Source organism: Staurois parvus, unplaced genomic scaffold (genome assembly GCF_062004578.1).
Source record: "Staurois parvus isolate SC_StPar_1 unplaced genomic scaffold, SC_StPar_1.0 ptg000430l, whole genome shotgun sequence".
Lineage (NCBI taxonomy): Eukaryota > Metazoa > Chordata > Amphibia > Anura > Ranidae > Staurois > Staurois parvus.
This window is the reverse complement of record NW_028318226.1, coordinates 1,530,001-1,797,360: the sequence shown is the minus strand read 5'-3', so window position 1 is coordinate 1,797,360 and position 267,360 is coordinate 1,530,001. Positions and strand designations below refer to the sequence as shown.

General features: G+C 43.3%; 6 protein-coding genes and 1 long non-coding RNA gene across 11 annotated transcripts in view; 4 read left to right on the top strand and 3 right to left on the bottom strand.

Annotated features, from left to right (window-relative positions):
* The first annotated feature begins 43,863 nt into the window (after nucleotides 1–43,863).
* On the top strand, nucleotides 43,864–51,653 carry CDK2AP2 (cyclin dependent kinase 2 associated protein 2). Of its 2 annotated transcripts, none has more exons than XM_089687577.1 (4): nucleotides 43,864–44,224; nucleotides 50,762–50,915; nucleotides 51,277–51,412; nucleotides 51,499–51,653. In XM_089687577.1, exons 2-4 carry the CDS (start codon nucleotides 50,802–50,804, stop codon nucleotides 51,564–51,566), a joined length of 318 nt encoding a protein of 105 aa, XP_089543703.1. In that variant the 5' UTR covers nucleotides 43,864–44,224; nucleotides 50,762–50,801; the 3' UTR covers nucleotides 51,567–51,653. The 2 variants fall into 2 exon arrangements, with proteins under 2 accessions (XP_089543703.1, XP_089543702.1); XM_089687576.1 differs by having other exon boundaries at nucleotides 44,010–44,224; nucleotides 50,815–50,915.
* On the bottom strand, nucleotides 51,142–74,510 carry AIP (AHR interacting HSP90 co-chaperone). 2 transcript variants are annotated; one of them, XM_089687571.1, is made up of 6 exons: nucleotides 74,367–74,510; nucleotides 68,915–69,094; nucleotides 61,832–62,020; nucleotides 56,679–56,855; nucleotides 55,255–55,396; nucleotides 51,142–52,202 (listed from the first exon to the last, which is right to left on the bottom strand). In XM_089687571.1, the coding sequence occupies exons 2-6, from the start codon at nucleotides 69,014–69,016 to the stop codon at nucleotides 52,000–52,002; spliced, it is 813 nt and encodes a 270-aa protein (XP_089543697.1). In that variant the 5' UTR covers nucleotides 69,017–69,094; nucleotides 74,367–74,510; the 3' UTR covers nucleotides 51,142–51,999. The 2 variants fall into 2 exon arrangements, with proteins under 2 accessions (XP_089543697.1, XP_089543696.1); XM_089687570.1 differs by lacking the exon at nucleotides 74,367–74,510 and adding an exon at nucleotides 73,667–73,815.
* On the top strand, nucleotides 52,693–60,782 carry LOC149454429 (uncharacterized). Its single transcript, XR_016314215.1, has 2 exons — nucleotides 52,693–56,996; nucleotides 59,270–60,782. It is a non-coding gene; the product is annotated as an uncharacterized LOC149454429 (long non-coding RNA).
* TMEM134 (transmembrane protein 134) lies at nucleotides 74,225–136,628 on the top strand. 2 transcript variants are annotated; one of them, XM_089687574.1, is made up of 8 exons: nucleotides 74,225–74,318; nucleotides 106,028–106,171; nucleotides 119,083–119,135; nucleotides 126,182–126,271; nucleotides 126,795–126,871; nucleotides 126,980–127,024; nucleotides 129,898–129,951; nucleotides 135,732–136,628. In XM_089687574.1, exons 2-8 carry the CDS (start codon nucleotides 106,055–106,057, stop codon nucleotides 135,812–135,814), a joined length of 519 nt encoding a protein of 172 aa, XP_089543700.1. In that variant the 5' UTR covers nucleotides 74,225–74,318; nucleotides 106,028–106,054; the 3' UTR covers nucleotides 135,815–136,628. The 2 variants fall into 2 exon arrangements, with proteins under 2 accessions (XP_089543700.1, XP_089543701.1); XM_089687575.1 differs by having other exon boundaries at nucleotides 74,232–74,347.
* LOC149454426 (calcium-binding protein 2-like) lies at nucleotides 136,116–156,127 on the bottom strand. 2 transcript variants are annotated; one of them, XM_089687573.1, is made up of 6 exons: nucleotides 155,717–156,117; nucleotides 148,190–148,220; nucleotides 144,845–144,988; nucleotides 138,591–138,700; nucleotides 136,456–136,603; nucleotides 136,116–136,246 (listed from the first exon to the last, which is right to left on the bottom strand). In XM_089687573.1, the coding sequence occupies exons 1-6, from the start codon at nucleotides 156,080–156,082 to the stop codon at nucleotides 136,218–136,220; spliced, it is 828 nt and encodes a 275-aa protein (XP_089543699.1). In that variant the 5' UTR covers nucleotides 156,083–156,117; the 3' UTR covers nucleotides 136,116–136,217. The 2 variants fall into 2 exon arrangements, with proteins under 2 accessions (XP_089543699.1, XP_089543698.1); XM_089687572.1 differs by having other exon boundaries at nucleotides 136,116–136,603; nucleotides 155,717–156,127.
* A 25,090-nt stretch (nucleotides 156,128–181,217) lies between these two features.
* Nucleotides 181,218–220,674, top strand: LOC149454425 (uncharacterized). Its single transcript, XM_089687549.1, has 3 exons — nucleotides 181,218–181,350; nucleotides 201,055–201,111; nucleotides 220,056–220,674. Exons 2-3 carry the CDS (start codon nucleotides 201,085–201,087, stop codon nucleotides 220,395–220,397), a joined length of 369 nt encoding a protein of 122 aa, XP_089543675.1. The 5' UTR covers nucleotides 181,218–181,350; nucleotides 201,055–201,084; the 3' UTR covers nucleotides 220,398–220,674.
* A 28,168-nt stretch (nucleotides 220,675–248,842) lies between these two features.
* Nucleotides 248,843–267,360, bottom strand: part of RPS6KB2 (ribosomal protein S6 kinase B2) — a 52,941-nt gene continuing 34,423 nt past the window's right edge. Inside the window, exons 11-15 of the mRNA XM_089687562.1 lie at nucleotides 264,523–264,585; nucleotides 263,429–263,506; nucleotides 260,641–260,745; nucleotides 259,064–259,158; nucleotides 248,843–252,733 (exon numbers count right to left, since the gene is read on the bottom strand). Of these exons, the coding sequence (XP_089543688.1) occupies nucleotides 252,622–252,733; nucleotides 259,064–259,158; nucleotides 260,641–260,745; nucleotides 263,429–263,506; nucleotides 264,523–264,585 (453 nt within the window). The 3' untranslated portion in view covers nucleotides 248,843–252,621. The remainder of the gene's footprint in view (nucleotides 252,734–259,063; nucleotides 259,159–260,640; nucleotides 260,746–263,428; nucleotides 263,507–264,522; nucleotides 264,586–267,360) is intronic.

The following is a 267,360-nucleotide window of genomic DNA, read 5'->3' as shown; positions in this document are numbered from 1 at the left end:
GGATCTCCATGTTCTACTCCTTTCTCACTAAATTAAAACTCCCCATGAGGACATCATCCCTACACAACTGGAAATTGATTCTCTCCCGATCCTTCTCAGATCAAACATGGAGTAAAACCTTTAATCTCACAAATAAATCCTTCCTATGTGCCACACATTGGGAATCCTACCTAAAAATCCTCCACCAATGGTACTTAACCCCAATCCGATTTTCAAAAATCTATCCTACCAATTCCCCAGTGCTGACATCAATGCAGAGAATTAGGCTCCCTACTACACTTACTATGGTCTTGCAAATCCCTACAATCATTTTGGAATAGTATTTTTAAATTAATTTCCGAAGTAATAGGCTCTACAGTGTGCCCAGACCCTGCCCTAGCATTATTCCATATTGACTTAGACAACGTTCCTTCTGGGTCCCGCTGTATTGTTATCCATATTCTATTAGCCGCCAAAAATAATATCCCCAGACTATGGAAATCAGTTACACCCCACTCAATAACTATGGTAATTAATTATATAAATTACCAATGCGACATGGAAAAGAGATTTGCCATTGCCAACTTATCATACCCAAAATTTTCTTCCTCATGGTCTCAATGGTCACTTAACCCCAATTGTAAAGTTACATTTTGATGACTTACCCTCACGGGAGTATACAATATAATCCTGACTGATATGCTGTTGTTCTTTTACCTTCTAGCTCTGACAGTTGTTCCTGTTGATGTAATTTCCTGTTGAGGGACAAGGGCCTCTTCCCCACAACCCTGGCCTGTGGTTGTGGGGGTCTGCTGGTGGAGGGCTTATCGGAATCTGGAAGCACCCTTTAGCAAGGGAGCCGCCAGATCCTGTCCCCCCAGGTAAATGAGTAATGGAGCACATGGTACCGATACCCATTCAGTTCTTTCTTTTACATTCAGCTGTCAGTGGGGAACCCCGCTGACAGCTGAAACATTACCGCATGGTTTTCACTACTAAAATACTGCATGACTTGATAAATTAACTCATGAGGTATTTTTGTAGCATTTTTCATTCAAACTTTTTTTTAAAAAACGCTATCCTACCACATACTCACATACTTAGTGAAATGTGCCCAATGAGCCTCTCACTGGGCCCACTGCTGACCCGGGCCCTCGGGCAATGCCCGAATGGTCAGTCCGCCCCTGAACTGAATTTATTCTCTTGAGAAGAGGAGATTAAGGGGGAATATGATCAACATGTATAAATATATCAGTGGTCCATATCGGCATAGAGTTATTCACCTTAAGGTCATCACAGAGGACAAGGGGGCACTCTTGACGTCTGGAGGAAAAGAGATTTAATCTCCAAATATGGAAAGGTTTCTTCTGTGAAAATGTGGAATAGACTCCCTCAAGAGTTGTTTCTGGCCAGCTCAGTAGATTGCTTTAAAAAAGGCCTGGATTCTTTCTTTGATACACATAATATAACTGGAACCTAACATTTATTGATAAAGTTGATCCAGGGAATATTCGGTTGTTTCTTGGGGGAGCAAGAAGGATCTTTTCCCCTGCAGGAGCAAATTTGTATGTAGCACTACCCCCTTAGGGATTGATGATCCCCCTACAGTCCTGCACAGCCAGTCATTCAGTATTTTATACACAAGCTTTCATCTGGTGACAGAAATCAGTTCTTGAGCATTGGTTTTGTTGTTTGAGGGGATTAGAACTTGGATAAGGTAAGGGGAGTATAGGATGCCCAAGGGAACCGATATCTGAGGACAACTTCCTGAACTATTCACAAGCTTCTCTTCTCTGTCATAGTCTCTGTTGGAGTGCAAGCCAGCAGCTCCTAATTGTACCACCCCAGACTCTAGATGAACTCCTCTTCACCTAGCAATCTGGAGACTTGCTTTTTGAGCAGGGGATCTGGCTCCTGTTCCTTTAAATAAGGTGCACAGTCACTAGCTAATCTGGTTTTCCACTAGATTGCTCCTTCCCCTATCTGCCCAGGGGGTGCAGGTGTACTCATTCAGCTCCTTTTCTGTACCGCTTATGGGATGGCTGCTGCTACCAGGCCTATCAGCTGGGCTGTCGTTTCCAGCCATACAGGTGGTTCTCGCTCAGAGGGCCAGTGAGTCCCAAGCTTTCCTCCTCTCTGACTTCAGAACCTGCAGGCAGGCCCCATCCCACTAGGCCTCCTGTCAGCCTTCCTCCTCCAGCTTCACATCTTCCTGCTCCACACTCCTCTCCCACCACCACACTCCTCCTACTGAGCAGGATCTTACACTTTGAAGGGAGCCCCTTGCCAAGCCTCCTGTTGGGGAAGTGCAACCAACCACTCCTCAAATCCACTCACTGCCTCCAAGGCCCTCCTCCAAAAGCCTCAGAACAGGGGGAAATTTCAGAGGGGCTGACCTGCAGAGTCTCTCAGTCCTAACTAGAATTTGAGCCCTCTGGCTATCTCACCTGAGCTGTTAATCAGCTCCTAACTAACCATTGGGTCTAGCTCCCCCTAGCTAAACTAGGAGGGTGCTACAGGTACATGCTTTGCTGGGGAAGGGAGGGGGGGTTGCCTTCCTCCTGGATCAACTGTCGGTATAGGATATAAAAATATATGGTTTTTTTTTATTTTCCTTTTATGGTTGAACTAGATGAACTTGTGTCTTTTTTTCAGCCAGACTAACTGTGTAACTATGTAATTTTTCTGTTTATCATGTTTTTTTCATCATAAGTTCAGTTTTATAGGCCCAGATTTGTGATATGTTTATTTTAAAAAATCCTGATTTAAGTCAAACCATAGTCCTTTCATTAAAGATGACTACACTTTCTTACAAAGTAGTGCATATTACCCTCTTCTCCGCCGTCATCATTTATAGTTATCTACTGCTCCAACCTTCCACTTGGCCTTGTCTCCTACAATCTGCCTCCTCTACAGCAATGTGGTAGCTCAAGCCATAGGACATAACATCCATGCCCTTCTGTGTGTGCCAAGTGGGCAAGTGGGCATACTCATTATTATCTGTGACTGTCACATGTATCTGTGAGGATTATGCTGATTTAAGAGTGAGGAAGGTCAGTTGGCACTGTATAGTTAAGTGTTCTTATCCTTTAACCATTTAAGCTCCGAAAGATTTTACCACGTTAATGACCAGCCCATTTTTTGCTATGCCACACTGCACTGCACTGGTAGTTGCACGGTCATGCAACGCTGTACCCAAAAGAAATTTATAAAATTTTTCCCAGAAATAGAACTTTTTTGGTGGCATTTGATCACCACTAGGTTTTTTAGTTTTTATTATATAAGCGAAAAAAGACTGAGAATTTTGAAAAAAAGCATTATTTTTTACTTTGTTACAAAATATATCCAATAAAAAAATTTTTAAAAATACAATTTTTCATAAATTTAGGTCAATGTATTCTGCTACATGTCTTTGTTAAAAAAAATCCTACTATATAAATTGGTTTGTGAGAAAATCATAACGTCTACAAAAGGTATACTATATTGCCAAAAGTATTGGGACACCCCTCCAAATCACTGAAATCAGGTGTTAAAATCACCTCCATGGCCACAGGTGTATAAAATCAAGCGGAAACTCATACAAATGAGTGCAGAGAGGCCACTCCAGGTGGAAACATGTGGACAGTTAATCATGAGCTCACCACTGCTGCCTTGTTAATCATTTGACAAAGCGCAACTGTGCGAAACATGCTGTCTTGGTAACCCTACATATCCCAGCTGAAGCCAACGCTGGACACTGCCTTCGCTTGCCATGGTGACACCACCCAGGACACTGGTACGCTGACACCACGTGATTTGAAGCCGACAGGAGCATTTTCTGATCTCAACTCCCCTCAGAGCGGACAGGCCATCCATTGGAGTCACACTGTCCACTTCAGGCTGGTCAATTTTATTATATTTTCTACTTTGTCTCACCCAATAAAGATGCACCTTCACTAAGGTGCTTGTCTGAGAGCATTTTCCACAGCGCCTATTTTTTCCAGTATAAAATCAAGCACCTAGGCATGCAGACAGCTTCTGCAAACATTTTTGAAGGAATGGGTCGCTTTCAGGAGCTCAGTGAATTCAAGCGTGGTACCGTGATAAGTTGCCACCTGTGCAATAAGTCCATCCATGAGATTTCCTTGTTACTAAATATTCCATGGTCAACTGTTAGTGGTATTATAACAAAGTGGAAGCAACTGGGAACAGCAACTCAGCCACCAAGTGGTAGGCCACGTAAAATGACAGAGCGGGGTCATGCTGAAGTGCACAGTGCACAGAAGTCACCAACTGCCTGTAGAATCAATAGCTAAATACCTCCAAACTTCTTGTGACCTTCAGATTAACACAACAGTGCATAGAGAGGTTCATGGAATGGGTTTCCATGGCCGATCAGCTGCATCCAAGCCCTATATCACCAAGTGCAATGCAAAGTGTCGGATGCAGTGGTGTAAAGCACGCCACCACTGGTCTCTAGAGCAGTGGAGATGTGTTCTCTGAAGTGATGAATCATGCTTCTCTGTCTGCCAATCCGATGCACATGTCTGGGTTTGGAGGTTGCCAGGAAAACAGTACTTACATGACTGCATTATGCCAAGTGTACAGTTTGGTGGAGGGGGGATTATGGTGTGGGGTTGTTTATCAGAGGTTGGGCTTGGCCTCCTAGTGCAACCTCCTAGTGTATATCCTGGAACTTTTTTGTTATAATATTAATAGCGGTGATCAGTGACTTGTATTAGGATGTGCAGTGGGCAATCTGACACTAGCTGACACTTTTTGTGGGAACTTTCTGGTGCACCAGTGACACTAATACAGTGATCAGTGCTAATACTATATATTGTTACTGTACTAATTACACTGGCTGGGAACGGGTTAACATCTAGGGGCAATCAAAGGGTTAACCATGTGCCTAACAATACGTACCGTGTGCAGTATGTGCTGCTTTTATTAAGCGAAGTGCCCATTTATACTCCCTGCTTTGCAGGGAGACAAAAACTGGGACATCGCTGCTGTCTGTACAGAGCTCCGTTATGTCATTCACTCAGCTGACCAGGTTCCATCCATAAGTCCTATAATGGCTTTTTAATATGGGGAGGGTTCATTTACTAAAATAAAAAAATACTTTATTTACTAAAGTAGCAAAGCATGTTCATTTTGTAAAGTGAATTTTCACAAAGCTTAGTGCAAGAGATAAAAGTAAGGGTTGATTTACTAAAACTGGAGAGTGCAAAATCTGGTGCAGCTGTGTATGGCAGCCAATCAGCTTCTAACTTCAGCTTGTTCAGTTAAGCTTTGACAAAGAAACCTGGAAGCTGATTGGTTTCTTTGCACTCTCCAATTTTAGCAAATAAACCCTTAAGTGAAAATTCAGAAGCATAGTTGAGAGTAAGAGATGGAAGTGCACCAAAATGAAGCCCCTGATGGATGAAATGATTTAGAGGGCGAAGTTTGGGAAGGGATGGAACCAAAGCCTTCTTGAGACTTAGTCCTCTAGCCAATGCATACTATATTCCTAAGTGCTGCATAGTTAGTCTAATTGGAAAAAAGACACATGTCCATCTAGTTCAACCACTTCTGATTGAACTACAATTACCAGAGAGCTTGAAAACGAGATGGATGCTGGGAAAGCAGATATATTCTACATCAAGGGACTGGCTGGCTCTCTTGGTGTGGGATTCAGAGCTGAACACAGGGGAATTGCCGTTTTCCTACAGACACAGATTGTGGCCTACTGCTATAGCACTCTTTACATCAGCTCAGCGCAGCAGTGAAGCCGATCACCACACTGTGATCGCATACACCTCTCTGCATCGGAACTGTCACTGTCGGGTTTTCTAACAGACATCCCTGCTCCCTGTGCTGACAAGCCATCAGGCAGTTACTACGAACATCCCTGCAAGCAGCCAAGAGCCTGGGCAAGGATTCTGCTCTTAGGAGGCCGTGCTATTCATAGGATTGGTGAGCAGGCAAATGGCAAATCTCTATCTGTTATCACTCTAGAGACACTGCATGCAGACACGTTTACATCTCAGTACCTGAAGATTTTTCCTTTGAGTAGTGCCACAGTCTATCTGTTTAACTTTCTCAAAGTATCAGTAGTCACCAATGTTTATGGGCCCCACCATTGCTAGCAGAAGACAACAGATATCACCATACCAGGAATTTTAAAAATGACAGGACTTACATTGCTATCTCTAGTAGGATGCGTTTCTCTTTTCATGCTGAAGTATACATATACATTATTCTCTGCATTCCTCATTGTGATGCCCTCAGGTGACCCTGAGGGAGCTGATAAGTCAACAGTCCCTTTCTCCCCCTATTCTTCTGCCGGTGTGCAATTAAATAGTTGCAGCTTACTACTCATTGACTATATAATCTGTTAAACGTTTGGCATTTGACTTTCTGTTTTACCAGTGTTCTTCTTTAATTAGTTAATTGGGGTTGTATGTCCTGAATCCATTAACTTTGCTGCCTACCCTTTTGAACATGTCTAATATAGAGGTGTTATTAAAAAATTGTATCTATTACATTAATATCCTATACTGTTGAATATCTGAACCCAGAACATCAGAGGTGTCTTGGGACTTGCAAGATCAGGACAACCACTGAAGACAAGCATTGTCAAGCGGAACCTTCAGTCTTCTCATCTTTACAGCCATTCAAAGGGGTAAATTTACAGTTTATTTGAGCTTCCAGAAAACAGGGGGCAGGGAGCTGAAATTACAGAGCTCAGTGAGTGCTGATTGGAGGGAAGGGAAACACCCCCTGTCATTTACAGGATGTGTGCTGGAGCCTTCTCCTCTGTCATCTTTTTTCCTCTTGGTGTCAGGAAAACTTCTCGGAAGGGACTCATGCAGATAGCACAGGACCAAGGCAGCAGACAGAAATGACACTTAGTGCTCTGGAATGAGACAAGAACACATTGTAGAAGGATATACTTTATTTTATGTAATGTCTGAGGTTTACAACCATTTTATCTGTCATAATGTGTTTATATGCTGTGCATACTAACACATAATGACATAAGCCCCCTGGGGGCTGATTTAAAAAAAAATGTAGCAGAGTTTAATTTAGCTTTAAATCTCTTGGGGAAATCAGCAATGAGATTTCTCTTACATGCTTCCAAAGTCTAATTTAGCACACTGATTCGGTATACTTCTAAAAAAAAAAAAAAGTCCTAATCTTTTTGTTTCCCATTTATCAATCTAAAATTAATTTAAACTGAACCAAGAAGTGCAGGGTATCTATGTAACCACCATGTTGCACAGACATAAGAATTTAAAATATTGGTTTAGGCTTGTCTGTCTTTCATTTCAGGCTAAACCACAAAAAATGCATTATAAACCAAAGCCAATATAGACTTTATTAATTTATATCTCATCAAAACATAGACGCTATCACGCCCCTTCTCTATGTAAATAAGCATCCAATACTTTATATTTTGAGAAACTTTATTTCATAACTATTTACAAGACAAACGATGATCCAAAGCTTTAGGAATCATGGATGTTCAGTGCTTGACAGGATTTCGTTTGCTAATCTTATCAAATGAATTCTGCTTCAAGTAAGGCATGGGTTCTGATGGAACTAATTCATAAGTCTCTGGTCCAAATGCATTTGTTTTCCTCCATTTAATTCCCCTTGTAGGGTGGTGTCCATTGTTAACCACTTATGTACCAGCCTGTAAATATCTCTTCCAGGGTATGTTTCAGTTGTCTGTGCTGCGATAGTTTGACTTCCAATCAGGCCACATTCACACTTGTGAATGGAGCTGACACTAATAACATGTAAAAATTAGGGTTGCCACCTCATCAATTTAAAACCAAACACATATTAATGACACAGGTTATGTGGCTAATTAAGGTGATATTTAACCACTTGCCAACTGTGCTATAGCAGAATGACGCTACAGTGCAGTTGTCCAGTTCTGGGAGGGCGTCATATGACATCCTCCCAGAACGTGCCCTCCCGCATGCCCCCATTGGCGCACACTCAGCGATCTCCGTGATTGCTGTATCCTAAGGACACAGCTGATCATGTGATGAGGTAAAAGGCCAATCATAGCAGCCTTTTACCACATCATAAGCTGTCTCCAATGACACAGCAGATCACCGAGTAAATGCAATTGCCGGTTATTGGCTGCACTTTCCTCAAGCTGTCACAGCGTGAGGAAAGCACTGCCGATAACCGGCAATTGTCACAGAGCAAATCAGCACTGATCATCAGTGCCCAGCAGTGCCTCCCACCAGTGCCAGACTGCTCTAACTGCTGATGAAAAAAGGTATTTAGCAGTTTATATTTACTAAAATAATTGCATTTCCATGTTCTGTGTACTGTGGGAGACCAGATATAGTGAATGCAGGGTCCGGGGAGACCAGATATAGTGAATGCAGGGTCCGTGGAGACCAGATATAGTGACTGCAGGGTCCGGGAGACCAGATATAGTGAATGCAGGGTCCGGGAGACCAGATATAGTGAATGCAGGGTCCTGTGTTTAGTAACATATTAGCCCAAACACACTGTAGCAGGCACTCAGATGGTCTTGACTTACTCCGGAGCATGCGCAGTTCTGAGCTGAGTGTCAGCCATATTTTTAACTGGCAACCTTTTCCTGTCACTAGCATTTACTGGCAGGAGAAAAGTGCCTGTTTTTTACTGGCTACTAGTAAAAATACTGATGGTTGGCAACATTGGATCAGATGTACAGGAGAAGAAGGAGGTGAAAGAGTTAAAATATAAGCACTGCGTAGTTCTGCTAATATGATTTTTTTGATGCAATCAGTACACATTGCACACTGGCTTTGGACAGGAAATACCACTTCTAAATACAGAAAGTAATAGCAGTCTTGCAGAAAATATTGCCCTATTGGTTTTCCACTTTGTGTACTGCTCCTGACAACTCCTATTCAGCATTTGATGAACATCTCAGAGTATTAAAATGTGTTTGCAACATGTTTTTTCTGATTAGTGATGTTTCCCGTAGCAACCAATCAGCTTTTATCTTTCATTTTTTTCCACGCAGCTTAGAAAATAAAAATTTAAAAGCTGATTGGCTGTGCCCCAGCTGAGAAAAAAGTTGGTCTCAGACACCTTTTGTTAACCACTTCCAGTCCGGACACTTTTACCCCCTTCCTGACCAGGGCAATTTTCAGCTTTCAGCGCTATCACACTTTGAATGGCAATTGCACGGTCATGCAACACTGTACCCATATGAATTTTTTACCATTTTTTTGAGACAGATAAAACTTTATTTTGGTGGTATTTATGCACCGCTGGGATTTTTATTTTTTTTGCTATGTAAATGAAAATGTCCAAAAATTTTGAAAAAAAGTGTTTTTCTTATAAAAGTTTGCAAATAAATAATATTTCATCATAAATCTTGGCCAAAATGTATTCCGTTATCTTTTTAGTAAAAAAAAAATAAGCCAAATTAGTTTATAACTAGAGATGAGCGAATTATTCAAAAATTCGATTCGGCCGATTCGCCGAATTTCAGGAAGAAATTCGATTCGATGCGAATTAATTCGCTACGAAGTTAACTTATAAAAAGGGTTTCTAGGCTTCAGAGAGCCTTTAAATTAGACACTGTACCTTTAATTTAAATGCCCTTGGAGATGAGGAAGGAGAAGGAGAAGGATGAGAAGAAGGAGAAGGAGAAGGATGAGAAGAAGGAGAAAGAGAAGGATGAGAAGAAGGAGAAGGAGAAGGATGAGAAGAAGGAGAAGGAGAAGGATGAGAAGAAGGAGAAGGAGAAGGATGAGAAGAAGGATGAGAAGATGGAGAAGGAGAAGGATGAGAAGAAGGAGAAGGAGAAGGATGAGAAGAAGGAGAAGGAGAAGGATGAGAAGAAGGAGAAGGATGAGAAGAAGGAGAAGGAGAAGGATGAGAAGAAGGAGAAGGATGAGAAGAAGGAGAAGGATGAGAAGAAGGATGAGAAGAAGGAGAAGGAGAAGGATGAGAAGAAGGAGAAGGATGAGAAGAAGGAGAAGGATGAGAAGAAGGAGAAGGATGAGAAGAAGGATGAGAAGAAGGAGAAGGATGAGAAGAAGGATGAGAAGAAGGAGAAGGATGAGAAGAAGGAGAAGGAGAAGGATGAGAAGAAGGAGAAGGATGAGAAGAAGGATGAGAAGAAGGAGAAGGATGAGAAGAAGGATGAGAAGAAGGAGAAGGATGAGAAGAAGGATGAGAAGAAGGAGAAGGATGAGAAGAAGGAGAAGGATGAGAAGAAGGATGAGAAGAAGGAGAAGGATGAGAAGAAGGAGAAGGAGAAGGATGAGAAGAAGGAGAAGGATGAGAAGTAGGAGAAGGAGAAGGATGAGAAGAAGGAGAAGGAGAAGGATGAGAAGGAGAAGGAGAAGGATGAGAAGAAGGAGAAGGATGAGAAGAAGGAGAAGGAGAAGGATGAGAAGAAGGAGAAGGATGAGAAGAAGGAGAAGGATGAGAAGAAGGATGAGAAGAAGGATGAGAAGAAGGAGAAGGATGAGAAGAAAGATGAGAAGAAGGAGAAGGATGAGAAGAAGAAGGATGAGAAGAAGGAGAAGGATGAGAAGAAGAAGAAGGATGAGAAGAAGGAGAAGGATGAGAAGAAGGAGAAGGATGAGAAGAAGAAGAAGAAGAAAGATGAGAAGAAGGAGAATTCCAAGCCGGCAAAAAGTGTATCTGCAGAGCTCCGCTATTTCTTAGCGGAGCTCTGCAGATACACTTTTTGCCGGCTTGGAATTCTTCTTATTTTCATCCTACTTCTTCTTCTTCTTCATCCTCATCCTCATCCTCTTCTTCTTCTTCTGAGGATGAGGATGAGGATGAAGAAGAAGAAGAAGAAGTAGGATGAAAATAAGAAGAATTCCAAGCCGGCAAAAAGTGTATCTGCAGAGCTCCACTAAGTGTATCTGCAGAGCTCCGCTATTTCTGACAGTTCTGTGACATTCCCTCCATACAGCGGTTGAAACATTGTATCTATTTGTTTCCATAAATGGTTCCATTTATGGAAACAAATAGATACAATGTTTCAACCGCTGTATGGAGTGAATGTCACAGAACTGTCAGAAATAGCCTATTTCTGACAGTTCTGTGACATTCACTCCATACAGCGGTTTCAGCAAAACGGATGCCTCTGGTCAAGTCAGGAGGCGTTGAAGCCTCCTATTCTAGTCTATGTGCCGCTCCGCAAATGCCCGGCCGGCGTTTGCGGTGCAGTTGCGACGCGGTTGCGGGGCATTTGCGGAGCGGTAACACCATCCAAACTTCATTATAGACGTTTGTGGGGCATTTTTAACGCTCGGCAAACGCCTAGCAACCACCGCTGCAGTGTTTGAAAAATGCTCCGCAAACGCCGGACCAACGATTGCCAAACGCTATAGGGGCGTTTGGCAAGAGTTGGTAAAACAGTCCAGTGTGAACGAGCCCTAAGAGGTATGACTGGTTCTGCTCTGCTTCCCCAGCAGTTTGGGGGCAATCCAGCTCACTGCAGAGAGTTTCTCAACCAGGTTGGAATAAATTTTGAGATGCCGCCCCAGCCATTCTCTATGGACAGAGGCAAAGTAGGCTTCATTCTTTCTTTGCTTTCTGACAAAGCCTTGGCTTGGGCAAACCCTCTATTGGAGACACAAAACCCATTGTTCAGATTTACCCTGAGTTTGTAGCCTCTTTTAACCACTTGCCCTCCTGAGGATTTATCCCCCTTCCTGACCAGGCCTCTTTTTGCTACTCGGTGCTGCACTAATTCAATTGATAATTGCGCGGTCATGCAATGCTGCACCCAATCGAAATTTACGTCCTTTTTTTCACACAAATAGAGCTTTCTTTTGGTGGTATTTGATCACCTATGCACTTTTTATTTTTCACGCTATAAACAAAAAAAGACCAAACATTTTGAAGAAAAACAATATTTTTTACTTTCAGCTATAAAAAATATATAGTAAACTCAAAGTTAGTTATAAATTTAGGCCAAAATGTATTCTGCTACATGTTTTTGGTAAAAAAAAATCCCAATAAGTGTATATTGATTGCTTTGTGTGAAAGCTATAGCGTCTACAAACTATGGTATAGATACTGCAATTTACGCCATTTTTTTGCTATACAGCGCTGCACTAGTTTAACAGACAATTGCGCGGTAATGCAATATGGTACATTTGAAATTTACATCCTTTTTTTCCCACAAATTGAGCTTTCTTTTGGTGGTATTTCATCGCCTGTGTGTTTTTTATTTTTTGTGCTATAAAAAAAAAAATATATATTTTGGACTTTTTGCTATAAAACATGTCCAGTAAAAAAAATGTAAAAATCTAATTTAGTCATAAATTTCTGCCAAAATGTATTCTGCAACATGTCTTTGCTTAAACAAAATCCCAATACGTGTAAATTAATTGGTATAAGTGAAAGTAATAGTGTCTACAAATGGCGGGAAAGATACTGTGATTTTTTTTGTTATACTAATAATGGTGGCAATCAGCGACTTATGGCGGTGATCAGCGATTTATGACAGTGATCAGCAACTTATGGCGGGACTGCGGCGGACATTTTGACACTGGGGGGGAACTGACTTGGGGTCACTAACATCCCCAGTGACACCAATACAGTGATCAGTGCAAAAAAAAAAACACTGACACTTTACTAATGGCACTGGGGAGGAAGGGGTTAACTTTTATTGTGAGAGGAGTGTTTTACTAGGGGGTGGGGGTGTGTACTTCACAGGAATACGCTGATCCTGACCTGAGTCTTCTCTCAGGTTCAGCGTGCTCTGAACTGACAGATAGCAGGGCTGCATTGTTTACATTGCAGCTCTGCTATCTGTCAGTGATTACTTGTAATCGCCGGCACCTGGCGGGAAATGACCCGCCGGGAGCCGGTGACGGACACCCACTGCCACGATCGGCGGGACAGGTAGGGCGGGCATGCGCCTCGCTCGCGCCCCCTACCTGTTTTGCACAGCGATGTTAAAAGTCAGCGCTGTTCGCACAGGTGTCGCCCTGCCGCAGTAAAAACACTGCGGCGGGTCGGCAAGAGGTTAAAAGGGTATTTGATATTTTTTAATCGCTTCACCTCTGCTGCCAAGAGCCTCATGTCCATTAAACAGAGCACGAGAACTGCTGCAGACTACGCTATTAACTTCTGTACTCTGGCAGCAGAGGTTGGTTGGAACAATGAGGCAGCTCTATTGGCTGCTTTTTCCCACGGCCTCTCTGATAATATTAAAGATAAGATTACAGCTTGACATACTGTATCATATACTGTATGCAATTTACTGAGTGCATCAAAAAACATGTAACTTAAACATTTGTGAATGTAATAATAACCACAACTTATAGTCCTTCATATGTGATATTATCCGTGCATATATAAAACTTTGTGCCAGACAGAGGCTCCTTTTTCCTTCTGTCCACATATATTCTTAGATGTGTTCCTCCACCAGAGACACCTCCTTCTATGACCCAAATTTCATAGGTCAAATAACGCCTTTCCCTTTTAACCCAGGTAGGTATAATGTATTACTAGCTCCACTCTCCTCCTCACTCTGCTGCAGATGTTCTCGCCTTCTTCTTTATCCCACATATCTTCCGCATATGTAAACAGAAATGCTTGACATAGTGTAGTACTCAAATACTGTATAATTTATTAAAATAACAGTGCACTCACATTTAAAAGTGTCCTGCTGGGACACCACAGTAAAAACGCCTGTCAATTATTAAATCCAATGCATTCATGGAAATTCTAAAATGGCAGCTCGTAAACTTTCAGTTTTGTATTATTTGTAGTATGGTGTATTAACACGTCACTGGCCATCTCCGTGCTATAATCACCATCTAACTCCACCCTCCTTCCCGCCTCCTTCCCCTATTAAAGTCTGCTCATCAATGTGAGGCTTGGTCTTGATGAAGGAGCTATTTTGTTCATGCCCTGAAATGCATCACCGCCCTGACATCATTACGTCACGCACTGCGTGCATTCCACAGTGGTTCTGATGCTGTGGTGGCCATCTTGGCCGGCACTTCCACCTCCCTCTGCAGCTGCTGGTAGAGAGGAGACACAGTGACAGATGCCATGGATGGAATAACTACTGATGAGCCTATTGTATTCCACAGTCTTGTGAGTGTTTTTAACCGCATTGTTCAATAAATTGCTGTTCATTACTATCCTCTACAAATGTTTCTTGGCTTCACCAATTATGGAAAATGTATTCATAATTTCTTTTCTGAGGTCAAAACCCTGACTGATATAACCAGAAAGGAGGACAACCCACAGAATTGGTCTCCAGATTCCATTAAAGCCTTTGAATCCCTCAAGGCCGCTTTTGCTGCAGCCCCAGTGCCAGCACATCCTGATCCTATGTTACCCTTCATTCTTGAGGTTGATGCGTTTGAGACTGGAGTAGGCTCTCTCTTGTCTCCACGTTCTATCCCTGTGTGCCCTAAGAATCCTTGCGGCTACCTTTCTAAAAAATTGTCTCCAGAAGAATGCAATTATGAAATTGGGGGCAGAGAATTATTAGCCATCATTTTAGCTCTTAAAGAATGGAGGCATCTCCTAAAGGATACTACTGTGAGGTCCTCATTTTGACTGACCATAAAAATCTCACATTCTTGTCTGAGGCTAAACACTTATCTCCTAGAAGGGCTCCGTGGGCTCTTTTTCTGACAAGCTTCAATTACATAGTCTCATTCTTACCCGGTACGAAGAATATAAGGACAGATGCATTATGGCAGCAGTTTTCCTCCTTTTCCAAAATGGAGTCTGTTCCTACTCCTGTGATACCTCTGGAAAGCATTTTGTCCACTATTCTTACTATTCTCACTTCACTTTAGGTGAGAGAATTCTGGATTCTCAAATCCTTTCTTCTGGAAAACCTCATGACTGATGCTTTGTCCCCGAGAATCTCCTCACTGCTTTGCTCATGTAACATACCTGGTGGAGGAGCCTGAAGTGCAGTGGGAAGGCCTGTCTTGCAGTCCTGGTTCAGGAGCCCCTGATAAGGTAACAGGAAACGCCAGAACACAGGGTGACACAAGTGCCTGATTGTCTCTTACTGGTTGATGCTGATGAGTAATCAGAAGAGCAGAACTCCAGGACTGGATATGCTGGCAGATGAACTGGAACTGATGCTAACACAGGATGGCAGAGGCAGCTGAAGAACATACACAAGGCAGGGTCAGACAGTCTGGGTCGGCAACTAGCAAGAAGATGAGGTATGAGCAGAAGGGAGGAACGTAGTCAGCAGACAAGCCAGGTAACAGCAGACAGTATATGACAGCAGGAGCAGGCAGTCACATAATCCAAAGACAGGCCAGGGGTCAGTACAGGCGGCAATCAGAGCAGAATCAGGGGCAGGCCGGGTCAATCACAGAAGATCCTAGTATCAGGAACACACTAGACTAAACAGCACTGACAGGCCGCAATAGTGCAGTTTAAATAGTCCCTGTGGTGCCAATGAGAATTCGTATTCACGCACATGCCCGTGCATATGCAGTCAGGCCGTGGGCAGAGTTCCTTACATTCATGCACCTGCGCACATGGGGATTCCTTTCCTGACAGCTCCAGATCTACCATTCTTCCAAGGCAGCTGGGCACCCAAGGAAAAGTCAACTCATATAGTCTGTCTCAATAATTCTAGTGGTCTAGTCTCCGTGCTGATGTAACTGCCTTTGTAGCTACTTGTCCCGTGTGTGCTCAGAATAAAACACCCTGACACCTTCCAGTATGCCTCCTACAACTCATACCCAGTGGAGAGAGGCTTTGGACCCACTTGTTTATTGATTTTATTGTGGATTTACATATCTCCCAGGACGATACAGTTATTCTTATAGTGGTTGGCCAGTTTTCCAAAATGTCTCATTAAATTTCCTCTAAAGAAGTTGCCTACATCCAAAGGACTGGCATCAATATTCTCTCGGGAGGTCTTTCAGTTACATGGGTTACCTAAAGTTATCATCTTGGACAGGGGTAGCCAGTTTGTGTCCAGGTTTTGGTGAGCGTTTTGTGCACAGTTCAGCTTTCCTTCTCAGGATATCATCCGCAGTCCACGGGGGCAGCAGATTGCTATATTTCAGATTACCATAACATCTGGTTGAACCTCCTACTTTGAGCGAAGTTTGCTCACAATAACGCAATCAATGCCACCTCCTTTTATGGTGAACTATGGGTTCCAGCCATTCATGTTGCCTGACACATTCGTTCCACAGGTAATTCCTGCATTAGAGGAACAGCTTCAAGAACTCTGTTACACTCCAATCCTTGCAACACTCCAGAGAGAGGTACAAACTCCATGCTGACAGCTGACACCTACCTGCACCCTGCTACCAAGTTGGAGAAAGGGTCTGGCTGTCTTCTTGTAACCTCCGACTCCATGTTCCCTCACCAAAACTGGTGCCTCGATATATTGCGCCTTTCCACATACTCCATAGGGTTAATGCAGTGGGATACACATTAGATCTTCCTTTTAACGTCTATTTCTAATGTATTCCATGTTTCCTTATTAAAACCTCTGGCGTGTAACCCCCATACCACCTCGGTACCACATCCTCGCCCAGTTCAGGTTGACAACTATGAGGAATACGAGATACAATCTATCATTGACTCCCGTAGGGTTTGTGAATGCGTGCAATATGTAGTTCACTGGAGGGGATACGCGATCGCGTTTTCTTTATTTCAATGGCACATGAAAACACAGTGTTTTTTCCCCAACTGTTTGCAATTGAACAAACAAAAGCGAGAGACACATAACGCCTAAAAAAGATTCTGGAACCTTTTTTTGACGTTGTGCGTTTTCACACTTTTGCAGCGCATTTTCAAATCGTGGGCAGAATTGTGCCAATTACACTTGAGATTTGAAAAAATCTTGTAAAGCATTATGGTTCCTGACACTTTGGAGCTTCAGAGAGGGATATTGCCCATCAGCACTGCCCAGCACAAGACAGCTGAGGTCCCAGATATGCTGGCCTCCCCCTCCAGCCCTGCACAATCTGTCCTGAAGGAGCCAGTCAGTGAGGACAGCCAGTCATCAGGTGAGCTGGTGGAGAGTGTTAGTTGTGGGGAGGTGGACTGGGGCTCCCCTAGGATTCTGGTGAAGTTTGAGCTTTTAGAAGTGGAGCAGCAAGAGGACTGGTCCCCTGAGGATTCAGAGAGAGTGGGACTGGGGGGGATACCACAGAGGACTATGAGTCACTGACAGGGCCATCAGGGAGCTCATGTACCCCATACTCTGCTAAACCTCCCTGCAGGACCGGGCCCATCTGAATGCCCCCTCCACCAAAGAATTTACTGCGCCCTGACCCAGGACCAGAGCCAGGAATGCTGACCTAAAATTGCTGATTCCCAGGGCCCCAAACCCCTGTGTTTACCCAGGAATGAGGAGTAAGGACACATTGCCTAGGTTCTCCAAGTTCCAGAAGGCCATACAGAAGAGGTTGGCCATGGAGTGGTGATGGGACTATCCTTACGTCCCCCAGGACATCATGGACATAGTTCCAGACAACAGTGGGAAGATGACTTATGGCCAATTCCAGGACATGAAACAAGAGTAGAGCAGGGGCCGGGCCATTTATAGGGACAAAGTGGTGGTCATAAGGGGGGGGGGGGGCGCCCAAAGTATTCCACTCCATTATGGCCCAAAGGACTGATGGCTCCACTGTGACGTTGCCCAGCCCCAAGAAATACTACTGAAGATGGATGCAGGATTCCCAACCCAGTAGGCCTGGCTATTTGTTTCTTTAGGGACTAGGTTGGACTTTGTCCCCAGATATGCTGGTTCGGACTTGTCTACAGGACTGCCTAGTCTCCATTACTTCTTTAGGAGAGGCTTCTCCCCAAACATTACACTGAAATGCCTTATTTAGTCAGTCAGTGTTAGGGCTACATGTGTGCAGGATTTCCAGACCGCTATCTTTTTGCTCCAAGGACCAAGAAGAAGATTTCTTCCCGTCATGAAGGATTTCACTCGAGGGGGAGGTGCTTCATATCCTTTGTTTCTGATATTTTGTACATATGTCATTGTATATGTATTTTTGTTGCCTGCTGCTAGTGGTAGTTAGCTAGGGTCCGACCATTTAAATATGTCTGTACATATGTTACATAGTCAGTCTGGCTGAAAAAAGACAAAAGTCCATCCAGTTCAATCATGAAAAAAAAATGATAATCCTATACCCACAATTGATCCAGAGGAAGGCAAAAAAAAAAAAGCAAAGCATGAACCAATTTGCTCCTGCAGGGTGAAAAGTCCTTCCTGATCCCCCAAGAGGCAATCGGATATTCCCTGGATCAGCTTTACCTATAAATGTTAGTATCCAGTAATATTATGTGTATCTAGGAAAGAATCCAGGCCTTTTTTAAAGCAAACTACTGAGCTGGCCATAACCAACTCTTGAGGGAGTCTATTCCACATTTTTACAGCTCTTACTGTGAAGAAACCTTTGCGTATTTGGAGATTAAATCTCTTTTCTTCCAGACATAAAGAGTGCCCCCTTGTCTTTTCTGATGACCTCAGGGTGAATAACTCTAAGCAGAGTTCACTATATGAACCACTGATGTATTTATACTGTAAATGGTGATCATATCCCCCCTTAATCTCCTCTTCTCAAGAGAGAATAAATTAAATTTCTTTAATCTTTCCTCATAGCTGAGCTCATCCATGCCTCTTGTCAGTTCGGTTGCCCTTCTCTGCACTTTCTCCAGTTCCCCAATATTCTTCTTGTAAATTGGTGCTCAAAACTGAACTCATTCCAGATGAGGTCTTACTAATGATTTGTACAAGGGTAAAATTATATCTATCTCTGGAGTCTCTTTTAATACAAGAAAGGATTTTGCTCACTTTACAAATCGCAGCTTGGCATTGCATGCCATTATTAAGCTTGTAATCTACCAGAAATCGCAGATCCTTCTCCACCTTTGATTCCCCCAGTTGTACTCCCCATAGTATGTATGATGCATGCATATTCTTAGCCCCCAAGTGCATAACCTTACATTTATCAACATTAAACCTCATTTGCCACATAGTTGACCAATTACACAGTGTATTGAGGTCGGCTTGTAAGTTGGAGACATCCTGTAAGGACGTTATTCCACTGTACAGCTTGGTGTCATCTACAAAGACTTAAATGTTACTTTTTATCCCAGAACCTATATCTTTATAATTATATTAAAGAGTATGGGTCCCAACACAGAACCTTGGGGTACACCACTAACAACCTTAGGCCGTTCAGAGTATGAATCATTAACCATATGTTTATTTGCAGAATGTCTATATTTTTCTACAAATATTTATTTGGTAAACACTTATTCTCCAATTTTGTTTATTTTCCCTTCTTCCTTTTTTTTCTGTATGGGATGCTCCGCTCCTGGTCTCAGGAGCCTTTTTTGCTTTGTTCCCCAGCCAGTGAGGACATGGCTGTTTTTAGTGTGGGGGGGGGGGGTGAATGTAGCACCCTCCTAGATAGCTAAGGGAGCTAGTGCTCAATTGTTAGGCATATGCTGAGTAGCAGCCTGTGGTGCTAGTCAGGGGGAGGTGAAATTTGGGTCAGGACCTTGGCTAATCCCGAAGCAGGAGGTTTGGCATGTGGGGCCAGGGCAGCCTTCAAATGTGACAGAGCTCGGGTGGAAGCTGAAGTGAGAGGCTGGAGAGAAGGAGCCTGGGAGGGGGCCCAGATGGGAAAGAGCTCACCTACAAACAGAGAAACAGAGAAGCTGGAAAGGTGGAAAGCTAAGGACCTCTTTGGCCCTCAAAGCGAGGACTGTCTGTGCAGCAGCGTTCCAACAGGAAGACCTGAAAGCAGCCATTGACCTATCAACTTGCAGACAGAGGAGTAGACCTACAACCCCTGGGCCAGAAAGGAGCACTCTAGCCAGTATTCCCTTCATAATAAAATAAAACCAGGAGATATCCATTACTATTTACAGTGGGGCAAAAAAAGTATTTAGTCAGCCACCAATTGTGCAAGTTCTCCCACTTAAAAAGATGAGAGAGGCCTGTAATTGGCATCATAGGTAGACCTCAACTATGAGAGACAAAATGAGAAAAAAAATCCAGACAATCACATTGGCTGATTTGGAAAGAATTTATTTGCAAATTATGGTGGAAAATAAGTATTTGGTCACCTACAAACAAGCAAGATTTCTGGCTCTCACAGACCTGTACCTTCTTCTTTAAGAGGCTCCTCTGTCCTGCACTCATTATCTGTATCAATGGCACCTGTTTGAACTTGTTATCAGTATAAAAGGCACCTGTCCACAACCTCAAACAGTCACACTCCAAACTCCACTATGGTGAAGACCAAAGAGCTGTCGAAGGACACCAGAAACAAAATTGTAGACCTGCACCAGGCTGGGAAGACTGAATCTGCAATAGGCAAGCAGCTTGGTGTGAACAAATCAACTGTGGGAGCAATAATTAGAAAATGGAAGACATACAAGACCACTGATAATCTCCCTCGATCTGGGGCTCCACGCAAGATCTCACCCCGTGGGGTCAAAATGATCACAAGAACGGTGAGCAAAAATCTCAGGACCACACAGGGGGACCTAGTGAATGACCTGCAGAGAGCTGGGACCAACGTAACAAAGGCTACCATCAGTAACACACTACGCCGCCAGGGACCCAGATCCTGCAGTGCCAGACGTGTCCCCCTGCTTAAGCCAGTACATGTCCGGGCCCATCTGAAGTTTGCTAGAGAGCATTTGGATGATCCAGAAGAGGATTGGGAGAATGTCATATGGTCAGATGAAACCAAAATAGAACTGTTTGGTAGAAACACAACTCGTCGTGTTTGGAGGAGAGAGAATGCTGAGTTGCATCCAAAGAACACCATACCTACTGTGAAGCATGGGGGTGGCAACATCATGCTTTGGGGCTGTTTCTCCGCAAAGGGACCAGGACGACTGAGCCATGTACAGGACAGAATGATTTGGGCCATGTATTGTGAGATTTTGAGTGCAAACCTCCTTCCATCAGCAAGGGCATTGAAGATGAAACGTGGCTGGGTCTTCCAACATGACAATGATCCCAAACATACCGCCCGGGCAACGAAGGAGTGGCTTCGTAAGAAGCAATTCAAGGTCCTGGAGTGGCCTAGCCAGTCTCCAGATCACGACCCCATAGAAAACCTTTGGAGGGAGTTGAAAGTCCGTGTTGCCCAGTGACAGCCCCAAAACATCACTGCTCTAGAGGAGATCTGCATGGAGGAATGGGCCAACATAACAGCAACAGTGTGTGCCAACCTTGTGAAGACTTACAGGAAACGTTTGACCTCTGTCATTGCCAACAAAGGATATATAACAAAGTATTGAGATGAACTTTTGATATTGACCAAATACTTATTTTCCACCATAATTTGCAAATAAATTCTTTCCAAATCAGCCAATGTGATTGGATTTTTTTTCTCATTTTGTCTCTCATAGTTGAGGTCTACCTATGATGCCAATTACAGGCCTCTTTCATCTTTTTAAGTGGGAGAACTTGCACAATTGGTGACTGACTAAATACTTTTTTGCCCCACTGTACCTCCAAATGAAAGCTCAATTTATCCTGAAAAAAACCAATATATAATTTACTGGATATACTAAGTAGTTGTGATATGTACATTTATACTAACTCTTGTCAGAGTTGCAAAATTAGGTTTGGGCGTTAAGGCTTTCTTTAAGCTTGGTCATGTAGGGGTTAAATAATGTTCCCACAAGCAAACCCCCCTACCTTGAATCTCCTATTAACTGAGATCTGCAATTAATGAATGAAAGTTCATTTCTTCATCCTTCCTCTGTTGTGACAGAAAGGGAGGACTCTCCAATAGACATGTGCACGGCCAAAATTTTCTTTGTTTAATTTTATTAGTTTCGTATATTCATTTTTATCAGAAGGATTCAATATTTTTTAATCCGCTCCAAATTTATTGTGAAGAATAGCTGGTGGTTAAGCAGCAGGCGACCGCAACATCCTTAACATCCATGACTGGATTCCCCAATGACAGCAGAAGGTAAACAAAAGAAATGCTGGTGAAAAAAAAGTGTGGGGGGTCCCTCCCAAAATCTATACCAAACCCTTACCTGAGTGGGTAGCCTGGCAGGCCAGGAAAGAAGGGGGATGAGCGAGTACCCCCTTCCCCCCAAAACATACCAGATCACATTCCCTAAACATGGGGGGGTGCTTTGGGGGAGGGGGCTCCCCCCCAAAGCACTTTGTCCCCATGTTGATGAGGACAAGGGCCTCTTCTCCACAACCCTGGGCTTTGGTTGTGGGAGTCTGCAGGCAATGGGCTTATCAGGAATCTGGAAGCAACAACAAGAGGGGCACCAAATCCCAGATCCTGTCAATCGGTGTGTGACGGAACACAGGGCGGGAGTGTTCAGCGATTGGTGGGATTTTTTTTCTTTGTGTGGGTTGGTGGCCGCCATTAATTGTCACTGTCGTTTGATCTACTTCGAGGGATTTTCTTTTTTTTTGGGGGGGGGAGGGGGGGTTCTTAACTTTCATTTTTATTCAAGTTTTGTCAGAAAGTAGACAAAGAGTAACAATAACCACAGAGTAGTGACATGAGACTTGGCAAGAATATACAACGTTATAAGGGTTATCATGGGATAATTTAGAAGACAGATCACTATTCAATAAGTCACATGAATTATACATCAATCATATACCAGTGTTATGACTAGAAGACCCTCTCAAAAAAAACCAGCCCAAATAAACTAGCTATGACAGTTATCTTATGATGGAGGTTGGACAAAGGGAAAATTCCAACTTATAGATAATTCAATATAGCTGTTCTGACTATTTCATTAAAAGCAAAGGAAGGAAAAAGAGAGAGAAAAAGATAGAAGTAAATAGTTATATACACCTCACTGGACACATCCCACACAAATCAAATTGCCCTAACTAGGCATTTTATGGTCACTGTTCGAAAAGATTCCTAGGACGCCAGATCTTATTGAATTAAGAAAGGCTATTATTCAAACAGGCAGTCAAATACTCCATATTGTAGATATCATGAATATGAGTATATAAGTCAACCCAGGAAGGGTTTAAGGTCTTTTTCCATTTCAAAGCAACTAGACATCAAGCCACAGTGAGAACATGGTTAACTAATTTAACAGCAGCTTTGACTATATTTGGTAAAGGAAGCCCTAGTATGAAGTAAATTGGGTCCAAAAGGAACCGAAAATCAAAAAGAAACTACAGAGTTTTATTAGCTCCCCAAAAAGGATGAATTTTTGGACATTTCTAATAGTTGTGAAATAGTATCCCTTCTGATTCACCCCACCATCAGCATTCCTGAGGTAGGGCATAATTATTGCATGTAACCTTTCAGGGGGTAAGGTACCAATGAAACAACATATAATTTATTATTTATATTGGTTCTCCTTATAAAGAGTACATAAAGAAGTTTTATTAGCATTATCCCAGATGTCCTCCCACCCCTCCATTTCCAAAGTTTGACTTAGCACGTGCTCCCACTTGAGCATGTAGCCATGTTTAGGAAAAGAGGAAGTATCTAGAGATGTAAGTATACAATATATATCGGTAATAAGATGCTGATGCTTAAAACCATTTAGGCACATTCTCTCTGAGAGATCATTTAGAATATGTAAGCTTATCTGCCAATGTTTATGCGTAATGCTGTATGTGAAGATAAGATAATAAGGCCGGGATGGTAAAGCATTCTTAAACCGTAGTTCAAAAAAAGTAAGCAACTTCCCAGATATGGGGTTTACAATATCATGGTAGCAAATAAGGCCATTCGCTAACCATGGAGATGTTCTTTCGAGACTGGATGGTAAAAGGACATTACCCACAAAGGAAATTATCCACGAGGCTGTAACTGATAGGTGAAATTTAGTGTTTTTTTTTGATTGAAAAGATACTTTTATTACAGAAGCATCAAAAACAACATGATACTGGTAATCGGGGTACATCTCACCCTATACTGCGACGCAGCGCACCACATAGCAATATAGTTCCAAGCATAGAATAAATACATTCAGAAATAAATACATTCACTACAGGGGCACAGCCTATATTTGTGTTAGGAGGGGGGACTGGGGCGGGTGTTGTGCTAAAAAGGGATTGAACACAGCCCACATTTGTGCTAAGAGGGGGGATTTGGGAGGCTGCTGAGAGGGGGGATTTGGGGGGGGTTAAGGAGATTGTGCTGGAAAAGGGAACTGGGGCAGGTGTTTGCGAAGAGTGGGGATTTGGGAGTAGGGGTGTTGTGCTAGGAGGAGGGATTTAGTGGGGGATTTATGTTAGGAGGGGGGAGTTGAAGGGGTTGTACTAGGAGAGGAGATGGGAGGGGTGGTTGGAGCAGGGTTTGTATTAGGAGTGGGGATTTGGGAGCAGGGGGGGTTGTGGTGAGAGGGCAAATTGAAGAAGGTTGTGCTAGGTGGGGGCATTTGTGCTAGAAGGGAGAATTGGGGGGGGTGCTCGGAGAAGGCATTTGTGCTAGAAGGGGAAATTTGTTGGGAGAAGAGTTACAACTTCAGATTACTGAACATTAGAAAAATCTGATGTACATGAACACGCAATAAATGCATGCTCAGACACACCTCCTGGTGTGAACAAGCCCTCAGACTGGTGTGCCCCAGGATTGTTCTAAAGGGCACCTCTACTGAAAAAAGCGGCTTTACACAATAAATAAGTAATAAATAAATTTAAACATAACAAAACTAAGCAAAGCTCACTTTTATGTTTTTTGGGCAGTGTTAGCGTAAAATTAAATCGTGTTACCGCACATAAAAGTGAGCATTTTATTCTGTAATTTGTCCTGTTTAAAATGATACTAAAATTATGATTCTGGTACAAAGCATTGAAAAGTTATTTACAAATGAAGTCAAGTGTTTTTTTTTTTTTCAGTTTTGCACTTGTTTTGTAAAATGTGTAAATTTATGTTAAAGGTGTGAAAACATTAATGAACAAAGCAAACAAAAACAAAAAAAAAGTTTAAATATTATAACAAACAAAGTCAGCAGAGAAATTATAGATGAATAGAGAAAGAGACTGAGTTATTTGGGGTTGAAACATTTTTTTAATTCTCAGGTTGCTTTAACTGACTTGCTGGCTTGTATACAGTTTTGGGCAATTTTTTCACATATACAGATTGGATGCAGTTTGAACCGCATCCAATCTGCATGACATGTGAAATAACATTTCTTCCTATGGTGCCTGTTCACATATGTCCGGTGCACTGGCATTGAAAATTCAATGCGGTTTGAAAAAGCATCATGTACAATTTCTGAGCAGTGCTTTCAGGTTCAGGTGTGGATTACAGGCTTCTATGGGAACCGTTTATAAACCATATATGTGTGAACAGGATAGGATCCTGAGCTAATCCTGTCCTGAACCCGATTTAACTCTGACATGAAATGGTGAACAACTACTGTATTAATTAGCTGTGAAACCTGAGCTTCAATCCACACCGCACATGTGTGAACCAACTCACATATTGCCAAGGCACCCCTGAAAACACCTGAAGGCATCCTGGTTGAAAAAGGCTGGTCTAAAGACTGCAAAAAAAAAAAATTAATGTTGCAAGATGGTATTCATGAAAAGAAAGCCTTTTTTGTACTTAACACAATACAAATATTGTTTTTTTATCTTAAGTAATGACAAAGTTATCACCGAATAAACAGGTCAATATCAAAAATGTAAAAATTGTTCTGGCTCATTAGGGGTTAACAGGTGTGAAAGGCAAGGTGGTTAAAGTGTTATTAAAGCCCAGACCCTACATTCACTATATCTGGTCTCCCAGGACCCTGCATTCATTATATCTGGTCTCCCCGGACCCTACATTCACTATAATATCTGGTCCCCCAGGACCCTGCATTCACTATATCTGGTCTCCCCGGACCCTGCATTCACTATATCTGGTCTCCCACAGTACACACAACATGGAAATGCAATTATTTTAGTAAATATAAACTGCTAAATACCTTTTCTCATCAGCAGTTAGAGCAGTCTTGAGACTTCTATCAGTGTTCAGCAGAGCACATTTTAAAGCTTGTAGGAGAAATTTTTCCATTCTCCTCTCATTGCCCTATTAGATTGCATAACTTCTGACCCTATGTCTAGACAGTTCTGACTGGCCTTGTGCTGATCACATGCACTCTCCCAAGAAAAAGAAAAAACTTTCTAGCAGTACACACCAAACTCAGCATGAGCAGAGTGTCCATGAGGCTTTATTCTATCAAGAGATGAAATGAGGAATGTGGAAGAAGGGGAGGATCGGAGAAGATAGGATCAAACAGCCTTTTTACGCAAAGCAGAGGATTAACCCCTTAGGTTCCACAGTGAATATGACAAGCATGCTCTACTGCATATACAGACTGATTTTACTGTTGTGGGTTTAGTAACACTTTAAGCCTTTACTTCCACTCTGCGGGTAACTGGGAAGGCTGGTTCTGTGAGTGTATGATCTCTGTATGCCTATAATGTAACAGCTTATCTTGACAATTTAACTTTGTATGGCCAGAAGGAAAGGCTAATGATAGTCACTGGTATGACCTTAGTCTCCTGTCCCCACAGACACTCTTTTGAGACACACTGTGCAGCCAAATACTGAAGGGGACAGAAATGACACGCTGTTTTAAGACTTTAATTTCATTTCACTGCTAACCGGGAAAGACATCTTTTCTGTACTTATAGTGGTACAGCATGTCTTGGCAATGTGGCAGTGTGCTGCTAACAAATAAGAATGGGAATTGGTTGAAGTCTGTTGGCTTTTCTCTTCTTTGCAGGGTGATATCATACAGTCATGGCCAAAAATATTGGCACCCCAGCATTTCTGTCAGCTAATGCACTACTTCGCCAGAAAATTGTTGCAATTACAAATGTTTAGGTGTTCTCAGGATGGACTGGACAAAATTATTGGCACCTTTTCAAAATTGTAAGAAATAATTGCATTCCAAGTTTTCGATGCTCCTGTCATTTGTAATTAAACTCACCTGTATCAATTAACAGATCTCAATGTTTTTGTGTCCACTGTGCGCAACATTGTCAAAAATCTTGCAGCCCATAGCACTGTAGCTAATCTCCCTGGACGTGGTCAAAAGAGAAAAACTTGATCAAAGATTGCAAGGAAGAATTGTTCTAATGGTGGATAAAGAACCTCGATTAACTTCCTGACAAATTCAAGCTGACCTTCAGGCACAGGGTACAGCTGTGTCAGCTCGCACTATACATCGCCATCTGAATGAAAATGGATGCTATGGTAGGAGACCTAGGAGGACTCCACTACTGACAAAGAAAAAAAGCTAGATTGGAGTTTGCCAAAACTTACCTGAGAAAGCCAAAATCCTTTTGGGAGAATGTGCTGTGGACAGATGAAACAAAATGACAGTTTTTTGGTAAAGCCCATCATTCCACTGTTTTCAGAAAAAGCAATGAGGTCTTTAAAGAAAAGAATATAGTCCCCACAGTAAAACTTGGTGGAGGTTCACTGATATTTTGGGGTCGATTTGCTGATTCGGCACTGGATGTCTTGACTGTGTGTGAGGCACTATGAAATCTGAAGACTACCAAAGAATTCTGGGGTGCAATGTAGGATCCAGTGTTAGAAAATTGGGTCTCCGTCAGAGGTCATGGTCTTACAACAGGACAGTGACCCAAACCACACTTCATATTGCACCCAGAAATAGTTTAAGACAAAGAGTTGGAGAGTTCTGAACTGGCCAGCAATGAGTCCAGATATAAAAAACCAAGCGTTAAATATGAAGTGCTGTGTAATGATAACGGGAAAGGGGGCTTAAACTTACCAAATTTTAGGAAATGTCTGTGTTACTATCAGGAATTGGATAGGTAACTCATGGGGAGAAGCTGGGTAAGAATAGAAAGTACACTTAGTAAGGCTCATTTAGATAGGATTATTTGGCTTCCACAAACGTTTCGTTCAATGGACGAAAATACAAGCACTTTGACATGGAAGGTTTTAAGGGTATGGGACGGGAGTACAATTCACTTTTTAATACCATTGGTCAGAACTGAGATTTTCCCACCAGGTAAAGACAATATTTCAGGGAATAACATAAACATGGTAGAAATTAACTATAGATGTTTAGTTAGATGGTATATCACACCTAGTGTTGCACATAGACAACGATCTGAAGTTTCACCGTTATGTTGGAGGGGGGTGTGGAATGAAGGGAACAATGTCACACATTTGATGGGAGTGCCCTAAAATACAGAAGTTTTGCCAAGAAATAACCCAATATATACAAGAGATCCTGAGGATAATACCAAAGGACCCGTGGTTCTGTTTATTCCATATAACGGAGACCTCAGCGAAACAATATAAGAACAGACTAATATATCATTTAATAAATGCAGCTAAAGGACTTATCCCTAAAGTTGGCAAACACAAGATCCACCAAAAATAAGAGACTGGATAAATAGAGTTGAATATACATATATGATGGAGGAGTTATACCATTTGGATTTAGATCGAATGGAAAAATTTTAAAAAATTTGGGCGGATGGTACACCTTTAAAACATCAAAAAGATATCACAAAGTGGTCAGAGTTTAAAGAATAGGAACAGCCCAAATAAAAAAAAAAGAATGTCTCATAGGAGGGTAGGAGAGAGGAGATACGAGATGTAGGGGGTGAAGATAGATTAAAATAATACTTGAGGAACCAGAAGTAAAAGTACATAGAAAGTGAAAAGGGGAATACATTGGGGAGGGGAGATGAAGGGAAAAGGGTATATATTGTGTAAAAATTTGCATTTTGAAATGTTGGTTGTAAGATGATTTTGTATTGAAAAAAACTTAATAAAAGATATAATTAAAAATAAATAAATAAATATACCATAGAGCACCTGTGGAGAGATATCAAAACAGCAGTTGGGAAAAGGAACCCTTACAATCTGAGAGAATTGGAGCAGTTAGTGAAAGAAGAGTGATCCAAAATTCCAGTAGAGAGGTGGAAGAAACTCATCGATGGTTACAGGAAGCCCTTGATTTCAGTTATTTTTTCCAAAAGGTGTGCTGCCAAATATTAAATTGAGGGTGCCAGTAATTTTGTTCAGTCCATTTTGGGGGTTTTGCTTGGAATGTGTCAGATTTGGCTTTATGTTTCTTCACTTTTTTTGTTTCATACCATTACAAACAAAATAAATAAACATGAGAATGCTGAAACATTTGTAATTGCAACAATTTTCTGGGTGAAGTGGTGACACTTATCTGACAAATGCAGGAGTGCTAATACATGTAGCCAGGGGCAGACTGATAACTCATGGGGCCCCCGGGCAATAGGGGATCATGGGGCCCCTGTGTCCTTGCCCAAACTAAAAAAAAACTATGAAAAAGGTACCAGAAGCATCTCATGGGGCCCCCTACTGACCCCGGACCCTCGGGTAGTGCCCGAGTTTCCAAATGGTCAGTCCGCCCCTGCGTGTAGCCATGACTGTGCATATCCTTTGTTGCTGCCATCTTTGCTGCCCAATCTGCGTGTGTATGCTCATCATTTCCTAACAATGTTGATAAATGTAAGGTTATGCACTTGGGGGCGAAGAATAATGCATGCATCACACATACTAGGGGGTACAACTGGGGGAATCAATGGTGGAGAAGGATCTGGGAGTTCTGGTAGATCACAAGCTTAATAATTGGATGCAATGCCAAGCTGCGGTTTCTAATACGCGCAAAATCCTCTCTTGTATTAAAAGAGGTATAGACTCCAGAGAGAGAGAGATATCATATTACCCCTGTACAAATCATTAGTAAGACCTCATCTGGAATATGCAGTTCAGTTTTGGGCACCAATTCACAAAAATAACATTGGGGAACTGGAGAAAGTACAGAGAAGGGCAACCAAACTGATAAGAGGTATGGAGGAGCTCAGCTATGAGGAAAGATTAGAGGAACTGACTGTATTCTCTCTTGAGAAGTGGAGATTAAGGGGGGATATGATCAATATGTATATATACATCAGTGATTCATATAGTGAACTCGGTGTAGAGCTATTCACCCTCAGGTCATCACAGAGGACAAGGGGGCACTCTTTATGTCTGGAGGAAAAGAAATGTTATCTCCAAACACGGAAAGGTTTCTGCACAGTAAGAGCTGTGAAAATGTGGAATAGATTCCCTCAAGAGTTGGTTCTGGCCAGCTCAGTGGATTGATTTAAAACAGGCCTGGATTCTTTCCTAGATACACAGACTATAACTGGATACTAACATTTATAGGTGAAGTTAATCCAGAGAATATCCAATTGCCTCTCAAAGGATCAGGAAGGATTTTTTTTCCCTTGCAGGAGCAAATTGAATCATGCTTTGCTGGGGTTTTTTTTTTTTTTGCCTTCCTCTGGATCAACTCTGGGTATAGGATTATAACTTTTTTATTATTATTATTATTATTATTATTATTAATAATGGTTGAACTGGATGGATTTTTGTCTTTTTTCAGCCAGACTATGTAACCAAGTGACAGCAGTGAAGCTGTGTAGTATTGCAGTCAGCCAAAGTCTGTTGACACACTGATCTGATACAAAGTTATTCATCTGTCAGCTAGACAGTGCACAAAGATGAAACTAAGTATATCACCTTCTAAATTACCAGGCTGTCTGCATATGAAAAACACAGGATTCTATTGCTCAACATTGGATATGTTGTGACCTGCAGAATTGTCAGGCCTTATGTGCATCAGTGATTATGTGTGTGTGTGCCCAGCACTGTTTTCTATTGATCTGTTGTTTATATTTCACAGCAGATTGGCATTGTCACATGTATGGATATTCATTTATCTGCCATTATTTTGCCTAGCGCCATTGTTCATTTGGCAGCATAGTCACTTTTGGGGGCTTGATGCTTTACGATCACACTTTTGTTTGATTTTCATTATGATGCATTTAGACATGTAATTTGGTGTTTCCTGATATTTTGGGCTTTGTGGGATTTTCCTAAGTGTGTTGGTAACGTTGTCATTATTTTAACTACATAGTGGGATTTTTTTTGGCTGAGGGGGTCATGACAATAGGGATTATTAATCTGTATTGTGTGTTTCAATAAACTTTGGATATTTTTGCATTTATTGGGCAGCACAGTAACTAAATGGTTAGAACTTCCACCTGGCAGCACTAGGGTTGTTGGTTTGAATCCCAACCACAGCACCACCTGCCTGGAGTTTGCATGTTCTCACTGTGCCTGCATGGGTTTCCTCCCACACTTCCCGTATGGAAGAAAAATATATTTGAAATATATTTTAAAAATATTCTTCCCAAATATATTGCCATATATTTGAAATACTACAATTTTGGCCATATTCAATATATTTCAATATATATATATATATATATATATATATATATATATATATATATATATATTTTATTGCATGTTGAAAAATTTTTTGTTTTAAAATACATTTCAAAGATACTGTATGTCTTTAAAAATACAAATCTACATTTTTGGAATGCATTTTCAGATATATATAAAAATATATGTTAAAATGACTTTTATGTTAAAAAAATATGAAGAATATATTTAATATATTAAATATATTCTTAGAATATATATTTTTTAAAATATTTTTTTAAAATATATTCTTCAGATTTTTTTTAACATATAAAAAAGTAATTTTTAACATATATTTTTACATATATTTGTAAATGCATTCCAAAAATGTAGATTAGTATATTTAAAGATACAACATATCTGAAATGTACTTTTGTGACTGACTGTTGAGGAATACACTATATTGCCAAAAGTATTGGGATGCTTGCCTTTACAATCACATGAATTTTAATGCCCAGTCTTAGTCCATAAGGTTCAATATTGAGTTGGCACCCTTTGCAGCTATAACAGCTTCAACTCTTCTGGGAAGGCTGTCCATAAGGTTTAGGAGTGTGTCTATGGGAATATTTGACCATTCTTCCAGAAGAGCATTTGTGAGGTCAGGCACTGATGTTTGATGAGAAGTCCTGGCTCGCAGTCTCCACTCTAATTCATCCAAAGGTGTTCTATCGGGTTGAAGTCAGGACTCTGTGAAGGCCAGTCAAGTTCCTCCACCCCAAACTTGCTCATCCATGTCTTTATGGACCTTTCTTTGTGCACAGTCATGATGGAAAAGGAAGGAGCCATCCCCAAACTGTTCCCATAAAGTTGGGAGCATGAAATTTGTCCAAAATGTCTTGGTATGCTGATTCCTTAAGAGTTCCCTTCACGGGAACTAAGGGACCAAGCCCAACCTCTGAAAAACAACCACACACCATAATCCCCCCTCCACTAACCTTTACATTTGGCACAATGCAGTCAGGCAAGTACCGTTCTCCTGGCAACCACAAAACACAGACACGTCCATCAGATTGCCAGACAGAGAAGAGTGATTGGTCACTCCAGAGAACATGTCTCCACTGCTCTAGAGTCCAGTGGCAGCGTGTTTTTCACCACTGCATCCGACGCTTTGCATTGCACTTGGTGATGGAAGGCTTAGATACAGCTGCTCGGCCATGGAAACCCATTCCATGAAGCTCTCTACGCACTGCTGTTGTGCTAATCTGAAGGCCACATGAAGTTTGGAGGTCTTTAGCTATTGACTCTGCAGTTAGTTGGCAACTTCTGAGCACTGTGCGCTTCAGCATGCAGTGACCCCACTCTGTCATTTTACGTGACTTACCACGTATAAAACAAAAATAATTTTAAAAAATGTAAAGCACCCCTGTCACCCTCCCCCACTCAACCCCCCCCTTTCCCAAATTGAAAGCACTGCACAGGGAGAGCACATGTATGTAAACGTTAATCTCACCCCACAAGTGAGGTATCGCTGTGAATGTCGGAGTGATCGCAATAATTCTCTGACCTTAGTTCACAGTTCACTCTAAACTGATGATTTATAAAGGCTATTAAAGCATACCACATTTTGGTTACATTGTTTTTTGCAACTCCACAGGCGAGCACAATTTTAAGAGTCAACATGCTTGGTATCTGGTTACTGGATGCAACCCCATCTGTTACATTGTATCAACAAATTGGGAATCATGTTTTGTGTTTGCACTAAAATTCATTTTAGTGTATTTTTTCCTGAAAATATGCATTTGGTAAGTAACTGCACAAATAACATGCAACATATAAAATTGCAACTACCATCATTTAATTCTTCAGGGTCTCTGGTTTCAGAAAATACTGTATATAGTATTCTGCAAAAAGATTTTTAAAAATTGCTCCAGAATGCAAGTGGTAAATGGGATTCACTGCAAAGATGGTAAGCTGTTATGATCTGGAATTTTTTTGAATGACCACATGGGAGGTTCCACCCCACTTTCCATTCAGTGGGAAGCTCTAAAAGCTGTGCCACATGGGGTGTTTATCTAACATGGAGTGTGCGTTAAAAAAGAGAAATCTGCATTGATTTAGGCTACGCTGGCCAAGCACAATTTCCTGGAAACCCTTCACAAAGTGATCCCTACACTGGAAATAATGGCCTCTTTGTCAGCTACTGTACTAGATCTAATCAACTACAGCTCTACAACGTCGTCCCCATTATAATTACAGAGAATGGTTATCTTTAGGTAAATACCGTCATGGTGACAAATGTAATAGGTTGTTGGCATGTTCTCCACATCTGCGCACTTCTCAACTGTTCATTCCTAGTACCAAGACTGATAGGTGTGATCTAACCTCCAAACCACCTCCTTTTGTGGGACCTTGCATGATTTATAATCTTGTGCCTCCTCCTTCTGAGGGTGATACTCCCCCTAGTGATCAGCGCCTTTATGATTATATAACCAATACATATACTAGGACCTCCCTGGACAGCCCCTTCTTGATGGAAGAGTTCTTGGTGACTATAACCTCCACACCTCATAGTAAATACCCTGTCTCTTTTGGCTTCAAGCCTAATTTCTATAAAACCTACAAAGACCATCTTTCACCATTTCTCTTGTAGGTATGCAATTCCATATCTGCAGAGAATCCATTTCCTCGACAAACCTTGACAGCAAATTTCTTTGCTCCCTAAACTGGATACAGATCTGACCCTTTGTTAAAGTTATCACCCTATAAGAGTCAATGTGAAACTTTACGCTAAGATAATTGCTTCCCGACTACAACCTCCTCAATTGGATCTGATTCATACGGATCAGGTGGAGTTTACTCAGGCGAGGGAAGCAGATGACAATACATTTAGTGGAACTTTAGGTAAAAATTAAAACTGGGTGAACAGGCAGGATGTTTGATGCAGAAGAAACATGCTTTGTCTCTTGTGCATTAAAGCTACATACCTACCTGCCTGTTCAGCCGCTCACTGTCCAAATTTGGCAATGCTGAATTTGACACAACTCCCGCACAAGCGTGGTAGTGACGTCATCCTTGCCCAGCCAATGACAGCGGCTGGCAAAGAGGACCCGGAAGCTGGCTGTCTGAAGATTTCAGCAGCCAGGTGCGGAGCTCTGGGACAGAGCATTACGAGATCGAAGGTGAGTATTGTTCTGCTTTAAGACTCTTTTGTTTATGCACTATGCTCAAACGTCTAAAATACCTGCTTGTCTTCTACCTATTGATGCTTTTGATATTCATTTGGCCTTTTCTCCAGCATACATTGTCCAAATCAGACAGGGCCAAGTTTTACTACACAAAATCCTTGCTTTATATTCCCAACCCAGTGCAAAAGTTTGTGTCAACAACTCCTTGACACCTGGATTCTCTTTAAACATTGGCATTCATCAGTAGTTTTTTAAGTCTCCATTATTGTATTGTCAGGGTCTGGACTTGAATATGGGACTTCTACTGTGTCAGGCAGTAACTCTTCTCACTGAGCTACCTGGGATGCTGGAAAACACTCCTGCCTTGTTTTCTGATGAACCTTGAACTCCTTGATTCTCCCATGAACTTCCTGATTTAAGCCGTCTCTGCACTTCCTGGTTGCCAGATTATTGTGCCTTCTCCAGCCAGTATCTCGCTTTTTCTCTCCTGCTGCCGATCATACCTTCACTACCGACCTTTGGCTTGTTCCTTGACTACGATTCTGCCTCATCTCAACCTGCTACCGCTTGATACCGACCCTTGGCTTGTTTACTGACTACACTTCTGCTAGATCCCTACCTGCCATATCAGTTACTGGATCCTGGCTTGCTTACCTCCTGGTGGGGTAATCCTGAGAACTGCGACCTGGTACTAACACGCAGCAAAATCCATCTCCACCATCAGGAGCTCTGGTGAATACCAGTTAGTGCTTAGACCCCGCACCTCAGGTAAGCCTGCGTCATCTCCCAGGGTGCCCTGCTTGTTTACCTATCTTGTTGGTTGGTCTGCTGCTATAGCTACTGGTCTCTGAACCTGACCTCACAACGTGACATGTATGTTCTTCTGATGGAATACTTGGCCATAGCCCTTCATATCAATTATTCTATCTCTTGGGCTGGGACAAAAGGAAATTAAATTCTCCTTGTTTACAGATAATTTGGTGCTTCACCACCAACCCCCTTGCCCTCAGTTCCCCAGGAATTCCACCAGTTCAGATTATTCAGTAACTTCAAGGTAAGTCTCTCCAAATCAAGAGATCCTTAATATATCCACAGGCAGATTAAACATCTTTGAGACAATTTTCCATTTAAGCTCTGTCCGTCTGTCATAAAGTACTTGGGTATCAAACTCTCCTCAGATCTATCCCAGTTGTAAACATTAAACATATCTCCCTCTCCTGAACCATACCCTGACTGACCTTAAAACCTATGTCCATAAGAATTACTCATGGTTTGAAAGGATTAATATCCTGAAAATGGACATAGTTCATTGGTTCCTACATGTGTTTCAAACCCTCCCTATGCCTGTTCTCCGACCTTTTGCAAACTGTATTTAGGAAGTTCATTTGGAGCCAACTTAAACCACAACTTCATAGGATGCCACCTTCTCTTCCCAAACCTAGAGGGGGGGAAAGGGATGCACCTGACCTCTTATACTACACAGGTGCAGTTTTTAGTAGATTAGTGAATTGGTTGACTCTAATACTAAACAATGGGTCTCCGTTCAACAGAGCATCACAACCTACGATAACTGAGCACTTCCTTGGGTTGACCCCTTGTGTAGAGGTGTATTCACACCCCTCCCTTTGCTTATGATGCATTTGCTTTATCTGTGGGGCAAGCTAAAAACCAAACTTAATCTGTCATCCCATATGGGTCCAGTGATGTCTTTCTTTGGTAATCTGCACTGCCCTCCTGCTGGTACCTGAACTAGCTTTCTAGTATGGAATAACTCTAGACATCATCAGTTGGCACAAATCTTAAGCGAAGGGATACTCCCTCCTTTTTCAACTCTCAGGAATTCAGATCATGCATTATTTTCCCAGTGGATGGAATACCGACAATTATTCTCCTTCTTTTATCTTCCCTACAGGGGTTCACTGGCCAGAGACCCTAGGGCTTTTGAAGTCTTGCTCCTCCATAACATACCCTCTCTACCATCTACAAGATACTTCTGGCCTGTACCCACCCCAATATCATTTTACATCACCTATACCTATTGATGTCTGATCAAAGTTGGCCTTGCAAAGCGGGTTAAGGTACTCTATAGCATATTTGGTGGGAATGTCCTCACATCAGAAATTTTTGGGATCTCATTCTTCGAATTTACACCAACGTTACTAAAGTCACCTTCCCTAACTCACCTCCAGGTGGTACTCTTGCCCATGTCTATCAAACACATCAAGAAGGGTCTGCCAAGACATTAAATAAGAGCAAAAAAACCATGCTAGGGCCCTGTTTGGATGTTAAAAAAAAACATAGCAGCTAGCACAATACCATAATACATAGCATAATAAACATCGCAAAACATTAGTTCAGCGCTCGGATAAATGCTGAGACTTTGCCTAATGGCTGCTAGGGTAGTCCTCTCATGCCATTGAAGCGCCACACATGTCCCTACTGCATTCAGAGATGGATCATATTGAACGCATGGAGTCCCTTCTGGCCCAGGAACTAGACATGTATGAACAATATCACCGAACATGGCTTGGTTAGAAAGTGTATAGAGAGCCCCAGGACATATGGGACCTCCTATCCAGACACTGATTGGTTGGAGAAATGTAATTTAATGCAATTTTTATTCCCCCCCCCCCTTTCTTTTGCCTCCAGGTACACCTGGTCCCTCGCCTGTTTATCCCCTGGAGCTCCCGTTGCTGTCTTCCTATGATCCACGCCACAGCTATGTGGGATACTGTTGCCTGTTGGTAGCAAGCTTTGTTTGTAGTGGGGTGTACTTCTCTTCTGATACTCCTTCCTTGCTATATTGTAATGTGCTGATTGTATTGCTGATATTGGTTGGACCATCCAGTGCCTTACCATGTTGTCTCTTTTCCCACAAGTATCCAGTGAACTTGACTTTAACTATTTTGCACTTATTTTTTTTTTTTTTACTTTGTACTCTTATGATGTTTTATATACCCTCTTTTTGGTTATGCTTTCGTGTATTGTTAAAATTGTCATTAAATACAGATTGAACACAAAGTTATTATCATACAGGCTTTATATAGCGCCAACAGTCTGCGCAGTGCTTTACAATATAAAGGCAGTCAGTACAGTTACAATACAATAAAAAAACAAGAGGATTTAGAGGGACACTATTTAGCTTTTAGGAGCATAAAAAATGCTAATAACTGCTTCTGGGAGCTTAAATAAACGCTAGTGTGCATGGAGCCTAACTAGTTTGCACTTATTTTTTTTTACTTTGAACTTTTATGTTGTTTTATATACCCTCTTTCTGGGTATGCTTCTTTTGTGTATTGTTAAACTTTTCAATAAATACAGATTAACCCCTTGTCCTCCAGAAGATTCACCCCCCTTCCTGACCAGGCCATTTTTTGCGTTACGACAACTGAAAATTGCGCTGTCATGCAACACTACACCCAAATGAAATTAAAGTCCATTTTCCCCACAAATAGAGCTTTCTTTTGGTGGTATTTGATCACCTATGCTGGTTTTATTGTTTGCTCTATAAACAAAAATAGACAATTTTGAGAGAAAAATAATATTTTGGACTTTTTGCTATTAACCACCTTCTGCCCGCCAGTATAGTCCTTCCATTCCCACCGCGCATGCACGACTCAGGTAACGCGCAGCGCGGCGATCGCCAGTGCGCTGTGTCCCTCGGACACAACGGAACACAGAAAGAGCCGAAGATGTCGGCTCGGTCATGTGATCAGCTGTGTCCAATCACAGCTGATCACATGTAAACACGGAAATGCCGGTTATCGGCATTTCTCCCCTCTCGAGCTGTCACGCTGACAGCTCGAGAGGAGAGCTGGTAATCGGCTTTCCGCGGAGGGGACATGTACACTGATCATCAGGGCACTGATGATCACTGTGCCCTGATCAGTGTGGCCCCAGAAGTGCCACCTGTCAGTGCTTATCAGTGCCACGTGCCAGTGCCCATCAGTGCCACATCAATGCCACATATCAGTGCTTACCAGTGCACATCAATTCCACATATCAGTGCCCATCTGAGCTGCCTTTCAGTGTCACCCATCAGTGCCAGTCAGTGCCACCTATCAATGCCAATCAGTGTCACCCATCAGTGCCAGTCAGTGCCACCTATCAATGCCAATCAGTGCCACCTATCAGTGCCAGTCAGTGTCACCTAACAGTGCCAGTCAGTGCCACCTAATAGTGCCAGTCAATGCCGCCTATCAGTGCCAGTCAGTGCTGCCTATCAGTGCCATATATCAGTGTCATGTATCAGTGCTGCCTTTCAGTGCCCATCAGAGATGCCTGTCAATGCCCATCAGTGCAACCTACCAGTGCCTCCTCATCAGTGCCCATCACTGCAGCCTCATTAGCGCACATCAGTGAAGGAGAAAAATCACTTATTTACAAAACTGTATAACAAAAACTAAGAAAAAAATTTTTTTTTCAAAATTTTCTGTGGTTTTTGGTTTGTTTCAGAAAAAAATTAAATCCCAGAGGTGATTAAATACCACCAAAAGAAAGCTCTATCTGTCTAAAAAAAATGATAAAAATGTCATATGGGTACAGTGTTGCAAGACCGTGCAATTGTCATTCAAAATGTGACAGCGCTGAAAGCTGGAAATTGGCTTCGGCAGGAAGGGGGTATAAGTGCCCTGTAAGCAAGTGGTTAAACATGTCCAGTAAAAAAATTTAAAAAATCAAACTTCGTCATAAATTTCAGCCAAAATGTATTCTGTGACGAGGGGCAGACTGACCATTTGGAAACTCGGGCACTGCCCGAGGGCCCGGGGTCAGTAGGGGGCCTCATGAGATGCCCCTGGTACCTTTTTCATAGACTTTTTTGAGTTTGGGCAAGGACACAGGGGCCCCATGATCCCCTATTGCCCAGGGGCCCCATGAGTTGTCAGTCCGTCCCTGTCTGTGACATGTCTTTGCTAAAAAAAAAACTTGTAAATTAATTGGTTTACGTGAAAGTTTTAGCGTTTACAAATGGAGGTATAGATACTGGAATTTTTCTTTTTTCTAGTAATGGCGGCAATCAGTGACTTATAGCGGGACTGCTGAAGGCATTCTGACACTGGGGGGAACTGGATTGGCGTCTCTGACATCCCCAGTGACACCAATACAGTGGTCAGTGCTAATAAAAAGCACTGACACTGTACTAATGGCACTGAGCAGGAAGGGCGATTAAAGGGTTAACTGTGCTGTTTTACATACCGGGCTGTGTGTATGCTTCACTGTAAGCACACTGATTTGTATGACTGCTATAAAAAAACAAAAACCCAATACATGTAAATTAATTGGTTTACGTGAAAGTTATAGCGTCTACAAATGATGGTATGTATACTGGGATTTTTTTTTTCTTTACTAGTAATGGCGGTGATCAGCGACCTTATAGCAGGACTGCGGTGGGCATTCTGACACGGGAAGGGGGGGGGCTGACTTGGTGTCACTGACATCCCCAGTGACACCAATACAGTGATCAGTGATACCCAGAACTGCAAAATCGTGTGTGTATGTATGTATATACAGTTGTGTTCAAAATAATAGCAGTGTGTTGATAAAAGTGAAAAAAGCTCAAATTCCTTCTAATAGCTTTTATTTCCATACACACAAATGCATTGGGAACACTACACATTCTATTCCAAATCAAAACATGAAGAAAAATATATCAAATTTGTGTTGTTCCTCTAAAATAATTTAAGAAAAGTGAATATTAGACTGTTCAAAAAAATAGCAGTGTTTGTATTCTTCTTTACAAACTCAAACATTCACTATAAAAACTGAAAAATGTTTGAAGATTTTGCTTTCCTTTGAATCACTTATTTAATATTTAGTTGTATAAGCACTGTTTCTGAGAACTGCTGTACATCTGTGTTGCATGGAGTCAACCAACTTCTGGCACCTGTGAACAGATATTCCAGCCCAGGATGATTGGACTACATTCCACAGTTCTTCTCTATTTCTTGGTTTTGCCTCAGAAAATGCATTTTTTATGTCACCTCACAAGTTTTCTATTGGATCTCTTCAAGTATTTTGATGTTGTCAAACTGATCCATGATCTCTGGTATGCGATAAATAGGCCCAACACCGTAGTATGAGAAACATCCCCATATCATGATGCTTGCGCAACCATGCTTCACTGTCTTCACAGTGTACTGTGGCTTGAATTCAGTGTTTGGGGGTCATCTGACAAACTGTCTCCTGCCACTAGACCCAAAAAGAACAATCTTACTTTCATCAGTCCACAAAATGTTGCGCCATTTCTCTTTAGGCCAGTCAATGTGCTCTTTGGCAAATTGTAACCTCTTCAGCACGTCTTTTTTTCAACAGTGGGACTTTGCGGGGGCTTCTTGCAGATAGCTTGGCTTCACATAGGCGTCTTCTAATTGTAACAGTACTCACAGGTAACTTTAGACCTTCTTTGATCTTCCTGGAGCTGATTGTTGGCTGAGTCCTTGCCATTTTGGCTATTTTTCTATCCATTCGAATGGTAGTTTTTCGCTTTCTTCCACGTCTTTCAGGTTTTGGTTGCCATTTTAAAGCATTTGCGATAATTTTAGCTGAGCAGCCTATCATTTTCTGCACTTCTTTATATGTTTTCTCCTCTCCAATCAACTTTTTAATCAAGGTACGCTGTTCTTCTGAACAATGTCTGGAACGACCCATTTTCCTCAGAATTTCAGAGAGAAATGCACTGTAACCAGCATGTACAACATTTGCTGCCTTCCTTCCTTAAATAAGGGCAATAATTGCTCCTACTCCTTGACCTCTCCGCGGCCTTCGACACAGTCGACCACCCCCTCCTCCTCAAAAAACTACACTCCCTCGGCCTCAGAGATTCCGCTCTCTCCTGGCTCTCATCCTACCTATCACAACTCCGCTCCTCACAAGACCTCCTTCTCTCTAGTTCCCTGGTCTCCTCCTCCCATGCCCGCCTCCAGGATTTCTCCAGGGTGTCACCCATCCTCTGGAACTTCCTGCCCCAACCCATCAGACTATCACCTACTCTGCTCTCCTTTAGACGTACCCTGAAAACCCACCTCTTCAGGGAAACCTACCCCAAACCCTGCTAATTTGCCGACCTCCTCCACTCTCCCTACCACTCCATCCCTCGCAGCTATCTCCTCCTGTACCACTATCCCCTCCCTCCTAGATTGTAAGCTCGAAAGAGCAGGGCCCTCGAACCCCTCGTGTATCGCATTGTATTGTTACTGTACTGTCGCATGTTCTGTCCCCCTTTGTAATGTACAGTGCTGAGTGAACTGTTGGCGCTTTATAAATACTGTATAATAATAATAATAATTGCCACCTGTTTTTCAAAGAATGAATGACTTCACTAATAGAACTCCACACTGCTATTATTTTGAACATGCCCCTTTCAATTAGTGATTCAATTACACAGAATCAGCAGCATGCATGTCATGACTGTTGGGTCTGTTGGATTTCTATTACTCTACTACACCTGCTAGTAAATTATTTGCCATGTAGAAATATCATTTCTACCAAAAACAGTGATTGATCAGGTTAGTGATGTCTGACTGCTATTATTTGAACACAACTGTATATACATATAATGTGATTTTGTGCACCCATGCTGCCCTGTAGCAGTATTTCTGCTATAGGGCGGACGAGAAGCAGTTAAACACAGTTCTTACCATACAGGATTTATATAGGTGCCAACAGTTTGTACAGAGCGTTACAATACAATAAAACCAAGGAGGATTAAGAGCTTACAATCTAATAGGATGGGGCAAATTGTACAAAAGGGTGGGGGATGAGCTGATGGGAGTGATAAACATTTAGTTGGAGGTGTGATAGGCTTCCCTGATGAGATGAGTTTTCAGGAATTGCCTAAAGGCAGCCAGAGTGGGGGAAAGCCAGATAGATTGAGGTAGAGAGCGCCAGAGAATAAAAAAAGCTCTGTTGAAGTCCTGGAGATGAGCATCGGAGGAGGAGACAAAGAATCCTGAGAGCGGGAGGTCATGAGAAGATGGTATGGGTGATATTTGGAGACCAGGTTGGTGAAGTCCTGGAGATGAGCATGGGAGGAGAGGATGGTTTGGGTGATATTTGGAGACCAGGTTGGGAACATGGGAGGAGATAAGGAATACTGAGAGCGGGAGGTCATGAGAGGACAGTTTGGGTGATATTTGGAGACCAGGTTGGTGAAGTCCTGGAGACGAGCATGGGAGGAGGAGACAAGGAATCCTGAGAGCGGGAGGTCATGAGAGGACGGTATGGGTGATATTTGGAGACCAGGTTGGTGAAGTCCTGCAGACGGGCATGGGAGGAGGAGACCAGGAATCCTGACAGCGGGAGGTCATGAGAGGACGATATGGGTGATATTTGGAGACCAGGTTGGTGAAGTCCTGGAGACGGGCATGGGAGGAGGAGACCAGGAATCCTGAGAGCGGGAGGTCATGAGACGACGGTATGGGTGATATTTGGAGACCAGGTTGGTGAAGTCCTGGAGACAGGCATGGGAGGAGGAGACCAGGAATCCTGACAGCGGGTGGTCATGAGAGGACGATATGGGTGATATTTGGAGACCAGGTTGGTGAAGTCCTAGAGACGAGCATGGGAGGAGACAAGAAATCCTGAGAGCGGGAGGTCATGAGAGGACGGTATGGGTGATATTTGGAGACCAGGTTGGTGAAGTCCTGGAGACGGGCATGGGAGGAGGAGACCAGGAATCCTGAGAGCGGGAGGTCATGAGAGGACGGTATGGGTGATATTTGGAGACCAGGTTGGTGAAGTCCTGGAGACGGGCATGGGAGTTGGAGACCAGGAATCCTGAGAACAGGAGGTCATGAGAGGACGGTATGGGTGATATTTGGAGACCAGGTTGGTGAAGTCCTGGAGACGGGCATGGGAGGAGACCAGGTATCCTGACAGCGGGAGGTCATGAGAGAACAGTATGGGTGATATTTGGAGACCAGGTTGGTGAAGTCCTGGAGACGAGCATGGGGGAAGACAAGGAATCCTGAGAGCAGGAGGTCATGAGAGGACAGTATAGGTGATATTTAGAGACCAGGTTGGTGATGTAGCTCAGGGCAGAGTTGTGGATGGCTTTGTATATTATCGTAGCATTCTGAATTGAATTTGCTGGGCAATTGTCAGAGAGGGTCAGCAGACACCGAGCCCTTGGTGAGGTAGAGGATTCTGGCAGCAGTATTCATGATGGACTGGAGGGGAGAACCTACGTAGTTGGCGAAGCAGTTTGCACATTGAGGCCACATTCGCTCATTCCCCTGAATGATCTATATTCCACTTCCTGTGTCCCCGCCCCGTCTGTGGTAATGAAGACTGCACTCCTTCTCACAGTATCACCATCATACAGTCCAGGGCGCTAGACACGCCCCATGCCCGCCCGCTCTGCTCTCACTCCGCCCCCTCCTACTGATTGGGAGGGGTTACACGCTACTCCTGTGTTTTGGGGCGGGGGCGCCGGGTCTGAGCCGGTTAGTGGCGTCATGACGTCAGGGGTGCGTAGGGGCAGCTGAAGCCGGGTGAGCTGAGGTGAGGGGGGCTGTGAGCGGACCGGCGCCATTACCATCTGGACCGGGAGAGACCGAAGAACGGTGGACGCGCTGTGAGGGGAGGAAAGCTTGGCGGAGAGGTCTGTGGTGGTGGGAATCATCCTGGAGAGGTCAGAGAGGGGGGAAGAGAAGAGAGCGGAGAGTCCGGCCATTCCTGCCATAGACGACACTGCGGAGAGCGGCGCGCGACACCCCGCGGACGAGCAGCCAATCAGACTGGAGGAGGGAGCGCGAGCTGCGACTGTGTGACCCGCCAATCACCATCCTCCTCTTCACCGGACAGACGAAATGTCGTACAAACCAATTGCTCCGGCCCCGGCAGCGGGGAGCAGCAGCGCTCCGGGCACCCCCGTCACCCCTGGTAATGGTCTTATCCTATTCTACATCTGTGTGCAGCCAGTGTATGGAGGAGGTGGGGGGGATGGGGTCTGGAGGTCTGTGTACAGGGGTCACACGCAGTCACATGCTATTATTATTGATCAGCTATAGCAGACCGATTGTATGTGACATGCACAGAGGGCAGGCCTCCTATGGATGAAGCCATGGATGCTGGGGAACTTCTGGTCAGATGTGAACCAAAGTCTGACTATGGGCAGGCTGCCCCGAGTTCTGCCTGTGTGTGCCAGATATTGGGTTCAATTGGCGTTTGTAGAAAAGACTGTCCATGTGCAAGAGATACCCTGCACCTAGGTGGTGGTGCATTAATACCTTACACACTTCCCCAATCCCCGCTGTACTTGCCTCCAGGGGTGCTGAGCTGGCAGTGCCCCCGCATCTGGTTCAGGTGTTTTGACATCCTATTTTTCTCTGTGCAGGCTTTCCAGGATGGATCAGAGATTCTGATTGGTCAGTGCTGGCACACAGCATCCCTCTGATCTCTGTGTAACGCTTCTGGGGCAGATCAAAGGGATACTGTGTGCCCACACTGACCAATCAGATTCTCTGAACCATCCTGGAAGGCCTACACAGAGATCAGAGGTATGCTGTGTGCCGACATGACCAATCAGATTCACTCTGATCTGCCCCAGAAGCCCGGCACAGAGATCACAGGCATGTTGTGTGCGCTGGCACTGACCAATCAAATTCACTCTGATCCATCCTGGAAGCCCTGCACAGAGAAGAGTGAGGATGTCAAATCCCTGGACCAGAGGCGGGGGCACTGACAGCTCAGCACCCCTGGAGGAAAGTACAGCGGGAACTGTGTGGGAGGGGAATGTGTATGGTGTTCATAAAACATAAAAAGCAACAACTCCGGGAGCCACTGCTAATATAGGAGATAGTCTGACCGATTCACCCAAATAGGGGGTGGTGTACTTGGGGCTTAACCACTTTGTAATGCATTTGAATTATGCAGGAAAGACCCTACACTAAAGTGGTCCCAAACGACAACTGCAGTTTCAGACAGACTATATACTTTTATTGAGTATGAAAAAAATTGTATAAAAACAATTGCAAAGTGTATCACCCACAGAGAAAAAGGTACCTTCACCCTCCACCATGAAACATTGACAACATTGTCAAACAACAAAAGCATAGCATACAATTCACTCACTCAAAGATGTAAGCAAAAAGGCATGATATAATGAAAAAGCATAACTGAGCAAATCAACAGCAACAATATAAGGAATAGGCAAGTCAGCAACAGTGGGGGAAACCCCTATCACCATGAAGAGCGATCCCACAGGGCTGCAGCATCAGATGGTGTGTGTATATGTATGTATTAATCGTAATTATCGACCAGGCAGTCCACAGCCCTGTGTTGAACACAGTCCACTGTCAGCTGTGCAAATGCAGGGAAATATCAAGCAGATAATTCCTATCCATGTGTGCAGCAGCACAGATGATGGAACTGATCAAACCGCAGAAAGATCACACACGATGAACAGTTGAGATGACCACAAAAGTAGTGCATATATTTATATATATATATATGACACACTGCTGTGCATTAGCTGCTTGCACTTCTAGCCCCTCAGAGCATTCCTAGTTCCGAGACCACTGCTTGATGAGGATACCGGTGCATGAATATAAGTGATAGTACACCGCTCCCAGGGTATCTGATATGGCAGTTGATGATCATTGTTACTGCTGTGATATGCTTTCAATGTGGGCCATCCAGATGGAATCGCAAAGTTCTAATAGAGCCGTGCAAAGCATCAAGGTGAGGCGGCATGTTGGAAACCCACATGTTGCAGCCCGGAGCCAGGATGTACTGACGCCTGTGATGTCAACGCGTTTCACCCACTGAGTCGTGGGCATTGTTAGTGATTGTTATTGTTATTGTTAGGTGCTAGTTCATCTTTAGCCTTGGTTCACACCATGGAAACGCATTCCTGTGCGATTCTGTGTGGTGCAATTTGGGTATGGCTCAAATCCTACCGCATCCACACGAAAGGTTCAGAAACGGTTTTTGTTTTTTTTTTCCCTCATCAGAATCAGATTGCATTGGTATTTACACCCATGCAATCTGGCTCAGGCAAACGCACTGTGTTCTGCAACCATATTTTGAGGTGTCGTTAACTTCACATTGACACCTGCAGCAGGTAGCATGAACACAGTGCGATTGCTATGTGGTGCGAGACGTGCACAGGAATTGCTATGTTTCCTACACCGCATCCGTGTGAACCAGGGCTTACATTTTGTTCCGAATCTGTAACACTTCCAGTCTGCCTATAGGTGGCAGAAGGGAAGCTGTGCTAATACAAGCTAATGTACCTGTATGTCAGCCCTCATTGGCAGCTCAAAGACTGTGCATCAGGGAGCCCAGAGATCTGCATATCACCAGGACACAGTGGATCACATTACTGCTGTGTCCAGGTGATCATATAGTGTTTTACCATGTGATTGCTGTGTCCAGTCACAGTAATCGCGTAGTAAAAAATGAAAGTGAAAGTAAAGATTGCTTCTCTCTGTTCTGACTGACAGCAGAGAGAACCGATGCTGCAGCCTGTCAGACTGCAGTGCCAGCCACCCAGTGTCCCCGATCAATGCCTCAGTGTAATGTAAATAATGCAGTCAGCACCTGTCCCAGTGCTTACAATAACACGGCCATACGCCATACCAGCATCCTGATCACCGTCATGCCCTATACTAGCCTTCTGATCACCCTGTATGCCATACCAGCATCCTAATCACAGCCATACCCCATACCAGTGCCCTGATCACCACCATATCCCACACAAATGTTCTGAACACCCCATACCAGCATCCCAATCACCGCCATACCCCATACCAGTGCCTTGATCACCACCATATCCCACACAAGTGTTCTGATCACCCTATTCTCCATACCAGCATCCTAATCACCATCATACATCCTACCAGCGTCTGGCATTTTAAGGTCTCAACTAATCAACACACACACACTAAAAAAACAACAACCCAGTGTTGATCAAATACCACCAAAAGAAATCTCTGTTTCAAAAAAATATCCCTTAATGGCACCCCTAACACGATTCTGCCACAGTTGTCCCGTAGCAAACTGCCCCTTCAAAATTGTGTGGAGCTTCATGCCCAAAAAGGGGCAAGAGCTTCTTTTCTGGCAAGAAACACAGATAGGACAACCTATTCAAGAGAATGGACTGTCCTAGGCAACGTTGAAAATCGCCTGTCTAAGTTGCTTAGGGGAAACGCTTGTTCCTATGCAGAAGTGTGAATGCAGCCTTAAAGTGATAGTAAAAGCTTGGGCTTTGAAAAAAATAACAAGCATACTTACCTGCTCTTTACAATGGTTTTTGCACAGAGCAGCCTAGATCCTGCTCTTCTAGGGTCCCCTGCCAGCATTTCTGGCCCCTGGCTTCCCACACTGCATTCAAAACGCACTACAATCTGCTGCTGGTGCCAATACAGTCTTAACAGCACCCCAAACACGGAGCAAATGCAGTGCGTCTGTTGGCACCAGATCACATGGTTCAGCAGTACTATGCAATTTGGTGAATGGGCTGCCAAATCGCAGTGCAGGGATCACACAGTGTTCCTGTGTGATTCTGGTGTGAACCAGCCCTTCAGGATGGCAGATCAAAAGCTAGATTTAGGAAAGTGGAGTGATGGTTCAACTGAGAAGACCTGAACTGTGCCCAGAATAAGGCAAGGACAGGGAAAAGGATTAGTCACCAGCATTGCCTGTGGCCTACCTACAGCTGATCTATTCCCCATTATTAACTTGTCTTATCCTTTTTCCTCATGTCAAAAATCCCCCATCACCAATCAAGAAACTGCAGAGGTGTACAGATCCACAGAATGAATGAAGAAGCAAGGCAATGCTTACATTACAACTTTCTCTAGCAAGGGGCACAGTGAGCAGTACATTAGTGACATCACCATATCTCAGGCCTCATGCTAAAATAGCAGCATTTGTATGCCATATTCTTAATTGTTGTGTGACAGAAACGCACAAAAATCGCAGCAGACTGCTTCTGAGAATTGTGTGAAGCTCAGTGCCAAAAAATATACATGATCTTGCTTGACGAACATGCATAGGCAGCTCATTCAAATGAATGACCTGCCCCATGCACAACATGCAAAAAGGTCTGTAAATCCCCTCCCAAAAAATTGCGAGCTTGAACGTGCGTTCCTGATACGTGAAGTGTGAATGGGGCCTTATACTTAGTTCAGGTCCACGTTAAACGCTGAGCAAATGATTATACACAGTTGATAGTACCTATATTAGTTTCTCTCTGCCAAAGGATTTGTATTTTTTTTTTTTTTTTAATCAGTTTTTTCCGGTCAGTCTCTGTTTCTGCATCTCTGACACTTAGCATTGACTTGTATGTCACATCTGTGTTGCCAGCCGAATCGTTGAACGATGAATCAGTATGGCTGTCTCTGTCCATTTAGCAGGAAGCCTAACTAGTAGTGTTTTGTAAGAATGGCTGGTCACAATCAAAAATCTTCTGGCAGGTAAACTAGTAAGCATATATGTATTGGGATCATAAATGTAGCTGTTTGCTTGGAGTTCCGTTCTAAGTTTTTGATGTTTTCAGGTTTAATAATACTTTGGCATTAATATTTTTGTTGAAATTTTTGTTAATGTGGAACTGCAGCTGTGTTGTGCTGTTGACACAAGTAGTGAGGTAGCAGCAAAGTCAGCAAGAAAAATACTTGTCCATTGAGGGGCACAGGAAGTTTTTAACATTCAGCTTATACTGTCACCTACAGGAAAACTAGACACTGGCAGCAGTCGGAGTGGTGGACAGCCCAGCAACAAACACTGAGGGCCAGTTCACACAACAAAAACGCACTCCAGATACGTTTTTTGCTTAGAGTTCACACCACACTCTGTTCCGGTGCAGTTTGCCATGTTCCAGTATGGTTCTGTGCAGAAAAAAATGCAGCAATGTTTTACTTTTTTTTTTCTGCACCTGTAACTGACTGCACTGGTGTGAACTAGGTCCATTGGAATACATGGAAAACACTGTGCATGCATTTTTGATGCATAAAAAAAATGCACTGAACTGCATCTTGTGTGAAGTAGCCCTTAGGGCACAAGAAACTAGGTACAGCTACAGATCAGAGGTTCCTGAAGGGCCTTGCATCTGAGGCTAGTATCAGATGAGGCTTCATTGTTCATTTGGCAGAACATGTGAACAGAAGACAGGTAGCAGCTAGCAAATCTGAATGCCAACCCCCCAGGAAACTCAGGTTTTCTGTAACAGGAAAAGGTGGAACCTTGTTCCCAAAACCAAAAGACGAACAATTGTTTAAACCAGTAATAAATGGTGGAGCAGAAGTCTGGTTCCCTTTTTTAGTAGGCACCTTCAGGGATGACAAAAAGAGGAACAGAACACAGAGAGGCCATGCTTATGATGCAGCACTTACTTGTTCAGTGTTTTAAACCTTTCTAGGGAAACAATTGGGAAAAGGGGTGTAGTGCTGGTTCCAACTATTGCAATAGCTTCACATGGGGTGGACTGTGGATACGTCTTCTGATTCTTGCTGAGCAGGCGGGTGATGGCTCCGTGTCTGCTTTGCTTACGCAGAACGTACACAGATGACTGTCCACTATGGGCAGTCTGATGTAAAAGGACTGCCTATCTGTTTACACCGGACTGTGGATCCCCGTCCAGCTCTTGTTGGCCGATCAGATTGGATGTAGTCAGGTGTAAACTGACACTTCATAGGGGTTTGCCTGAGTCTGCATGAAAAATGGTCAGGCGGACCTGATCAGAACTTCTGGATGAAAGGGCCCTAATAGTTTGATGCCCAGCCCACAGAGCATAGGCAGGAATCCTTGGGGACCAGGACACAGTAGGGCCTCTGTTACTACTCAGGACTTGGACAGTACACTTGAGTCTGAAAAGCATCTCAAGCAGAGCCCAGTGTTCACATTCCATGCAGGCCTTGTAATCTTCTAAACTTATGCTAAAGTTATGATGATCCAGATAGCTACATAAAGAGCACAGCTGTATGTAGATGATGTCTTGATTGAAGAATAGAAGCTGCCCCTGCTCCTAGGCCTCTACCAAAAAAACTGAAGCATGTTAGGGGTGGCTGTACATGGCAAGTACCCACTTCCTCCTAAAGGCGGCAATATAACTCAGTTTTCCCATCCCTAGATACCCTACCATTGGACGAAGTATGTGTACTGCCATGTCCCATCTTCTTTGGTGTCCTGTAGCAATAGCTGCAATGTTGAACAGGAGCCCCCACACCCCAAAGTGGTCTGCTCTCCGTGTATGGAGACAGATGTTTCACCAAGTTTAACAGGCGGAAAGACAACATCTTATGTACATTTAGCCTGGCATATCTTTTATTGAGTCTCAGTGCTTTTTATACCTGTGCATTATTATGCTGTTAAGAGTAATCAATTTCACCTTTTTGTCACAAATCTCTTCATCCACATTTCCCGCCTGTTATGTGCATATTGTGGGCTTGCAATGCTATTATTGTGGATGGCTAGCTGTTGTGTGCAGTCATTAAGCATCTCATCCCCTCATCTAATGTGGTTTGCAGTGCCTGGAGCTGCGGTTTCATCACCATCAGGAGCTGTGCCCGTCTCCTCCTTCCGACTCAACTTCAGTGACTTTGGACCCCCTTCTATGGGCTTCATACCGGTAAGAATCTTTTTTTTTTTTTTTTTTTTTTTCCATCAGCTATATTTCTCCTATCCCTAGAATTGTGGTGGATATGAGAATCCAGCACACAAAGTGTTGGCTTCCTTCATACTTGGATTTTGTAAAGTATCTGGAACATGCATAGTAATTGCTGACTCCCACAATACATTGAAGCAGCTGTCAAACTTGCATTGAGTATCAAATGCTATACCATGTAACTAGAGACTGTATTGACTTCTTGTTTATTTGAGTACACAGACTTGCATGCAGTGCTATAAATATACAAACAATACAAAATACTGGAATATTATAATCTTGCTGAGCCAAAAGGAAGTTGTCAGACTTTTTCCTTCTTATCCAGGGAGTGAAGCCAGCTGTGTCACAAGCGGTGTCTCAGGGGACTTACAGTGACCTGCTGTCTGTGATCGAGGAGATGGGCAGAGAGATCAGACCCACCTATGCTGGAAGCAAAAGTGCCATGGAAAGATTAAAAAGAGGTGGGGGTTAAGAGTGATTACCTACAAGACTTTTTTTTTTTTTTAATTTGTAATCTGTAGCTAAACATTTCTTTTGCACTTTCTAGGTATAATCCACGCTAGGGCTCTTGTGAGAGAGTGTCTAGCTGAAACAGAACGCAATGCTCGTACGTGACCTCATTCCAGCTCTGCACTTTCTAAATTTTTTTTCCTCCCTTTTTTAATCTATAAAAAACAAATAAAGTTACTCTTGATTATGTTATGTATGTAATGCGAGGGTGGTTTGTGTTACCTATACAGCGGTTTTGTTATGATAGGCATGGTTTTAGCATGATACAGATACTAACTGTAATGCTGGCATATTACAGGACACAATATATAGCTTTCCTTTTGGTCTGAGACAGTAGTCCTGATATTTACTCAGTGGTGTATTCTATACAATCATCGTGCCTCAAACATTACCACTGATGTTACATTTTGGAAAGGAAGATGGTTGCCAACTTACAGTTGTGGCTAAATTGATATATTGTGCCAGTCACATGTCCATAACAAGTTACTGCCACATGAAATGGCGCATTGACCTATGAATTTGCTGCTACTGCTGAAAGTCATTTAAATATGCCTCGAAATCTTGCTTTGTCTTCACATTCCTTCTCGTGTATACGTGCCTCAAGCTGCTTCAATTCTTTTGCAACAAGAGGAGCGAGTGAAGGGTCCAGCTCAACAGCACGTGAGAAGTCCTGCTCCGCTTCTGATGCGTTCCACACTGCGGCATGGGCACGCCCCCGTTTAAACAATGCCTTTACATTATCTGAAAGAGATGAAAAACAGTGGCTGTAGCTTGAGATTGGTCAGACATGGTGCAAACATCCCTAATGTAATTCTTCACCTAAACATGTGATAAGCCTTTTCAACTACCAGAACCAGTTTGTGACAAATGTTGATCCCTTTTCTACAGACAAAGGAAAGGTGTGAATTGCTATTGCACTATCACCACCTGCAAAAAAAGGGGGGGGGACTTCAAGCACAACTTCTCCTTTTGGGGGAAGCTCTGCTTTAAAGCTGATCTCCACCTTTTGATATACTTAGTCCATTTTGGGCCAGCTAGGACCAAATGAACTCTATCCCACACTAACCTGTGAGGCCACTGGATATGCAGTATAAACTGTATGTAGTTGCAGCAACATACAGCAGACTGCGCTCTGTTCTGGACTTTCCCAGCTCATACCTGGAACAAAGTCTATCACAGCGGCACTCAGTCATGCAGAGAAAGTGACGTTTTATATCAATGAATACAAAGCTTCTTCTGATTGGCTGAGTGACATCAGTCTGCCTCTTTGACTGCCAATCAGATTAAGCTTTGTATTAATTGATATAAAACATTGCTTACTCTGAATGGCCGAGTGCCGCTGTGATAGACTCTGTGGCTTGCACCCAGAACGCAGTGCGGTATGTAGCCTCAGCTACATACAGTTTATACCGCATGTCCAGTGGCCTCACAGGTTAGTGAGGGGACATAGTTAGTTTGGGTCAAATTGGAGTATCTCTCCCAGAACCCACTAAGCAGGAATAGTCTGGCAGTGATCTTCAGGCCCCTGGCTTCCACGTGGAGCACTATTCAGACTTCATCCTGGTAAAAGTTAGCTGCAAAGTGCTTTTCATGTCCACATCTGCAGGCATTGCACTACCAGTTTGTGGCCTGCCCTGTGACCTCTTAACCACACCTTGGATATTCACCAAGGTGCTGGCCCCAGTACTAGCCTTGCTGTGCTCTCAGGGCATATCCATTATGCAATACTCCTGTAGAGGAACAGTCAGTGTCATCTTGTGTCCTGATCAACATCCCATAACTTCAGACAATTTGTCTGTCTGCAGATATGGGTCATAATGCTGAAGGGTTGTGTAATCAGGATCCAGTCAGACAACCCTGCAGTGGTGGCATACATTAACCATCAGGAAGGTACCAAAAGTCTGACCACAGCAAGAGCGATAAAACAGATTGTGTCCTGGTCAGAGCGTCATGTCCCTGTATTGCCAGCTCTGTATTTAGGCCTAGATGAGCGGCGGGTAGATTTCCTCAGGTGGCAGTGTCTGGACTTGGGGGAGCAGTCCCTACACTTAGATGTTCTAGAACCTGAGACACAAGTGGGGGATGCCACGTGCAAGCTTCCTGGCATCTCAGGTTCAGCAAAAAAAACTAGACAAGTTTCTTTCCAGTCATCATCTGGTGGCTCCCAGGGATCAGTATACCAGGATTTATGAATTTTCCTTTTCTGCTTCACGGAATTGAGATGGAGGGCATTCCAATTCTCTGCAATGCTCCTGACTGACCCAGGTTAATGTGGTATGCCAACCTGGTAAACGTCCAACTGAAACTCTGACAGACACTACTAAATTATTAAGGTGCTCTTGCCCCAAGACAGATTTGCCATCTTGCTTCACAGCTACTAGCTTTAATGGTGTGGCCCAGCAGCGATTCCAGAATACAGACCCTGTTCAGGGAAGGTTTTATGAGTATTCCACAATGGGGATGCCTGTTAAATGCACTAGGGTGGACATAAGGTCCACTGCTGAAGGTAGATACGTCTCGGAGGGATGCTGGATAAACAGAACCTTATTAGCAGAAGGAGCAGCAGGAATTGATCCTGTAAGTCAGGAGATCCCTTGGAAAAGGAATACTACTGAAGGGTAGTATCACAAAGGAATAAACAGAAACCAAGGACAGAACACTCCCCTGTAAGGAGAAGTCCAAGAGAGGTACTATCTCAGGGTGGGATGAACCCAAACAGAGCTGGACAAACTCCCCTTTGGGAGTAGCCAAATTAAAAGACTGATGGACAGCTGCACAAAAGGTTATATTCAGGAGCTGGGCCTGATAACTATAGGGGGTGACCTAAGAACCCTGGGAAGATACATTATCCAGGGACACATCTGCAATGTAAAATAGCCCTCCAATTGAAGTGGGGGCACATTTTTATTCATAGGGATTAACAAAGGGTTTGGAACACCTATGGTCTATATTTCCTAATGTGTAATCCAAGGGCTAAATCAGCCGAAGGACTAACCAGGCTCAGTTACTCTCATCACATAAGCTCAAGGAAGACAAAATCGAGAATCTAGTGCTGCATTTATTAATCAAGACATCAAAGAACTGTGATCCGTGTCCCCAGCCAAAAGTGCCTACAGAACTGTAAGCATCAGAACTGGACCACAGTGCAATGGAAGAAAGTGTTGACTTCAACTTCTCCAGATCTCCATCCAATTGAGCATCTGTGCAATGTGCTAGTAAACAAGTCCAATCCATGGAGGCCCCACCTCACAACTTACAGGACTTAAAAGGATCTGTTATTGACAACTTGGTGCCAGATACCACAGCATATCTTCAGAGGTCTAGTGAAGTTCATGCTTCAAAGGGGTAGGACTAATTTGACAGCAAAAGGAGAACCTACTCAACATTAGGTCATAATGGTATGGCTGCTCAGTGTCCATAGTAATATCAGTATTAGTGAAACACATTTTTGTTTATATTTAGCGATTTGGTTAATTTGTGCATAGTGTCAGAGACTGACAGTCGCAGGTCTCTGCTCAGAGTGGCAAGGAGAACTGAGTGATCACCAGTGTTTGATCACTCAGTTCTCACCCTTGGAACCAGTAGTGGACAGATGCAGCATTGGATTGATGTTGCATCCCCCAAGGTAAGTATAATTAAGAAAGAAAAAAAAAAAATCCCAAACTTCTCTTTTAAAGACTTCCTATGTTTGCAATGAACTCAGAAAATATTACAGAGCACAAAAACCCTGTGTGTATAGCAACAATAGATTACCACAACATGTATCAACTACTTCTAAAAAATGCATACACACCTGAATACTTGTTTAAAATGGATGAGCAGTGCTCTAAAACCTGGTAATATTCTCCCTCCAGAAGCTTACACTGACAGTAATTCAGAAGCAATGGAGTTATCTTCAAATCCAGAGCAATCCAGTCAGGAGATCCAGGTTGCTCCTAACCAGACACAAAAACATAATTATAATTATTTACCAAAATTTACAGAGAAAATGACTGCTGCCATCATGGTAAATAAAACAAATAAATTTGATGCTTATCATACAGCAATACCCACACTTGCCCTTGCCACAGTCCATCTCGGGGATCGAGCAAGAGAGGGTTGCTTTGTTACTACATATAGTGGGACCATAGAAAACAAAATGTAGTCATCCGCTAACAGGAAGTCCGATCACAGCAAAAAAAAAAAAAAAAAAAAGGAAAAGCGGGAGATTTGGAGGAAACTGACAACAATTGGAAAGAAACTCTGAGATCATACTTGAATAGATTTTTTTTTTTTTTTTTTCAAAACCAGAATTTTAATTTTAAGGTCACTTAAGGATAAGTTCACCTTTTAGAAAAAAAATAATAAATGCACTTTTTTTTTTCTGGTAAAAAAAAAAATCTGCATTTATTATTTTTGTCTGCAGGAGCCTGTAAACAATCACTGGTGGCATGCAGGTCTCCTGCAGATCTGCCTGTATGGGATGTACTGACAGGAAGAATCAATGAACTACCATGGCGCTCCGCAGCACCATAGTAGTTCATGGAGGACTACAAGCTGACAGGCGGTAAGGCTGTCGGGTCAATTTTTCAAAATTTGACAGCTAGTGAGGGGGGGGGGAGAAGATTCCTTACTAGCTGTCAAAGCAGGGATCGGGGGACGGTCTGATCGTAACATGTTACACCTTGAATTTGTTAGGGCCAAGCTGGCCAAAACAAACTATTTGCTGAATAAGCAGTATGTAACCTCAGCTACATAGAGTATACAGCACTGTGTTTCATGTGTGAGACGAGAGACCTTTCTTTCTCACACCCTGAACAAAATAGCGTCAGGCTGAGAGGCGTTCAGCCATTCATAGGCAGCTTTGTATTCCATTAATGAATATAAAACTTCTTCCGTTTGGCTGAGTCAGAGAGGCGGTCTGCTGACATCACATTCTCTGACTCCGCAAATCAGAAGAAGCTTTGTATTTATTGAAAAATTACAACCAGATAAACTATTTAAAGTTAAAGTAAAGCTAGAGATCAGCTTTTGATATGTTGTGCTATTAAATGACTGGTATTGACCACAATTCTACTGTTAGCCACATGAGAACAAGTGATAACTTACACCCCTACAACCAAACATCAGAAAGTTTCGTTTAGGTAGTATTTTGCCAAAATTACCAATAATAATAATAACGAAGATATACATGCAGCTAAGTACAGGAAATTAGAACAGGTCCTGTATGCAATGTACCTTCATCTGTAAGGATTTAAGGCATGCAATAGCTTCGTAATATTTGGCAGCTGCTTCAACTGTTTTTCCCTCTTTGTAGAGATGGTTGCCTTCTTGGTGGAGGATGGGTACCGCTTGCAGTTTTTCGTCATCCGTCATAGCCCAAGCATCCTGCCTGTAGGTACCTGGCTCCTCGACCTGAAAGCATTTTAAACAAAAAATGAAGAGTGGGCAGCATTCCGCCTGGCAGCACTAAGGTCATCAGTTTGGATCCCAACCACAGCACTACCTGCACAGAGTTTGCTTGTTCTCCCTCACACAAAGGGTCATCTTTTTCTGGTTAGTGTGGGAGAAGCTGGGGGTATACCTGCTAGGATTAAAGCAGAACTACACTCCGCTCCAGAGATGCAAGGTCCTGGAGCTCCCTGCTGGCCGCTGACATCTTTAAGGGGCCTGTTCCTGGGTATTGATAGTCGGGCGCTGTCATTGGCTGGACGGGGATGACATCACTCCCACACGTGTGGGAGTTCCATTTTCTTTGGTATTGCCGAATTTCTACAGTGAGTTGCGCTTACGTAGCTCACTGTACAGGGGTAGACAGACAAGTAGGTCATTTTAATGTTTAAACTCATGAAGCAGGTCTTTTCTACATTAAAAACCCTGCCTGCTCGCCCATTTTTATTCATTACCTAAAGTTCTACCCTAACATGTTACTAAACCCAGGACCCTGCATTCACTATATCCGGCCTCCCTGGACCCTGCATTCACTATATCCGGTCTCCCTGGACCCTGCATTCACTATATCTGGTCTCCCACAGTACACACAACATGGAAATGCAATTATTTTATTAAATATAAACTGCTAAATACCTTTTCTCATCAGCAGTTAGATCAGTCTTGTGTCCATCACAGCACATGTTAAAGCTTGTAGGAGGAGTTTTAATTATGCTCTAGGAGGATGCAGGACCCCTGACCTCTGTCTGGACAGTGCTGATTGGCCCTGGGATGATCACATGCACTCTTCCAAAAAAAAAAAAAAAAAAAAAAAAAAAGGCTTCTCTAGCAATACACATCAAACTGAATAAAGGAAAAAAAGCAAACGGTGCACCGGCCTAGTGCATTACCTAAAAATGTATTTAATAAATGATAAAAGGTAGGTATTGTACTCAGTACTGAGTTGGCTCTGAGGAGGAGGCAAGTCCTCGAAATTTGTTAGCCTGTTGGAAGTCCACAGTTCCCACTGCAGATAGACACGTAGTGCGGATTGGACAGAGCTGTTCTTTCATGATGTGCCTTGGACTGTATTGTCATTTTGTGAGTACAATACCTACTTTTATCATTCATTAAATACATTTTTTAGGTAATGCACTAGGCCGGTGCACCCTGTTTGTTTTATTTCTTTATTCAGTACATTTGGATCTTCCTGGTCATTTGAGGGCAGCAAGGCATGCATATTCCAGGACATTCATGATGTGGTCCTAATCTGTACTGAGTCCATCCGTAAGTGCAGGAGTATCTGGGTTTGCTGTTTCTTTACACATCAAACTGAGCATGTGCAGAGTGATTGCCCATGATATGCCTAATCAGGAGATAAGCAGGGCACTGGAAGAAGGGAAGGATCAGAGAAGTCAGGATCAAACCGCGGTTTTACACAATGCAAAGGCTTAACCCCTTAGGTTCCACAGTGAGTATAACAAGCATGCCTTACTGCATATACAGACTGATTTTGCGGTTGTGGGTTTTGTAACACTTTAAGGCCTTTTGAGGCAGAAACGTGTTAGCAGACCAATGTTAAGGATGTTACTAAAAAAAAAAGGAAAGATTCGGAGGATTATAAATTATGCTGTGCTAGATGCTAGGTTTACTGACTCAGTATTTTGTCTTTAAAAAAAAAAAAAACTCCACCCCCCCCATGCACGTCTAAGGATGGAAGGTCCGCTTAAAAAAGTCACCCATTTTTAATCTGAAGCCATCAAGCAGTTATAACATGGCCTGCTTGTTAGATTTCTCCTGTTTATCTGCAGCCAATATTACCCGTCTGTCTTGAGATTGTAAGCTCGAAAGAGCAGGGCCCTCGAACCCCTTGTGTAGTGTATTGTTACTGTCTTGTCTCATGTCATGTCCCCCTTGCTACTCTACAGCGCTGAGCATACCCTTTGGCACTATCTAAATACTGTATAATAATAATAATGCAAGACACAATTTCCCAAATGATTATTTCTCCATAAAATCTCAGTCCCTTCTTCCGTTAATGCCCAAATCTGTGTCAATCTCTTTCTGAATCATGACATACAATAGCTCTGTTCAGGGCCGTGGATAAGGGGGGTACCTTAAATGCCTTAAAAGGCACTTTAAATGATGGCAGGTGTGTACTGACTCCTATTTAACATGATTTTGAATGTGATTGCTTAATTCTGAACACAGCTACATCCCCAGTTATAAGAGGGTGTGCACACTTCTGCAACCACATTACTTTAGTTTTTTATGTATACTCCCCCCTCCTAAAAGATTTAAGTTTGTTTTTCAATTGAGTTGTACAGTTTATAGGTCACATTAAAAGGTGGAAAACGTTCTGAAATGATTTATTGTTGTCTCATTTTTTTACATCACAGAAACCTGAAATTTTAACAGGGGTGTGTATCCACTGTATGGCGGGTAAAATAAGTATTGAACACATGCAATGTGTAACAAAATGGAATGACACAAGGAAAAAGTATTGAACACATGAAGAAAACGAGGTGCAAAAAGACATGGAAAGCCAAGACACCAGCTGAAATCTATCAGTAATTAGAAAGCAATCCTGCCCTTTCTCAGCACAAATTAATATCAGCTGGTTCAGTCTCAACTGAAGGCCTACAAAAAGGTGTCTTGTTACCAAGGTGTCACACAAGAAACATCTCATGATGGGTAAAAGCAAAGAGCTCTTTCAAGACCTTCACAACCTTATTGTTACAGAACATACTGATGGCATTGGTTACAGAATTTTCGTAACCTATTCGTTTTCAATATGAGACTAGAACACAAAATAAAATGGACAATTATTCCTCCAATATTCTCATTGTGTGTACTAGGCATTACATGAAGAGGCAGAAGGATCTGAGGCACGTTCTCCAAGATATTTGGAACAAACAACCTGCCGAGTTCCTTCAAAAACTGTGTGGAAGTGTACCTAGAAGAATTGGTGCTGGTTTGAAGGCAAAGGGTGGTCACACCAAATATTGATTTGATCTTCTCTTTTGTTCATTTAATTTCCATTTTGATGATAAAAATAAACTAAGAACACTTCAACTACTGAAAGCATTCTTCATTTACAGCATTTTTTCAAACCTGCCAAAAACGTTTGTGCAGTACTGTAGAATTGTAGATCTGGAATTGTGCTAAAAAAAAAAAAATGCATAATCCAATAGATCGAATCCAAGACCTTCCACTATGATCCAGGTAAGAACTTTTTCCACAGGCTTGGATCAAGCAAGCTTCAGCTAACAGCCTCCTGCTAGGTGTACCTGAAATTTTTTTTATTTTTAAACTACTAATGGCGGTGATCAGTGACTTATAGGGGGACTGTGGCAATCTGACACTAATACTGTGATAATACTATACACTGCCACCGTACTAATGACACTGGCAGCTGCACTGCGTTGCTTTAACTGACGACTGCGCGGTCATGCAACGCTGCACCCAAATGTAATTTACGTCCTTTATTTTTTACTTTCAGTGGTATTTGATCACCTGTGCAGTTTTTATTTTTTGCGCTATAAAAAATAAAAAAAAAAAAAGACCAACAATTTTGAGAAAAAAAAAAAAACAATATTTTTGACCTTTTGCTATTAAACACCTCCAGTAAAAAAATTTTAAAAATCTAATTTCATCATAAATTTAGGCCAAAATATATTCTTCGACATGTCTTTGCTAAAAAAAAAAATCCTAATACATGTCAATTGATTGGTTTACATGAAAGTTATAGCATTTACAAATGGTGGTATAGATACTGGGATTTATTTAATTTTTACTAGCAATGGCAGTGATCAAGCATGAGATCGCGTGAAATGCGTTAACAGGTCCTGTATTCATGTCCTGGTGTTTTGTGTATCCTATGGATTAATAAATACACACTATATTCATCTATCCTCTGGTGTGTGGCTCACCTTTCTTCCTATTGAATTGTGTGTGGTGGTGAGCCAGAGCCTGCACCTGTTGTGGATTGATCTGGATTGTTTGCCTGAGCGGTATACCTTTGGTTCTTTGGATCAGCGACTTATAGCGGGACTGCGGTGGACATTCTGACACTGGGGGGAACTGACCTGGTGTCACTGACATCCAGAGCAGTATGCCCGAGCTGAAAGGGAGGAGAACTGTTCGTAAACAAAACAGTCCTACTCCCTGTCAGTGATCGTTGGAAATCACCCGGTGCCGGTAATTACCAGCTGGGCGCCGGTGAATGGCGGCCCAGGTAGGGCGCACGCATGCCCCCTACCCGGAAATGCAAAATCACGTATATATACATGTGATTTTGCACGTCCCTGCTACCCTGTAGCAGTATTTCTGCTATAGGACAGTGGGGATGCTGTTAACATCTCGGGGTAATCAAGGGGGTAAAGTGTGTGCATAACAAGTGTTAATGTGTGTATTATTTGCTGCTTATTACTAATAAATCTCTTTGTTCCTTCTCTCTTTGCAGGGAGAAGAAACAAGGATATTGTTCCCTTTGTACACAGGGCTCTGGGCTCAGATTGCACACAGCCAATCAGCAGGTTTTGACCATGAATCATTGGCCAGCACTTGCTGACAAAATCCTGCTGTGATTATACAGAGACAGAGTTGGTGAGCAGGGGGCACGCACACGCCCTGTACCCGGAAGAGGCCAGCAACATACAGGGAAGTCGCTGTGCCTGTACGGGTTGCCCATCCACAGTCCTTAAGTCGTGAAAGAACACTTTTTTTCTGATTATTATAATAAATACACAATTTATATAGCGCCAACAGATGCAGTGCAGTGCTTTACAACAAATGTTATTGAAATTTTCAAAACAGACATACAGAAGATGCGGTGGGGTTACAACAAAACAGGCAGAACAATCATAGTATATGTACTTTCTTATGCAGTATATGACAGTGTTGTAACTACTGTATGCAACTACTAACATATTTCTTAAAAGGCATGAAAAGTGTCCTACCTTTAAAAGGGTGATGACAAATATTAAGGGCTGAGGATCTTTTTGCAGTGTGTCCAAATCGACATATCCAAGGGAATGGTCGTGAAGCTGTGCTATCCCTCCGCAGCAATGTCTCTGACCTTCACGAGGATCCTGTCCTGCTGCAATCCGACGCAGACTACGGGAGACTTGTGGGTAATCGATCACATGCTAAAAGACAATGGCCATTTACCATATGTATGAAAGTATTAAACCATCCTAACTCGTTTTATATGCCACTTATTAACTAAATACATTAACACGCACCTGCTTGGAGAAAAAGGTGTAAAATGATTGTAAGATAAATTAAAAGGATCCAACATAGATCAAGAGTTGTAATTGTGATATTCAATGATTAACGGTAACTTAAGCTTAGGTTCACACTATGGTGCTCATTCCTGTGCGATTGATAGTGCACATGCGATTTAGTGAAGTGCGATTTCAGCCCATTCAAAATCAAATCACACCAAAGTAGTGCATACACCAATTTTAGAAACTCGCTGCAACCAGATTGCATGGTCAGTTTGTAGCAGGCGATGCAGTGCAGGCAAATGCAGTGCGATTGCATCCTACGTTTGGGGCGTTAACACTGAACTGACACCCATTGCAGATCACAAGGGCAGTGCGATCTGAACGTGGTGTGGAGCAATGTGGATGGATCGCGGGTTTCTCGCACCGTGTTCTAGTGTGAACCGTTTCTAAATTTTCTTATAATTCATTAATTGATGTTCAGTAGCTAGCTAATCAGATTATGACTTTCTAGTGGATAATTGTGATGTTCTTTCCATACCTACCCACTTGACACACTATTGCAGAGCTATCCTGTAATTAAAAATGAGCAGCCCACTAAACTGACCAGTTAACTCCACGCAAACAGCTAACTACTGTACATACATGAAATACATACACTATATTGCCAAAAGTATTGGGCCAGCCCTCCAAATCATTGGATTCAGATGTTTCAATCCCCTCCATGGCCACAGGTGTATAAAATGAAGCACCTAGGCATGCAGACTGCTTCTACAAACATTTTGTGAAAGAATGGGTTGCTCTCAGGAGCTCAGTAAATTCAAGCGTGGTATCGTGATAGGTGGCCACCTGTGCAATAAGTCCATCCACGACATTTCCTTGCTACTAAATGTTCCACAGTCAACAATTAGTGGTATTATAACACAGTGGAAGAAACTGGGAACAACAGCAACTCACCCAGCAAGTGGTAGGCTACGTAAAATGACAGAGTGGGGTCAGCGCATGCTGAAGTGTACAGTGTGCAAAAGTCACCAACTGTCGGTTGGTGTGGCCTTCAGATTAGCACAACAGTGCATAGAGAGCTTCATGGAATGGGTTTCCATGGCCAAACAGCTGCATCCAAGCCTTACATCACTAAGTGCAATGCAAAGCATCGGATCCGGCGGTGTAAAGCACACTGCCACTGGACTCTAGAGCAGGGAAGATGTGTTCTCTGGAGTGGTGAATCACGCTTCTCTGTCTGGCAATCAGATCGACATGTCTGGGTTTAGCGGTTGCCAGGAGAATGGTACTTGCCTGACTGCAATGTGCCAAGTGTAAAGTTTGGTAGAGGGTGGATTATGGTGTGGGGTTGTTTTTCAGGGGTTGGGCTTGGCCCCTTAGTTCCAGTGAAGGGAACTCTTAAGGCGTCAGCATGCCAAGACATTTTGGACAATTTCATGCTCCCAACTTTGTGGGAAGAGTTTTGGAATGGCCCCTTCCTGTTCCAACATGACTGCACACTTGACTGGCCTGCACAGAGTCTTGACCTCAACCCGATAGAACACCTTTGGGATGAATTAGAGCAGAGACTGCGAGCCAGGCCTTCTCGTCCGTCATCAGTGCCTGACCTCACAAATTCTTTTTCTGGAAGAATGGTCAAACATTCCCATAGACACACTCTTAAACCTTGTGGACAGCCTTCTCAGAAGAGTTGAAGCTGCAAAAGGTGGGCCAACTGAAAATTTAACCCTAAGGACTAAGACTGGGATTCCATTAAAATTCATGTGCCTGTAAAGGCAGGCGTCCCAATACTTTTTGCAATATAGTATATATGGGATCTGTTTTACCTGCCTAAAGTGGTAGTAAAGGTAAAAATTAAAAAAAGTAAAATTTGGGTCCCCCTGCAGGTTAATGCGTAGTTTCACCCTTTCTTTCATGATCCTTGCCACACAATGCCCCCCACATAACAGTCTGTAATGGGATATTTTTTTTTTTTGCCATCTGTATTCTGCACTTCTGGTCCGACCGCCTAGGCAATTTTGTCATTTGGCGATTCCCTAGGACTCTTGGGATATCAGCATCGTCTATCTTGTCTTTTGGAAACCTATTGGTGAAATCTCAGTATTTTTCTTGACAAAAAGTGACATGATCAGGAGGATTGATTGACATGTTGCCATAACAATAGGGTGGGAATCGGGAGGTGCATGCTAGGTAGTCAGCAGCACTGAATCCCAGAAGAAAGTAGGAGCGGGCCTCAAATGCCCACCCCAGTAATGGCCACTGCCTGTCTGCCGGGATCCTGCTGAGGAATGCCATATTTACAAGTAAGCAAAAGCCATACACTTTGAACACTGCCCTAATTATATAGTACAGCTGAAGAGAATCATCGGGGTGCTTGAAGTGCCAAGTAGATTGGAACTCTGCTTTAATGCCATAATATGCTAGTATGCACTTCATACTAGCACATTATGGCAGAATTACCTTGGAAACAACACCCACCAGCAGTGCATTGTCATCTTTACCTGGTTTTCCTTCTAGGTTTGCACAATCCAGCTGTCTGATTAGCCAGGCCATGATGACATCACTCCTGTGCATGCATGCGGGAGTTACAATCACGGCATAGGGCTCTGCATTCCACGGCACACTCTGTGCTCCTGAATGCAGAGCATCGCTGCGCATGCACCAGTGACATCATTGGCTACTGCCAATCAGAATATCTCCTTAAATGGTGCACATTTAGGAAATATTCATTGTGCCTACAGGTGTAAGCTTACAGTAAGGTTTACGTGTCCAAAGCATGCCTAGCCATTTCTTCATTTCTCCATGTTGCATCACAAATGTGAGAATGTTAATGTGATAAAAACACATCTTTTCTCTTCATTTCAGATCTAATTAGTAGTTTTACCTGCAAAAAAATAAAACGGAGAGACCCAGGGATTGTGGGATATATAGTTTCTACACAGGAAGTGTCAGTTCTTAGACTACAGAAAGAAGTCATGCATTAACTTTTGCAGTGCCATGCAGCATGCCTCATGGTGAGCACAAACAAAAACATCTGACACAGGAATGTGAAAATGTATTCTACTAAAGGCTATAGGTATAGACCAACCATGAAACTATATGATCAATACACATCTTATGCAGGTGAAAAACACCAGGTATGGGTAGGAGGATTGTAATGCCTTTAAGTATTTGAATTTCTTCCCATCTAGTCCTAATATTTACACAGCTTTGTCACAATGCTCTCCTGGGACTGGACAGTAAAAGAGAAGCAACATCCAAATAACCTTCTCTCTCTGTCAATGTTCTCTCTCTGTCAATGTGCTCTCTCTCTGTTACAAAATCACCTCAGCCCCCTAAAATCATTTAATTTTTAATGAGAAGTGTTCCTTGTGCTGGTCCCGGCAGTGCTAGTTGAAATCCAAAGTCCTCTGCTCTCCATACCCCCCAGCAGCCATAATTCTCTGGTGCAGCGCAGGTTAATACTACAAGTCCTGCACATGTGATAGGTAAACACCAAAAGTGCTGACTATGCCTGCTCTTTCCACCCCACTCCTCCATTCATAGAAGTACTATGAATCTTAAAACAAATCCTAAAGCCTAAGCACAATTTTGCAACTTAGACATGTGTTAGCAAAACTGTACAGATGATCACTACTACTACTTGTACATCCAGGCAAGTTATATCTTGTTTTTTTTTTGCAGGACAAATTGGGCTTTCATTTGGTGGTAAATGGTAATGGATATCTCCTGATTATTTTTCTAAAGGAAAACTGGCCCAAAATAGTAAAAAAAAAATAAATTTAATTTAGTTGTGTATTTCTTGCTACTACCATAACCAACCACCAAAGAACAACCCAAAAACTGACACTGATATTAATTTAAAAAAAAAAAAAAAAAATCCCGACCTTGGCCTTTGACCCTGACACAAACACTAACACTGGCACTGACCTAGATCAAACCTTGAGCTAGGTATTTTTATTATTTTTTTTTCTCTCTGAAAGGACAGCGAGAGATACAATGTATCTCTCTCCTCCATTCAGAAAGAGAAAACAAGGGAGGCGGGCTTCACAGTGACTGATCACTGTGATATCCAATTAGAAGCGATTATGTGACCAGGAATCTGGCTCTCACTGATACCCCGGTCTTTGTGCTGGGAGCATGCCGTGCGGTGCGCTCCCAGCACAAAGATAGGTACGCAAATTAGCAGCCACACAGAAAAAAGCTCAGTCCAGTGGGGCTACTAATTTGCGTATGCTTGGCGACAAGGGGTTAATATTATCCCAGGTACTTGTATAGCGCTGTCAATTTACGCAGCACTTTACATAGGTGTTATACATTCACATCAGTTCCTGACCTCAAGGAACTTACAATCTAAGGTCCCTAACTCACATTCATACATATACATATTAGGGCCAATTAACCTCCCAGGATGTCTTTGGATCGAACCCACGCAGGCACAGGGAGAACATGCAAACTCCAGGCAGGTGGTTCTGTGGTTGGGATTCGAACCAACCACTCTAGTACTGCCAAGCGGAAGTGCTAACCACATAGCTACTAAAGCTCCTATGAGTGCCTATGACAGGCACAGTGCTCGTATTAACCCCCACAGCACTGGAAGATTATGGCTGCAGGTGTATGGGGGGTGTTATTGAAAAGTCGGCACCAGCACAAGGATACTTCCCATTAAGGCTCCATGCACACTGGGCATTTTAATAATGCTGGTAACCTTAGCTGTGTAAAGGCATGTTAAAAACGTGTTTTTCAGTGTTTTATAGTGTTTTTGTATTAGCGTTTAGCCACGTTTTTGATGGTTTTTCTTCCCAAAAAAGTCCAAAAACGCTGGTTTGCCACGATTTACCGCGTTAAGAGTGTTTGTACAACTAAAATATTCCTCTAGAAACCCACTAGTCCTGAGGTTTTTTTTTTCAGCCAAAAAAACGTGGATTACAGTCTATGTGTGCATAGACACATACAGTCAGGTCCATAAATATTGGGACATCAACACAATTCTAACATTTTTGGTTCTATACACCACCACAATGGATTTGAAATGAAACGAACAAGATGTGCTTTAACTACAGACTGTCAGCTTTAATGTGAGGGTATTTACATCCAAATCAGGTGAACGGTGTAGGAATTACAACAGTTTGCATATGTGCCTCCCACTTGTTAAGGGACCAAAAGTAATGGGACAATTGGCTTCTTAGCTGTTCCATGGCCAGGTGTGTGTTATTCCCTCATTATCCCAATTACAATGAGCAGATAAAAGGTCCAGAGTTCATTTCAAGTGTGCTATTTGCATTTGGAATCTGTTGCTGTCAACTCTCAAGATGAGATCCAAAGAGCTGTCACTATCAGTGAAGCAAGCCATCATTAGGCTGAAAAAACAAAACAAACCCATCAGATAGATAGCAAAAACATTAGGCGTGGCCAAAACAACTGTTTGGAACATTCTTAAAAAGAAGGAACGCATCGGTGAGCTCAGCAACACCAAAAGACCCGGAAGACCACAGAAAACAACTGTGGTGGATGACCGAAGAATTCTTTCCCTGGTGAAGAAAACACCTTTCACAACAGTTGGCCAGATCAAGAACACTCTCCAGGAGGTAGGTGTATGTGTGTCAAAGTTGACAATCAAGAGAAGACTTCATCAGAGTGAATACAGAAGGTTCACCACAAGATGGAAACCATTGGTGAGCCTCAAAAACAGGAAGGCCAGATTAGAGTTTGCCAAACAACATCTAAAAAAGCCTTCACAGTTCTGGAACAACATCCTATGGACAGATGAGACCAAGATCAACTTGTACCAGAGTGATGGGAAGAGAAGAGTATAGAGAAGGAAAGGAACTGCTCATAATCCTAAGCATACCACCTCATCAGTGAAGCATGGTGGTGGTAGTGTCATGGCGTGGGCATGTATGGCTGCCAATGGAACTGGTTCTTTTGTATTTATTGATGATGTGACTGCTGACAAAAGCAGCAGGATGAATTCTGAAGTGTTTCGGGCAATATTATCTGCTCATATTCAGCCAAAGGCTTCAGAACTCATTGGACGCCGCTTCACAGTGCAGATGGACAATGACCCAAAGCAGACTGCAAAAGCAACCAAAGAGTTTTTTAAGGGAAAGAAGTGGAATGTTATGCAATGGCCAAGTCAATCACCTGACCTGAATCCGATTGAGCATGCATTTCCTTGCTGAAGACAAAACTTAAAGGAAAATGCCCCAAGAACAAACAGGAACTGAAGACAGTTGTAGTAGAGGCCTGGCAGAGCATCACCAGGGATGAAACTCAGCGTCTGGTGATATATATGCGTTCCAGACTTCAGGCTGTAATTGACTGCAAAGGATTTGCAACCAAGTATTAAAAAGTGAAAGTTTGATTAATGATTATTATTCTGTCCCATTACTTTTGGTCCCTTAACAAGTGGGAGGCACATATGCAAACTGTTGTAATTCCTACACCGTTCACCTGATTTGGATGTAAATACCCTCAAATTAAAGCTGACAGTCTGCAGTTAAAGCACATCTTGTTTGTTTCATTTCAAATCCATTGTGGTGGTGTATAGAGCCAAAAATGTTAGAACTGTGTCCATGTCCCAATATTTATGGACCTGACTGTAGGATAACAAACTGGGGGGGTTTACTGGCTGTAGAAAAAAACATCAAAAGACAAAAACAGCCGCTGTAAAAACGTCAAATGTGCATGAGGACTTAATGTAAGCACGGTCCCTTCTGTTAATTTTAAAAAAGAAAACAAAATTTAAAAAAAAAGGTGGTCATATGCTACTTTTTCTAGACATTAACTATTATAATTGAATCCACTCCATACCGTCATGTCACACAAGAATTCAGAGACTTCTCCTTCCCGCATGCTGCGAATGATGGTTTCCCATACAGGCAGCTTGAACTTCTTGCCTATTATCAGCTCCATTGGCTTGTCTCTGTTGGAGCTGTCATCAACCACCGTACGCTTCTCATCGCACAGCAAGGTCTTGAAGTGGAAGGTGGCCTGTAAACACAAACACGAGTTTCAGGATGTTGTGGATATTACATGTAGCATTGAAAAGAAATATGTAATGACTTTCTGTCCTCTTTTTGATAAAAGCAGAACTTTAGGCAAGCCATTAAATGCACAGATGAAATACATATATTGCATAATAGATGTTCTGCCTGCCAAAGGATTTTTATTTCAGTCCATCCAGTCCTGTGATTCACCCAGCACAGGTCGGGGAGGAGACCTGATTTACCTCTGCTGCAGTTCAGTAATAGTTACAGGTCTCCTCCCCACCCTCAGCCTGTGATTGGACAGTAAAAAGAGAAGCAGCAGATTGATGAGCTCAACTCGCTGTCATTCGCCTCTACCCCAATAATTAGCATGCTCCTTGTACTACAGCACTTCCAATAATCTCCTTGTGCTGCTTCTCATTTCCCCAGTCTGAGCCCTGCTGTGCACTGATTGAAAATGCCAATACCGAGCCAAAGTCAGATACTTGCCTGACTATAAATAAATGTGATTATGTATAAATAGATACAGAGCTGCATTCATTTGTGTCTATTATGTATCCCTGGATTTCGTCTTTGAAGTTCACAATCTCAAATACCGTATTTTTCACTCCATAAGACGCACCTGACCATAAGACGCACCTAGGTTTTAGAGGAGGAAAACAAGAAAAAAATATTCTGAACCAATGGAGTGCAGACACGGTACAGGGGACCACCAGAGAATGCAGACATGGTACAGGGGACCACCAGAGACTGCAGACACGGTACAGGGGACCACCAGAGACTGCAGACACGGTACAGGGGACCACCAGAGACTGCAGACACGGTACAGGGGACCACCAGAGACTGCAGACACGGTACAGGGGACCACCAGAGACTGCAGACACGGTACAGGCGACCACCAGAGACTGCAGACACGGTACAGGCGACCACCAGAGACTGCAGACCTTTGGGGAGCAGCGGGTACCCGAATTTGACAGTTACCCTCTCCCACTTTCGCAGAGTTGTTCTCCCTCCCCGTCTTCTGGGACACGTGACAGGTCCCAGAAGACTGCCGGACCATTCACAGAGCGCATCGCTTCTCACGCATGTGCAATGGACACCCGGCTGTGAAGCTGCAAGGTGTCACAGCCAGGTGCCCACAGTAAAGATGCCGGCACCAGGGAGAGAAGACAGAGAGTACAGCGCTGAACCGAGGAACAGGTAGGACTGAGGAGCACAGAAGAGCCGAGTGGCAGGCTCGGTATTCTAACATGGCGGCGGAAAAACCTGGCCAGGTGCTCAATAAGAAGCACAGACATTTTCCCCCATGTTTTTTTTTTTTTTGGGGGGGGGGTGCATCTTATGTAACAAAAAATACAGTATTTGTATGAAATTAGAATTTGCAAAAAACATGCAAGATATTATATTATACATCCAGAACGGTCATTTGCTAGGTAAGTGGGCAGGCCACTTCTGTGTCAGTAATCAGAATTCCCTGCTGTCGGGTGAATTCTACAGCCATCAGTAGCCTCCCTAGCGGTCTGATTATGTCCATATTTCTGTGCTCAAAGCGGTACTTTTTTTGCATGGAAATATGTAGTTTTTTATTGTAGGCCTGTAATTTTTAGGAATAACTCACTGAAATCTGTCCGAACAAGAGTCTAGTAAACATTCCGGGTATGTTAAAATTTGAAACACAAAATCATAAATTATAATTTAATAAATAATCATAAAAAATAATAATATAATAATAATAATTTTAATTAAATATAATCAAACCAAAAACACTGAAATTTGAAATATAGCGCCAAGTTCGCACATCACTGAGCAAAGTCCAAAATCATTTCAGTGTCTGATGACAAATTTCCCCGCAAATCATTATCACTCAATTCTGAAAGTGGTTCTAATTTACTATCGCTGTTCTCTAGCTGGTCTAAAACCGCTTTTGACCTAAAAGGGACGCTTTTTGGACGCCATGGACGTTTCTCAGTTTCCAGGCAGAAAGAACGGTAAAAATGCAGGGAGGACACAGAACAAAGCACTCGGGACAAAATGTATGTGAAATAGTTTGATACAGTAATGTTTTACTATGTTATTTTAGTGTATTTAGTGAATGTCACTTTTTGACATTTTTAAATTTCCTGCCAGTTCCGTCCCCATATGTCCTGACGTCGCAGGGAACGGAACCCGGAAGACAGATGCCGGCATCCGCCAGAGGACATTGCCAGGGACACTGCAGGGGGGACATCGCGGGAGCGCAGGACAAGGTAAGTGCAGAAGGGATCCTGGAGCAGCGCTGCAAGGTATTTCCGAGATGTGATCGCTGTGATCAGTCATGACAATTGTACACAATAAAGGGCTTTCATTCATAGTCAAAGTGTACTATTGTGTTGATCTCTGTGATTGACCACAGTGATCACATGGTACAGACAGGGTCAATCGCAGTGCACCTGTGCCATGTGATAGCTATGGCCAATCACTGCTTTCACAATCGTACATGATGAATGAATGGATACTAATCATAAAAATGACTGCCTATAACAGTGATCATTACTGTTATAGGCAATCGATGTAAAAAAAAAAAAAAAAACAATCCTCATCACCACCCCAGAGTAGTACAGTGTCACTATGGTGACACTACACTGTTCTGATGTTAGTATGTAAAGAAATAGATTGGGTTATTGCCACATTGATTTGGGTCATTTTTACCAAAGAAATGTAGCAGAATAAATTATGGCCTACATTTATGAAGGAAGATTAGTTATTTCACAATTTTATAACAGAAACAAAGAAAAATGCATTTTTTTTTAATTTTGGGGGTTTTTTTTGCACTTTTAGCAAAAAATAGAACACCCACTGGTGATTAAATACCACCAAAAGAAAGCTCTGCTTCATAAAAATAATTTAAAAAAAATTCAAGACTGAGTAATCGTCAAAGTGTGACAATGGTGAAAGCATCTGGTATTGATGTGGTTAACAGATGACCTTAGCTGCCTGTTGTAAACAGCCTCTTGTGTACAGTGTTCTATAGCTCAAGAAGCAAACAGCAGAAAACCGAATGACTCATCCTTATCAGATATAGTCAGCTGTAAGGCAAGCTGCTACTGCTGGGCTATTTCTAGATACTCCTCCTGACTCACTCAAACCACCCCCTGAGCAGGCAATCCCAGCCCAAGCCTTGCCTTGGGGGGAGGGGGGGTCTAATAGACCCCAAATCTCTCCATAAAGAGGACCTGTCATGACCCATGCTATGTTGTTCATCCCTTGTGATAGCAATAAAAGTGATTTTAAAAAATTCAAATAAAAAAAATGTTTAAAGCGCCCTAGTCCCCGCAATGCTCGTGCACAAAGGCGAACGTATGCGTTGGTCCTGTGCGCATATGTATACGATAATCACGCTACACAAGTGAGGTATCTCTTTGGATGGCACAGAGAGAGAGCGGTAATTCTAGCTCAACTTCATGTGTAATTCTTAGCTCTGGTTCACATCTGTATGGGTCGTGATTTGTGCGGGAACGAGTGCACATTCATTTGAATGGACTCCCGTGCCTCCTGACACGCAGGGAAGAAGTCCCTGCACTACTTTGGAAATCGCAGCCCACACAGAAACTGAGGATCCCAATACGGTTGCGATTTCCAGTGCAGGAGGCGTGCCATTAGAATTAATGGGTCCCGTATTCCTCTGTGTGGGTGGTGCAGCTGCAGGCTTTTGTGCGGGTCCCAGGAGCAGCACCACCCACACAGATGTGAACCGAAGGTAAACTGGGAACCTATAAAGGCTTTTAAAGGTTAAATTCACCTTTTATAAAAATAATAAATGCACTTTTTTGCAGATAAAAAAACTATATATACGATTAGAATTTTTTGTTTTAGGAGCCTGGGAAGCATTGCTCCAGCTGGCAGATCACTGGTGTCATGTAGGGCTCCTGCAGACTGTCAGTGTAAGCTGTCGCTCCGGACCTTGTACAGGCAGGCAGGAGCAATCAATGGACTACTAGAGCGCTCCACCATCACCCTCGCAGTCCATTGTAACTGCAAGCTGTCAGCCACAAAGACTGTTGTCACTTGTAGTTCATTTACTCTCAGAACTCTCTGAATGAATGACGCAGCCGTGTGGGCGGAGCCCCGCACAGCCATGTTCTTTTCAAAATTATGACAGCAGGTGTGGGGAGAAGATCCTGTGACAGGGACAGGGATCAGGGGGATAGTTGCAGGAACATGATACAAGTGTCAGCCAAAAAACGGGTAGAACAATGTAACATGTTCCCAAAGTTGAACGTATCCTTTAGGGCCGGTTCACACAGTCCAGGTGCGTTTCCGCATGCACGTTTTTGACGCACTCCAGTTAATTTTTTCCCCTCTTTCTTCAATTTAAATAAGGACATGTGCATTCCAGTGCGGTTTTTATGAGTTCAGGATCCTATGACACCAATGTAACGGCGACGCTCAGGATCCTATGACACCAATGTAACACCGACACTCAGGACTCTATGACAACAATGTAACAGAGACACTCAGAATCCTATGACAACAATGCAATTGTTAGGGTAGAATTGAGCCAGAGTTGAGCACGGATCCCCGCCGGCCTCTCACCCACCTTCGTCCCATCCCGATAATCGGACAGCTCGGCTTTACTCGGGGTGGTGATTCGTTTTCTGATCCCCTCATTCACAGCTACAACCCCCGCCATGTTCACTCACTGACGTCACGTTTCCACCGAGACCAAAGAAGGCGCATGTGCAAATCGCCAGCGGAACGCAGTGCCTCTGCGCATGCGCACTCCCCATCAGCGCAATGCGCCGGTCTCGTATGGTAGCGGTCGCCGGATGTGTGTTCGGCATATTATAATCCAGAATGTAATGCAAGCATAGACCCCTTCCTCTTGTCTGCATTGTGTTCTGGCCGGTGACATAAGGCTGTAGTCGCACAACATTTGTTATCAAGGCCAGAACCTGAAGTCCTCGGCTACAATACACCATTATTAAATAAAGCGGGACTGACTCAAATTCTTATTCTGTCAATAAAGGTGAATGAGAGCCGGGCAAGGGTCACGTGAAGCGGGGTGGTGGCGGGGAGGCGAGAGTGGGGGTGTCACGTGACAGGCTGTGAACTTTCTTTTGTGAAGTTTTGTCGGCCTGGGGGAGGGGAGATGTGAGGGGCGGGGCTGGGAGTAAGGAGCTGGGATCTCTCTGGAATGGAGGTCTGCCACTGAAGAGGCAAGGCTGAGGGAGAAGCAGCTGTACACAGAGGTATGTCCTGCCTATAGGAGGCCAGGCAGGTAGGTGGCCAGTACTTACCAATGATGAGTGGGGGGTGGGTGATGGGTTGTATTGGTGCACAGACAGGTCCCTGACTTCCTCTGTTTATATGTTTGCATTGTTTGTTGTTTATAAACGTCTCTGAGGATCCAGTACTTCCACTATGAACAGTCCAGGGAGGGGAGTCCAGCCACCTTCATTTCACCATGGTGTCATTGGATACATCCAGGGAGGACAAGTGAAACTATGTCACAAGTTTCCTCCCCACTCTCTGCACAGTTGCTGGCCAGTTAACTACTTGCTGCCTGGAGCAGTTTGAAAATGTTACTTTTTTGTTTGTTTTTGTTCGTCACGTGAGATTTGTATACAACAATATAATCCATTTTTGGTAAAATGTAAAGGGTGATGTTGTGCCGAGTAAATAGCAAACATGCCGGAGAATTACAATTGCGTACACCTGTGAAATGGCAGCATCTAAAATTGTCCATAGGTAACGCTTTAAGGGCTTGTTTATATGTGTTTCAAAATGTGGCATTGATGTGCTTTTGTAACCGCTTCCCAACCGCCCTGTAGCAGAAGTACTGCTACAGGGTGGCAGGGCTGTGCATAATCACGTGTGTATATATACGTGATTCTGTATTTCCGGGTAGGAGGTGTGCATGCACCACCCTATCCGCGCCACTATTGGCGGCTTCAGCTATCAATCACTGGATCCTGGCTGGATATTCCCCGCCGGCACCTGGCGATTGCCAAGGAACACTGGCAGAGTAGAGGTCTGTATGTAAACAATGCAGCACACTGCTTTGTATTGCTCTGCTGAGCAACACAAAGCAGCATGCTTGTACAGTTAGTCCTCATGCACACTTGACGTTTTGATAACGCTAGCTGTGTAAAGTCACGTTAAAAAGGCAAGGTTTTTCAGCGTTTTTGCATTAGTGCTTAGCGACGTTTTGCCACGATTAGCGGCGTTTTTCTGCATTTGTGTTTTTCAGTGGGTGTTTTTTTTTTTTGCCCCCCAAAAAAGTTTCTTTTGGTCCAAAAATGCCGGTTTGCTGCATTTTACGGTGTTTTTCAGTATTAGAGCGTTTTTACAGCTAAACTCCCCTAAAATCCTACTAGTTTTTTTTTGGGGGGGGGTTCCAGCCAAAAAACACTGATTGCAGTCTGTGTGCATGGACACATAGGATAACATGCTGGGGAGTTTACCGGCTGTAGAAAAAAATGTCAAACGCTGAGAACATCCGCTGTAAAAACATTAAGTGTGCATGAGGACTAAAGCACACACAGACAAAATAGTAAAAGTCACACAGTTTACCCCTTGATCGCCCCAGATGTTAACCCCTTCCTGCCCAGTGTTATTAGTACAGTGTCAGTGCTTTTTATTAGCACTGATCACAGTATTGGTGTCACTGGGGATGTCAGTATCAGTTAGTCTCCCCCTCCAGTGTCACAATGGCCACCGCAGTCCTGCTATAAGTCACCATTACTAGTATAAAAAAAAAATTCCAGTATCTATACCACCATTTGTAGACGTTATAACTTTCACATAAACCAATTCATTTAGATGTATTGGGATTTTTTTTTTTTAGCAAAGACATGTCGCAGAATACATTTTGGCCTAAATTTATGACTAAATTTGATTTTTAAAAACATTTTTTTACTCGATATGTTTTATAGCAAAAAAGTAAAAAAAAATTATTTTTTCTTTCAAAATTGTCAGTCTTTTTTTGTTTTATAGTGCAAAAAATAAAAACCGCAGACGCGATCAAATACCACCGAAAGAAAGCTCAATTTGTGGGGAAAAAAAATAACATAAATTTCATTTGGGTGCAACATTGCATGACTGTGCAATTGTCAGTTAGAGTAACGCAGCGCCTTATCGCAAAAAATGGCCTGGTCAGGGACGAGGGGTTAAAGTGCTCTGAATGCCAATCAAAGCACCCGTCACCTTACAGCCATGTGCACAGGTTGTGTTTGCTTTGTGGTTACTACTGAGCGGGGGATCAGCAGAGTTGGCGGTTAGTACTGAGCGGGGGATCAGCAGAGTTGGCGGTCACTACTGAGCGGGGGATCAGCAGAGTTGGCGGTCACTACTGAGCGGGGGATCAGCAGAGTTGGCGGTCACTACTGAGCGGGGGATCAGCAGAGTTGGCGGTCACTACTGAGCGGGGGATCAGCAGAGTTGGCGGTCACTACTGAGCGGGGGATCAGCAGAGTTGGCGGTCACTACTGAGCGGGGGATCAGCAGAGTTGGCGGTCACTACTGAGCGGGGGATCAGCAGAGTTGGCGGTCACTACTGAGCGGGGGATCAGCAGAGTTGGCGGTCACTACTGAGCGGGGGATCAGCAGAGTTGGCGGTCACTACTGGGCTGGGGATCAGCAGAGTTGGCGGTCACTACTGGGCTGGGGATCAGCAGAGTTGGGGGTTACTACTGGGCTGGGGATCAGCAGAGTTGGGGGTTACTACTGGGCTGGGGATCAGCAGAGTTGGCGGTTACTACTGGGCTGGGGATCAGCAGAGTTGGCGGTTACTACTGGGCTGGGGATCAGCAGAGTTGGCGGTTACTACTGGGCTGGGGATCAGCAGAGTTGGCGGTTACTACTGGGCTGGGGATCAGCAGAGTTGGCGGTTACTACTGGGCTGGGGATCAGCAGAGTTGGCGGTTACTACTGGGCTGGGGATCAGCAGAGTTGGCGGTTACTACTGGGCTGGGGATCAGCAGAGTTGGCGGTTACTACTGGGCTGGGGATCAGCAGAGTTGGGGGTTACTACTGGGCTGGGGATCAGCAGAGTTGGGGGTTACTACTGAGCTGGGGATCAGCAGAGTTGGGGGTTACTACTGCCTGGATCATTTTTATAGGTCAACCGACTTTAAAAAAAAAAAAAAAAGTACCAGGATCATTGTATTGCTGAAAATTGTAAACCTTTACAAACAATAAGTAAAAATGAATACTGAGCGGGGGATCAGCAGAGTTGGGGGTTACTACTGAGCGGGGGATCACGTTTACAGTGCTCGGTAGGGGTCTCCCCTCCCACTGCCGCTCCTGGGCTCACCCATTCCACTGCAACACCTGCAACTGATGTCAGGTTGGCTGTCTACAAAGTAGATGAAGGAACATCCCTTTCCTCGATCTTTTCTGTGATGAACGAAGCCAGGAGCTTTAGGGGGCCCTGCTTTCCACTGACCAAACACTGTGGGGGGTCATGCTTACCACTGACCAACACTGGGGGGGGGGGGGGGTGTCATGCTTACCACTGACCAACACTGGGGAAGGGGGTCATGCTTACCACTGACCAACACTGTAGGGGGGGTCATGCTTACCACTGACCAACACTGTAGGGGGGGTCATGCTTACCACTGACCAACACTGTAGGGGGGTCATGCTTACCACTGACCAACACTGTAGGGGGGCATGCTTAGCACTGACCAACACTGTAGGGGGGCATGCTTAGCACTGACCAACACTGTAGGGGGGGGCATGCTTAGCACTGACCAACACTGTAGGGGGGGGGGCATGCTTAGCACTGACCAACACTGTAGGGGGGGCATGCTTAGCACTGACCAACACTGTAGGGGGGGCATGCTTACCACTGACCAACACTGTAGGGGGGACATGCTTACCACTGACCAACACTGTGGGGGGGGGGCATGTTTACCACTGACCAACACTGGGGGGGGGGGGGCATGTTTACCACTGACCAACACTGTAGGGGGGGGGGCATGCTTACCACTGACCAACACTGTAGGGGGGGGGCATGCTTACCACTGACCAACACTGTAGGGGGGGCATGCTTAACACTGACCAACACTGTGGGGGGGGGGCATGCTTACCACTGACCAACACTGTGGGGGGGGCATGCTTACCACTGACCAACACTGTGGGGGGGGGGCATGCTTACCACTGACCAACACTGTGGGGGGGGGGGGGGGCATGCTTACCACTGGCCAACACTGTGGGGGGGGGGATGCTTACCACTGACCAACACTGTGGGGGGGGGGGGGCATGCTTACCACTGACCAACACTGTAGGGGGGTCATGCTTACCACTGACCAACACTGTAGGGGGGTCATGCTTACCACTGACCAACACTGTAGGGGGGTCATGCTTACCACTGACCAACACTGTAGGGGGGTCATGCTTACCACTGACCAACACTGTAGGGGGGTCATGCTTACCACTGACCAACACTGTAGGGGGGTCATGCTTACCACTGACCAACACTGTAGGGGGGTCATGCTTACCACTGACCAACACTGTAGGGGGTCAGGCTTACCACTGACCAACACTGTAGGGGGGCATGCTTAGCACTGACCAACACTGTAGAGGGGGCATGCTTAGCACTGACCAACACTGTAGGGGGGGGCATGCTTACCACTGACCAACACTGTAGGGGGGGCATGCTTACCACTGACCAACACTGTGGGGGGGACATGCTTACCACTGACCAACACTGTGGGGGGGGGGGGGGGGGCATGTTTACCACTGACCAACACTGTAGGGGGGGGGATATGTTTACCACTGACCAACACTGTGGGGGGGGGGCATGCTTACCACTGACCAACACTGTAGGGGGGGCATGCTTAACACTGACCAACACTGTGGGGGGGGGGCATGCTTACCACTGACCAACACTGTGGGGGGGGGCATGCTTACCACTGACCAACACTGTGGGGGGGGGGGCATGCTTACCACTGACCAACACTGTGGGGGGGGGCATGCTCACCACTGACCAACACTGTGGGGGGGGGGGGGCATGCTTACCACTGACCAACACTGTGGGGGGGGGGGGGCATGCTTACCACTGACCAACACTGTGGGGGGGGCATGCTTACCACTGACCAACACTGTGGGGGGGGCATGCTTACCACTGACCAACACTGTAGGGGGGGGGGCATGCTTACCACTGACCAACACTGTAGGGGGGGGGGCATGCTTACCACTGACCAACACTGTAGGGGGGGGCATGCTTCCCACTGACCAACACTGTAGGGGGGGGGCATGCTTCCCACTGACCAACACTGTAGGGGGGGCATGCTTCCCACTGACCAACACTGTAGGGGGGGCATGCTTCCCACTGATCAACACTGTAGGGGGGGGCATGCTTCCCACTGATCAACACTGTAGGGGGGGGCATGCTTCCCACTGATCAACACTGTAGGGGGGGGCATGCTTCCCACTGACCAACACTGTAGGGGGGCATGCTTCCCGCTGACCAACACTGTAGGGGGGCTGGGGGCATGCTTCCCGCTGACCAATCACTGTGGGGGGGGGGGCGGCATGCTTCCCGCTGACCAAACACTGTGGGGGCATGCTTACCGCTGACCAACACTATGGGGGGGGGGCATGCTTGCCGCTGACCAACACTGTAGGGGTAGCATGCTTCCCACTGACCAAACACTGTGGGGGGGTATGCTTACCACTGACCAACACTGTAGGGGGGCGGGGAATGCTTGCCACTGACCAACACTGTGGGGGGGGGGGGGCATGCTTACCACTGACCAACACTGTAGGGGGGGCATGCTTACCACTGACCAACACTGTAGGGGGGGCATGCTTACCACTGACCAACACTGTAGGGGGGGCATGCTTACCACTGACCAACACTGTAGGGGGGGCATGCTTACCACTGACCAACACTGTAGGGGTGGCATGCTTTCCACTGACCAACACTGTAGGGGGGGCATGCTTACCACTGACCAACACTGTAGGGGGGGCATGCTTACCACTGACCAACACTGTAGGGGGGGCATGCTTACCACTGACCAACACTGTAGGGGGGCATGCTTACCACTGACCAACACTGTAGAGGGGGCATGCTTACCACTGACCAACACTGTAGGGGGGGCATGCTTACCACTGACCAACACTGTAGGGGGGGCATGCTTACCACTGACCAACACTGTAGGGGTGGCATGCTTTCCACTGACCAACACTGTAGGGGGGGCATGCTTACCACTGACCAACACTGTAGGGGGGGCATGCTTACCACTGACCAACACTGTAGGGGGGCATGCTTACCACTGACCAACACTGTAGAGGGGGCATGCTTACCACTGACCAACACTGTGGGGGGGGGGGGGGGGCATGCTTACCACTGGCCAACACTGTGGGGGGGGGGGGATGCTTACCACTGACCAACACTGTGGGGGGGGGGGGGGCATGCTTACCACTGACCAACACTGTAGGGGGGTCATGCTTACCACTGACCAACACTGTAGGGGGGTCATGCTTACCACTGACCAACACTGTAGGGGGGTCATGCTTACCACTGACCAACACTGTAGGGGGGTCATGCTTACCACTGACCAACACTGTAGGGGGGTCATGCTTACCACTGACCAACACTGTAGGGGGGTCATGCTTACCACTGACCAACACTGTAGGGGGGTCATGCTTACCACTGACCAACACTGTAGGGGGTCAGGCTTACCACTGACCAACACTGTAGGGGGGCATGCTTAGCACTGACCAACACTGTAGAGGGGGCATGCTTAGCACTGACCAACACTGTAGGGGGGGGCATGCTTACCACTGACCAACACTGTAGGGGGGGCATGCTTACCACTGACCAACACTGTGGGGGGGACATGCTTACCACTGACCAACACTGTGGGGGGGGGGGGGGGGCATGTTTACCACTGACCAACACTGTAGGGGGGGGGATATGTTTACCACTGACCAACACTGTGGGGGGGGGGCATGCTTACCACTGACCAACACTGTAGGGGGGGCATGCTTAACACTGACCAACACTGTGGGGGGGGGGCATGCTTACCACTGACCAACACTGTGGGGGGGGGCATGCTTACCACTGACCAACACTGTGGGGGGGGGGGCATGCTTACCACTGACCAACACTGTGGGGGGGGGCATGCTCACCACTGACCAACACTGTGGGGGGGGGGGGGCATGCTTACCACTGACCAACACTGTGGGGGGGGGGGGCATGCTTACCACTGACCAACACTGTGGGGGGGGCATGCTTACCACTGACCAACACTGTGGGGGGGGCATGCTTACCACTGACCAACACTGTAGGGGGGGGGGCATGCTTACCACTGACCAACACTGTAGGGGGGGGGGCATGCTTACCACTGACCAACACTGTAGGGGGGGGCATGCTTCCCACTGACCAACACTGTAGGGGGGGGGCATGCTTCCCACTGACCAACACTGTAGGGGGGGCATGCTTCCCACTGACCAACACTGTAGGGGGGGCATGCTTCCCACTGATCAACACTGTAGGGGGGGGCATGCTTCCCACTGATCAACACTGTAGGGGGGGGCATGCTTCCCACTGATCAACACTGTAGGGGGGGGCATGCTTCCCACTGACCAACACTGTAGGGGGGCATGCTTCCCGCTGACCAACACTGTAGGGGGGCTGGGGGCATGCTTCCCGCTGACCAATCACTGTGGGGGGGGGGGCGGCATGCTTCCCGCTGACCAAACACTGTGGGGGCATGCTTACCGCTGACCAACACTATGGGGGGGGGGCATGCTTGCCGCTGACCAACACTGTAGGGGTAGCATGCTTCCCACTGACCAAACACTGTGGGGGGGTATGCTTACCACTGACCAACACTGTAGGGGGGCGGGGAATGCTTGCCACTGACCAACACTGTGGGGGGGGGGGGGCATGCTTACCACTGACCAACACTGTAGGGGGGGCATGCTTACCACTGACCAACACTGTAGGGGGGGCATGCTTACCACTGACCAACACTGTAGGGGGGGCATGCTTACCACTGACCAACACTGTAGGGGGGGCATGCTTACCACTGACCAACACTGTAGGGGTGGCATGCTTTCCACTGACCAACACTGTAGGGGGGGCATGCTTACCACTGACCAACACTGTAGGGGGGGCATGCTTACCACTGACCAACACTGTAGGGGGGGCATGCTTACCACTGACCAACACTGTAGGGGGGCATGCTTACCACTGACCAACACTGTAGAGGGGGCATGCTTACCACTGACCAACACTGTAGGGGGGGCATGCTTACCACTGACCAACACTGTAGGGGGGGCATGCTTACCACTGACCAACACTGTAGGGGTGGCATGCTTTCCACTGACCAACACTGTAGGGGGGGCATGCTTACCACTGACCAACACTGTAGGGGGGGCATGCTTACCACTGACCAACACTGTAGGGGGGCATGCTTACCACTGACCAACACTGTAGAGGGGGCATGCTTACCACTGACCAACACTGTGGGGGGGGGGGGGTCATGCTTACCACTGACCAACACTGTAGGGGGGCATGCTTACCAGCGACCAACACTGTAGGGGGGCATGCTTACCACTGACCAACACTGTAGGGGGGGCATGCTTACCACTGACCAACACTGTGGGGGGGGGGGGGGTCATGCTTACCACTGACCAACACTGTAGGGGGGCATGCTTACCAGCGACCAACACTGTAGGGGGGCATGCTTACCACTGACCAACACTGTAGGGGGGGCATGCTTACCACTGACCAACACTGTAGGGGGGCATGCTTACCACTGACCAACACTGTAGGGGGGCATGCTTACCACTGACCAACACTGTAAGGGGGGCATGCTTACCACTGACCAACACTGTAGGGGGGGCATGCTTACCACTGACCAACACTGTAGGGGGGGCATGCTTACCACTGACCAACACTGTAGGGGGGGCATGCTTACCACTGACCAACACTGTAGGGGGGGCATGCTTACCACTGACCAACACTGTAAGGGGGGCATGCTTACCACTGACCAACACTGTAGGGGGGGCATGCTTACCACTGACCAACACTGTAGGGGGGGCATGCTTACCACTGACCAACACTGTAGGGGGGGCATGCTTACCACTGACCAACACTGTAGGGGGGGCATGCTTACCACTGACCAACACTGTAGGGGGGGCATGCTTACCGCTGACCAACACTGTAGGGGGGGCATGCTTACCGCTGACCAACACTGTAGGGGGGGCATGCTTACCGCTGACCAACACTGTAGGGGGGGCATGCTTACCGCTGACCAACACTGTAGGGGGGGCATGCTTACCGCTGACCAACACTGTAGGGGGGGCATGCTTACCACTGACCAACACTGTAGGGGGGGCATGCTTACCGCTGACCAACACTGTAGGGGGGCATGCTTACCGCTGACCAACACTGTAGGGGGGGCATGCTTCCCGCTGACCAACACTGTAGGGGGGCTGGGGGCATGCTTCCCGCTGACCAACACTGTAGGGGGGCTGGGGGCATGCTTCCCGCTGACCAATCACTGTGGGGGGGCGGCATGCTTCCCGCTGACCAACACTGTGGGGAGGGCATGCTTGCCGCTGACCAACACTGTAGGGGTAGCATGCTTACCACTGACCAAACACTGTGGGGGGGCATGCTTACCACTGACCAACACTGTAGGGGGGCGGGGAATGCTTGCCACTGACCAACACTGTGGGGGGGGCATGCTTGCCGCTGACCAACACTGTGAGGGGGGGGGGCATGCTTACCAGTGACCAACACTGTGGGGGGGCATGCTTACCGCTGACCAACACTGTGGGGGGGGGGCCATGCTTACCGCTGACCAACACTGGGGGGGGGGGGGGGCATGCTTACTTACTGCTGACCAGCACTGTGGGGGGCATGCTTACCGCTGACCAACACTGTGGGGGGGGGGGGGCATGCTTACCGCTGACCAACACTGTGGGGGGGCATGCTTACCGCTGACCAACACTGTGGGGGGGGGGCATGCTTACCAACACTGTGGGGGGGGGGCATGCTTACCGCTGACCAACACTGTGGGGGGGGCATGCTTACCGCTGACCAACACTGTAGGGGGGGCATGCTTACCGCTGACCAACACTGTAGGGGGGGCATGCTTACCGCTGATCAACACTGTAGGGGGGCATGCTTACCGCTGACCAACAATGTGGGGGAGAGGTCTGCCTCCTGCTGACCAACAATGCGGGGGGGGGGGGGGGGGCGGCATGCTTCTGGCTGAATAACAATGTAGGAGGGCATTCTTCCCGCTGGCCAACAATGTAAGAATACATTTCTCACTGACCCATAGTCTAAAGGGCCATTCTCTGCAGACCGCCAATTTAAATAATTCCAGGAAATGTTTTGTTTTGTTTTTTCTCATGCAGCAGGTCTGTGCCTTCACTGTATGGGTGTAAACACAAAAATGACTGTAACTAAAGTCAGTTGCTACCAAAACTGTAGCTGCTGACTTTTAACAAATGCACACTCACCTTTTCCAGGGTCCAGAGACATGCTCACCTGCACCTTCCCTTCTCTCTCTCTTCTCTCCCTGCCACCAGCATTTCAATTGTGGGCACTAGGCTGTGACGGCTTGCGGCTTCACAGCTGGGTTCCCACTGCACATGTGCGAGTCGCACTGCGCATCCTGATTGGTCCGGCAGTCTTCTGGGACCTGTCACGTATTATTATTGTTATTAAAAATCGCTAGGAGTAGAGCAGCCCTAGGTGTCACATACTCTAAGTACACGAAATTCTACGTTTTATCTTAATATTCATGCTAATGTTTTGCAAGCTGTAGATATAGTCATTTATTTGGAGGTGTTCCCTGAGACCTGAAAGTTCAAAGGTTCCTCCCGGGTAAAAAGGCTAAAGACCAGTATACACGGGCTTAATAACAGAGACCGTTCGACATTAGGCCCGTGTGTACACACGCCGGTCCGACAGAGGGAGGCCGAACAGCCAGCTTCTGTCAAATGGCATGCTGGAAATCCAGCATCCGATCAGTGCTGGCAGCCACTGGCTGCGAGCGCTGACTGGTGTGTTTTGGCGGGGGCAGGTGCCCCTGTCAGAACACAATAGCTCAGCAGGAAGATCGCTGTACTATTATCAGATAATTAGTATAGCAGGCTCCTCCTGAGCTTTTTTTTTTTTTTTTCCATTTCATTTAGTCCGCTGGGTTGAACAAAAAAGAAACTGATAGTGTGTACTACGCAAAATAGAGACTGACTAAGGAGGGGGGGGGGGGGGCATTCTGGTATCCATAGAGAGAACTGACAATATTGTTAACTGGGAAGAGGCAGCACAGGCAGAATGTACAGGAAGTTATAATGCAGGATTTCTGGCAGATTATCAGGGTATTTTCTTGCACTCGTTTAACAGATATTACAGTACACTTTCAATGGTATATTTTTAACCAGCCATATGGTAGAAAATAAGAGAACTTCATTGCTGGGGTTTATATACACTTTAAATAAGGCCTATTCAGTATTGAGCTGTAAATGATTTTATTTTTAACCCCTTGATTGTTTTAAAAAAGGCCTGGATTCTTTCCTAAATGTACACAGAATATAACTGGATATAACATTTATAGGTAAAGTTGATCCAGGAAATATCCGATTGCCTCTCGGAGGATCAGGAAGGAATTTTTTTCCCCTGCAGGAGCAAATTGGATCTTGCTTTTTTGGGCCTTTTTTTTTTTGCCTTCCTTTGGATCAACTGTGTATAAAGGATTGTGTAAATTCTTTTATTGGTTGAGCCAGATGGACTTGTCTTTTTCCAACCAGACTTAAAGCTTAGTTCTAGACGTTTTGGGTTTATTTGAGTAGCTGCTGACTTTTAATAAACACACTCACCTGTCCCAGGGTCCAGAAACATGCTTACTCTTACTGTCTCCTCTGTCACGCTTGTCTGCCCAGCGCTGGCATCTCAACTCTGGGTACCAGGCTGTGACAGCTTGCAGCTTCACAGCCAGGTGTCCACAAGGCATGCACGAGTCGCGCTGCGCATTCCGTTTGTTCCGGCAGTCATCCGAGACATGTGAAGGTTCCCAGGAGAATGTGGGAGGAAAGAGGGGGGTGTGAACTTGAAATTTTGGCATTTCTATTGAAAATCTGACTGATCGTGTCAAAAAACTCTTTTATTTAAGGATAGTGATCATATGACGACATTTGTTATCCCATAGTTGTTTGGCTCCTTTTTAAATAATCATAACCGAAAGCAACCAAATGGCCCTGATCAAATGTTTCCACCTCCTGGGTTGTTTGGCCTTGGTACAGGCACACAAGGTGACATACACGGGTTAAAATTGCAATTAAAGGTTAAGTTTCCACATCTGTGACTTTGTAAACTGCTATTTGTATCTGTGTATAAATAATCAATGAGTTTGTTAGCTGTCACTTGTATGCACTGAGCAGGCTACCTACTGAGCCATGGGGAGCGGAAAAGAACGGTCAAAAGACCTCTGTAACAAGGTAATGAAGCGTTATAAAGATGGAAAAGGATATAAAGAGATATCCAAAGCCCTGAATATGTCAGTCAGTACTGTTCAATCACTTAAGAAGTGGAAAGTTCAGGGATGTCGTTATACCAAGCTAAAGTCAGGTAGACCAAGAAGGATTGCAGTCACAGCTGCCAGAAGAATTGTTCAGGATACAAAGAAAACCCCACAGGTAACCTCAGATAAAATACAGGCTACGCTGGAAAAAGATAATATTGTGCTCCTTAAAAAAAAAAAAAAATTACAACAATAATTGAACAACAATAAGCTGTACAGTTGAGTTGCCAGAAAGAAGCCTTTACTGCGCCAGTGCCACAGAAAAGCCCGGTGAGACTTGTCAAGGTGTTGTCATGTATATTGTAGCCAGGCTTTTTTGTGGCATTGGAAAACTAATGCAGCCACCATATCTAATGATATTATTAAAGTTTTGGTTGGATTTTCATACCGCTTTAAATTCCCTGTCTTTTGTCTGAGATTTTAAACAGTTTGATAAAAGCTGGAAGGCAACAAAAAAAAAAAACTAAAGCATAAACCAATTTGCTCCAACAGGAAAAAAATTCCTTCCTAAATCCCCCCAAAGGCAATCGATTATTCTTCATTCAACAATCTCTGATGTTACTACATATGAGTGTTAGTATCCAGTTATATTTTGTGCATTTAGGAATGCATCCACAATTAAAGCAATCTACTGAGCTGGCCAGAACTACTTCTTGAGGAAGTCTATTCCCCACTGTTTGACGTTTCAGATAATTATTATTATTTTTTTTTTTACCAAAAAAAACATTTATTGAGAAAGTGCATAATAATACAAAAGAAAAGCGAATGATGAACATATACAACATTTGGCAATGCATGCCGGGAAAAAGTAGGAATATTCTTACAAAGAACCACATATGGAACATGGTTGTGCCAGTCCACGACGGGGTAAGTCTGTAATACTCAGGCAGTCTAGTAGTGCGCATGGGAATGTTATCGCATTGGACCTTCTTAGTATGTAATTCTCATTACAGCGCCGCAGAAGGAGGCAGGGTAGATGCAGCACAACCGTTGAGGACGAAGCTAGTGTTTTACTGGAGTGATGGTGCCTGTAAGTAAGCTTAGATTGTCGTGAGGGTCGCTAATGTAAATAAGGTAAGTATGACAATGGCATGCCTAATGTTCTCTAAAGAGGAACCCAGTGGTTGACTGGGCGTGTAACAGGAAGGTAAGACGAAAGAAAAGGAGAACAAGAAAAGAGAGAAAGAGAAAAAAAAAAAAAGGGGGGGGTGAAGGGGGAGGGACGAGCTGGGTTTGTATTGTCGTCAACACCAAGGGTCTTCTATGGGTGGATTTGAGCAGAAGTCTATTAACCGGAGCAGGTAGGTGGGGATAGAGCCCTGAAGGTGAGGAAGTCGCCTACCGTATGATCTAAAGTGTGGAGTAACATACAATAGAGGTTTGTATTCAATCAGGCATGTTGGTTGGATGGTCCATAAAGGACCGGTACGTAGGAGTGGTTTTAAAGTGAGTCCAGCAGGCCCAAGTATGGGAGAATTTAGTGGGGGAATCGAGTGCGGTCGCAATCACGCAATCAGTTCTTCCATTTCCGCAATTTTACCCACACGGATCAGCCAATCGCGTATGGAGGGAGGGCGGGTGGAGCCCCAAAGAGTGGGAAGACAGAGTCTGGCTGCGTTGACCATATGCATGGCTAAAGATTTGAGGTATTTTCCCCTGGGCAGAGAGGAGTGATGGAGAAGAAACTGCTCTGGAGAGAAAGCTAGGGACAAGGTGGTCACAGACACTACAAGCCTGTGGACCCCCTGCCAAAATGGTTGGATACTGGGACAAGACCACCAAATGTGGAGAAAGAACCCATCTGAGGTTCCACATCTCCAACAGCTGTTGGGGATGGAAGGATTGAAACGAGAGATTCTCGACGGAGTTCGGTACCATCTCGAAGCCAGTTTATAACCGTTTTCCTGAGTCGAGACATTGAGGGAGCATTTATGAGTATGCATGAATATTAGGTCCCAATCGGCGTCCGCCAAGCTGTTTCCCAGGTCTCTGTTCCAAGCACGGCAGGAGGGTAAAGAATTATAATCCCTACTCTCAACAAGGAGAGGGTAAATCTCCGAGATCAAATGTTTGCGCGGTTCAGCTCTAGAGCATAGGGATTCAAAAGGAGTGAGGGGACGAGTCCAGTTATGGAACAGTTTGTGTGAGAGCAGGAAGTGTCTTATCTGCAGAAAGGAAAATCTCGGCTATCTAGGCTATCAAGCAGTTCGCGGAACGATATTACTTTTCCATCGCGGATAAAGTGTTTAACCAAAATCTGGTCATGTGGCCAATGCTCAGATAGGAATGACTTGTGCATGCCTGGGGGGAAGTCAGGATTGAGACGAATGGAGGTTAAGGAGTTCGGTGACTCTGTTTTACAGTTCAGGCGGAGAATATTTAAGCTGGGCCCCACTAAAGGGTGGGTGAGGAGCTCTTGAGGTGTATGCTTTGGCAGGAACCATGGAATCGATGTCAGGGGTGAGGGTGAGAAGGCATTTTCTAGGCAGACCCTGTCTTTAGAGGTAGAATGAACATGCCAGTCCACTATGCGTGTAAGGTGGCATGCCCAGTAGTACCGGTGAAGGTCAGGGAGCCCAATTCCACCTCTAAGTTTAGGGAGAGTCAGTTGAGAAAAAGCAATACGTGGACGCTTATGGTTCCATAGGAATTGTGAGCAGAATTTTTTACAACATGTAAAAAAAGCAACAGGTATGTGGATTGGCAGCGTTTGAAAAAGATAGAGAAGGCGTGGGAGTATGTTCATTTTGATTATTGCTGCCCTTCCAAACCAAGAGAAACAAGGACGATGCCATTTATGGAGGTCCTCTTGGAGAGAACGTAGAGCGGGAAGGAAGTTTTTTGCATAGAGGTCATCGAGGTTGCGGGTAAGTTGTACGCCGAGATATGAAAGGGAATCTTTTTCCCAACGAAACGGGAAATGAGATTCACAGAAAGAGACGAATTCTGGAGGCAGGGATATGTTAAGGGCGAAAGATTTGGAGAAGTTGATTTTAAAGTTTGACAAGAATCGAAAGAGGGCAAAATCTTTTAACAGATTAGGCAAAGTGGTGTGCGGATCAGCAAGGAAGAGAAGGATGTCGTCCGCGTAAGCAGCGAGCTTGTATTCCTTGTCCAATACCCTGATCCCTTTGATGTCAGAGTTCGAGCGGATTTTGCGTAATAGGGGCTCAAGGGATAGGACAAACGAGTGGGGAAAGGGGGCAACCCTGACGTGTTCCGTTTCCTAAGTAAAACGAGTTTGACAGATGTCCATTGACCCGGACTCGAGCGGTGGGGGCCTGTGTACAGGGTCATGATGAAGTTGAGCATCTTCTCACCCAAACCCAGTGACACCAGAGACGCTTGCAGATAGTCCCATGCAATTCTATCAAAGGCCTTCTCTGCATCCAGGGAAAGGAAAAAACCAGAAGTGTTAGATTTGCACATCCAATGGTGAAGGTTAAGGGCCTTAATGGTATTGTCCCTTGCTTCCCTTCCCGGTATGAATCCAACCTGATCTAAATTGATCAAGGTGGGAAGCAGGGGGAGAAGTCTATTAGCCAGGATCTTCGCAAATAACTTAATGTCCACATTCAGCAGGGAGATGGGTCTGTAGTTGGATACCTGCGTGTTATCTTTATCACCCTTGGGGATAACCGTTATGTGGGCCTCCAAAAAACGATGTTGAGGTAGGGGGGATTTGGAGAAAGTATTAAACACCAAAAGAAAGGGGGTACCTAAGATATCCAAGAAGGATTTATAATAGGCTGCGGAGAAGCCGTCGGGACCCGGACTCTTACCAGGTTTTGTCTGTTTCAAAGCACACTGCAGCTCATTCAGGGTCAGATCCGCTTCCAAAGAGTTGGCCAAGTCTTCCGAGAGTGCCGACGGACCGTGGAGCTGGAGAAATTCAGAAATCAAAGAGGCCCTGGATTCTTCAGTGTGCGGCGGTGGGCGTTCAGGAGGAAGGTTATATAAAGATCTATAAAAATGTTCAAAATGGGCAGCAATATCAGGATTAGATGTGGCCATGGTGCCATCGGGACCTCTAATTTTATGTACCGTCATACTGGATCGTTTCTCGCGGAGAGCTCTGGCTAGGAACTTTCCGCTCTTGTTAGCAAATTCATAGTTTTTGAGAGAGAATGAACCGTTTCTTAACCACCTTCCCCAATTCTGTAAGAAGCTGTGAATGTGTACACGTAAGTTCAGATAGGGTCGACGCAGCCAGAGACCGCTTATGTGCTCTCTCTAATGAATGGATCTTATCTGTGAGGCGTCTCAAACGCTCTTGTCTATCTCTTTTACGCTTCAACGCAGCTGCTATGAGGACGCCCTGAATGACACACTTATGAGCCTCCCACTGCGTGAGCGGGGAGGTATCAGGGGAGCAATTGAAAGAAAAGTATTCAACCAGATTGGTGCGGATCTCTTGTTCGATTGCAGAATCTGCAAGAAGGGAGGCGTCCAGGCGCCAATATTTCGAGCGTGTGTAGGTATCTGGGAACCGTAAAGTCATGGTAATGGGATGGTGATCGGAAAGAACCATCAGTTCTATAGAAGCGGTGTGGAGTAGCGGGAGATCTGATTGCGACAAAAAAAGATAGTCTATCCTGGAGTATTATGTGGTGCGGAATAAAATGTGTAATCTTTCACCGTGGGGTAGAGAGTTCTCCAGGAGTCGTGCAGTTGTAAGTGTTGTAATTGTATGTTTATTTGTTTGAGGGCCTTAAACGGTAAAAAGGAGCTTCCTGAGGAGGAGTCTAGCAGAGGATTTAGTGGGACATTCAAATCGCCCCCTAAGATCAGAACGCCTGAATGGAAAGCAGCTAGGGTGGTAGTTATTGTGCGCGTGAAAGAGACCTGCTTGGTATTAGGGGCGTATACATTAGCAAATGTGACGGGTCTATTGGCGAATGAACCCTTTATGAATAAGTACCTGCCTTCAGGATCAGCAAGGGAGTCTGACACAGTAAAGGGAAGATGTCTAGCGAGTAAAATAGCTACCCCTTTCGACTTGGCCAGAGGGTTAGTGGCATGGTGGACTATGGGAAAGTGGAAATTAAAAAGCTTGGGAATAGAGTCCTGACGAAAGTGCGTCTCTTGAAGGAAGACTACATCTGCCTTTTGTTTATGCAGATAGGAGAGCAACATGGAGCGCTTTTCGGGTGTGTTCAGACCCTTGGTGTTGAGTGAGAGGATTTTCAGGGACCTTGGTCTCGAAACTGAGGTGGGGGACGGCATTTTTACCAATCAGTATTGCGTGTTTCCAAAGATGCAGCGCCTCGGGGGGTAAAGGGAGAGAGAAAGAGAGAAAAAAAAGGGGGGGGGGGCCGAAAAGATAGTAAGAGTAAACGGCTAGAGGAAGAGACCTGCTATTCCACGTGAGAAAGGAAGAGAAACCTGAAAAGAAATAGATAGAAAGAGAAATGAGGAGGAGAGGAGCACATAGAAGAGAAGGAGACGAACAGTATGAGGCAAGTAAAGAGAAAAGGGAGAATCGAGATAGTGAAGATAGCCGTAAAAATATTCAGTAAGAGCTCGCAGAGCCTACTGTGTTGGGAACGAGGTAGACGACGAAACGAGAGTAGAACCACCGCCGGCCGGAAACCACCATGAGATGTGTAAAAATTTGTTTATAAGAGTGGGATTTGAAGAGGGAGGAGTCTACAGAGACCCATATTGCAGAATAAGCTTGGGGTACGATATGTAGCGCAGGGCCCTAGCCCTCACTGTAGAGTAGCAGGGCACATAAGAGGGAGGAAAAAAAAAATTTTTTTTTTTCTTGGCGTCGAATACAGCTGCATGGGTAGGGGCGGAGGTACAGCACGAGTGGATGAAAGCCAATCTGAGGCTACCTTAATCATAAATGTGCCTAAAGTGTCAGGGTTTAGAGGCCATAACTACTTGTGAGCCATCAGGTAATTTTGAGACATTTGGCAGGCAATTAAGGGGGAAAAGGCAATAATCGGAATTGTAGGAGGCCGTATGAGTATTACAAGCATCCCCTTACATGAAATATAGTATCAACAGGTCAACATGTGCAATAACAGTTAAAGCAATGCAAAAACAGAAAAAACAGCGTTGAGTCCCAAGCATCGTGCAAAAATGTCTGGGCTACCCCAGAGTCAACGCCAATCAGTATGTCTCATAGAGTAGAAAGGCTAAGTGTCAAAATTCAAAGCAAGGATAAACCATCTACAGCCCCTATGGTGACAACAGGGACGAGCATCACCTCTCACGCACTAGGGAGATCGGGGAGGTCACAGGGGTATGGGGAAAGCAGGTCCCGTGGAAGCATTGACAGTGCGGGCAACCCCTGGATCGTACTCTCATCCGGATCAAGAGACGGGGATCGGCCAGTAAGCAGAGGCACGTCCAGATGGGACAGCTTAGTAGGAGGCGAGGAGAGGTGATGTTCGCTCGCCAAGCCAAAAAAAGAAAAAAAAAAACCCCCCCATCTGTGGCATCCCCCTATAAGTCCCTGCTTCCTCCCCGCACCCAACTCCCCCCTCCCTCCCAGGCCCCCAGCACACCCCCAATTGTATCATATACTGTACTAAGTCTGTCAGGGTCTTCTTTGAGGACACCGATTAAGCAGAGCGTGTCCTGACGGGCAGCAGAGAAGCAGAGGTCATCTGGATACTTCCACGGAGAAACAGGTCTTCTTCCAATATAGCAAGAGGAGGCTCTGGGGGAACAAAAAGGACAGGGACAAAGGAAGACAGACAACTCAGAGGCCCACATTAGATTGGAGTACGTGTGGGTCTAGCTCATGGGGCAAGTCGGAGCGAGGTCTGTTGGCTGAAACCGGGATGCTGAATGTCGATAGAGAAGAGAGAGCTGAAGAATAGGTCATCTGTCCAGGAGGAGGAGCCATTCGTATTATGTATAGATCTCTTCTGACCATGGCGTAGAGATGATCAATAGGGGGCTCACAGAAGTCCACCATTCGTTAGTTGCGGAGCAGACCTCTAGGGCATTGAGTCCCTTTTGGGAGGTCAGATAGTGAAATGAAAGCAATGAAGGTCCACTGATCATTGCGTGAGAGAGCGAAGAATCGCTGGGACTCATGTGGAAAAATGGTATAGAAACATGAGGATAACAGTAAAACTGCAGGCACCTGGTAAAAAATGTGCATGAGTTGCATGAGTAGATGAGGATTAGGTAGGATTAAGTCTCGTACCGTGACTTTCTATGCGCAGGCGAGGCCGTAGGGCTAGGGGCAGCCACAGTGCGCTCTGTGGGGTGTCTTGGAGGAGTCGACGGGACTGTCCGACGTCTACGATGGGAATGGCCTTGCCAATCCATTGCGTCTTCCGCAGATCCCGCGTCCAGGGCCGGCTGCAGTCCCAAGAGTCCGTACCAATCTGGCAGGGCTATCGGTGGGATGTTCATAGAGGAACAGAAAGACGGTAGATCTTCGGGGTTTTGCAAGTTAAAGGTGTGACCACCAGCCTGTACTGAAAGGCAAAAGGGAAATCTCCACCTATAGGACAGATTTCGGGAGCGAAGCGTGTCTAGTAATGGACGCAGGGCTCGCCTTTGGCGTAAGGTCATGCTGGATAAGTCCTGGTACAGTTGTATTTCCGCCCCTTTGTAAGTTAGATGTCTTCTGTCCCTTGCACGTCTGAGGATGTCCTCCTTGATCGGGAAGCTGACAATGCAGCATACCACATCCCTGGGTGGGTCTGCGTCACCCCCCCTAGGCCAGATGGCCCTATGTACACGCTCTATGTCAATTGGAGTTGCTGGCGGGCGGCCTAAGAGGTCATTAAAGATGGTCGTTACTGCATGCCACGGATTCTGATATTGTGTCTACGGCCACGGTTGTCTAGATCCTCGATATGCTTGTAAAAATCCCGGATAGTCAAGGTGTGCGACTCTGTCGCTGTAAATATACTATGGCAGTCTTATTTTGTCTAGCGGCCATCTCTACTTGATCCATTCTGGACCCCATAGCGCGGATATCCTCGCGCAGGTCGTTAAGGGTAGTGGTTAGTGTGACCTTAATGTCTGCAGCCACAGCTTGTAAGTCCCTTAAGGAGAGGGACTGTGTGGCAGAGGAGATATCATGTTGTGGCACTGTGTCCTGGCCAGCGTGTGTCTCAGAGCAGAGAGAGCAGCCTGTGTCCTCGGCTGCAGAGGGAGGGGGAGAGGGGGATGGAGAGAGAGAGGGAGAAGGCTGTGGCCCTGCTCTCTGCTGATGGGCGCTGAACAGCTCCTTTATGTGCCTCCCAGTAGTGCTAGGGCCCCTCGGGGACCGGGACCGTGCGCCGGAGGACATCCTGTCGGGTTTCCCCATAACGAAGGGGCACTGTCTCACCCGACTCCTCTGTGCGGTGTGGTGGATCGATCCGGCCGGCGGGAGCTCTAGATTCAAGCGCCCATGTTCGTCGGCGGCTAGCCACGCCCCCTGATATTATTCTATAGCTTTTTTGTGAGCTCTAAGCACAAATTGTAGAGGCGGAGGGGACATGCAGACACCTTATGATGCCTGCTATAAGGCTTGGTTCACACTAGAGCCAATGGAAGCCTCTGTGGGACCTTCACTTTGTCCTGGAGCTCCAACCACCCGTACACAGAATAGAACCCTCAGGCGGGTGCTATTAAAGTGTTCCTAAACCCACAACAGTAAAATCAGTCTTTATATGCAGTAAAGCATGCTTGTTATACTCACTGTGGAGTCTAAAGGGTTAATCCTCTGCATTGTGTAAAAATGCTGTTTGATCCTTTCTTCTCTGCTCCTCCCCTTTTTCAAGTGACCACCTCTTATCTCCAGACTGAACCGTAGGCATGCACAATGCTCAGTTTGGTGTGTATTGCTAGAGAGGTGCATGTGATTAGCCAATTAGCACTGTCCGGACAGGTCAGGGGATTTCCATCCTCCTAGAAAGAAAACTCCTCCTAAAAGCTTTAGCTAGTGGTAGGCTGGAGATGTCACCATGGCCAGGTCTTTTGACAAAATGGCATGGAAGACTTGTGACCTGAAAAAATGGCTGCTACACACACAGCTATTCGGGTGCCAGGTACGCCTGACCATTACAGTATATATTTATAACTTAACAGGCAGAAAAAACATATACATTGGTACATACATTTGGGCTTGTGCTAAATTCCCCAAAGAAAATGTATGCTTGTGTAAGGTTTTACTGTATAAATGATGGCAGTCACTACAAAGAATTCTCCTAGTGGCAGAGTAGGTTACAAAACCAAAGCATTCTTAATTATAGGGTGCCTTCTAAGTCTGTGTTTAACTTTGTTTTAAGCAGGGCTGTCTTAAAAGGGTGTCATATCCAAGCCAAGATTTTGGAGCACCAATTTAGTGCATTTGATGTGAACTATATATTTAAGATGGCGCTATTGTTTTCCTCAAAAACCTTATTTTTAGGCTGCATTTACACTAACTTATAAAAATGCACCTAGCAGCAGCATTTAGAGATTCTTTCTTCTGCCTTTAGAAGCAAATAATACTTTCCTATGTGTCCATGCACACTTGGTAATCTTTGGTGGTTTTTTTTTTAAGCTCTGCGTTCAGGAGCACAGTAACCAGTCCTACATGATTCGAACTGCTGCTAAGAGCTGAAAGCAGCGGGTTGTTAAGGAGCAGCCTGCTATTGCATCCTTAACAACCGATGACTCATCACCTGTCAGTGGGATTTCCTGATGACAGCTGAATGTGAGCAAAAGAATGCAGGCATTAAAAAACTTGCCTTTTTTTTTTTTTTTTTTAAATGCCTGCATCCTTTTTGTTCATTTAGCTGTCATCCAGGAAATCCCACTGACAGCTGATGAGTCACCAGTTGTTAGGGATGTGGACAGCTGCCTGTTCCTTTACAATCCCGCAGTTCAGCTCTAAACACCGGCAACATCCAGCACAAAAACAGAAAAGCGTCGACAAAAAAGGCAATTCTTTTTATCCAGCATTTTTCTGGCCATGATTTTTAAGCTCCTAGTGTATATGGGGCCTTACATTTTTTTTTTTTTTTTTTTTTTTTTTTTATATAGAGAAAGGTATGCTGGCCATACACAAACTGAATTTCATCCAATTTCTATTAAATTAGCCACAATATGTTATATAGATAGCTCTGTTCATTTTTCAATTGACTTTTGTCGAAGGAACTTGGCTGGGTTTAAAACTAGTACACCTTGGGTTGATTATACTGTATGCCCTGATGCCCTAAATAGTTTTTTTTTGTTTTTTTTTGCCCATTTTGATCATCAAAACTTCAGAGGTGAAACCCAAATGAAAGCACTTGTGGGGGAGCAGACACTGGTAGTACAGCCATGGGTGAATTCTACCTGAAGACTGAACAAGGCAGCAGGACCATATGGGGGGGTCAGGCAGGCTGTACACTGAGGGTATGTGCTGATCAGTTTGCAGAGACTGTTGCCAACATTTTTACTCTGTCATTGTGACATTTGTGTCATTTTTTTTAAATCCATTATTAGGGATCCTGAACTGAAAAAACTCATTGATTATCACGCAGTTGCTTTAACTCCAGTGATTATGAAGTGCTTTGTGGCTTGTACTATCACACATCAAGGCCAGCATCCCCACTGATCTGGAAAAACATCAGTTTGCTAGAGTCAACAGATTGACTGCTTTGCATACATCCATGACCCATCTAGAGCACCGAAGACTTATGTTGGAATGTTGTTTATTGATTTCAGTTCGGCCTTCATTAATCGCCACAAAATAGTGTACAAGATTAACAGCCTGGGCTAAGGGCCCCCCTCACTCTTTTGTGCATTTATTTTTATTTGCTGCAGGAGCCTGTATAGCATTGTGCCAGTGATCAGCAGATAGCTGGTGCCATGCAAGTCTCCTGTAGACCCGTCAGTATATCTGCTTGCCCTTATGGGATGTACGGGCAAGTAGATCTACTGACAGAATGATTCAGTGAACTACCACGGCACTCCACAGCTCCAAGGTAGTTCATTGAGAACTACAAGCCACTGAGGCTGTTGGGACTTGTAGTTTCTCATTCAAAGATGAGTGACATGGCCAGTCGGGCAGAGCCCTGCATGGCCACGATTTTCTTAAAATTTGACAGCTAGCGGGGGGAGAAGAACCCCATGCTAGCTGTCACAGTGGGGGTTCGGCAGCCGTTGCTTTCATAACATGTCGCATGTTACACCCATATTCCATATTTCTGAAAAGTGAACTTATCCTTTAAAGTGCTACTAAACCCAGGACCCGGCATTCACTATATCTCCCATAGTACACACAACATGGAAATGCTTTTATTTTAGTAAATATAATTCGCTAGGTAACTTTTTTCTCATCAGCAGTATATAGCAGTCTTGTGACTTCTATCAGTGTCTGGCTGATCACTGGTTAAAGCTTGTAGGAGGAGTTTTCATTCTGCTCTGACTGTTCTACAAGGCTGATAACCCCTGACTGGCCTTGTGCTGATCACACGCACCCTCCCAAAAAAAAAAAATCTCCAGCCATACACACTAAACTGAGCATGTGCAGAGTGACTCCTAGAGGTCTGTGCTATCAGCAGATGAATTGGGGACAGTAGAAGGAGGGGAGGATCAGAGAAGACAGGCTCAAACAGCCTTTTTTACACAATGTGGAGGATTACCCCTTAGGTTCCACAGTGAACATAACGAGCATGTTTTACTGCATATACAGACTGATTTTACTGTTGTGTGTTTAGTAACACTTTAACTAAAGCTGACAATACATGGATTGAAATTCATCTGGTTCAGTAGCGATCGGCTGAGTTTCAATCCATGTATGGGCAGGCTAGTTGTACAGAAGTTCATCCACTGAACAACTTCTGTAGAAACGGCCTGTTGGGTTTTCCTGACCTATTAGTGCTGCCTCCCTGGTGTCAGAACACAACAGCACAGTGGGAGTGATTTTCCCCACCCACCCACACTGAGTATGTGGATAGGGGAATCTTCTTCTTCCTCCTTCCTTCCTCCTTCCTCTTTCTTCTTTCTTTTTTTTTTTTTTTTTTGTTCAGCCTGCTGGTTGCATGAAAAAAAGGTTGTATGGCCAGTTTAACAGTCAACAAACTGAGATTATTGAACTAATTCCATATGCTCTAACTGCCCCTCATTTCAAACCAAATCCCCCTGTCCCTCTTTCCTCCTCAATTGTCCCTCTTTTTGGTCTGTTTTACAGATATCTATGCAAATGTACCATTTATCTAAAAAAAAGTGTTGTTCTGCTCTAAAACCTTTATTCTATTGCTTCATTATCTCGTTTACTATTCTAAAAAGCCAGTATAAAGGAAAAGCAGGTCACACTGATCGAAGTTCACAATGATACCACTTAGACTTATACATAACAATAATGAGACCTCTAGAAGTTCAACATCTGGTCCAGTGGTGCACAGACAACAACGCGATACTAAGTACTACAAGAACTAAGGAGATAATGGTGGAATATAGGAGATCCTGGAAGTCTACCCATTCCCCTCTGCATATAAATTGTGAGGAAGTGGAGGTGTGAATAACTATGAATCCTGAGCATTTTCTAAAACAGACAAATTGTCATGGTCCATCCTCACCTCGCAGCTGGTGAAGAATGCACAACAGAGGCTTAGACGTAAAGCGATTCTAAAGGCAGCAGGTTTTTTACCTTTTTGTCATTAAACACCCATAATAAAATCAAATGCTGTGCATACACACTCATTCACTATGAGACTAGTTTTCTGTATTCTGCAAAAAACATGTTTAATGCTGCTGCTCTCAATCTCCACCTTGTATTCATATCCTCAATTCAGCTATGGATTTTGCAGCTCTAGTGGCAACTCTGCACATGCCCAGTTTTCATTGAGTTTCTATGCTAAACATTTTCTCCCTATCAATTTTGAGCAGCCCATGGGATTATAGAGTCACACATGTGGGTGTAAACACAGTGGTAAATGATGAACCAGTCCCTTCCTCCTCCTCCATGGCCACCAATCAGCTAAACACAATGGGGGCAGGCTATTACATCTTGATTGATGGAGGCTTCTCCTCCCTGTTATTCTAAGACACAGGCTAGAGGGGTATGACACAGCCTGTAACTATCACAAATCCACCCACACCACGTTATTTCCACAAAATAATAAAGATTTGATTTCCAATAAATATTTTTGTATGACAATTTAAAACAGTTCATTTATTTATTTATTTTTACTCTGTAATCCAAATTCTGTAGTTTTTATTTAATTTTTTTTTGTTTACAAACGATTTTTAGTAAAAGATAGACAACAATAACAGTGAAATCTCTTGAGGGTCAAAACGCCTCAAGAACAAGGCACATAGGTAAGCAACAATAGTATAAGATACAATCATAAAAAAAGATAAATGCACGTACATGAGTAAGGCAGTCAGTAAGAAGTGCAAAACAACTAAGCAGTTTCCAAAGGTTCAAAACACATCAAACCATGATAGACCATCAGTCAGAGAATAAATGCCGATATGTTTTCCAACCATCCCATTTTCTGTTGAACAAGTGCATCCTATCTAGCAGTGTATAATGAATATGTTCCATGAGAATAACCATGTCAACTCTCCGCAGGACGGAGGCCAAAGGAACTGTCGAGGGCTTCCAATGAAGGGCAGTGGCCCGTAAGGATGAGAGACAAATCATATGGATTAGCCTCGTCTCGTTGACAGGAACACCCAAAATAGGGGCACCCAATAAACAGATTTGCAAATACATAGTTATTGGAGTATCCACCAAGGCATAGGCCACAGCCGAGATTCTATTCCAGATCAAGGAGAGACTAGGACAAGGCCAAAACACATGCACATGCTGCAGCCCCTAAAACAGAGGTGCAACATCTCTGGGAACATATGTAGTCTTAGTCTAGAGAAGGTATAGTACCAGCGAGTTAAAACTGGGCTGTCTCACAGACCAAGAGAGCTAGAGCCCCTCTGTATATTATCCACCATGGACTTCCAGTCCTCATCAGAAAACATAATAACACAATCTGCCTCCCATTTCTGTCTATACAAGGGGGGAGTAGGGAAGGCGACATTTTATTTTAAACATGTGACCAGCATCAGTTTACTAGAGATAAAATCTTTCCCATATAATACCAACATCACAGCAGATTATAGATACTAAATGTTAAATCTGGACACTGAATATTGGTCATATAAAGAAAAGGGCTAGCAGTGTCGGCAAATATCCAACCTGCCCAGAATACAGTATGTTGATTCCTCTTCTGTCTAGAAGAAGCTATAGAACAAACATGACTCCCTCAGGGCTGAACAAGTGAAATCTTGACATGTACAGCCAGCTTTAGAACATCCTCATTAAATCTCGCCAACAGATACTTTGAGAGCAGTAGAAAAAACTGATGTAGACCTCTTCCCCACTCCCTACTGCTTCTTTATTTAATGTTTGTGTATTTGTTGGATAGATCCTTTCTCATCCTCTTCTGGAGACCACACAAGAAATAGAAAAATCTCATTAGTTCCCAAACAGGCTTTCACATTTTGTAACCATTTTTTCAGTTTTGGGTTTCTATTGAACCGGCCAATGCCATCTGACTTTTGACCCGTGTGTACTAGGTTTTATTTCAAGTGAACAAAACATAGACTTTATTCACTGCAATGTTGGGCAGGGCAAGGCCTGCATTGTGCTGCCCAACATTTCAGTGCGGTTCGGCCCGGTGCACTGCGATAAAATGCTGGGCTGCATTGTTTTCTGTGTGTTCCCGCAGTGACAGACGTTTTACCATGCGGTAAAACGTCTGTCACCATATATAGTGTAAATTGGTCCTAAATGTTGCTGGAAGGATCACTAGATAAGGGTAAAGAAAAAAAGCATAATGCAAAAATATAACTAATGCAGTTACCGTATTGAAGGATGGGTAAGCTACAATATATAACATTTTTGTTTAAGTTTCTATACAACAAGTTTTAAAGATTCTGTGGTATTAAAAAAAAACATATATAACGAGCATTGCCATTTTTTTTTTTTTTTTTTATTTTATTTATGCTGCCAGTCCTTTTGGGGCAAATTCAGACCTATTCAGTTTGTTGCAGTACATTAAAGGATAAGGGTATTTAGGGTGTAACTTGTTACCAAAGAGCACCTGGCCATCGTTGCGACAGGGGGCAGGGGATCCTCTCCTCGCTCCTATTATCACAGCTATAAACAGCATATCTGTGCGAAGCTCTGCCAATAATGCTTGCATCGTTCTTTCACCTTTTACGGTGAATTACTGAACTACAGGTATCATCTGCCATTGCAACAGATGGCTTGTAGTTGTCAATGAACTGCGAGGGTGCTGGTGAGCACTTTCTTAGTTTCATTTGTTTTGCCATTCAGTAACTGCCCACCCATATGGAAGGTACAGCATTCTAAGAGTCTGCAGGATCCTGGCAAACATAGACATAGAGAACTAATGGCAGAAAAAAGACCAAGTGGTCCATAGTCTTCCATTTTTATTATACATATTGTTGTGGGGTTTTTTTTTTCTCATTAACTTTTTTGTCTGAGTATAGATCTATGGTTTTGTCCCAAGCATGTTTGAAGCCATTTAATGTTGACTGACTCTGCTGTAAGTCTGTTTCAAGCATCAACTACTCTTTCAGTAAAATAATACCTTCTAAGATTACTTTTGAACTTTCCTCCAGTTTGATGTCAGGTCCCTGTGTTCTTGTTTTTGGTTTCATATTGAAAATCCTGCCCTCCTGAACCTTATTCATGCCCTTGATGTATTTGAAGGTTTCAATCTTGTCTCCCCTTTCCCTTCTTTCCACCAGACTGTACATGTTAAGTTCCTGATATTTTTTTATCCCCCAGACTTGTTCTACCATATCAATATCTTTTTGTAAGTGGGGTCTCCAGGACTGGACACAGTATTCTAAATGAGGTCTCATTAAAGATCTATATAGTGGAACCAGGACCTCCTTCCACCTGCTGATGACCCCTCTAGTGATGTATCCTAGAATTCTGTTTGCTTCTCCCACTGCCTGGTCACGCTGTTTGATCATTTTGCAATCATGTGAAATACGTACCCACAAACCTTTTTCCTCTGTAGTGCTGGCCAACACTGTACCCCCAATGCTGATCCCTGGTGCAGTGTTTTACAGGCTGTGGTGTAACAAAGAAACAAATGCGCATTTCTTTTTTTGCAAGAAGATGTGCATGTATTTTTTATATATATATATATATATATATATATATATATATATATATATATATATATAAGGTGAACCTATCCTTTAACGAATGCAATGTTCTTGTGTTAATATCTCTTGCGTTAAAAGACCTCATTAATTTGCTTGGGTTATCTTTGTATCAGAAGTTGGGTCTGTACTATTTTCTAACACCGTGCACCACAACTTTTCTTTAACATTGTAATGTGTACAGTGCAGATGCGTTGATATTGTGCCATTTATAATGAATGGCATGGTGGTGCTTGCGTTGCTGTGCCTTGTGGTAATGCACTTTACCGCAAAAAAATAATCAGAATGGTAAAAGGGAAACACTTCTTCCCCCCCAAAAGGCAAACTGAACTCAGCCATAGTTTAAGGCAGTGGTTCTTAACCTGGGTTCGATCGAACCCCAGGGGTTCGGTGAGTCAGTCTCTCGGGTTCGGCGGAGGTGAAGACCCACACTCGACTCATATGATTCGTGATGACATGCCCCGCTTGTCCATCATTGGCTGCAGGTGGTCACACAACATCGCTTAGCCCAGTGGTCGGCAAGCCGCGGCTCGCGAGCCACATGCGGCTCTTTACACGCTTTAATGCGGCTCTTTACACGCTTTAATGCGGCTCTTGTGTGCCGGGCACCCGCTCCCCTCCCTCCTCTCGGGCGGCAGGGACTCTGCAGCGTGATCCAAAAAAAAAACAACCAGGGCAGCGCGCTCAAATGCAATGATTGGCCAGTCTCGCTGCCACTCACATCCTGATAGCCAGTGATTGGCTGTCAGGATGTGAGTAGGCGGGGCAGCGTGACGAACGTGAGAGGAGCTAGGCTCCTCTCACAGTCCGCCCTGAAGACCGGAACGGTGCGGGAACACGGCGAGAGGAACGCGCGGAGCAAAGGTAAGTGAATTGACACAGGGGGGACTTGGCTTACTACTTGCTACTTACTTACTACTACTATATAAGGGATGAATTACTATAGGGGGGATGAATTACTATAGGGGGGATGAATTACTATATGGGGGATGAATTACTATATGGGGGATGAATTACTATATGGGGGATGAATTACTATATGGGGGATGAATTAGGGATGATGTAAAGTTAAATCTATAGCCACTGCTAGCGTGTGTTTATAGTTTATAAGGATGAGGGTTAAAGGTTTCTGGTTGTATCCTCCTGAGGGAGCTTCACTAATTAGTCACTGACCTGTGAAAATCGTGCTAACCTTTTACATATTAGTCCCAGGTCAGTGATTAACTAGACACTGAATCCAGGATCCAGAAGACAGCCCCAGAGCCAGCACTGGATTCTCCAAAATTTCATTACATGTTCCCCTTGATCTAAATCAGGGGTCTCAAGTTTTTAAACAAAGTGCCAGTTGACTGTCCTTGAGACAAAAGGTGGCTGGCCTATGGCCAGTGGGAGTAGAAATTGACCTTGTGTCTAGTGAGAGTATACAATGCCCTATCTTTGGTGTCAGTGCGAGGAATTATGCCTCATCCTTGGTATCAGTAGAAGAAATTGTGCCCTTTCATTGGTGTCAATGAGGGGAATAGTGCCCCATTGCTGGTGTCAGTGAAAGGAATTATTGTTATTTTATTATTATACAGTATTTATAAAGCGCCAATCGTTTGCTCAGCGCTGTACATTACAAAAGGGGACAGAACATGTGACAGAACAATATCAATACAATGCAAAACATGAGGGGATTGAGGGCCCTGCTCTTTCGAGCTTACAATCTAGGAGGGAGGGGATGGTGGCACAGGAGGAGCAGGAGGAGGAATAGTGGTCAATTGTTGGTATCGATGGAAAGAATTCTTTTCAATCATTGTTGTCAATGGAAGGAATTGTGCCCTTTTGTAGGTGTCTGTGGGAGGAATAGTGCCCCATTATTGGTGTCAGTGACAGGAATTATGCCCCATTGTTGGTATCCGTGGATGGAATAGTGCCCAAGGACCAGATAAAGGCAAGCAAAAGGTTGCAGTTTGGAGACAACTGATCTAAATAAAAGAAAACTTTTTTTTTTTTTTTCCCCTTCAAAGCCTCTTCACACATGCAGGAACTCCACATCTTGTGTAAACACAGCTCACCAACATTCTTTAGTTTAAGAACTTTAGTTAACCCTAGGAGGAGACTGGAGTCATTACCCTCTACACCTTCTTAAAGTCATCATTTTCTAAATGACTAATCATAAAGATTAGAATCACTTCCCGCTATTGTAATTCTTGACTCCCCATTAGTTGGTTTCCTTCACAAAATCACCCCAGATAGTTTACCAGGGAAAGTACGCAACATACACCCAGCCTATTACCCAGCCAATTAGCCAACAAGGGATTTGACTGTATCACCTGTTGGCTGGCTGTGATGTATCTCTGCTGGTATGATGGATGTCCTGAGGGATGTTTCTTGGGGGGGGATAGACCGAATAAAGCACCAACTGGGTAAGGTGGAGTTTGGGAGTATTTCCCTGGTGGGAAGGATTCCTAGGGGCCCAGTACCTCCTGATTTGACCAGTGCTACCATGTTCAGCTAAGGAGAGCCTACGGTGTCAAGCACCTCCTGGGAGTGATGACTTGCTGGAGAAACACTATGAGTATAAGACCACACTGTGGGAAACTGCTTTAGGCTGCGACACCCCTTGTTTTTTTCTGCACCTCGCCTTATAGGCTAGGCCTTTTGGCCGAGACTGTGGCAATTTTTGTTACCAAGCCACAAGGCCTAGCCAGTGAATTTACACTGGCACCTTTTTTTATTTCTCTCCACATCTGTGTCACCTTCCCATTTTATGTGTGTTTTTCACTTACAGGATGGTAGAGTGAGGGTCTTTGGGCCTACCCTGAAGTCTAGGGGAAGGATGTGTGGCCCTCAGGTTTCTTCTTCTCCTGTCTTTAGGGGGTCTCTCTGCTCCTCATCTAATACTTGGTGGTTGGCTTCAGCTGATTACGAGAAGAGGGGTCTGCCAGGCCTTTTGGCTAGCCCCCATCGGGAGTCTTGCATCTTGGGGATAGGGAAGTCAGGGAAGGATCTTTCCTCTTCGGGAGGGGGCCATATGATCCTAGTACACTTTTTTTGTGTATGTTCACATGCACTTTTTTGATTCACTTATTGCATACTACACCACAGACCCGAAAGGAAAAAAAAAAAAACCTGTTGCTTCTCTTGACTAATACTGACCCCAAATATAGTATTGGGGCATTCGATTTACAGAGTTAAAAATTTGTCAAATTCATAAATGGCTGGTGTGGAATGTGTTTGAATCTTACCAGATTTTCATTAAAATATTTCTCCTCACTGTGTAGGTCAAGCTGCAGCGTTCCACAAGTTTGATGGGTAATTTCAGTATTGATGATGCATTTGAGGTGTCTATTGAAGACACTGGACCAAGATTTGGGGCCCTGCATTTTGGCGGAGATGAGAATCAGCAGAATCGGCATAAGTACCAGGTGAGTTTAAACATAAAATATGTAAAGTAGGTTTATAAAATACAGTAAGGCTCCATGCACACTGGGCTTAAAAAAAACACCAGTTCCCTTGGCCGAAAAAAAACACTATAGAGCATTTTTGGACACAGTTTAGACAAGTTTTGGAGCATTTAGCATTTTTTCTGCCAGAAAGCTCCAATCAAAAAAACACAAACCAGAAGGGTTTTTTTTCTTGCCTCTGAATGTGGAGTTTAAAATATGCATCTAATCGTCCTAATGTGCATGGACACAGGATAACACGGAGCTGCTTCTAGAGGCAAAACGCAAAACTCCTGTAGAAGCAGCATTTTGTAGGCCACTATGCATGGAGCCCAAAGGTTTGAACTGAAATCCTTAAGATGGCCTTACGGTAAATATAACATTTCTGTCTGGTCAAAATGTATACCTTGATTTGCTTTAAATTTCAGAGACTGTAAAAGTAGAAGTATGGTTTAAATTTAAGAAAAAAATCCTAAAGTGGTAGTAAACTTTTTTTTTTTTTTTTTAATTTTACCTACAGGTAAGCTTATAATAACACTTACCTGTAGGTAAAATTACTGTCTCCTAAACGAGCACTGTTTAGGAGATATTCTCTCGTTCCTGAAGCCAGTGCATGCGCTCTGAAGGAACAGCATACCTGTGCCTCTGGCCCAGAGCTGTGTGCTGTGGCCCAGGACTCCTGTGCGGGAGTGACGTCATTACAGCCTAGGCGTCAGTCAGAGAAGAAGGACCGGGTGAAGATGGAAGCCCTGTCAGCTGTGACAGCATGCCTCTGGAGGGCTTCATTTTAAGGTACGTTTTAAATAATGTGCTAGCATGCAATGACATTACCTGGCAGGAGATTTTTTTTTTCTTTTTTTCCCTTTCTTGCAGTTTACTAATGCTTTAATTAGAAGTGTATATACACTTAGTTTTCCTGATAAGCCTGACAATGAATTCCACTTAATCCAGCTTTCTGTGGGGCAAAAATTCTGCATTGTTCTGAGCTCAGAGCAGAGTTGCCACTCTAATGTAGACTGTGCCTGCTTACACTACAGTGGGATGAGAATATTAGCATTGTCATTGTTGTTTTAAAAGCATGTAGCTTGTTAATCAGCACCCATAGTCCATCAATGCTTTCTGGGTTGCAATACTGCATCTGCTGCTAAAAACCCTCCCATGTCAGCTGCAGTGTCAGGGAGGGGGAGCTTGTGAAGTAAAAAAGTTGGGACAGTCAGGGAAGGTAAAATAAGTTTTTACTTTTGAGGTTTGTGCATTTCAATTGGTAATTCGATTCAGTGCTTGTTACAACTGTCATAGAGGATCCTTTAGATGTACTTTTTAAAGCTGACCTTCAGCTTTTAGTGATGTTTAAGCAATTCATTTGGACCAAGCTGGTCCAAACGAGCTGTAACCTTCACTACTAGATGTGTGCACTCTACAAACTGTATTTAGCCTCCGTTACATACAAAATACAGCATTGTGTTTCGGCAGGAATTTCCCGTTCTGTTCCCAGAAGTAAATCATGTTGGCCTGAGCACTGAGGTTCCTTTGATTGAGTAAGTTGAAAACTGTGACATCGTCTTCTTGCTTCTCTGCCTCGGCCAATCAGAGGAAGCATATATTCATTCATAGAATACAAGCTCCCTGCAAATGGCTGAGCTGTGGTCAGCCCCGACTGGATTTTGTTTCAGAAGTGGGATGGGTAGTTGCCTTCCTGATGCCGGAACACAGCACTGAGGAGATATACAGGCCATATAGCTCACACAGTGGGCACATCTAGTAGTGAAGGTAATAGTTTGTTTGGACCAGCTTGATCCAAATGAACTATTTAAACTGAATTAAAAGCTACAGATGAGCTTTAAGCATAATCCAGGTGGAGGAGTTACAGGCCGCACAGAACGTATCCATTTTGTGTTGATGCGTTGTGTTTTATGTAAAAGCACAACTGTAGAGTAGTTATTTGTGCTGGAGCCTGCAACAGTTGTAAAAAGCCAGGTAGCAATTTGGCACCCCATATTATTACTCCATTACTGTAATGCTCGTGCTGAGATTATGGCCCATTTCCAAAACGGGGTTTCTTTAGTAGAAAGGGGGTCAACCAAACATAGATCTTCAGGTAGAACATAGCTAATTAGCGGTAGGGCAATAGGTGAGGTAACACCTGGATGGTGCTTTTCACAAGGAGGCTAGAGACCATTTGGCTAATTGACTTGCATGCTTATGGAATGATTTCCATATGCAAACCTTTTTTTTTCCTCTAACCATCAATAAACAGTCCACATCAACTTGGCTGCTATCAGAATTGAACACTAAGGGAGATTTACTAAAACAGGAGCATGCAAAATCTGGTGCAGTTCTGTATAGAAACCAATCAGCTTCCAGGTTTTGTTATCAAAGCTTTGAACAAACTGAAGTTAGAAGCTGGCTACCGTGTACAGTTGCACGCAAGTTGTAAGTGCTCCAATTTTAGTAAATCAACCCCTTGGTATAAAGTAGATAATGTTACAGCTAGTACTGGTATAACAAAATAGATCAAGGATGCTAACAGCAAATTTATAGCCATATCTTATAGTATATGAAATTTGTTAAAATTTTGACTGTACTGTTTAAGATAAACATTTGACAGATTGGGAATTTTAGTGATCAAAGTTTTAGCATCAGAACAAATGTAAACCTTTATCCTCTTAGTTTTACTTCAATGTGACCATTAACATAAAATGCTTTACTTTTCAACCTACCCAATTCTTATTTCAGGTTTCCTTAAACGTTCTAAATCTGGGTAATGGTCACAACAGAAGGTTTAGTTGTGCTTTTCTGTGAGCCAAAAATGCAGGCACTAAGCGCTCAAACTTGATGGACCTGTCTTCTTTTTTTTTTTTTATCTCCCCCTTCAATCTAAATGACATTTCTAACAAACGGTATGATGTTTTAGCTGCAGGAACTGCTGATCTGGATTCCAACAGAAACTAGTCACATAAGAGAAAATGTAGGCACTGGCCATGTTACAGTGCCTTGAAAAAGTATTCATACCACTTGAAATTTTGAACATTTTGTCATGTAACAACCAAAAACATAAATGTATTTAATTGGGATTTTATGTGATAGACAAACACAAAGTGACACATAATTGTGAAGTAGAAGGAAAATAATAAATGGTTTTCAAATTTTTTTACAAATATCTGAAAAGTGTGGCATGCATTTGTATTCATTCCCCTTTACTCTGATGCCTTCAGAAGTCACCTAATTAGTAAATGGAGTCCATCTGTGTGTCATTTAATCTCAGTATAAATCCAGCTGTTCTGTAAAGCCCTCAGAGGTTTGTTAGAGAACATTAGTGAACAAACAGCATCATGAAGGCCAAGGAACACACCAGACAAGTCAGGGATAAAGTTGTGGAGAAGTTTAAAGCAGGGTTAGGTTATAAATAATATCCCAAGCTTTGAACATCTCACAGCACTGTTCAATCCATCATCCAAAAATGAAAAGAGTATGTCAAAACTGCAAATCTACCAAGAAATGGCTGTCCACCTAAACTGACAGGCCAGGCAAGGAGAGCATCAATCGGAGAACTAGCCAAGAGGCCTATGGTAACTCTGGAGGAGCTGCAGAGATCCACAGCTCAGGTGAGAGAACCTGTCCAAATGACAACTATTAGTCGTGCACTCCACAAATCTGGCCTGTATGGAAGAGTAGCAAGAAGAAAGCCATTGTTGAAAGAAAGCCATAAGAAGTCCTGTTTGCAAAAAGCCCTTTGGGGGACACAGAAAACATGTGGAAGAAGGTGCTCTGATCAGATGAAACCAAAATTTAACTTTTTTGGCCTAAAAGCAAAATGCTCTGTGTGACACTGCACATCACCCTGAACACACCATTCCCACCGTGAAACATAGTGGTGGCAGTATCATGTTGTGGGCATGTTTTTCTTCAGCAGTGACAGGGAAGCTGGTCAGTGTTGATGGCAAAATGGATAGAGCCAAATACAGGGCAATCTTAAAAGAAAACCTGTTAGAGTCTGCAAAAGAATTGAGATGGGTAGAGGTTGAGAATCTGTGGCAGAACTTGAAAATTGCTGTTCACAGACACTCTCCATCCATTCTGACAAAGCTTGAGCGATTCTGCAAAGAAGAATGGGCAGAAATGTCCCTCTCTAGATGTGCAAAGCTGGTAGACACATCCTCAAAAAACCTGCAGCTGTAACTGCAGGGAAAGGTGGTTCTACAAAGTATTGAGTCAGGAAGGCTGAATACAAATGCAGGCCACACTTTTCAGATATTTATTTGTACATAAAAAATGTTTCTGAAAACCATCCATCATTTTCCTTCCACTTCACAATTATATGCCACTTTGTGTTGGTGTATCACATAAAATCCCAATAAAATACATTTATGTTTTTGATTGTGACATGACAAAATGTGAAAAATTTTAAGGGGTATGAATACTTTTTCAAGGCACTGTATCTCTGTAGTAATCCTGCCTGTAAACTTGGCAGGGATGTTCAATTCATATCGCCCGGCGCCCGGGACATGTAGTTCTTTTTTTATCTTCAGCCCTGTTGCGGGCAAGCAGCAGGGCTCATCTGTTAGGTGGAAGAATTCGGGCGGCAGCACTGCCGCCCAATTGCTTCCACACAGCCCACTATGTTGCCAGGCTCTGCCCCCCCGCCCGCTATATGTTCCAGACTCCACCTGCCCATCTGTAGGGCTGGGACTGGTTTAGTGGGTGCCAGCGGATAAAGGGAAGGGAGGAGAGACATGCATGTTTTTTTTATTTTAATTTTTTTTTTAGTAAATTTTTTTTTTTAATTTAAGCTACACCCAAGCATATAAACCCCCCCCCCCTCCCAAATTTTTCAAGGCCCCCACCCCCACATGTACACACACGTAAAAGCACGCTCTGGGGCGCCTACAAATGAAAACAGCAATTGCGATACACGTTACCTATTGCTGTGCATGCCAGAATTCCTCTGTAACACTAAACTGATGACCTATAAGGGGCTTTAAAAGTGTCACCTATAGAAAATACAGGGTACTAATGTTTGTTGCCATTTCACGATGGCATGCAAATTTAAGGTTTAACATGTTGGATATCTATTTACTCGATGCAACCTTGTCTTTTAAATTTTGCAAAAAATTGGATAATTTTTTGCTTTTTGTGTCCAAAAATTAACTTAAGTGTATTTGTTACTGAAATTTTTCATTTCCTAGACCAGGGGTCCTCAAACTTTTTAAACAGGGGGCCTGTTCACTGTCCCTCAGACCGTTGGAGGGCCAGACTATAGTTTAAAAAAAAAACTATGGTCATCTCCTGTACTGTCGGCATTTGTTCAGAGACTGCGGACATACAACGGTGGTGGGAATACTGGGCCAGCCACTCTATAAGACGCACAGACATTTCCCCCCAAGTGTGTCTTATGGAGCGAAATAGTGTCCCATCATTGGTGTCAGTGGGAGGAATAGTGTCCCATCATTGGTGTCAGTGGGAGGAATAGTACCCCATCATTGGTGTCAGTGGGAGGAATAGTACCCCATCATTGGTGTCAGTGGGAGGAATAGTGCCCCATCATTGGTGTCAGTGGGAGGAATAGTGCCCCATCATTGGTGTCAGTGGGAGGAATAGTGCCCCATCATTGGTGTCAGTGGGAGGAACAGTGCCCCATCATTGGTGTCAGTGGGAGGAACAGTGCCCCATCATTGGTGTCAGTGGGAGGAACAGTGCCCCATCATTGGTGTCAGTGGGAGGAACAGTGCCCCATCATTGGTGTCAGTGGGAGGAATAGTGCCCCATCATTGGTGCCAGTGGGAGGAATAGTGCCCCATCATTGGTGCCAGTGGGAGGAATAGTGCCCCATCATTGGTGTCAGTGGGAGGAATAGTGCCCCATCATTGGTGTCAGTGGGAGGAATAGTGCCCCATCATTGGTGTCAGTGGGAGGAATAGTGCCCCATCATTGGTGTCAGTGGGAGGAATAGTGCCCCATCATTGGTGTCAGTGGGGGAATAGTGCCCCATCATTGGTGTCAGTGGGAGGAATAGTGCCCCATCATTGGTGTCAGTGGGAGGAATAGTGCCCCATCATTGGTGTCAGTGGGAGGAATAGTGCCCCATCATTGGTGTCAGTGGGAGGAATAGTGCCCCATCATTGGTGTCAGTGGGAGGAATAGTGCCCCATCATTGGTGTCAGTGGGAGGAATAGTGCCCCATCATTGGTGTCATTGGGAAAAATAGTGCCCCATCATTGGTGTCATTGGGAAAAATAGTGCCCCATCATTGGTGTCATTGGGAGGAATAGTGCCCCATCATTGGTGTCAGTGGGAGGAATAGTACGTCACTGGTGCCAGTGGGGGGGGAGGAATAGTGCCCCATCGTTGGTGTCAGTGGGGGGGGGGAATAGTGCCCCATCATTAGTATCAGTGACACCAATGATGGGGCACTATTCCTCCCACTGACGGCAATGATGGGGCACTATTCCTCCCACTGACAGCAATGATGGGGCACTATTCCTCCCACTGACAGCAATGATGGGGCACTATTCCTCCCACTGACAGCAATGATGGGGCACTATTCCTCCCACTGACAGCAATGATGGGGCACTATTCCTCCCACTGACAGCAATGATGGGGCACTATTCCTCCCACTGACAGCAATGATGGGGCACTATTCCTCCCACTGACAGCAATGATGGGGCACTATTCCTCCCCCCCCCCCCACTGACACCAACGATGGGGCACCATTCCTCCCACTGACAGCAATGACATTTAACTAGCCGACCCCTGTTCAGCATGGTGCTGCTGCAGCCAGCATACCTGGTTGCAGCAGTACCATCTGCACGGCACACTTACCGGGTGGTCAGCTGTCCTCCTTCCTTCACTCCGGCCTCTCCCTCCCTTGATTTTCGCGGGGCCGCTCAGCTCCGCCTCCTCGCCGGTGATTGGCCGCCTGTGTGCCTTCCTGAGCTACAGTACTGGCGCCCAATCACCAGTGAGGAGGCGGAGCCGAGCGGCAGCGCGGACATTGAGTGAGGGAGCAGCCGGAGTGAAGGAGGAGCGCATCCTGGACTGGATCGTCGTGGGACTGGGACCCGGAGCCAGGTAAGAGACAGCAGCCCCCTGCCCACCCCTGTACTTGGTGTCCCCTGCCGGCGGGCCGGATGAGTGTGCTCGGTGGGCCGCATGTGGCCTGCGGGCCGTAGTTTGAGGACCCCTGTCCTAGACCTTTGTGATAATATCGTGTGACATAAAAAAATGGAACTACCCCTATTTTATTCTTTAGGGTCTCTGATTTAAGAAAATATATAATGTTTTCTGTAATCTTCAGGCCTTAACTGATTTTTTAAATGTTTGCAAAAAACTCAAAAACAACTTTGGCAACAAAAAGAGATAAAGGATATGTCCAACACTCCCCTTTCCTGACAATCACCCAATCAGTGCTCATTACACTGCAAGGTCTCTGTCCTCCCTGCTAGTCCCTGGGTGCAGTGCTGGAGACAGGCAGGGAGGTGAGGAGGAGATAAACAGCGCAATATTAAAAATATTAATAGTTTAAGTCCCCATAAAGCCCTTTTTGTTTTTAAAAGCCCCAGACATTACTTAAAGCAGACTTAAATACGGTTTTGGTTAAAAATATATATATATTTTTTTATCTGGACAAGTAGATTGTCATGAGGGACAAGTGGATTGGGGCACCAATTTAGTCCCTGGACAAGCATTTTTTTAAGAAATGTCCACACCCCTTTTTGAAATATTTAAATCTGATGTATGGTTATTAAATGCATAATTAGCGGTTGCTTTCAATTAGATTGTGTCCAGGCATTACCAAAATGTATCACCATAGCACCCCCACCTCTTTCTATAAAGCATGTAACAACATTGTCATTTGGTTTTTCTTTTACCTTGTTTCTGTAGTGAGAAATTACTTTTATCATTCTTTGTGACTACATCACCAGGCTTGTAAAATTCTTTCAGAGGTAGGAAATGCTAAATCTATGCTTCCTTTCATGCACACAGTCAAGGCACCTGCATTGTTCTCCAGAAAAATAAATCAGTGCATTCATGTGTAGAGGAGCAGAGGGGAGATAGCAGCAGGATTTTTGTAGCCCAAGACAAGTCTGACAACTACAAGTGCAGTAGAGGCTTTGCGTTGTTTGGTTTAAATCTGCTCTGGCAGGTCAGTGGGCAATTTTTCTATACTTACAGCAATTTATGGGAATAAATCGCAAAGAAATGTGCATTTACTGGAGCAATATATGCATAGGAATTTTTTTTTTTTTAAATGTTCTCCAACATACACTTTAAACCAGTATGTCAGAATTTCTTCTGTTAAATAATTATTGCTTGGCCTCACCCATTCCTGTTTCCCTATTGGATGTTTAATGGTATGGTTAGCCTCCCTGAAGTAATGTGTTCCATTTTTATGACCATTTCAGGCTAGATTGTTCGAGCCCTTATTAAGATAAGAACAATACAAATACTGTATACACTTGTATATCTATCCAAAGCCTGGAATCAATCTCTTAATTAACAACTTAATTAGTATTTTTTTCTCAAACCACAAGACATGATAGAATTCAATATATCGATATTAAAAGATTCAACGAGTAATTCCTCTACCATATTAACTGAATAGAGTCCCGATTATGGCACCTAGTGTTGGAAGAAGTGTAATAAATATTCAATTAGAATCATTAAAATAGCTGGAATAACAAACATCAAAAGATGTTACAAAATGTATCAATCAAAGAAATAAATACAGATCGAAATCAGAGTTTAACCCTGTTGGATACAATGTATCCAAACGGTGGATCCAATGAACTCCTTTTTTCTTTGAGTGGTAAATTTTGTAACGTCTTTTGATGTTTGTTGTTCCAGCCATTTTAATGATTCTAATTAAATATTTATTACATTTGTTCCAACACTAGGTGCCATATCCGGACTTCATTCAATTGATATGGGGGAGTGATTAAGTGGTTAATTAATTGGTTCTAAGTATGGGATAAATACATAGGTGTATACAGCTATTTGTATTGTGGCATGTGGTGTTCTCTGAAGAAGGACGGTAACAACCTAGCACAAAATGGTCATTAAATGGAATACATTATGCATAGTTTGTCTTTTTTTTTTTTTTTTTTTTACTTTTTTTTATTAAATTTTAAGTGCAGCAATCCTTCAATTGTCTTCTCTATATATTGCCTGAGGGAAAGATTGATTGCTCTGCACTGAGAGCAAACACTGGAGCACACATCACCTTATCTATTGGAAAATAAATATATATCTATACACACACTATATGGCCAAAGGTATTGGGCCACCCCTCCAAATCATTGGATTCTGGTGTTCCAATCACCTCCATGGTCACCGGTGTATAAAATCAAGCACCTAGACATGCAGACTGCTTCTACAAACATTTGGGAAGAATGGGTCGCTCTCAGGACCTCAGCGAATTCAAGTGTGGTACGTTGATAGGTTGCCACCTGTGCAATAAGTCCATCTGTGAAATTTCCTTGCTACTAAATATTTGTGTCAACGGTTAGTGGTATTAGAACAAAGTGGAAGAAACTGGGAACAACAGCAACGTGGTAGGCCACGTAAAATGACAGAGCTGAGTCAGCACATGCAGAAGCACACAGTGCGCAGAAGTCGCCAACTGTTTGCAGAGTCAGTAGCTAAAGACCTCCAAACTTCATGTGGCCTTCAGATTGGCATAACAGTGTGTAGAGAGCTTCCTAGAATGGGTTTCCATGGCCGAGCAGCTGTATCCAAACCTTACATCACCAAATGCAATGCAAAGCGTTGGATGCAGTGGTGTAAAGAACGCCGCCATTGGACTCTAGAGCAATGCAGACGTGTTCTCTGGAGTGACGAATTACGCTTCTCTGTCTGGCAATCCAATGGACATGTCTGGGTTTGGTGGTTGCCAGAACAGTACTTGCCTGACTGCATTGTTCCAAGTGTAAAGTTCGATGGAGGGGGGATTATGGTATGTGGTTGTTTTTCAGTGGTTGGGACTCTTAAGGCGTTGGCATACCAAGACATTTTGGACAATTTCATACTCCCAGCTTTGTGGGAAGAGTTTGGGGATAGCCCTTTCCTGTTCCAACATGACTGTGCACCAGTGCAAAGCAAGGTCCATAACTGTCCTGACTTCAATTCGGCAGAAAACCTTTGGGATGAATTAGAGCAGAGGCTGTGAGCCAGGCCTTTTCTTCCGACATCAGTGCCTGACCTCACAAATGCACTTCTGGAAGAATGGTCAAACATTCCAATAGACACACTCCTAATCCTTGTAGACAGCCTTCCCAGAAGAGTTGAAGCTGTTATAGCTGCAAAGGGTGGGCCAACTCAATATTGAACCCTACAGACTAAGACTGGGATGCCATTATCGTTCACGTGCATGTAAAGGCAGGTGTGTGTTTGGTGTGTGTGTATGTATACATGTGTATTTATATACATACATAGACTGCATTCATAGAGTATTCAGACCCCCTTCACTTCTTTTAATGTTATGTCGCAGCCTGATACTACAGTTGTTTAAATTCTTTTTTTTTTTTTTTTTTTATTATTAATCTACACTTGGTACCCCATAATGACAAAGTGAAAACAGAATTTTAGAAATGTCTGAATTTATAAAAAAAAAACCCTGAAATATCACATGTACTTAAGTATTCATACCCTTTACTTAGTAGTACTTTGTTAAGCAACTTTGGCAGCAAATACAGCCTTGAGTGTTTTTTTGGGTGTGACACAACAAGCTTTGCAGACCTGGATTGGGGGATTTTCTGCCAGTCTCCCAGTCCCTGCTGCTGAAAAACACCCCCACAGCACTCATTTTTTTTATTGTTCATTATTTCATTATTCATGTCATGTTGAAGAGATGGATATACAGACATGTGGTAAATTGATGACACATATGAGTTTGGGGATTTCAGTATTTTAAGGAGAAAGTGTGGCACATTTTTTGAGTTTTTGTTATATAGCACAATAAGTGTGTAAAGTGTGAGCAGCTTTTGCTGAGTTATAGAAAAATATATTGGTGAGATATTGTGTAAGCGCTTAGTTTGAGCTGCTCACAAGGTTTCATTTAATTTTTGTACCACCACAGTATGATGCTGCCACCACAATGCTTCACTCTTGGGATGGTATTGGGCAGGTGATGAGTGGTGCCTGGTTTCCTCCAGACATAACATTTTAAATTGAGGCCAAGCAGTTCAGTCTTGGTTTCATCAGACCAGAGAATCTTGTTCCTCACAGTCTGAGAGTCCTTAGGTGCTTTTTTGCATATTCCAAGTGGGCCTTCATGTGTTTTGCACTGAGTTGAGGCTTCCGACTAACCACATAAATCCTAGATTGGTGAAGGGCTGCAGTGATGGTTGTCCTTTTGGAACATTGTCCCATCTCCACAAAGGATCTCTGGAGCTCCATTAGGATGACCATCGGATTCATGGTCACCTCTCTTACTAAGGCCCTTCTCCCCGATTGCTTAGTTTAGCTGGATGACCATTTCTTGCAAAATTCCTGGTTGTGCCAAACCTCTTCCATTTGAGAATTGGATGTAACTGTGCTCTTAAGAACCTTTCATGCAGCAGAGTTTTTTTGTTTTTAAGCCTTTCCCAGATCTGTGTCTTGCAAAAAAATCCTGTCTCTGAGCTCTGCAGGCAGTTCTTTTGACTTCATGACTTTTGCTCTGATTCAGTATGCATTGTCAGCTGTTAGGCCTTTTATAGAGGTGTGTGCCTTTCCAAATCATGTCCATTCAATTTAATTTACCACAGGTAGAATCCAGTCAAGGTGTAGAAACATCTCAGCAACTATAAAGAGAAATGGAAGGCATCTGAGCTAAATTTCAAGTGTCGCAAATGGTCTGAATAATTACGCCAATGTGATATTTTAATTTTTTCTTTTTCCATACATTTGAAAATATTTCTAAATGACTGTAGATTAATGCGAAAAACAATTAATGTAAAGAATCGTGATATAACATAAAATTTAAAAAAGTGAAAGGGGTCTGAATACTTTATGAATGCAGTACACTCACACACACACTCACACTCTTACACTTTCTGAGGGCCTTAGAGAACTCTTTTGATCTTGCCATGATCCCACTACACATGTCAGTAGTAAGGATAACACCAGATTATAGATATTCATGGTTTTAATAAGACATGTTGCATATTCTATAAGGAGATGCTAATAGTTGCAACTAATCTGGAATAACTAATTCTGATTTAATGTGGCAGTAAATGTATGGATTTACTGGCTGTTTCTATATGACATTTTCATTCACTGAGATTAGAAGAATGAATACCCCATGTAAATTTCTGTTATTTGTTTAAATATATCTTTATCTGTAGGTACGATTTGAATGAAGATGTTCTGTTTGCCTGTTCAAAAATGTTGGAAAAAGTCACGAATTTCCATGGGGTGTACTTTATTTTTACGTGACTGTATATAGATCTAATACTTTTGTTTTCATTTTAGGACAATCATGGCTTCTGTAGGTTTTTTTTTTTTTTTTTCTTTCCTTTTTCTAATAACATCCTCAGTTTGGTCCCAGTCCTCTTTTAAATAGACCACGTCATCCTGTTCGTAATTTGTCCTGCTCTTATATAAACAAAACTGATTTCTGTGCTTTAGTGAGTCAAGATAACATTTAGAATGATTTAAATGCCATGTCAGAAAAGTTAACTTGCACCTTGTAGGAGTTATACCATTCACCCCTCCACTGCTGAGTCATAATACTTCCTCACAGAAAACTGCATGTTCTCTGCATTTTTCTGATGATTAAAGCTGAAGGTATGCACAAATTCTTGACCTATTTCTCATTATTTCCCTCCCTGCTGTCAACAAAAGAAACATTTTAATTTTGTGTTTTCTGCTCACGTATGTACTAAAAACTTTTTTTTTTTTTTTTCTCTTCCTAGAACCTGGAAAATGATGAAGAAACAGAACATGTTAAAATTAAAAATTTAGAAAGGTAAGGTGAAGGTTTAAATGAATCTCAGCCAAAAAGATAAAATACTATTTAAAAACATACCCTCTAGTAGTGTACACCCCAAAAATGTGCATCGCATTACAGAAGTTCTCTCCATGCTTTTCTGGATCCAGCCTAAATACCTCCAGTTCCCTGTGCCTGAAAATACTGGACTTGTATGAGAAGAGGTAAAAACCAGTCAGCGCTTCAAGGTGCCTATTGGGATATATGGTGCGGCGTGTCTAGAAATGGACTGTAGTCATTGTATTTGACAAACATCATACTTTATCTTAACAAAGACACGTTGCGTGTCTCAAATTTTCCACTTTCTCAGTTTAAAGGCGATACACAGATGTTCTGTACTTTTTATTTGCTTCATCAGAGTGTGTCTGTGTGGACGCACTCCAGTGAAGCAAAGAACCAGGAAGTTCCTTTCAATCTGCAGACGCTGTAATTTTCTGTAAAATTCAATGCAACACGGCACCTTGGCGGCAGTGGTGTATTTAGGTTTTGCACTGCCCTAGGAAACAAAAAAATCAGAAACCCCCTTCCTCAGAGAGCACCTAACATTGACCAACAACACCCCTGCCCCCCCTCCACCCGAGAGAGCCTTCCACTAACAGAAATTCCCGCCCCCCCCCACCCTAGAGAGAGTGTCACTTACCTTCACAGCTCCAGACATCCGTGGGAACGAGAGTTGGGTTCTGCATACACCATCAAGCAGTCCGCAGCCTCTCTCGACTCTCACCTGATCCCCATGCCACAAGTGTGCCTTCTTCCAGGGGTGGTGCTGCCCCCCTGAAATGTACCGCCCTAGGCAAATGCCTTGTTTGCCTTGTGGTAAATACACCCCTGCTTGGAAGCCTGCTGTACACAGTTGGTGTTCCCCAGAAATATAATTTCCTGCTTGTGTAATTGTCTCACTGATTTTCCCAGGAAGTGAGAGGAAATCCCTCCAAAGTGAGAGAATGCCTGGTTCCCCTCTATTCCTATTCCGATAATAATCCAAAACCAAAAAAGTCCAAAACTGGGATTTTTAGGTAATACACAATGATAAAACAAATATATTAGTTTTATCATTATGATTTTTTTAGACATAAAATACACGTTTGGACTTATTTGGTTTTGTATGTTATCTGTTCACTCTATACAAAACAAATTCACCTTTAGCTATGATTTCAAGTGAACATCAGTGCTGTTTCTGATCTTAACCTCCTCCCAACCTCGCTGTAGCCAAACATCGGCTACAGCACTGTCATCCAGTTCTGGGAGGGTGTTTATAGATGTCTTCCCAGAACCACGCCTCCTGCGTGCCCCCTAGGGTGTGCATCCGGTATACTCTGTGATCACTGTGTCCTTGTGAACACAGCTTATCACAGATCGCGATAAAGGGCCAATCACAGCGTTCCCTTACCATGTGATCAGCTGTGTCCAATCACAGCTTATCACATTGTAAACAGACTTGCTGATTATCAGCAGTCCTTTCCTTACGCACTGTCACAGCGTGAGGAGAGGAGAGCTGGAAACTGGTAATTCTGACAGGATATTTACACTGATAATCAGGGCATTGATCATTGGTGCCCTGATTATCAATGCAGCCCCATCAATGCCACCTAATCAATGCCCATCCGTGCAGCTTCATCAGTGCACATCAGTGAAGGAGAAAAATAATTTATTTTCAAGATTTTAAAACAGAACTAAGAGGTTTTTGGGTTTTTTTTTTGGGGGGGGGGGTTCATAATTTTCAGTCTTTTTTTGTTTGTTTAGCAAAAATAGAGAGGGTTAATTTTACCAAAGAAATGTAGCAGACTATATTTTGGCCTAAATTCATGAAGAACAGTTATTTGAAAAATTGTATGACAGAAATTTTCGTCCTTTTGTTTATTTGTATAGGAAAAAAAAAACACAGTAGTGATTAAATACCACAAAAAGGAAGCTCTATTTGTGTGAAAAAAAAATGATCTAGATTTATGTTTGCATGACTGAGTTATTTAAGGTAGCATCAGTATCTGCGCAGGTTCAAAATATAAGAGCCGCCAGCAATGTATTCTGATACAAAGAATATACAATAGATAAATATAGTGCAGCGCTTAACAGCGTGAATAGTAACTACAATTATATAAATAAACTTAAATCTATATAGTGTTCAAATACAGGTACAATAAAGACATAGTGAACAGTCTTTTGATGTGATAAAAAACATTTTCGATCACAGAAAATAATCTTTTGTATTCAAGTGTAGCCTTGTTCACCCTACTCAGTGTGAAATGTCCTTGGGTACAATCGTGAGTGATCATAGACGTAAACGCGACAAAACACAATCTTGTGCAGTGCGTATCACCCCACTCAGTGCTCAAGGGAGACTTACCAGAAACATTTGACCTTCATATTATTATAGAATGTTCAAATAAGTCATGTATATGATCCAATGGCTATCACTCCAACATCCTCCACAGCCTCCAAAGTGTAGTGAACATGTATATGAGACAAAAAGGCTTCCCATAGTGTAAAAATCCTTTGTAACTTCTTTAATTCTAGTGACAGCTCTTTTAGCTTCTTCTTCTGACGTGTAGTAGAACTAGAACACCGTGTGCAGCTTTGTTAATTCCTCAACTACTGCTTGTATGAGCAATGGGTCTCCTGGATCTCACTGTAATGCTGCTGCAGCTCTTCCCATTCCCGCAGACAATCGCGGAACCCCGAAGAAGCCAACACATCACATCAAAAGACTGATCACTATGTCTTTATTGTACCTGTATTTGAACACTATATAGGTTTATGAGTTATTGCCAGTTAAAGCATTTGTAAACTCAAAAAAAAAAAAAAAATTTGAAAAAAGTTTCCCCCTGCAAAACAAAGGCATAATGTGCTGGTATGCATTGCATACTAGCATGTTATGAAGGACTTCCCTTACAATGAAGCTCTCCAACAGCATGCTGTCACCACTGCAGAGGCTTCCATCTTCACCCGGTCATTCTTCTGAGTTTGGGGTCTGCGGCTACTTGGTTGACTGACCCATGAGGATGTCACTCCCGCACATGCATGTGGGAGTCACGGCTGCTACACACAGCTCTGAAGGGATGGCACTGGTATGCCGTTCTTTTACAGTGCATGCACCAGTAACCTCACCAGCTGCTGCTCGCTAGAATATTTCCTAAACCGTGCACGTTTAGGAGATATTCATTTTACCTACAGGTAAGCTTTATTGTAAGCTTACCTTTTAGGTAAAAATAAAAAAAATTAGTTTACTACCACTTTAAAGTAGCAGAGTGCTGAATAGCAAAAAACTCCCTGGTCAAGAAGGGGGTAAAACCTGGCAAACAAGTGGTTAGGTGACACACAAACATCAAGCAAAACAAATTTTGGTTTAACTCTAAAGCAGTTTTTCATGCTTTAACTTTTTTACAATTTTGGGTGTCAGTTTTTCTCCTTTTTTGCAGGTGTGTGTAATTTTTAGGCTAGCTATCTTTGGTACTTAACACAGTCTCTTTTAAAATAATCGAAACCTTGAAGCAGCCATTCTCAACCAGGGTTCTGTGGAACCCTGGGGTTCCTCCAGAGGTTGCTAGGGGTTCCTTGAGCTGTGACTGGTTGACTTCCCATTTGATGATGCCTGTATAGTCCCGGAGTCAACACCAATTGGTAGACCCAGTTGTATGAAGCCAAGGACCTTTTAGCTGTTCATAGGGATCGTATTCTGACCACTATGGGTGGCAATCTTTCTACTGACCATGAATGTCAGGAGCATTTTTTTCACTGACCACCAATGAATTCGTTTTACCAAGGGTTTCCCCAAGACCTGAAGATTATTTCAAGGGTTCCTCTGGAGAAAAAAGTTGATAAAGGCTGCCTTAGATATTATATTGTTTGTGTGCACTGAAAAAATAAATTTTTGTACTTTTGTTTACTGAAAATATGTATTTTATTTGTCTGTTAATTCCATTTTACACTGCCTCTGTTGTTTTATTTCGGCCCATCCAGTTGCTCTTTAATCCCATATGGCAGAAAAAAAAATTATGATGAATACTGCTTGAAGTTAGTTTGTCTTGAGAGAAAAATAGGGGCTGCAAATTGCTGATCTCCTTCTGATATACAGGCATAGAGTACTAGTTACTTTCTGAGCTGTTTTCCTGTAAAATCATAAATTCTTATCTTCACACTTGTAGCTCAGTGATTCAAAGTACATAAGCAAGTGGTCAGCATGATTGCTGGGCAAATTCCATTTTGAGAAAGAGTGGACAGCAAGGGCTGCTTTGTTTTTCTCATTGCAGAACAATGTGGAGGCTGCCGTTGCTGAAGTACTTTGAGACAATGACCGGGAGATTATAAAGTCAGAGTGAAGTTACCAAATTTGCTGTGGTTAGTGTCTTAAACTATATTCATACATACTAGGGGGAGTACAACTGGAGGAATCGGTGGTGCAGAAGGATCTGGGAAGTCTGGTAGATCACAAGCTTAATAATGGCATGCAATGCCAATCTGCGGTTTCTAAAGCGAGCAAAATCCTCTCTTGTAATAAAAGAGGTATAGACTCCAGAGAGAGAGATATCATATTACCCCAGTACAAATCATTAGTAATACCTCATCTGGAATATGCAGTTCAGTTTTGGGCACCAATTCACAAAAAGAACATTGGGGAACTTGAGAGAGTACAGAGAAGGGCAACCAAACTGATAGGCATGGAGGAGCTCAGCTATGAGGAAAGATTAGAGGAACTGAATTTATTCTCTCTTGAGAAGAGGAGATTAAGGGGGGATATGATCAACATGTATAAATACATCAGTGGTTCATATAGTGAACTTGGTATAGAGTTAGTCACCCTGAGGACATCACAGAGGACAAGGGGGCACTCTTTACGTCTGGAGGAAAAGAAATTTAATCTTCAAATACGGAAAGGCTTACTTTACAGTAAACTGTGAAAATGTTGAGTAGATTCCCTCAAGAGTTGGTTCTGGCCAGCTCAGTAGATTGCTTTAAAAAAAAAGCCTGGATTCTTTCCTAAATGCATATAATATAACTGGATACTAACATTTATAGGTACAGTTGATCCAGGGAATATCATCTTGGGGAATCAGGAAGGAATTTTTTCCCTTGCTGGAGGAAATTTAGATCATGCTTTATTGGGTTTTTTGCCTTCCTCTAGATCAACTGTGTATATATGGCTTTTTTTTTTTAATTTTGTTTTTCATTGATTGAACTAGATAGACTTGTCTTTTTTTCAGCCAGACTAACTATGTAACTATGTAAGCCATTGAATTAGGATGTTTGCCAGGCAACTAGAATTTTTATAAGGGAAGTCAGAAGTGGCTTCAGCCATGGGCAGCACAGTGGCTAAATGGTTAGCACTTCCACCTGGCAGTACTAGGGTTGTTGGTTTGATTTCAACCACGGCACCATCTGCCTGGAGTTTGCATGTTCTCCCTGTGCCTGCGTGGGTTTCCTCCAGGTACTCCAGTTTCCTCTGACTCTCCAAAGACATGCTGGTAGGTTAATTGGATCCTGTCTAAATTGGCCCTAGTGTATGTATGAATGTGAGTTGAGGACCTTAGATTGTATACCTCTTGAGGGTTAGGGACTGATGTGAATGTATAGTGTGTATTTGTGTGTGTGTATATATATATATATAATGTAAAGTGCTGCGTAAATTGAGGGTGCTATATAAGTACCTGAAATAAATAAGTGTCTACTTCCATATTTTCACAGTACAGGCTTCCTTTAAAGTGTACAACTTTCTCTTGAATGTTTTAGGTGGGACTTTTGTCTATTTATACAAGATAATATATCCCACCTTGCAGCAGAATTTCACACTCAATCAGCATTGACTATTTGAAATCCTTATTCTGCCAACATTAGCAAATAGATAGGAAGGTATATTTTTTGTTCTAACCCCTTTTTTTTTTTTTTTTTTTTTTCCAGAACTAGGAAAATTGTCACACGTCCCATGAGTATTCAAGAGGGGTGTTCTCAGCTAAACACACACACCGTCCTGCCTGCATGCCTGAGCTTAAGGGCAGATGGATTCAAGGAAGTAAATGCCCTATGAATCATCTGTCCTTACTCAAGATGGCCACAACCAGAAATGCTAGGGGGTGATTTTCAAAGTGATTTATTGGCAAAATAAAGCATGGAGTCATGGATGGATGGGAGAATTTGCTTTAAATATTAAAAATTAATTAAATAGTGGTTTTGGTTTGTGGCACTCAGATGCAGTGTAGTTGCGCTTTAATCGCCTTTTCTCAAGGGTGAATACATTTTCACATGATCCTTAGAACTAAAGTTCCCATGCCCTACTCTGCAACTGTGCATCTTTTGGGGTACACCTCTTACAGCTGGTTTTATACCCATTTACAGACTGAGCCTATAGATGTTAACTTACAAATTGGCTGCCTGTGGGGAATTGTGTAATTTTTAGCAAAATCCAAATAGTCCATATCCAGAGCCACCTTGTTGTCCATATTTACACTTTTTCTTTTTTTCTCTTTTTATAATAAAATAGATTTAGTTGCATGTCACCTGTCAACTGAAATCTGAACCCTTCCCCGCTCTACATAAAAAAAGTGTATTTGTCTACTTTTTCTCATTTCCTCATACCCCCCCCTTCAAGCACTTTCGGTCCTGTTTAGAAGTGATGGGTTAATCATTTAAGAAAAAAAGACTGAAGGCCGTAAAAACCTGACAGAAGCCACAAACCTTTCCCTCTACTTTTTTGGCTGAATTAGGTCTTTACAATTAGAGATCTGTAGTTACTATGTGAAGACTTTTCTTTAGAAAAAATCCTGTACAAATATTGAAAATCATCTCTAAAGTGTTGAAACCAGGTCTAACATTTCAGTGAGCTCAGTGGTTTTAAGCCAGTCTGGTCAAAGTTCCCTATTTGAATTTATTTAATCTTTTCGGTTTTCTGAATTGTATCCTAATATGTTGTATATCAACACCACTGTTTGTTTTTTGTTTTATTATTATTAAGTATACACATGACACAATAAAAATGTTAATTATACTATAGTTATAAAGTTGTCTTTTTTTTTTTTTTTTTTTTTTTATTGCAGGGGGTTGTCAACCCTTTCTTCTCACAGCTCTCAATGCTCATTCAGTACCATTAGTAACAGTACTCAGCTGTCCACCCAAGAGTGCTTCAGGTAATCCCTCTTATACTGTCAGATTTTCAGCATCCTTCTGGCTTTGCTACCACCTTTTTGACTATTCAGCTATTTTAGGTGTGTGTGTGTTTGTGTGTGTGTACACACACAACGTCTTTAAGACCAGTGTGGTCTTGGACTTGTGCCAACTGTTCCATGGGAGGATGAGTCATTTGCATGGAGCAGAATAGGTACTTTATTGCCTTTTGTATAAAGACAATAACATTTCACACACCATTATTCTACTATTAAACACTCGCACATCTTATCTTCCATAAAAACTCATACCCCCACAACCTTATTATTATTTCCTTATCTGAAATTGAGTATTTTATTTGATTCTGTTGGCCGAACAAAACAGCGAAGGAGCAAAGGAAAAGCGAGTTTGTGCTGCTGTGGAAAGGGGCATTAGAGCACAACTGTTGCTTTTGTACTTCATGACTTTTAAACCATGCCTTGCTTATCCACTGGACTGAATTTAAACCATAATTGTTTTTTTTTGTTTGTCATTTCTTCTGAGCAGCTGGACAAGACATCCCCTTGTACAAAAGAACAAGAAAGTTGTTGTGTCATCATTTCTTTTACTACTGTTAGGACTGGGTGAGTGCCAGCTTGCATCTGTCCTTCTCAAGCATACTTCATGTTCAAGTTAATGTATTCATGATCTTTTTTTTATTGTTTTTTTTTTTTTTTTTTTTCTTTTTTTAGTATTTGTTTGTGTTGGAATAGGCCTACAAGTGAGTCCATCCCCAGGTATGTGCATTGCTTGGTTGTAGCTTAACCCCTGAAGAACTAGGCATTCTAGGTCTTCTTCCTAACTTTTAGTACATTTCTGTATAAGGATGTAGATCTAGGTCCCTTATTTTTAACACTATAAACTCCTCGAATGCACGATTCTCTTTATTTAAGACAGGTCTACATTCAGGTACTCTGGTAATTTGAGCTGATTTGATCATGACTTTTAGGATGAGCAGGTAAATTCGCCATCACCAGAAGTTTATTGAAATTTCCCTCTAGGCAAAACAAAAAAAAATAGGCAAAATTAACACTGTTTATGTTTAGACAGGCGGCTTTCAACATGTAGTTTGCAGGTAGATTAATGTCAATATGGCCACAGGAACATGATTCAAGGTTTCATATTTTGCTCTTCAATTCAGAATGTTAGGATGGTAGTTATGCCTTTATGCACAGTATCCAAAGCATCTTTTACCAAACCTTGTAGTTTGGTGTTAATCCACAAGCTTAAGACGCTGTTTTCATGGGCGTTTTTCCATGCTTCAAATCCTAGCAGCAGGAATTCATGCAAATAGTACTTTTGAACCAACATACCATGCTGTCCTGTGCCTGTATATTTAGAAATTTACATGTGATGTTACTGCTTGGGCATTGCCAACATGGTGTATCGCTTCTGTTGCTTGTGGACCAACACCAAACGACTGAGGTTGGTAACAGGTTTAGATATCATGGATAGGTGATCTTGAGGACATTATTAAAGTGGTAATAAACCCATGATTGATTGTTCATCTAAACTAGCTTGGCTGGAAGCAATATATAAATCTTGAAATTGCCATTCCTTGGGGTCATATTGGCATTCATTTTTCTGAATATTTCATGTTGAGTGATGATTGATTTAACACATGAGTGACAGTTGGTTTTATACACTCACCGGCTACTTTATTAGGTACACCTTGCTAGTGCCAAGAAAATCTCCCCCACACCATAGCACCAACACCAGTCTGAACCATTGATACAAGGATGGATCCATGATTTCGTATTTTTTACGATCCTACCATCTGAATGTCGCAGCAACCAGTCTGCCCATTCTCCTCTGACATCAACAAAGCGTTTTCGTCCACACAACTTCCACTTGCTGGATATTTTCTTTTTTTGGTCCATTCTTTGTAAACGCTAGAGATGGTTGTATATGAAAATTCCAGTAGATCAGCAGTTTTTGAAATGCTCAGACCAGCCCAATGGGCACCAACAACCATGCCACATTCAAAGTCACTTAAATCCCCTTTTTTCACCATTTTGATGCTCGGTTTGAACCTCAGCAAGCCATGTGATTGGCTGATTAGCAATTTGTGTTACCAAGCAATTGAACAGGTGTACCTAATAAAGTGATTGGTGAGTGTATAGGAGTGTGTGATAATTTGGCAAATGCACCTGGTATTTTCTGGAGCCACCTGGAGATCTGTAATTGTAAACTTTTAGTAGTTATGGGTGGCAGCTGTATTTCCACACATCTTCAGCAGGTCCTGGATCATCACCTCACTACATAAAATGTTTGAAGTTGTTTAAAGGATAATTTCACCTTTTGTAGAAAAATCAATAAATGTACAGATTTTTGCAGAAAAAAATTAGCATTTATTATGTTTCTCTTGCAGGAGCCTGGAAAACATTGATCATGGGTGCAATGTCAGGCTTCTACAGACCTGCAGTTTTTGCCCATACCGTCATACAGGCTGCCTGTTTGAAAGCTGAAGGGCTTGTGAATGAACTACGAGAGCACTCATCAGCGCCCTCACAGTTCACAGATCTTTCAGATCTACAAGCCATCAGCTGCGGTGGCTGTCGTTAGTGGTAGTGCATTTATTCACAGTGAATGAATGACACGGCTGTGTTGGCGGACTGGTGGCAGGAGTTGGAACATGTTACATGTTCAACCCTGAATACGGATGGAATATGTTCCAAAAGGCGAACTTTGCCTTTAAAAGCAAAGCCATGCCAGATCCAATTGCTGTGACACCTGGCTTTATCTCTGTTAGCAGTGACACAGTGATCAAATTATATTGCTGATAGTTAATTCCATGTGATTACTATGCTGATAGCATGGCTTTGCTTGTCAACATTCTGTCACTGACATGGTGATCACCTAACTTTGTTAATGTCACTGTTAACTGACATTGACAAAGCCATGTGATCACTATATCAGTGCTGACATGACAATTGTGTAAAGTGGCAGCCTGATCATCAAGATAAAAGGCAGAAAAGGTTGTGTTTAGGTGGCAGTATATGGTTTTTATCAGCAACTAAACACAAAGGTCTTAAATTCCTTCTATCAGTACATGTCAAGTGAAATTTTCAATCCAGAAAGTGCCTGAAGTGACTACTGAAGAGGCCAAAGGGTAGGAGAAGGAGTGATTCCTTTATAGTCAATCTGTTTCTTGAATTCTCTAAAGCCACCATTGACAGGTGGTGGGATGCTTCTTACCTGTGACATCTGAAGATCCCATGTATTGCTTTAAGCTCAGCTGCTGGAAGCAGTGCTAGTTCTGAAACAAAGCATACCTGTGCAGCGTCGCACACAGGAGGTTATTTACTAAACCTGGTTCACTCAGAATCTCATGCAATTCTGCATGGAAACTAATCAGCTTATAGGTTTTATTGCTAAAAGTTAATTGAACAAGCTGAAGTTAGAAGCTGATTGGCTTCCATACACAGCTGCACTGGATTCTCCGTAAACCAGCTTTAGTAAATCTCCCCCCACAATGATTTGTCTGCCTTGAAATTGGTACCATTTCCTGGTGTCACGAAATAAACTTTCATCACTGTATGGTATCCTCAGCTTTGATGTGCAGAATTTACACAGATGGGTTCCCCTTTAATATCTTCTCTCTTCACAGCTGTCTCCAGTGCCATCTTTTTTGTACCTGGATTTCTGCTGCTGATTCCAGGAGGTAAGACATTGTCTTCTTTGATTGCTTCATACAAGCCATGCTAGATGGATAACCTCTCTTTTTTTTTTTTTTTTTTTTTTAAAGACAGATGACTAAACAGAATTGAGCTAAATACTGTACGTGGAAGTTGTCTTAACCTGCCAGGATTTGTATTTCTGTCCTGAGGTTTACACATTGCCATTGATGGCCACCTTTTGAGAATACTACTTCCCTGGCTTTCATGCTGGTACTTTGTTTTCAGTGCTAAGTCAGTGGCTAGGAGCAACCATAGAGATGAGGAACTCTGACTGTTTTCTGCCACACATTTTCAGCCTGATTTTCCTGGATCTCTGACTTAGTGCCTGTTCACATACTCACCGGCCACTTTATTAGGTACACCTGTTCAATTGCTTGGTAACAAAAATTGCTAATCAGCCAATCACATGGCAGTAACTCAATGCACTTAGGCATCTAGACATGGTGAAGGCGACTTGCTAAGGTTCAAACCAAGCATCAAAATGGGGAAGAAAGGGGATTTAAGTGATTTTGAACGTGGCATGGTTGTTGGTTCCAGACAGGCTGGTCTGAGTATTTCAAGAACTGCTGATCTACTGAGATTTTAATGCACAACGATCTCTACGGTTTACAGAGAATGGTCTGAAAAAGAGAAAATATCCAGTGAGCTGCAGTTGTGTGGACAAAAATTCTTTGTTGATGTCAGAGCAGAATGGGCAGACTGGTTGCTGCGACATTCAGATGGTATGATCAGAATTTGGCATAAACAACATGAAAGCATGGATCCATCCTGCCTTATGTCAATGCTTCAGGCTGGGGGTGTAATGGTGTGGGGGATATTTTCTTGGCACTAACAAGGTGTACCTAATAAAGTGGTCAGTGAGTGTACAGTGCCTTGAAAAAGTTTTCATACCCCTTGAAATTTTCCACATTTTGTCGTGTTACAACCAAAAACGTAAATTTCTTTTATTGGGATTTGATGTGATAGACCAACACAAAGTGTCACATAATTGTGAAGTGGAAGGAAAATGATCAATGGTTTTCAAATTTTTCTAAAAATATCTGAAAAGTGTGATGTGCATTTGTATTCAGCCCCCTTTACTCTGATACCCCTAACTAAAATCTAGTGGAACGAAGTGCCTTCAGAAGTCACCTAATTAGTAAAGAGTCCTCCTGTGTGTAATTTAATCTTAGTATAAATACAGCTGTTCTGTGAAGCCCTCAGAGGTTTGTTAGAGAATGTTAGTGAAAAACTGCATCATGAAGGTCAAGAAACACACCAGACAGGTCCAGGATAAGGTAGAGAAGTTAAGTTATAAAAAAAAAAATATCCCAAGCTTTGAACGTCTCACGGAGCACTGTTCAATCCATCATCCGAAAACGGAAAGAGTATGGTACAACTGCAAACCTACCAAGACATGGCCATCCACCTAAATGGAAAGGCCGGGCAAGGAGAGCATTAATCAGGAGAGCAGCCAAGAGGCCCATGGTAACTCTGGTGGAGCTGCAGAGATCCACAGCTCAGGTGGGAGAATCTGTCCACAGGACAACTATTAGTCGTGCATTCCACAAATCTGGCCTTTATGGAAGAGTGGCAAGAAGACAGTCATTGTTGAAAGAAAGCCATAAGAAGTCTCATTGGAATTTTGTGAGATGCCATGTGGGGGACACAGCAAACATGTGGAAGAAGGTGCTCTGGTCAGATGAGACCAAAATTTTAGTTTTTGACCTACGTGCATAACGCTTTGTGTGGTGGAAAACTAACATTGCACATCATCCTGAACACACCATCCCCACCGTGAAACAGGGTGGTGGCAGCATTATGTTGTGGGGATTCTTTTCTTCAGCAGGGAAAGGGAAGATGGATGGAGCCAAAAACAGGGCAATCTTAGAAGAAAACCTGTTAGTCTGCATAACACTGGAGACCGGGGTTCACCTTCCAGCAGGTCAACAACCCAAAACATCCAGCCAGAGCTACAATGGAATGGTTTTAGATCGAAGCATATTAATGTGTTCGAATGGCCCAATCAAAGTCCAGACCTAAACCCAATTGAGAATCTGTGGCAAGACTTGAAAATTGCTGTTCACAGACGCTCTCCATCCAATCTGACAGAGCTTGAGCTATTTTGCAAAGAAGAATGGGCAAAAATTTCACTCTGTAGATGTGCAAAGCTGGTACATCTTCAAAAAGACTTGCACCTGTAATTGCAGTGAAAGGGGGTCCTACAAAGTATTGACTCCAGGGGGCTGAATACAAATGTATGCGGCACTTTTCAGATATTTATTTGTAAAAAATTTTGAAAACCAGTTATTTTACCACTTTGTGTTGATCTATCACATAAAATCCCAATAAAATACATTTACGTTGTTGGTTGTAACACGACAAAATGTGGAAAATGTCAAGGGGTATGAATACTTTTTCAAGGCACTGTATATTATCATTACAGGTACTTATACAGCGCCACCAATATTACACAGTGCTGTACATTCTTTTTATATTGTACATTCACATCGGTCCCTGCCCTCAAGGAGCTTACAATCTAAGGGTTCCTAACTCTCACATTTATATACATTAACATATAATATTTTTCATCTCCAGTAGAAGCTGCATTTTTTTTTTTAAGCCAGTGTGCATGGAGCCTTAAAGTACTGAAATCAGATACAGCTAGGCAACTGGCATTGTCAGAAATGGCAGTCCAGACTTCGCACATGACAGTCACTTGAAATAACACAGCTAGGTCTGTTTCCTTTTTGTTGCTTTGCGTTTTTAACTTTAATGAATGTGATTAAAACAGAACTAAACCCATCATTTTACAGTTTAAAAAAAACTGCCGAGAATATCACATTTGCTTGTACTCTAAAGCTGTCAATCCATCAAATGGCTGGAGTCATACCTGATCACATGTGCAGAATTATGCCAGTTATAGATCAAACAAAGGCTAAGTTGACAGCCTCCTTATCTTTAAAAAAAAAGTTCTGCTAAGGCCTCTGCTGACATAGTCACCCATGATGCAGAGATTCTGTCGAACTTGTGATGTGGATCTAAAAATGATGTTGATCATTGCTGGTCCCCCACTATGCTTTCCTAGTGGCTTAGAATCTTTTAAAGTGGTTATAAACCTCAGACATGAAATATCAACAAAGCATATTCTTCTATATTATGTACTTGTCTTAATCCAGCGTGTCATTTCTCTCTGTTGCCTCGTTCCTCTGCTATCTGCATGAATCTCCTATGAAAAGTTTTCCTGACACGAGGTAAAAAGGTGACAGGGGAGGGAGCTCCAGGACACAGCCTATCATTGACAGCCTCATCTCTGTTCCTTTGAGCTGTGTGAAGGAGGTTGTGTCCCTTCCCTCAAGTCAGCTCCCACTAAACTCTGCAGAGTGTGCCTTCAGCTCCCCTCCCCCTGCTTTGCAGAAACTCAGACAAGCTGTATAAATTCTGCACATTGAACACTTGTAGAAGGCTACAGATAAACAGGTATAACTTATTAGGAGGATTTGTTTAATTTCTGTGTATCATCTGAGGCTTGTTACGTCACTGGGTATGTGTATGGTTTACAACTACTTTAAGTGGATATAGACCCTTTTCACACAGACGTTCCAATCAGGAACCTCCATTCTCTTCTATAGAGTGGCAGGTGTAAACAGACGTGTCTGTTTACACCCTCCGACATCCGATCCGAGCCACCAAAAAGACAGATGGGGATCCGTTCCCCTTCCGTTCATCGGATCGGATGAAAACAGACAGGCAATCAGTTTCCATCCGACTGACACATTAGGCTGTGTGCACAAGCGGAGCTGACATGAACCTGTCATCCGTTTGCTCAGTGGGGATCAGCACACAGATCCCCCTCTAAGCAAGCAGATCCGCTGACCGGTCCGACCCATGTAAAAGAGGCCTTAAACTTTCATTCAAAAGTATATGAAATACCATATTTTTAAAATCTTGTTTACATCAGTTTGGGGAGATTATGGAATTTAATGGCTTTTTAAAGAGAACCTCTAGTTTGTTTTTTTTAAAAGGGAAATGCTCCCCTCCAGTTCAGCTCTATACAGCGGCAGACTGACCATTTCGGCACTCGGGCACTGCCCGAGGGCCCAGGTTCAGTAGGGGGCCCCATGAGTTGTCTCTGGTACCTTTCATAGGCTTTTTTGGGTGTGGTTTGAGTGTGGACAAGGACACGGGCCCCATGATCCCCTACTGCCCGGGGGCCCCATGAGTTGTCCGCCCCTGGCTCTATACAAAACTTGACTACAGACTCCTGCCTGCTTCTGTTCTGGATATTGGAGTAGGTCATGTCACTGTACTTGCAGTGACTGAGAAGTGGGAGGGCTGCATATTTATTTTTGTAAGAATATTCAGTCCCATTGTTGTAATAGGAAGCCCTGCATATAGCGTTCAGTGCTGGGGATTTATTAGACCATCCCTTTTTAGCCCTCATGCACACTGGATGTTTTTACAGCAGCTGTTTTTGGCTTTTGGCATTTTTTCTACAGCCAGTAAACTCCCCAGCATGTTATCCTATGTGTCCATGCACACAGACTGTAATCAACATTTTTTGGCTGGAAAAAAAATCCAGGACTAGTGGTTTTTTAGCTGTAAAAACACTCTAACGCAGAAAAACACAGCAAAATGTGGCAAACCAGCGTTTTTGGACTTTTTTGACTAAAAGAAATAATTTTTTGGGGGGGGGTCAAAAAAACTCTAATAAAATGCAAAAGTGGCAAAACGCTAACACAAAAACGTGGTAAAATCCTGCAAACTGGCTTTTTTTTTTTTTACCGAAAAATGCAAACGTGGCAAAACACTACTAAACGCTACTGCAAAAAAGCTCAAAAACTTGCGTTTTTAATGTGTCTTTACACAGCTAACATTACCAGCATTATCAAAACGCCCAGTGTGCATGGAGCCTTATGCAGTACTTTTGCCATGGTTGGCTGCAGACTAAAATAGAATGATTGTTGTTGATGGTTTTACAGAATACACCGGTGACTTGATTAGTTACACCTTACACAGGCAGGATGGATCGATATTTTCATGTTGTTTACGCCAAATTCTGACCCTAGCATCTGAAAGTCGCAGCAACCAGTCTGCCCATTCTACTGTGACCTCTGACACCAACAAGGCATTTTCGTCCACATAACTGCTGCTCACTGGATATTTTCTCTTTTTCAGATTATTCTCTGTAAACCCTAGACATGGTTGTGCGTGAAAATCCCAGTAGCAGTTTTTGAAATACTCAGACCAGCCCGTATGGCACCAACAGCCATGCCACATTCAAAGTCACTTAAATCCCCTTTTTTTTTTTTTTTTCCCTCATTCTGATGCTTAGTTTGAACTTCAGTAAGTAGTCTTCACCACATCTAGACACCTAAATGCATTGAGTTGCTGCCATGTGATTGGCTGATTTAGTAATTTGCGTTACCAAGCAATTGCACAGGTGTACCCAGGGGTGGACTGACAACTCATGGGGCCCCTGTGTCCTTGCCCAAACTCAAAAAAGCCTATGAAAAAGGTACCAGGGGCTTCTCATGGGGCCCCCTACTGACCCCAGGCCCTCGGGCAGTGCCCGAGTTTCCAAATGGTCCGTCCGCCCCTGGGTGTACCTAATAAAGTGACCGATGAGTGTAAATTGTATTGTATCATTTTTGTTAACCACTTCCCGCAGGAGGTATGCATGCGGCCTCTCAGTGGGTGGGCTTTAATGCCGAGCATATATTGCATTATTTTTATATGGAAAAAACGGTTACTGTCTTAATATTACCTTCTCTAATTTTTGCAGTGTACCACGTAATATTTATCTACTGTGCCGTACGAGGGCGACATGGTTTCCAGTTCTTCTACCTCCCATATTTTGATAAGTGAATTGACGCCATGGATGTCTTATTGCACACTGAATGCCAAAAACACTATGGAAACCACTAAGGACTCTAAAAAATGCCATGGGGGCAGACCACCAGGTGGCAATACTTTGCTTATGATCTTGCCTCTCTTGGGATCTCATTCACTAAGAGACTAAACTGAGAACTGCACCCATCCCAAGTGTTTCCACCTCCGTAGCTAACATGTCTGTGACTATATGTAAATTTTTTTTTGTTTTGTTTTGTGTTTTCCGTCATAAGATTTTGCCTTTTTAATTTAATAATTTTTTATTTGTACGTAACTGTTTAATTGGTAAATAGAGGTTTTATTACAAACATTGAGTGCTATACATGGTGGACATTCAGTGTCATTAGAAGCTGCTTGACTTCTGTAAATTCAGCCGGTGTTATCTTGACGAAAGCATCATAACGAACTCTGAAAAAGGAAATCACTGTCATTTATCTGTGATGCTAGGTAAGGTTTTCAGGTGGTTCATACATGAGATGACAATTGAATAATCTTACTGGATCAGGCAACAACCTCATGAGAACCCAGTGAGAAACCCAGCAACGGTCAGACCCGTTCCACTCGTTTTTCATTGAAAATTGCATCAGGTCTGTTGTGGTCATATGTCAGTTGCTTACCGTCAAAGTCAACTCTGCCATCTCCGTTGAGGTCTACATCATGGATGATCTCCTGAACTTCACTGGGATTAAGCTGTTCTCCTAAGAAACTCTGTGCAGCATCACTGAGTTCTAGTCCACTGATATGGCCATCTCCATTCATATCAAACTGGAATAAAGACATTTCAGAAAAATGGTATAACTTTTGTTATTACTGTAACACATTTTTAGGTTTAGCTAGACTTCTCTAATAGTTTGTGATGACAGATAAGAGCTCAGCCTGTCAATTAATGGCCATGCACTTGAACTCCACTTTACTTTTTTTCCCCTACCTTTTTTTTCATGTATTTTAGTTTGAGTAGATCTTATACAGTGGGGCAAAAAAGTATTTAGTCAGCCACCAATTGTGCAAGTTCTCCCACTTAAAAAGATGAGAGAGGCCTGTAATTGGCATCATAGGTAGACCTCAGAGGAATGGGCAAACATACCAGCAACAGTGTGTGCCAACCTTGTGAAGACTTACAGGAAATGTTTGACCTCTGTCTTTGCCAACAAAAGATATATAACAAAGTATTGAGATGAACTTTTGATATTGACCAAATACTTACTTTCCACCATAATTTGCAAATAAATTCTTTCCAAATCAGCCAATGTAATTGTCTGGATTTTTTTCCTCATTTTGTCTCTCATAGTTGAGGTCTACCTATGATGTCAATTACAGGCCTCTCTCATCTTTTTAGGTGGGAGAACTTGCACAATTGGTGGCTGACTAAATACTTTTTTGCCCCACTGTATGGTCACACTATCCATTAGCTCCTTATACTGTATGTATACGTTTGGATACCTTTAGGGAGAGGTCTCTGCAGTGAAGTTCTCAGCTTCACCAGCCTATTGCTACCATTATAAGAGGGTTTCACAAATTCAGATGGGTGAGGGAGACAAGGATTTTGAAGGTCCAGTGAGATTAGAGACGGTCTGTTACAGGTCAAAAGTTTATTGAGAAAGGGGGATACCACCATATACAAATGGTTTGTATAAATATCTAGTGCACAGTTGTTAAATTTAAAGGCTAACCCCACCTTTGGCAACATTTACATGTTACACTGTTATTTAGGGTGCAACATGTTACCAAACCCACCCCAAAGCATGCTGGCATGCAGGGGTTCTTCACCACAGAAGCTGTAACATTTTAAATCAGTGCTGCGTCATTCATTCACACAAATCTATGAATGAAAAAATAAAAGTCCCATCTGCCACCACAGTCAATGAACTTGTAGATCTCAATGAAATACAAGTGCCCTAATCTGCAAACTTGTAGTCTATTGATACTTCCTCCAGCTGTTCAACTGAAAGTCTGCACCGAGGTACAGGCAGGGAGCAGGTGGAACAAGTCTGCAGGAGCCTGACATTGCACCCGCAATCCACTGATCGAGGGTGCAATGCTTTGCAGGCACTTGTGAAAAATACTTAAGGCACATTTTTTGCTCTAAAAAATTTTATATTATTATCCTTTTTATAAAGGTGAATTTAGCCTTTAAGGTCACCTAAAAGACCTAAGAGGTTTATTGTTCAGCTGTGTCTATATAGTAAGTTATCGAATCGTTTTACATAGCAACTGGTTCCAGCAGGTATGGTATGTTTCTCAAAAAAACAATATACAGGTTAATAAGTTACTTTTTCAAAATGCATTTGAGATTTATCTTATTGCCTTTTTGGAGCCAATAATTATTTTACCATAATAATGCACAAGGACCTCCTCTGGATTAAAGGCCCACTGTAAAAACACACAGGATGGTGCAAATGCCTAGTGCATTCCCATTACCAATGTTCATTGGATCCAAAAGACAAAAACATACTCAAAAACCTAGAAACAGGTGTATCAAATCACAATTCCAGCCATAGGAGATGTCAACTGACCATATATGCAAAAGTCAGAGTCATAAATGAAAAGGAGGGAGAGGCTGATCATCCTCCAGCCAGAAAATGAGGCAGGCTCTATCTAACTTGCCGCAGCTTCTACTGCACACTATAAGAAGCTCACAGTATTTCAGTGCAGTCAGAGTAATCAATTTCAGTACAGGGGAGGAGCCTGTTCAAGTGTTCAAAATTAAAGGCTAGAATTCAGTTTTAAGAATTGTGTGATCTGCAAAACTTACTTCTTTGAAGGCAATCTTCAGTTCTCTCACACCCACCATGTTTTCTGTTTCTGCTAGCATCTTTGGACCAATGAGCTCTACAAAATCCTCAAAGTCAACACGACCTCCCACTATAATAGAACAGAATCTGTCATAACACTTAAAGCAGACAGATATATATATATATATATATATATATATATATATAAAATGTGTTGAAGACATGCATACTATCAAGATGAAGCTGCAATCCGCTTTTTTATGTGCATTATTTATAGCCCAGTACTGTGCAATATTTCAGTTTTAAAGTGAACCTTTGCTTGGCCTAAGCCAGGCAAACAAACAGGTTCAACCAATATTAACCACTTCCGGACCAGCCGTGCTATATAAACGGCCGGACGGTGGCAGTACAGGGTTGGGTGGCCGTTTATAAATGGCCTCCCCGCACCCTGCTTGTGCGCGCTCCCTGGGAGTGTGCAGCACCGCAATCCCATGCCCACTATGTCCTCCAGACACAGTGAAACACCGATCGTCGGATGGGACCTCTGTACGAGGTCCCGATCATGTGATCACTGATTGGCCAATCAGTAATCACATGCAAAGTAGTAAGAAAGATGTCACTTGTGACATCATTGCTTACTACGTGTGAAATCTGTGAATGATCACAGAGGTCACATGGTACAAGGCTATTCACAACAGCCTTGTACCATGTGACAAGCTGTGACCAATCACAGCTCACTCAGTACTTCTCAATGACTGCAAGAATGCAGACAGAGAGAAAGAGAAATGATTGCTTTTTACATCCTATATGGGTGTAAAAGCAATCAGTGTAAAAAATAAAATCTTCATCACCCCCCACAAGTAGTACAGTGTCACCATGGTGACACTGTACTGCTAGGGTGACAGTATGTAAAAAAAAAATAAAAAATTAAAATAAAAATGTAAAAAAAAATGTTTAAAAATTATAATTTTTGTTTATAAACTAATTTGGATTTTTTTTTTTTTACTAAAAAGATAACGGAATAAATTGCCCAAGATTTATGATGAAATATTATTTATTTGCAAAATTTAATTTAAAAAAACACTTTTTTTCCGAATTTTTGGACATTTTCATTTACATAGCAAAAACAATTTAAATCCCAGCGGTAAATAAATACCACCAAAATAAAGCTTTATCTGTCTCAAAAAAATGGTCAAAAATTCATTTGGGTACAGTGTTGCATGACCACGCAATTGTCATTCAAAGTGTGATAGCGCTGAAAGCTGAAAATTGCCCTGGTCAGGAAGGGGGTAAAAGTGTCCGGTCTGGAAGTGGTTAAAAATGCTGTGCTACTTCCGAGAGTGATACTGTTAGGCAATATATTCAACAAAACGTATTAAATGTGTTCTCAAAGTATTTATAACAAAGTGCAGTAGTTAAGTATTTTCAAAACCATAGATTCTTAAGAATCTTTAGTTCCAAAAGAAGGCAATAGGTTGTGACATCAAACAAAATCTTCAACCTCTCCAACGTGTGATACATAGAAGACTTACCAGAAAATATGTGACTCTCAAGCTGAAAAGTCAGACAGCACCTGGTTTGTATAAGCTCAGTGGTCACTGGAATAAAGCTCCACTACATTCCTCTCCTGTCCTCCGGCAGTCAATATAAAGGCTGTATACAGCATGATTCATCAGAGTACAACTCTCAGAATTTCAAGTAGCGATAAAGATGCATGCGCAGTGATGTCACAACCTCTGGATTTTTCCTATGCATTTCGTCAGAGATGACATCATTACCAGTAGAGACTGGTTCACTTAGTTTCCCAATTCCCACTGTTTAGACTCACTATACCTGTTACCCACTGGTGCAAAGTAAAACTGGGTACACAGATGGCCAAAAAAACCTGACTGGATTTAACCATTCTCTTCTCTACAAAATGCAAGTGATAAATAGTGTTAATGCAAAGTGCCACTTTCACATAAGAGAATTTGATTTCAAGTCCAGCTCACCCAAAGGTCCTTCTCTATCTCTGGCCCCAGCACACACATCTTAATTCCTAGTATCCATACGAGTTGTGAAATGGCCCTCCAATACCCATAACTTTCCTACCTATATCCTTTTTATAAAAAGTGAAGGGCTTGTTGCTCTCAGCAAGTGTACTCCCTTCTTCCTCTCTTTTTTCCTCTCCTTTCAGATCACACCCTCCCCCCAGCTCCTCTTTGCTGAAGAGCACCTCTAGTTTTCTGTCTTAAAAAATGGAAGCATCTTTCACGGTCTCACGGTAGCCGTCACCAACATGCGACAATCGCATGACCGCGACTAACATAATACGTCCAGACCCCAGACGTTCTCACCAAACTCGTGCCCGCAGGACCGGCCGATCTAAAAACGCGGTGTGACGCGCGTAACAAGGCCACACCCAGCTGCACCCTGCACAGCGATTGTCCAGCTAATGGGCCACAATTGGTGCCTGCAGCCTGAATGCGCTTGTTACTGGGTTGGGTTAATTACGCAACTAACCCTTTCAAACTGCCACCACCGTCTTTGGTACATAGAAAACTCTGTCAGAAATACACTATAATGATTGAAAAGTCACCTGTCCAATATGGTCAACTACAGGCCAATTGGGCAGGGAGTAAACAAACACAGTAGCGTCTCTTCAAAAGGCAGGAATTCGTGAATTGCAGGTAAGCACTTAAAAACAGTTTGACTCTTTTAGTAATAAAGCTTTCTTTCTGAAAGTGATAAACAGGTGCAATAAAATATTTACAAAGAGATGTCACAAAAATATATATATATGTATATAAAGACACAGCAGAGATAATAGAAAGAAGATTACAGGGTTAAGTTACTTGCTCGTAGCCTGGGTTTGCAGATCCAAGTTGCAGAGCAGGATGATTCTTTATCTCCTCCTTCGATGTTAGCTGGGAGATCTGTGTACAAAACTAGCCTTCAGGCTTGCAGCCTGTTCTTTTTTTTAAAAATCCCTCTGCCAGGGGGGGTGGCCTTGAGTCTGCCCAATACAATATGTTGGGCAGAATGTCAGTGGACTCTCAGTTAAAACTAACAGCTTCATACCTCATGATATGAAACACACAGTTGACCTGAGGAATGTTCAATTAACTTTCAAGTCCAGGAGAAAAGCTATCTTATCTTGATTACGATGGGGGAGAAAGGTTACACTTACACAGACGGCTGGTACCAAACTAGGAATGCCTAGCCTGTGTTGACCCCCCACCATCTGTCACTCAGGAGATAACGTTTGCCTCTCAGGAAGGGAGGGGGGTAGGGAATGAGGGCTGAGGAATACATCCACTAAAAGAAAAGGAAAAGGGGAGCTCCGCGTCCAACTCTGTTGAGCTAGTTTGCTACAGCATCCTGCAAAAATCAACTTTAAACTTTTAGGGCTAGTGCGCTATCTTTCTCTGCGCTTCTTCTTATTGCACACCCTTGCATACATTTCTTGGTGCCCTTATCAGTGTTACACTTCTTTGTGTCTGCTTCTCCCCCTCTTTGTTGTCATTCCATGTGCTCATAGATTACACATACTCCTAAATTATCACATGCCCAGGAAGTGAAAGCTTCCGACCACAAGTACTAACAGGTTCTCAGCTGTTCTGAGCTGGATCAAATACAGATCAGAGACTCTGTTCTCTGTCTATAAAAAGGAAAAAATGTATGCGCACAAAAGGGCTTTATAATCCTTTCTAAGATCAGTATAAAGAAGTCCTTAAATGTCCATGTGGTCCTAAATACCACAAGCGGCAGTTCTGGAAGCCCAAAAGCATTCACACAGCCATGTCCATCTGGCCCCCCCGGAACTGATGACAACCATTTACTCGGTGCTACATACCCTATTATGTCTCCTTTTGTGAGTGTATTACTTTTGTGAACATTAAAATGTTGATTTCAATACTACACCTAGATGGCGCTTGTTCTCTCTTTCCCCTTGGTTTTACCTTTCAGAGTGATCCCCTGCTCTAACCTACGAGCTGCCTCCTAGTGGACGTTTTCTACATTGACCTACATGGTCTTTTTGGACTTTAAAAACCTGGTGTGATTGACACCATTGCTTTTACTCTTGCCCCCATCTGTTGTCTGTTTTTAAAAATTCTCCTTTCACATCAAAAATGTTTTTTGATATATATAATTTATTTTTATTTTTTTATTCATTATTCTTTGCTTTCAGTATCTTGCAGAAAATTTTTAATTCTTTTTTTTTAAGATTAAATACATTTTTATATTATTTTTAATCTATAAATATCATACATACACTACCTTGCCAAAAGTATTGGGACACCCCTCTAGATTATTGGATTCAGGTGTTTCTGTTCCTATTATATTAGTATTATAACCAAGTGGAAGCAACTGGGAACGACAGCAACTCAGCCACAAAGTGATAGGCCACATAAAATGACAAAGCAGGGTCAGCGCATGGTAAAGCGCACTGTGCACAGAAGTCGCCAACTGTCTGCAAAGTCAATAGCTAAATACCTCCAAAGTTTGTGTGGCCTTCAGATTAGCACAACAGTGTGTAGAGAGCTTCGTGAAATGGGTTTCCATGGCTGAGCAGCTGCATCCAAGCCTTAAATAACTGAGTGCAATGCAAAGCGTTGGATGCAGTGGTATAAAGCACGCTGCCACTAGACTCTAGAGCAGTGGAGATATGTTCTCTGGAGTGACGAATCACACTTTTCTGGAAATCGGATGGACATGTTTGGGTTTGGCGGTTGCCAGGAGAACAGTACTTGCCTGACTGCATTGTGCCAAGTGTAAAATTTGGTGGAGGGGGTATTATGGTGTGGGGTTGATTTTCAGGGGTTGGGCTTGTCCCTTAGTTCCAGTAAAAGAAACTCTTAAGGTATCAGTATACCAAGACATTTTGGACAATTTCATGCTCCCAACTTTGTGGGAAGAGTTTGGGGATGGTCCCTTCATGTTCCAACATGACTGCGCACCAGTGCAGAAAGTCCTGACCTCAACCCAAGACAGCACCTTTGGGATGAATTAGAGCGGAGGCTGTGAACCAGGCTTTCTCATCAGATATCAGTGCCTGACCTCACAAATGCACTTCTGGAAGAAAGGTCAAACATTCCCATAGACACACTCCTAAACCGTGTGGACAGCCTTCCCAGAAGAGTTGAAGCTGTTATAGCTGCAAAGGGTGGGCCAACTCAATATTGAACCCTACGGACTAAGACTGGGATGACACTAAAGTTCATGTGCGTGAAAAGGCAGGTGTCCCAATACTTTGGGCAATATAGTGTAGCATACATATAGATTTGTTTATTACTATAATGACAGTAGGTCCGCTGGGCAGTCTAGTCCTCCAGCTCCTAGGCCCCTGTAAATTAGGTATATTGCAACACACCCCCAAGCCTTTAAAAGGAGCAGTTAGCTCAGTGTGTGTAACGTGTCCCTTCTGTGACGTCCCTTCCGTGACGTCCCATCCACCCACAAGTGCACCTTTAGTTTGTTCCAGGAACTTCCGGTTTCCGAGACAAGTGTCCTGGAGCTCTCCTCTACATTTACAGCTGACAAACACTCTGGCTGGCAGGTCCTGCGGGACTTGGTTGAATGGGCGCTCTGTATCCCCTCCTCTTTGTGTTGTGATGAAGGATTCATTTCTGCAGTGTTTTTAACTGTGGTCTAATACATTTTTACATTAAAACTGCACTTAGAAGGCACTTCCTTTTCTTCCTTCATCTCTCTGCTTTCTCCTCCTATTAACGTGTCTCACTGGAGTGAATGAGTGAGTGAATAGCCCATTGTGCTGCTACTTTCTTTCCCAGTGCAAGGTATGCAAGAATTGCAAGAGGATGATACCAATTAAATTTAGGTACTTTCACTACTATTTACAAAATAAGTTTAAATATTTATTAATAAATACGGAGCTGCAATTATTTTGTGTCTTATCTCTGCTCGCAGTTCAGCTTTAAACATTCACAACTTTGTATTGTTGTCAGTGTCCTTATTTAGGAGATTTCTCGCAATTTCTTATCTATATTACAGATATCAGACCATACATGACCTCAATGGAAATCCCCCAGAAATGGACACAGACAGCGATAAAAACACACTGTACAGTAGAGTGAGGAAGATTTAGAAAACCATGCCAAGGTTTTTATTGCTTGTTTTAGTTCTAACCTTTCCAGTTCCATACGAAACAAAAACATTTCATCCACGTCAATTTAAATAATTTAAAATTCTATAGCCTTCTGAAGCTTTAAAACAATTATCAATTATTTTTATAATTGCTTTTTGTTGCAATGTGGGAAAGTAGATTACTCACTTCTCATCTTTATGTGCTGGGAAATCTCAATTAGTTCCATCTCAGTTGGCATGTAACCCATCGTCCTCATACATTCACCCAACTCTTTATAACCGATAAAGCCATCTTGGTCTGCATCAAATTCCAAAAAGGCAGCATATAATTCTGAGAATAAAAGAATAAAATGGGTATAAAAATACATAAATAATATTTACATATTAGATATACTAAACCTTGCTTAACTTAATGGTTGCGTCATGTTTACAACTTTTGACTGATATAGGAAGAGTTTCATAGAAGAGAAGGATAGACTACAGATTAAGCCTTCCAAGCAGTTAGCTGAGACACAATTACTGTTTGCAGCACCTATGTGTTAGGACAGCTCCTGTATAGACTAAGAAAGAGACAAGCTTTAAGGAAAACGTACCAGGAGGCTAGCCTCCCATCCTCCTCCATGCAGCCTGCAGAGCAGTTGTTGGAGTTTGGACTGTATCCAGGCACTCTTTTGTTGGATGTCATATTGGTGAGTGGCCCTTGACCACCCTTCTATGTGTTGAACTTTGCATACACCTGTTTGAGGGCAAGACTGATTTGGTGAAACTTTATTTAAAAAGGACCACTTCACCCTCTCACTGTCAGTTGTTTGGGACACTTTGCAAAGATACTCTTGTGGGAAAATATCTTCACTGGGAGGTTGAGTGCTCCACTGTTGAGTTCCAAGGACCTCATCGCCAGCAATATCTGTAGCAGCTTTACCCACTGGCCAGTGGGTAGCCTAGGGTACATGGAAGAATAGTGCTACGCATACAATAGTTTAGTTCATCTAGTTTAACCACTTGAGTACCAGCCTGTAATACCCCTTCATTACCAGGACGTTTCTCAGTTTTCAGGGCTGTGATAACTGACAATTACTCCATCGTGCTACACTGTACCCAAAGGAATTTTACATAATTTTTTTTAAGATAGAGCTTTCTTTTGGTGGTACTTAATAACCACTTTTGTTTTCTATAAAAAAAAAAAAAAGTGTTTCCCTTATATCTGTTACAATACAAATTGCAGAATACTATGAAAATGCCCATAATGACCCTTTTTTGGAAAGTAGACACTCCAAGGTGATCTAATTTTTGCTGACAATTTTTGGAAATAAAGAAACATGCCTGTACTGAGGGTGCTAAACAGGAAGCTTGAAAATGGTGCACCAGATACATTATTATACAGTTCATACACAGAGGAAGGAAGACATAAAGGGATTAATGTACTGGACACATACAGTAGCATCGTAGAGAGAAAGGAGTTATTGTTCACTTGGGTAGGATAAGGGAGGTGAAGGGGGTTAATATACAGTTCACATGGTGACTGAATGAATGAATCTGAGGTTGCCATTCTATCCCCATTCATAAATACACAATCTCTCTCCTTCCCCTGTTGTAAAGCGAAAGGGAGGGAGCAGCGCTTTAAATAGTACCATGTGATTGCTGTGATGACCATTCAAGGTGATCTCATGGTACCCGGTCTTTTGGATTGGCTGGGTAGAGTGTCTCTGTGTACTTGGTTGTCTAATTATTATTAACATACAGGATTTATATAGCGCCAACAGTTTTCTCAGCGCTTTACAATATAAAGGGAGACAATACAGCAACAATACAGTTCAATACAAGAGGGATAGGGGGGCCCTGCTCCTTGGAGCTTGCAATCTAGGAGGACTGGATTGGCCACCCTAAGCCTATTTAGCAAGTGCTGCTCATAAATGCCACTGGGTAAATATAGGGACTCTGATCTGTTGATGAAAAATGTTGGTACAAAAGTGGATAACCAGAGAAATTGAAAACCTCTATATTCATAACCCTATACCGAACGTTGATTCAGAAGAAGAAAAAAAACCTTAAAACATGAACCAATTACTTGACCAGGGGGTAAAAAAAATTCTGATCCCTTAGGGCAATTGGATATTCTCTGGATCAACCATCTGTGTTGTTATTACTTGTGAATATTAGTACCCAGTTATATTTTGTGCATTTAGAAATGCATCCAACATTTTTTAAAACAAGCTGGCTAGAACTAGTTCTCGAAGGAGTATATTCCACATTTTCACAGCTATTTACTGTGAAAAGACCTTTCCACATGCCAAGGTTAAATCTCTTTTCCTCCTGTCACAAAGATTGTCCCCTTGTCCTTTTGAAATGACCTTAAAAGGAATCAGTCACTGTAATTTAAAACACATGCACCCAGACGATACACTTGCAGCGAATCTTTAGTGAAGGCCACTTTTGCTGCTTTATAAATATACCTGAAGTTCTCAGGGAAAATTATTACAACTACAGTTCATTTTGAAATAGTGTGATCAGTAAACTATAAAATATAGTAATCAACGAATCACTGAATTTATTCTCTCTTGAGAAGAGGAGATTAGGGGGGGATATGATCAACAAGTATAAATACATCAGTGGTTCATATAGTGAACTCAGTGTAGAGATATTCACCCTGAGGTCATCACAGAGGACAAGTGGCGCTCTTTATGTCTTGAGGAAAAGAAATTTAATCTCCAAACATGGAAAGGCTTCTTCACAGTAAAATCTGTGAAAATGTGGAATAGACTCCCTCAAAAGTTGGTTCTGGCCAGCTCAGTGGATTGCTTTAAAAAAGGCCTGGATTCTTTCTTAGATACACAGAATATAACTGGATACTAACATTTATAGGTAAAGTTGACCCAGGGGATATCCAATTGCCTCCCAGGGGATCAGGAAGGAATTTTTTTCCCTGCAGGAGCAAAGTTAGATTAGTGATCAGTGGGACAAATACTCCTTACATTAGTGGTTAGCGGAAAGAATGTTTCTCCTACAAACAGCTTAATAGATCATTGGTATTGGTGGTTAATGCTTGAGACAAGAGGAGAGGCTGCATCAGTTCCACCCTGTTGGCTCTGCTGAATTACTTTGGTGATAGAAGTTTGTAGGCACTTTGGGCTGGAGATCATTCACTACTCAAAGAACCCCTAGCAACCTTCAAAGAACCATGGTATTACCTTTGTATGCTGTTAAAAAAAAATGCTCCAATGGCTACGTGTATGTCATTGCTAAAATTAAGCCTTCCTAACTGTTGTTGTTTCCAGTAGATCATCCTTTGCCTTTTTAATTAGTCCAATATTGTTAATGAGGCATCTGTATTGAAAATCAGCAATGGGATAATGGGCTTCTGGACGGATAACAGATCCTATATGTGTAATACTTTGACCCTACTTTGCCTTTACTTATCTTGGATAACAGAAGTGAGCAAATACCCAGAATCACTGCAAATCCATGCTGTAACCAAGTTACGTAACAACCTAATCGGCTGCTTTTGGATAAATACCAACAGCAAAAGACTCACCATCCATCTCCTCTGGAGACAAATCTCTCTCCTAGATAGGATATGAAAGAAAATGAGAGTTAACGTTTGATTTTTAAGAGTAAACGTCATATCTATCTGGCATAAACCACATGACCAGAGCAGATCTCAGGTTTATAAGATGTCAAAGTTTGTATAACAACTGTTCTGTCTTTCAGGGCAGATAAGGATATGTCAGTGTGCTATTATTTGGGGCGTATATAAAAAAAAAAAGTACTAGTGTATTTAGATTTATTATGTTATGTTAAAAAATAAATAAAATATTAAATGTATGTTGATGTATGCAGCAACAATAAGTAGGATCCAGCACGTAGGTTCTTTTTAATAGAAATCAAGGTGCATTACAATTTAACACTCAGCCTAGGACAAAACATTTTTAAAAGACTTGTAAAGGGTTAGATTTTATTCTATTGACAACCGCTCCCCTCATTTCTTGTCCTGCTTTCACAGGGAGAGGAAAAGCGGCAAGGTTTTCTGAATGGGATTACAACACATTAAAAACTTCCTAAGTCTATCCAAAACAAAAAATAAAAATTTAGTTGGAGATTGGCTTTACTTCACTGTCTGAATATAAATCAAGGAGAATTAAATAATTGGCTTAAAAAGGTGAAAAAATCAGGGCTGGTGAGTGTAACTCTAGGCATGTTATAAATAAGACAAAATTAGCTAAGAACTAGAGGTTCCATGTTGCATGATAAACCACAAAGATTCAGCAAACTGAAATTTGTTGCTGGTCTAAAAAGACATCTCGCAAAAAATCGAACAAGCTCAGTGCTATCAGGAACAAGAAGGATATCTTTTTCATCTTTTTACTTTTCTACCCTGTAAAAGGTTGATTCATGTAAACTCTCCCACATTACCTTTACCACCTTTGGGTTCAACAGTAGCGAGGAGAATTTTATAGGGATATCTTCTTATGCAACCCCTCTTGAGGTACCCACTTGCTTTGAAGGATATATTGGCTAGAATAAAAATGGAAAAGGGCCTACATGGTTTTGACTTTAGAACTGTGGAGATGAAAGCTCATATGCTTTATATGGTAGCCTGGTTTCTTTGGAGAGCCACTACAAATTAGAACCTAATGGATTGTGGGAACAGATCAAAATAGTTGCTGCTGGAGTTTTTGTTATTATTTACTTATAATAAACCTTCTTATAAAGGTCAGTTATCACCTGAATATTAAAATGTTTGCAAAGAACCAGTAGGAACTGTTTTTAATGGAGAAGATAAAATACATTTAATTAAAGCCTCTGCTGTTGTATCACTGCTGCCCTCTTCTTCTGAAACCACTAGTTGCCTAGTTGTCAGGCTGATCTAGTGGCTTCAACAGTTTCTGAAATAATACTACAGTGAAACCTATTCTGTTTATATTTGAGTGAATTCTGGTTCTATTCATCAGGGGACACTCTCTCCTTCATCCCAGCTGAAGTGCAAGATGTGTTATATAATGTTTAGAGGGACATTTCCTCCTTCATCCAATGCAGTGGAAAACATGTTACATAAATGTTTTAGAAGAATCTTGCCTCTTTCAACCCAACTGAAGTGGAAGACATGTTATATAATGTTTTCAGAGATTACCTACTTCATTCCAGCTGAAGTGCAAGTCATGTTATATAATGTTTAAGAGGGGCACTCTATCCTTCATCCCAACTAAAGTGCAAAACCTGTCATATACTCTAATGTTTTACAGGGACATTCCCTCTTTGTCCCAGCTGAAGCTCAGGACATGTTGTTTAATGCTTTAGAGAGGCATTCCCTCTTTTGTCCCAATTGAAGTTGAAGACATGTTATACAGTATAATGCTTCATCCCAACTGAAGTGCAAGACATGTTATATAATATTTAAGAGGGGCTCTCTCTCCTTCGTCCCAACTAAAGTGCAAAACCTGTCTATGTTTTAGAGGGGCATTCCCTCTTTCATCCCAACTGAAGTGCTAGAAATGTTATATAAAGTTAGCGAGGGGCATTCTCCCCTTCGTCCCAAATGAAATGCAAGACATGTTATATAAAATTTAAAGGGACACTCCCTCCTTCATCCCAACTGAAGTGGGAGACATGTTATATAATATTTTAGAGGGACACTCCCCACTTTGCTCCAACTGAAGTGCAAGACATGTTATACACTCATTGACCGCTTTATTAGGTATACCTTGCTAGTGCCAAGAAAATATCCCCCACACCATTACACCACCACCATCAGCCTGAACCGTGGATACGAGGCAGTATGGATCCATGCTTTCATGTTGTTTATGCAAAATTCTGACCCTACCATCTGACCGTGTCAACAACCAGTCTGCCCACTGTACTCTGACATCAACAAGGCATTTTCGTCCACACAACTGACACTCACTGGATATTTTCTCTTTTTCAAGATATTCTCTGTAACCCATACAGATGGTTGTGCGTAAAAATCCCAGTAAATCAGCAGTTTTTGAAATACTCAGACCAGCCTAACAGGCACCAACAACCATGCCATGTTCAAAGTCACTTATATCCCCTTTCTTCCCCATTCTGATGCTCAGTTTTAACTTCAGCAAGTTGTATTCACCACGTGTACATGCCTAAATGCAGGGAGTTGCTGCCATGTGATTGGCTGATTACCAATTTGTGTTACCAAGCAATTGAACAGTTGTACCTAATAAAGTGGCCCGTGAGTGTATAATGTTTTAGGGGCATGTCCTCCTTGGTCCCAGCTGAAGTGCAAGAAATGTTATTTAATGTTTTAAGGGATAATCCCTACTTCATCTCTCCTGATATACAAGGCATGTTAAATAATTTTTTAGAAGGGCATTACTTCCTTTGCCCAAAATTAGGTGTAAGAAATGTTATATAATGTTTCAGAGGGGCACTCCTTACTTCAACCCAACTAAAGTGCAAGACATGTTACTTAATATTTAGGATGGGCTCTTCTGCCATGGTCCCAACTGTAGTGCATGTTAAATAATGATTTAGAGTGGCATTCTCTCCTTTGTCCCAACTGAAGTGGAAAACATCTTATATAATGTTATAGAGGGGCACTACTTTCTTCACTCCAAATTAAGTGCAAGAAATTATGTATAATATTTATATTACAGAGGAGCTCTCCCTCCTTCATCCCAACTGAAGTGCAAGACATGTTATATGGTTTAGAGGGGCATCTCCTCCTTCATCCCAGATGTTTTAGAGGGGCATTCCCCCCTTTGCCTCAACTGAAGTGCAAGATATGTTACATAATGTTTAAGAGGGACACTCCCTCCTTTGTCCTTCATCCCAACTGAAGCGCAAGACAAGTTATTTAATATTTTGGTGGGGCATTCCCTTCTTCATGCCAATTGAAGTGGAAGTCATTTTATATAATGTTTTTAAGGGACATCCCCTATTTTGTCCCAGCTGAAGTGAAAGACATGTTATATAAATGTTTTAGAGGGGCACTACTCCCTTTGCCCCAGCCTAAGTGCAAGAAATGTTATATAATGTTTCAGAGAGGCACTCCCTTCTTCAACCCAACTAAAGTTCCAAAAATGTTACATAATGCTTCAAAAGGGCTCTCCCTCCTTCAGCCAATTGCAGTGAAAGACATATTATATAACGTTTCAGAGGAACTCTCTTTCATCAATGGTTTGTCAAATGTCTTGCACTTCAGTTGGCGAACAAAACCAAGACTTACTCCTGTCTTCCCTGTTGTGTGATTTTGCAACATTTGTGATACTGCCTGTAGATGAGTTTACTGACGCTCTTTTATGAGGTTTACCAGATGTATTTTGCATCCAACAGTTTCTGGGTCACTATCTATAACAAGTAACTAGCTTAATGGTTCAGAGATAATTAATAGAAACCTACAGTGGGGATCGAAAGTTTGGGCACCCCAGCTAAAAATTTGTATTAATGTGCATAAAGAAGCCAAGGAAAGATGGAAAAATCTCAAAGGTATCAATTTACAGATTAGACATTCTTATAATATGTCAACAAAAGTTAGATTTTATTTCCATCATTTACACTTTCAAAATAACAGAAAACAAAAAAATGGCGTCTGCAAAAATATGGGCACCCTGCAGAATTTATAGCATGCACTGCCCCCTTTGCAAAGCTGAGACCTGCCAGTGTCATGGATTGTCCTCATTCATTGTCTGGGAAGACCAGGTTATGTCAATCTCAAAGGTTTTAAATGCCCAGACTCATCTGACCTTGCCCTAACAATCCGCACCATGGGTTCTTCTAAGCAGTTGTCTAGAAAACTAAAACTGAAAATAGTTGACGCTCACAAAGCTGGAGAAGGCTATAAGAAGATAGCAAAGCGTTTTCAGATGTCAATATCCTCTGTTCGGAATGTAATTAAGAAATGGCAGTCATCAGGAACAGTGGAAGCTAAAGCAAGATCTCGAAGACCAAGAAAAATATCAGACAGAACAGCTCGCAGGATTGTGAGAAAAACAATTCAAAACCCACGTTTGACTGCACAATCCCTCCAGAAAGATCTGGCAGACACTGGAGTTGTGGTACACTATTCCACTATAAAGAGATACTTGTACAAATATGGTCTTCATGGAAGAATCATCAGAAGAAAACCTCTTCTACGTCCTCACCACAAAAATCATCGTTTGAACTTTGCAAATGAACATATAGACAAGCCTGATGCATTTTGGAAACAAGTTCTGTGGACCGATGAGGTTAAACTTTTTGGCCGGAATGAGCAAAGGTATGTTTGGAGAAGAAGGGGCACAGAATTTAATGAAAAGAACCTCTGTCCAACTGTTAAGCATGGGGTTGGATCAATCACGCTTTGGGGTTGTGTTGCAGCCAGTGGCACAGGGAACATCTCACGAGTAGAAGGAAAAATGGATTCAATAAAATTTCAGCAAATTTTGGATGGTAACTTGATGCCATCTGTGAAAAAGCTAAAGTTAAAGAGAGGATGGCTTCTACAAATGGATAATGATCCTAAACACACCTCGAAATCCAAAAAGGGATTACATCAAGAGGCGTAAGCTGAAGGTTTTGCCATGGCCTTCACAATCTCCTGACCTCAACATAATTGAAAATCTATGGATAGACCTTAAAAGAGCAGTGCGTGACAGACAGCCCAGAAATCTCAAAGAACTGGAAGACTTTTGTAAGGAAGAATGGGCAAAGATACCTCAAACAAGAATTGAAAGACTCTTGGCTGGCTACAAAAAGCGTTTACAAGCTGTGATACTTGCCAAAGGGGGCAGTACAAGATATTAACTCTGCAGGGTGCCCAAACGTTTGCAGACGCCATTTTTTTGTTTTCTGTTATTTTGAAAGTGTAAATGATGGAAATAAAATCTAACTTTTGTTGACATATTATAAGAATGTCTAATCTGTAATTTGATGCCTTTTGGAGATTTTTCCATCTTTCCTTGGCTTCTTTATGCACATTAATACAAATTTTTAGCTGGGGTGCCCAAACTTTCGATCCCCACTGTATATATCTTTCTCTTTACAGGCTTTCTTAAATGAACACATTGTTGAACAGTTGAAAAAATTGTCCATTTGTGATTTATTTTTTTAATCTTGATTTTTAACACATGTACTAAGTTTAGGTGCTATAGGTGTCTGTTTACTCTACCTTTTTACACTTCTTTCACAGATGCTCTCAGGTGATTGAGATGTTTATTGTATAGCCAGAAGTAGGGAATCATGCATGTCCTACCATCTTCTTATGTCTATGGCAGGGGTGGACTGGACTGAGGGGCAAATGCTTCATGCTTTCGCCCAAGACATGCCTAAAGGCTTCCTGGTGAAGAGGAGTAAAAAGTACCCGCTGGTGTCCTACCGTGTGCGGGATGAGGACGAGGACAGAGCGCCCCTCCCCCCAGCATGGATGATGTACTATGCCCCACCAGCGGCTCTTCTCCCCTGCACAGCCCCAACCAAGCTGCTCCGGTTCCCCCCTGCAGCCTCTGGCTGGCTCTTGCTGGCCAGTGCAGGAACCCAGAGTTGGTCCAGCCTGACCTGCCCAGTGAGCACAACAAACACAAAAGGGCACACTCTCCTCGTCTCCTCATATTACCATAGTTACAAATGAATTTATTAAAAACGTGACAAATGGATGCTCACAAAACGAATGTAAAAAAACTAACATGAAGCCAAATGGGTCAATGTCACACAACTGGAGTCCTGTGATGATGGTGCCCTGTAGGAAAACTGACGTGTTTCGGGAGTTGAACTCCCTTTTTCAAAGCTTTTTCTTTTGCTAGCAAGACTCCCCCCATCTTTAGAGGGCTGTACCTCACCAAGTGACAGTTACCATTTTATATGTGTAGCATGAAGATTAGAGCGCTAGTGTTTGTTTCATTTGGAAGTACCTGGAGTGGAGCTTCAGCCTAGGATTGGGGATGGGAGGAAGAGTGGGAAGGGAGCCAAGTCACTGCACTGTGGGCCTATGGGTTGTACTTGTCCCATTGGGCAAACATTGCCAGTCAGCCCCTGGTCTATGGTCATCCTAAAGACACACAAGTGAGTTTTGATTTAATGGTTGGCTATTATTGTGCCCATCAGAGATCATCCTGAACCATCTCTGTACATAATATACCAAAAGTTACTGGAAACCTCAGTTACAAAGTAATGTATAACAAAAATATAACCCTTTCTTTGCATTCCTTACTGAATCAAACTGAACATGTACCATAGGAGTGTCTCAATTTCTTTCAGCAACCAGACTCTCGTTTTCTTCTGAACATTGATGTGCTCCTAAAACACATTACGGAATTGTATATGTGAATAGCTGTCCATTCTTATTAAACCTCACAAGATGTCACAAGCTGATAAATAAGCCACTCGCTATGAGGTGAACCACAATAGTCAGTCAAAAGGTCTTGAATCATAACATTGCATTTTCATTTTATTGCTTTTCCTATGTCTAGTTAATACAAATTATTGTAACAAAATTCTGCAACATTTAAAATTAACTTGATATTTATGAGCAACATAAAACTGTTATTTTGCGCATAAATATCAAGCAGTAAGAAGTAAAAAAACATGTGTCAGTGTCCCAACCTGATCACACATTTAAAACATTCATGCTACCTGGACATTCAGTAGAAAACATACAGGATTATTTTGTAAGGCAAATAACTGCATCATGCTAAGTGCAATTTCTGAAGGCAGCGATGTTTTGCTTTGGATAACTTTACAAATGCAAAATCAAAATGGATTCTTGGGATTCCTGCCCTGTGTATTTTATGACTACTTTTTACTCTGCCCTAGAAAATACATTGATACATCCATATAACTGCTACTGAGAATATGCCTATTCTAAAGCAGTCATTAAATCAATTTTCTGCCAATGGTTTTCATGTGTGAAGAATGTTTCAAAATAAAAGTCGCCTCATTGGCAATAGGCTCTTCAATGAAAGCATGACAGCGGGTCACTATGAACCAGACACTTTCCTTTAAAAAGGCATTCCCAAGAACATTTCAACTGATTTCTAATGATCAAAACATCTGTTTCTTCTTTCAGACATTTTGATAAATAAGGCCCACTTCTAATTTGTACTACATTTCCACTTACCTTGCTGAAGAGGGCATTTAGGAAGGGCGAGTATGTCTTTGTTGTGATACTCTGGGTATCACTGACCCTTTTGCCCTTGTGGTGACCTCTTCCAGTGGTATAATGCCCATTATCATGCCCTCCATGAGGGCTCTTTTTTTCATGGCCTTTGCCATTGGCATGGTGTCCTTCACTCTGAGCGTGGTGAGGGCTCTTTTTCTCATGGCTTCCTCCTCCGCTTAGGCTCTTTTTGTCTCCTTCGTGACTTGCTGTTGTCCCCTTCTTTCCCCCATCTTCTCCCCCACCTTTGCTTCTTGCCCCAGTGTGGCCCTTGGCCATGTCATGTTCTGGGGTGCTAGATGTCTTGGCTCCAGAGCTGTGAGACATAGGATGGTCTCTTGTGGACTGTCAGTGGTAGACAGTGAGGATCACAGCAGTAGAGCACACAATGGATTATCAGTAATCTAATAACATCAACTTGTTCTGAGCTACGTTAAAGAGTTTAAAGAGCTTACTGAGGGGCCATGTGACCTGTACCTTGCTTTTCCTATATATAACATACAAAGATTTTGACTGCAACCTATTCATAGCCTTTCTTCTTGCATACTCAATTGAAACAACCCATTTCTAGAACTATATTATTATCAGATATAAATCAGTAACATTTACAAGTCAGTTTGGTATCTATGCCTAAATAGCAAGTTCTTGACCTTTTTGAGAGAGAAGCCAAATTAAGGATAATAAACATCTTCAGCACCGGTAGATCACCCTGACTTAGATAACCCAGTAAGAACAAAAATCACTGGAACACATAATAATAATCAGAACAATAATTATTGTCACTTCAGACAGGTGAATAGATTTTGTAACATAAGAAAAATACAGAATGCAGTGGTATAGTGTTGTATTTATTTATTTTAAACCGGGCACTGGCTACAAAATAGTAGCTCCAGGCAGATATAAAGGTACAAAATATTGTAGCTTTGTATTCATTATAACATAATTAAAAGTATTTTTATTGAAGTGGCAGTACAGTGGCTTTGTGGTTAGCATAATACATGTGCATGCCGGAAATTTTCATTTTGTTTCAGGTGTTATTGAAGGATTTTTCTTCATACTATTCGTTACATAGTTATATAGTTTGTCTGGCTAAAAAAAGACAAAAGTCCATCCAGTTCAACCATTAAAAAAAAAAAAGTTATAACCCTATACCCACAGTTAATCCAGAGGAAGGCATAAAAACCCAGTAAAGCATGATACAATTTGCTCCTGCAGGGAAAAAAAATTAATTCTTGATCCCTCGAGAAGGTTATATTGAACCTATTCATTTTCCGAATTCATTACGTAACTTCGGCATTCATTTCATATATTTGTTCGTCTAGGTGTATTTTTCCTGAAGATCGCTATATGTTCAATATATTATCAAACCAGACAAATTAGAATTGGGAGGAGTCAATATTTTCAGATGTTAGTCCAACCCACCAAGAGAAATGGCATGAGCTTACTGGATAATATCGAATGGCGTCAAGCGCATCAAAATTAATGAATGGAATGAAATTCGGATCCATTCATCATCTGAATCCAAATTATGGAACGAATTTGCTTGAGGTGATTGTATCCGTATTATTGCACTTGCGACAGAAACAATTGAGTACTGTCCCTGATACATTTTTTATTTGCACTGACATACAATTTTTAGGACAAGCTTTCGGGGTATGTCCCCTTCTTCAAGGTCCAGGCAGTACTACTTCACAAAGTTTTAGCAGGATGTTAAAAGAAACAATCTCTGAGAGGGAAAAAAAAACACACACACAAACAAAGGTATACAGTAATGATTATAAAACTAGAATTAGACTACAGGTAAGACAGAGCAAAAGCAAAGACTGGGGTCACAGGAGGGGTCGCAGAACTGTTGGATAATGACTGAGGAATCCCATGTCTAAATTAAGGCCGTTATCTTTTCTTTCAAATAGAAATATCATTCTTAGTTCAAAAGTTTTCCTTTCCTAAATAGTTTTGAAGTTCCCTTTAACTACTTGGTAACTGCACTATAGCCGAATGACGGCTACAGCACAGTTACCCAGTTCTGGGGGGGGGGGTGTCATATGATGACCTCCCAGAACGCACCCCCCCGCATGCCCCCAGGGTCACGCACCCTGCAATCTCAGTGATCGCTGTGTCCTACGGATCACGTGATGAGGTAAAAGGCCAATCACAACGGCCTTTTACCACGTAATCAACTGTGTCCAATGACACAGCATATCACCGAGTAAATACATTTGTTGATTATTGGCAGCACTTTCCTCACGCTGTCATAGCCTGAGGAAAGTACTGCTCATAACCGGCAGCTGTCACAGAGGAGATTGGCACTGATGATCAGTGCCCTGCATTGCCACCCAGCAATGTCACTCACCAGTGCCCAGCAGTGCCAACTATCAGTGCTGCCCAGCAGTTGTGCCCATCAGTGCCCAGCAGTGCTGCCTGTCAGTGCTGTCAGTCAATACCGCCCATCAGTGTTGCCAATCAGTGTTCATCAGTGCCACCTATCAGTGACCATAATTGCTGCATATCAGTGCCTCCTCATCAATGCCCATCAATGCAGCCTATCAGTGCCCATCAGTGCTGCCTATCTGTGCCACCTCATCAGTGCTTACTATCAGTGCCCATCAGTGCTGCCTATCTGTGCCACCTCATCAGTGCCCATCAGTGCCCATCAGTGCTTACTATCAGTGCAGCCTCATCAGCGCACATCAGTGAAGGAGAAAAATTATCTGTTTGCTAAATTTTATCAAAGAAACAAAGAAAAACTTTTTGTTTTTTAATTTTTTTGCTATTTTTTTGTTTATAGTGCAAAAAATAAAACACCCAGTGGCAATTAAATACCACCGAAAGAAAGCTCTATTTGTGTGAAAAAATGATAAAAATTTCATATAGGTACAGTGTTGCATGAACGTGCAATTGTCATTCAAAGAGCGAGAGTGCTGAAAGCTGAAATCTGGCCTGGGTAGGAAGGGGGTATAAGTGCTCGGCAGGCAAGTGGTTGAGATCTTCCATAGGTTTGGTTGTGAGAAATGGTGTCCCATAGGTATGCAGAAGTCATCTTCTTTATGTTCCTTGATGGTATGTCTGTGCAAATTCATCCTTGTTTGCAACTTCTGCTCTGTTTCGCCAACATAAGATCTTTGCTACATTTTTTGCACTGGATAAGGTACACAACATTTCTGGAGGTGCAGCTGTATGATCCGGTGATATTGAAGTCCTTTTTGCATGTCTGACACTTTTTGATTAATTTGGTTGCACAGATTGCAGCGTTTTTTTATTGCAGGGTTTGCTTCCATTATTTGTGACATCATAATCAGAATTAAGTTTCCTACTAATTAGTTTATTTCTGAGGTTGGGGGTTGACTGACAGCCAGTATTGGGGGATGCTGAAATATATCTTTCAGAGTTCCATCCTCTGTTATGATGAGTTGTAAATCTTTGATTATTTTTCTTATTCCTTATAGTGTTGGATTGTATGTGGTTACTAGAGGTACACAGTTATTTGTTTTTCTCTTTGTATTGGAGTAGATTTTATCTTCGGGTTTTTATGCTGGTGTTGATAGTTTTATCCTTGTAATCTTTCTTATAGAAGGAGTCTGCTAGTGTCCCGAGATTTTATCTCTGTCTTCTCGGTCAGAACATATTCGGTGGTATCTGATGGCCTGACTTAGTGTGTTGGGGGTGGAAGCTGGAACTGTGGAGGTAGCTGCATATGTCAGTGGGTTTCCTGTATATAGAGGTGTGAAGCTTGTCAGTCCTGATGTATACTGTGATGTCTAGGAAGTTGACGTGTGTTTGAGTATTCCAGTTTTAGTTTGATTTATCTGTGAAAGTGTTGATCAATGAGTAAAATTGTTTTGAAATATCATCAATATAGCAATAGTATCTGTATGATTTTTGTTCCATGCTGTTCAGGAATTTTTCCTCCAGGCCAGCCATAAATAAATTGGCATATTGGGGTGCCATTTTACTTTCCATCGCAGTACCCATACATTGAAGATAGATTTCTTTATTGAAAGTGAAATAGTTGTGTGTAAGTATGACTTCAATGAGCTGTGTAACATCCTCAGCGGTGTATTTATGGTTTGGTGAGGATGATAAGGATCTGTGACATGCAACAAATTGGAAAATTGAATCCGTTTCCCCATAGACCAAACTACTATTGCATCATGTGATGTCATCCGAATGAAACATATGCATTCGTTAACCGCTTAAGGACCGCCCTATAGCAGATATACTGTTACAGGGTGGCACCTGTGCGCAGGATCACGTATACAGTATATACGTCATTCTGCAGTGCTGGGTAGGGGGCACACGCAAGTGCCCTAAACGCGCCGGCATTTGTGGCCACGGATGTCAATCACCGGGTCCCGGGCGGTAATCACCTGCCGGCGCCTGGTGATTACCGAGCATCTCCGATGGGGAGGAAGATTGTTTTGTTTACAATCTTCCTCCCTGTCAGCTCGAACACACTGCTCGGGATGGCTGTGCACAGTACAGCCACCCTGATCAGTGTGCTTACAGTAAAGAATACACCCCGCCCCCTAGTAAAACACTCCCAGCACACAGTTAACCCTTTGATCGACCCTCACAATGACTGCCCAGTGTCATTAATACAGTGTTAGTGCTTTTTTTTTTTAGCACTGATCACTGTATTGGTGTCACTGGGGTGTCAGTGACACCAAGTTTGTTCCCCCCCAGTATCAGAATGCCCCCCGTAGTCCTGCTATAAATGGCTGAACACCGCCATTACTAGTAAAAATGTAAATATAAATATATATGTAAAAATAAAAAAGTAATATATTTCAATAAATATATACATACATTTACTGCATTTTTAAATATGTATTTATTAAAAAATACAAATCTGGGGGCGCTCGTGAGCAGCAGCCAGGATGGCTGCCTATTAACTTACTGTCTCGGCCACCGGACAAATCGGCCGATTTCTGACCCTCAGGGGGGGTCCCTCCGCTTCCTCCCTGTCCCCCTGTCCTTCTAGCACCCTGATGGGGAAAAAAACCCCGGCTGCCCGCACCTCCAGCGTCCGACGGACCGTTCGGGAGGTTGCGGCCTACCCGCCGGAGATCGCGGGTGAAGCCGCGGCCTCGATTTTGGGCCGGCCGCCGGAGGCTTCCAGGACCCCGGCCGCGGATTCGCGGTTTTCGCCCGGGACAACAGCTGAAGCCCTGGCTGCAAGTTTGGGTCCCCTGCCATCACTACCTGCAGGTGAGATGGATCCTGGCAGTGGGGAGGACCTGGATCCCGAGCCATCCCGGCAGTCGCACATTCCATCCCTGCGGGATGCCGAGCTCCTGCGCCGCTTTAAAAGTATGTTGCAATCAGAATTGTCCTCCGCTACCTCCAAGCTGGCCGACCGTCTTTCGCGGGAAATTCGGGATTTGGGCAATCGGACGAATGATCTCGAAGATAAAATGGACGCTGCGACCACAGTCATTGAAAATCACGAACAGGACCTGTGCGACCTTAAGAAGGAATTGGCGGACGCACTACTGCGGCTTGAGGATTTTGAAAACCGTTCCCGCCGTGGCAATTTGCGGTTAAGGGGTATTCCGGAAACGGTCACGGATCTTACCTCCACTGCTACTGCTCTGTTTCAGGAGCTGACACCCGCTATTCCCATTGACCGGCTCGAATTTGACCGCATACATCGTTCTTTGGGCCCCAGACGACCGGATGGGCCCCCGAGGGACATTATCATCAAGTTTACTTATTACCGCACTAAGGAAACTATCCTCTTGGCGGCCAGAAATAACCCTGATCTTAGCTTCCAGGGGCACCGCTACCAGCTTTTCGCAGACCTCTCTCAGACCACTCTCCAGAAGCGACGCCAGTTGAAGCCCTTCACTTCGGTCCTGGTGAAACACAGAATTAAATATGCCTGGGGCTTTCCGTTCCGCCTCACCTTCACCTACCAGGGCCGCAGTCATTCTGTGGCTACGCCGGAGGAGGCCCATTCTCTCTTGGAATCTCTACATCTTCTCTCGCCGGAAGCTGCTGATCGGAGCCCGGCTCATTCATCTGGATCCTCGGCAAGGCCGCCCGCTCTGGGCCGCATCTGGGAGCGGTCATCCACCAGGAGGGGGGCTCTCCCTCAGACCCCTTCGCGATCAAGTCCTTCCTGTTCTTCTCCAGGCTGAAGATGCGCCTTGGAACTCCCACATATTGTCTCACCGAGGGACTACCCTGACGAGATCGTGAGTTTGGCCCTTAGGGCCTCCCCGGTTTGTCAACATTCTAGGTTGAGACTGCTCCGGCTTGCCCCTTTGGGTTTCATCCCGGGTTGGGGGGGGGGTCTCTTCCTGGACTTAGGAATCGGGACTTTTTGCTGCCGCAGCCTGTTTTGGGTCCATGTGATGGTGCTTGGGTCTACGTTTGTGGCCTTGGGTGATGGTTCCCTTGGGCTCCGGGGTGGGAGGTTGACCCGGTGGGCCTGGTTGGGTGGAGGGGGGTTGGCCCCTGTGGTTCTCCGGGTTTCTCTGGGGAGGTTGTTGCGGAGGTTCCTGTTCCTGGGACTTTTAGTTTATTAAGATTTACTATATTCTATTATGTACATTGCCTTTTTGCCCCCTGAGGGCTTCTGTTTTGATGTTTCCATTTGCAGCCATTTGTCCGGTGTAGAGTTACCCCTAACTGTATCCTTCATGTGTAGGATGCACGTCACCATTGGTGTGACACGATTGCACTGTTGTGTATACTTTTTGTGTCTTTTTCCTTTTTTCTTTCTTTGTTCTTCTCTTTTTCTCTGTTTTTTTTTTGTTTTTGTTTTCTGCAGGGTTCCGGGACGCCATGGTCCGATCGCCATTGGGAGTGGAAATTGCTGGCTGCTTTGGGCTTTTTTCTGCTGAGCGTGTTGCGTTGATACCGCCATGGCCTCACCCCTTTTGAAAATATATTCACATAATGTTCAAGGCTTCAATTCGCCTCAGAAGCGGGCTAAAGTTTTTCATCATCTCAAGTCGCAACAAATTGATGTGGTATGTCTACAGGAGACCAGGTTTTCTCAGTCCTCCGCTCCGCGTTATCTTTCACCTCACTATCCCATCTTTTACACGGCCTCGGCTCCTGAGAAGCGTCGGGGTGTTCTGATAGCTTTTAAACGCAATCTCCCCTTTGTCTGTGCTCGGAATATAGCGGACCCCACGGTCAGGTATTTGCTTCTGCAAGGCACCCTCTGGGACCAGGAGGTTACCTTTGTCTCTTACTACCGTTTCCAGCATAAATTCTTTTCGCATCTTTGCACCATTATTTCTCGACACTCTAAGGGTCTTCTTCTTGTTATGGGGGATTCGAATGTTACCTTGGATTCCACACTGGATAGGCGCTACGCACAAGGAGCGACCCCCTCTCATGACTTGGTGCTGGAGGCACGTATGCGCTCTCTTTTGCGGACAGCGGGGTTAGCGGACGTCTGGAGGGAACTTCATCCAACTGAACGCGACTTTACGTTCTATTCTAACCCTCATGACAGTTTTTGTAGAATTGATCATATATTCATGCAGGTCCAGCAACTCCCCTCAGTCCGGCGGATAACTATTCCCTCCTCACCCTGGTCAGACCATGATCCTTTGGTACTCCTCCTTGCCCTTTCTGGGTCAGAACGACGCCCTTTTCATTGGCGCATCAATGACTCTTTACTGACCACTCAGGCTACCTGCCAAGAAATAGAATTCTTCTTACGGACATATTTTACGGAAAACTCGGGATCGGTCTCTTCAGCAGTGCCCCTATGGGAAGCGCATAAGGCCACGGTGCGGGGTCATGTTATACAGCTGGCTGCGGTCCGGAAGCGGGAGCGGGAACGTCGACTCTCGGAGCTTCATTCTCTCCTGGCCTCTGCGGATGCGCGTTGGAGGTCATCTCCATCCGTGGCCCATAAACGCGCTCGGGACGCTCTGGCGACAGAATTGGACCTCCTTGCCTCTTCGGAGGCGGAACGGGCCTTGCGTTGGACCAAACATAAATTCTATTCGTGTGCTAATAAGCCCGGTCCCATGCTAGCCAGGAAACTAAATTCTGTGGGGAAACCCCATAAACCGATTCGGCTTCGACTTTCCACGGGTGGCTGTACTTCTAATCCCAAGCAGATTGTTTCCCGATTCTCGGACTTCCTTTCGCGCCTTTATGCTGCCCCAGATCCCTTCCCTGTGGCCCAGGCAGAGGCATTCTTTCAGGACCTCCATCTTCCTGGATTAACCGAGGCAGCACAGGCGGCCCTCAACGCAGGTGTCACCGTACCGGAAGTGCTACAAGCAATCAAATCTTTACGGTCCACTGCGGCCCCAGGTCCAGACGGCTTCTCCGGTCTCTATTATAAAAAATTCTCAGCCCTTTTGGCACCCTTTTTAGCTGCCTACTTTAATGAGTTACGACAGGGCTCCTTGCCCTCTCCGGACGCACTTAGGGCACATATCTCTATGATTCCTAAGACAACCGATGATGTCCAGGAACCGCAAGCCTTCCGGCCCATCTCTCTTCTTAATGAGGACTTGAAAATATTGGGCAAGATCCTTAGTTTTCGCATCAATAAATATTTGTGTAGCCTGGTCCACAGGGACCAAGTAGGGTTCGTCCCCGGGAGGCAGGCGGGTGATAACGTCCGTAAGGTGGTCCATCTTATACATTTTCTGCAACAACGGAAAATCCCAGGATTCTTACTGTCCTTGGACATATATAAAGCTTTTGATTCTCTATCCTGGGAATATCTGCGGTTTGTCCTGTCTCGCTGGGGTTTCGGGGATTCTATTCTCTCATGGATTCAAGCCTTGTATTCCTTTCCTTCGGCTTCCGTTAAATACGCTGGATATTTCTCGGATCCCTTTCCTGTTGGGCGAGGGACAAGGCAGGGCTGCCCACTGTCCCCGGCACTCTTTGTCCTGGCGCTTGAGCCACTGGCTTTAGCGCTCCGGACCGACTGCAATGTATCGGGGGTTCCATACGCGGGACAGGAGTTTAAGCTGAGCCTCTTTGCGGACGATGCCCTCTTGACCCTTACTAATCCTCTGACGACGCTTCCTAATTTGCAGGCAATTCTTGAGCGCTTTTCCTTGATCTCGGGTCTACGTATTAATTTGGATAAAACCGTTGCTCTCAATATTACTTTGGCTTCAGATTTGGTTTCACGCCTACAATCCCATTTCCCTTACCGGTGGGCTTCCTCTTCTCTTGAATACTTGGGCATTCGCTTGACCCCCACCTATGACTCCCTTTTTGCTGCAAATTATTATCCTCTGCTTAGCTCCTTATCTTCTCTTATGCATTCCTGGCAATTTCCGCACCTGTCTTGGATAGGACGGGTTCACTCAGTGAAAATGACCATCTTGCCGAAATTGTTATATTATTTTCGCACCCTCCCAGTGCGGGTTCCCCCTCATTTTCTTCGGTTGCTTCAGGCGAAGTTTATGCGTTTTATCTGGGCCAATAAGCATCCCAGAGTTTCTAGAAATACGCTCTTTGCTCATAGACTCCAAGGTGGTCTTGGGGTACCCAATGTAACTAAGTATTATCAGGCGAGCCAAATTGCCCCGCTGTCTATGTTGCACGCTTCCTCCGACGTTCCTCTCTGGGTCCTGCTGGAACTACCTAATTGTGCCCCTATCGCACTATCGACACTTCTATGGCTTCCCCCTGCCCTGCGTCCTACGGCGCTGAGTCCGATGTTGCTCCATGGCCTACGAGTCTGGGACTCAGTACGTTACTCCAGTGGTCTGATGTCGCCTTTCTTGCCCTTGCTTCCAATCGTTAATAACCCTCTTTTCCCGCCGGGTCTAGATCACCCGAGGGCATTTTCTTGGTGGGTGGCTCATGGTTTCTCACAGGTGCAACACTTTTTGATTTTTCGGTCCTTTCCCACCTGGAATGTCCTCCGGGAGTCTCGGGATGTTCCCCCAGCGGAATTTTTTCAGTACCTTCAGTTGCGGCACTGGCTACTCTCGCTGAGGCCCACTTCTGCTTTCCCATATCAGAAATCTGCCTTTGAACGGCTTTGCCAGCAGCGTCCGGGCGCCCCGGGCCTTATCTCCCTTCTTTACGCAGCTTTGAACAGATGCTCGTCGCACACTTCTCTTTCATATGTAGTTCAGTGGGAACGCGACCTGGGAGTGGCTGTGGATCCGGAGGACTGGAATAAAGCCTGGTCACTCATAGCTAAATGTTCGTTTAATACGACCACGCTGGAAGCAGCCTATAAGGTATTGTTTCGTTGGTATTGGGTGCCGGCTCGTTTGGCCCAGGCTAACCCTGCCTGTAGTGATCGATGTTTTCGGGGTTGTGGCCATCGTGGCGATGTACTGCATATCTGGTGGTCATGCCCGAGGTTGGTTCGTTTTTGGTCTCGTGTGTTTGGCCTCCTTTTCACTTTGTTTCATCTCTCCATACGCCGGGATGCTCGGTATGCTTTGCTTCATTGCCCCATACCGGGCCTCTTGGCTCGTCAGCAGCGGTTGGCTTCCTATTTGTTTTTATCGGCCACTAGGACAATTGCCCAGGCCTGGAAGAGTCCGTTTGTACTTTTTCAGGGGGTGCGGGATCGTATGACTACTATGATGCTCAATGAACAGATGTCGAGTATATGCAACGACTCTCAACATAAATTTTTGACAATATGGGAGCCGTGGTTGCAATATGCCTTTCCCACGCTCCCCCCTGCCAGTATAGGGAGGTGAAGGAGTTTTGTATTGGCGCTCATGGACCCTTGCTCTTTGGTGTGTGGTTTTTTTTTTTTTTCTCTTTCTTTCTTCTCTGCTTTTCTTCTTTCCTTTTCTGTTTGTTTTGATGTGACAGTGGACAGCTGTCTTTAGGTGCGATAATCTGGGTTTCACTGATGTTATTGTAACCTATGTGCCATTGATAGCCCCTACGTGGGCATACGTTTTGCCTTATTGGAATTAGAGCGTTGTCTGCTCTATTATGCATTTTCTATCGGTGCAATTGATAGCCCCTGCGTGGGTGTGTTTTGTTGCCTCTGTTTTATACTGTTTAAAATTAATAAAAACCATTGAAATACAAAAAATACAAATCTACATTTTTGGAATGCATTTACAAATATATGTAAAAATATATGTTAAAATGACTTTTTTATATGCTAAAAAAAATCAGAAGAATATATTTAAAAAAATATATTGTTATATTCTTCAGATTTTTTTTAACATATAAAAAAGTCATTTTAACCACTTGAGCTCCTGAGGATTTACCCTGCTTAATGACCAGGCCTCTTTTTACTACTCCGCGCTGCACTAATGCAACTGATAATTGCGCGGTCATGCAACGCTGCACCTAAACGAAATTTACGTCCTTTTTTTCACACAAATAGAGCTTTCTTTCAGTGGTATTTGATCACCTGTGTGCTTTTATTTTTCACGCTATAAACAAAAAAAGACCAAATATTTTGAAGAAAAATTATATTTTTTACTTTCAGCTATAAAAAATATATAGTAAACTCAAAGTTAGTTATATATTTAGGCCAAAATGTATTCTGCTACATGTTTTTGGTAAAAAAAATCCCAATAAGTGTATATTGATTGCTTTGTGTGAAAGTTATAGCGTCTACAAACTATGGTATAGATACTGCAATTTACGATTTTTTTTTGCTATACAGCGGTGCGCTAGTTTAACGGACAATTGCGCGGTCATGCAATACGGTACATAAATGAAATTTATGTCCTTTTTTTAACACAAATAGAGCATTCTTTTGGTGGTATTTGATCACCTGTGCACTTTTTATTTTTGGCACTATAACCAGAAAAATGTTTGAAGACAAAACATTTTTTTTGAAAATAACAATATTTTCTCATTTCGGTCATAAAAAATATCTAAAAAAACTAAACTTTTGTCATAAATTTAAGCCAAAATGTATTCTGCTACATGTTTTTGGTAAAAAAAATCCCAATAAGTGTATATTGATTGCTTTTTGTGAAAGTTATAGCGTCTACAAACTATGGTATAGATAATGGAATTTACATAGCTTTTACTTTCTGACTGCCCATCACATTTCTTGAGGTGCTAAAATACCAGGAAAGTACAAACACCATCAAATGACCCCTTTTCGGAAATTAGACACCCTAAGCTATCTGCTGAGAGGCATATTGAGTCCATGGAAGATTTATTTTTTTCCCACAAGTTTCTGGAAAATGACAAAAAACTTAAAAACTTTTTTTTTTTTTACACAAAGTTGTCAATTAAATGATTTATTTCTCGCACAAGCCATGGATATATGTGGAATTACACCCCAAAATACATTCTGCTACTTCTACTGAGTATGGGGATACCACATGTGTGAGACTTTTTGGGAGCCTAGCCACATACAGGAGCCTGAAATCCAATGGCCACTTTGAAAGCCTGAAGGTGCGTAACTTCCTCATTACACTTCCTCACTACCTATCACAGTTTTGAAAGCCCTGACATGCCAGGATAGCCCCAAACTCCCCCCAAATGACCCCTTTCTGGAAAGTAGACACCCCAAGGAATTTAAAAAGAGGCATGGTGAGTATTTTGCAGATCTCATTTTTTATCACAAGGTTTTGAAATATAAAAAAAATTGAAAAAATATGTTTTTGTTTTTTTTCTTCATTTTCCAAAAACTTGTGGCAACAAATGAGATCTGCAAAATACTTACCGTGCTTTTTATCAAATTCCTTGGGGCGTCTACTTTCCAAAAAGGGGTAATTGGGGGGGTTAGGTGCTATCCTGGCATTTCAGGGCCTCCGAAACTGTGATAGGTAGTCTGGAAGTGTAATGAGGAAATAAAGCCCTTTAAAAGCCTGAAGGTGCTTATTGGATTTTGGGGTCCTGTACTTGGCTAGACTGCCAAAAAGTCTCTCACATGTAGTACCCCCATACTCGGGAGAAGTAGAAAAATGTATTTTGGGGAGTAATTCCACATATAACCATGGCATGTGTGAGCAGTAAATCATTTAAGTGACAATTTTGTGTAAAAAAAAAATATATATTTATTTTTGTCATTTTCCAAAAACTTGTGGTAAAAAAATAAATTCTTCTATTGATTCAACATTCCTCTCAGCAAATAGTTTGGGGTGACTACTTTCCAAAAAGGGGTCATTTTGGGGGGTGGGGGCGTTTTATGCCCAGCATTAGAAGTTTATGCCACACATCATTCACTCTTCTAACCACCTGAAGACCAAGCCTTTTTCTTCACATAAATAAAATCAGTATTTTTTGCTAGGAAATTAATTTAAACCCCCAAACATCATATACTTTTTTAAAGCAGACACCCTAGTGAATGAAATGGTGGGTACTACAATTTTTTACGGCACATAGTACTCATGCAGTGATTTTTCAAATGCAATTTTTTTTTAAAAAATACACTTTTTTTACTTTTAATGCACAAAAACACAATATATTGGCCAATTGTTTGGTAAAATATAAAAGATAATGGTATGCCGAGTAAATAGATACCAAACATGACATGCTTTAAAACTGCGCATGCCCCGTGCAATGGCGACAAACTGCAAACATTTTTAATATCCATAGGCAGCGCTTTAAAAGCCATCATTTTAGATTTACAGAGGAGGTCTAGTGTTAGAATTACTGCCCTTGATCTGACGTTCATGGCAATACCTCACATGCATGGTGCAACCGCTGTTCACATAACGGCACAGGGTCAAGGCTTGTGCACATAGGTGTACGCGCATGGGAGGGGCAATTTTTTTTTTTTTTTTAGTTATTTTGATTTTTTTTAATTATTTTTACATTGTACCTTTCATTATTTTTTTTTTATCACTTTTAATGCTATAACAGGGAATGCAAATAACCCCTATAACTTCAATGGGCATTGTCATATTCTTTTTTGAGAAATCTGGGGTCTATCAGACTGTAGATAACTCCTCTGCCCTTACATTATCTAATCAAACCAAAATCGGTGTGATCAGATGCTTTCCCAATTTACAAATGGCGCAGTTTATATCCTGCGAAACTGAAGTGATGAAATGCTTGTAGCTTCCGAATTCTTAGACTATAGAGATGATTGGCACTATTCTGGTCTCCAATCAGCTCTATGGTCAGCTGGCAGAAACCCCGGCTGCATTCTCAGGTTCCCCTGATGGCACGGGACTTCCCGAGAAGGCCGTGGAAGGCAGCGGGGGAGGGGGGACATCATCTCCCACTGCTTGTAAAAGCAATCTTGCAGCTAATTAGCCACTAGGATTGCTTTTACATGAAAGCCGATCACCAACTGAAAAAAACAATACCAGGATGATGCCTGCAGCTGTAGGCATCATCCTGGTATAACCATTCAAATCCAGTGATGTACCAGTACATCGCTGGTCCTTGTTGGTTATATATGCTATGTTCTTTTTTTTTTGTATGCAGCCAGTGGACTGAATGAAAAAATGAGAAGAAATCTCTGCCAGAAAAAGGGTGTGGTATGCCCAGCATTAGAATTTACTGCCCTGCATCCACCCACTTCTAATGGTGCACAGACATTAGGTCACACTTTGCCACAAGTGCCAGTTCCAAGATTGAATAAATATCTAAATAGTGGCACGCTTGAATAAAAATTGTCCACGTATAAGTGGTACCCCATATGGAGAAATGATAACACCAAGTCCCAAACTATCTTGCCACTGCTCCCCATGTAGTCTGGACATCCGGGCGGACTCCACGTGACTATCTTTTCCCTCGTAAATCCAAAACTTATAAGTATAGTCTGTTGTCCTCTCACAGGTCTTCTACATCTTGACCCCATATCTGGCACGCTTGCAGGGGAGAAATTGTTTGAATGCAAGGCGGCCAGAAAAATGAATAAGGGACTCCTCAACGCAGATGTTTTGCTGGGGAGTATAGACATCTGCAAATTTTAGGTTAAGGTGATTTGCGAGGGGCTAAATTTTGTGGAGCCGGTCAAATTCAGGGTTACCCCAAGGATGACAGAGTGTATTGTCGCTGAAATGCATAAAACATTATACTCTCATATCTATGTCTGGCCATGGCAGCAGAGAACACGGCGTATGATGAATCAGGTCTGCGGACCAATACAACCGCAATTCATTTCTTTTAGTAATGCCCATGTTGAGGGTTAGGCCCAAAAAAAATGTAAATTTGAAAACCGTAATGAGTTTCCATGCGAATGGTCTGGCAAGGTTTGAATTTGGGTTGGCGGCAATAAATTGTTGTGCATATAAACGGCTTTGATCCACAATCAACGCATACAGATATTCTGTGAAAAACAACTCCAAAAATCAAGGAGGTATGTGAAAGACCAGGATGTACTAGACTGCTGGTACTCGCCAGTTCACCAAAAGGTAGAGCGACACTAGTACTGGCACTCTGCTGCATATGAGAGTCATCAAAATTTACCGGCAAGTGCTAACAGAGATCAGACCTGATTCTGCGAACACTGCGGTTTTGTGTGCAATGTATCAAGTGACAGTGACCTACTGACACTGCACTTGCTGGGGGAGAAGGGGGGGTAAGCGTAGGGGCTAAACGCAGGTGCTGGCAGGTGCCGGGGCTGATCCCACTAACGCTGCGTTTTTGGGGACGCTATACTAATGTGAACGCTGGTATAGTGCTGACCTGATCAAAGATATTGACACGTTCAGACACTATACTAGCAATGGAGGTTTATTGTACATGAGCGTGCTCCTGGCAATCAAAGGGTTAAATGTGATGACTGGTGTACTGACGGGCAATCTGACGCTATCTGGGAGGGGTGTAAAAACCACGGGAGCGCGAATCACGTATATATATATATGTGATTTTGCGTACCCATGCCGCCCTGTAGCAGTATTTCTGCTGTAGGGTGGTCAGGAAGTGGTTACAGAAGAGGTTTGTGTTACGGCGCTGCCTTACTTTAACTGACAATTGCGCGGTCATGCAACACTGCACCCAAATTAAATTTACATCCTTTTTTTCCCATAAATTGAGCTTTCTTTTGGTGGTATTTGATCGCCTGTGCGTTTTAAATTTTTTGCGCTATAGAAAAAAAGGCTGACAATTTTGAGAAAAAAAAAACAATATTTTGGACTTTTTGCTATGAAACATGTCCAGTAAAAAAAATTAAAAAATCAAATTTTGTCACAAATTTCATCCAAATGCATTCTGCGACATGTCTCTGCTACAAAAAATCCCAATACATGTAAATTAATTGGTTTACATGAAAGTTATAGCGTTTACAAATGGCGGGAAAGATACTGGGATTTTTAATTTTTTTTATACTAATAATGGCGGCGATCAGCGACATATGGCGGCGATCAGCGACTTATGGCAGGACTGCAGGACTGCGGCGGACATTTTGACACTGGGGGGGAACTGACTTGGGGTCACTGACATCCCCAATGACACCAATACAGTGATCAGTGAAAAAAAAACCACTGACACTGTACTAATGGCACTGGGGAGGAAGGTTTTAACATTTTTTAGGGTTAACTGTGTGAGGGAGCTGACAGGCAACTGACAGATAGCAGGGCTGTGTGTAAACAATGCAGCCCTGCTCTCTGTCAGGGATTACTGCTAATCGCGGGGAAATGGCAGGTAATGACCGGCCGTGACCCCGCGGCTGAGACCCGCGGGACAGGTAGGGGGCACGCGCCCCCTACCTGTTTTGCAAAACCACGTTTTAAAATGTGGTTTTGCCCAGCCGTGCCGCCCTGCAACCGTTTTTATGCAGTGGCTGGGGCTCAAGGCATACAGTATATTTTAAATGTATTTTTAAAAATATTTTTCAAAGATTTTGTAATAACGCATTTCAGCATGCAGTATATGTTTTATATATTTCTTTGTTACATTTTGGTTCAGTTCACGTACCTGTTTGCAGAGACTGCATAAAAGGTGTCATGCATCCTTGTTTGTTATGCTTATCCTAATTTTATATATTGGTGACTTGTCCTAGGTACGACACATATCAGAGGTGAGTTTTCATTTGTGTCAGTTGATGTGTTATGTTTTTAACGTTGTGTCATGTTCATTGTATACTATGTTATTCCTGATTCAAGTTAAATTGTTAATTGTCATCAGCTGTCACATCCCTTTTTAAGGCTTCTCTTGACAAATGAAAATCAGTAATGACTAAGCACGTGTTCGTGTGAAATGCATCTACTGTTCCTCTGCCCAGTCTTGGAGCTGTCATGTTTTTATCACATTTTGTGTAAAGGATTTCAATAAAGGATTTCATCTACTACATTGCTGTCTGTGCGGCCAACCATTTTGTCTTTTCACTGCATCTGCGATCACAGATTGGGCCAGCACCTGTGTGTCTGTGGAAATGGTTATACAGATTTGGCACCCACTTAGAGCGGTTCTTTTGTTTTCTCATTTGCTCCTGATCCTCTCCTTTTCCCCTCACTTCTGTTTGTTTGAAACAAGTAGTGCATGTTAGTTGCAATCTTGTGTACATCTTTATGCACACTACATATCCCATAGTCCATACTCCCTAATCCACCTCTTTGTTGAATTGGTGAAATTGTTCCTAGTTATCTCTGTGGACTACAGAATACTGTCCCCTATGTTATGTACAGGAAAGAGGAGAGCGATAGGTGTTCCATAGTCCCAATGCATTTCTGTCTTAAGTTTCAAAAAAACACAAAGTGACGCTGTCTAACAAGAGGGTTTAGTTGCATACATTTGGAAATATATGTGGAAGCTGTAGTGCCTTGTCAAGGCTCCTTCTTATACTTCCATCCTAACTCTATATTTGGGATTCTCCATATTGAAGAACATTTAGCAGTGGACAAATTAAGGGCACGTTTGCTTGGAGGGAGCCCACTCCTCCCTATAGGCACATGGACAAATTAGACATCCAGCAAAAGCACAATGACAGCTGAAGGCATCCAATGTGTCCCTAGGCAAAATCCTGTGAACAAGCTGGCAAGCACCCTAATTTATAACAGCCTTTGCAGTAAAGTGCACATGGAAAGACAACGCACATCACAAACAACATTAAAAAAAAAACATTTCCAGCACACTTACCAGTTAGCCTGCAAAAAAAACAAATTGAACCTGTCTAACAATTCATGTTGTAAACAGAGGGTTTAATTGCACAAATTTGCAAATATATGTGAAAGCTGCAGTGCATCACCAAGGCTCCTGGGTATATTGTAGTTCTAACTCTAATCCCTTCACCTCCTGCTTGCTCCATTTATGACCTGTACATTAATGTGAAGCGCTACCCCCACAGGGGCCAATGGTAATAACTAGTTCTTCCCTAAAAGTACAGAGGTTGCCCACTACCACAAGCACCAGTCCTTGGAGAGGGGTTTAGGGCCACAGGATACCGCAAAACGATCAATAGCATTGTGAGGAAAAACTTCTCACTAATCTTCTTACCTCAACCTTTCCTAGAGGTAACAGGGAATGACCAGTATATCTAGGACACTATAAGAGCAGCCCTAGTCCATGTAGCAGCCTCTGACACTTAGATCCCTTCTAGCCCAAACACACCCAAAGTCCACAGTAAGGTCTTTACTCACAATGTCCTTGGAGCTGTCTGTCACCCTGCATCCACAGGTAGATCCTCAGTGAGGGAGATAAAAAGATCCTTCTCCACACCCAGGACTTCAGAACAGTGTCCTCCAGCAAATACTCTTTTGGTAGTCTTCCCCAGGCCCCCAGCTCAGCTCCTGCTGAGACCCAGACTGCAATCTCCCATTTCCGAAACTTTCTCCTAGGGGCAGTAGCACCCCAGGAGACTGGAACTCTCTTTAATAAGGAACGACCCTCATCCAGAGCTTCGCAAACATTTATCATCTGCCCAACCACCTTCTGGATACCTCCTTCCAAGGATTGGCTGGTAAATATTCATACTGGTCATCTGCATCTCCATGCCCTATATTCTGGAAGCTTCTTCTAGAAACAAGTGGGAGAAATCAAACACCCAGCTGAGGAAACAGACAAAAACAATCAATCTGTCAGGAATGGACTGGCCAGCAATAGTGGGACTCGCCTGCCTTATGAGCTGCAGTACCAGGGCTGGCCAGCGGGTGCTCCCAGCAATCAGAGACTCAACCTTGCAGCTAGTCAAACACCTGGAACTAATTATACTGGTGTATTTAAGGGACATTCAGACCTGCAGACTCTGCCTTGGTGTTGTGTTTCTCCTGGGCCCTGTTTCCTGTTCCTGTCTGATTCTCTGCTGACCCTGCTCTGATCCCTGGCTTGTCTGAGCATTCTCCTGCTCCTGATCCCTGGCTTGTCTGACCATTCTCCTCTGCCTGACCCTCTGTACCACGCTGCCCGCTACCTGCTGAACCTGGCTTGTGACCCTGACCATTCTCCGCTTGCTCCCCCTGTACCTACCTGCCCGACTGATATTGACCCGGCCTGCCTGACGACGCTTGCATTGTATGTACTGTTATCTGTGGGTGGTTGGTTTGGTTTGTTTGCACTGTGTTATGTTTTAGTATTGCACTGCGTTTATGTTTGTATTGTTAGTGTTAATAAATTACATCGTTTATAACATATCTGAAGTCTGCGTTTCCCTGCGTCAGTCACACACCTCTGGTCATACCCGGGAGCCCTGACATTACACCAAGGCCAATCCTGACCAGAAGTGGCTGCACAGGGAAGCCATCTTGGTTTGTTGATGGGAAGGATGGATCTGGATGAGGTTGCGTATTTATATCTGCTAGTGTTTGATGACAGGGAGTATGCTTATCAAACTCTGAAGGAGTATACCCGGGATGAACTGCTAGAATGTATACGGCTCGCTCATGTTCTAGTAGATCAGGGCACAGAATTCTCTGAGATGCAGCCATTGATTCAGGTTTGTGCTGAGTTGGTTTTATCTGGTACCCCCGAATGCAGGGATGAATTTTTGCCACCATTTAGTGCAGACCAGGTAGAGTCCCTGGTGTGGTTATTAGAGGATGATGTGGGTTACTTTCTGGAGCGTTATTCCACATGTTCACCACAGGTACTAAGAGATTGTATAAACGCAGTGCAGTCTTTGGTCAGACAGGCTTTGTGTAAGCTCAGCTTTGTTCAACCCATACTGCAGACATGGACAGATTTGTTGCACCCAGCCTCAGTCCTGCTTCTAATCTATTTCCTCAAAGCTCTACTCCTGTATTCCCAACAGCTCCTCCAGTTACAGCCCAGTATACTTGGCTATCTACCGCATGTCAGTACCCTGTTCCCACTCGCTGCACCTATCCTGCCTTTAACCCTGTAAAAAAGCCCTCTGTAGCAACTGCTCACTCCTCTGTCCCATCCTCCAGCTCTTCTCTGTCTCCAGCTGCTCCATTCGTTTGCAGACCTGCGTTTACTTGCAGTGCTCCAGTAGTTAAAACCAGAAAAAAGCGAAAATTCTTTCCAACCAATAACATCCTGCCAGTATCCAAACCGGTGAACCTGCCTTCCGTGGTTCAGCCTGAAGCCTCTACTCAGCCTGAAGCCTCTACTCAGCCTGAAGCCTCTACTCAGCCTGATGCCTCTACTCAGCCTGATGCCTGTACTCAGCCTGATGCCTCTCTTCAGCCTGAAGCCTCTACTCAGCCTGAAGCCTCTACTCAGCCTGAAGCCTCTACTCAGCCTGAAGCCTCTACTCAGCCTGATGCCTCTACTCAGCCTGATGCCTTTACTCAGCCGGATGCCTGCATTCAGCCTGATGCCTCTACCCAGCATGATGAACTGATCCAGCCTGATGATCCTATTAGGCCTGGTGACCCGATGCCTGCTGTCGAGCCAGACAATCCGGTACCTGATGACCCGGTGCCCGCTGTCATGCCAGTTGACTCAGAGCCCACTGTCGTGCCTGGTGACTCGGTGCCCACTGCCTTGCCAGATGACGCGGTGCCCGCTGGCGAGCTAAATGACCTGATGCCTGGTGACCCAGTGCCCGCTGTCATACCTGGTGACCCGATGCCCACTGTCGAGCCAGACGATCCAATGCCTGGTGACCCGGTGCCCACTGCCTTGCCAGATGACGCGGTGCCCGCTGGCAAGCCAAATGACCTGATGCCTGGTGACCCAGTGCCCGCTGTCATACCTGGTGACCCGATGCCCGCTGTCGAGCCAGACAATCCGGTACCTGATGACCCGGTGCCCGCTGTCGTGCCAATTGAGTCAGAGTCCACTGTTGTGCCTGGTGATTCGGTGCCCGCAGTCTTGCCAGACGACTCGGTGCCCGCTGTTCCGCCAGTTGACTCGATGCCCGCTGTTCCGCCAGACGACTCGGTGCCCGCAGTCTTGCCAGATGACTCGGTGCCCGCAGTCTTGCCAGACGACTCGGTGCCCGCAGTCTTGCCAGACGACTCGGTGCCCGCAGTCTTGCCAGACGACTCGAAGCCCGCTGTTCCGCCAGTTGACTCGATGCCCGCTGTTCCACCAGTTGACTCGGTGCCCGCAGTCTTGCCAGACGACTCGGTGCCCGCAGTCTTGCCAGACGACTCGGTGCCCGCAGTCTTGCCAGACGACTCGGTGCCCGCAGTCTTGCCAGACGACTCGGTGCCCGCAGTCTTTCCAGACGACTCGAAGCCCGCTGTTCCACCAGTTGACTCGATGCCCGCTGTTCCGCCAGTTGACTCGGTGCCCGCAGTCTTGCCAGACGACTCGGTGCCCGCTGTCGTGCCTGGTGACTCGGTGCCCACTGCCTTGCCAGATGACGCGGTGCCCGCTGGCGAGCTAAATGACCTGATGCCTGGTGACCCAGTGCCCGCTGTCATACCTGGTGACCCGATGCCCACTGTCGAGCCAGACGATCCAATGCCTGGTGACCCGGTGCCCACTGCCTTGCCAGATGACGCGGTGCCCGCTGGCAAGCCAAATGACCTGATGCCTGGTGACCCAGTGCCCGCTGTCATACCTGGTGACCCGATGCCCGCTGTCGAGCCAGACAATCCGGTACCTGATGACCCGGTGCCCGCTGTCGTGCCAATTGAGTCAGAGTCCACTGTTGTGCCTGGTGATTCGGTGCCCGCAGTCTTGCCAGACGACTCGGTGCCCGCTGTTCCGCCAGTTGACTCGATGCCCGCTGTTCCGCCAGACGACTCGGTGCCCGCAGTCTTGCCAGATGACTCGGTGCCCGCAGTCTTGCCAGACGACTCGGTGCCCGCAGTCTTGCCAGACGACTCGGTGCCCGCAGTCTTGCCAGACGACTCGGTGCCCGCAGTTTTGCCAGACGACTCGGTGCCCGCAGTCTTGCCAGACGACTCGAAGCCCGCTGTTCCGCCAGTTGACTCGATGCCCGCTGTTCCGCCAGTTGACTCGGTGCCCGCAGTCTTGCCAGACGACTCGGTGCCCGCAGTCTTGCCAGACGACTCGGTGCCCGCAGTCTTGCCAGACGACTCGGTGCCCGCAGTCTTTCCAGACGACTCGAAGCCCGCTGTTCCACCAGTTGACTCGATGCCCGCTGTTCCGCCAGTTGACTCGGTGCCCGCAGTCTTGCCAGACGACTCGGTGCCCGCAGTCTTGCCAGACAACTCGGTGCCCGCAGTCTTGCCAGACGACTCGGTGCCCGCAGTCGTGCCTGGTGACTCGGTGCCCGCCGCTCTGCCTGGGGGCCCGAGATCTGTCGCTCCGCCTGGGGGTCCGGCGCCCGCCGCTCCGCCTGGGGGCCCGATGCCTGTCGCCCTGCCTGGGGGCCCGATGCCTGTCGCCCCGCCTGGGGGCTTGATGCCTGTCGCCCCGCCTGGGGGCCCGATGCCTGTTGCCCCTCCTGGGGGCCCGGCGCCCGCCGCCTGTCGCCCCGCCGGGGGGCCCGATGCCTGTCGCCCCGCCTGGGGGCCCGATGCCTGTCGCCCCTCCTGGGGGCCCGGCGCCCGCCGCTCCGCTTGGGGGCCCGATGCCTGTCGCCCCGCCGGGGGGCCCGATACCTGTCGCCCCGCCAGGGGGCCCGATGCCTGTTGCCTCGCCGGGGGGCCCGATGCCTGTCGCCCCTCCTGGGGGCCCGGCGCCCGCCGCTGCGCTTGGGGGCCCGATGCCTGTCACCCCGCCTGGGGGCCCGATGCCTGCTGCTTCGCCTGGTAATCCAATGTGCCTCTGCCCGGAGTCCAGCCCGATGTGGCTCTGCCCGGAGTCCAGCCCGATGTGGCTCTGCCCGGAGTCCAGCCCGATGTGCCTCTGCCCGGAGTCCAGCCCGATGTGCCTCTGCCCGGAGTCCAGCCCGATGTGCCTCTGCCCGGAGTCCAGCCCGATGTGCCTCTGCCCGGTGTGCCGCTGCCCGGAGTCCTGCCCGGTGTGCCAGTCTTTGATATCCCGCCAGTTACCAGACCCGGGCGGTGGAACATTTTGCCCAGCTAGGACTGTTTGGAGCGTCCTGAGGCCGCTCCTTGGGGGGGGGGGGTACTGTCAGGAATGGACTGGCCAGCAAGAGTGGGACTCGCCTGCCTTATGAGCTGCAGTACCAGGGCTGGCCAGCGGGTGCTCCCAGCAATCAGAGACTCAACCTTGCAGCCAGTCAAACACCTGGAACTAATTATACTGGTGTATTTAAGGGACATTCAGACCTGCAGACTCTGCCTTGGTGTTGTGTTTCTCCTGGGCCCTGTTTCCTGTTCCTGTTCCTGTCTGATTCTCTGCTGACCCTGCTCTGATCCCTGGCTTGTCTGAGCATTCTCCTGCTCCTGATCCCTGGCTTGTCTGACCATTCTCCTCTGCCTGACCCTCTGTACCACGCTGCCCGCTACCTGCTGAACCTGGCTTGTGACCCTGACCATTCTCCGCTTGCTCCCCCTGTACCTACCTGCCCGATTGATATTGACCCGGCCTGCCTGACGACGCTTGCATTGTATGTACTGTTATCTGTGGGTGGTTGGTTTGGTTTGTTTGCACTGTGTTATGTTTTAGTATTGCACTGCGTTTATGTTTGTATTGTTAGTGTTAATAAATTACATAGTTTATAACATATCTGAAGTCTGCGTTTCCCTGCGTCAGTCACACACCTCTGGTCATACCCGGGAGCCCTGACACAATCATTGCTCCACTGTCAGGGCAGGAGCGATGGAATGGGCAGGCAGGCCTATGGTAAGGTCATGCAGCGACTGACGACAGCCACTACCCACAGACCAGAGTCCCTCAGAGTGCAGAGTCTAAGCCTCAGGCTTCCCTTCACCAGGGCCCCTGATGGTGGGGATGGACTTGACACAGCCTGAGACCAGGTCGTGGCCCCTGAGTAACCCCAGCTGCGGTAACGACTGCCGCCAATGGCGTACAGCTGGTGGGAGCTTGATGGGAAAACGTGTAGCGTGGTCAGACAGGCTGGGTCTATAACAACGGAGCAGACAGTACCAGACGGTAGGCAAAGAATACTCAGGTCACGGGCCGGGTTCAGCAACGGGAGGTCAGGTAAAGGGTTAAAGCAGAGAATAGTCTTGTCCAAGCCGAGTCGGTTACCAGGAGAGCAATGAGAACAGAACAAGAGCTTGCTGCAAGGGAACATACAGGACACGAATGCAAAGAGCAAGTGCAGACAACAGGCTTAAATGTGATCAACCACACCCCTCTGGGGGAGGGACCGCAGAGGCCTGAAAGCATAAAAGGCTCCCACCATGCTTTGCAGAAACCTAAGATGGATGCCAGCACATGGAGCAGCAAACCTCTGAGGAAAGGTAGGACCTTGACATCCACTCACTATAATGAAGCCAAAAAACAAATTTACCTAGCAGCCTAACTAGGGCGCCAGAAATGCACCTAGTACACTTTTTTTGCCAAGCTCCATGTTTACCCCTTCAATACATATCTCTTCATTCTCCAAAAATTGTGGCAAAAATATTAGATCAATAAGGAAACAAAAGGAAGTCATAAGAATGCCAACTGTATAATCTTATGGGGCAATGCAAAATTAGTGCAAAAATACAAAACGATGGAACAGATATTCAGCTGCTTTCATTATAGGGAGATAACAACCAGATAGCAACTATGTCCTTAACTGCCGTTGGTCATTTTTCCTGTCTTAGTGGAGATATGAATAGGGTAGGGTCTGTATCCTGGCCACATACCACAACCCAAAGGCATGGATCGATACTGAGGGTTACCGTGATTACTAAAAAGCTCAACTGTCTATCAAAAACAAATATGTCACAGTAACCTTCCAGCTCGGGAAAATAATGCACTCCTATCAATCCACTATCTCCACCAGCCCAAAAAAATCTCCCTTTTCCACCAACAACTAAACCCACAATGCCCCAATAAATCTAAATGCCCATAATGAAAAATAAAGAAAAATAATTAAAAAACACAAAACACCCTTAACCCAACATGTTTAGCCTCAACTCATTAAATATAAAACTCGATTGGGTACAATTACATGAGTAACTGTGAGTCAGACTATCTCAGCGCTGAACATTGAAAAATGGCCTGGTAATGAAGGGGTATTACAGGTTGGTATACAAGTGGTTAAAGAAGCCAGTGTGACTTGTAAACACCACACCCTCAGCTCTACATGATATTTTTGTACTTACAGCATATACAGATGTTTTTTATGTCTGAGTAGTTTTTGCATTTCTGTCATTTCTGATTGTGTTACCAAATGTCTCACTGCCTGTTATATTCTGTCATCCGTCTCTGCCTATCTCACAACGTACGGGTGTGGTTTGGCCTTCAAACCCACAGGAAGTATATTATAATAAAAGTTAGCAGAAGTCTAAATTCATTTTCGGAGAAGATACCAACAGAGCTGGAGTAACAAGTGCCTTTCACAGTCAGTGGTCAGTACTTTGCTTTGTTGATTATTCATCTGTCCTCTCTTTAGGGCTGTACCAACAGACCTTTTCTTCAACACTTGGGCTGCCAGTGCTCTTTTTTGTAAAATTTCACATAGTGATAGATACAAAAAGAATTTACAATTTATCAAACATTAGGTTAACACAATACAGAAATAAAAGTATGACAATATGGAACCTCATTCAATTGTATAAAATTGAGCACGGACAGAAGCAAATTAATGGTAAAACATTTCCTACCATTCTAATGGATGTGGGTTTTCCATTTACCAATATTTGGTTATTAGTGACTTACCTATGATTAGCATTGGGTTAATGATGCAGGGTGTATATCTATCTATGGGGATATGTAATATCTTTTGCTATTTATTGAAACAGATTCTCATAGAAATTGTTACATTTAGGGCATGAAACCATATGTTGGTGTATGTGCATTGGCTTGAACATTTTCTACAACATTCATTAGTTAAATCAGGACTGAATTTGAATATGTTTATGGTCGTTAGATACCAATTATAAAGGATCCTGTATTGTGGTTCTTGAATTTTTGTCTAGTCTGAGATATTATACGGTAAAGTTATGATAACTTTTTTTCAGGTGTTATGGTGCAACCAAAGTCCAAAACAGCTGTAATGACTCACAAGACAGCCACCCCGTTTTAGGGGGGCAAAATACCTCCTTTCCCCTCTATCAGGGTTACAAGAGAAATACAAAGATACAAAAATATATAAAAAAATTAGAAATTAAAAAATGATGGGACTTATACGGTGCATAGTAGCTAAATCTAGCATATTATGAACAAGACCAAAAATATCTTTCATACAAGTACTAAAGTAGAGTTGAATAAAAAATAATTCATAACAATATAATGATCGAATAATATCATATTATAAAGTATTATAATATATGAATAAAAGGTTTCAGCATAAACCAACATGCAGTATAATACGGGCAATTCAGTAAAAACAAGACCACTGATAAAAATTGCTACAAATTATACTGACTGAAATCGTCCTATATTTTTTTAATTTACTTTTTTTAATCTTTTTTATTTTTGTAAATATTTACATCTTTGTATTTGTCTTGTAGTCCATATAAAGGAGGAGGATGTTTTGCCTCCGAAACATGGTGACTGTTTTGGAATCCTTTCTGAATTTGGTCAGGTGCTCCTTCTTTTTCTTTAAGCTGTAGTGTTCCTGAGTGCATATTGGAGGGTAGCCCGCCTTGCATATGTGAGCCGTCTAACCAAAGCCAGTGAGCTTTTTTGAATGGTTGTTTTCTTTACCTTTACTACTTATTAATGAAACAACAGCGCCTCTTGGATGTTGCCTTTACACTTCTAGCAGCCAGGGTAAAATGGATCCTACTCAGACATTATAAACAGAACAGAGTCAAGTCCTCATTGATTCTTCTAATTTTTTTGCCCAAACGAACCCCAGTGAATATATGTTGTTTTTATTGCCTGAAACCTAAATCTAAAACTCAAACCTAAATTGCCCCCTTATCACCTGTGTGCAGCTCAGCTATCACTTATCCCTACCATCTACAGTATCTTCACCCCAGCACTTCACCACACCCAGCCGTAACAGTCAACCCTTAAAATATCTCTAAACAGTAAGCCTACCATTAAAACTTGTTGTCTAACTCTTAACACCTCATTTGTGTTAATTCTTAACCCAACCTAACTTTGAAAGTTAACCTCTAACACTACCTAATCCTAACCCTATTGATTCCCATATCCTTAACTCCTACTTTTCAATGTAACCCTTGTTTTCTACACCTAACTGTCCTTTAATCTTAACCTACCGTAGTTATTCCTAAAACCTTTAGTATCTCCTGAACTGTTTGGTCAGTACTCATCTTATAGGGCTAATTCTGGTTTGTTGAGCTGGCCGGTCACTGATGTAACACAATGTTTTCCCTCAAGTCAGTGTCTGATGCCAGCTCTACCAATTTGTACTAGCTTCGGGTATATATGGTGCAAATTTGTTATAGCTCTAAAAGATGCCTAGAATATACTCTTCAATGATGGAGAAGGTGAAAATATTTATCTGCCAATTCTTTTTAAATGGCCTTGGATTTGCAGGTTACTTAGTTCCCCATTAAACTACCATTTTTTAATAAAGTTTTTTTTTTAACATATTTTTTTAAATCTTTATTTTAAAAAAATTATTTTAAAAAAGCAAACAAGAAACAGTGTTGTTAATAAACCATTACATAGAACAGTCCTGTGATCCATTATTAAAGATGACAAAAAGCAGGGACAGCACTATTCACAGGTCCCCATGGTGGACTCTCTGAAACATTTGCTGGGGCCCTGTTTGGGTCATTCAAAGGCATGCTCATCTTTAGGACAAGAGTGTCATCATAAAAATAAAGGGGGAAAAAGAAATAAAGCAACCTCTGAGAGGCTCCTGGGGCAAGCCCAAATGGGCCATACTTAAGACTAAAAGACCTAAATGTATCATAGTTGGTGAATGAAATTCGGGCAGGTAAAGAGCAGAAAAGAAACCTTACGTAGGTGAAAAGGTTTTTTTTAAATGTTATCTTTTTTATGTTAAATACAACTTGGAAGCTGGATTCTCAGACACCCTGATAGAAAGTCTGGGGCAGGTGGGAAAGACTATGCAGGTCACCATGTATGACTGTCTGTGAACATGACTGTGTAATGACATTGCATCATTTCCCTCAGCTCCTACAGACAGAGTAAGGTGTTTGCATTTAAATGGTCTTTTGGGCAAAGCTTGGCATGTCTGTCCACTGATAGGGCTGGGCATCGAAGCAGCTACAGCAGCAGCAAGTTTACTGCAGGAGGAACAGTGTTGTTACTCTGTTAAAGAAAGCAACCTATTCAGTGGTTCTACTGGTAGGATTTTAAAATTATTCAAGAGAGTGTTTATAATAACAGAGAGTCCAGTCTTACTGGTATGGGAAGCTTTCATCACATACACGATATTGCCAAAAGTATTGGGATGCCTGCCTTTACACGCACATGAACTTTAATGGCATCCCAGTCTTAGTCCGTAGGGTGCAATTTTGAGTTGGGCCACCCTTTGCAGCTATAACAGCTTCAACTCTTCTGGGAAGGCTGTCCACAAGGTTTAGGAGTGTGTCTATGGGAATGTTTGACCATTCTTATAGAAGTGTATTAGGGAGGCCAGGCTAGCAGTCTCCACTCTAATTCATCCCAAAGGTATTCTGTTGGGTTGAGGTCAGGACTCTGTGCAGGCCAGTCAAGTTCCTCCACCCCAAACTCGCTCATCCATGTCTTTATGGACCTTGCTTTGTGTGCAGTCATGTTGGAAAAGGAAGGGGCCATCCCCAAACTGTTCCCACAAGGTTAGGAGCATGAAATTGTCCAAAGTGTCTTGGTATGCTGACGCCTTAAGAGTTCCCTTCACTAAAAGTAAGGGGCCAAGCCCAACCCCTGAAAAACAACGCCAAAACATAATCCCCCCCCCCCACCAAACTTTACACTTGGCACAATGTAGTTAGGCAAGTACTGTTCTCCTGGCAACCACCAAACCCAGACATGTCCATCGGATTGCCAGATAGAGAAGCGTGATTGGTCACTCCAGCGAACATGTCTTCACTGCTCTAGAGTCCAGTTGTGGCGTTCTTTACACCACTGCATCCAATGCTTTGCATTAGACTTGGTGATGTAAGGCTTGGATGTAGCTGCTCAGCCATGGAAACCCATTCCATGAAGCTCTCTACGCAATGTTGTTGTGCTAATCTGAAGGCCACATGAAGTTTGGAGGTCTTTAGCTATTGACTCTGCAGACAGTTGGTGGCTTCAGCATGCGCTGACCCTGCTGTGTCATTTTATGTGGCCTACCACTTTGTGGCTGAGTTGCTGTTCCCAGTTGCCTCCACTTTGGTATAATGCCACTAACAGTTGACCGTGGAAAATGTAATAGCAAGGACATTTCTGGGATAACTTATTGCACAGGTGGCAACCTATCACGGTACCATGCTTGAATTCACTGAGCTCCTGAGAGTAACCCATTCTTTCACAAATGTTTGTAGAAGCAGTCTGCATGCCTAGGTGTTTGATTTTATACATCTGTGGCCATGGAGATGATTGGAATAATTTGGAGGGGTGTCCCAATACTTTTGGCAATATAGTGTATGTAAGATATATATATATCATAAAGAATACTAGATTAATATTAAATTCTCCGCAAGATACTGAAAGTAAAGAATATTGAATAAATAATGGTGCTTGATTTTATACACCTGTGGCCATGGAGGTGATTGGAACACCTGAATCCAATGATTTGGGGTGTCCCAATACTGTTGGCAATATATTGTATGTCATTTTATCATTTAAAAAAAAAAAGATCTACTTAAGGGCTTGTTCACCATGTCAGTTAAAGTGATAATAAACTCATGACACTGAATTAACACTATAAGGTGCATAAATCATAAATCACAGTGCATAAATCATGGTAACGCTTTTATTTTAGCAAAGTGAAACCACTAAACACCTTTTCTCAGCAGCAGTATACAGCAGTCATGTGACTGTGTCTGGTCGAGTGCTGGTTCAGCTTCTAGGAGGAGTTTTCTTTCTTCTTTGAGTTTCCTCCATGCTGAGGCTGCATGGCCCATGACCCTCTGTTTGGATAGTGCTCTCTGGCTCTGTGCTGATCACATGCACCCTCCACTAAAGCTTGTGCCCACATACTTTTATGGGAGGCGGTGTCTCCATCAATCAAGATGTGACATCCTACCCACTGTGTATTTTTTAAGTTACTGGGCATGGAGGGGGAGGGACTGGGCTGTCATTTAGGATCTGTATACAAGCCCCAATGTATGATGTAAAAGTCATGTAACCTGAATAGCTCTGATCATAGAAAAAATGTTGTCTCTAGCAATACACACAAAACAGAGCATGTGCAGACTTGCCACCACTGCTCTGTACAATCGGCAGATTGATTGGGGATAAGTATAAGAAGGAAAGGATCAATAAACAGCAGGATCAACCAGCCTTTTTACACACTGTGGATGATTAACCCCTTAGGTTCCACAGTGAGTATAACAAGGATGCATATCCAGATTTAGTATTGTGAGTTTAGTAACACTGTAGGTTCACAACACTGAATGTAGACTGTACATATAGAAAGCAACTGTTTCCTGATTTCCATAACTCATAAACTGCTGCTGTCCCAAAACTTTGTGGAGGTTTACTTTTTCTTCTACACTCCACATCTAAATAAAAAAAAGGGCAATATTTTGCAAATAGATGTTCATTCTGCTCACTGTCACAAAACATGCGCCCATGTGGGGCTTCGCTGGCTGTGCCATTCATTCTGTGCGTGTGAAAACTACAAGTACTGACAGCCTTTGCAGCTCTCGGCTTGTAGCTGTTAATGAACTTCCTATCATTGAGTCTTCCTGTCAGTGTGTAACTCCCTGCTCATACGAGGTATGACCAGACAGTTTACACAGACTGTCTGCAACAGCCCTGCTTTGCTGGCTCATAGTAAAAAAAAAAAAATAAATGCATATTTTTTACCTGCAAAAAGATGTGCAATTTTTTTTTCAAAGGTGAACTTATCCTTTAAGAGCTAGGAGTCTCTTAGCAACGTCCTAGCAACAAGGCAGTATTTTATTCAGGTTTCATAAGGTACATAAATGGTCCACACCTATAGCAAAGGCATTATTCAACAAAACTGTACAGTTTGTTTTTATCTACAAATACCCCTTACCCGAATGGGCAGTTTTTTGGTAAAGGTTAACAATGCATTTAAATTTTTTTGGTGGCTTAAGATTTTTTTACTAACAATGTGCTGCTTTGCTGCCCTTAGAATGGTTAAAGTGTATTTAAAGTCAAAACTTTTCTTTCAGTTTTAGAGAGGGTAGGGAATGGTTTAAACCTCATCTTCGTGTCATGAAGACAAAGCAGAAAAAGAGAGGAAATCTCCCCAAAGTGAATACAATTCCCATCTTAAAGCCATGTGACAGGAACGCCTGTCCCATTGGAGTATTTACCCTCAGCCCCTCGTTTGTCATTTTCTTAGAGCTGTGTCTGGATTTTCTATGTCTGCATACAAACCCAGTAGGGGGCAAACCTTGAGCAATAGTAGCTAGACCTCAAAACACTGCTTCCATTGTCTCATTTTTATTAACATCTGCACCTCTGCTTAAAGGATTACTAAACCCTTTTTTTCTTGTTCAAACAATTTTATTAACAATAAAGCAGAATGGAACAAAGAGACATTGCTAATGTACACTGGACATTAAAGTGTCAATAGGACATAAAAAAAGATGAATGAGAGTCACAGTACAAATGTCTATATATTACTAGGAGAAACAGGTAGATAAAAGTTGACAATAAAAGACATTAGTGTTCCAGCCAATCAAAGTAATGTCTCCCAAATGCATTAACGAAATAGGGGGAAGTTTGAAGGGGGGGTCAGACAGGGGTGGAAGGGGGGAAAGGGGAAGAAGAACAGCAACAATGACTCCATGAGCGTTCAACAAGTTTACAACAGCCCCTGCGTGCTGCGTACAAAGGGCTATTGACAATATCTGTAGCGCATAGTATTCAAATCAAGGGAGAAGGAGTGATTCGTCAAAGTTAGGCGGGAGGAAGCGCTCTACCCAGGGGCTCCATATGTGCAAGAATTTAGGAATCGTGTCAAGAATTGTGGCTTCTAACTTTGCGTGTATCATGGCTTGTGTTATTCTGGTTTTGATGGCCGCGACACTTAAGGTGGGGGATTTACAAGATTTCGCTATAACCTGCTTAGCCGCCGTCGTAACTTGCATGAGCTTAAATTGCGAATTGGAGATGCCAGGGGGGCATTGATTGAGTAGGGCTGTTGTTGGGTCGGGTTGTAGGGTGATAGTGCTAAGTGTAGATATCATGGTGAAAATTTCACCCCAAAAGATTCGGGCTATTGGGCAGTCCCACCACATATGGTAGTGTGTTCCTGGGTCTGTACAGCCTCTAAAACAGTTGGGCGAGTAATTAGGGGTAAATTCTTGCCGGGACCAAGTACCAGCAGGTTAAGACTTTATAATTCGTTTCCAATGCTACAATGTTGTGTGAAGATGATTTCGTGTTGGCCCAAATGCTGTCCCATTCAGACGGGTCAAATTCCTTACCTAAATCCGCTTTCCACTTATGGGTATACAGAGGGGGGGACGTGGTAATCAAAGTAGTGAAGAGTGAATATAAGCAGGAGATAAGCTCACGTCTATGAGGTCTTTGCAGCACGCTCATTCAAAGAGAGACATGGTGTCTGGCCGATTGGTTATTGTGGCGTAGGGGGCGTAAAAGTGTTGTAGCTGCAAGTATCGGAATATCTTGGAGGCTGGGAGGCTATGCGTTTCCCGCAGCGAGGCAAAGGATTTAAACTTATTCCTCTGTAGGAAATGATGTGTACGGAGTAAATTAGCAGAGGACCAGGCTTTAAATAAAAGGGGTGTCTGCCAGGCCGGGGGATAAGCCGGGTTTCGCAGGAACGAGAGCATAGGATTATGTGGTGATTGGAGGAGATAACGGGTTTTCAGTTTGTCCCATAAGGATAGAAAGTGAGAAGTGAGGGGGTTAGTTATAGAGTGGCGGTCTACTGGCCTCAACCAGATTAAGTTAGCTGTTGATAAATGGTCACATTCTATCGATTCAAGCGCAACCCATTGAGGGATTTCAAAAGTTGCATGATATTTAGGTAACTGGGCTAAATGCGCTGCCTGATAATATTTGCTGATATCGGGTAGGCCTAGACCTCCACTGAGCTTAGGGCGATAGAGGGTGGAGCGAGGTATACGAGGACGAGTATTGCCCCATACATAGGAAAAGATGCGACGCTGCAGTGTGCGGAGGTAATGAGGGGGTACTGGGACAGGGAGGACTCTAAACAGATATAGAATTTTTGGGAGGATTGACATCTTGATAACTGCTATTCTGCCTAGCCATGCGAGGGGAAGGGAAGACCATTTGGTCAGAAGGGTAGAAAGGTAGTTTAGCATCAGAAGATAATTAGCTGCATAAAGGTCTGATAACCTAGGAGTCAGTTTGATACCCAAGAAAGGGATATGACACTGTGACCATGGGAATGGTAGAATCTGCTGCAAATGCGTCAACTCTATAGGGGGGAGAGAAATGTTGAGTGCTGTTGATTTATTGGGGTTTATTATTAGACCCGAAAGCGCGCCAAATGTCTCGAGGAGCCGGAGTAAAGAAGGAGTGGAAGTTAATGGGGATGTGAGAAAGAGCAAGACGTCATCCGCAAAGAGACATAATTTATGATGCGTGCCCCCTATTTCGAGTCCCTTAACATCCGGGTTAGCTCTGATTAAGAGGGCCAGGGGCTCTATAGCCAGGGCAAAGAGCAGGGGGGACAGAGGACAGCCCTGTCTCGTGCCTCTGGAAATCGGGAACTGAGCTGATCTGTGCCCCAGATACCTAATTCTGGCCGAAGGTTCTCGATACAGTGAAAAGATCCAGGTTAAGAAATTTGGGCCAAAACCCCAACGATGCAAAATATAGTTGAGGTATGGCCATGAGACTGTATCGAATGCTTTCCGGATATCTAGGGAGAGGAAACAGGCAGGAACATTGCGAGACCTGGCTAAGTTTGCTAGAAGAGATGCACGCCTGATGATATCTCCCACTTGTCTAGTTGGGATAAAGCCCACTTGGTCGTTATGAATTAGAGAGCCAATACACAAGTTAAGATGCGAAGAGAGGATTTTTGCTAACAGTTTGATGTCAATGATAAGGAGAGAGATTGGCCTATAATTGGACCACTGCGTGTCATCAGAACTTGGCTTTGGGATCATAGAAATGTTCGCTTACTAAACCCTTTTTTTATAGTAAAAACATTTTAAGCAAGTACAGATTTTACCGGTTGATCTTGACAGAAATGCAGCATCCTTTACATTTACTGTGAGTTGAACTGGAAGCATAAAACAAGCATATCTTCTATGTAACCTACTAATATACCCATGTCCCATGTTATGGAAAAGTTTATACTTTTATGGTTTGAAGTCCAGCCTGGGTGGCAACTATGGCCCCTTCAGAGATACAGTGGGGGAATGAGCATTGCCACCTAGGGACAGAAAGTGTGTTATTTGGGGTCTGGATATGCTTTGGTAAGTGGTAGGTAGTCAAGCCCTCAATGAAGGCCCACCACTCTGCCAGGAAGGTTCCTGAAAATTATCATTATTATTATATTAATATACATTATTTATATAGCGCCAAAAGGTTTGTTCAGCACTGTACATTATAGTGGGGGACAGTACATGAGACAACACAGTAACAAGACAAAACACGAGGGGTTCGAGGGCCCTACTCTTTTGAGCTTACAATCTAGGAGGGAGGGGATAGTGGTACAGGAGGAAGTGGCTGTGGGGGATGGAGTAGTAGGAGGAGTGTAGAGTGTAGATCAGCAATTAGGTGAGGGTGGGGTAGGCTTCCCTGAAGAGATGGGTTTTCAGGGTGCGCCTGAAGGCATTACTCCGATATTGTTAAGATTAGCTATGTCAGTGCTTAGTGGCAACCCACTACATGCCCTAAACATTAGTTCTGGTCTTAAGTATATCTCTTACAGGTTGCCATCATAAAGCATAATAAAAATACCCCCAACTCTCTATTTTCCTTCTAAAGGCAATTTCATCATTATACGAGGGGTGTTCAAGTCAGGATTATGAGTTTACATAATAAAAGAACATATTTCAAGGAGTGGAAACTGCATTTATTTTTTTACATACTCCCCTGCTACATTAATACAAATCCCAGCATTTAACTAATGTCTGGAAACCTTCAGCATAGAAAGATTTATCAATACGCCTGAACCATTCTAGGGCAGCCTGTTTCACTCGTCATCATTGTGTTCACCGTTCCCACAGAAAGATTCGTCTTGTGCAATTTCATGACAGGTTATGTGTCGATTATCCAGGATCAGGCGTTCCACATGCTGAATGTTCACAAGAATGACTGCTGTGGGTTGGGAACCATCACGGCCAGGATCATCACTGATGGACAGTACAGCCATCTTTGAAATGTTTAGACCATTCAGATGTCCTACTGCAGTGGAGCACCTCATCACCGTACTGTGCTTGAAGTCTTCTGTAGATATCTACAGGTTTTACACCTTCGTTCACAAGAAACTTCATCACCACACGGTGTTCCATGCATGCACTAACACTGTTGTCTGCCATCTTGATTAGCAGTCTCTGGACTGGCCTATGACATGTGCGACACCTATCAGTAATAGGACACACTTCCACTTCCTTGTGACTGCTTATAACTGTGAGGCAGAATAAGGTGTCTATCAAGGAGAGCAAAAAATTAAATAACTTGGGATTGAAAATAAAATACCAATTCATAAGACAGAGGCTTTCATTAGTTAAAGTCACCATCTTTACTCAGAATATTAAGTAATTATACTAATGAGAATTTCATAAGCACTGTATATAAATTCTTTATCCAAAATAATTTTTACCATGCTTCATTCCAGCTTTCCAGACAAATTCAGCATTTTTTATGCATAAAAAGGTGGGCTTTCCAGTCTTCCTTGGACTCTCTCTCAGCCTGTGATTTTTCTCTCTTGCATGGTCCACAACATCACTACCAAGGTACAGCTTAAGAACTGTATATTGAGGAGATAACACAAATGGGCTAAGGACTGGGCATGGGAGGTTATCACATACACACAGAGGAGGTGAGGAAAGGGAGCTAAGGAGTTACTGCTGATATACTGGGACAGGTCACTGAGGGCTAATGTACACGGATTGCACACTCGTCACCAAGGCTTGATGCACATGCTCCTAAATCAGAATACTATAGGGGAAAATGCACATATACTGCACACAGGTCACAAAGTGTTAAATACTTGAGAGCTGGGGATAGGTGACTGAAGGGTTCTCGCTCAATGAACCATAGGAGAATGTGGGTGCAGGTGGTATTGAGAGAAATCAGATGGAAAGACTCACTATAGTCAACATGAAACCATCTTTCATTTCTCTCATTTGTTCTTCTGCATGATTGAAAAGCAGCTGTGAATACACTGTCATACTTTTACAAATACACGCAAAGTTGTCTTTCCGTTATACAGTATATCTCAGGGAAGACCTCAACATCCTTCAAGAGTTTTTTGGTTGTAAGCTTCTGCTTTCCAATTCCTCCATTCTATAGTTATCCTGTCTATACTTCCATTTAGTGTCTTCCACCAAACCGTTAGCAGAAATTTCTTGGCTAGATAATTTAAATTGATTTGACCTGCCCACCAAACTATTCTTAGATAACTGTAGTTTCATTACTAAATGTAATTTTCCCCCACACCTCATCATTAAAAAACAGACCTCTGCTTCAGACATTGACACCTTGCTGCTCCAGTTGGGCAGTGTTCAAGTTTTTCTAGAGGCATCAGCTAGGACAGTGTCCTATTTTGCAACAAACAATGCCCTTATAGCTCCAATAGTTGGCAATGGCCTACCTATCAAAGTGCAGACAAGTAAGTCTTTATTGTCCATGGGAGCCAAAAGATCATTATTAGTAGTGGAGGGAATGAAATCAATAGAAACCCAATCACTGCCTGCCCAGAGCAGTAAGGATCTACTGCTTGCATTGATAAGGGCAATTAGGGATTTTCAAATCCACTGTAATCTCTTTTGAACACTTGTATTTAGTAAAAACCAAGGTGGATTAAAATTGGGTGAAGGCTTTTTTTTCTTTGCATCTTTAAAGAAGTGCTACCATGCATCTTCTGCACTGGTTCCCAGTACTGTATATTGCTTAATAAGGTGAGCTGATCAATGGGATTTGTAAGCATCATCGTAACAACATCAGTAAAAAGAAACTGATAATACAAAAATCATAAATTAGTCTAGCACAGGGGTCGCCAAACATTCTAGACAAAGGGCCAGTTTACTGTCCTTCAGACTTTAGGGGGGCTGGACTGTGATCTCTGAGAGTAGAAAAGGTCCAGATTTCAGTGGAGCAAAAACAATGCCCCATCTTTGGTGCCAGTGAAATTGTGCCATATCATTGGTATCATTGACAGGAATTGTGCCCCATCAGCTGTGTCATTGGGCCCCATTGTTGGTGTAAGTGGGAGACATTGTGACCCATTGTTGGCATCATTAGGAGGAATTGTGCCCCATAATTGGTGTCAGTGGGCCCCATTGTTATCATTGGGAGAAATTGTGCCCCATCATAGGTGTCATTAGGAGGAATTGTGCCCCATCATAGGTGTCATTAGGAGGAATTGTGCCCCATCATTGGTGTCAGTGGGGGGAATTATGCCCCATTGTTGGTATCAGTGGATGAAATTGTGCCACAAGGGCCAGATAAAAGCAAGCAAAGGGCCACACCTGGCCCTTGGGCACAATTTTTTGGGGTTGGTCCTGCTATCTTTTGCAATTTGTTGTTAGTTTTCAATTTTTGCGGCCTTTATTTCCTTTTTGCATAGTCTGTTATATTCTTTGTAATGTTTAAACAATTATAGCGTTCCTTCATTTTTCTATTTAATAAAGGCTCTTTTCTTATTCTCTATAGCTTTTTTAACTTGGGCCGTAAGCCACATAGGTTTGATTTTTAGCCTTTTAATCTTGTTGTCCATGGGAATATATTTTGCAGTGTGTTCACATACAGTCTTTTTTAAGAACTCCCATTTCTGTGTTGTGTTCATCGATGCCAATATTCCCTCTCAGTCTAAGGCTTGGAGAGCAGATCTCAGCCTTGAAAAATTAGCTCTCTTTTATTTTTCACGTAATAAATGAAATCATGTTATGGTCACTGCTACCCAGATGTTCTTTTATATGGACGTTCGTAATAACCTCTGCATGGTTTGAGATTACCAGGTCCAGCAGAGCATCATTCCTAGTTGGGGCCTCTATGAACTATACCATAAAATTGTAGGTTTAAAAAATGTTGCCCTTTAACTGTTCCTAAGTAGTGCTAATATAGACACAGGTGCAATTTCAGTGCCTGTCAGGGCTCCAGGTATGACCAGAGGTGTGTGGACTGACACAAGGAAACGCAGGCTTCAGGTATAGTGTAAACAAGACAATTTATTGAAGACTAAACAACACAAAGACAGTGAAAGGTAAACATAACACAGTGCAAACAACCCACACCCAACAGATAATCATATATACAATCAAACGTAGTCGGGCAGGCCGGGTCGGTAGCAAACGGGCAAACAGGGTACCAGGAGCGAGCGGAAGAGTGGTCAGGAATAGCCGAGGTCAGGACACGCGGAGTTTGTTCAGAGTCAGGATCAAAGCAGAGTCAGGATCAGGCAGGAAGCAGACAGGATGCAGGTACAGGGGCTCATGGGAAACATACACCAAGGCACTGACTGCAGGTCTGGCCATTCCTTAAATACACCTCCTGCAATCAGCCTCAGGTGATGGCTGATTGCAGGAGTGAGCTTCTGGTTGCTGAGAGCACCCGCTGGCCAGCCCTGGTACTGCAGCCCACACGGCAGATGAGTCCCACCACTAATGGTGAGTCCATTCCTGACAGTGCAATTTACCTTATAGTCCACTAGAGTTAAATCGCACTGCAGTGGTGAAAATGTAGTGCAGGAACTATTTTTCAAATCGCACTACTTGAAATCACACCTATTAAGACAGTGCCATAGAAATGCATTAGATGTGACTTCAGGTGTGATTTGTAAATCACATGTCATTGCAGTGTAAACCAGGGCTAAGTGAAGGCATCATGGAGAGTGAAATTTAAGTCTAAAAGCTGGATAATTATGAACAATTTAGTTCAACCTTCACCCCACCATACGGAAAATGTATCTTGTAGGTCTTTTTGTAAGTGGTATGTGGTTTAGAGATTATTCAGCAGGGGAAAACATCTACTCCTCTGCATTTAGCACAGACTAACATATCTACACATACTGTAGGTTTTTTTTCTTTTTTCAAATTCAAACTTGCAGTACTTTCCCTATCAAACTTCAGGGACCACTGATAGTTTGATTTTTCCAGACCTTTAATTGTAATTAACAAGTTTCTTAGTTACAAAGGTCAAAAAAAATACACTATCTAGTTAACCACTTGCCCTGCAGAGGATTTACCACCCTTCCTGTCCAGGTCATTTTTTGCGATACTGCGCTGCGTTACTTTAACTGACAATTGTGCATTCATGCAATACTGCACCCAAATGAAATGTATGTCCTTTTTTCCCCCCCGCAAATAGAGCTTGCTTTCGGTGGTATTTTGATCACCTGTGCGTTTTTTATTTTTTGCGCTATAAACAAAAATAGACCGACAATTTTGAAAAAAAAAATGTTTTTCACTTTTTGTTATAAAATAATATCCAGTAAAAAAAATAAAAAAAAATCTAATTTCTTCATAAATTTAGGCCAAATTGTATTCTGCTACATGTCTTTGCTAAAAAAAAAATCCCAATACGTGTAAATTAATTGGTTTACTTGAAAGTTATAACATCCACAAATGGTGGTATAGATAGTGGAATTTTAATTTACATTTTTTATACTAGTAATGGCGGCAATCAGTGACTTATAGTGGGACTGTGGCGGGCATTCTGACACTGGGGGGAACTGACAAACTTCCACTGACATCCCCAGTGACACTACTGTAATATAGTGATCAGTGCTAATAAAAAGCACTGACACTGTACTGATGGCACTGAGCAGAAAGGAGTTAACATCTGGGGCAATCATAGGGTTAGCTGTGTACTGTTTTACATCATGTGCTGTGTTGTGTTTTACTAGGGAAACATGCTGCTGTGTATTTCTCAGCTGTACAGAGAAATACACAGCATCATGCTCTTGCTGGCAGAAGAGAGATCTCTGTTGTTTACACACTGGTCTCTCCCCTGCCAGTGTTACTCAGTGATCGCCGGGTGTTGGCTGGGACCCGGTGATTGACATCCATAGCCTCCAATGGCGGCACAGATTGGGCAGCGCGCACGTTCCCTACTTGGAAATGCAAATCACCTATATATACACGTGTCCTTGTGCAGCCCTGTAGCAGTCTTTCTGCTATAGGGTGAAGGACAACTGGTTAAATCAATAGAAAAAAAACAAAGAAATAGAAAACAGAAAACCTCCATAAACAGAATTTTATACCCATAATAACCCCCAGTGGATCCAGAGGAAGGCAAAAAAAACCTATAAAACATGAGCCAACTTACTCCAGCAAAGAAATTCATTACTTTGTATAGGAAAAACATTTTTAAAGCTTTGGATGGGATAGGGAAAGATTGTAACATCATCAAAGAGCACCTGCCTGGGTCCCCCTGATTCCCCATGTGGGGGATCTCCTCCGGGCACCCGCTGACACAATGTAAAAAGAGTGCAGTCATTCAAGGCACCACCCACATGGCTGCATCATTCATTCACAGTGATCTGTCAGTGATTGAACTACAATTACCGTCTGCCACTGCCACAGTTCTCAATGGACTGCGAGGATGCTTCTGAGTGCTCTTGTAGTTCATTGATTGTCCTGCTCTCCAGTAACTGGGAGTACATGGGAGGTATGGGCAGACAGCTATACTCTAGAATCCTGGTATTGCACTCGCCATCTGCTGATCGCATGTTTAATGCCCTGCAGAAAAAAAAATGCCAATTTTTATCTGCAAAACAATAGGCATTTTTTTTTTTTTAAACGTGAGCTTAACCTTTAAATAATTTCCCTTTATTTGAATTGCTTATTCAATGAGTAGCAAACTTTCTGTCTTGGTGCAATGATAGGTTCTGTGCATGCAACGAAGCATACAGTAGATTGCTATCCATTCAATTATTCACATGCTTTAACCACTTGCCTACCGGGGTCTTTTACCCTCTTCCTGCCCAGGCCAATTTTCAGCTTTCAGTGTTGTCGCACTTTGAATGCCAATTGCATGGTCATGCAACACTGTGCCCATATGACATTTTTATCATTTTTTTCACACAAATTGAGCCTTTTTTTGTGGTATTTATTCACCACTGGGTGTTTTATTTTTTACTAACAAACAAAGAAGGACCAAACATTTTGAAAAAAAAATGTATTTCTTAGTTTCTATTATAACGTTTTTCACACAGGTAATTTTTCTCCTTCACTGATGTGCGCTGATGAGGATTGGCATTGATGAGGCTGCACTGATAGGCAGCACTGATGGGCACTGATAGGCTGTACTGATATGCACTGATAAGGAGGCGCTGATGAGGCTGCACTGATATTTGGCAATGATGGGCACTAATAGGCAGCACTGATGGGCACTGATAGGAGGCACTGACTGGCACCACTGATGGGCACTGATTGGAAGCACTGATGGCCACTGACGGTGGTACTGATTGGCAGCACTAATGGGCACTGTTGGGTCTGCAGTGATAATCAGTGCCCTTATTATCAGAGTAGATGTTCCCTTTCACACGTTCCAGTTATCGGCAGTACTTTCAAATAGTGTGTTTACATTGTGATCAGTTCTAAGGGATTTCCGGCAAGAAGAATCGCGATCGGGAACGCGCATGCGCATAGGAATTCCTGCAGAAGAATTGTCGGTTGTGCGCATGCGCGCGGGAACGTGCGATTGGCGCCAGACGGCCCATTTAAGGAGTCATTCTGCTCAGGTTCAGTGCTGACTCCCCCCTTGTCCTGCTTGTTCCTGTACGATTCCTCCATTACCAACCCGGCTTGTTCGATTACTCTCCTGCTACAGGTTCCTGACTTTGGCTCTGCTCCTGACTTTGGCTTTTCCTTCTGATTCTGTACCGCGCTGCCCGACTGTTGATGACCCTGGCTATCCCATGACTCCGCTCCAGTCCCTTGTCCTCACTACCTACCTTGCTCTGGTGCACGTCTGGCAATCCACAGAACCTGCTCTGTATATTATTACGGTGTCCAAATCAGAGGATCATCCGCCTTCCAAGGTCATCATCTGCAAGAGCTGCAAGCAACAACCACTGGCGCTCTTGTCCCTCTGGTCCCTAGACTCCCTCTGTTCCAACATCAGCGGGGTCAGGGCTAGTGACACAAGTGAGGCCGACCTCGTCAATTCAGTCTCCCATCAGGTACGTGACATCAGCTGTGATTGGACACAGCTGATCACATGGTAAACGGCCGCTGTGATTTTCCCTTTACCGTGATTTGCGATCACAGAGAGTGCTGAGTGTGCGGTTCTGGGAGGACGTCAATAGACACCCTCCCAGAACTGGACAACCGTGCTGTAGCCATCATTCCGCTATAGTGCGCTTGGCAAGTGGTTAAACAATGCTGCCCAGAAAGATCATATTTTCAGTTCAATTTTTCCCAAAGTGGACCTAACAGGGATTAGAACACCTGTCATGTTTTGTTGATGCCTTATAGGAAAGGTTCACCCTTTGTATTTCTCCTGTTTATGGTTATCACCAAAAATAAAAGTGAAAGAAAATCCCAAATTTGGGTTGTCACCAGAAAAAGAATAGAGGGGATATCTTCCAATGGAGACACTAGTCCTGGTGACCCTGGTGATGACCAGGGATTCCCTCACTTCGGAAGGACTTCCTCTCACTTCCAGTTTTGTCTATGAACAAGAAGTGAAGGAAAATCTCCCCAGTGGGCCACAGATGAAAAAAAATAAACAAACAAACGGGGTTATACCCTCCTCCTATTCTATCCAAAATGGAAAAAAAAACATTAAGATAATGCTTCCTATTTTTTATAAGATAGTACTTGCCATGACTAGAGACCTGATGGTCTGAAGCACGGGGGTCAAATTTGGAATTTTTTCTTCTGCTTAAAAAGAAACTTGCTTCTGTGAGATGACTGGTGAGCTAATGGTGGACCAAATTTGCATGTGAATGATAAAAGATGTAAATGTGGGGATGTGCAATTTTTATTAAATACATTTTTGTGAATTTTGTAGTCAGCATTGGGCTATAGTTAGCCTCACTGTACCTTTGCAGACTTACTCTAATCAGAGTATATTTCCTCTGCCACATGCTGTTTGAGCTTTTTCCAGCAAGGGTTTGTGGGAATTCCTGAAGATGTTGGCTGCTGGATGAAGAGAGTGGAAATATAGAGAGGTATGGCTGAGTGGAAAATTATGGAACGGTACCTTTCCATGCTGTCCTTACCTGGAAGTGAAGATTGAGATACCACTCGAAATTCAGTTTCCAGGAAGCCTGAGGTCTGCAGGAGTCCAGCCAGCACAGTCTGTGATTTGAGAGTAACCATCAGAGACTTTGAGAGATCCAGAAGAGATCAATGCCTAGTCTAATGTTTGAGATCTAGTGCAGAGTTTCTCAACCTTTTTTCAGTCAAGGCACCCTTTAAAATTATGGATAATCTCAAGGCACCCTTCAAAATTATGGATAATCTCAAGGCACCCTTCACAAATTTACACAATATCAAGGCACCCCAATCTAAAATGTTAAAAACCATTGCACACACATCCAGTACACCCAATGTTAGAGATGATTTATTCTTCCAAAGCAAATACACCTTTGCACACTGGTACTGAGTAGTATTCCAGTATGTCTCTCTCATTTTCTCTCCCTCACTCTGTTAATATGACCCCAGTGCTGATGGAGAGGGACAGAGGAGGGCCAATCAAGGATGATGTGCATGCCCCCTGACGTAGTCCTTATCAACTGATGATGTCATTGGTTGTTAGGATGCTGGCAGCTAGAAGGTTATAAAAGTGCACAATGAAAACCTGTGGCTTTGTATACTAAAAGGCAGGATTGATCCACCTGCTGGCTTGTATACAATTTTTGGGCATTTTGTTAAGGCATCCCTGAAGAAGCCTGAAGGCAACCTAGGGTGCCTGAGCACCCTGGTTGAGAAAGGCTGATCTAGTGGACTTTGGTATAATCCTGACCATTCCTCACCCTCCTTCCCATACTGACGTGATTTAAACCTCTTTTCTATTTTAAATCTAATAAATTGACCTTTTGAACATCCAAATGAAAGACCCACACTTGAGGTGAATGTTTCTGGGACATTACTGTAAGTAAAGGCAGCTGTTTGATAGCTGAAGATCAATATTCATGTATTAACTATTGAAGAGAAGTAAGTATTAAGAAGCTATCCGATTTACAAAACTTTACACATGGAACTACTTTTTTGTTTGCTCTATAGTAAATCAGGCCTATGCATTTTTTTCAATTACAATAATTTGCTATTTATTACAGGTACTTATATAGCGCCGTCAATTTCCACAGTGCTTTATATATATATTGTACATTCACATCAGTCCCTAACCATCAAGGAGTGTACAATCTAAAATCCCTAACTTATATTCATACACTAGGCCCAATTTAGACAGGATCCAAATATTCTACCAGCATGTCTTTGGAGTGTGGGCGGAAACCCACGCAGGGAGAACATGCAAATTCTGCTAGGTGGAAGTGCTAACCATTTAGCCACTGTGCTACTATGTTGTTAACTGCATAGTGAGTTGATTTGCTTTATAGTGCAGTTGTAAAATGCAGATCAATGGAAGAACATCTGAGAAACAATCGTTTCCAATGTGTCCAATTCAGACCACAACGCTGCATTGACCTGCGCAACAGATGTAAGCGAATGTAAGCAGAAGTCAATGCAATAAACAGGATATCCTGTGAAAATGCAGTATGCTTTAATGCGCACTAAAATGCATGTCAACAGACATCAGAGTGTAACTAAAATGGATAGAAATGTACATCCATTTTCCATTCATTTTAGTGCAAGTTAGTGTGAATTTTCCCTTCTGTTGTGTATAATTATTTATTTTACTTATTTCAATTCTCCTAATAGGTTAAATACGAACTTAACCACAGACCTTCTATGATGTACTGTCAAATCAGTAATAAGGTAAGATGTTATGGCTTTGTAATTATTCATTTTATGACCAGAGGTTATCAATCTGTAGATACCTAGACCAAAAATGCAACATTTACCAGTAATTCATAGCAGGTGAATCTTCCTGGTGCATATGTTTTAAATGACTGTGAATGATTCATAGAAATATGAAAGAGTGATGGCAGAAAAAAGACCAAGTGGTCCATTATTTTATATACAATATATATATATATATACTGTGTGTGTGTGTGTGTATATATATATATATATATATGTATGGGTTAGACAAAAAAATTGAAACACTACATGATTTGCAGATGTGAAAGTGACGACATGTTTCGCGTTGAAAGCGGAAGTGATGTAACATTCTTTTGCTTCAGCTGTGTGATGAGACACCTTATCACAGTTGCCAATTTATTTGCTGTGTCGCCAGGTACAGTATCAAAGGATAGGATGGCATATACAGTGGATATAAAAAAGTCTACACACCCCTGTCAGGTTTCTGTGATGTCAAAAAATGAAGCAACGATAAATCATTTCAGAACTTTTTCCACCTTTAATGTGACCTATAAACTGTACAACTCAGTTGAAAAACAAACTGAAATCTTTTAGGTGGAGGGAAGAAAAACTAACAAACTAAAATAAAATGCTCCTGTAATTTTTAATTAAACTCACCTGTATAAATTAACAGGAGCTGACAATGTAAAAATCACACCAGCAACCAGTTAAAATGGTGAAAAATGGACTCAACCTTTCCGTTGTTTGTCTCTGTGTGCCACATGGAGCATGGAGAAGAAAAAGAGCAGCAAAGAATTGTCTGAGGATTTAAAAACATAAATTGTGGAAAAGCGTGGACAATCTCAAGGTTACAAGTCCATCTCTTAATCTTAATGTTTCTGTATCCACGCAACATTGTCAAGCCCATGGCACTGTAGCTATTCTCCCTGTGCTGCTAGTAATACAGAGACATGTCAGAGCTTATTGAGATTCAAAGAGGGCAAATTGTTGGTGCCGCTTAGCTGGTGCCTCTGTGACTGAAGTTGCCAATTTATTTGCCATGTCGCGAGGTACACTATCAAAGGTTATGGCAGCAGATACAGTATCTGGGAAAACATCATCTGATAAGCATAACCGTTGTCTTATTTTTCGAAAATGCTAATGTTTGTGAATGATTGTGCTCACCGTTCCCACAGAAAGATTTGTTTCTTCTGCAATTTCACAACAAGTAATGCATTGGTTATCCAGGATCAGGCGTTCCATGTGCTGAATGTTCACAGGAATGACTGCCGTGGGCTGTCAACCACCATGGCCGGGATCATCACTGAAGGATGGATGGCCATCTTTGAAATGTTTACACCATTCAAATGTTTTACTGCAGATGAGCATCTTACCACCATACTGTGCTTGAAGTCTTCTGTAGATATCTGAAGGTTTTACACCTTCGTTCACAAGAAACTTCATCACCACATGCTGTTCCATGCATGCCATAACACTGCTGTCTGCCATCTTGATTACCGGTCTCTGGACTGGTCCGCGACATGTGCGCTGCCTATCAGTAATAGGACACACTTGCCACTTACTACTGCATGTAGTACCGCGACACTAGCATCCCTTTCTAGAGCTGTAAAATTAAAGTCCCAATTTGATTTGAATGGCCCTCGTATATAGACTATTTTGCCAAAAGTATTGGGACGCCTGCCTTTACACGCACATGAACTTTAATGCCATGCCAGTCTTAGGCTTGGTTCACACATATGCATTTGTGTTTGAAGCTTTCTCTAGTGCTTTTTGCGGTTTGTTTTGTGTTTTTTCTACATGCGTTTTTGACATGTTTTTACCGCATTTTGCATGTTCAAAGTGGAATTCTTTTTGTTGCTGGGCAGAATAAAAATGCAAAATGCAGCAAGAACGCACTACCATGCATTTCAGCAGCTTCTCTATTGAACTCTATTGTTGCAAAAATGTTGCTTTTTGCTTTTAAAAAAGTCCCCAACCCTTTCCAAAAACGCAGCAGCTGAAAAAAAGGATAGATGTGAACATGTTCCATAGGAAACCATGTAACTGGACTGTAGTGTGTTTCTGCAAAAAGCACTTAAAAGAAATTGGTGTGAACGAAGTCGCCAACTGTCTGCAGAGTCAATAGCTAAAGACCTCCAAACTTCATGTGACCGTCAGATGAGCACAACAGTGCGTAGAGAGCTTCATGTAATGGGTTTCCATGGCCGACCAGCTGCATCAAAGCCTTACATCACCAAGTGCAATGCAAAGCGTCGGATGTAAATCATGCCGCCACTGGACTCTAGAGCAGTGGAGACATGTTCTCTGGAGTAACCAATGACACTTCTCTGTCTGGCAATCCAATGGACGTGTCTGGGTTTGGCGTTTGCCAGGAGAATGGTACTTGCCTGATTGCATTGTGCCAAGTGTGAAGTTTGGTGGAGGGGGATTATGGTGTGGGGTTGTTTTTCAGGGGTTGGGCTTGGCCCCTTAGTTCCAGTGAAGGGAACACTTAAGGCATCAGCATACCAAGAAATTTTGGACAATTTCATGCTCCCAACTTTGTGGGAACAGTTTGGGGATGGCCCCTTCCTGTTCTAACATGACTGCACAACAGTGCACAAAGCAAGGTCCATAAAGACATGGATGAGCGAGTCTGGGGTGGAGGAACTTGACTGACCTCAACCCAATAGAACACCTTTGGGATGAATTAGAGCGGGGACTGCCAGGCCTTCACGTCCAACATCGGTGCCTGACCATACAAATGTGCTTCTGGAAGAATGGTCAAACATTCCCATAGACACACTCCTAAACCTTGTAGACAGCCTTCCCAGAAGAGTTGAAGCTGTTATAGCTGCAAAGGGTGTGCCATCTCAATATTGAACACTACGGACTAAGACTGTGATGCCATTAAAGTTCATGTGCGTGTAAAGGCAGGCGTCCCAATACTTTTGTCAACATAGTATATATATATATATATCTATATATAGTGTGTGTATATATATATATAGTGTGTATATATAGTATATATATATATATTGATATTGTGACAGGACGAGACTCTGCCACTGTGAAATTGGTCATCAAAAGGACATGGAGATTTCACTTTTGCTGAGTGCAAGACTAGGGAACACATGTACTGAATGGAGAAAACTGCATTTGCAGCTTTCTCCAGGTTTTGGTAAGTCTGGATGGGGCTCCCTAGTTTGAAGATTCCATAGTGCCTTGGGCGGGATGGAATCTCCAACCCAGTGTCCGGGTTTTGTGGAGGAACAGCAGGGTGTGTGTCCAGGTGCACACAGCCTTTATAATGGAGGTTTTGGAATACCTCAGGGTCTATTCTGGCCGACAGGAGGTCCTTGCTCAGGAATTAGGAGAGCTCCACCGAGGAGAGGTGGGAGCCAGAGAAGCAAGGAGCTACTAGCTATGTGCTAAGAGCCATTTAGAAAAGAGTCTACAGGAGACAGCTGTGAGCCTGAAGTTGAAGGCCAGAGCCGCGGGATCGGATGTATAAGCCAGGAGGCTAAATGTCTGTGTTTGGAAGAGTAAAATGCTAAAAACCCCTGTGTGGGAAATCTATGGTTGTGGACTTACGGAACTTTCTTTTTAATAAAATTGGGCAAAAACGGCCCTTAAAAAGAAGAAAGCGAGTGGCTGTGTGCTTTAACCACTTGCCGCCCTGCCACTGTAGAAATACAGCGGCAGGGCGGCACGGGCAGGCAAAACCACGTTTTAAAATGTGTGTTAGTAAACAGGTAGGGGGCGCGCGCGAGGCGCGCCGCCGCCCTACCTGTCCCGCCTATCACAGCCGCGGATGTCAGTCGCCGGGTCACAGCCGGTCCTTACCGGCTATCTCCTGGCGATCGGCGGCAATCAGTGACAGAGCGCACAGCTGCAGTAACTGTGCTTTCTGTCACTTCCCTGACAGCTCGAGGACAAGCTGATTGGGACAGAAGAGTTTCACTCTCCCAATCAGCCGTGTCCCCTGCAGTACACCCCCCCGCCCCCTACTAAAACACTCCCCCTCACACAGATAACCCTTCCCTGCAAAATAAACTTAACCCCTTCCTCCCCAGTGCCATTAGTACAGTGTCAGTGTTTTTGTTTTGCACTGATCACTGTATTGGTGTCACGGGGAATGTCAGTGACCCCAAGTCAGTACCCCCCCAGTGTCAGAATGTCCGCCGCAGTCCCGCAGTCCCGCCATAAGGCGCTGATCGCCGCCATAAGTCGCTGATCGCCGCTATTAGTATAAAAAAAAACTAAAAATCCCAGTATCTTTCCCGCCATTTGTAAACGCTATAACTTTCACGTAAACCAATTAATTTACACGCATTGGGTTTTTTTTTTAGCAAAGACTTGTCCCAGAATGCATTTTGGCAGAAATTTATGACTAAATTTGATTTTTAAATTTTGTTTTTACTGGACATGTTTTATAGCAAAAAGTCCAAAATATTGTTTTTTTTCCTCAAAATTGTCAGCCTTTTTTTTTATAGCGCAAAAAATAAAAACCGCACAGGCGATCAAATACCACCAAAAGAAAGCTCAATTTGTGGGGAAAAAAAGGATGTACATTTCATTTATGTACCGTATTGCATGACCGCGCAATTGTCTGTTAAACTAGCGCAGTGCTGTATAGCAAAAAAATGGCGTAAATTGCAGTATTTATTCCATAGTTTGTAGACGCTATAACTTTCACACAAAGCAATCAATATACACTTATTGGGATTTTTTTTACCAAAAACATGTAGCAGAATACATTTTGGCCTAAATTTATAACCAACTTTGAGTTTACTATATATTTTTTATAGCTGAAAGTAAAAAATATTGTTTTTCTTCAAAATTTTTGGCCTTTTTTTGTTTATAGCGTGAAAAATAAAAAGCGCACAGGTGATAAAATACCACCAAAAGAAAGCTCTATTTGTGTGAAAAAAAGGATGTAATTTTCATTTGGGTGCAACATTGCATGACCGCACAATTATCAGTTGAATTAGTGCAGCAAAAAGAGGCCTGGTCATTAAGGGGGGTAAATCCTCTGGAGGTCAAGTGGATAAAACTCTACCCTTGATGCTAGTTCTCACAATATACTTATAATATTTTTTTTTTATCTTTCACTTTCAATAAATGTCACGCTTATTTTTATAAAGATTATTATTATTATAAAGGATTTATATAGCGCCAACAGTTTGCTCAGCGCTTTACAATATAACGGGAGACAATACAGCAACAATACAGTTCAATAAAGGAGGGCCCTGCTCCTTGGAGCTTACAATCTAGGAGATGCTCCTTAGTCTGATTGTCTAGATATAAGGCCTTCATTTGGTACATGGTTTTAATCAATACACAGCTCACTTTTTATAATAGGCTGATAAATGTATAAATAGGGGAGAGATATTTGTTTCCCAACAATTCTCATGTTTATAACCACATGATGGCTGTCACGGTGATCACATGATCGAGAAGTATGTTGATTGGTTCTTGATCATTAGTTAGGACTGCATGCTGTCAATGACACAAGTGCATGCTCCTAGCTGTTTTCAGCCTACCAGCATCCACTAAAACTGAAATGCCAGTTAATGCCTGAGAAAAAAAAAGTGATAAAATACGTCACCACGTCTTGCCTCTTTAACAATCCTACAGGTACAGAAAAATATCCGCTGATCTGTTAAAAATCAGTTTCGCTGATGGACATCCCCTTTACAAAATTAAAATTAAAAATACAAGTTTCCTTATGCAAATAAAATATGTAAATGACTGCAAAAACTAGAACTAGTTACAACACTGTCAAAAGTGAGATGACTTACTGAAACCACATCTATTTTTCAGTGTTTCCTGTAACCCATGTCTTAACTAAATGTATGCTGTCTAAGCCAGGGGTACTCAACCATTTGAAGAGCAAAGGACACTTAAGTGATTTGGTAACTGGTCGCTGGCCACAATGAAATGAAATGGGTCAGAATTTAGAAGTTTTTATTTTGAATAGCATAATGAACATTTTCCTCCTGCATGCCGGTAGGAGGGAGAGGAGGAGAAGTTGGAGGAAGACGGAGAGGATCATTTCCTGTACATGCTGCCCCTCATGTCCAAATGTAAAACAGAATGTGACAGGGAGGCCATGAGCCTCCTGGAGAAAAGGGTGGGGTTGCCATTGTAACCCCTGAGGATACACTAGTGATTGGAGGGTGTGGTAAAATCACATCTCAACTATGGGGTTTTACTGCCCCCGCAAACCAAATATGTAAACGAGCCCCTTCTTGTCCTGAGCCCCCTATAAGGCTGTTTTCACACTGTTGCACTGCGGATTACCCATATTGTAGATGCAGCGCAGTGCAACTGTGGCTTTCCTGATGGTCAGCTGCACTTTGTCATTGACGTCTACAATTTCTTGCGGGTGTGCATGTTCTGAAAGCTCACCAAACCCACAAGATATAAAAGTCTATTGCTCAGTGCAGCTAACCCACAAGTGCACTGCGCTGCACTCATGGAGCAGTTTGAAAGCAGCCTATTAGTGGTTAATGCCTTTTATAGGTGCTAATATGTCCACTGCAAAAGCGCAGTGTATGTGTTGTGTAGCGCTGCCCCCTTGAGAGCGGCTGGTTTTGGGTCCCCCTTATTTCCTGCAAAGCCAGGCAACACGCATTTTCCAACTTGTATCCAGACACAAAGAAAAAGTACACGGGCTTGTTTTTGTATGTATTAGGGATTTCAACTTGGATAGGGAAAAGGGGTTATGGTATGTCCATTTTTACTTGATTTTACAGAATGAAAATGCAAAATGTGAAATGCAAAATGCAGCAAGAACGCACTACCATGCATTTCAGCAGCTTCTCTATTGAACTCTATTGTTGCAAAAACTCTGCTTTTTGCTTTTAAAAAAGTCCCCAACCCTTTCCAAAAATGCAGCATCTTAAAAAAACATAGATGTGAACATGTTCCATAGGAAACCGTGTTAAATGGACTGTTGTGCGTTTCTCCAAAAAGCACTAAAAAAGAAATTGGTGTGAACGAAGCCTTAGTCTGTAGGGTTCAATATTGAGTTGGCACACCCTTTGTAGCTATAACAGATTCAACTCTTCTGGGAAGGTTGTCCACAAGGTTTAGGAGTGTGTCTATGGGAATGTTTGACCATTCTTCCAGAAGCACATTTGTGAGGTCAGGCACTGATGTCGGACAAGAAGGCCTGGCTTGCAGTCTCCACTCTAAGTCATCCCAAAGGTGTTCTATCAGGTTGAGGTCAGGACTCTGTACAGGCCAGTCAAGTTCCTCCACTCTAAACTCGCTCATCCATGTCTTTATGGACCTTGCATTGTGCACTGGTGTGCAGTTATGTTGGAACAGGAAGGGGCCATCCCCAAACTGTTCCCACAAAGTTGGGGGCATGAAATTGTCCAAAATGTCTTGGTATGCTGACTCCTTAACAGTTCCCTTCGCTGGAATTAAGGTTCCAAGCCCAACCACTGAAAAACAACCCCACACCATAATCTCCCCCTCCACCAAACTTTACACTTGGCACAATGCAGTCAGGCAAGTACCATTCTCCTGACAACTGCCAAACCTAGACAAGTCCATCAGATTGCCAGACAGAAAGGCATGATTTGTCACTCCAGAGAACACGTCTCCACTGCTCTAGAGTCCAGTGGCGGCGTGCTTTACACCACTGCAATCCGATACTTTGCATTGCACTTGGATGCAGCTGCTCGGCCATGGAAACCCATTCCATGAAGCTCTCTATGCACTGTTGTTGGGCTAATCTGAAGGCCACATAAAGTTTGGAGGTCTTTAGCTTTTGACTCTGCAGACAGTTGGCGACATCTGCACACTGTACGCTTCAGCATGTGCTGACCCCACTCTGTCATTTTATGTGGCCTACCACTTGGTGGCTGAGTTGCTGTTGTTCCCAGTTGCTTCCACTTAGTTATAATCCCATTAACAGTTGAGCGTGGAATATTTAGTAGCAAGGAAATGTCACGGATGGACTTATTGCACAGGTGACAACCTATCACGGTACCACGCTTGGAGTCACTGAGCTCCTGAGAGCGACCCATTCTTTCACAAATGTTTGTAGAAGCAGTCTGCATGCCTAGGGGCTTGATTTTATACACCTGTGGCCATGGAGGTGATTGGAACACCTGAATCCAATAATTTGGAGGGTTGGCCCAATACTTTTGGCTATATATTGTATTTGCAACATGTTTTGTACACATATCTTAATTAAATCAACTTGATGTACATAATCTTTTCAAAATTAAAATAACAAGCCAATCTCCAGGCTAATGGTTAAATACAGTTGAAGTACATTCTGTTTTACCCACTAAAGAATTTGTATTTCTTTCCATCCCTCTTTAGATTTGTGACCTGACCTTTCTGTGTTAGGTCACCTTGCTGCCTCCTAAAGCAGGCCATAGATGGGTCAAAAATCGGCCGATTTTTTTAAAACAAAAACCCGAAAAATCGGTTGATCGATCAGCCGACGTTACCACCAACGTTAAAAAAATCGGCCAATTTCCATCCCATCAATGGCTGGAATTAACCCCATAACTTCTGTCCCTTACAGAGACAGGGGAGCACACCATACAATGTGACAGCAATACATAATAATCATAAGAATAAGAGGAAGAAGAAGAAAAATTCCAGTCCGCTCTTATATTTTATATGAAAAAGTCTTGCGGTTGCAACAATGTATCCATTTGTATCCAACTAAAAACATCAGTATCCAAATAAAAACATTGTAATACATTCTTTGGATTACAATGTTTTTATTTGGATAAGGATGTTTTTATTTGGATACAAATGGATACATTTGTTGCAACCGCAAGACTTTTTCATATAAAATATAATAGCGGACTGGAATTCTTCTTCTTCTTTTTCTTCTTCTTACAGGTCATGGCTCATGCGCAGATTTTTTATCGGTAAAACGATCGGCCGATTTGCCCATCATTGCCGGGAAAATCAGCGGATCGTCAAAAACAGAAAAAGGCCGACCAATTAACCCACTAACGGTGCAAAAATCGGCCGATTTTTTTATCGTCTTGGGCCGACATAAGGCCCCGGTCACATCGGGTGCGATTTGGCATGTGATTTGCATGGCAGGCAACTTGCAAATCATATGCCAAGTTGCACCCTATTTTCCGCTATTAGAGCGGTCATATCGGTGCAGGTATGACTTGGTCGGAGCCGCACAGATTTCTCAAGTAGTACATGCACTACTTTTGGTGCAATTTGCATAAACATCTGTGTCAGATATTTAGCAAATCGCGAGGGAAATCGGCAGGTCACCCGAGTTTGAAATCGTGTGACTTCACTGTCAATTGCACGATTTCAAAATTGGCTTTGATGTGACCAGGGTGTAACTGATTGGACAGTGTAGGAGAAGCAGTAGGCTCATTCCTCTGATCTCTCCTATGCGTTTTTGTCGCATTTTTTCAGTGTTTTTACTGCGTTTGTGGAGCATTTTTTTTTACAGGACATGTGACTCAAAAACTGCACCAAAAATGTAACCCGGGTATGTTTATGGTGTGTTTTTGCTGCGTTTTCCCTTGGTTTTAATGGGGAGGTGCATTTTTGGTGTGGTTTTCTTCTCCTGCACCAAATATCCAGCAAGCAGGATTTTAAAGATTGCAACGGATCAGTGTGAAAAGCTCCATAGGACTACATGGTCACACGTTTTTCTTCCTTTTTTGTAACACAAGTTGAAGAAAAACAGATCAGTATGACAGCAGCCTAAACCTACATGGAAGAAAAATATATTTGAAATTATATTTTAAAAATATTCTTCCCAAATATATTGACATATATTTGAAATACTAAAATTTGGGCCATATTCAATATATTTCAAAATTTATTTCAATAAATATATACAGTAGATCAGGGCTTAAAATTTTGAGTCTAGACCTACTAGCCAGGCACAAACCTTACTCTCCATCAGTTGCCCCACCCAACCTTGCCCAGGTCTGCCTCCCCGGTCTGTCCCCCAGCCCTGCCCCCAACCACGCCCCCTTAAAGCTTATGAAATTACATTTTTCTTTAGCATAAGAGTCCAAAATTGGAGAGATATGGGGATCTTTCCATGGACAAGATTAAATCTGAGGCCTTAAATGTTACCTTGCCACCTGTGCAACTCTAGCAGATGAAGCAGAATTTCCCATTCAGATGGTCCTCATCCCTTAACAAATAGCTAGGTACACTGATCTCTGCTAACTTGAAACTTACCTTCAAATTGTATTTAAACTCTCTGACCAAAACCATTAAATCAGACCTCCATAAATGAAACTAGGAGGTGTTCACCTGGGTTGTTCTTAATATTGTCCTGACAAAAGGCGGTGCAGAGCGGGCCTTGTGTCCCCCAATGCGGTGGAGAATGGGCCTCTCCTCGTGTCCCCCAAGGCGGCGAAGAAGAAACCAGAAGTTGGAAGCTGGAAGTCGGCTTCACAACGAGTGCAAGTGGAACGCAAAATCGATCCCTGGGGCCTGGGGATCGCATTGCAAGCCACCCGCTCCATTGCAAGCCACCTACTCCATCTGTGCTCGTCACAAAGTGATTTCCCCTCGCATTTGGCGAGCGGAAATTTCAAGCCCTGTAGTAGATACTGTATGTTGAAATGCGTTTTTATTACAAAATATATGAAAAATATTTTTAAAAATACATTTTCAAATATACTGTATGTCTGTAAAAATTCAAATCTACATTTTTAGAATGCATTTACAAATATATGTAAAAAAATATGTTAAAATGACTTTTTTATATGTTAAAAAAAAGAATAAAAATATTTTTCATATATTTTGTAATAATGCATTTCAAATGCATTTCAACATACAGTATATATAATATTTATTGAAATATATTGAACATGGCAAAAATTGTAGTATTTCAAATATATGTCAATATATTTGGGAAAAATATTATTGAAATATATTTAAAATATATTTTTCTTCCATATGGGAAACTGTACAAATAATTGTAAATACTTTTTGTATCCAGGTGGATTATACCTTGTTTTTAGGACAAATTGGGCTTTTATTTGCTGTTAAATGGTAACTGATATCTCCTGATTTTTTTCTATTAAAGGAAAACTGGCCCAAAATAGTAAAAAAATATTTTTTTTTACCATAACTTACCACCAAAATAAATTTTCCTGTTCCTGACGATGGCAGTGATGGCACATATGTGTACATTATTTGTATCCATAGTAGGGCCCAGAAACAATAGTGCGTATTTTGCTTTTTTTATCCTGTCTAAAACACATTGACACTGATACAAATATTCAAAATGCTTATAAAAAGAAAAATCATACCTAAAATATACTGACCCTGACCTTTGACCTTTATCTTGACCCTAACACTAACCCTTTCACTGACTGAGATCAAACTTTGATCTAGGTATGTTTTTCTTTTTTTTCGTAATTATTTTCTGATACACTTTTATTTGTTTACATTTTTCTCCCCTGCAAGGAAAGAACGATACAGAGTATCTTTCTCTCCATTCAGAGGAGAAAGAAAACACATGGGCGGGCTGCACATTGACTGATCTTTGTGATAGCCAATCATAGTCTATCACAGCAATCAGGTCACTAGGAATTGGGAATCCCGGGTCGCAATCATTAGTACGAAACCTGAGGTTCTTGGTGAGAGCCTGGTCTCCCAGCACAACCCAGGTAAACATACATGCAGCCTCAAGGATAAAGACCTACTTCCAAGACACCACAAATGTGTGTAGGCGGCGGACTGTTTTATTATCTGCTTGGAGGCCAGCTTTGACCACTTGCCCTCCAGAGGATTTACCCCCCTTCCTGACCAGGCCATTTTTTGCGATACGGCTCTGCATTACTTTAACTGACAACTGCACGGTTATGCAACGCTGCACCAAAATTAAATTTATGTCCTTTGTTTTCCCGCAAACAAGCTTTCTTTCTGTGGTATTTGATCACCTCTGCGTTTTTTTTTTTTGCGCTATAAACAAAAAAAGACCAAAAATTTTGAGAAAAAAAAACATATTTTTTAACTTTTTGCTATTAAACATGTCCAGTAAAAAAATTAAAAAAATCTAATTTCATCATAAATTTAGGCCAAAATGTATTCTGCGACATGTTTTTGCTAAAAAAAAGTCCCAATATGTGTAAATGAATTGGTTTACGTGAAGGTTATAGCAAGTTTTTTTTTACTAGTAATGGCAGCAATCAGCAACTTACTGCGGGACTGCGGTGGGCATTCGGACACTGGGGGGATACTGGCATCCCCAGTGCCAGCATTGCAGTGATCAGTGCTAATAAAAAGCACTGACACTGTACTAATGGCACTGGGCAGGAATGAGTTAACATGTGGGGCAATCAAAGGGTTAACCTCTGATATGCAGATCCATACAAAGCAGTGTGCAGGAGCTGACAAGGGAGAAAACTGGGTGCCAGCAGGGAATCACTGGCCAGGATCCAGTGATTAACAGCCGAGGCTGCAAATGGAGGAACGGGTAGGGAGTGTGCACGCCCCCTACCCGAAACGTCAAAGTCACGTATATATATACGTGATTTTGCGCATCCGTGCAGCCCTGTAGCAGTATTTCTGCTATAGGGCGGACTGGGAGAAGTTAAAGTAAGCATAACAGCTCCCATATTCCAGTTTAAACATGTACCAAATCAAATTACAATGTGATGGACAAACAGCGTGAGGAAAATACTGCAGATAACCGGCAAGTGTCACAGAGAACATCTTCATTGATAATCAGGGCACTGATTGTCAGTGCCCTGTTTATCAGTGCAGCAGCAAAAGTGCCGAGCAGTGGCATCTATCAGTGCTCAGCAGTGCCACCCATCAGTGCCACCAGTCAGTGCTGCCTATCAGTGCCCATCATTGCTACCTATCAGTGCAGCATCATCAGTGCTTCCTCATCAATTCCCATCAGTGCTGCCTATCAGTGCCCATCATTGCAGCCTCATCAACGCACATTAGTGAAGGAGAAAATTTACCTGTTTGCAAAATGGTATAATAGAAACAGAGAAAAACTTTTTCTTTTCCAATTTTTGCTCCTTTTTTGTTTATAGTGCAAAAAAATTAAAACCATGGGGTGATTAAATACCACCAAAAGAAAGCTCTATTTGTGTGAAAAAAATTATAAAAATGTACTATGGGTACAGTGTTGTGTGACTGTGCAATTGTCATTCAAAGTGCGACAGCGCTGAAACCTGAAAATTGGCCTGAAGGTGGTAAAAGTGCCTGATAGGCAAGTGTTACTAAACCCTGGGCCCTGCATTCACTATATCTGGTCTCCCCAGACTCTGCATTCACTATATCTGGTCTCCCCGGACTCTGCATTCACTATACGTGGTCTCCCCGGACCCTGCATTCACTATATCTGGTCTCCCAGGACCCTGCATTCACTATATCAGGTCTCCCTGGACCCTGCATTCACTATATCTGGTCTCCCAGGACCCTGCAGTCACTATATCTGGTCTCCCACAGTACAGAGAACATGGAAATGCAATTATTTTAGTAAATATAAACTGCTAAATATCTTTTCTCATCAGCAGTTAGAGCAGTCTTGTGATTTCTATCAGTGTCCAGCAGAGTACAAGTTAAAGCTTGTAGGAGGAGTTTTCTTTCTGCTCTAGGAGGATGCAGAACCCCTGACCTCTGTTTGGACAGTGCTGATTGGCCCTGTGCTGACCACATGCACTCTCCCAAAAAAAAAAATACCTCTCTAGCAATACACATCAAACTGAGCATGTTCAGAGTGACACCACACAATACGTCTTATCAGGAGATAAAAGGGGGGCACTGGAAGAAGGGGAGGATAAGAGAAGTCAGGATCAAAACTTGCTTTACTGTATATACAGACTGATTTTACTGTTGTGGGTTTAGTAACACTTTAGGTGCTACAACACATTTTATATTATAATGGGTTCAACTTTAGGGTTTTAAAAATCGTTTGTTTATGTAGTGCAGGATAGACCACATCTTGTCTGCTTACTGGACAAAAAAACATCATCTCTGTTGAAGTAGCAGAAATGTGGAAAAGGACTTTTCATCTTAGCAGATGTGTGTAAATCAAAAGTGTGATTGAGCAAAATTAGAAATTCTTTGGCATGTAAATCTTTGTCATACTCTGAACAGGCTTATTTGGGTTCCAATTTACAGTCCAGGATGGTATGCCTCGTTCTATGATTATTACTTTACAAGCCCTGATGAAGGGGGAGTGTTGAACCCCTGAAACGCATTAGATTTTGTTGTGGAATAAAATATTTTATGGAATTTATGAATTACTGTGGCGGTCCCATCTTTTCAACTTTTTTGGCCCGTAAATGACACCATGGGTTCATTTACTAAAGGCAAATATACTGTGCACTGCAAGTGCAGTTGCTCCAGAGTTTAGTAAATTAGGTAAAGCTTCACTTTGCAAAGAATACCCAAACACATGCAAGCAACATAAAAAAAAACAGCATTTTTGCTTGCATATGATTGGACGATAGAAATCAGCAGAGCTTCCCTTCGTTTCTGAGCTTCCCCTTGGATCTAGAGCAACTGACTGGAAGTGCGTGGACTATTCCCTATCCCTATTCCTATAAACATTAATAACCCGGCCACATCCCAACTCCTCCACCTAACCTCTTCTTTTGCACTCGCACAGTGCATACAGTCCTCCACCCACTCCTGCGGGAACACCCTGGACCTTGTTTTCTCTCATCTCTGCACCCCCCACAACCTCACTGACATCCCTTTTTCCCTCTCTGACTCCAACCTCATCACCTTCTCCATCTCCTCGTCCTCTTACACCTACCCCTCCAAACGTCAAACCATCACCAGCCGAAACCTCCACAACCTGAACCCTGCCCCCTCTGCAGCTGACCAACTTTACAACAGTATGCTTCCCCTGTCCTGCCCTGACCTGGCCACTACTGTTTATAACAACTCGCTGTCAGCCACTCTTGACTCCTTAGCACCCTTAACCACACAAAATATTAGACCCCGACCGCTTCAACCCTGGCAGAATGACCACACCAAAAATCTCAAGCGACTATGGAGCAAAACCAGATCCCAACAAGCGTTCACCTGATATAAATCCGCCTTCCTCACCTTCACTTCCTCCCTCCATGCTGCCAAGCAAACCTAATTTGTAACCCTCATCAATACCCTCTCCTCCAGCCCTCACCGGCTCTTCTCCACTTTCAACTCTCTGCTCTCTCCGCCCCCACCTCCACCCAGTACCTCACTCACCGCCCACAAGATTGCTAACCACTTCCAAAGCAAGATCGATGCAATTCGCAGGGACATCACCACTGCTCAGACTTCCACCCCACCTAGCATCCCTCACACAAAAACCCCCTCAACACTCCTCTCCTTCGAGCTCGCCACTGTCCAAACCTCCACCCCGCCCAACATTCCTCAAACTAAAACCCCCTCAAAAGACCCTGCTACCACTGAAGAGGTCACTAAGGTCTTCTCTGAAGCTCACCTTACCACCTGCCCCCTTGATCCTGTCCCCACACAACTCCAACGATCACCCTCTTCCTCCATCCTACGCTCCCTCACTCAGATCTTTAATCTCTCCCTCTCTACTGGCACATTCCCCTCCCCTCTGAAGCACGTGCACATCACTACCATACTTAAAAAACCCTCCCTGGATCCCACCGACCTAAACAACCAATGCTTCCATTTTCATCCAAACTCCTTGAGCGCTTAGCCTATAATCGCCTAAGCTCCCACCTCACCGACAACAACCTCCTTGATCCCCTACAATCTGACTTCTGTCCCCTACATGCCACTGAAACTGCCCTACTCAAACTCACCAACGACCTGCTAACCGCCAAAGCCAATGGCCACTACTCAGTGCTACTACTCCTTAACCTCTCTGCGGCTTTCGACACGGTCGACCACCCCATCCTCCTCAAAAAACTATACTCTTTTGGCCTAAGAGACTTCGCTCTCTCCTGGCTCTCTTCCTATCTATCACAACGCTCCTTCAGTGTTACCTATAATTCTGCCACCTCCCCCTCACTCCCCCTATCTGTTGGGGTCCCCCAAGGTTCTGTCCTTGGGCCCCTTCTCTTCTCCATCTACACCTCCTCCCTTGGTCAATTGATACACTCCCACGGCTTCAACTACCATCTCTATGCCGATGACACTCAAATCTATCTCTCTACCCCTCGCCTCACCCCTTCATTCTCCGCCAGAATCACTAGCCTTCTGAACGACATATCAGACTGGATGTCACTCCACTTCCTCAAATTAAACCTTGCCAAAACCGGACTCCTAGTTTTCCCCCAAGCCCATGCCCCCCTCGACCTCTCCATCACAACAAACAGCGCCACCATCAGCCCTACCCCGCAAGCCAGAGTACTAGGTGCCCTCCTAGACTCCAATCTGTCTTTCCAGCCCCAGGTCCAATCGCTGCCAATTCATGCAGACTCCACCTCTGCAGTATCTCCAAAATACGCACGTTCCTAACTCCAGAAACTACAAAGCAACTCATTCCCTCCCTTATCATAGCACAACACGACTACTGTAACTCCCTCCTCGCTGGCCTACCCCAACACAGGCTATCCCTGCTTCAGTCTATCCTGAATTCTGGAGCCAGACTCGTCCACCTTACCAACCGCACTGTATCCGCCACCCCCCTCTGCCAATCCCTCCACTGGCTTCCGATTGCCCAACACATAAAATTCAAAATATTAACATTGACGTACAAAGCTGTTCATAACACTGCCCCAAACTACATCACCTACCTGATATCCATCTACCACCCAAAATACACTCTCCGCTCCTCACAAGACCTCCTACTCTCTAGTTCCCTGGTCTCCTCCTCCCATGCCCACCTCCAGGACTTCTCTAGGGCTTCCCCCATACTCTGGAACTCACTACCCCAATCCATCAGACTGTCACCTACCCTCCTCACCTTTAGGCGCACCCTGAAAACCCATCTCTTCAGAGAAGCCTACCCCACCCTCACCTAATTGCCGATCTCCTCCGCACTTCCACCACTCCATCCCCCACAGCTATTTCCTCCTGTACCACTCTCCCCTCCCTCCTAGATTGTAAGCTCCAAGGAGTAGGGCCCTTGAACCCCTCGTGTATTGTATTGTTACTGTACTGTCTCGTGTACTGTCTCCCATTATAATGTACAGCGCTGAGCAAACTGTTGGTGCTATATAAATACTGTATAATAATAATAATAATTTGCCTTTAGTAAGTCAACCCCTATATGTTTGTTTGACTGGAGTAAATTTCACTTTACTCAAAATGTTGTACTTACTGAAAATACTGAGCAACACCTTTAAGGCCTGGTTCACGTCTATGCGGGTTTGCGGTCCGTGTTTACGTGGATACAGCAGCCCATCAAATTTTTTTTTTGTAAATTTCTTTTTATTTTCAAGAGTAAAAAACTTAAAACAGCCATAAAAACAACAACAACAAAAAGGTAAACAGACAACCCCACATACCCAACCAGCCTTTTGTACAGATAAAACAACAACAAAACCAACAAGGAATACAACAACACAATCAAGTGCAAGGCCCGTGGGCAGTACAAAACTTCCCCCCTACCCCCTCCTCCACAATCCAAGCAACATCCCCATGAGACACGCAGTATAGGAATGATGTAGGAGCCCCTGGAGGGGCCCCCTAGTATGGTAACATGACCCTGTTCACCCTTATATGTAACACCTTGCTGCATAACTACAGTCTCAGTTTATATACCCAGGCTGCCATTTAGTACGGAGTAGCAGGGCCACACAGCAAACTGGGGGTGGTATATAAACACTGGACCAAAAGATAGGTGGATGTAAAAGGCCAACTCAGAAGAGGCAGTAAAAAACTGGATAAAGGAGAATATCAGTTGGCACTGGAGGGGTGTATGGCTATATTAAAAGTTCATATAACAGTCCATATGGGAGACCATGGGAAATTCAAGAGGAAGCACAGATAAGTGGCATCAGCGGCAGCACCTTTAGAGCAAAGCTGAAACTCTGTAAGTAGAAAGAAGCACAGGGGCGCAGACTAAGTGCAGCATTAATGGTAAATTTTATTAAAAACATACAATTGGCAACTCACAGCAGAGTAGACAAAGCTAGGCATGTCAGTGTGATGTCCGGATCCCCTAGGGATGGTCAAAACTAGGCGGTCTATGCGTAGCTGAATAGGGAGCAAGAGGAGCATCCTAATGCGGCCGACTGCCACATTTACCAGCGTGGAACACAAGATGGCGCCAGAACAGGCGTGACATCAGCAGGGAACAAGATGATGTAAGTGGGAAGCTTCGAATCACGTCACCGCCCACTTATGTCATCATGTCCGGTCCGCCACCATCTTGCATTCCATGCTAGGATGCTCCTCTTGCTCCCTATTTAGCTACGCATAGACCACCTGTTATCGACCATCCCTAGGGGATCTGGACATAATACTGCCATGCCTAGCTTTGTCTACTCTGCTGTGAGTTGCCAATTGTATGTTTTTAATAACATTTACCATTAGTACTGCACTTAGTATGGCGCCCCTCTGCTTCCTTCTAAAAACTGAATAAATCAGCCCCTGGGGCACTGGTGGGCGAACTGTCTAGCAAGGGCTGCCATTTCTTTTGGAACTTGTTAGGACACCGCAGCTCATTAGTTTGAATGGGCTGCCATGACTGTGTTTCCCGCACCATTCTAAAAACGCAACGGTAAAGCACCACCATGCAATTTCCCTGTGGTTTCTCACCTGCTGCATTTTTAGATGGGTTGGGGTTCCATTCAGATTGAATGGCAGCCCCGTGAATTTTCAAACATCAGCGCGTTTTGACTGAGGGTGGGGGAATTGCTGTGGTTTCCGCACCCACCACCACCCACATAGATGTGAACCAGGTCTAAGAAAATAATCACTTTACATTTTTAATTGGCAAGCCGGGGACATTAAGGTAAATTTAGCATTTTTTAGTGCCTAAAAATGTGTTGATTAAGATTTACTATTGTTTCACCCAAAGATGTTTCCTGTTCCCTCAGATGACTCCAGTTCTGAGATCATGGACCAGTTTACTGCTGATGCTACCAGTTGCACTAGCTGAATCCACAAAGCCAGCCAGCACAACCACAGTTGTGTTACTTTTTCTGCTTTTAATTGTGATTTGCATCGCCCTTGTCCTTGCCTGGAAAAAACTTGTCCACACTGAAGGTGGGGAGGCGTACCATCCATGGGAGCTGTGGCAGAGAGCACAGGAGAGGGTGCAGAGTGTGAAGAACAGATGGAACCATGAAGATGAAGAGGAGAGTTTCGGAGAAGATGAAGAAGATGAAGAGGAAGTGGTTGATCTCCAGGGGGAAGAACCAAATATCACAGCTTTGTGATAGGACTCATAACAATATGGTGCAGCCAAACATGACATTGTTTATAATGGTTTGAAGGGGAATGCAAAGTCTTTTTTAAATTTTTTTATTTTTGTATTTTTTTTTTGTCTTTCTTGCCTTTCTATTGAAATTCTTGCACCACCACTCATCATGAGACTAAGCGGTTTGGGGAAATGATGTTCAGGCTCTAACACTGCTTTTCATTAGAGACCACATAACCTCTGCTGGAGGAGAGTGGTATTGCAAGGATTCCAGATTAAAGCTATTTCTAAACCAGTGTTTCTCAACCTTTTTTCGGTCAAGGTGCGCTTTAAAATTATGGACAGTCCCAAGGCACTCTTTAAAATTATGGACAGTCCCAAGGCACCCCATTCTAAAATGTAAAAATCTATTCTAATAGTTATATGTAATGCAGCAACATCCACGCATGTAGGACACCCAACACTAGAGGTGATTTATTCTTCCAAAGCAAATACACTTTTGCACATTGGTACTGACTAGTATTCCATTGTTTCTATTCTCCCTCATTTTTTCTCCATCATTGAGCTAATGTGACCCCACCACTGACAGGGAGGGTCAAACAAGGATGCTGTGCAGACAACCAACATCCTTCTTATCAACTGATGATGTCATTGGGGCGCCAGTGGCTAGAAGGTTGGAATGGTGTACAATGAAAACCTGTGGCTTTGTGTAACTAAAAGGAAGGCTTGATCCATCTGTTGGCTTGTATACAAATTTTGGGCAATTTTTAGACATTTTGCCAAGGCACCCCTGAAGAAACGTCAAGGCACCCCGGGGTGCCTGGACACCCTGGTTAAAAAAGGCCGTTCGTAACTCATTTAATAATTAGGAGGGATGTACATAAAAAGATAAGGGCAGGGTTATAAATCCAATGTACAGTCAGGTCCATTAATATTGGGACATCGACACAATTCTAACATTTTTGGCTCTATACACCACCACAATGGATTTGAAATGAAACAAACAAGATGTGCTTTAACTGCAGACTGTCAGCTTTAATTTGAGGGTATTTACATCCAAATCAGGTGAACGGTGTAGGAATTACAACAGTTTGCATATGTGCCTCCCACTTGTTAAGGGACCAAAAGTAATGGGACAATTGGCTTCTCAGCTGTTCCATGGCCAGGTGTGTGTTATTCCCTCATTATCCCAATTACAATGAGCAGATAAAACGTCCAGAGTTCATTTCAAGTGTGCTATTTGCATTTGGAATCTGTTGCTGTCAACTCTCAAGATGAGATCCAAAGAGCTGTCACTATCAGTGAAGCAAGCCATAATTAGGCTGAAAAAACAAAACAAACCCATCAGAGAGATAGCAAAAACATTAGGCGTGGCCAAAACAACTGTTTGGAACATTCTTAAAAAGAAGGAACGCACCGGTGAGCTCAGCAACACCAAAAGACCCGGAAGACCACGGAAAACAACTGTGGTGGATGACTGAAGAATTCTTTCCCTGGTGAAGAAAACACCATTCACAACAGTTGGCCAGATCAAGAACACTCTCCAGGAGGTAGGTGTATGTGTGTCAAAGTCAACAAACAAGAGAAGACTTCACCAGAGTGAATACAGAGGGTTCACCACAAGATGTAAACCATTGGTGAGCCTCAAAAACAGGAAGGTCAGATTAGAGTTTGCCAAACGACATCTAAAAAAGCCTTCACAGTTCTGGAACAACATCCTATGGACAGATGAGACCAAGATCAACTTGTACCAGAGTGATGGGAAGAGAAGAGTATGGAGAAGGAAAGGAACTGCTCATGATCCTAAGCATACCACCTCATCAGTGAAGCATGGTGGTGGTAGTGTCATGGCGTGGGCATGTATGGCTGCCAATGGAACTGGTTCTCTTGTATTTATTGATGATGTGACTGCTGCCAAAAGCAGCAGGATGAATTCTGAAGTGTTTCAGGCAATATTATCTGCTCATATTCAGCCAAATGCTTCAGAACTCATTGGACGCCGCTTCACAGTGCAGATGGACAATGACCCAAAGCATACTGCAAAAGCAACCAAATAGTTTTTAAGGGAAAGAAGTGGAATGTTATGCAATGGCCAAGTCAATCACCTGACCTGAATCCGATTGAGCATGCATTTCACTTGCTGAAGACAAAACTGAAGGGAAAATGCCCCAAGAACAAGCAGGAACTGAAGACAGTTGCAGTAGAGGCCTGGCAGAGCATCACCAGGGATGAAACCCAGCGTCTGGTGATGTCTATGCGTTCTAGACTTCAGGCTGTAATTGACTGCAAAGGATTTGCAGCCAAGTATTAAAAAGTGAAAGTTTGATTTATGATTATTATTCTGTCCCATTACTTTTGGTCCCTTAACAAGTGGGAGGGACATATGCAAACTGTTGTAATTCCTACACCGTTCACCTGATTTGGATGTAAATACCCTCAAATTAAAGCTGACAGTCTGCAGCTAAAGCACATCTTGTTCGTTTCATTTCAAATCCATTGTGGTGGTGTATAGAGCCAAAAATGTTAGAATTGTGTCGATGTTCCAATATTTATGGACCTGACTGTAAATAATGTTATATGCATGGTAACATTTTTTAAACCTGTTTCTAGATACAGTGTAGACTGTATAATTATTTTTTTTTTCCATAAAGTTTATTAATAAACTCAGAGCATACAATAAGTACAGGTAATACAAGGTATCAGTCGGAAATACAATAGGAGGTAATGCACATACAGCAAACAAAAAGATACATAGCAATACATAGACAAAATCAGATGTAAGTCATCCCAGGGAAAAGAAAACAGGGGAAAAATGAGAACATGCAAGCGCAGGAACATTAAAGGCAAATCTGGTCTCAAGCCCTTATTCAACATATTGGAATCACAGCACTGGCAGGGTCAATGACATATAACCTCAGTTACCGAGCAGCAGCAAAGAGCAGGGCCAGTGAGTCAAAGGTATGCGTTGGTAATGTATACAGTAGGTGTGGAGGGGGGGGTGCAAGGGCTTGTATGATATGGCCTTGTACTTTTGAGGAAACTGAGGTAACCCACTACAGATTGCCAGCACATGGGTAAAGGGTTCTGGAAAGGAGATATGTAAAAGTAAAACATATGCGCAGCTGGATTGCAGATAGGGAGTAGGGCTCCTATGAATAGAGAAGTGTACCAAAATAGAAAGGAGAGAATGAAAGCTAAACTCTGAGTAAGAAAGCAGGGAAATGGGGATTAAGAATTTAAGAATAAGTATGAAAAAGAAGGGAAGAGAGGAGAAGAAGAAAAAAAAAAAAAAAAAAAAAAGGGGGTGGGGAGGGGGGGTGGGAGGGAGATGGGGGTTGGGGAAGGGTCGGACAGGGAGGAGGTGTGGAGGAGTAGGAGGGTAGGTAAGTCACCTTTATTCTAGACTCCCGGGACATGAGAGATACACGCAACCCTGGCAGAGAAGAGAGCTGGGGACAGTTGCAGGCGTATCAGGGTGCCAAGCGTAGCTTGCTCCAAGCAGTACAGAACATCGAGACAAAGGACTTCAATCACAACCTTGAAAAAACAGAGAGCCGATATATCGCCAGAAACACTACGGGGTGTCAGAGAGATTCAGAATCAATCAGTAAGGCCCATGAAAGAACGATATTCAGGGGTCGTTCAGAAGTGAATCCAACAGGACCACGTATGAGAAAATTTAGTAGGGTTATCCAGAGAAGAAGCAATCAGCTATTCCATTTCAGCAATTCTGTTCAAGCATATGAACCAATCTCGCACTGTGGGGGGGTGAACAGACCCCCAGAGAACCGGTAAACAGAGTTTAGCCGCGTTAAGCATATACATAGCCAGAGATTTGAAATATAGACGTTTGGGAAGTGGAGTGTGGTGGAGGAGGAGTTGGGCCGGAGAGAACTCAATATCAAGAGTGGACACCGAAGAAGTAATCCGATGTACCTCCTGCCAAAAGGGCTGAACCATAGGGCAGTCCCACCAGATATGAAAAGAGATCCAACAGGAGCCCCACATCTCCAACAAATACTGGGTCTGGATGGATTAAAATGATGGATTCTAGAAGGTGTATTGTACCAACGTGTCGCCAACTTGTATCCGTTTTCTTGTGCCAAAACATTCAAGGAGCACTTATGAGAAAAGGTAAAGATTTGGTCCCAATCAGAGGAAGAAAAGTCAATGTTTGAGTCTCTTTTCCAAGCTTTGCAGTTGGGAAGTGAATCAGAGGTTCTGTCACCAAGAAGAAGCAGATAGGCGATATGCAGGAGAGAGAAGAAAATGTCTGATTTGAAGATAGGCCCAAAAGGGAAAGGTGAGATCACCCATAGTACTTGCCAGGGAAGAACAAGACTTCAGCTGACCTTTGTGAAAAAAATGGTTCACTAAAACTTGACTGTGTGGCCAGTGTGCTGATGGAAAGGACTTATGCATACCGAGAGGGAAGTCCGGATTGAGGCGAAGAGAAGTTAGTGGGTTGGGGGCATCCGAAATGGAGGCTGATTTACAGGCTAAGCGAAAGGTTTTAAGGGAAGGACCGATTATTGGATGTAGGAGGAGGTCTTGAGGAATGTGTTTGGTCAGAAGCCACGGGATCGATGCTAAGGGGGAAGTGGAACAAGAGTGTTCCAGCTGGACCCACGCTTTGGTGCTAAAGTGAATATTCCAATCGATTATCCTAGTAAGATGGCAGGCCCGATGGTAGAGTTGCAGGTCAGATAGTCTAATCCCCCCTTTGGATTTGGGGAGCACAAGTTGGGAGAAGGAAATACGTGGCCGTTTATGATTCCAGAAAAAAAGAGAGCACATTCTTGAAACGAAAAAGGCAGGTGGTAAATGGATAGGTAAGGTTTGAAATAGATAGAAGAGGGGCGGGAGGATTTTCATTTTTAGTATAGCAGCCCTACCAAACCAGGAGAAGCATGGGCGATGCCACCTAGTTAGGTCTGTTCGGATGGCACCAAGGGTTGGAAGAAAGTTTTTGACATAAAGATCAGAGAGATTACTCGTATTCCCAGATAGGTAAGGGAGTCCCTTTCCCATTGAAATGGGAACTGTGACTGACAAAAGGAAACCAGGTCTGGAGGAAGAGTAATGTTTAAGGCATAGGATTTGGAATGATTAATTTTGAGGTTCGAGATATATTGAAAAAAGGAAAAATCTTTAAGTAGGTTGGGCAATGTGATCCGGGGCTCCGTCAAAAACAAAAGAATGTCATCTGCGTAGGCAGCAAGTTTGTATTCCTTGTTTGCCACGGAAATACCCCTGATATCTGGGTTTAAGCGGAGTTTGCGTAACAATGGTTCTAGTGATATCACAAAAAGAAGTGGGGATAGGGGGCAACCTTGGCGCGTACCATTCCCAAGAGGGAATGGATGAGATAGATGCCCATCCACACGGACCTGAGCCGTTGGACCAGAATACAGTGCCATAATGAAATTGAGCATGGTGTCCCCTAAACCAATGGCCTGTAGGGATGCCTTTAAGTAATCCCAGGACACCCTATCAAAAGCCTTCTTGGCATCTAGGGAAAGAATAAATCCTGGACTGCGAGAATCGTGAAGCCGGTGGAGAAGGTTAAGAGCCTTGATGGTGTTATCCCTTGCTTCCCTTCCCGGGATGAAGCCCACTTGGTCAAGGTCAATCAGGGAGGGTAACAAGGGAAGGAGACGGTTGGCTAGAATCTTTGCGTAGATTTTGATATCTACGTTCAAAAGAGAGATGGGTCTATAATTGGTAACCAAAGTGACATCTTTACCTTCTTTGGGGATGACAGTGATATGAGCTTCCAGGAGGCGATGATGTTGCGTGGAGGGTGAAGAGAAACTGTTAAAGGCGGAGAGGAAGGGTCCACTCAAAATATCTAGAAACTCCTTGTAATATGCCACAGAAAGACCATCAGGGCCCGGGCTTTCACCAGGTTTCATTTGCTGGACGGCTTGGGAGAGTTCCTCCGCCGTGATATGATGTTCCAAATCCTGAACAGTATCATCAGGTACAGTGGAAGGACTATAGAGGCGAAGAAAGTCAGAGATTAGGGTGTCTCTAGGCTTATTTGCCTCAGAAGGGCGACGTTCTGGAGGGAGATTGTATAATGTTTTGTAGTATTGCTCGAAGTGAGATGCTATATCAGCATTTGAGGTGGCCAAAGAGCCATCCGAGCCCCTAATCTTGTGAACCGTTAAACTCGACTTTCTTGTCTGGAGGAATCTGGCTAAGAATCTCTCGCTTTTGTTAGCAAATTCATAAAAAGGTTTGTGCGACAAAATGAATCTGTGCTTAGCTGCCTTGCCTAGTTCGTTTAAGAGCTGTTTGCGGGTGACCGTAAGATCAGATAAAGTCGAGGCGGCCTTTTCCAGGAATTTAATGCGATCTAACAGTTGTTGTAAGCGAGTCTGTCTCTCTTTTTTACATTTTGTGGCCATAGCTATTAGGACTCCTCCAATGACGCATTTATGTGCCTCCCATTGAGTTATCGAAGAGGTATCTGGAGTTTGATTGTTCAAAAAGTAGTCCGTTAATTGGGAGCGAACCTCTGCTTCATTGGCTGAGTCAGAAAGAAGAGAGGTATCCAAACGCCATATCTTAGAATGGGAATGTTTCTCTGGAAATCGTAATGTCATAGTGATAGGGGGATGATCAGAGAGGATCATTGGTTCGATGGAAGAATCATGGAGGAAAGAGAGGTCAGCTTGAGTGATAAAGAGGTAATCGATTCTGGAATTTTTGTTATTTTGAGGGGAGAAAAATGTATAGTCTTTGACATTCGGGTGGAGGACTCGCCAAGAGTCATGAACTTACAGATCTTGAAGTTGAGTGTGAATCTGTCTAATCGGTTTATATGGCAAGAAAGAGCTTCCCGAGGAAGAGTCCAATAAAGGGCATAGGGGAACGTTAAGATCACCTCCAAAGATTAGGATACCCGTCTGGAAGGAGGAGAGTGAAGAGGTAATGGAGCGGAAAAAGGATACCCGTCTAGTGTTGTGTGCATAAAGATTTGCTAAAGTGATGGGCCTATTGGCAAAATTACCTTTTAGAAACAGGAATCTACCATCCAGATCCGGAAGTGACTCCGAGATAACCAGAGGGAGGTGCTTTGCAATCAAAATGGAAACGCCTTTAGATTTAGCATGAGGGTTAGGAGCATGATAAACTGTCGGAAAACGGGAGTTAGTAAGCTTGGGTATGGCATCGTGACGGAAGTGCGTTTCCTGAAAAAAAACAATATCCGTTCTCTGTTTAAAAAGGTGCGAAAGCAGGAGAGAGCGCTTTTCAGGGGTATTCACATTAATAGACAGAACTTTCAGCAAAAGATGCCCTGACAGGGAGTTGAGAGAAGGCATGTCCAGGAGAGTAAAGGAAACCTAAAGGGATGGGAAAGGGGGTATGGGGAAGAGATAGAAGAGAGGAAAGAAAAAAAAAAAAGAAGGGGGGAGAGGGGAAGGAAAAGAAAGGAAATGAAAAGGAAGAGGGAAGTGGGAGAAGAGAGAGAGAGAGAGAGAGAGAACCGGCATTGGGGGTAGACCAGCTGACCCAGATACGGGAAGGAGGAAAGAAGAACAAGAAAGAAGAAGGGGTAGGAGGGAAATAGCAGAAAGAGGAACAAAGAATGAAAGGAGATGAGAGGCAGAGGACAAGGGAGTAAAGACGGCTTGAAAAAATTCAGCAAGAGCTCTCAAAGCTTGCTGTGTGGGAAACATGGTGGACTTAGATCCAAAAAAAAAAAGAGTCCGCTGGGCCATGGATCTTAAAAAATGCAAGAATCGGGGAGGGAGGGTGAGCACAATTAGTTTGAATGAAAATATAGATGGGGGCACAACCGCCATCATCCAACATAGTGGGTGAGGTAAGACGCAGCAACAAGCTTAGGGATATCAGAAGAAAAATGTAATAAATGTCATGAGGGCAAGGAAACCGAATATATATCATTAGGGCGTATAGTGGTGGAAGCATTGTATGTAGAGAAATGAGAAAATGCACATCTAAGTGGAATGCAGTCGTGGCATGATCCTAAAGTTATGGGCAGAGTTGTGGTATCGTAGGTGTGCCGTGGTAGGGCCAGTGTGTGAGTCCATGCTGAAAATAAAACATCAGTGAAAGCCAGATGGAAAACCTGCATATCATTAAGATGAAAAGCAAATCGTATCAAAATCTGTTTATGGCAAAAACAATGCAACATTACAGAAACAGCAGGGCAACCATTCAAAAAAAAAAAAAGCAACCATCAAAGGAAACAATTGGGAAAAATGAGACATAGTGCACCATTTCTTTTTGGAACCCTAAGGTATCTCTCATCTGTCCTAACTCTTCTCTTCCTGGCTCCTTCTCAAAAACTCAAACCATCCATCTCCCACCCCACTCCCGCAGGACTCCACGACATTCTAAAAATCAAGTAACACCTCGTGTCTAAAAAGAAAAAATAGCGGTAGCTAGGCAAGGGGAGAGGGAAGAGGACGGGGCAGGGGGGGAGCTCAGAAGAAACTCCGAATGATGGTTTCAAAACCTGTAAGCAGTAAATGTGGTTTAGATGGGTGCTACGACATGAGGTGCAGGAGGGGGCCGGACCGCACAGGGAACAACACCTGGAGAGTGTAATGAGGTGATACTTGATTTCAAACAGATATGTAACATAATAATAGTATGGAAATGACAGCCCGGGACCCAGATCCCTTCCTCCCCCCAACCCAGTCTCCCCCTGCCATCCCACACCACCCCTGGAAAAGGTATAAAGGCGAGCTGGAGTATGAAACCTCTCACAGTAAACTCTAATGAAGAACAGTAGGGATCATGGTCAGGGAAATACAGACAATATGTAATGGAGGGCATAGAATTCACCTCTGACCACTGCAAGATCATCAAAAGACCCCTGGGAGGCCATACAACCAAACAGGGGCCTGGCATAGAGGGTCTGGAGATCCATACTCTCCAGAGACTCTATGCAGCGCACAAATCAGCATATACATTACAAACAGGGCTAGAGAACTGTAGGACCATCCCCCAGGCTTCCATCAGGTAGTGAAAATGCAGCAATAAAAAGGCCAGTGATATGGAGGGTGCCTGCGGAGGTACATCAGGAATGGCGGCCCATTGAAGTAGCTGAGACGGAGAGGGAAAAGGTCTTCATGATCGATGAGGCGTATTTGGCAACATCTGCAGGGGCATCAAAAGACCTGGACCAGGGCGGATGGGTTAGAGAGCAGAAAATGAAAGGGTGAAGGTGTCCATTTAAGGGGCCAAATAGGACCCGAGGTGCTACCGGCATGGTTCTGGAGTCAGATGAGAGGGATCCGGTAAGATCATAATCTGGATAAGTATTGCTGATGAGAGAAAGTCAGGGAAAAGATCAAAGAAAGGCCTTTAGGCATCATGGCGGGGTCTGCGATGTACAGGAGAGGCTGTTGGGTTGTTGTTGGTGGCGGAGCCTCTGGTAGGAAGTTTCGGAGGAGTGGAAGGGACCAATCGGCGGTGGCGGAGATGGGGGCCTTGCCAATCCATGTCACTTGGTACTCAACCAGATTCAGTAGCATTTGGAAGACGCAAAGATCTGTACCAATCTGGAAGCTCAACTAGAGGAATGTCCAGTGCGGAACAGAAGCTGGGGAGATCCTCTGGGACTCGCAGGTAGGCTATGCGCTCCTGAGCTTGAGCGGAGAGACAGAATGGAAATCGCCACTTGTGTGGTATGTTATGAGAGCGAAGTGTGTCCAGCAGGGGGCGAAGTTCTCACCTTTGTTGCAAGGTTATGGAAGAGAGGTCCTGGAACAGTTATATCTCATTACCCTGAAATAAAAGGCCTCTTCTTTCTCTAGCCCTTCTGAGAATGTCTTCTTTGATTGGAAAGCTGACCATGCAACACACCACATCTCTTGGGGGGTCAGAATCTCTGCCTCTGGAGTGAAGCGCTCTGTGTACACGTTCCAGATCAATGGGTGCAGCAGGTGGATGGTCCAGCAGATCATTGAAGATAGCAATTTCTGTTTTGGGGATGTCGCTTGGCTCCACAGATTCAGGCAAGCCACGCAATCTGATATTATGTCTGCGACCTCTATTATCCAAATCTTCAATCTGTCTATAAAAATCACAGATATGAGATGTGTGCGATACTGACAACTGCTGTATCTCCACTATGGCATCAGCATTAGATGCCTTGTGAATTCCACCTCCTCTATTCTTGTACTTAACAAATGAAGGTCTTCCCTTAGGTCACCGAGGGCTGTGGTAAAAGTAGCTTTAATGTCAGCTGCAACTGCCTGCAGATCTCTTAAAGAAAGTGTATGAGTGTCTGAAGAGAGATCATGCTGTGGGACAGATTCTATGCCAGCCCCAGTGTCTGTGCTCTGAGCACATGTTGCTGTAGTGGAGGGAGGAGGGGGGGGGATGCTGCATGTGGCCTGTCCCTCTGCTGAGAGCTGAACAGCTCCTGAATATGTCTGGATTGCTGGGGTTATGTGCCCGCGGAGAGCGGGAACGGGATCCGGTGACCTTCCGGTCCGCTTTCCCCATCATATAATGGCTCTGTCTCACCCGCTCCCCCAGAATGTATAATTATATTTGAACATTAATGAGCTGCATTGGCTTCTTATGTATACATACAGTACTTCTTGCTTGCAGGGCTGCACAGGAACTATGGCTTGACAGTTGATATCTTGAGATTTTAATTTAGTGGGGTGGGCAACACAGCCTGTTTTTATTTAAAGTGGTAGTAAAAGACTTTTTTTTATACTTTTACCTACAGGTAAGCTTATAATAAAGCTTACCTGTAGGTAAAATTAATATCTTCTAAATGTGCACAGTTTAGGAGATATTCTTTCTTTTTGAGAGCTGGCGCATGCAGTCTGAAGGAACAGCATACCTGTGCTGTTCCTTCAGAGCACTGTGCCGTGGCCAGAGACTCCCACATCCATGCGCAGGAGTGACGTCATTGCGTCTCAGCCAGGCAGATGGCCGGAGGTCGTTAACCTGCAAGGAAGACCAGGTGAAGATGGAAGCTTCCGCAGCACTGACAGCGCACCGTTGGAGGGCTTTGTTTTAAATCCTTCAAAATGTGCTAGTATGTGATTCATACAAGCACATTATGACATTACCTTGCAGGGGATTTAATTTTTTTTTTTAAGCTGCGGTTTACTACCGCTTTAAAGGGCACGTGTCATAATAAAATATGCTACTGTCACTTGTTTGTGAACTAGCTACAAAACTGCTCGATATTAGGGACGTAGTGGTTAAAGAGGAGATCCAGTCTCCCCCAAAAAACTAAACGTCAGCCGCTACTAATGCTGTAGCCACTGACTTTTTAATATAAGGACACTTACCTGTCCAGGGACCCAGTGCTGTCCTCATCCAAGCCAATCCTTCAATTGGCTTCAGGTCCAGGCCCCAGCATCGTAACAAACCCTAGGTTTACACCTAAGCGCTTTCTGCAGCGTTTTACATTTTGCAGAAATGCAGTACAGTCAATTTAACATGATTTCCTACGGGACATGTTCATACCTGTGCGTTTTCACCCGGTGCATTTTTTGGAAATGGTCAGGGACTTTTTTGAATGCAAAAGTTGCGTTTTTGTTTCTATAGTCTTCAATGGAAATGCTGCAGAAAAGCATGTATTGCGTTTTTGCTGCATTTTTATGCGTTTTGCAGTTTAAATCTGCCTAGCAACAAGAAAAAAAAAAGAAGAAAAAGAAAGCATCAAAAACATGTCAAAAATGCAAAATACAATTCAAATCACAATGCAGAAACGGTTCAAACACAACCTGCATAGGTGTGAACCTAGCCTTAGGGAAACCAGAAGTGAAGCCTTGCAGCTTCCCACTGCACATGCGCTGTACCCTGTGAATGGTGGGGGGGGGGGGCAACATTCGCTCGGATAGCCGAGGTGCTCCAACTGGAAATGGGAGGGGGTACCTGTGAAAACCAGGTACCCATTCCCCCCCCCCAAAAAAAAAACAATTGTTAAAGAGGAGGGGGGAAGATGCAAACAATTGGAACTTCTCCTTTTGCGTGAAGTTCCGCTTTAATTATGATAAAGATGACCACTCCAAAGCATGCACCTTCTAAAACAAGCCAGCATTGTTGTGTCCTGTATTTCTTTACAAGTGTGTTAAAGGGAACCCATTTTTAACATTGTGTCGTATATATTTGTAAACACAACCAACAATATTGCCAGCGCTTTTTTGCCTCCTTTATGTGTCTTATTCTGGGCTAATGTAACAAAAAAAAAAAAAAGTTACCTGGTTTAATTCTTTATTATTACTCTAAGGCCCCTTTCACATGGGCATTCTGTATGTTTGTTTTTCACCCGTGTATTTCTATGGACAAGTGGATGTAAATGGATGATAATCTGTTTACTTCTGTTAATGTCCGCATCCATTCTTTTGAACAGAAGAAAACTCTATTTTTCTTATGTGAAAAAAAAAAATGGAACGGACGACAAACGGATGTAAATGGACGAAAAACAGATGGAAATTGATGAAAACGGCCATACAGTACGTTTTTGTATTGGAACAGGATGTTAACTGATGTAAAACTGATGTAAACTGATGAATAACTGATGTGAACTGATAAAAAATGGATGTGAACTGATGAAAAACGGATGGAAACTGATCCATTTTTTTCTTGGAAAAAACATGACTGAACTGATGAAAAAAACGGAATGCATGTGTGAAAGGACCCTAAAAGAACAACCTGAGAAAAAAATGTTATATTTGCAAACCTGCTTAGTTTGCGTAGCTTTAATAAAGGAGTCAATGTTTTTTATACATGCCTTAGTCATTACAGACAGTATGATTTTATTAATAAAAAAAGGTTCATAACTCAAAAAGGTCTTCCTAAAGAAAATTACAGAAACCTTACCATTCAGCAATAAATGTGTACAAGCATCTATTTAAATGTGTCTAACAGGGGGATCTGATCGGAACCTCCATTCTCCTCTATGGAGCAGGAGGTGTAAACCGTTTACACCCGCTGACAGACAATCCGGTCCACAAAAAAGGGACGGATGGGGATCCAATTCCCCTTCCATCTTTCATAATGGGTCAGATGGAAACAGACAGGCGGTCCGTTTTCATCCAACTGCCCATTGAGGAGAGTGAGCTGCTTTGTTGCACAGTCCGCGCCATGTGAAAGATTCCTTAAAATTATGTTTTTGACCTGCAACAAGAAAGCAAGGATTATTCTATAAGTGTCTGATGGGAAACTGAACACTTCAAACAATGACAATTACAGCTCTTGCTATTTTTGATATACTTGTTTTTTCTATAGAATGTAAATTTTTGTTTTTTACTCACTGCTAGTGGAATATGGAAAAACATTTCATAAATAAAAAATGCAAAAAAAATTAATAAATTACAGCTCTTCCCCCAGTAAACCTGCTTTTCTACTGGAAAAAAATCGTACAATGTGTATCTGTGGCTCTGGTCCGAGCACCCCTGAATGTGGTAACAGAGGTACAAGGCTCAAAGAGGCAAGGGTGCCGATAGCTCGATAGCAGGTGACTGCCACGGTCAGGGATGTAGTCAAGGTGAGTCAGGGTCATACACAGTGAGACAGCAGCATTGTCAGGAGGCAGGCTGGGGTCGGTACCAGAGAAGCAGTTAGAGCGAGATCAGCACCAGGAGATCAGGCAGAGAGTAGTCTAAGGCAAGCCAAAGTCACCACCAGGAGATCAGGCAGAGAATAGTCAGAGGCAAACCGAGGTCAGCACCAGGAGATCAGGCAGAAAATAGTCAGAGGCAAGCCGAAGTCAGCACCAGGAGATCAGGCAGAAAATAGTCAGAGGCAAACCGAGGTCAGCACCAGGAGATCAGGTAGAGAGTAGTCAGAGGCAAACCGAGGTCAGCACCAGGAGATCAGGCAGAAAATAGTCAGAGGTAAGCTGAGGTCAGCACCAGGAGATCAGGTAGAGAGTAGTCTAAGGCAAGCTGAGGTCAGCATCAGGAGATCAGGTAGAGAGTAGTCTAAGACAAGCCGAGGTCACCACCAGGAGATCAGGCAGAAAATAGTCAGAGGCAAGCTGAGGTCAGCACCAGGAGATCATGAAGAAAGTAGTCTATGGCAAGCCGAGGTCAGCACCAGGAGATCAGGCAGAAAATAGTCAGAGGCAAGCCGAGGTCAGCACCAGGAGATCATGTAGAGAGTAGTCTAAGGCAAGCTGATGTCAGCACCAGGAGATCAGGCAGAAAATAGTCGGAGGTAAGCTGAGGTCAGCACCAGGAGATCAGGTAGAGAGTAGTCTAAGACAAGCCGAGGTCAGCACCAGGAGATCAGGCAGAAAATAGTCAGAGGCAAACCGAGGTCAGCACCAGGAGATCATGTAGAGAGTAGTCTAAGGCAAGCTGAGGTCAGCACCAGGAGATCAGGCAGAAAATAGTCAGAGGCAAGCCGAGGTCAGCACCAGGAGATCATGTAGAGAGTAGTCTAAGGCAAGCCGAGGTCAGCACCAGGAGATCAGGCAGAAAATAGTCAGAGGCAAACCGAGGTCAGCACCAGGAGATTAGGCAGAAAATAGACAGAGGCAAGCCGAGGTCAGCACCAGGAGATCAGGTGGAGAGTAGTCTAAGACAAGCCGTGGTCAGCACCAGGAGATCAGGCAGAAAATAGAGGCAAGCCGAGGTCAGCACCAGGAGATCAGGCAGAAAATTGTCAGAGGCATGTTGAGGTCAGCACCAGGAGATCAGGCAGACAGTAGTCTAAGGCAAGCCAAGGTCAGCACCAGGAGATCAGGCAGAAAATAGTCAGAGGCCAGCCGAGGTCACCACCAGGAGATCAGGCAGAGAGTAGTCTAAAGCAAGCCAAGGTCAGCACCAGGAGATCAGGCAGAATAGTCTAAGGCAAGCCGAGGTCATATTCCAGAATCCATAGAGCAAGGTCAGGAGCAAGCCAGGCCAACAATGGGAGATCAGTCAGTACAAACAGGAACACGGGTCACAGGAAGCTGAAGAACATCCAGCGATTAGTACACAGCAGAGCCTCCTTTAAATAGGCAGCTTGGTGCCAATGCGGGAAGACGTGCGCGTTGATGCGCGATTGCGCATAGAAATACGCCTGTGTCAGTGCACACTGGATTGGCTTGGGTTTGTCTGTGTGTTGGTACACGTGCACAAGCAGGAGCTGCATGGGAATGAGCAGGAGCTGCACGGGAATGAGCATTAGCTGAGAAGAATTAGCATTAACTGTAGAAGAAATAGCATTAGCTGCACTAGTTTCCGGACAGTATCATGACATGTATAATTTAATGTTTCCCTATGAAAGTCATCTGAACTGATACTAAACCGAGCCTTAAGTCTGGTGGGCCACGTTACCCTTTGAATTAACTGCTAAAGTCATTGGAAAACATTCAAAATCACTCTTTCATAGTTCCTCACTGTGTTCCCACTCAGCTTGCATATTTCTTAAAATAAATAAAAAATCCAACTGAAGTAATGGAGTACCTTTATAACTGCCATGACAGGTGTGCAGACCTGGAAGTTGAAGCTCGCAGACATAAGGAGCTTGGTGGATTAATTCTTCTACATGTGAAATATCAGTTTCAGTTTTGCAGTGTAGATACCTTTCTACAACTAACAATGGGGACATTCTGCCTCAGTCATAGTCATCTCATGGAAATACACACAACAAAAATCTCATAGTTATTTCTGAAATTGTCACATTTTTGGAGTTTAATTTAACAGAAATGGTAGATTAAAAAAAACTTTTTGGAGTACATTGAGGGATTCTGGATAAAGGATTCAGGTACATTAGGTTATTCTATTGACTTTAGGAGATTGGACATGGAAAACAAAGCTGCAAGGACAGCCCAGTATAACACTCCCCCATCCTGTTTGCTACCAGTCTACCTCAGTTTTGTAGCAAGCAATTGTAGGAGTGGTTCATAGGAATAGAGGGGAGGGACCAGTTTCCCTTAATGTACTCCAAGAAATGGATTTTATGGTAATCAAACCTAAGGGGTACAGGATGAAGTATTCAGGTACATTGTGATATCCAAAAGTAGTCCCACTGAGTGGTGGGTGACACAGCAAATGAAAGGTTAACTTGCCCACAGAAAACAACAGGTTAATATAGGGCACGTAACAGAGCTACTGGAAGAACCTTATGATCAATGTCAGCATCAGCTGAAGCCTGAACATCCACTGGGTAAAGCTTGTAAATGTGTGAACAGAATACCAGCTGGCAGCCTTGCAGATCTAGTCTTCATGGTTAAGCATAGGGAATTGTCTAGAGACTGTGCCCTCAAGAATGTTGAGCTGCAATAGTCAGGAGTGAAAGTGGGCATATGGAACTGCCTTGAGGAGTCATTATTAAGCCCAAGATCAGAATGCAAAAGCAGGAAGTTTGTTGGCTCCTGAACTGCCTCCTCATTGGCCTACCTCATTGCAGGCTATCCCGTCTTCAGTCTATCATGAATGCTGCTGCCAGACTCATCCACCTTACTAAGCATTCCATATCTGCCATCCGTCTCTGCCAATCCCTCCACTGGCTTCCCACTGTCCAAAGAATAAAATTCAAAACATTAACAATAACATAAAAAGCCATTTATAACTCTGCCCCAAATTACATCACCAATCTTGTCTCCAAATATCACCCAAACCGTACTCTTCGCTCCTCCCACAACCTCCTGCTCTCTAGCTCCCTTGTCTCCTCCTCCCATGCTCGTCCCCAGGACTTCTCCAGAGCCCCCCCCCATCCTCTGGAACTCTCTACCCCAATCTATAAGACTATCGCCTACTCTGCCCACTTTTAGGCCATCCCTGAAAACTCTTCAGTGAAGCCTATCCTGCCTTCAGCTAATAACGGAATCTTCTATTCCTCCTACCAGTCCATCGCCCACAGTTGCTACCTTTTGTACCACTAGCCCCTCCCTCTTAGATTTTAAGCTCCAAGGAGCAGGGCCATCCCAACCCTCTTGTATTGAACTGTATTGTTGCTGTATTGTCTCTTTATATTGTAAAGCGCTGAGCAAACTGTTGGCGCTATATAAATCCTATATAATAATAATAACTGTAGAGTCTAAAGGTGGGAGTGAAGAGTCTGAAGTGTGTTCAGGTGATGGAAAACTTTGGAATAACTGGGTCTGATATGGCCTTATCCAATCAATGAAATGATTTCAGAGCCGATTCTGGAGATTTAGGATCCACCTGAATCTCTGTATATTCCGGAGTGTTTGTTGGATATTGGCTGGAACAGTCTGTGCTGACTGTTTCCTCAGAATGTTGTTGTCCAGATATCCCACTATGGAGATGCCCTAAGAGCAAAGCAGAGCAAGAACAGTGGCAAGCACCTTGGTGAAATACTGAGGTGCAGTGGACAGGCCAAAGGTAAGGTAATGGTAATGGAATTGGTAATGTTGCTTTACCACAGCAAAATGAAGGTCTTGTTTTAGAGTTAGGAAGATGGGGACATGCAAGTAGACATTCTTGGTGTCCACAGAAGCCACAAAGTCCCCTGGATGAAGGGAAGCAATGACTGACCTGGCTGATTCCATACACAATTTATGTACCTGGGGAAGGTGTTGAGAACCTTAAAGCAGAGGTACACCGCACTTAAAAAAAAAAGAAAAAGATTACCCCTGCAAGGTAATGTCATAACCATCACATACTAGCACATTATAGAGGACTTACCTTAAAATTAAGCCATCCAGCAGTGTCCTGACACTGCTGCACAGTCTTCTATCTTCACCCGGTCTTCTTTAGGGGTTTGCGGGCTCTGGCTGTCTAACTGGTTGAGCCGCGATAACGTCACTCCCGCACTTGCGCATGGGAGTACCGGGACACGGCAGAGAGCGCATCGGCCAGCTGTCAAAAGGAGCGAATATCTCCTAATTGGTGCATGTTTAGGAGATATTTATTTTACCTACAGATAGGCTTTCTTATAATCGACAGTGCACAGCACAGCGTGCTGAATAAATAAAACGGAGCAGGCTGATTCTGCCTTGCCCCTCAACTTCTCCCTGTCCCCCCCACACTCCACTCCCTTGATGTGCACACACAATAGTGAGAGACCTTGCTGTGTATGTGCAGGCTCCAAGTTGGATTTGATACAGAGTGCAGAAAGTAGCTGTAGATCTTGGCTGCCTGAGGGAGTAATTGGTAAATGCACACATACTGATTCCCCCCCAGCATTTGCAGATGTCCCTCCCTCTTCTGTTCTGATTGCAAAAGACTGCTGCTCCCCTGAACAACAATGCACTCATAATTACTTTCAGAGGCATTTGACAGGAGGTGAGGAGGCAACACAACTGCATGCACACAACTAAACCTGACATACTAGAGACAAGCCATTTTGCTTTGTCATGCAGTGGGACTGAGCTGGCATGGATGCCCAACACAGTTCCACCACATCTGGTGGGAATAGACCTTAAAGGGGGAGCAGTAAAACCAAGGCTCATGCATATGGTTTTGCTGCCCCAACCACAGATGTGAAAGAGTCCAAAAAACAGAACTGTAGAATTCTATGAAACGAGTAACCACTGCATAGATACCACTGATGGTGATCTTCTTACATCCCTCTGTGCTCATTCTCTCTCATTCTCCCCTCCTCCTCCTCTCCCCCTTTGTCCTGACACCCTCTTTCCTTCCTCCCTCTGTTCTCTCTGCCTCTCTCTCCCACCTTCTCTTTCTTACCCCTTCTCTCTCTTTTTCCCCTTCCATTCTTCCCCCTGTCCCTTCCCCATCTCTCTCCCACCCACCCTTTTCGCTATATTTCTCCTCTCTCTCTCTCCTTTCTCTTTGCTCCCTTTTCTTTCTCTCTCATTCTGTCGGCAGCACTCTATATGTTGTGTTTTACATTACCTAAGATGGGCATACATGGATCGAATTTTGGCCTGTTCAGCAGGGAGTGGCTGAATTTAGGTCCATGTATGCCCATCTCCACTCACAGAAGTTTAACAAATGGAATTGTTGGAAAACTTTTCTTGATCATCAGCTGCAGTGCTGCATACACATTGCTTTCTTTTCTGCTTGCAGGAGAGCCAAGTTATGATGGAGTCTGGTAGAATATGATGTGAAGAGTTGACTCTTCACATCATGTGACATGTGGCACCAAGGAATGGGTGACATCATCATCCAGTACTGCCCTTCAGCCCAATAAATACAGTTCAGGACTAAGGTGTCTTGGGATTTTGCAGGGTGTAATGAATAATAAAAAAAAAGATTGAGAAACGCTGGCCTAATATATGTGCTTTTCATTGCAGCCACATGGAAATGTAAGGAACAAAGAGAGGAGAGGATAAAATGGTAGTGTGTAGACATTATGCCCCTTGACTTTTTTTTACTGCACCCCCAGAACAGACAGGCTAGGTCCTGCCCTGCTCTGCATACATCAATCTGGACCCAAATGTCTGAAATGTCCTGGGACAAAATGGCTGTATAGGCCAACAGACATGTCCCCACCCTGACAAGTGTGGGCACCCCCACATTGTGAGGAGGAGTTGTATGTGAATTCTGAGATCCAACAGTTCTGGCAAACTGTGTTCATGGCTTTGCCTTGGTCGTTGAAACCCAAAGAGAAATAAAAAGGAACCCTTCTAAGTCTCAGGAGAGGAGGGTTTCTTTTCTGGAAATGTTGCCTTTCTTTTCTGAGGCAAAAGGGTATTTTATCCTTGATAAAGCTGTCCAGAGATTCGAGAAAGAGAGATGTTACTTACAGTGATGCTCTCAAGACCAACAATTGAGCCAAAGGGTCCTCCACGAGTACAAAAAAGAAGGCCCATTTTAGATATTGGACATATTTTCATTAGCCCATCAATACAGTAGAGCAGTGCCACAGACATGAGCTCTAGTTGTTGGAGCACACAGGGATCTGTTAGAATAGATCTAGGATCCCGGGGACCTTGGAACAGACAGCTAAGCTGTAGCAGATGGACATGGCAAGAACGATAGGTTGAAGTGCAGGACCTACAAGGGAGAATAAGGATTCAGAAACACTTCTAGCCTTTTATTCAGTGTCTTTTGTTAGGACGGGAAATAGCCAGGTCCACAATGGAGATAGAGGAATGTTTAGGAACCCCTCCTCCATAGGGATTAGTTGGGCAAAGCATTTTTGAGGAGCAAAGACTTTATCCAGACTAGGCCAATCACTATACAAGACTGGTTGCAATAGGAAATTTACTGAAGAAGTTAACAAAGGGCTAATCAGATACTCCATGTGGGTAACTTTTATGCACACAGCCCCAAGTCTAAGCATGTGCAGACCACATCAATAAAGGACCAAGATGGTAATAGGGTAGGCTGAGTCTGGAGACTCTAAAACTGAAGGATACTAACTCCTCCAAAAAAGGATAACGCACAATCCTCCCCCATCTTTAGATGATTGTGCAGAAGCAGCTGCAGCCCCAAGTAATTCTAAGTGACTCAGGCAGTTAGGGCCTAGAAGCACACCTGCAGCCCTTGTGTTTTTGAGTCATGGGCTATTTTTCCAATAAACTCAGACAAAGTAGCTGAGAATTTTTACCGCTATAAAACCAAGGAAGAAGTTATCCCTGAAAGGGTGTAGAAAGGCTGTTGCAACTCAAGGGCAATAGAAAAAAAACTGAGGCTGGGTGGAGGGGGATTATGCTGGGCTGTCTTTACTGTCCAATTTTCTATAAACAGCAGCACAACCAATGTACCACATGTTGAATAGTGTCCCCCACTTGCTGTTGAATAGTGGTTATGCCCCCCCTCCCTACACCATTACTGTGTTCTTTACCAATACAAGTGTTAGCAGGGGGGAACATAAAGCAGGCAGTGGTGGGGCATGCTATTCAACAAACCTGGTGTCTGTAGCTCTCCATTACAGTGAAATGTTAACACACCACCTGCTGGAGAGTGCAGTATTCTTTTTTTGCAACCTACTTTCATTTTTATGTAATGAAGGAAACAACAGTTACACTTTTAAGTACATTTATCATAACTGAAAACTGTGTAAAGTGACAAAATTAATAAAAAGAAGGCACCATAAGTGCCTGTATGTAGCTTTGCAAAGCTTCTTAAGCTCACAAGAGCCCCTAAAACAGGAAAGCAGAAAATGGCATTCCAGTGCAGAAGTCTTCTGCAACTTATTCTTGGTGATGAGCAACATCAACAGCCAACAGTCAGGGGCGTATTTGATGTGAGGCAAAAAAGGCGTTTGCCTAGGGTGGCACTTTTCAGGGGGTCAGCGCGGCCCCCCCTTTCCCTCAACAGGGACACTTTGGACAGGGGCTGCTGTGTCTTACCCGTGTCCGTGACTCCTTGTCCTACTTCGATCCAGTCCACGAGGTGCTGCTGGAGGAGGGGTAGAGAGGTTGTCTAATCCGGTGTCTTAATTTCCCTGGATCTTGGATCACGATGTGGGTGGGCCCCTCTCATCTGGCAACACCCCCAGGATCACTGGGCAGCCTATACCTCCCTCTCCAAGCTCTGCCTCCTCGCTGGATCTGTAGCTCAGGGAAAGCACACAGACAGAGAAGAGGAGCAGAGCGGCAGCATGAAGATCGGAGTGAGGGACCAGCCGGAGCCTGTGAAGATGAAGAGAGTGGCTGGAGAGGGAAGACTGCTGATCAGTAAGGTAAGTGTCTGTGCCGGGGCCGTGCAGCCGGGATCTGGGCACAGCAGATAGTGCTGCTGCAGCCAGGTATGCTGGCTGTGGATGGGAGAGGGAGGGAGCCTGGGCTGCAGCAGGGCTCATCAATGTAAGCATCATTGGTCTTAGTAGGAGTAATAGTGCCCCATCATTAGTGTCAGTGTGGGAGGAATAGTGCCCCATCATTGGTGTCACTGACATCAATGATAGGGCACTATTCCTCCCACTGACACCAATGATGAGCAGGAAGAGGTGGAGTCTAAAGAGGAAGGGTGGATCTTGAACAGGAAGGGGTGGGACAGATTTAGATAGGGGGTCTGGGGCCTAGGACAGCACAAAACCATAATACACCACTGCCAACAGTAAAGTATGTGAAGTGGGTTAGGGTGTGCCAATGCTCAGATTTCCAGTTTTTACCAATGACAATATACTTTTGACTTAACCACTTGCCTACCAGGCACTTATACCCCCTTATTTACCAGGCCAATTTTCAGCTTTCAGCGCTGCCGCACTTTGACAATTGCGCGGTCATGCAACATTGTACCCATATGAAATTTTGATCATTTTTTTCTCACAAATAGAGCTTTCTTTTGGTGGTATTTAATCGCCACTGGGCGCTTTACTTTTTGCGCTATAAATAAAAAAAGTGCAAAAAATTTGAAAAAAAAAAAGTTTCTTTGTTTCTATTATAAAATTTTTCAAACAGGTATTTTTTCTCCTTCACTGATGTGCGTTGATGAGGCAGCACTGATGGGCACTGATAGGCGGCACTGATAGGCAGCACTAAAGGGCACTGATAGGCAGTACTAATGAGGTGGCACGGATAGGCAGCACTAATATGCAGCACTGATAGGCGGCACTGATAGGTGACACTGATGATGGGTACTGATAGACGGCACTGACTGGCATCACTGCTGGGCACTGACTGGTGGCACAACCCCTGGGCACTGACTGGTGGCACTGACTGGCAGCACTGATGGGTGGCACTGGTGGGCAGCACTGGTGGGTGGGCACAGGTGGGTGGCACTGGTGGGCAAAGGTGGGTGGGCACAGGTGGGTGGCACTGCTGGGCACAGGTAGGTGGCACTTCTGGGCACAGGTGTGTGACACTGCAGAGTGGCACAGGTAGGTGCACTGCTGGGCACAGGTGGGCGGAGCTAGTGGGCGCACTGCTGGGCACAGGTGGGCAGAACTTGCGGGTGGCACTGCTGGGCACCGATCATCAGGGCACTGATCATCAGTGCCCTGATGATCGGTGCCGATCCCCGCTCTGACAACTGCCGGTTCTCGGCAGTACTTTCCTCACGATCTGACAGCGTGAGGAAAGTGCAGCCGAGAACCGGCACTTGCATTTCCCTCTGATCAGAGTGTCATTGGACACCGCTGATCACGTGGTAAAAGGCCACTGTGATTGGCCTTTTACCACATCACGTGATCAGCTGTGTCCGTAGGACACAGCGATCACGGAGATCGCAGGGTGCGCGCCCCCTGGGGCGCGCAGGAGAGCGCGTTCTGGGAGGACGTCATATGACGTCCACTCAGAACTGGCCGGCCGCAGTGAAGCCGTCATTCGGCTATCTGCGGTCGGCAGGTAGTTAAACAGTATGGTGGGAAATTGCATATTACATATTTCCTATTAATGCTGGCCTCAGAAATATCCAATGAAGCCTCCTAATATCCTGGTTACCAACTCATACCACAGGAATGTGACTATATAGACAAGCTAGACCACTCTCCTTTCAGGAATGTGTGATTACATATTGGACTAGTCTACATCCTACAGTTGTAGCTGGAAATATTTAGTCTCAGACCAGAGCTTGCACTCATGCATGCAGTTGAACTTGGTCGACTACGCCGCAAAAAGCAGACAGGGACTCTATGGCAAAACAGCATCTTCAGTAAATGCGTAGTTGCACCCAAAAGGGGAAGTTCCACTTTAAAGATTGGACCCCCGCTTGGACAGTTTTTGCAGCTGCTGACTTTCATTTTTTTTTGGTTTTAGGTGGAACTCCTCTTTAACCACCTCCCGCCCACCATATAGTAAAATGATGGGCGCAAGGTGGTTCTCTTGTGAAATGGGGAAACAGCTCTCATTGTTTGAACACTATTTGTGTGCAGTAAATTATTGTGTGGGGTAAATTAAATGTTCAGGACTGACATTCTGCGGTTTGGCCACAAGATGCCACTGTTTTCCTAACACAGACTCAGACTGCATAGATATTTCTATATTCATGAAGAGGTGGGGTTTTCACACTTAGTAGAGGGAACAGGAAGAGTAGAGACAGCAGCCATGTTTTGTGGATGGTAAATGCAGGAGCCATGTGAGCAGAGAATCTGATGGCATCCAGGTGTGAGAACATCCCTCAGTAACCAGAGCTGCTGCTAAGTGAAACTGATCGTGTCCAAGACCCTGATCCTGTTCAGAGAAAGGAAAATTGCTGCCAGGAATGCTGATGAGAGCAGAGGAACAAAGCAACATACACTGCGATACCGCATGCTTGTTGGAGAGACATTTGTTCTGTTCAGGAGTCACCAGCGAATACGAAGCAGACCGGGGTCGGTAAGATCATGCTCGCACCTCATTTCAGTGTTTGCGCCTAGAGACTGAGGCCAGGCCTATAGTTAGTTAGTTAGGGTCTCTGTTTGTGTCAGGCCACAAGTGTTATTACTGATCATTGGAAGGACTCCATAACTTAAAGTGACATTTCACATTGGAGAGCTGATAAAATTCCACAAACTCAAGCCAGACTGGTGTTTTGCTCAGAAGGAATACTGAGGCACGTGCTACAGGACCAGTTATGGGAGGGGGAATACTGTAGATTTGTGTAAGATTGTAAGCTGTTGTGCTGCACCGCAGGCTAGCCAATACCATACACCCATACACTGATTCCTGCTCTTTTAGGATAATAACGGGTAAGGTGTGGCAGCTTAGTTGTGCCCATCAGTAGGTAAATTACTACACCTTCTACCTTCATCCATCAGGAAGCGCTGTGCTGTGCTGCACAAGGGTCTCAGCCTTTGGGCTGGGTGTATGTAAATTTATTGTATGTTTTCAGCATTTGTGGTTGTGTTTATTTGCCACATATAAGTAAAATTCTGTTGTGGCAAAAGCTGGTGTTGGGGTTGCTTTCCTCGTTCGTGACTTCACTGTATCCTGGGGAGCACACCCCGGGACACAGCTTACACTCTCGTTCTGGTAGGACGTCATATGACGTCCTCCCATTCTCACCGCACATGCGCGGCTCAGGGAGCGCACAGCGTGGCGATCGGCGGGGCGCTGTGCCCCTCAGACACAGCGGATCACTGATCCACGGAAAGAGCTGAAGATGTCGGCTCGGTCATGTGATTAGCTCCAATCGTGTCAAATCACAGCTGATCACATGTAAACATGCAAATGCCAGTTATCGGCATTTCTCTCCTCTCGAGCTGTCACGCTGACAGCTCGAGAGGAGAGGAGAGCCAGTAATCGGCATTCTGCGGAGGGGACATGTACACTGATCATCAGGGCACTGATGATCAGTGTGGCCCCAGCAGTGCCACCTGTCACTGTCCATCAGTGCTCGCCAGTGCCACATCAATGCCACATATCAGTGCCTACCAGTGCACATCAATGCCACCTATCAGTGCCCATCTGAGCTGCTTTCAGTGCCTATCAGTGCCACCTATCAGTGCCAGTCAGTGCCGCCTATTAGTGCCATATATCGGTGCTGCCTTTCCGTGCCCATCAGTGATGTCTGTCAATGCCCATCAGTGCCACCTACCAGTGCCTCCTCATCAGTGTAGCCTATCAGTGCCCATCACTGCAGCCTCATTAGCGCACATCAGTGAAGGAGAAAAATCACTTATTTACAAAATTTTATAACAAAAACTAAGAAAAAGCTTTTTTTTAAAATAGTTTCTGTGGTTTTTGGTTTAAGAAAAAATTAAAACCCAGAGGTGATTAAATACCACCAAAATAAAGATCTGTCACAAAAAAAATGCTAAAAATTTCATATGGGTACAATGTTGCATGATCGCGCAATTGTCATTCAAAGTGCAACAGCACTGAAAGCTGGAAATTGGCCAGGGCAGGAAGGGGTATAAGTGCCCTGTAGGCTTGTGGTTAAATACCAACTCATACCAAAGGAATGTGACTATATGGACAAGCCAGACCACTCTCCTTTTAGGAATGTGTGATTACATATTGGACTAGTCTATATCCTACAGTTGTAGCTGTAAATATTTAGTCTCAAACTAGAGCTTACAATCATGCATGTGTCTGAATCTGGTTGGCTCTGCCACGAAAAGCGGACGGGAACTCCATGGCAAAACAGCATCTTCAGTTAAGTATTATTGTTATATTTTCTTTATCTGTCATTATTTGTAATAAATGTTTTTACGTATAAGTGTTTGTGTGATCTCTCTTTGCACATATTGAATACAACCCCGAAAAAATAACAAACACAATATTAACTTACAATTAACAAAATAATAAGCATCTGTTACAGGAAACCTGGAATAAGAGAAAAGTGCACAGTCGCTGCTGACTATCCCAAAATGCCAGTTACCTGGCTATCCCGGGATACAATACTTTGTTTAATTTACAGAAAACAAGGATGCAGCATATAATGTTCTCTTGTGCCTAGCAGTTTGTCAGTGACTTAAATTTATGGAGCGATTGGATTAGCTAGACACCTCAGCAATTGGCGTTTTCAGGAGAATACAACTGTGCGTCTCTCCTCTCAGTGCAAGCTTTTGGAAAAAGGTTTTTAAAATAAAAGTTATATTTTAAACTGGACATATATTCAGGCACACTTATCCTCACACTCACAATAAACTGCTCTTATGCCCAGCCCCACTTTTTCAGAATGTCACTGTGGAGCAGTGCTTTCTATTCCTAGACCCTGTCCCCTGATGACACCATCAATGTTATCTAGTAATTAGAGGCATAGTTGGGCAGGATAAACTCCTAATAGGCTCCTGTAAAGCTAGAACAACTGTGTATACCTAGGCACTGTCACATGTTATGAAGTGCTCTGCTTCTTGAGACCTCATTCAACACCTGACTAGTTTGTCACAAAATTCCTGTAGAATGCCAATGCTCAAGATGGAGAATCCCATTATTCTCACTGGACCCATTCACACCTGAGAGATGCATCACTTGTTGCGCATTTTTGGCCCCATAAAAATAACCAGAAAATCACTTTAAAAATGTGTTTGCTTGCTTTTTTCAGGCACTCCTATTTAACAGTGTCTGTGGAGTCACAAATGCAATTGTATCCCTGCTCTATCAGACAAGTGTAGGAATGCATGAAAAAGGTGTGTACAAATGAGCAAAAAAAAAAAAAAAAAGCCTCAAAAATCACCTTGCTACACTCACATTCAAGTGTGAATGGTCCCTTAAATCAAGAATTATCTGCTAACAGTATAGTTTTAACTAAAGCGGAATTAAAGGTAGCTCTTTTACGGGCCCCAGGAGTTGTTAGCCATGATGTGCTAATATGACAGTACTAATATTTAATCCTATTCCTGGCAAAAAGCCAAGTGGTACCAATATTCAAAAAAGAGCTACAATATATACCTGGAAGCTACAGACCAGTCAGCCTAACATGAATAGTATGTAAACTATTGGGAGGATGATAAGAGACCATCTCCATGAATTTACAGACAAAAATAATATCCTCAGTAGTAACCAGCATGGATTTATAAAAGACTGTTCTTGCCAGACCAACTTGTTAACATTCTATGAGGATGTGGGATGTAATCTGGATTTAGCCAAAAGCGTTTGATACAGTTCCCCATAAACACTTAGTGAATTTTCTGAATGTTCTAGAGTTGGAAGTTGTTCTGGGACCAATTTTATTTGTTTACAACCATCATAGAGTCTGGTATAAATACAAAGCTAAGCAGAATAACTTCACAACAGGATATAGAAACTTTACAGGAAGACCTCAATAAAATAGAGGGGTGGGCAACTACATGAAGGTTCAATATTGAAAAATGTAAATTAATGTATTTGGGGGCTAAACATATGAATGCACGCTACTCGCTAGGAGAACCTCTGGGGGAATCCAGGAAGGAAAAGGAGCTGGGGGTCCTAGTAGATGGCAGGCTTAGCACTAGTATGCAACACCAAGCTGCAGCAAGCAAAGATAGCAGACTATTGGCATGCATTGAAAAGGGTATTTACTCAGGAGAGTCTATAATTCTACCATTTTACAAAATGTTTTTGGCCCCATCTTGATTTAGCTGTACAGTTCTGATCACCAATTCTCAGGAAGGATGTGCTGGAAATGAAGAGACCAGAGAAGGCAACAAAGCTAATAAGAGGGGGTTGGAGTGTAGCAATCGTGCCCACAGAGATGGACGAGGTCCTCCATTTTGTTAAGAACCCTTCCATGTTGTCTCACCTCTCTCCCCCTCCCAAAGCAGGCTTTCTCCTCCAATCATCCCCCCCCACTGTTGAGTGGCATGTGGTGATAACAGAGGTCGCAGGCAAACCAGGCACAGCAGGAGAGCTCCGCGCTATAAAACCCCAACAGAGCTGGGACCAAGCTGTCTGGTCGCTGTGCAATCTGGGATATTGTAAAAGCGTAAACGAAGTCCTTCACAGGAGTTCAAAGGCATTCCAGAGAAGGCATAAAACAAGACACCACATTCAACATCCATTCTCCCCTATGATTTCATATCTTGGAATATGAAAGACTTACATAAAAACCAGGCATATCTTCAGATTGGTCACATTAATACAAATCGTTTGGCATATTACCTTCCCTAGCTGGCATATATAGGAGGGCAGGAAAGTATATCTCCTGAACCATTCAAGTGTATATGACATGTTTCATCTCTAACCATTCCACAAAGAACAGGATGCTTTTTCATACAAGTACATGGTACAGCAGGCACATATCAGGAATAGGAAATGTTGGTTTTACATATTTTTGAATAAAAACTCAGAGACGGACATTCCCATTTTTGTGGGACTTTATTTGCTTTCATATACACACACACATCACTTCATCATGCCAGTAACAAATTTAAAGATTATGAAACCCAGTGTCAGTTGTTAATGTCTGTATTAACAGTCACATACAGCCTGAAAACAAATCCATATCATTTGCTTTAGTAGATATATTTAGTTGGGTCATGTAACATTTTTCATTTTCAGACAGGAGTAGAAAACTCACAGCTAGTTCACAAGCCTGTCCTGTTGAGACACCCCACTTGGAACCCAATCAGCTGATTTACTGGCTCTGATCAGCAACCCAACTGTCACCAATACTTTGACAATGCTTTCCTTTCATTAGTGATCTTGGCCTCCTTCCAAAAGCCTACGTATTTCCAAAGCAGGCTAAATCTTGCATCCCACTGATCAACAGCTGGGAAACGGGGAGTGGTGGAGCGGTCAGTATAGCTTTCCTTCTATCCTTTCAAAAAATGACATCGCAATGCTCTGGCCCTCAAGTGACTATAATATGTAAACACCAGATTTGTCATCTTAAAATCCAAATTTTTGGTCATCTCTATGCCACATTTCTATCCCCTGGTGACAGCCCAGTAAACATCTGAGAGTATATCTAAGACCTGGCTTGTCTCACAAACACAGGCTTCAACTGTGCTTGAAATTTTTAAAACAATAATATAGATTAGTGGTTGGTGAGAGCTCTGTTTAAGTATTAGAGATTTGCATGAACATGAAAAAAATACTTCCAAAATGCTCTCTGAACTCTTCTACTGTAAACGGTTTAAACTCCTCCTTCTGCCTGAAATCATTAGACTTGCAGCACTGTACAATATTTTTAATTTGTTTTAGTAAATACATAATTGTTTTTTTTTTCTTGGAGCTCAACTTTAAATAAAATCTGCATAAATTGGACATGGTTTATATATTTAGGAATTGATGTATATTAAAAGGGGGAGAAGTACAGCCATAGCTCATTTGGTTGTACTTCTCCTGCAGATCACAGCTCTTTCTGCACTCCTGTGACCCATTTTCAGTCAGCAGTGGGCTAAAGTCACTCAGCAGGTCCAGGCTGGGAAAGGATCCCGACCACATGGTCAAGATCTACCCAGGAGACTGGACCAGCACCTGGCTCAGCGAACCGCTGAGAGACAGACAGCTGCTCCCTCCACCTCCAGTTTAGCGCTGTAGAGGGGGGGGGGCAGAGCAGACACTGGTGACTGACAGTCTCGGTTCTTTGCTCAGAGCAGCTGGGAGAACTTGGCTATCAGCAGTTATCTGATCGCTCAGTTCTCATCCTTAGAATCGGCAGGGGACAGATGCAGCATCGGGTCCATGCTGCATCTGCCTAGGTAAGCATAATTAAACAAAAATCCCAAACTTCTTTTTTAATGCCCTAAAGGGTAGAGAGATGCTTCCCTGCCACTCCTGCCTCAGTTGCAGCTGGCACTTCTGGCTATGGCATGTGACCCGTGCGCCGACGCACGATCGAGGAAGTTACGTCACCAGTTCCCTTAGCGCCTGACCCCAATGCAACACAAGGCATTTTAATGCCAGCTCAACGAGACAGGTGTGGAGAAGTAGTGCTGGCATGGTGAGTATCAGGGTCTTGGGTGGCAATTGACACAAAATATCCCTTTTTCCCTGCAGGGGCAAGACAACATAGTGTTCAGAACTAAACATCTTTACTACTTTAAATATTGTATAGGCCCATTCACATCAAGCAGGCGCTGCTGTGCATTATGCACATGTGGTCTGATGCTACAATGCATTTTACCTTTATTTAAATAGGACTTAAGTAACTGTGTGGCAGAACACTGCAACACTTCCACATGTTAAAATAATGCAGATGATATACAAGTTATCACAATGCATCATGTTTCAACACAACAAACACCATCGCAGCATATTAGTGTGAGCATGTCCAAACCTAAATTAAGGTTTTTCCTTTCTTGTTTTGCATTGGGACTGTGTGGGGCAATGCTGCCCAAAAAGGCTGGTGTGAATAAGCCCCTAATCAGGCTATCAATACAGTAACATCATATACGTGATTTTTTTTTGTCTGAGGGCAGAAAATAAAAGAGCAATAGGTAACAGATTTTCTTTCTTAAATGTTCTAGCTTATAACTAAAATAATTTATAGCGAACTTAAATTAATAAATAAGTGAGAGGTATATATTTTACATAACTTGTTTGGGTAGCTAACAAGAATATGCTTTTGAAGCTCATGATACAAAGTAGTTTTCCTTACACTCTTACATGAGGTATGCTGTCAACCAGTATGAAGCAGAGTAGTGGAGAGCTCACAGGTTGTGGGTATGTTGGGTACAGGACTGCATTTTAGTGTTTTTTTGTTCATTCTAGCGAAAGTAAAATTATTATCTGGCTGTATTTAGTCACTTTAGTCTAAATAAATATCGAAATTTATTTAATCTGGAGTCCTTGTTCTTTAACAAATTGGAGATAAAGAAATTACTTGGTGGTGAGTTTGTAGTAGACAAATCTGTACTCTGTAATAGGTTAATGGTAATAATACTGTGCAGTAAAGCAGTCTGTTATTTCCCTGAGTGCTACATTCTGCGTACTTAAAAGTTAACAAAGCTGCTTAGCTGCGTCAGGTTACTGGCTGATGCATTGTGTGAATCCTTTCAGCCTATTCAGTATGGCAAAGAACAGTAGCAATCAATTAGAATTCACTATCGTCTACCTAATTAAGTGACACTCCAATTCTTTTGTGAGAGGTAAAAAAAAAAAACCCCAAAACAACAACTCTTGCCAATCAAGGTTTTATTATATATATTTATATATTTTTTTTTCTCTGCAAATGTTTCAGATTCTAATTTTCTTCTATTTTTAAAGTGGAATTAGACTTACATTTTACATGTTGCCCAACAGGTAAATCTGCATTGTTTAATAGATATTCACATCAGCCCCAGCTACACTCTGCATTCAGGGCACACTACGGCCGGCCATAGACTGTTTGAATCTCGGCCTGTTCAGCGGAAATGGGCCAAGATGCAAGCCATGTATGGGTGGGCTGAATGTACCCAAGTTGATCGACTGATCAATGTCGGTACAACCAGCCTGCCGGATTTTACATGTAGTAATTGCAAGCGGCTGTTATAGCCACTAGCAATAACCACTATGTTCACCGTACAGAAGGAAGCTCGGGCAGACCTGGGAGCACTGACAGCTCAAAGATGGAGGGCTTCAGTGCATGCTAGCACATTATTGCACAAACCTGTAGGGGGCCCAAATAAAAAAAAAAAAAAAAAAAAAAAGTAGAAGGGATTACTACTGCTTTAAAAACCAAGATAGACCTTTCCAGTGCACTTGATGAAAGTGTGTGCAGAGTATCTCCCTGCTACTACTGTGACCTCTGACAGCACAGTAATCAAAAGCAGCATACCTGATTAGCCTTAGTAAAGTACTTCTCAAGAGTGCTGGACATTCAAAAAAAAGTCTAGACTGTTCAGAAGTAAACATAAGTACTTTGCTGGATATGCCTGTAATAGGACTTCAGGATCTCTGTGGACATCTGCTTAAGAAGCAATGAGACAAGAATATAAGCAGAAAAAGTGAAATGCTGGGTAGTCTGTTTTACAAACAGTGATAGTTGGTAAAAAATATGAATTTATCTTCTTTACAACCATACTGACATTATGTTAGAAAAATGGAGTGAAAAAAGTGGAGTTTCTCTTCAACTGTGGGAGGATAGCTTGCTACAGGATTCTTTGTGTATGACCGCTGCCTTACTGAACAAGCCCATTTGTCTTGATATGTACTATACGGCTCGCCTTCCTTTATCCTTGCGACCTCTGGAGGAAATAGGAAGTGGCTGGGAGGACTCAATGGGCTTCGACTGATTCTGAGAAACTTGAGAAACACTTCCAGGGCTGCAAAAAATAAAAAAAATTAAAAAGTCTTAAAAGTGGTACTAAACCCTGAAATACAGTTGTGTTCAAAATAATAGCAGTGTGTTGAAAAAAGTGAATAAAGCTCAAAATCATTCTAATAGCTTTTATTTCCATACACACAAATGCATTGGGAACACTACACATTCTATTCCAAATCAAAACATGAAGAAAAGTATATCAAATTTGTGTTGTTCCTCTAAAAAAATTGAAGAAAAGTGAATATTAGACTGTTCAAAAAAATAGCAGTGTTTGTATTCTTTACAAACTCAAACATTCACTATATAAACTGAAAAATATTTGAAGATTTTGCTTTCCTTTGAATCACAATTAATATTTAGTTGTATAACCACTGTTTCTGAGAACTGCTGTACATCTGTGTTGCATGGAGTCAACCAACTTCTGGCAACTGTGAACAGGTATTCCAGCCCAGGATGATTGGATTTCATTCCACAGTTCTTCTCTATTTCTTGGTTTTACCTCAGAAACTGCATTTTTGATGTCGCCCCACAAGTTTTCTATTGGATTAAGATCCGGGGATTGGGCTGGCCACTCCATAACGTCAATCTTGTTGGTCTGGAACCAACAAGTCATGCTGGTCATGCTGCCTTATTCTGATGTATTCAAACTGATCCATGATCCCTGGTATGCGATAAATAGACCCAACACCGTAGTATGAGAAACATCCCCATAACATGATGCTTGCGCGACCATGCTTCACTGTCTTCACAGTGTACTGTGGCTTGAATTCAGTGTTTGCGGGTCATCTGACAAACTGTCTCTGGCTACTAGACCCAAAAAGAACAATCTTACTTTCATCAGTCCACAAAATGTTGCGCCATTTCTCTTTAGGCCAGTCAATGTGCTCTTTGGCAAATTGTAACCTCTTCAGCACGTCTTTTTTTCAACAGTGGGACTTTGCGGGGGCTTCTTGCAGATAGCTTGGCTTCACATAGGCGTCTAATTGTAACAGTACTCACAGGTAACTTTAGACCTTCTTTGATCTTCCTGGAGCCGATTGTTGGCTGAGTCCTTGCCATTTTGGCTTTTCTTCTATCCATTCGAATGGTAGTTTTTCGCTTTCTTCCATCGTCTTTCAGGTTTTGGTTGCCATTTTAAAGCATTTGCGATCATTTTAGCTGAGCAGCCTATCATTTTCTGCACTTCTTTATATGTTTTCCCCTCTCCAATCAACTTTTTAATCAAGGTACGCTGTTCTTCTGAACAATGTCTGGAACGACCCATTTTCCTCAGAATTTCAGAGAGAAATGCACTGTAACCAGTATGCACAACATTTGCTGCCTTCCTTCCTTAAATAAGGGCAATAATTGCCACCTGTTTTTCAAAGAATGAATGACCTCACTAATAGAACTCCACACTGCTATTATTTTGAACATACCCCTTTTGATTAGTGATTCAATTACACAGCATCAGAAGCATGCATGCCATGACTGTTGGGTCTGTTGGATTTCTATTACTCTACACCTGCTAATAAATTATTTGCCATGTAGAAATATCATTTCTACCAAAAACAGTGATTGATCAGGTTAGTGATGTCTGACTGCTATTATTTTGAACACAACTGTATATCCAGTGAAGTGACTGACCTCAGGTGATACACAGAGATTAAACAAATCCTCCTACACAAGTTGCACCTGTTTATCTGTAGTCCTTTTTTCTTTTAGATCAGCTCAATGCGCAGAATATATACAGCTTGTCTAAGCTCTCAAAAAGCTGGAGGCAGAGAGCTGAAGTTACACTCTGCAGGAGAGTATCTGTGATAGGACATCAGATTGCAAGGTCCTTTGATGTGGATAAAGTGCTGTATAATAGTTTCCCATTAAACAGTGTGAACGAAGGATAAAATAGGTGCCTAAAGTAAGGTTGTTCAAATATAGAAACCACATCACTAAAAAGGCAAACATTACATTAAATAGGGCAAAATGTACACTCTTAAAACGTACAATTGATCCCTTTTTATAAGCCCGTCACTGACTCAGAATAAGTATGCAACCAAGTAAGTTAAAACTCGACCAGCATACTTGCTTTGGGTCAGAGACTCACTAAGGATTATTGGTCCACATTCTACATACAAAGCAAGTCTGGAATGGTAGCTTCTGTATCTATCTTGTCAAGTCTCCTTTAAGTGTCTGCAGTGATTTACCACGACTGACTATATGAAGATTTAATCCTCAGACATTGGTCATATCTATGCACTTGCTTTACCAGTACACTACCCAGCACTCAGGATGGTCCCAACAAAGAACATTAAGGGTTATTCAGAGACCTACTGTAAGGTGGTACACAAGCTCACTTACAGCAACACCAAAATTAAACATAAAAGAACAGAACCAATTCCAACATACGGCTCGTCAAAACCACACAACAGGATGCAGATATATGAGCATACTGCAGCTTAGTAGAGCAGGAAACACTCACCACATATGCCACATGCAGCTACAAAACACAATTGCATGTGTGAGGTGTGTTAAACAAGGGCAGCTCAGTGCAAAGTGGAAAGTTACACGTACACCGGCAATCTCAACTCTGCAAAGTCAATCACTACACATATATATATATATATATATATATATATATACATATATATATATATATATATATATATATATATATATATACATATATACATATACATACACACACACACACACATATATATATATACACATACATACATACATACATACACACACACACACACACACACAATATACATTATATTGTATGAAGAAAGCCTGCAGCTATCTTGCAATGTCAATACTGTGAAATGATAACCTAAAATATTTAGGTAGGTGAAAAAAATGTAATTTGATAAATTTTCTTTTTGCTATTTTTTTTATACTTCTAAAATCTCACTCAATTATTTGCTTTGCTGGGCTTTAGTCTTGAAAGGGCACATTATAGTGGTGTTTTTTTTCTTCTTTTTAATATACAGTATATAGGAGAACTTTCAAAAAGTTAAAGTGATTTAATTACGTTTTCTCAATTACAAATCGGTTCATATAAGAAAACATAATGAGAACTCCAGTGAGTAGCATCTATATCTAAAATTATCACATACAAGAACTATGTTAATTTCAAATACAAACTCCAGGCGCATGATAAATCATAAAAATTGTGGACACCAACAAAAAGTACCCTTGCACGTAACAAAATGGGATTTGTGTACTTCCCCTAACATTGCTTACTTGAGGGACACCGGATTTTTAAAACCAGGAGTTAAAGTGCCACCTACAGAAAGACTGGACACTAGAACACAAACAGGACAGCTCTAGGGACTTTATGAATGCCTCTATCCACTATGCTCAGTTCTTAAAAAGCAGTGCCATATATACAAGCAGGGAGACCTGTAACCGTCAATGGACAAAATAAAAAAAAAAAAATTTATGGTGACTGCAAAAATCATGTTGTTCATCGAGGGATGCAGGATTCTTAAATCATGCAATCCAACAAAAAACTGGCAACACAGCAATACAAACTGCTTGGCATCAGCATCCACTTGGTATGCAAGGATACTAACAATAACTGAGCATTTTGGATTCAAAGCGGAAGTAAAGTCCAGGAAAAAAAAAACTCCCCCCTGCAAGTCAAGGGCATTTCTGTGATGTGCTAGTATGCACCACATTTTGAAAAATGTGCCTTAAAACAAAGCCCTCCAGCGGTATGCCACTGCCATTGCTGCCAGGGCTTCCATCTTCACCAGGTCTTCCTTCTGGGTTCATGGGCTCTAGCCATTTGAATATCTGAGTGACAATGAGGTCACTCCCGTGCATGCAGTGCGCATGCGCCAGTGACGTCACTGGCTGCTGAAATAGTGATTATCTCGTATACAGTGCACGTTTAGGAGATGTACCTACAGGTAAGCTTATAAGAAAGCTTACCTGTAAGGAATAAGTCACAAAGCGGTGTTTACTTCCACTTTAAAAGTATTTATAGCACCTATGGCTGGTCTAAAGTTTTCTTGTTCTAGTGTCCAATACTCCTGTATGTTGCAGTATAACCCATGGTTTTAAGAACCCTTTGTCTCTTAATGGATGATAGAAACAGGGATTTTTCCTGGTTTACACCCAATCAGATGTGACATTCTGAAGCAAAGGAAAGGCTATATCCAGTTGTGTTCAAAATAATAGCAGTGTGTTGAAAAAAGTGAATAAAGCTCAAAATCATTCTAATAGCTTTTATTTCCATACACACAAATGCATTGGGAACACTACACATTCTTTTCCAAATCAAAACATGAAGAAAAATATATCAAATTTGTGTTGTTTCCTCTAAAACAAATGAAGAAAAGTGAATATTAGACTGTTCAAAAAAATAGCAGTGTTTGTATTCTTCTTTACAAACTCAAACATTCACTTATATAGTGAACTGAAAAATGTTTGAAGATTTTGCTTTCCTGTGAATCAATTAATATTTAGTTGTATAAGCACCGTTTCTGAGAACTGCTGTACATCTGTGTTGCAGGGAGTCAACCAACTTCTGGCACCTGTGAAAAAGGTATTCCAGCCCAGGATGATTGAACTACATTCCACAGTTCTTCTCTATTTCTTGGTTGATGTCACCCCACAAGTTTTCTATTGGATTAAGATTCGGGGATTGGGCTGGCCACTCCATAACGTAAATCTTGTTGGTCTGGAACCAAGATGTTGCACGTTTACTGGTGTGTTTGGGGTCGTTGTCTTGTTGGAACACCCATTTCAAGGGCATTTCCTCTTCAGCATAAGGCAGCATCACTGGCATGCGATAAATAGGCCCAACACTGTAGTATGCGAAACATCCCCATATCATGATGATTGCGCAACCATGCTTCACTGTCTTCACAGTGTACTGTGGCTTGAATTCAGTGTTTGGGGGTCGTCTGACAAACTGTCTCCGGCCACTAGACCCAAAAAGAACAATCTTACTTTCATCAGTCCACAAAATGTTGCGCCATTTCTCTTTAGGCCAGTCAATGTGCTCTTTGGAAAATTGTAACCTCTTCAGCACGTCTTTTTTTCAACAGTGGGACTTTGCGGGGGCTTCTTGCAGATAGCTTGGCTTCACATAGGCGTCTTCTAATTGTAACAGTACTCACAGGTAACTTTAGACCTTCTTTGATCTTCCTGGAGCGGATTGTTGGCTGAGTCCTTGCCATTTTGGCTATTCTTCTATCCATTCGAATGGTAGTTTTTCGCTTTCTTGAACGTCTTTCAGGTTTTGGTTTTAAAGCATTTTCGATCATTTTAGCTGAGCAGGCTATCATTTTCTGCACTTCTTTATATGTTTTCCCCTCTCCAATCAACTTTTTAATCAAGGTACGCTGTTCTTCTGAACAATGTCTGGAACGACCCATTTTCCTCAGAATTTCAGAGAGAAATGCACTGTAACCAGCATGTACAATATTTGCTGCCTTTCTTCCTTAAAAAGGGGGATAATTGCAACCTGTTTTTCAAAGAATGAATGACCTCACTAATAGAACTCCACACTGCTATTATTTTGAACATGCCCCTTTCGATTATTGATTCAATTATACAGAATCAGCAGCATGCATGTCATGACTGTTGGGTCTGTTGGATTTCTATTACTCTACTACACCTGTTAGTAAATTATTTGCCATGTAGAAATATAATTTCTACCAAAAACAGTGATTGATCAGATTAGTGATGTCTGACTGCTATTATTTTGAACACAACTGTATGTTAGAACTTCACCAAAAAGGTGAGGTTCCGCTTTTCCACCCTCCTTCAAACACACCCCCCCAACACTTTTGGACACTATTTTTATGTGGGGGGAGCAGATACCTAATTTTGATAGGTACCTGCTCCCACTTCTGCTAGGATCGCCTAGGTAATCCAAGTGGAAGTTCAGCCCTTATTTGCCCGCAGCTTTCTGGGACCTGTGACCTGGCCTCATTTATGAAGCGCAGCAGGACTTGCACATGCAGAGTACGAACCCGGCTACAAAAAGCCGCACCGACTCAAAGTCTGTTGCGATTAGTAAACATGCAAGCAACAGGGACCCAAAGAACAGTGAAGAATTGGACTAGGGGAGGACAGTACTGAATCCCTGGACAGGTGTCCTTATATTAAAAGTCAGCAGCTACAGTATTTGTAGCTGCTGTCTTAATTTTTTTGGGGAGTCACTGAAGTTCCTCTTCAAATTTATGCACATTTCTATTGGTTGATAAGTTGTGCAGGTTTTCAAAAACCATGTATCCATTTCAGATACATCAGGTACTCAGTCGAGTTCTCATTTAAAATAAATAAAAAAAAAAAAAAAGTACAAGATCATCCTAGGAGTTACAGTGCTCACCTCTGAGATGGAAGATCATGAGACTGATGCCATGATTGGAAGCTGAAGACCTCACGAAGACTTTCCAAAACTGAAGGGGCGATGTAAGTGAAACCCTATCCAGTAGTGAGAAGATACACGTTTACGTTGACAGGAAAAAGATATACACGACCTAAAACACACCAATCATTAACTGCGCTTCTCACCATCACCACTATACAAGAAAAAAATCCCACCCTGGAAATCCATACAATTAACTTGCCTCACACAGATACAAAAACACACAAATTAATGCACATCTGTATTCATGAATATGTTAGGAAATGGAAATGTATTTTTTGCAAGCAGTGTAAATACCTAAATTTGATATGGTGTCAGCCTCTTACAGTCCCAGTACAAGAAAGCTCAGGCTGGGAGAGGGGAAAGTTGCACAAGAAGCCAATCAGCTATGACACAGTGCTCATATTCTAACAAGGAATGCGCCAATAGTAGGAGAGAGCAAAGTGAGAGAGAAGAGCTCACCAGACACAGGCTTCAGAAGGCCATGTAACACTAGCAATCCTGTTGCTGGCATGATAAGAATCATTATACAGGTGTAAGCCAGGGAGGAGGCAGAAGAAATACTCACCTGTTTCTATAGGTCACTTCCTTGCTGGCTGGATTGGCTGGAGCGAGATGCTACTCCTTTGCTGGTGACTAACATTCTACATTCTACAGCATTTCCACAAATGAAGAGGAGATGCTGAACTCATCCGGACAGCGAGTTAGTGACACATTGAAGTAATCAAGTACTTTCTCTGCAGCTTTTAGCGATTCTGACAGGTGGCATGACCCCAAGTGTAACTTAACAGCAGCAGAAACAAAATCAGGTATCTGGCCCTGCCAGGCAGAGACACTCATTTTATGTGGGGTCACTGAATTAATGGCTGGATTTTACAATCAACTTAAAATGATTATTGCAGCATATTGTTTTTTGCACACATGGCGACTCCTGGTGTCTACTGATCACCAATTGTGATATTTGAAAAGGTATTTAGGGCCAAAAAGGATTGTGAACAAGGGGAAGGAAAAATAGTTAAAATAGTTTTGAAAATTAAAAAAATTAATTTTTCAGAAAAAAAAAAAAAGAAGGTGAATTACAACCACAACCCCCCATCCCAGTCCCACCTGTACGTACTTCTGTGGATGATGCAGAGGTCTGGGGATTTGACCTTGCTCATCTCTCTCTTTTCTCTGCAGTGGTTCCAGGATGGATCAACGCAATTCTGTCAATGCCAGCACAAAGAATCACCTGATGCACCCAGGAAGCCATGTAGAAAGAAGGGGAAGAAGAAGAGCAGGGATTTCAAAATCCCAGACTGCTACACTGGCCGCGTGGGCACTGACAGCTCATTGCTCATGCATATACAGCAGGGACTGAGGGGTTGGGAAGGACATAAAAGGTTAGTTCAACCTTTCAAAAAAAATTGAAAAGGTAAAATGACACCCTAAGTCACGGGAAATATTATATAGGCAGATGGAGAAAAAAAAAAATCATTTTACTGTATGACATTGCAAAGTTCAATGCAGAAATAATTTGTCGTTGAACTTAAACTCACCAAGAAGGCTTGGTTTGCACTCTCACTGATAACAGCATCAGGACTGTCAATAGGTGTCAGTCGGGTAAAATGGGCACCAAAGTGGCTGGCATCATCCTCAGATAGCTAAAAGAAAAAAAAAAAAAAAAGACAAAAAAAATGAAGTTTTAGAATACTGCATAAATAAAAATGGTTACAGAAGCAATATAAGGTCTTATTAAAGCAGTATTAAACCCAAAATTAAACACTTATTATATTGCAGATTTCTAATTCTTAGATGTGATGGCTGCATTCCTTTCTCTTTCATGCTTTTTTCCCCCCTTTATTTTCCACTGGTGATCCTGCCACTAAGTCTGTTGTTTTTCAACAGAACAAGCTCTCCTGCAAAAGTAGCAGTTCCATGTTGAGACAAACCATTTACCACTGTCAGGCGTGCTTACAATAATCAGCTTTTATTTATTCATGTTAAACCTTTATCCCAAAAGGAAAAAAAAAAAAAAAATAAAGGAAAAAAGGTTGCTGTAACTGATTATGTAACTGAGCTGGAGTTTGGCTTCAATTTGTTAGCGTGTCTAAATCTGCTAGTCCATCTTACACTCCCCTCTCTCCATATTAACAATACTGCTGTCCAAAGTTGCCCCCTGTGCTCCTTCATCCAGAGTGTAGGCACTCTAATACAGGACGTGTGTCACTGGCCAGATCACCAGGTGAGAACAGTAGGAAAAAAAGCCCAGGGGTGCACTCACTAGCACTTTTCACCAGTCCCAGGCATGGTTCAGACCCTTGGGCTAGTTCGTTTGTGTAGAGTGCGTGCTCCGAAATATGCTTGCGACTGGTTAATTGAACCGCAGCCAGGACCACTTTGAACATGTGGTCCTAGGTGAACACTTGAGATCCAGTATAGTTTGCTGTAGCATGAATGCAAACCATGTCCAAGCCCAGTTCTCTCCATAGAGAACTTTGTAGGAAAAACAAATGCTACTGCAGTACAGTACATACATCATTTGCATTCGTTGGCAATGGCAATAGTTCATTTGGGCCAAGCTGGTCCATTTAAAGTCAAAGTAAACCTGGAATACTACTTTAATTCCATCTGTCAGGGGGGCAGTACTTGGTCTTAAAGACTAGACCTCAGCGGTTCCGTTACAAAGTGGTGGTCCCCCTCAAAGAGAGGCATTCAGGCCAACTCGACCTAGCTCCGGCGGCAGACAGGAAGTTGTCTGCACTGATGCGGAATATAGAGCTGATTACTGTATGTAGCCGATGCTACAACAGTATAGTATAGCTCACACATCGGCAGCATCTGTTGGTAATGAAAATAGTTTGTTTGGGTTAGCTTGGACCAAACAAGCAAAATTACAGTAATTTCTCCTGTCATTGGGTGTGCATGGCAGTTATAAGGCGGGCAGAATCAAGAGCCATTTCCTTCCATTTCACATATAGAGAACTAGTAAAATGAGAAAAAGTCATTGTTTTGCATAAGGAACTACACTTCGTAGTACTCTGTAAACTACGCAAAAATTCAATAAATACTACTCGGGGGGGAAAAAAAAAAAAAGAAAAAAAAGTGTAAGTGGCTAAAAAGGACACTGAAACATAAAAAGTAGCATGAAAAAGAAGTGAAGAAAACAGACTGGATTTAAAGGAGAAAATTAACCACTTGACCTCAGAAGGTTTTACCTCCTTTATTCTATAAAGTAGCACTGCCCTACTTTAACTAACAATTACGCAGTCATGCAACACTGTAATCAAATGAAATTTATACATTTTTTTTCACACAAATAGAGCTCTCTTTTGGTGGTATTTGATCACCACTGGGTTTTTTTTATTTTTTAGTATATAAAAAAAAACACAAAAAAAAAAAAAAAAAAAAAAAAAAAAAAAATCCCAGTAAGTGTATATTAATTGGTTTGTTTTGTGTGAACATTCTTAACATCTACAAACTATGGTATATATATTGGAAGTTACATAGTTACTGATCACTGCCACTGGCCAGTATAGCGTCATAGCTTATAGTGGGAGTATGATAGTGTGGCATGCTAGCAGATGCTGGCTCAGAGGGTCATTGACCGACACCGACATCAATAGTGACACTAATACAGTGATCAGTGCTAATACTGTACACTGACACTGTATGACACTGGCTGGGAAGAGGTTAACATCTAGGGGCAATCAAGGAGTTGTGTACAGGAAAAAACAGCCATATAGCAAAGTAAAAGCAGCACATATTACACATTGTTAGGCACACAGAGTTCTGTGTTTTGTAAATATGGGAGGCCTTTTTCACAGTAAAAGCTGTCAAAATGTGGAATAGACTCCCTGAAGAGCTGGTTGTGGCCAGTTAAGTAGATTGCTTTAAAAAAAAAAAGCCTGGATTCTTTCCTAGATACACAGAATATAACTGGATACTAACATTTACAGGTAAAGTTGATCCAGGGAATATACAAAATTGTTGCATTGGATCAACTGTGGGCATAGGTGGACGTGTCTCTTTTTTCAACCAGGCTAAGTATGTAACTATGTAAGAGCTCTGTGTGTGATTGGGCACAGTTGATCAGCTGACTTTAAGAAAAAAATCATTGGCTGAAGTCAGCTGCCGAACTCGTGCTGTGTCCAGTCATGAACATGCGTGTGCCCCAAACCCGAAGGAAGGCCAATCATGTATATATACATACACACGTGACTGCACCTGCCACCCCACCACAGGAAACGTACTGTAGAAAAGAACACCAAGCAAATAAGAAAAAAGTGACACAGACATCGTTCAATACTTCCCTGGTTTGTCTGCTCCTTTACAGTATGTACTCACCAGGTGGGGTTTGTATGGTGGCTCAATTCTACAATGCAGCAGGTCATCCCATTGAATCTGTCTGAAAAAACGGTGCTTCTGCAATTCAGAACAAACAGGAAACGGGGTCAGCAAAAAGAAAGATAGACCTGGCACCAAATGTAGCCTAGTCAAGAAATACAAGAATATAAAAGGAAAAAGTACAGCGTAGAAAGGAAATCTTCCTAGTGAGAAACATAGCTGCATTTTCCTTTCCCTACTCTATTCCCAAACTAAAAAGAACCATTTTCATGATAAATGTTAACACAAAAATGTGAAAAACTTGATACTGCCAAGTCTAAATTTGAAGGTCCACTACAAAATTTCATTTCAACAGCCAGTGCAGGAATTTCTATTTTGAAATCAAAATCAAAATGTCACCTAGTGTGCAGGGGACAGTGGAGATTTCACGTATAACTGAAGGCAAAACTTAAAACTTTTTTTTTTTTTTAATTATTATTTTTGAACAGAGCGGAGAGGGATTAGAATGCCTATCAGTGCTGTCTGTGCCCGTTAGGGAGATTAACCCTCTTTATTTTTCCTGTTTGCCATTATCACCAAGAGTTAAAACAAAGGATTTCCCAAATCTGGGGATGTCACCAGGACAGGAATAGAGGGGAAATCTTTCAATGGGGACATTAGTTCTGGTGACTAGGGATACCCTCACTTTTGAGGATTTTCCCCTCGAATTCCTGTTTTGGGTTTGGGGCAGGACGTGAAGAGAATTCTCCCAAATGGGACACAGATGACAAAAAAAAAAAAAAAAAAAAAAAAAAAAAAAAAAGAGACAGCGTCATAATCCTCCCTTTCTCTAGCCAGCATGGAAAAAAAGTTTTGTCTTTAGTTCTACTTTAATATAAAAACTGAATCCCACATAAATCATGCAAAGGACAACACAAAATTAATTTTAGCAAAAATTACATGAACTAAATGGAGTTTTGGTTGATTGGAGATTTATGTCAAACCATAAAATCAATTTAAAAAGGAGCATCTCATTTATCTTACTTGTATTAACTGAAAGCGACACAAAATATACAGGATTTGTTAAATATAAAAATATTAATGACTTAGAAGACCTGAATATCTGCCACATCAGAAGGTCCTGATCCGAGTCTCTGAGTAGGATTCTTCTTAAGCAACTGAAACAGAATAAAAAGAAAAAAAGTAAAGAATAGGTCATTAATACTATAGGAAGAATTTTCTTAGGCAAGGATGGTTAAGCTGCAAAAGGTCCTACTGTATGAGGTAGCAATCGCAAATTAATAATTAAAGAAAAGGGATTCAACTATTTTTTTTTTTTTTTTAACATCTAATCATATCCACCGTCATGTTTACCAATTACGGTTTAGAAATATTTTAATTCTGGGATTTATTTTGACTGCCTTGTGAAATCAGGTAGAATTTTATTTTTAAGCTTTTCAGGCAAATGTAACTACATTTGCTCAGGGTATGTCGTTCTGCTTTCTTCTAGACCAAAACTGCTGGGGGATGTTGGGTTAATTTAAAGGATTAAATTAAGATATGGATATTTTACACATAGTTACACTGGTCCAGCTTGGACCAATGTAACGATGTATATACCCATACCTGGCCAAAAACCAAAGAAGCGTGAAATCACTGAAGCAGACACCGCTACTCCAGCAATCTCCACTTGCTTCAGGGTCCCATACTGAGCGGCTGGCCTGCTGCATTCTGAACACAGGAGGGTGGCTTCTCAATTGGTGATGTCACACTCTCCACCTCAACCAATCAGAGAACACTTTGCAATAATTCAGAAGATACAAAGCATTCTATGAATGGCGACTGTGCTTAGTGGCTGACCTTGCTGTGTTTACAATGCACCAAGCCATCTGCTTAGCATGGGACCCAGAAGCAAGTGGAGATCACAGAAGTAGACCCTGCTACTCCAGTGATTTTCAGCTTTCAGAGGCATTGGTCAGATATGGTATATACAATGTTACATATGTCCAAGTTGAACCAATGCAACTATGTAAAAATATACCATTCCTGAAATTCTTCTTTAATGGTCTCATTCTTTGTGTCAACTTATTTAGCTTCATGTAAGACAGAAGGGATTATATATTTGGGCAGGAAAAATCACAATGACAAATATGAAAACTGCAGTAAATTGAAAGCAATCGCATCTGTCCTTCCATAAGTCAGAGCAGTCAGAATAGCGAGAGAAGTCTGTTTTTGGTGACTGTGACTGATGCCACAGTCCTCAGACTATTAAAAAAGAAGACAAAGAAAGTATAGCAGCTCCATGCGAGGGTAACCTTGGAACGGCTTGCTAATACAAAGGAAAACGCTAATGGGGTTTTCAGTGCGACACTCCTGGCAATCCACAGGTTGGGGGCAAATACAGAGGCTCAATATTTTCTCCAAGAAAAAAGGAAAACCTCTAAGTCAATCACATACACACACATATATATATATATATATATATATATATATATTTTATAGAAACACACACACACACACACACACACACACACACCTCAAAGAATTAGAATATCATGCAAAAGTTCATTTATTTCAGTAATGCAACTTAAAAGGTGAAACTAATATATGAGATAGACTCATTACATGCAAAGCAAGATAGTTCAAGCCATGATTTGTCATAACTGTGATGATTATGGTTTACAGCTCATGAAAACCCCAAATCCACAATCTCAGAAAATTAGAATATTGTGAAAAGGTGCAATATTCTAGGCTCAAAGTGTCCCACTCTAATCAGCTAATTAAGCCATAACACCTGCAAAGGCTTCCTGAGCCTTTAAATGGTCTCTCAGTCTGGTTCAGTAGGAATCACAATCATGGGAAAGACTGCTGACCTGACAGTTGTGCAGAAAACCATCATTGACACCCTCCATAAGGAGGGAAAGCCTCAAAAAGGTAATTGCAAAAGAAGTTGGATGTTCCCAAAGTGCTATATCAAAGCACATTAATACAAAGTTATGTGGAAGGGAAAAGTGTGGAAGAAAAAGATGCACAAGCAGCAGAGATGACCGCAGCCTGTAGAGGATTGTCAGGAAAAGGCCATTCAAAAGTGTTGGGGACTTTCACAAGGAGTGGACTGAGGCTGGAGTCAGTGCATCAAGAGCCACCACACACAGATGGATCCTGGACATGGGCTTCTAATGTCATATTCCTCTTGTCAAGCCGCTCCTGAACAACAAACATCAGAAGCGTCTTACCTGGGCTAAAGAAAAACAGACCTGGTCTGTTGCTCACTGGTCCAAAGTCCACTTTTCTGATGAGAGCAACTTTTGCATCTCATTTGGAAACCAAGGTCCCAGAGTATGGAGGGAGAATGGAGAGGCACACACTGCAAGATGCTTGAAGTCCAGTGTGAAGTTTCTACAGTCTGTGTTGATTTGGGGAGCCATGTCTTTTGCTGGTGTTGGTCCACTGTGCTTCATTAAGTCCAGGGTCAACGCAGCCGTCTACCAGGAGATTTTGGAGTACTTCATGCTTCCTTCCGCAGACTAGCTTTATGGGGATGCTGACTTCATTTTCCAGCAGGACTTGGCATAGGAGGAACCGACAGAGCATGACGTCATCTTTTGCCCGGAGCCACGAGACAGCCCCGCGGCCATTTTAATTAGGGATCCCTGTAGTGCTCACCTATCACCACCAGAGGGACGGAGTTCTTGGAGTCTGGCTGATAATCATACCAACCTTAAGGGGACCTCCGGATCTCTGATACATCTTCCCAGGCTGATTGATCCACAGATTGGAATTCACCCTTTCCATCTACTCTAGGATTCCAGGAGATATTCATTTATGCGCATTTTCCATGCGCGTCCGGTGAGTGCGCACTCTTTCCATTGCTTCCTGGTCTTCATCAGTTATTTCTTGGGACTATTTATTTATATCCAGTTAACAACTACGGACTATTTGCTTTTTGCACT

What these genes read in the sequence shown, in the direction of transcription:
- CDK2AP2 (XM_089687576.1), top strand. Translation starts at nt 44,152, where the DNA reads ATGTCGTACAAACCAATTGCTCCGGCCCCGGCAGCGGGGAGCAGCAGC. An exon ending in GGGCACCCCCGTCACCCCTG is followed by an intron (nt 44,225 to 50,814) that starts GTAATGGTCTTA and finishes TGTGGTTTGCAG; the next exon opens with TGCCTGGAGCTGCGGTTTCA. An exon ending in CATGGAAAGATTAAAAAGAG is followed by an intron (nt 51,413 to 51,498) that starts GTGGGGGTTAAG and finishes TGCACTTTCTAG; the next exon opens with GTATAATCCACGCTAGGGCT.
- AIP (XM_089687570.1), bottom strand. Translation starts at nt 73,759, where the DNA reads ATGGCGGGGGTTGTAGCTGTGAATGAGGGGATCAGAAAACGAATCACC. An exon ending in ATTATCGGGATGGGACGAAG is followed by an intron (nt 69,095 to 73,666) that starts GTGGGTGAGAGG and finishes TTGTGTTTACAG; the next exon opens with GCCACCTTCCACTTCAAGAC. An exon ending in TTAAATCCTTACAGATGAAG is followed by an intron (nt 55,397 to 56,678) that starts GTACATTGCATA and finishes GTGTCTGGTTAG; the next exon opens with GAGCAACCTGGATCTCCTGA.
- TMEM134 (XM_089687574.1), top strand. Translation starts at nt 106,055, where the DNA reads ATGGGTAATTTCAGTATTGATGATGCATTTGAGGTGTCTATTGAAGAC. An exon ending in TCCACCCAAGAGTGCTTCAG is followed by an intron (nt 126,272 to 126,794) that starts GTAATCCCTCTT and finishes TCTTCTGAGCAG; the next exon opens with CTGGACAAGACATCCCCTTG. An exon ending in TTTACTACTGTTAGGACTGG is followed by an intron (nt 126,872 to 126,979) that starts GTGAGTGCCAGC and finishes TTCTTTTTTTAG; the next exon opens with TATTTGTTTGTGTTGGAATA.
- LOC149454426 (XM_089687572.1), bottom strand. Translation starts at nt 156,082, where the DNA reads ATGTCTCACAGCTCTGGAGCCAAGACATCTAGCACCCCAGAACATGAC. An exon ending in GTCTCCAGAGGAGATGGATG is followed by an intron (nt 144,989 to 148,189) that starts GTGAGTCTTTTG and finishes TTTTATTCTCAG; the next exon opens with AATTATATGCTGCCTTTTTG. An exon ending in CCAGCACATAAAGATGAGAA is followed by an intron (nt 138,701 to 144,844) that starts GTGAGTAATCTA and finishes GTTCTATTATAG; the next exon opens with TGGGAGGTCGTGTTGACTTT.
- LOC149454425 (XM_089687549.1), top strand. Translation starts at nt 201,085, where the DNA reads ATGATGTACTGTCAAATCAGTAATAAG. An exon ending in ACTGTCAAATCAGTAATAAG is followed by an intron (nt 201,112 to 220,055) that starts GTAAGATGTTAT and finishes CTGTTCCCTCAG; the next exon opens with ATGACTCCAGTTCTGAGATC.